The 288,358-nt window shown below is 40.6% G+C and overlaps 6 protein-coding genes and 1 long non-coding RNA gene across 27 annotated transcripts; 4 read left to right on the top strand and 3 right to left on the bottom strand.

The window, feature by feature from the left end:
* Positions 1-9,441: 9,441 nt before the first annotated feature.
* Positions 9,442-28,201, bottom strand: LOC309693045 (uncharacterized protein; the record flags this gene model as incomplete). The annotated part of the gene is made up of 7 exons (XM_082512025.1): positions 9,442-10,347; positions 10,483-10,568; positions 14,438-16,648; positions 17,314-17,344; positions 19,209-20,410; positions 26,568-26,662; positions 28,094-28,201. 6 exons carry the CDS (start codon positions 28,199-28,201, stop codon positions 10,496-10,498), a joined length of 3,720 nt encoding a protein of 1,239 aa, XP_082368151.1. The 3' UTR covers positions 9,442-10,347; positions 10,483-10,495.
* A 996-nt stretch (positions 28,202-29,197) lies between these two features.
* ttc14 (tetratricopeptide repeat domain 14) lies at positions 29,198-42,263 on the top strand. Of its 2 annotated transcripts, none has more exons than XM_082511247.1 (12): positions 29,198-29,416; positions 31,416-31,543; positions 31,672-31,871; positions 32,415-32,499; positions 32,868-32,997; positions 33,369-33,524; positions 33,665-33,736; positions 33,876-33,995; positions 34,400-34,522; positions 36,376-36,493; positions 40,361-40,467; positions 40,594-42,263. In XM_082511247.1, the coding sequence occupies exons 3-12, from the start codon at positions 31,686-31,688 to the stop codon at positions 41,564-41,566; spliced, it is 2,070 nt and encodes a 689-aa protein (XP_082367373.1). In that variant the 5' UTR covers positions 29,198-29,416; positions 31,416-31,543; positions 31,672-31,685; the 3' UTR covers positions 41,567-42,263. The 2 variants fall into 2 exon arrangements, with proteins under 2 accessions (XP_082367373.1, XP_082367372.1); XM_082511246.1 differs by having other exon boundaries at positions 29,198-29,798.
* A 22,872-nt stretch (positions 42,264-65,135) lies between these two features.
* Positions 65,136-81,272, top strand: fxr1 (FMR1 autosomal homolog 1). 6 transcript variants are annotated; one of them, XM_082510976.1, is made up of 19 exons: positions 65,136-65,242; positions 68,968-69,020; positions 69,145-69,238; positions 69,343-69,414; positions 69,508-69,656; positions 69,868-69,961; positions 70,168-70,284; positions 71,732-71,902; positions 73,784-73,862; positions 75,658-75,767; positions 75,931-76,017; positions 76,634-76,765; positions 76,900-77,125; positions 77,335-77,428; positions 77,534-77,643; positions 77,967-78,176; positions 78,409-78,486; positions 79,138-79,220; positions 79,356-81,272. In XM_082510976.1, the coding sequence occupies exons 1-19, from the start codon at positions 65,192-65,194 to the stop codon at positions 79,542-79,544; spliced, it is 2,199 nt and encodes a 732-aa protein (XP_082367102.1). In that variant the 5' UTR covers positions 65,136-65,191; the 3' UTR covers positions 79,545-81,272. The 6 variants fall into 6 exon arrangements, with proteins under 6 accessions (XP_082367102.1, XP_082367101.1, XP_082367105.1 ...); XM_082510975.1 differs by having other exon boundaries at positions 75,922-76,017; positions 77,970-78,176; XM_082510979.1 differs by lacking the exon at positions 76,634-76,765 and having other exon boundaries at positions 77,970-78,176.
* Positions 81,273-83,959: 2,687 nt separating this feature from the next.
* On the bottom strand, positions 83,960-89,091 carry dnajc19 (DnaJ (Hsp40) homolog, subfamily C, member 19). The gene is made up of 6 exons (XM_082510994.1): positions 88,959-89,091; positions 88,552-88,603; positions 85,636-85,709; positions 85,415-85,494; positions 85,125-85,195; positions 83,960-84,117 (listed from the first exon to the last, which is right to left on the bottom strand). The coding sequence occupies exons 1-6, from the start codon at positions 88,959-88,961 to the stop codon at positions 84,047-84,049; spliced, it is 351 nt and encodes a 116-aa protein (XP_082367120.1). The 5' UTR covers positions 88,962-89,091; the 3' UTR covers positions 83,960-84,046.
* Positions 89,092-89,270: 179 nt separating this feature from the next.
* On the bottom strand, positions 89,271-92,449 carry LOC309692459. The gene is made up of 4 exons (XR_014272316.1): positions 91,786-92,449; positions 89,786-89,911; positions 89,424-89,612; positions 89,271-89,306 (listed from the first exon to the last, which is right to left on the bottom strand). It is a non-coding gene; the product is annotated as an uncharacterized lncRNA (long non-coding RNA).
* Positions 89,813-275,324, top strand: LOC309692457 (uncharacterized protein). 15 transcript variants are annotated; one of them, XR_014272314.1, is made up of 8 exons: positions 89,813-89,949; positions 102,078-102,393; positions 102,661-102,724; positions 229,132-229,433; positions 256,336-256,408; positions 263,408-263,541; positions 269,861-269,948; positions 274,323-275,324. XR_014272314.1 is itself a non-coding variant. In XM_082510988.1 (8 exons), the coding sequence occupies exons 1-4, from the start codon at positions 181,239-181,241 to the stop codon at positions 256,352-256,354; spliced, it is 423 nt and encodes a 140-aa protein (XP_082367114.1). In that variant the 5' UTR covers positions 180,794-181,238; the 3' UTR covers positions 256,355-256,408; positions 263,408-263,541; positions 264,834-264,900; positions 269,861-269,948; positions 274,323-275,324. The 15 variants fall into 15 exon arrangements, 13 of the variants coding, with proteins under 13 accessions (XP_082367119.1, XP_082367109.1, XP_082367108.1 ...); XM_082510988.1 differs by lacking the exons at positions 89,813-89,949; positions 102,078-102,393; positions 102,661-102,724 and adding exons at positions 180,794-181,246; positions 235,683-235,776; positions 264,834-264,900; XM_082510986.1 differs by lacking the exons at positions 89,813-89,949; positions 102,078-102,393; positions 102,661-102,724 and adding exons at positions 180,794-181,246; positions 235,683-235,776; positions 264,816-264,900.
* On the top strand, positions 231,823-235,436 carry sox2 (SRY-box transcription factor 2). Its single transcript, XM_082509641.1, has one exon. The coding sequence runs from the start codon at positions 233,375-233,377 to the stop codon at positions 234,335-234,337; it is 963 nt and encodes a 320-aa protein (XP_082365767.1). The 5' UTR covers positions 231,823-233,374; the 3' UTR covers positions 234,338-235,436.
* Positions 275,325-288,358: the final 13,034 nt, after the last annotated feature.

Genomic DNA, 288,358 nt, shown 5'->3' with positions numbered 1-288,358 from the left:
CTGAATTTTTTATATTACATAACATACTTGTATAACAGTGACTACACAGCTTCCATTGCTCCTTAAGTATCCTCTCAGTTGTAATAACATTTTTACATAGTTCCTTGAGACTGTTGAAAGATGAAACGCATGAGTTACTAAAGTGAAAGGAAGAAGCAATTGTGTTGACGGGTATCTTTTGTAACTGGGAGGTTGAGGATCAGACGTCTTGGAGTTGCCTGCTACCACTAACGTTCTGAAGTTTCAATTGTCTTTATTTGCAAATCATTCACTATAAATAAACACAATGAACTTAGACATCGTGTCTGCATTTTGTGTCCATTCAGGAAAACAACTCAGACATGACACATTGGCAATTTATTTAGGCCAAGTGAGATAATATAAAGATACCTTAAAGCATATTGTTTTCATTTTCTGTTTTGCAGAATAAGAAGGACTTTCCAGATTACGGAAGATATTGGCCTTTGCAACAAGAGCAACTATGGTGCCACCTACTGACTTTTTCCCAGCACGCTCCATTGAGTTATTCATAGAGGAGATGACTGCTTTTCTACAGTAGTTTCCCTCTTGGCGACACGTTTGTTAACTGCATTAGGTTGCCAGTGACCTTTCATTATTGCATTACGTAACACTTCCAGGTCTGACAGAGTATGAACACATTATGCTGTATGAGTTTTTCGTGTTTCTCTTTTGTCTTAGTCTCGCTTGGAAAAATAAAAATGCATGACCATACTTTTCCTTACTGTGTATTGCTGCCTGAAATTGCGCATTAACTTGTCAAGGTTTTAATATTTCCAAATTCGCCTGCCTCAGTCAAGTTCCTTGTCAAATAAACATAATGTATAATCTATAATGTAGCTCATTCAGTGAATCCAAAAAGTTAAAAATATTTATGTGTCTTCATACAACTCTGAGTTTAGTCTTTTAAGTAAGTATATAATAGTTTGGCTGAAGCCATCAACACAGCAATGCAGGTCCAAGCGCCACCTAATCAACTTGCAGTTGCCATCAAAATGAATCTTAAGAGATCAGAAAGCGTTACAGTCCAGCATGTTTATTCACATTATTTAGTAGCAAATTATAGTGACCTCTATTTAAACACAAATTTGATTGATGAAAATTATGTGCATGTACTTCAACAACACCACACCTCAGTGGCATAAATGATATTTTTCCACACTACATTTACCATGCACAATTGATGTTATAGATTACAATTACGATGCAAAATAATAGATTAAACAACTCAGCAGTATATACATTAGAAGACATGTAAATTAATGTACTATGAATCAGAAATATACTTAAACAAGGCAATTTCTGTTTTTTGTTGTTCATTTACCTTATGTTAATCATACATATTACCTTCAGTAATGCTTTGAATGAAGGGCCTTTAATTATACTCGAGTCTTTTTATATGTTATGTTATTACCTTTAATCGCAAGGTGACCATTTCCTTCAAACCAGTTTGTCATGTAGCGCGGTATGGCAGGAGGGATTGGACCCAAACAAAGGAATGAACCAAGGGAGACATCCTTACTGCAGTATCAAAATATCTAAACATAAAACTAAAAAAAATAGAAACACATAACTCAAACTAGGAAACTATGCCAGGAACAGAGAACTAGAAATTACCAGAAGCACGGAGGAAAAACAAGCAATGTGGGGTAACGACGCAACAGCAGACGGAGAAAAACAAAGGCCCTAAATACAGAGGAGGAACGAGGGAATGAGACAAGAGGAGAGCACAGCTGGGAGTAATCACACATAACAAGACAGGGAAGAAGGAAAACTGAAAACACTGAACATGGGACAAGGAACTATCAAAATAAAACAGGAAACACACAGACCGAAACACGCAATGGATGATTTAGGAAGAAACACAGGGAGATTTTGAAATAAATATAACCACTTAGGCAAAATTATCATCTTTATAGCATAAACTCTACCAATGTGCATCAGGCACGTGCAGAGGTGGGGCTTGAGCACCCGCCCCTTCCCTGATGGGTGCCCAAAGTGCCCTTTTGATAAGGCAACTTTTAAAAAAAAATTATTATTATTTTTTATGTGTGTGTGCGTGTGGAGTCTTGTCTGTGCCCCTCAACAATAATATTTAACTATTAATCACAGTTTTGCTAAATAAAAGGATCTGGCTTGCATCAGTCACATGATCACATTTAACCAATGATCGCCCTTGACGGCAGAACGCGCTGGTTACGAGACGAGAACGAGCTCACAAAGAGCACGCGCATTTTTAGCGGTCCGGAGCTGTAGGAGAAACACAAGTTAACTCAGAGACACAGACTGATGCGACAAAACCAGTAAGTAGGTGTACAGCGTACACTGTAGTGTGTAGCACACAGGAGTATCAGCTTATTACGTACACGTTGGTAAGTTGTCTTGTTGCAACTGACGAACTGAAACAAACGAGCGTGCTGTGTGTGCAACAGCGTGACAAACATTACCTGTCCTTTTATTAACTGCACAAGTAGTGCTGGTCATAGCTGCTGGCTACCTGTGTAAGGCTGTCATGGGTCTGTAGCTCTGTCACCGTTTTAGGGAACATATTTAGTTTTAAAGCAAGTTACAGGGCTTTTCCTGCCTTTCTGGAGGGATTATATTTCACTAAAAAACGATCTAATATGCATGTCCACATAATTATGCATTATTGTAATTATAATATATTAAAAAACACACACTGTATTTTAAAGAACATACATTAAGAAGCAGATTATATTAGATTTATATTTTAAATAAGCCAAAATTTGGATTTTACAGCAGTAAAATGATTGTATCTCTACAGTTTAAAAATGTAATAAGCTTTGCCCTGCACAGAGTGGATAGTGAAACAAATGGAATCATCATAAATACATTATTTCATATTTATTACTCCCCCCTCCCCATTGCTTTATTATTGTAGCTCTAGTAATAAATAATAATGTAAGGATTCTGGATCAGCACCATGATGCCCATAGTATATACAGTATTCTGAAGAAGGTCTAAAATGTCACTGTGTGCGCGTGCATGTGTGTGTTTTATGTATATAGATTTTTTAAAAATTATTACTCATGATATAACATTGTCCAGACATGCCTGGTAAGGACATGAGGAGGAAACAGCAGGAGCTGTGTGAGGCTACTAAAGGCAGTGCTATAACATTTTTCTGTCATCATTTTATTTTAGATTAAGTGCAAGAGTTGTTAGGTGTGGATAATTAGATTATAGTTTATTGCAATAACAAGTTGTGCCTTGTTCTCAGATAGACAGCAAGTGGAGAGTGATATATGAAATGATGGGATGGAAGGAAGAAGAGAAGCAAAGAGTGATTCACAGGCAGAGCCTAAATTATTTCTCACAGTTTTTTGTTGCCTTATGGTTCCAAGCGCTGTCACCAATCTTTGCATTTTGTTATTATCTCATGACACTTGTTTAATCAGCTACCATCTCTCCTATGGACTTTTTAATGTCTACAGTCTCAGATCAACACAGCCCTGCCCTTCCCATATTAGATTCTTGATGAATGTGTGTTGTTGTTATTCAACCTGGTTCAATGTGCCCCTTTTTAACTTTGAGCACCCGCCCCTTTAAACCTCTCTGCACGGCCCTGATGTGCATGTTCCAAAACTGTATACTTGACTGAAGCTCAGATATTAAGGGAGAGAAGTTAGAATTTAATAATAGAGAGGAATAGCACTTTGTAACCTGAATACCTCTTTATACTAAACGGGAGGTTTTTTAGCCATGAGGAGTTACTCACACGTATAGGCATTAGTTCATTTTTATTCAAATTTATCCTATATCAAAAGAAGGATGGATTTTTCTTGACCATTCTCTCCAGACTGCAATGATCCCTGATGCTTGTGTACTTTTTCCCACCATATTTTTCCATTTCAGTTTATTTGGTATGCTTTGATACAGCACTATGTAAACAGGCAGCTTTTCTGCAATGACCTTCTGCGGCTTACACTCTCTGAGGGGATTGTCAATGGTTGTCATCTCAATAACTATCAACCACCTCTTTTCTTTTGTTAAGTTTGACTATCAAGGCAAGCAACCAATAAATCCTGCCTGATTCTTAACTGTTCTGTTGTCTTCCTCCTTCATTGATTGTGGTTGTCCAGTGTTGCTGTCTCCTTCCTACCTTTGCCTCCACCATGGTGGGGGGGACGTAACACAAGTGGGGGCTCGTCCGGTATCTTAATTAGCCCTGCTACAACTGAGGTACCTTCTCAGGACCCCTTAGCTTCCCCTGGAGCCTCTGCTAATCCAGCTTCTCCAGAGAGAACTGAAGAGCAAGCTCTACTTGCTACACCTCCGGCTGCCCAAGTTAAATCAGATGTGGCTCCCCAAACTCTGCCTCGCTTTAAGCCTTTCACTCCAGAATCCCAAACATCTAGCAGGGATGCAAAGCTTAAGGTTCGCTTATTATGTTTACAGTTGGAGGCACAGGAGAAGTAGAAGGTGCGTAAAGCAGATTATGATCTCCGGCTGGTGATCCGTAGGCTTGAGATAGAAGCTGAAAAAGAAATCAGGTTAAAGCAGCTTGAAGTAGAAGCACTGAAGGTGTCATCAGGGCAGAAAACACATGCCACTAAAGAAATCCCAAAAGTGTCCCCAGAAAGTTTTGATATGAGCAAAAATATTGCTCTGGTACCTACCTTTCGTGAGACTGAGGTAGATTCATATTTCAATGCTTTTGAAAAGGTAGCTACTGCTCTGAACTGGCCAAGAGACATGGCCTATTTTACTTCAGTGTAAATTAGTGGGCAAAGCTCAGGAGGTAGTAGCTTCACTTTCGCTAGAGCAGAGCATGAAATATGAAGTGTTGAAGGAAACAATTGTACGTGCCTATGAACTGGTACCTGAGGCCTACAGGCAGAAATTTAGGAACCACAAGAAGACCAGCAGTCAAACATATGTGGAGTTTGCACATGAAAAAGGGGCTCTTTTTGATAAATGATGTGCTGCTAACGGAGTTGGGGATGATTATGAGTCTCTGCGCGAGTTAATGCTACTGGAGGATTTTAAAAATTCATTACCTGAGAGACTCATAATGTTCTTAAATGAACAGAAGGTGACGTCAATGTCAAAAGCAGCCGTGTTGGCCGATGAGTTTGTGTTAACACATAAGAATGTTTTTACCCCTATTTCCCATCCAGATAGGCCCACAGCCTTGCGCTCAGCCAGTCCACTGTCATTGTCCAGGGAGTAGAACTTGGATTTGTATCTGCCCCTTTGCACACTATTCACATTCAGTCTTCCTTAGTCAGTGGGATTGTTAAAGTGGCTATTCGTTCTGCATTACCTATCCCAGGTATTGACTTCATCCTAGGTAATGACCTTGCTGGAGGCAAGGTCATTACCTAGGATGCTTGTCTAACACTTCCGTTCCTGAAGTGTTAGACAGACCCGAGCTGAGTCTGGACTCTGACTCAGCCAAAGACCAGCCTGCCATTTTTCCAGCTTGTATAGTTACGAGGGCCCAGACAAAAAAGTATGGCCCTGACTTGGCCGATTCCTTTATGACGTCAGATCCCTTTGGTGACGTGATCTCATTTACCTCTGGATCTAAGGTTCAGGCCAAAGTTCCACCTGCTGACAAAACACAACCAATCCTGAATTTGCCAATCTCCTGAGAGGAGTTCATTACTGCACAGAAAAATGATGTAACCCTGTCCAAGTGTCATTCTTCTATCCTCAGTCAACAGGATGCCAAGAAGAAAAAGCTTGCTTACTTTTCAGATGAAGGTCTACTGATGCGCAGATTTACGAGTGAGGTCGCAGAAGACGCAGACTGGTCTGCAGTTTATCAGGTGGTTGTACCTATTGCCTATCGTACCCAGGTATTGTCCTTAGCACATGGCCATTCATGGTCAGGACATTTGGGGGTTAACAAGACATACAGCAGAATTCTGAAACATTTCTTCTGGCCAGGACTGAAATCTGATGTTGTTCAATACTGCCATACTTGCCATGTATGCCAAATGACTGGCAAGCCAAACCAAATAATCCCACCAGCTCCTCTCTGTCCTATCCCAGTAGTAGAGAAGCCATTTCAAAAAGTGATTGTTGACTGTGTGGGGCCTCTACCTAAATCTAAAATTGGAAACCAGTTTCTGTTGACGGTCATGTGCGTTTCAACTAGGTTTCCTGAGGCAATCCCACTACGGAGGATTACAGCTCAGATTGTTGTCAAAGCGCTGTTGAGATTCTTTTCAACCTTTGGTCTGCCTAAGGTTGTGCAAACAGACCAAGGCACTAACTTTAAGTCTAGAGTATTTGCCCAAGCCCGGAAAACATTAGGCATTGAACACATAACCTCGAGTTCTTACCATCCTGAAAGTCAGGGGGCGCTAGAGAGGTTTCATCAGACTTTGAAGTCCATGTTAAGGAAACACTGTTATAGTTCTCAACGAGACTGGGATGAAAGTGTTCCTCTTGTTTTATTTGCCTGTCGTGAAGCAACCCAAGAATCTCTGGGATTTAGTCCCAGTGAACTTGTGTTTAGGCGTGAGATGAGGGGTCCTTTAAAGGTTTTTAAAGAGGCTGGCTAATCTGGTGGATAACACCAAAAGCCTTCCAGAGTATGTCAAAACACTAAATGACAGGTTAAAGAGGGCTTATTCCTTAACAAGGAATGTACTAGCCACTTCACAAGCGAAAATGAAGAGACACTTTGATCAGCGGGCTGTTGACCGTTCATCCCAGCCAGGTGACAGAGTGCTCCTTCTCCTTCCGGTGCCCGGCTCCTCTCTTTCCGTTAAATTCTCTGGTCCTTATGTTGTAGAGAGAAAATTCAGCAAGACCAACTACATTATTCATAACCCGGATCGCAGACGTCCTACTCGGGTGTGTCATGTCAACATGATGAAGCTGTACAACTCTCGTGAACCTTCCACAGATGGCACTGTGGTCCAAGAGCAAGTGGTTACATCCCCGATGGTTTCTGTGTCCAAGGTGGAGATTACTTCAGATGAAGATGGGTTGGTGTTACGGGGTGCTGAGCCTCAAAGTGCTCGATTAGGTAATTCTGTGATATTGTCAACACTATCACAATACCTGTCCCACCTTCCTGCTGAACAGAGCAATGATATCATAACACTCATATTGGGATTCCCATCTCTGTTCGATGACATCCCGTCCCAAACCACTGTCATAAATGGTAAATAGTAAATGGCCTGTATTTATATAGCGCTTTACTAGTCCCTAAGGACCCCAAAGCGCTTTACATATCCAGTCATCCACCCATTCACACACACATTCACACACTGGTGATGGCAAGCTACATTGTAGCCACAGCCACCTTGGGGCGCATTGACAGAGGCGAGGCTGCCGGACACTGGCGCCACCGGGCCCTCTGACCATAAAACATGATGTGGTGCTAACTAACCCTACACCAATCAAACATTGTGCTTATCGGGTTAGTCCAGCAAAGAGGGAAATCATAAAACAGGAAGTTGAGTATCTCTCTTCAGAATGGATTCGCAGTTCCAAGCTCCAGCTCTTGGAGTTCACCATGTCTCCTAGACACGAAGTCAGATGGAAACCCAAGATTCTGTACTGACTTCTGAAAGGTGAACTCTGTCACTGTCCCAGATGCACATCACTTACCTCAATCGATGACTGCATTGATGAAATTGGGCCTGCAAAATACATCACTAAACTTGATATGTTAAAAGGGTATTGGCAAGTGCCTTTGACACAGCAAGCATCTGACATTTCAGCTTTTGTCACTCCTGACCACTTCCTGCAGTACACAGTTATGTCTTTTGGTATGTGCAATGCCCCTGCAACATTTCACAGAGTGGTCAATAAAGTGTTGGGAAGCATCCCCAACTGCAGAGCATACTTGGATACATCGTTGTGTATAGCAGTGACTGGTCAACCCACATGGCTACATTGAAAGAAGTCTTTATTAGCCTGGAAAATGCATCTCTCACTTTGAACCTTGCCAAATGTGATTTTGCTAGAGGCAGTGTCCTCTACCTTGGCCAGCAAGTTGGTCTAGGAAAAGTGTGCCTTGCAGATGCCAAAGTCACTGCGATTAGGGAGTTCCCCCAACCAACCACCAGGAGAGAACTGTGGCGTTTCCTTGGGATGACAGGATATTACCGACGATTTTGTAAGAATTTCTCTTCTGTTTCTGCCCCTCTCACTGACTTAACCAGTCCCTCAAAGCCGTTTATTTGGCCTGAGAGTTGCCAGCAGGCTTTCGAAAGCCTTAAGGGCTTACTTTGTTGCACCCCCGTTTTGTCTGCTCCTAACTTCTCTTTACCATTCAAACTGGAAATAGATGCCAGCACAGTTAGTGCATGAGCGGTGCTTCTCCAGGAGGATACCCAGGGCATTGACCATCCTGTGAGTTACTTCTCTCGGAAGTTTGATAAACATCAGCTCAGGTATTCTACCATTGAAAAGGAGACACTTGCTTTGTTGTGGGCCTTGCAACATTTTGAAGTTTATATAGAGTCATGTCAGAGTTCAGTTCAAGTATTCACAGATCAAAACCCTTTAGTTTTCCTCTCTAGAATGTATAATCGCAACCAGCGGCTTATGCATTGGTCACTGATTATTCAGAATTATCCCCTCAATATCCATCACAATAAAGGGTCAGAAAACATTGTAGCAGACGCTGTCTCCCGTGCCGTTTAGAGATGTCACCAAACCCTGAGTTTAGTTCTTAAAGGGTGGGGGTGTTACGTGCCAAGAGATGTGGCTTTACTTTTGGTGTTCTTTTTATCTTTAAGGTGTCAAGTCTCCACCTATTGGCCAGTTCAAAGTTGATTGGCATGTTTCTATTGGCTGGTCTGGGCACAGTTGGCCAATCACTCTCTGAGGATCACTACAAATGAGCAGCTCCCTGGCCAGCTGCTGGCTGCTGCTTTATGACAAACATTTGCGAACAGGCTTCTTTGTATTGTGTGTGGTGGGAGGCTGGACAGGTAAGCTGGGGTACCCTATACACTGGTTGCAGGTTTTAAACTGTTAGTCACACTAGGTTATGATTGATTGTGGTTGTCCAGTGTTGCTGTCTCCTTCCTACCTTTGCCTCCACCATGGTGGGGGGGACGTAACACATTTGTTATTGCACATTATACTTCTCAGCTGGAGCATTTAACGCCAAACATTAACTGACATCAGCTGATGGTAGTGCCAGTGCACCGGAAGAAAAATACATATTTGATGCTTTCTATCTATCTGTCCCTGCAAACGACCAAAAACCCTTTGCAAAGTAAGTAATAACCCAAAATTAGCTGTAATGTGATTATTTAATTTAGCACAGTAACACATTGTATTGCCATGTGACTAAAAAGTGCAATATGATTAGAGTAACACATTACTCAGGAATGCATTACAGCTAATTTTGGGTTACTTATAAAGACAAGTTTACATTACACTACAGAATTTTAGTGCAAAAATAATAGTATAATATAACATGCATATGTTGCATAGATTTATTGCTATAAAACAAAAACAAAACAAAACATTTTCTCCCAACATTAAAATGCACCTGACATTTGAATGGCAAGAGAGGGAGTTTGCCAAATAAGACATTTAAACAATCACTCAACAATGTTGGCTTGCATGACAGAAACTTTCTCAGAGTTTCTCTGCACACACAGTGTGTTGTACATCCTCCAAATTTTAGTTATTCTTTAAAGTAAAATACAAAGGAATGCTTTCAAATTCTGTCTTGCCAATGAACTGGAAAGGTGACCTTGAGTACAACAGAATCACTCATAATAACAAGTTCTGCCAGTAATATCTGACAGACAATTGATTTTCCCGATTTGAGGGACAGTATTCATGCACTTGGTATGCTTCACTCACTTTTCTTTGTCTATATAAGCAAGAAGCCAGCTTTACAGTTTTTGGTTACCAGGCTTGTCAGAGTGACCTCTGCTTCTCGAGCTGAAGAACTGATAACGCCTCTTACAAATCTGTGACAGATCAAATTTCCTGGTTTGAGATTTCTATTATACTTTTCAAGTTGACACTCACACCAAGAGCACATTTCCAATTCTCATATTTATGTAAAATACAGGCAAAGGTGTGGAATTACAAAGCTGGTTGTAATTTAATCTTATTTTTTACTCAGAAATTCTTTTCTTGAATTGTAAATTGATGGCTTGCTTTATTTCAAGACATGTGAAGAGGCAGTATGACAGTTCAGTCATACTGCTGCTTCACATTATGTTAAACCAAGTACATCCTTGAATTGTTGTCTTTATTCAGTCACTTTTGACTTCTGTCCATGCAAAGCTTTTATGGGCCAACTCTCACTTGTTGAATATTTGTCACAGAGAGACTGTGGGCTGTTCCATTCAGGATCTGGTTGCTAAAAAACTAAAAAGAGAGAAAACACAAAGACTAAACATCTAAATATTTACTTCAGTTTCAAAAGCAAGTTTAAATAATCCACAAAGAAAACAAATTTTAAATATATTATATGAATATAATAATATAATTTTATAGGCATACCTCTTCAATAAGTTTAATGATGGTTGCATTGCTGACCTCTCCGTAGGTAGTTATCCTCATCTTCATATGTGCCAGTGCTTGCAGGGCTTTAGAGTTTGAAAACATTGCATTTAGAAGTCAATAATAAAATAATATAAAGAATATACATTTTTTTAAATGCAATTCAGTCTCACTTTGTGACACACTTCTGGTTCTTTTAGGACAATATGATTAATTAATAACCTGAAAGTACTGATTTAATTTACAGCTGAAACCCATATATATTTTTGTATTTTAAGAAACAAATGTGTTGCCATTGGCAAAAGGACAATGTAAAGATAAAGTATTTTTTTGTAACAATTTCATTTTAAAAATATCATTCAATCTGTTGCTGAAACCGGTAAAAACTTTATGTTACTTGCATAACCTCAGTTGTCAGAGTAGCATAAGTGAGACGTCTCACTATGGGATGCACCTCCCTGTGTTTTCCTCACAAACATTTGTCTCATTCCACCAATTCTAACTAGCTGGTGAGTGGAACGACCTTAGCAGAACAACACACCTTAAGTAGCTTGTGTACTGTAAGCCTGGTTACCAATATAACAGTAATACAACAGAAGAATAGACCTTGCAGAAAAAGAAGGTTGCCATCTCCAGTTCATGCAAATGCATATGTGCACTGGTGTTAATATCATCTTCACATAACAATGCAAATTATGGTGATTAAAAATATTTTAAGTAAAGTTAAAATAGAAAAACAGCCCTCTGGCTGAACTATTTTCCGTGTTTCTCTGTGACGTAATTCTAGCTAATATTCTCTTTCTAACACCACTGAGCAGCTCAATGGCAACTGGAGTTTAACTTTATCTGCATACAGGCACTTTTTAACACCTGCTGCTGATTTTTAAAAACACACCCATGTTACCTGGTGATATTCACAGTTTAATTGCCTGCTCAGTTATATGTATGATTTCCTCAGACAGCTGACCTGCTTCTGTTTACCATAGAGCACTTGGAGATGATCAGTGACTTTAAATGGAGCTCCAGGTTGGGGAGGAGGGGAGGAGGGGGGGGCAGCGGCTGCATTATAGTCACCAGTTTATTTCTTCAAAAGAAGAAAAAGGGGGCAGGGAGAATGCTTTTAAGGTAATAGATCAGATGATGCAAACACCTTGGGCACATAGGGTTTTAGCAAAGTGAGTGCACAAGGGCATGAATGTCAATTGATGGCTATCAAGTTAATGATTTGTTTTTCACAGAAACCATCATTTGTAATTATTAGCAGGCAGCTACCTAAACTAAACTGTGACTATCCTCCTGAGAGGATCTTTTTATGTATGTCCTCTGTGGTTGACACACAAATCACAAAAAATACCCCCAAAAAGATACTTTTTCCCCCTCCATTCTCAGAAGTGTATCACCGGTTAATATAGGTGTGCTTTCTAAATCAGCAGCAGGTGTTAAACAGAAAAAGTGACCAAGATGTATGCGGGAAAACCTTTACAGCTTTACCTGCTCGGTGTTGTTAGAAGAAAAAAAAGCCCACTTGTTATTTATGTCACACAAATACGGGTATGAATCCAGCCAGAGGGCTGTTTTACTATTTTAACTTTATTAAAAATATGTCTAATCAATATAATTTGCAATGTTTTCTGAATATAATACCAATACCTATGCAAGAATGAATATGCATGAACTGGAGATGGTGACGTCTTTCTTCTGGTCAAATCATGTGATATGCACACAGAAATTGATACATTTGGAAAATGAAGACTGGAATATATGAGCAAAGCCAGTTAATGAATTAACCAGTTCAACTAGAACATCGTTTTCCTTTCTTTGAAGAGGCAGGAACTGTTTATTATTTTTCTTTGTCATAATTCTTTTGCTGTAAATGATTTGTTTTCTTCATGCTCTGTTGTGCAGCCCATGTTTTTTCATCAAAAGAGCTATCTGCATGTCGGACAAGGCCTGGGTTAACCCCAGTCCTTTCTCTTTTTGAATGTGTGATGGCTGCAGATAACATTCACACACACAATATCGGATGGCAAGCCTGGCCCATCAGACTCAAACTGGAAGACTCTACAGCAACTGGATCAGGATCAGCAAACTGATATTGCTCATAAAAAGACACATAATCTATCTCTGATGGGTTTAATAGCAACACCATCATCCCCATAGATTTACCTATGGTTTGGACAGCACAGTGCTACGCATGGAGGCAAATATCAGTAAACTCAGTGATTTCTTCCTACAGATTCCAGTCAGGTTTGGATGCCATGTCCTTGGATAGCTCTGCTAGGTAAGCAGCGAACATGAAGTAAACACATTAATGCCCTTACCACTTCAGCTGCCACTTCATAGTGACTTTCAGTTACGGCAGTCTGAAAGTGGTCTGCCTCTGACACGAGTGTGGTAGCTATAGATTGAGGTAGGCTGCAACTAACAGCTTTCTTTGGACATGTGAAGTAAGCAGTGCTTCTCCATGTTTCTCAGTCCCCCTCAAAATCCAGGGAAAAAGCTTCTTGTATTTGGCTACTGCCATAAGACTGTCCTTCCATGAGAAACTGGGATTAGCTGTTTTGCTGCCCTGGTGGCTTGGGGCATTTTTTCCCCTCATAACATGATGTAGTGGATATGATGGCCCACAAAATATCAGTCTGGTTATTCTGAATATCCATTCTGTGAGTAGGGGAGGCTACTTGACATGTCATCTCCACAAACGCACAGTCGAGAATCTCCATTTGCTATGTTGTGAGATAAGGTTGAATTTATATTCACTGACTGAAATTCTCACAGTGAGAATAGTGTATGTTAATTTCATTGCTAACTATACCCGAAAAGGACAACGTTGTTGGCTGGCCAGGGAGGCGCATCCCATTGTCATGTACTGTGTGACGCAGGCAAAGTAAGGGCACAAAATGCAGACACACAGGCAAAAGTAAACTTAAATGCAGCTTTATTGCTGAATTACCAAACATGTTAACCAAGGAATTCCCAAGGTAACTAAAGTTAGTGTTGAGATTTGAAATATATATTTTGAAGCTTATCTGCTGATTATATTGTTTTATATATAAGAGAGCTTTGAGTTTGAGTTAAAAGTACTGACAGGAAACGACATGCTTTTGCAAAACTAGGACCTGCAGCCAGAAAGTGAAACTAAGCAGAGTCTTTGTGTAACAGAGTTAGAAAATAGCTTAATGAATTTCCTCAAAATTGATGTGCTTTGTGAATAGTTGGAGCCACCTGGTGGACAAACACAGCAACTGCAACTGTTAAGGTTCCAAATTGCTGCACAGCGCATGCCTCAGCAAAGGAAAAAGAAACTCCAAGTTATACTAAGTAGATGGCAGATGTGCACACAGAACCGACAGATGAGCTTACAGTAATTGTTTTACTTAGTGCACATCCTGTGATATTCACAGTTTATATTAAATAAAAGACTGTTTTCAAAACAGTTGGCTGTGAATAATAGCTCATAATAGATAATAGCGAAAATCAAGGTTTCTCATGCAAGAGACTGTTATTTAAAGTCCTTAGCATTTCAAATCATTGGGGAGAGTCTGCCTTCAAGTTATAAAACTGGTCTGCTTCAGACAGATGCCTTTTTTCTATAATGCGGAAGTCTTAAAAAATACCCTAATCAAAAAGAAATGCTACTGTTACTAAAAAAAGAAATATCTGTGATGATGCTCCCCTTGTCACACCAACTCTGTAAAATGTATTAAAAATTTGACCAAAATTTGACCAAAAAATTATGGATTGAAATTCTAATAATTATAATAATGTATACTTTATTGATCCCCGTGGGGAAATTCCTCTCTGCATTTAACCCATTCACTCTGTGTGGTATGTTAGACAGTTATTTAACAAGCATGGTGTTAACACACTATAGGATCTATTCAACCATATGGTATCTGTTTAAGTCTCGGTGTATTATCATATGCTATATAATTTTCCAGGGAATTAGACTCACCTTTCGCTGTTGTAATGGTTGATGGTGCTGTTGTAGGGCTTGGTGGTGGTGTTGTAGTGGTGGTTGGAGGTGCTGTTGTAGTGGTTAATGTTGTTGTAGTGGTGTTCAGACGTGCTGTTGTAGTGGTTGGTGGTGTTGTTGTAGTGGTAGTTGGTGTTGCTGTAGTGGTGGTTGGAGGTGCTGTTGTAGTGGTTGGTGGTGGTGTTGTAGTGGTTGGTGGTGATGTAGTGGTGGTTGGAGGTGATGTTGTAGTGGTTGGTGGTGGTGTTGTAGTGGTTGGTGGTGGTGTTGTAGTGGTGGTTGGAGTTGCTGTTGTAGTGGTTGGTGATGTTGTTGTAGTGGTTGGTGGTGGTGTTGTAGTGGTGGTTGGAGGTGCTGTTGTAGTGGTTGTTGTTGTCATTGTCATGGTCGTAGGTGCTGTTGTAGTGGTTAGTGTTGTTGTTGTTGTGGTCAAAGGAGCTGTTGTAGTGGTTGGTGGTGGCGTTGTAGTGGTGGTTGGTGGTGGCGTTGTAGTGGTGGTTGGTGGTGGCGTTGTAGTGGTGGTTGGAGGTGCTGTTGTAGTGGTTGGTGGTGGTGTTGTAGTGGTGGTTGTAGTTGCTGTTGTAGTGGTTGGTGATGTTGTTGTAGTGGTTGGTGGTGTTGTTGTAGTGGTGGTTGGAGTTGCTGTTGTAGTGGTTGGTGGTGGTGTTGTAGTGGTTGGTTGTGTTGTTGTAGTGGTGGTTGGAGGTGCCGTTGTAGTGGTTGGAGGTGCTGTTGTAGTGGTTGTTGTTGTCATTGTCATGGTCGTAGGTGCTGTTGTAGTTGTTAGTGTTTTTGTTGTTGTGGTCAAAGGAGCTGTTGTAGTGGTTGGTGGTGCTGTTGTAGTGGTTGGAGGTGCTGTTGTAGTGGTTGGTGGTGGTGTTGTAGTGGTGGTTGTAGTTGCTGTTGTAGTGGTTGGTGATGTTGTTGTAGTGGTTGGTGGTGTTGTTGTAGTGGTGGTTGGAGTTGCTGTTGTAGTGGTTGGTGGTGGTGTTGTAGTGGTTGGTTGTGTTGTTGTAGTGGTGGTTGGAGGTGCCGTTGTAGTGGTTGGAGGTGCTGTTGTAGTGGTTGTTGTTGTCATTGTCATGGTCGTAGGTGCTGTTGTAGTTGTTAGTGTTTTTGTTGTTGTGGTCAAAGGAGCTGTTGTAGTGGTTGGTGGTGGCGTTGTAGTGGTGGTTGGAGGTGCTGTTGTAGTGGTTGGTGGTGGTGTTGTAGTGGTTGGTGGTGTTGTAGTGGTGGTTGGAGGTGCTGTTGTAGTGGTTGGTGGTGGTGTTGTGGTGGTTGGTGGTGGTGTTGTAGTGGTGGTTGTAGTTGCTGTTGTAGTGGTTGTTGATGTTGTTGTAGTGGTTGGTGGTGTTGTTGTAGTGGTGGTTGGAGGTGCTGTTGTAGTGGTTGGTGGTGGTGTTGTAGTGGTTGGTGGTGTTGTAGTGGTGGTTGGAGGTGCTGTTGTAGTGGTTGGTGGTGGTGTTGTAGTGGTGGTTGGAGTTGCTGTTGTAGTGGTTGGTGATGTTGTTGTAGTGCTTGGTGGTGTTGTATTGGTGGTTGGAGGTTCTGTTGTAGTGGTTGGTGGTGTTGTTGTAGTGGTGGTTGGAGGTTCTGTTGTAGTGGTTGTTGTTGTCATTGTCATGGTCGTAGGTGCTGTTGTAGTGGTTGGTGTTGTCGATGTCGTGGTCGAACGTGCTGTTGTAGTGATTGGTAATGTTGTTGTAGTGGTGGTTGGAGGTGCTGTTGTCGTGGTTGGTGGTGGTGTTGTACTGGTTGGTGGTGGTGTTGTAGTGGTTGGTGATGTTGTTGTGGTGGTGGTTGGAGGTGCTGTTGTAGTGGTTGGTGATGGTGTTGTAGTGGTTGGTGGTGTTGTTGTAGTGGTGGTTGGAGGTGTTGTTGTAGTGGTTGGTTGTGTTGTTGTAGTGGTGGTTGGAGGTGCTGTTGTAGTGGTTGTTGATGGTGTTGTAGTGGTGGTCGGAGGTACTGTTGTAGTGGCTAGTGTTGTCGTCGAAGGAGCTGTTGTAGTGGTTGGTGGTGGTGTTGTAGTGCTTGCTGGTGTTGTAGTAGTGGTTGGTGGTGTTGTAGTAGTGGTTGGAGGTGCTGTTGTAGTGGTTGGTGGTGTTGTTGTAGTGGTGGTTGGAGTTGTTGTAGTGGTTGGTGTTGTTGTAGTGGTGGTTGGAGGTGCTGTTGTAGTGGTGGTTGGAGTTTCTGTTGTAGTGGTTGGTGGTGTTGTTGTAGTGGTGGATGGTGTTGTTGTTGTTGTTGGTGGTGTTATTGTAGTGGTGGTTGGAGGTGCTGTTGTAGTGGTTGGTGGTGTTGTTGTAGTGGTGGTTGGAGTTTCTGTTGTAGTAGTTGGTGATGGTGTTGTAGTGGTTGGTGGTGTTGTTGTAGTTGTGGTTGGAGGTGCTGTTGTAGTGGTTGGTGGTGGTGTTGTGGTTGGAGGTACTGTTGTAGTGGTTAGTGTTGTCGTTGTTGTGGTCGAAGGAGCTGTTGTAGTGGTTGGTGTTGTAGTGGTTGCTGGTGTTGTTGTAGTGGTGGTTGGAGGTGCTGTTGTAGTGGTTGGTGGTGGTGTTGTAGTGGTTGGTGGTGGTGTTGTAGTGGTTGGTGGTGGTGTTGTAGTGGTATGTGCTGTTGTTGTAGAGGTGGTTGGAGGTGCTGTTGTAGTAGTTGGTGGTGTTGTTGTAGTGGTGGTTAGAGTTTCTGTTGTAGTAATTGGTGGTGGTGTTGTAGTGGTATGTGCTGTTGTTGTAGTGGTGGTTGGAGGTGCTGTTGTAGTGGTTGGTGGTGGTGTTGTAGTGGTATGTGCTGTTGTTGTAGAGGTGGTTGGAGGTGCTGTTGTAGTAGTTGATGGTGTTGTAGTGGTGGTTGGACACATACATGTTGTCGTTGTTGTGGTCGAAGGAGCTGTTGTAGTGGTTGGTGTTGGTGTTGTAGTGGTTGCTGGTGTTGTTGTAGTGGTGGTTGGAGGTGCTGTTGTAGTAATTGGTGGTGGTGTTGTAGTGGTATGTGCTGTTGTTGTTGTAGTGGTGGTTGGAGGTGCTGTTGTAGCGGAGGTTGCTGTTGTTGTAATGGTGGTTGTCGTTGTTGTGGTTGGTGGTGTTGTTGTTGTGGTCGGAGGTGCTGTTGTAGCGGTTGTTGGTGTAATGGTGGTTTGTGTTGTTGTAGTGGTTGGTGGTGTTGTTGTAGTGGTGGTTGGAGGTGCTGTTGTAGTGGTTGATGGTGTTGTAGTGGTGGTTGGAGTTGCTGTTGTAGTGGTTGGTGGTGTTGTAGTGGTGGTTGGAGGTGCTGTTGTAGTGGTGGTTGGAGTTTCTGTTGTAGTGGTTGGTGGTGTTGTTGTTGGTGGTGTTGTTGTAGTGGTGGTTGGAGGTGCTGTTGTAGTGGTTGGTGGTGTTGTTGTAGTGGTGGTTGGAGTTTCTGTTGTAGTGGTTGATGGTGTTGTAGTGGTGGTTGGAGTTGCTGTTGTAGTGGTTGGTGGTGTTGTAGTGGTGGTTGGAGTTTCTGTTGTAGTGGTGGTTGGAGTTTCTGTTGTAGTGGTTGGTGGTGTTGTTGTTGGTGGTGTTGTTGTAGTGGTGGTTGGAGGTGCTGTTGTAGTGGTTGGTGGTGTTGTTGTAGTGGTGGTTGGAGTTTCTGTTGTAGTAATTGGTGGTGGTGTTGTAGTGGTATGTGCTGTTGTTGTAGTGGTGGTTGGAGGTGCTGTTGTAGTGGTTGGTGGTGGTGTTGTAGTGGTATGTGCTGTTGTTGTAGAGGTGGTTGGAGGTGCTGTTGTAGTAGTTGGTGGTGTTGTTGTAGTGGTGGTTGGAGGTGCTGTTGTAGCGGAGGTTGCTGTTGTTGTAATGGTGGTTGTCGTTGTTGTGGTTGGTGGTGTTGTTGTTGTGGTCGGAGGTGCTGTTGTAGCGGTTGTTGGTGTAATGGTGGTTTGTGTTGTTGTAGTGGTTGGTGGTGTTGTTGTAGTGGTGGTTGGTGGTGTTGTTGTAGTGGTGGTTGGAGGTGTTGTTGTAGTGGTGGTTGGAGGTGCTGTTGTAGTGGTTGGTGGTGTTGTTGTAGTGGTGGTTGGAGTTTCTGTTGTAGTGGTTGATGGTGTTGTAGTGGTGGTTGGAGTTGCTGTTGTAGTGGTTGGTGTTGTTGTAGTGGTGGTTGGAGGTGCTGTTGTAGTGGTGGTTGGAGTTTCTGTTGTAGTGGTTGGTGGTGTTGTTGTTGGTGGTGTTGTTGTAGTGGTGGTTGGAGGTGCTGTTGTAGTGGTTGGTGGTGTTGTTGTAGTGGTGGTTGGAGGTGCTGTTGTAGTGGTTGGTGGTGTTGTTGTAGTGGTGGTTGGAGTTTCTGTTGTAGTGGTTGATGGTGTTGTAGTGGTGGTTGGAGCTGCTGTTGTAGTGGTTGGTGTTGTTGTAGTGGTGGTTGGAGGTGCTGTTGTAGTGGTGGTTGGAGTTTCTGTTGTAGTGGTTGGTGGTGTTGTTGTTGGTGGTGTTGTTGTAGTGGTGGTTGGAGGTGCTGTTGTAGTGGTTGGTGGTGTTGTTGTAGTGGTGGATGGAGTTTCTGTTGTAGTAGTTGGTGATGGTGTTGTAGTGGTTGGTGGTGTTGTTGTAGTGGTGGTTGGAGGTGCTGTTGTAGTGGTTGGTGGTGTTGTAGTAGTGGTGGTTGGAGTTGCTGTTGTAGTGGTTGGTGTTGTTGTAGTGGTGGTTGGAGGTGCTGTTGTAGTGGTGGTTGGAGTTTCTGTTGTAGTGGTTGGTGGTGTTGTTGTTGGTGGTGTTGTTGTAGTGGTGGTTGGAGGTGCTGTTGTAGTGGTTGGAGTTTCTGTTGTAGTAATTGGTGGTGGTGTTGTAGTGGTATGTGCTGTTGTTGTAGTGGTGGTTGGAGGTGCTGTTGTAGTGGTTGGTGGTGGTGTTGTAGTGGTATGTGCTGTTGTTGTAGAGGTGGTTGGAGGTGCTGTTGTAGTAGTTGGTGGTGTTGTTGTAGTGGTGGTTGGAGGTGCTGTTGTAGCGGAGGTTGCTGTTGTTGTAATGGTGGTTGTCGTTGTTGTGGTTGGTGGTGTTGTTGTTGTGGTCGGAGGTGCTGTTGTAGCGGTTGTTGGTGTAATGGTGGTTTGTGTTGTTGTAGTGGTTGGTGGTGTTGTTGTAGTGGTGGTTGGAGGTGCTGTTGTAGTGGTTGGTGGTGTTGTTGTAGTGGTGGTTGGAGTTTCTGTTGTAGTGGTTGATGGTGTTGTAGTGGTGGTTGGAGTTGCTGTTGTAGTGGTTGGTGTTGTTGTAGTGGTGGTTGGAGGTGCTGTTGTAGTGGTGGTTGGAGTTTCTGTTGTAGTGGTTGGTGGTGTTGTTGTTGGTGGTGTTGTTGTAGTGGTGGTTGGAGGTGCTGTTGTAGTGGTTGGTGGTGTTGTTGTAGTGGTGGTTGGAGTTTCTGTTGTAGTAGTTGGTGATGGTGTTGTAGTGGTTGGTGGTGTTGTTGTAGTGGTGGTTGGAGGTGCTGTTGTAGTGGTTGGTGGTGTTGTTGTAGTGGTGGTTGGAGTTTCTGTTGTAGTGGTTGATGGTGTTGTAGTGGTGGTTGGACACATACATGTTGTCGTTGTTGTGGTCGAAGGAGCTGTTGTAGTGGTTGGTGTGGGTGTTGTAGTGGTTGCTGGTGTTGTTGTAGTGGTGGTTGGAGGTGCTGTTGTAGTAATTGGTGGTGGTGTTGTAGTGGTATGTGCTGTTGTTGTAGTGGTGGTTGGAGGTGCTGTTGTAGCGGAGGTTGCTGTTGTTGTAATGGTGGTTGTCGTTGTTGTGGTTGGTGGTGTTGTTGTTGTGGTCGGAGGTGCTGTTGTAGCGGTTGTTGGTGTAATGGTGGTTTGTGTTGTTGTAGTGGTTTGTGGTGTGGTTGTGGTGGTCGGAGGTGCTGTTGTAGTGGTTGGTAGTTCTGTTGTCGTAGTTGGAGGTGTTGTTGTGGATGTTGGATGTCCATCTGCAGTTGTTGTTGGTGTCATTACGGTGGTTGCTGTCATCATGACTGTTGATGCAAAAGTTCATTCTTATGTTTTAAATAGTTTTGAAGAGCGCCATAAATTGGTTTGACTTCCCAGCCCTACCATAAACCTTTACTTCATCACTCTCATTTTTCCTACAGTTTTCATGTTGCGCTGTGCGTATTATAGTAGATTAAAGCAGTGGAACATATATACACATATGTATATACACACACATATGTATATACACACACACACACACACACACACACACACACACACACACACACACACATACATATATATATATATATATATATATATATGTGTGTATGTATATACTCTCTTTCTTCTCTAAATGAAGAAAGAGAGAGAGAGTATGCATAGTATGCAAATGGCTAACAAACAGCCATCATAATTCATTATACAATGAGAATAGGACAAATCAACAACTGACGATGACTAATTAATATTGTGCCGTACACAGTCCAAAAGATTTAGTAAGTGATAGGTTTTTAGCTTGAACCCATCCGCTGGAACGTTGAAGGCAATATAATTACACTGCAAAGCAAGACACAAGTAGGCAAAGTTCTTCATGTTTCTCTTGCACGGGAGAGAACCGGACGTTCCCTCGCCTGACCCCAGTTGCTCTCGTCCGTTCTCCCGTACCACTGTTCTTTTATTGAGGTTACATGAATATGCATAAGTTCATTAACATATGACGTCTACATACACACAAAGAGTACCTTGCCTGTGTGTGTGTGTGTGTGTGTGTGTGTGTGTGTGTGTGTGTGTGTGTGTGTGTGTGTGTATGTGTGTGTGTGTGTGGACTGCTGATCAAAGGGTCAAACATCCTTGGTCAGGAAGAGGGTAGCCTCCCCCTCACCCTAGATGGTTCACCCTAGATAACACGGTGAGGAAGTCCTGCAGTTCATCTAAACAAAGAGCACTTAGACTAGAACAGACGCAACTACGTTAATCCTACCATAAAACAATAAGACACGGTACGACCTCTTCCCATGCTCCCAGGATGTAGGTGTGCATTCTAGTGTGGAATACACACCAAGCCTTTGCAGCCTGTTAAAGATCACACAACCTATCACTACACAATTGATTATACACCTCTAAGAATATATGGTTAAATATTTCTAAGCATAAATGACAATCAACAATACAAAACCTAACAGTAAGCTACATCAGTGTCTGTTTCCTATCATAGCCAAGTAGTTAACAAACGTAAATGGACATTTTATATATTCCTACTAATGTTAACTTGTTGTATCTCTGTTGTGGCCAGTGCTATCCTCCATGCTCTTACATGTTGGGGCAGCACGTTGAGGGTCACAGATGCCAACAGACTAAATAAACTGATCCACAAGGCCAGTAATGTTGTGGGGATGGAGCTGGCCTCTTTTAGGGTGGTGTCTGAGAGGCAGATGTTCTCCAAGATAAGGACAATCATGGATAATACCTCCCACCCACTCCTTGACATGCTGGTCAGTCACAGGAGTACGTTCAGTAAGAGACTGAGATTACCAAAAAGCACCACGGAACGACACAGGAGGAAATCATTCCTGCCCGTGGCCCTCTCCTTGTACAATTCCTCCATCTAATACACTGTAATTGGAAGGTTGCCGGTTCGAGCCCCGGCTCGGACAGTCCCGGTCGTTGTGTCCTTGGGCAAGACACTTCACCCGTTGCCTACTGGTGGTGGTCAGAGGGCACGGTGGCGCCAGTGTCTGGCAGCCTCGCCTCTGTCAGTGCGCCCCAGGGTGGCTGTGGCTACACTGTAGCTTGCCATCACCAGTGTGTGAATGTGTATGTGAATGGGTGGATGACTGAATGTGTAAAGCGCTTTGGGGTCCTTAGGGACTAATAAAGTGCTATACAAATACAGGCCATTTACTGTAAACACTGCAATACTTACACCCTTTTTACACACGCTCTTCTCTACTTTGTAATATTCTTGTCAATTTTCTTTATATTTATTTCACCTCTGTTAATTCTTGATATTTATAATTGAGTGATCTGTATATATTAATGCTATTTCTTAAATGTGTAAAATCTGTAACAATGTATTGTTTGGAGTTTAGTCTGTTACTACTTTTAAATTTTTTTCTTGGACCAACTGTAACCCACATAATTTCCTTGGGGATTAATAAAGTGTTCTAAATATGATTCTGATTGTTTCAGGATACATGACCGGCCATTATCCAATGACACATCTGCTTTCCGGTATCTTATGCTCGTTTGTCCTCCTCTTTTCTCTTTTTTCTAAACTGAGCACCTGATGGCTTTGAACGATTCTTGTTCATCTTCCATTGTTTTTAATTTTGCACTCCTGAACACCCATCCCCTAACATGGGTTCACCACAACATTACCTAATAGACCTACACTTAGCTTACAGATTCGCTTTGTTTATTTCTGGGACTTCGCACAACCTAGGAACAAATCATGAATACATAATGGGCTTGGATTTACAACATTATGAATGAAATGTGCTCTATTTGGAAGCAGCCTGCCCCCCTCCTCTGTCGACAGGTTGTGTGTGAGACTTTAAATCAACAAACTGTAAATTATACATTTTAAATTTTTATTGATCCCCTTACCCCTAATCCTAAAGTGTATATTTATTTTCTTACTTTTTTTTTTTTTTTTTGCCTGTCCCGTTTGGCTCTTTTGCCATCAGAATTGTTGTCTAAAGGCAAAGAAAGATTCCCAACGGATTTACTTTACCAAATTGACCATCCCAGCCTTGCCGCAATGGTCCATTTGATTCACCTTTTATTGTTTATTTTATTTTCACTTACTGAATACGGGACAGACTGGACTGGGGAAAAGAAGGGGAGAAAGAAAGAGGGAAAGAGAAACAGCTGAGAAGAGGGACGGGGGAGAAGGGCAAAAAACAAAAACCAACAGAACGGGCAGAGAAAAAAAAATGCATATATCAATCACCTGGATCACCTGCTGAGAAAAATAAAATAAAACAAGCAGAAGAGAACAAGAGTAATAGAATAAACAACATCACAATGATATATGGGAATATGACAGTAAATACTAAATATTAAACATTATTGTGCAGCACATAAGATCAACAGAACACAGTGTGCTTTGAGGTAGGAGCCAAAAAGGGTGTAGTTTGTGGGTGTGATCACCCATGTGTACACCTGTGAGCATGGACGCGCTTGTTTTTTGTTTTTTTAAAAGGTTCCTTCATGTAATAATCTGCTAGAGGGTGTGGGGGGGCCACAGCCCCGTCCTCCAGGGCATGAAGCAGGTATGGAGGTGATTAAAACTCCAGACATCCAGAGGCCCCCAGAACACAAGAGACCAAGGAAGACCAACAGAGGGGCAGCCGTGCCACTGTCCCAGAAAGAGCTGAGGAGAGTCCCAGATGAGGGCTCACTCAGCAGCCGCGGAGCAGAAGCCAGGGGGAGTTGAGTGACCGAGCCCCAGGCCGAGAGGCCGGGGGCACCCCACCTCCGAAGTGGCCCGAGCGAGCCCCAGGCTCCAGGCCCCGATAAGCGGCCGCCAAGGAGTGAGCCGGTGTGTACCTGGACGCCCATCCCCGGACACAAAGAACCACCAACGCACCGATGTCTGAGGGAGTCCGCCACTGGCAGGGGGAGTGGTGGTAGGGGGAGATAGGCCTCCAAACCTTGGAGGGCCTGAGATGTCCCCAGAGAGGTGGCGCCTGACACCCAACCTGACATATAGACACAGACATACAGGCACACACAGACACAAACATCCATTCCCACCCTCATGCTCTCATATGCACTTACTCCACACTCAACCAACGTGGAGACAGACATAAAGAGACACTGTACACACGATCACACTCCCCAAGTGTACTCTACAAACCGGGTCTAGGTACCCTTGCCCCTGGAGGGGGGAACTGCACCCAGACCCAGGTGGTATTACCCTTTTCCCTGCGGTGGGGGGAGGCAGACCGCCCCGACTCCGCAGCAGCAGGGAGGCCCCACACTCCAGACCACAGTCGGACGGCCAACTCCTCCTCCTAGCCCCCCCCGCTCCAGCAGGTCGCAGAGAACGGGGGTGAGAGAAGACTCCAAACCTCCCTCCACCCGCTCATTGTAGTGTTGATGCATGTGTGTTCTAATTTTCTTACTCTTCTTATATTTATTGTTTATGTAGCCGCTAAGACTGGTGGACCTAAATCTTCACCTCCAAGTCCGTTCACATACAGAAGGAAGGGGAGTGAGTGGGTCAGCGCTCAGGGCAAAGAAACTAAGCTGGCTTTGAACACACACCATTTATTTCCATAAAAAACAACCACAGCCAGAATCACAAATACAAGTTAAAATCCCCCGTATATACAATAAAAAGAGTGTTCTCAATACGCTAAAAACCCTGCCGGCAGAAATGGCTATACACTATTAAAACAAAGCTAAACAAATGTCTCCCATATGCTAAAATCCCCCCCACAGTCCCATAGTCCCACAGTCCAGCCACACGTGGGCAAATTTTCCTTATCTGAAACAGGAGAGGAATTTCTCTTCCGGGATGGAAACCACACCGGCCAGAAGACCAAGGAGGGGGCTCCTGTCGCAGACCTGTCTCGTCCTGACAGCGCGTCACCGCATAGTCCCGCCTCACTCCACACCTGAACACGGCCTCCCTCGTAGCACCGCCAGATGCAGGCAGAGGGGCACCCCTGCCCTGCTGTGAATTGCGGCCATCGCCACCCACTGTTGCTGTTCCTGCCGTTAGGACTGGATCACCGAACGGCTTGTGGCACCCCACAGTCAGGCAGCAGTTCCTCTAACACATGTGCGGGCTTGCACGCCTTTCTTTTTCTCCTGCTCGCCTTTCGTGCGTCGCTCCTTTGTCTCTTCTTCTTCTTCTTCTTCTTTGTGTTTAACGGCGGTTGGCAACCAACGTAAAGGAGCATTACCGCCTCCTACCGTTCCGGAGTATGTGTCATGAAACGCTGTGTGGCAGGCAGGGATTGGACCCAAACGCAAACTCACGGGGACAGAACTTGAACTCAAAAGCACAGCTTTATTGCTGGAAAATAGAACACAAGCAATACAAAACTACACTGGGAAACGCTAATTATAACACATACCAGAAGACACGGGGAGAATCACACACAGCATGAGGGACGACGCGACACTGACTCAGAGAAACACAGGGTTTAAATACAATGGGAAGTAACGAGGGGAATGAGACACAGAAGGAGAGCACAGCTGGGAGAAATCAGGACTGACGAGACAAGGGAGCAAAGTAGGATACACTCACATGAGACACAGAAATTCAAAGTAAAACAGGAATTAGCAAAGATGCAAACTAGACTAGGGGAGACAGCAACTAAGAAACACAGAGGGCAGCTACCAAATACTCAGAGAACTAAACAGAATACAAGAACACCAAACTAAGACACTACACTAAAGAACAAGCTAGGACAACAACGAGAACTAAGAACATAATACAGAAAACTCAGAGGCACAAGAAACTCAAAACACTGGGTCACTGACCCAGGACCGTGACAGTATGGGTCAGACAGTGAGTTTACAAGCTGTATCAAAAACAAAACAAAACAACAACAAAAAATAAATAAAAAATAAAAAAAACCCTACACTCTTTCATAAACACCTATAGCCTTCAGAAACCCCACCAGTTCCCTCACCTGTGCCCTACTACCCTCCAACACACTCTTCAGATTAAAGACCCCAACACCCCGCTCCTTCAATCTATTCTGCAGAACTGACCTCTCCACATCATAACCCTTGCACCGCAGTATTACATGCTCTACTGTCTCCTCCTCCTCCTCCTGGCACACTCCACAAAGCCCCGTCTCATGTTCTCCTATCATCTGTAGTGTTTTATTTAATGCACAATGTCCCAGTCTAAGCCTGGTAATGACCACCTCATCTCTCCTACTACCCCTATACAACCTACTCTCTGCCACCTCCTTCTTAAGATGATACAATTGCCTGCCCTTACTCCCTGAATCCCACCGCTTCTGCCACTCCTGAACAACCAGCCTCCAAACAATACCTTTTGCTTCAGATCCACTGCTTGTAATCGCCATCTCAGTCCTATTAATTATTTTTTGAGGATGCACTGAAAGCATGCAGTTATCCTGGAACATTTATTTACTTTAAAATAAATATAATTTAGTTCTTACTATCCCACAAACAATGATACAGATATGACTTGTAATAACTACTTACTCTGTGCTGCATGAAAATGTCCAAGCAGTATTATCCAGCAAATAATTTTTCTTTCCATGATGGTTGTAGTTACTTCTCACTGCTCTCAGCACAGACTGTTTTTATGTCTGATTGTGCATTGTACTTAGATCATGAAATGCTCCTCCCTCCACTATTCAAAGGAATGTTTAAGGATTTGTGACAGAGACAACGTTCATAGAAACTGAAAAAAATAGGTATGTGCACGGGAAAATACATATCTGTGTAATGTAGGACAAATTCATTTTTACTTTTTAATTATTTATTAATATTATCACACACTTACACTATAGGCCTTGCAGCATCACAGGGTGACAGTCCAGTTTCAACAGTTAATGTCATTACAATCTCTACAAGTTTAACTTAGTTTGTCGTATCTGGTAGTGTCTGATTTGTAGTGTCTTCGTGATCTTATTAAGTAAAATTCTCATTCTCATTGTAGGCTATGAATGGAAGCACTCTGTAGGAGTACATCACTTAGTGTTTATGAGTCATAAGCAAAGTATTTCATTTGATTTTAATAAAGAGACAATTAATAACACAAAACAACAAATATAAATTGTTAACTGTAGATTAGAATTGTTCTTGTTGTCCACTGCACATTTTTTAATACACTTAGCTGACGTTTTTTTTTCCTTTTAAGAAATATAAATAGCTCGTGTACATAAAGTGACTTACATTGCATGTAGTAACTAAAACTTCATGAGGTAGGCAAACAGGTTTTTCATTATGTGTTGGACTTCCTCCTCAGAATAATTTTTACTGTGTGTGTGTGTGTGTGTGTGTGTGTGTGTGTGTGTGTGTGTGGCTGTTTTAGGGTTACAAGGTTATATAGGTTTAAGGTAAGTATGAAGGTTAGGCAATAATTTCTGATGGTTAATGTTATTGTAAGGGGCTAGGGAAAGCATTATGCCCATTCAATGTCCTGACTAAGGTGTGAAAATGAGAGCTGGTATGCTTTTCCAATGTGGAGGCACGTAAAGACGACAGGAGAGGTCTCAGTGTCTCACTCCAACTTTATTACTGGATTCACCAGAACTCCACATCCAAAAAGCGCCCAAATCTGTGAGTGGAGTCACCTGGTGGTCCGCCACAATATATACTGGTCAAAAGTTTTAGAACACCCTAATCTTTCCAGTTATTTATTGCAATTTAAGTAATCCAAGTCCAATGAATAGCTTGAAATGGTACAAGGTTAAGTAGTTAACTGCCAGAGATTAAAAAAATGTTAGGTTACCCAAAACTGAAAAATAATGTACATTTTAAAATTATACAAAAAGACCTTTTACAGGTAAAACAAAATGGGCTAACAATTTCAAGGTTTTATGCAGCAATGAAGGTTGAATAGTACTGTACTGCACAAAGTAGTGTGTCGCTACAAAAATGGTGGGAAAAGGGCAGTTAATAATGGAAGAGAGACAGACTATCATGACACTTAAAAATGTAGGTCTTTCCTACAGAGAAATTTCAAAGAAACTCAGGGTGTCAGTGACTACAGTTTCCTTCACCATCAAAAGGCACTCCGAAACTGGGGAAAACTCTGACAGGAAGAGGTCTGGAAGACCCAAAGCCGCAACTGATTCGAGGACAATTTTCTGAGAGGTAACAGCTTGCATGATAGGCTGCTCACAGGACAACAGCTTCAGGCACAGCTTAATAGTGGTTGTAGTAAGCAAGTCTCAGTTTCAACTGTGAAGAGAGTGAAGACTTTGAGCTGCAGGTTTGATAGGGCGAGTTGCAGCAAAAAAGCCATTGCTAAGATGTCACAATAAGACAATGGCCATGAAACACCGCCACTGGACTACTGAAGGCTGGAAAAAGGTATTATTATTGATGAATCAAAATTTGAAATTTTTGGTTCATCGCGCTGGATCTCTGTACTCCGCCAAGCAGGCGAAAGGATGATTCTACAATGTGTGGCATCAACTGTCAAACATAGAGGAGAGAGTGTGATGGTCTGTGGCTGTTTTACTGGATCCAGGATCAGTTTACCAGTCACTGAGTACAGGTCAGTTTTCAATTTTACATTAGTCCATTTTAAATGACCTTTGAATGCAACAGAGAATGCATAGAATGCAACAGCATTTCTGGATAATGTTAACCTGTTCTATTGTTTTGCACATGGTAGACATTTAACATACATTCACAGACATGGGGAACTGTGCTCACAGACAGGGATTTCTGAAAGTCTTTCATTCCTCAAGGGTCCTCTTATTCTCCAACATTCTGTTCAGCAATTCACAGCTAAGACACCTCTGTTCCTATATATGTCATTGGGGAACACAGAAATTTTTCCATGCTGGGTATAGTTACTTTATTTATTTTGAAAACCCTGTATACACCAAACTCTTTAGAAGTTAGTGAAATTAAAAAAAAATGGATTGGGCAATAAAATCAACCTTTTCTTGCTTGAAGTACACAAGGCTCACATTAAATCAGGGGTCAAATGAATTATTCTGCATAAGAAATCAAAATATCCATAAAAAAGAAAGCTGAATGTTCAAAGACTATTACAAATAGGGGCAAAATAAAATTTGCGTTAAGCGGTAAATATAAACACGAACTAAATAGCAGTTATCGCCATCGTTCCCATGTGGTTCTTGTTTCTCCCGACTGTTTCAGTGTGACACACACGGCGCATGCTCATTTGTCCATGACTCCTGGCTTACTAGTGAATTTTTTTCAGCATTAGCTAAACTTTGAATAGCTAAAACAACAATTTTCCTTGTGTTGCATGAACACCTAGTCCGTGTATGTGCAGTGCCGCAATATTGGGGCTTTTTATGAAGACAAACAAACTGCGGAAACAGTGTTAGTGCGGCTTTTTGCTGGTGGGTTTGCTAGCTAGCTAAACAACAGAGATTGGTTGTTATCTAACTTACATACATTAAAGTGGACTTCTCAGTCTTTTTTGCAAATAATTAAGCGTTTTTTAATCTTGGAAAAAATTGCAGTACTGTCTCAACCTCAAGGTAAGCTCTAAATTGTGCTGACATGGGCATCGCTAAAAGAGTGCTCGGCCGCTTCGGTATTTTTTGACTCGTACAATAATGTGAGTTCAGTCCCGTAAAAGCAGAGAATGGACAGAGACTTGTTGAGGCAATGTCTGACGTATCATGGACAATCCCTGTTCAATACGCTGAAATGTGAACAAACGGAAAATCCAGACTTCCAAGCGGTGGTGTCTGACCTCTGCAAAGCCACGTATGAGAGGTATGTCTGAGTTTATGAGTACCACGGCAGGCAGCTGCAGAATGCCAAAAGTCATAAGTACAGACAAAATGCTAGCGCATCATTATTTTCTCTTAAAGTGTTAGACAAAGATGATATTGCATATAGGTTGTGAATTAAACGCTCTGAAAACAAAGATGAGTGAATATCACAGTCTTATCGCCAGTATAATTTTACTGTTTAAATCTCCTATTGCTCGTCCAGCAGATTTTCAGTTCATAAGCTGACATCTGCCTAGAAATGGTGACGCTAATGAGGAATTTGCAACTTTTGCTCGAAAATTCTCTGGATTTAAAATGACTTATAATTAAATTGCACAAGAAATATGCAGAAAAGGACTTCACCACACCTAACAGCTTTTGAATTTAGGTATTTTCAGTTCCATTGCCAGAGATGTCTAAAATCAAGCACCTAGACATGCAGTCTGACTTTACAGACATTTGTGAAAGAATGAGTCATTATAGGGAGCTCACTGAACACATGTGGGGTACTGCAAGACCATGCCACTCCTGCAGCAAATCAGTTTATAAAATGTCTTCACTCCCAGGTTAGGTAGGAAGCAGACCATATGAACTAGACAGGTAACAAACTTTGACAGGCAGCCATCGAGTCAAGTCACTTTGCAATTGCAATAAAAAACACACTATCAATATTTAGAACTATACATGCAATGTACACTAATAAAGAAATGCAGCCACAGATATAAAATTGCAAAAATACGTGCTATAAATGTAGCTGCACAAAGTGATGAATGACCTCTTTTACATTTCAAATCAAGAAAGTCTGACCTGCAGCAGCCCCTCCACTCTGTTTGCAGTTGTGCTGGGTGCAGTGATTGATGCAGAAGAACTAAATTCATGTGAAACCATTAATTAAACTGGGCATGCAGTGCAGTAACACTTACCAGCGATGTGGAACTTTGTGGAAGTTTGTTAATAACAAATTGTATGACTTACTAAAACTTATAGTTGAAGTATATCAGTATAATTCAGCTTAGGGGGCACAGGGACTTTACTGGATGAGCTGTGAGCCCCACACTGCTCCTGAGTATTCTGTGATCAGCTGCTCATCAATTGCTGAGGCACACTGTGTCAAAAAAAAAAAAAATCCCCAACACTCTGCTGACCTGATTACTGCAGGGTTCCAAGTCTCTGACATTAACATCAGTACATGAAAGGCACACCATGAGCTTCATGGCATGGGTTTCCATGGCCGAGCAACACCTGTAGGTGTAATGTGTCAGTGGCGCACTACTTTTGTCCATGTAAGCATATGTTGTTTCCACGCATGTTTTTCCCCCCAATCATTTGTGAATGGTGTAGTTAAACTAAAATACCATTGTATGAAAAGAGGTGCAAAAAGTACGCATCGGTTTTTGACTAGCTACTGCAGCTGTCATTGTAGAATAAAAATCAGTAGTGTAATACAATAACTCTCAATGAAGGTCTGTGAACAAAGAGCAGGAGTGTGTATTAATTCAACCTTTTTCTGTTGCATTACTTCATTTTCCTTTGCACCATTATACAAGAATTAGTTTGTCATAGGTGAATTCAGTCCAGCTGATCTTACTGATCTTTCTTTTGTTGTTGTTCTGTGCAGTAGGTGTGAAGAGCAGAGCAACCCACTTGTGGAGCAGTTCATTGCCAGGAAGGCTGACATCCTGTTCAGTCCAGTATGGAGAACCGCTGGTCTTCGAGGAGAGGAGCACGAGGAGGAGGAGGCTGTAGGTGTGTGTTGTTCATTCTTGTGCGTGTAAATGAAGATGAGTATGACTTGCACATAGGCCCTATCTGATGTTGAGAAAAGTGTCTGTATTTTGTGACACACTGCATCAGATCTGTCTTCACTCTTTCAGAGCCCTATGCAGTCATGCCACCGATGGAGGTATTCATGGAGGTGTCGTATGAGGAGAGGCGATCCATGATTTACCGGGATTTGGAAAGAGGAGACATTGTGGTGGGGAGGATCAACAACATTAGAGAATACGGCTTCTTTCTCACTCTGTTTTGCACAGCAGGAGGTCTGAAAAGAGACATTGAGGACTTAGAGTTGTCGGTAGGTCAACAAGTTCAGTTCAGTTCCTTTTGAATGTCATTGAGTTATGTCATAAATCATCACTGTAGAAGCTGAAAATTTGGGACTGTTGGCTAGTTGTTGATGAAAAACCGGCTGTGTAGCTCTGGGAATACCCGAGTGACTGCCAGTTCTTTCTTTGCGTGGAGTTTACATAAGAATGCAGTCATGCTTAAAATTCATGTTATGAGTCCATGTGATGATATCTGTGCTGTAATCGTTATTTAGTCTTGTGCTTTACGGGACGTACAGGAGTGGCAGTTCCAAAAGAGTTCTGCTTTTCATCTTCATGTCTGTTGTAAAAAAAAACCACCTGCATATTTGTCATCAAGCCACCTCAACTGAGGTATTACAAGTGAAAAAATTCCTCAACAGAAAGCTGCTTGGAGAGTTTCTGTTGTCAGACTGTAAATGGTGCAAATGTTGTGTAATTAAATTTGCTGTTCTGTCCACCTGAACTAAATCGGCCATCCACCTTGCATTTTACTATTGTTTCATAAAGGCACATCTTTCTTCACCCTTCAGGCTCTGTGTCATGTCAGAGAAATTCCCTCCACTGGCAGCCATGATGATCCCCTGGCGTACTACCAGATTGGGGACTTCATCAGAGGTTTGTGTCTAACACAACCAGAACACTGAGGTCCAGAATCATATACTGCAGTTCTTTTCAGGAGCCTTTAAAACATTTTATAACAATAGATTTATCAGACAGACAAAACCTGCATAAAGTATATTAATCTAGCTAATACCTTCATTCCACGGAAAATTGGCCTATGATAGTATCTTTTTCCATTTGAGGCTTTTTTGTGTCTCAACACAACCTATATCTTAAAGTTTTAGTCTTTTATCCTATTTTAATTTTCAGGTTTGCAGTGCAGTTATAATCATAGAAATGCTTTTTGAACTCCATAGTGCTGCTTCGCAGTACTGTAATGGGATATGTAAAGAATGATGGTCTGATCTTTTCTTATTCTGTAGCTGGAGTGAAAGATATTGATCGCTACCAGGAGAAAATCACAGTGTCGCTCCATCAGGCCTGTCTTTCTCCGAGCTTGGAGCACATCAAACTTGGTGTCATTACCAAGGAGGAGCTGCCTGTTCATTACAGGTAAAGAAACACAACACAGATTGCTGAAAGAAGAAAAACAAACCTGCTTAGCTAGTTCGAGTGAATACTGTTGCATAGCATTGCATTAAGAAATGTCACACAAGCATTTGAACTAGTGTTTCATATCAAGCTTCAGTTGATTGTAGCTGCAGCAGACCGTCTGTATTCGCAGTCACTGCTCATGTAAAATGTAAAGTTTGGGGATTAAATTTTTCTTTTTTATATTCATGCTTTTTTTCAAGAATATGATGTATTTTTTTACACAAATGAGCGGGCTGATATGTAGCCTGAGTTTTTATATAAAAGCTTAATCTGATATAAATATGTATTAATGCATTAACGTGTGGTTGCAGTGACTGCTCTCTCCTTAGTCGTAGTGTTCAGGCAGCCACTGACTCCAGTGAGACATATGAGCGTATACTGACAGGTTGCCATGGATACCACAACCCCTCTGTAGTGGACTACTTGCTGGAAAAGGTGGGAATTAGTGATACCCACCCACCGTCAATGATGCGAGGACTGCAGAGGTAAACATTTAGTTGGTGCGATTACACAGTAATTCCCCTAATTTCATACAAATTTGCAAGAAGATTCATGCAATAATGGAAGTTTGGACATCTAGCAAGGCTGTTAAATAGTGTGGTGTCTGTGGTTCTTTTCTCCACAGTAAACTTTTCCAAGCAGAGGATTTTGCTTCTGCAATCAGGAAGAAACAGTCTGCATCCTGGGCCTTAAAGTGGTAATGTATTAGCTATCAACTTTGACCACAGAAAATGGATGGGATGTTGCATCATTTTGTTTTTGGACCACTTATTCCCCCTGGCTTAGACTTCACAATAATACAAACCTGACTTGTATTTGCTTGTGTGTTTTTCAAGTGTCCGTGCAGGGGTGGACCACTTCAAACATGGTCGCCATGTGGAAGCCATGAATGAATACAACAAAGCCTTGGAAATAGACATTAGTAATGTAGAAGCACTGGTGGCACGTGGAGCTCTGTGAGTCTGCTTTCAGTTCAAATGATGAGAACTGTTGTTTGTATAATTCTGTCCTTGTTTGAGATATTCCCTCGTCTTTCATGACCCTGTAAACACCTAACTGGTTTAAATTACAAGAAATATATACAGTGTTTACAATAGTTTATTTATTGGATGCATCAAGACATTTTAAACGACTTTGGTAAGTTTCCTCATACCATTTCCCATACCAGAATGGAATGAGGAACAGTAATTAAGACACCACACATGGTCCTGTACTATTGTCGTAGCTCTTTGGAATGAAAAGTTGCTTTTGGCTTAGTACCTGGTAAACACACATGACACTTGTTACCGAAACCTGGCATAGTCCTGAAAATGAGATCAATCTTATCGTCTTTTTTGTGCTTCTTTCACTTTGTACACAGGTATGCTAACAAAGGCAGCATCATGAAGGCAATAACAGATTTTGAACGAGCTCTGGAGAACTGTCCTGATCACCGCAACGCCAAGAAGTATCTGTGTCAGACACTAGTGGAGAGAGGAAAACAGTAAGTACTGCTTCACTTAGTAGGCAGATGTGAAATGAGAGCTTACAGTTCAGTCGTGATCTACTAGTTGAAAGACTCAGATCAGAGAGAAGTTTAAGAATGTTAATGAGAAGCTGCCAGCTCCACCACCTTTTTCTTGTTACAGTGCACAATGGGCCTGATATGTCAGTATGCAAATACTATTGATTTTAAATCCAGGTATGAAGAGCAATGTGCAAGGTAACTACAGACAGAACAACTTTGATTTTTCCCAAGGAGGAAACGAAGCTTTCTCTGGCCTGCTCCTTTTTCCCTGTTTAACCATTTCACAGCCTGATTATGGTGCACTGCTAGTGTTTATGAATAGAAGCTGCATAGAAGGACGAAGTTAGAAAAAGGTTCACAGGCTATTCTGAAACAGGTGAGCGAGCATCAGCTCAGCTGCTTTGTTCCCGTGAAAAAGGGAGAAACATGTAAATAACATGTATTATTTTTCTTTGGCTCTCGGAGGAGGCGGACGCACTTTTTCTCCTCTCCCTTATCTTCCCTGCTAGTTCTTATGTCCTTGTCTAGTCTCGTGTCTTTTTTGTATTACTTTCCCTGGAACACTCTCTCACAGTCTGTGTCTAAAACCTAAAAGAGAATTATGGATTTGATCAACTGGTCTCTGAATGCTATTGACACCCTTTAACGAGAGGCTCAGGAGAACCCGAGTGCCCTGGAGGGACTTTCCCTGCCGGATACACGATGGACGGGTGGCAGAGGATCGTGTGCCTGGCGGGACTGTCGATCGAGGACGCTGAAGATATCTACCTATTCAGAACCATGATAACAGGGTTCTTGCTGATCGGAGCTGGCTTGGCCCGGGCTTATCGGAGAATTAAGAGAGCGGAACCGGCTGTTCAAACCTCCACAAGGCTGCCCGCTGGGATTGGAACGACAGGTGCGACTTCTCAGAAAGGGCTCACTGAAGGCAGCATGGTTAAGAGCTTGGAGGCGCTTACGACTGCAGTGAATGCTCAGAATAACACCTTTGAGCGTATGTATGTTGGATTACATCAGGAAAGAATCAACTCAGAACAACATCTCTGGGTGGAGCTGGATTACACCTCGGATCAGTTGGCTGCGCTCGTGAGGTCTCAGAATCTGCTATGTGAGCAAAAAGAGTGACAAGACCACAGAATCGACGGCTAATAACATCACGGAGAAGCTCGCAGCTATTAACGGGAGATTGAGAGACCAGTGTCGGAGTGTTAAAAAACAGCTTGAAATTCTCAATTACCATCATAACCCGGCTACCCCACAACTCCCTGATAACGACTGTGTTGAGTCTGTTCCTTCCCATTCCCTACAAGGCCACCTGGGTTGACTGGAAGACTGTTTACTTAGCCTGGCAGGGCGAAGGACACTGTCTCAGCTGAACTATTGACATGCACACATACATATACTGATACTGATAAGCACTCACTGACGCATCACCCTCCCTACCCCGGATCCAACGCCACCTCCAACGCTTACCTCCCCCATGATGTGGACATCGGGTCAGCTGGAGGCGCAGTCGAAAGATTGTAGCGGTCCCAGATCAGATGTACACACTGGAACTCTTTCCCATGTTGCTTGTCTGTGTTTATTGTGTTATGGTGTGTTGATATCTGTGCATTCCTGTATTATCCTTTTGTGTTGCACATTTCAATGTTTTTTTTCCTCGCTACCTGGCCTGACCTGTCTCCCCAATGTGATGTTTGTATTGTATGTATGGTCGGCAAGGTCTGTCATCTTGGTTGTGGGCAAAAGACCATCTCAAGGCTATCTCATCTCATCTCATCTCATCTCTCATTATCATTTACTCAAAGGATGTTTGTTTGTGCTTGCAGGCTTGAGGAACAGGAAAAGCTAGTAACAGCTGAGGGATTGTACAGAAGAGCTCTAGCTTTAGATGGCTCAAACCCTGAGGCACAGGAAGCCCTGCACAAGATCACAGACACTATACAGGTGAGCGGACACAACATACACACACACACATGCATACACACACACACATGCACGCGTGCCTGAGGGGTTCAAAAAAGTTGTCAGGTATGCAGTGTGTGTATTTTAGGCTTAACTATTAAAGCAGATACAGAAATAATGGTCCCATCAAAGTTTAATTTTAAAATGGTGTTATTTCTGTGTGACTTCAGAAAAATTAATAAAAAAGGTGGAAAAAATGAGCAGCTGCTTGTTGCTCTGACAACACAGAGAAAGGGATGGTATGAGGACAGATTAGTTTCTTGTAAAATTAGTTGACAAGTTCCCAGAACTGTATTTATGTGTGCTCTGCTTACATATGTTTAACATGTTTTTTTTAACAAATATGTGTGGCTCTGTGTACTGACCACGAGAAAACAGGCACACTAAAGTTAGCAGCTAACCGGTGACCACTGGGGACTAAGCAGCTACAGATCCAGATATTTCTGATAGCAGTAAGAATTTTTCCTTGCTCAAAAGAGGCCTTTTGGAGTGTTTACGCACATGATCACAGTAGAATTCAGTTAAAAAAAGAGTCAGTTTTAAGCCCTCGGTATACCTGCTGCATTGGTTGCTTTGTCCTACGCTGGGAATGCCACTGACAGCCACATCCCTTTCTGTTTGCTGTGGCAGTGCACGTAGCTGCTAGTATTAAATGATATCCTGAACAATAGGTGAAAAAACCTCTATATCCGCACTGACAAGGGAAGAGAAGAAGTGAAAACTGGAAGCAAAAGAATTGCTGAGGTTGTTTTTACACAAATAACTTTACATAGAAAAATGTGAGGGAAATCTGTTTGTTTTATGTAACTGAAAAAACAAAAAAACTGTCCAATATATTAGATTTTTAAATCCCCAAATATTAGTCTGGAAAATCCTCTATTGGTTGGGCTGTGCTTTTCACTCCCATCAACTTTATGAAAATGTATTACATTCAAAGACTGAAGAAAGAACTGTGAATATTACAGCATTAGTGGAAACTTGACAGGTCAATTTGAAGTAGTTGGTAAAAACGGGTGTTTGTAGTAATATTAATGAAGGCTGTGTTATATGCAGGTATTTCCCCTAATCATTGTTACTCCCCCTGTGTCCTTGTGTTAGAATGGCTGCTGTGAAAAGACTGTTGTTGACAGATTATCATAAGATTGTCTTACATGAAGCAGTGGATTAATCTGAGGCTTGTTAATTAAACACTAAACATTTGCACAACTTTAGCAGCTCAATAAATAAGGAACACCTCCTGTACCACGACAGTGTTAATTTTATACATGCAGGCCTTTGACACTCGTTCAGTGTTGACCTCTGTAACTTTTAATATAGGACATGAATTTAAAAAGGTTTACTAGTTATTAACTTGATTATCAGCAGTTTTAACTTAAGCCTTTTGTATGTAAGGTGTAGTATGCCACAACACTGAAAGGGCTAAGGTAAGTCTTTGGTAAGAAATGCATTAATAAAGGTGATTTATAATAGATTGCCTTATAAAATGTTTAATAGTGAAATGGCTCATTATAAAAGACTAACTTGTCAGGTTGTTGACAATCATAGCAAGTCATTTAATTTGCATAGCAAGACAATGAACTTTGATGGTAAAGGTAAAAATAACCTTAAATTTAGGGATAAAAATGAGGGTGAGGCATGTTGTGTGACTTTTGTTTTTTTTTTTGTTTGGGTGGGGGGGGGACTAAAGAATGGTAAATGGCCTGTATTTGTATAGCGCTTTACTTGGTCCTAAGGATCCCAAAGCGCTTTACACTAGGGGTGGGCGATATAAACGATATATACGATAGAAAATACGATATAAATTTGACCAACGATAGAGATTTTGACTGTACCGCTCTATCGCGATAGCGCATGTTGATGACGTCATCAAGCTGCGCCTGTTTTGGTCGAAAGCATTGCAGCCATTACAACCATTATCATCTGCAAATTACACCCGGCGACAGTCATAGCAAAGAGATGAAGCACTTTTGAAATATGGGGAAAGCCAAAAACTGCGCTTCCTCCACTTCCGTAACATTGATCCATTAATGTTGAATTCTCTCGCAGCTGTTCTATTCCCATGTTGTTGCAGTATATTAATAACTAACCTCGTATTGTGGATGAATAATCTCAGTTGTTCTGACTGAAGTTTGGCCCGTGTATAGCATCCTGCTATGCGATTGCATTCGTCCCTGACCACCAGAATCCCTCACGTTAACTTTTATCGAGCGGAAAAAAAAGTTGGCGTTCATCCTCCAGCTTCACTGTGCTAATGTTATGCTAACATAGCTGTGTCGCTAGCAATCAGGTAGCACAACATTATATACCAGGTAGTCCAACTTCAGTAACCCTGCAAACACCACTGCTGTTTAGTTTTCTTTCTTCATTTATGTTGGAAGTGGTAGCAGAGCTGTACGTTTGAATTAGTTTCAGAACATGGTATGTCATGTTTAGGTGGAAACTAGCGAGCTAACTTCCTGTTAACTTCTAACTCCGTTGAATTTAATAACTTCTGTTTTCATGGATGCCTGGATGTTAAACTTAATTGTTACACCTGGTAAAGCAGCAACGCTGATGATTTTATTAAAGATGAAAGAGTTTAGACTGTTTTTAACTCTGTGTTCGTTTGACTTTGGGACCTGAAGCGGACGGAGTTTTGGACCCAGATTACTCCGCAAAGCTCCTCACTACGGTAGCCGTAATGCTCTTGACAATCCATCAAGCAGTGCGGCTTACCAAAGTTGTACTAAAACATTTTTTAACAGATTTCTGCAGCCAAAATCGGTTCGAGGTCAGTAGGTCATACATAAGGCACACTCTCGATTTTTGAGAAAATTAAAGGATTTTATGTGTGCCTTATAGTGTGGAAAATACGGTATACAGAAGAAAAGAATATATCGCGATATATATCGTTATCGCACGTGCTTCAAATTATACCGCGATATGGATTTTAGGCCATATCGCCCAGCCCTACTTTACACTATACAAAGTCATCCACCCATTCACACACACATTCGCACACAGAAGGAGAGAGTGAGACAGCAAAGAGTATAACAATAAACAGTAAATGTGTGTGGGTACGCCTGGGTGCTGAAGAAAGACATGAGCTGCTGTCCATGGCGTTGAAACCAGTTTGAGCACATTTCTAAAGTGCATATTATTCATGTAGGAATGTTTTCTTTAAAAAAAAACAAAAAAATGCTATATTTAAAAAAGAAAAAATGCTTTTCTACTTTGCTCCGAGCACTGTGGTTTGTAATACTGATGAACTGTTTTGGTGTGTATGTGTGTGTTCGCAACCCTTGGACTCTGACCCTCTGCCCTCTGACCTTCTGACTGCTGCGGTCTTGTCACCTGCCTCGTGGGGGGGGGGAATAATCTGCACAATGGCAACAATGACTCCTCTTCTCCTGGATACTTGTGTTCCGTGTCCCGGGTTCAAATACGGTAATGTTGAAACCTTCTCCACATAATTCTGGGACTAATACCGTTTCTTTGCACATCTCTGCTTGCACCTCTGTCCTTCCATCAATCTAAAAAAAAATTTAAATCTACCCCCACTCTGGGATCATACCACATCATTCTCTATGGTAAATCTGTAACTCATCACACATTTCTCTTCCTGCGATCTGTTTGGTTTGTGACGGTTATGTATGCTCTACAAACCTCTTGATTTTTTTTCTTTCCCTCTCCATACATACTTGCTCTGATGCAAATGGCTGAATAAATGAATGAATGAATGATTGTTGTTTCGGGATTTTTGTGTGGTTTTGGGTCATGGCGTGTATGTCTTTGAATATGTTTCTGTGGACTTTTGGCTGCCTGCCATTGTCATGTCTCGTCTTGCCTCGCCTCACCCGGCGACTAAAGAAATCGATTCGCCTGCGAGAGGAAGCACTGGCTAAGGAACAGGTCAAAACTAAGAGTGGCCAGAGCAGTGCTGAAAAATTACGTAAGATCTTAAAAGAGGAGAAGAGGTAAGCTGACCGATTGATTTATTTACTTAAAGCTAAAAGAAAAGCCACTTCTGTTAAGGACAGCCTCATAATACCCTGTCTGTTTTAGCAGAAAAATATTATCAGTACATGTCTTCTATTTTTCAGGATGAAGAAAAAACGGAAGAGATCATCCTCCTCCTCATCCTCCACTTCTTCAAGGACATCCTCCTCCTCCACATCATCATCGTCCTCTCGCAGGCAGTCTAAAAAGAAGAAAAAGAAAAGGAGGAAATCAGAGCGTGGAAGCAAGCGCCATCGCAGGATCTCCTCAAAGGAGAGCAGGAGAAGCAACGAGGGTAAGAAAGATAGGAATGAGAAAGAGGAGGATGACGAGGTGGAGTGGTATCCCGCACCTTCCAATACCTCAGCTACTTTTCTCAACCAGGTGGGAGGCCTGGGGTTTGGATTGAGGGACGAGGAGCAGGTAGAAGGGAAGGATGCAGATGATAGAAAGAGTTTCAAGCTGTACTTGCTGTCAGCAGCTTCAGAAGAGGAAGAGTCTGACTCCTCACAGAGAGAAAGAAAGGGAAGGGACAGGGAGGAGAGCAGGACGAAGAAAACAAAGAGCAGCCTGAGCAGAAGCCCAGATAGAGAGAAGATTAGGAGCAGGAGTAGAGAAAGGAGGAATAGAAGTAGGGATGGTGACAGGAAGAAAGACAGAAGAAGCAGTGACTCCAAAAGGAGAAGTAGTTTAGATGAAAATTCCAAGCGGAAATTATCCTGCTCGTCAGGAGAGTTGGAGTATTCGGGTCGTAAATCTAGTTACCGACCTGAGCATTCTGGAAATTCCACTTCCAAACACCCAGAGAACAGGAATGACTCATCATCCAGGAACCTCTTTGAAGAGAATAGAGGCAGGCTGGAAGTTCACGGAGCAGATCAGGTGAAAAGAGAGAAGGAAAGTCGAATGGAAGAAGGTACCATTCCAGATCAAGGACACAGTAAAAAAGGAAGTGCTGGAAATCAAAATGAGCAGTGCAGCATGGGGGCCAAAAAGGACCTCCCTGCAAACCTGTTGGATATTTTTAACCAGATTGCTCAGTTTGAGAAGGAAAAAGGAGTGAAACCAAAAAAATAACAAGAGGGTATGATATCCATACAGGTGTTCGGAAAAAAGGTGAAAGTAATATTAGTACCATGAAACTACTCTCTGGACTGCATCAATACTCCTGATCTATGGCCAAATCTGTTGCTCATTGAATGTCACCAGCTATTTTTTTTTTTTTTTTTTAAGTTTGTCTTTTTGCAGAAAATGAGCCGTTTTACTTTGAAAGGTTGTTATTCCCTATGTCAGACTGGAGTCCTATAATAATTTCCTAGTAACTGTTTGTCAAAATGTCCTGAAATGTTCACCTTGATGGGTTCAAACAGGTTTAACACTTTAAAATAATGCTACAGTAAATTCATATTTTTAAACTGGCAAACAGTACATGTCATATCTAAGCATGAGAATATCAGATTCAGTCCATATTATTACATTATCTTCAGAAGCATCGCCTTTAGAGAATAGTGAACATTTTGACAAGCTGTTGCATAACTTTGCTCTGTAAGCTTGATGATCTGTTCTGTGACGTTCTTTTTGCTGTCAAAGAAGTTGACTGCCTTATATTTACTGCTGTGTGCCATGTTGTACATTCTTTCTGTGGCTTGTTAAACCTCTGTCCAAACAATCCTTAAGACTATACTTAGTGCAGAACTTCCAGCTGTATTCTGACTAATTGTCTCCTGTAATAAAACAAAGTCAGTTGAGTCAGTAAAGCATTTCAAATATCAAACCTGCAAGTCGTTGAAGTCCTTTTCTTCTTCTTCTTCTTCTTTTTTTTTATAGTTGTAATCCAATACATGTCTGCATGTTATCTACAGTGATGAGCACTGTGTTACAGAAATTAGATCAGGTGCAGATATAATCAATTAGATGCAGTGTTGTGGAAAAGTATTTGCCCCCTTCATGGTTTTTTTTCCTTCTACATTTATTGCACTGTAATGTTTCAGATCACCAAACAAATTTTAATATTGGACAAAGATGACCCAGGCCCATTGAATTAAGAAATCACTCAAATAGAACCTCTGACATATGCTTAAAAAATCTCAGAAAATGCAACACATCACACCACTATCTAAAGTCATTCAAGAGCATTTAAGAATCAAAGTCACTGACATTTAAAGGATTACAGACCATTGCTAAGACTTTGTTACTCAAGTGGTGAACAGTAGTGAATCTTTCCAGGAGTGGCCAGCTTACCAAAATTACAACATCAACAGCATACCCAGAACAACATCTAAAGAGATGCAGTTGTCACTTGCCTCAATTAAGGTCAGAGTTCATGATTAAACTATAAAAAAAAGGCTGGACAAAAGCCGAAGACTAAAATCACTGCTGAACAAACAGAACACAAAGGTTGATCTCACATTTGCCAGAAGACATCAAGACCTATAGGAAAACATTCTGTGGACTGATGAGACAAAAGCTGAACCTTTTAGAAGGTCTGAGTCCCGTTACAGCTGGCTCGAAAAATACGTTGGTGGTAGTGTGATGGTCTGGGGTTGCTTTGCTTCTTCAGGGTCTGGATGACTTGCTGCAATTCTGCTCTCTACCAGAAAATCTTGAAGGAGAATCTCCTACCATGAGTATGTGCCCTGGGCCTCAGGCTCACTTGGGTTAAGCAGCTGGATAATGATCTGAAACACAACAGCAAGTCCAGCAATTTAAAAAAAATAAGAATGTTTTGGCTTAGTCCAAGTTTAGTATGATTGATATGCTTTGTGACATTAAACAGCCCATTCATGCTGGAAAACCCTCCAGTGTCGCTGAATTAATTTCAATTTCAATTTTATTTCTATAGCACATTTAAAAGTCACAAGTACAACAAAGTGCTTCACAAACGAACCATACTTGCAATTTACAACAGGAGAAAACAGTTAACAAAGAATAAAATTATAAAATAATAATATAAGAACAGGCATGAATCAGGGAAAATTAAGCTAAGTAGTTTGAAAAGCGAGCTTAAATAGATGGGTTTTTAACCGAGATTTAAAAGATTGGATAGTTTCCGACACACGGACATCAACCGGTAGGCTGTTCCAGAGTTTTGGTGCAGCGAAAGCAAAGGCCCGATCCCCCTTCGTCTTTAATCGAGACATTGGTTGCATTAGAAGCCCCTGATTAGAGGATCTGAGTGCCCTTGTAGGGATATATAGATTAAGAAGGTCAATCAAATAACTGGGTGCCAAGTTATTTAAGATTTTAAAAGTATATAAAAGAATTTTAAAAACAATACGGTATTTGACAGGAAGCCAGTGGAGGTCAGCTAGAATGGGAGTAATATGATCCTGTCTTCTAGCGCCGCTTAAAAGGCGTGCTGCGGCATTCTGGACTAATTGTAGGCGTTGAATAAGAGAGAGTTGGAGGCCTAAGTAAAGAGAATTACAGTAGTCCAGTCTAGAGGTTATAAAAGCATGAATGAGCCTTTCAAGGTCTTTATGTCGTAGGTAAGGCATTGCCTTCGAAATTTGGCGTAGTTGGTAGAAGCTGGTTTTTACCACTGCAGCCACTTGCTTATCTAATTTGAGGGAGCTGTCCAGCATTACTCCGAGATTTCTGACAGTGGGCGATAAGTGGCTGGCATAGGAACCTAAAGTCTCCGAAAGCTGTTTCAACGGCATGTGGCTACCAAAGACGATAATTTCTGTTTTGTTTTCATTGAGGGTGAGCGAATTATGCAGTAGCCAGTCTCTGACGTCACACAGACAATTAAGCAACGGCAATAGCGGGGATTGAAGATCCAAATCCAAAGGGAAATAGATTTGGATATCATCCGCATAGCAGTGAAAAGAGATATTGTGATTTCTAAAGATTTTTCCCAGGGGTAACAGATAGAGAGAGAACAACGTGGGACTTAACACAGACCCCTGGGGAACACCGCAACGAAGGGGTGCAGGGGAAGAGGAGTGATTTCCCATAGAGACAGAGAAAAACCGCTCGGATAGGTATGATTTAAACCATGAGAGTACTTTGCCTTTAAGGCCAACTACATGTTCAAGTCTTGAAAGGAGAATATCATGGTCGACCGTATCAAAAGCAGAGGACAAGTCTAAAAGAACTAAAACCACAGGGCGCCCTGTATCAACAGTTACGAGGAGATCGTTAAAAACTCTCAGTAAAGCTGTCTCGGTACTGTGGTGAGGTTTAAAACCAGATTGGAATTTTTCATTGATTCCATTTGCCTCTAAGAAAGATTGCAATTGCTTGAGAACAATTTTCTCTAAGACTTTAGCCATAAAAGGGAGTTTCGATACCGGCCTATAGTTTGAGAGGACATTAGGATCAAGATTACTTTTCTTGATTACAGGTTGGATAACTGCATGTTTGAACACAGCAGGGACACAGCCTGATAGTAGTGATGAATTCATTATAAGTAAAATCCAGGGTCCTACAATATTCAGGGCGTTTTTGATAATGCGAGAAGGGAGCACATCATGACGGGAATTGGAATTTTTCGTTTGAGCTATTATTTCCTTAAGGGTCGGAAAGGAAACAAATTCAAACTGTTCTAGTACCGACGAGGGTTCGGATGTTAAAGATGTGTCCTCAATGGGTAGATATGTGGATCTTAGTGCTATAGTTTTATCTGAAAAATAGTTTAGGAATTTTTCACATAAAGCTTGGGAGGTCTCGGTCTGAGTGGAGAGTGGATTTATTAACGAATTAAAAATGCCAAAAAGGACCTGCGGCTTATGGCTATTAGTCGCAATGATCTCCGAAAGGAAGGAGGCTTTTGCAGTTTTAACAGCCTTCTGATATTTCTTCAGACAATTGTGGAGAATGTCAAAGGAGATCTGGAGTTTGTCTTTCTTCCATCTCCTCTCCGCTTGGCGGCATTCACGTCGGAGGGTACGAGTATAGTCATTCATCCACGGTTGACGGAATGGTTTAAGGCGTTTGGTCTTTAAGGGAGCTACAGTGTCTAAAATAGAAGTACAGGTGGCGATGAAGGAGTTAGCGAGATCATTAACCGGTGTAGCTGTATCCCAGTTAATTTCGCAGAAGGCAGTGTTGGTCAGAGCCATAGAAAACTGAGCAATAGTCTCTGAGTTAATCATGCGTATATTTTGCACAGGTCCCTCACGTTTCAGCTCCATATTGCACACATTGACATTAAACAAAACCGGGAAATGGTCCGATATCCCAGGATTATAAAGGTCCGTAATGAAAATGTCCAAACCGTAGGATAGTACCAAATCAAGCGTGTGGCCTTTAATATGGGTTGGTTTACTGACCCACTGAGTAAGGTTAAAAGAGTCTATAAGAGCAAGAAAGTCCTTGACCAGTGGGTCCAACTCACAACAGACATGAATATTGAAATCACCAGTAATGAGAGTACAGTCATAATTAACCAAAAGGTTTCCTAAAAAGTCAGCAAACTCATGAATAAAATCCTTATTGACTTTTGGTGGGCGATATACCACCGCACAGAGGATCGGGGAGGAGCAGTTCAACTCAAGTAACTGCACCTCAAAGCTAGAAAATATGGCTGGGGGAAGCTGTCGCACACGGAATTTGTTTTTAAAAGCCGTGACTAGCCCTCCCCCTCTGCCCGAAGTCCTAGGAGTACTGACAAAAGTACATTCTGGTGGAAGAAATTCCGATAGGGAGACAGACTCACCAGGTCGGATCCAGGTTTCTGTCAGGAATAGAAAGTCTCGCTCGGAGGAGAGAAAAAAATCATTCAGAACGAAAGACTTGTTCGCCAGCGATCTAATGTTCAGCACAGCCATCTTGATCGTAGTCATCTCATCGCTATTTGGAGCACGCCTCAGCGGACGTAGGTTGCTGTGGTTCACGCCACCACCACGCGCCCGTATCCAGCTTCTAGTGGGTTGGTGGACGATTGGTAGTTCCGAATTAGCGAGTTGTCGGATCCATCGATGACGGAGTAATCTGATGGTGTGCTGGTCATGGAGAGAGGATAGGGGTTGGAGGATATCCGAAATGGCGTAGTAGTTGGTTACACCATGTAGTTTCAAATAAGTTTTGATGCGAATCCGGATGCCGCTCCGTTTTCCCCGTCGTCTGGGCCGTTTCTTGGCAGGGGGGAAAAAAGGCAGGCAATAAATGCCAGTAGTCGTGTCTATGGGAGACGGAATGTCGCTTCCCAATTTCAAAAGTGGATATGCTGGTTGATGTTTCAAAGGTCGGAAATGTTTCAGAGGTCGGAGATCCAGCAGCGTTTGACGGTCATAAACAATTAATGTGGTTCCATCCAGAAAACATAAGGAAAATAAAACAGCTAACAACAAAAGGAACTCGGAGGAGCGGAGACGGCTTGCCGTACACACTGGCGCCATCTTGCATGCTTAAAACAATTTCCAATTATCACAAACATTTGATTGCATTTCTTCCTGCCAGTGGTAGCACAACCAGTTTATTAGGTCTTGGAGGAATTAATTTTTTGCATAAGGTCAAATAGATTTGGAAAGAAAAATTTTGCATTTGCTCAGGATATCTTTGTCTTATATTTTACGTTCATGATCTGAAACATCAGATCAACAAATAAGTGTGAAAAACAAAGGAAAAAAGTAAGAAATTCTGTAGGGGGAAATACTTTTTCAGAGCACTGTAAATGTATAAGCATCACCTGATCTCACTGTTAGATGAAACCTTGAAAGGTCTCATCCTCACAAAAAAAAAAAGTCAATGACTTTCAAAATGTTCCACTGGGCTTTGTCTTCCACAGGACTCCCAAAACATTGAGAACTCATCAATTCAATACAACGATTTTAAATCGAGGTCAAATCAGACTTGGGGAGGCTGTGTTTGGGGATAAATTTAAAAAGCCACTTTATAATCACACAGTCAAGGGTATCCATATCACTGTAATGTTAGAACTGTTGATATATTGAGAGTATCAAAGAGCTTATTAAAATCTGAATCAGCTTTATTGACCAGGTATGTATATACATACATTACTATTGCTTTGCTTTTTCTGCCTATTTTCATGATGTAAATGCAGCGGTGCAGAAAACCTTTAAACTTGGTGAAAATATTCAGCTGTGGGGTTCTTTCAAGTGAGTTGCACTTCTCTCTTCCACAGAGAGAAATACCACTGTATTTGCAGACACATTGCTAACCTCTCCTGGCTCCATAATATGTGTGGAAGAGGATTCATTTTCCACCAACGTATTGATCCTCTACATGCATGGAGGCTACTGTATGGGCCTGTTTGAAGTTCTGGGAAAGTGTCAGTACTGCAGGCCTGTGTAGCTTTCCATCGACATTCGTGAAACCTCAACTTCATTCAAAAGAATCAGGATAAATCCAAAGGTTGGGAACACATGGCAACATCACAAGAAGCTGATTTAGGATAGAGTCAGAGGGTTTGTTCACCCAAAATCAAAGAGTACAAACTGTGACTCTATTCTTACAATCTTAGTAATATCAAAGACCTTCCTCATGGTCATAAAACATTGTATTCATCGGCATTTAAAGTTTGTGCGTTAAACCAAAGTGATCAAAGTCATGGAAAGCTTCCTAATAAGTAATTAAGTGGGCCTTGAGTGGAGATTTATGTGGAATCACATTTTTAATGATTTGGGCAAAGTTCATACTAAGCTAGAATACCATTGAAAGCATGATAAAGACATGCAAGATCTCAAATATTAAAACACTTTAACTTGTAGGTTTTAAAACAGTAAGATGTTCCATGTAATATTTTACAGTTTTCATCAAGCATTAACAGTAAAGCAACAAATTTTTTGGCTGGTTTTGGCTCCATAATTTTCCTCTGGTCATCGAGTGGATCAATAGCCCACACCTTGAGAACGACTAACATGTACTAAAACATCTGATGTGTTCTAGTTATTGAGGTTTGGTTTGGGGTTTTTTTTTTTTTTACTTAACACATTATTACTTCTGTGGTTTTGTCATACAATCTTTAAATTGAGGCAACACTTCCCTAAAAGTCATGCCATGTAACTCACATGAGATTTCATCCTTGAACAAATTAAAGCCAAAGTGGCCTTGTGGCTTATTGGTGCTTTAAGCTACTTGGTGTCACATATTTGATTTAATAACTGGACACACACGCACACTCTTTGGTGGCTGTGGGACCAGCCGTGCTTCACCCCGTGCCAAAGTAGCTTACTTCGGGCTTAGCTGCCAGCCTCCTGCTTCCCTCCTCCATCATTACTGGTCCCATCATCAGTGATGCAGTGGAGAATGCTGTACACCCCAGTCTATCTTGTTAGGGCAGATTAGCCACTAATATACAGGCAGAAAAGAAGCCTCTTCATTTAATGCTGTTCACCACACACTCCTGATCCTGTCCTTCCTCCCCTCAGATGCCTGACATCTTAATATTATAAATACTGAATACAGGAGATCTCGCTAAGTGCTCACTCGGTGGGTCATTAGACCCGTAAAGAGCCACTGGAGAGGAGTTTTTGGTCTCCGCCAAGACGCCTCACTGAACACATGGATTATTCCATCCTAAAAAATTGTGATAAATGGATTCTCTGGCAGATTATGCTCTTCACTTTCAAATATAACACTGAATGAGGGAGAGCAGATGTCTTTTCAGAACAGCAAAAACATTTAGATTATTTATTTATTTGTTGTTTGGCCAATGAATCCCCGCAATCGTTTCCTTCATCTTGCACACCTTCACTTAATAACATGAATATTTAACACGAGCAAATGGGAAGAGAAAACCTTGTTTATCTTTAGTGAAGACACACTATGTACATGTCTTTCCTCTGCTTTTTACAGCATCATGGAAAAAGAGTAAAACAGATGGTAAAATATTATTAAAATGTCTTTACTACCAGATAGAATGTGACCCTACTTTTCTCATTTTTTTTATTTATTTATTCTATTTATTTCAAGATTTAAGGAGCTTTATTGTCATTCGCATCACATGTTAACATGAGGTGGAACATAATTATGTACACACGGTCCCGGAGTGAAAAGAAACTAAATAATGAAGAAACAGAATTTTTTTTTAAGTAATAAAGAAATGGTTGTTTTTGTTTGTTTGTTTGTTTGTTTTTTAACAAACAGGAATGACAAGTAATAAAACAATACAATAAATAATACTATAAGTAGAGTGAAACAACCTGAGTACCAGTATGGAGTATGGGTTTAGAGTGTAGGTATAAATATAGGTGTAAATACTTTAGCAGCAAAGGGCATGATGACCAGCACTGATAAAGTGACAGTGTCATTAAGTGTCAGCAGTTAAGGGGCTACGATAGCAGTTCTTGTCCATTTATGTATTGCGAAAGTCTCACAGCTTCTGGAATGAAGCTGTTTCTCAGTCTGGTGGTTTTGCATTTGATGTTCCCCAACCTCTTGCCTGAGGGGAGCGGGACAAAGAGTGGGTGTGCTGGGTGAGTGGGGCCCTTCATGATACAGGTGGCCCTCTTCCTGCATCTGGAGGTGTATATGTCTGTGACGGTTGGGAGGCTGCCTCCGACAACTCTCTGTGCAGCCTTCACCACCCTCTGTAGAGCTTTCTCTCTGCACAGTTATTTATTTTCAACATAAGTAAACAACATATTGCATGTCTTTAAATAATATTTCAACAATTCCCGGCTGGTTAATGCATCCTAAGATGGCAAATTATCCACCAGTCAAAATGCACATGAGATTACTTTCAATTATAATCTCAGTTCTTAATAAAAATACTTAAAGAAGGCATCGACCTACTGATTCCTCCTGGAATGTCTCTCTTTTAAAAGGGGACTTGTTTTTTTTTACTCTTTAACTCTTAAAGCCTACTTTGAGTAAAGACTGTGTGTGCATCAGAAGTTAGTGAGGGTGGTCTCTGCCTACGCAGCTACCCTCAGATAAGCCCAGAAACTATTTTAATGGTCTGCCTATGTTGTTAATGGTATATACTAAGGTGTCTTTATGGTTAGTCATTAGATTTACATTTTGAATAGAAAAAAAAAGTTCTTTATTCATACTTTAAACATTAAACAGTTTAACTGCAGTTCTGCATGTTTCCACTGGAGGGCAGTGGAACACCGCGTTTGTCCACACCAGAGGTTGAATATTTGGAAAGTGCAGGCCGCTGAGCTCTCCATCCATACCGCTGGAAATGCCTGACTTTGTTTGAGTCAAGAATGGCATTTCAAGTAGGACGAATGTGATTTTTGTCTATTGATGTGAGCAAACCTGAAACAAACATTTGCACTTTATAAACAATGTTTCACTTGTTTTTAAAAAACAAACAAACATGTTTTGATTGACATTCATGAAAACCACAAAATATCTAGGTCTTTAAGACATATTTCAGTTGAAGTTTTCTATTTATTTAAATTGTTCCTCTCTGCTTAATTTGATTTTTATGAATTGTAATCCATTTTTAAGAAGACTCGCATTAAATAGATAAATACATAGATTTCTGTTTAAAAGAAAATTTATTTTATTGTTATCTAAGGCTAAAAAATAGTGAAAATTTGGTGTTTGTGAAGCCACAGAATGGCTCAGTTCAGGTATTTAGCAATAAAATGTCTCAATAATGTATCATCTGGTGCTCTGTTTAGGAAATGTGCTTTCCATCCATCCGACTCCATCATCTGTCAGCCATCAGTAAAGGGAACAGATTCACAGCTGATTCTGTGAGACAAACACATGGAGGTCTGCTGTGTTTCAGGCCCAGAGACACCACATCACTGTACTTTTTTCCCCCCCTTTGCAGACCTGAAGGACTTTGTTTCTCCAGGTCATGTCCTGATCCTGCAGTGTTGCAATAAGAGAAAAAGTGTGAAAGAAAAAGAATAGCAGTGGGAGGGGGAGAGGGAGGAAGGCTGCTAGAGGGAAAAGAAAAAGAAGACCTTTAGTCCTTGAAGGTGCGGGTCTCTCACTAGTTCGTGAGGTCAACGGCAGCAGCTGTCCTGCTTGACCGACTCTGATGAAGCTGCAGATTTCTCGCCTTCATGAATCATCCCACTCCCCATTCTCCTCCTCCTCCTCTTCCTCCTGCTCTGCTTTCACCTGGACTTCTTTTCACAAAGAGGGGATTCCTCCTCTTAGGCCTCTTTCTTCAGCACTGAGGCAATCAGACTGTTGAACACGCGGAGGGAGATGAGACATTTTAAATTAGTGTTAGGAGAGGGGGAGACAGAGAGAGGGAGAAGAGGAAAATGACATTTTTCATTTTCTACAATAAAAGGTACTACATTGAATTCTTGGAGCATGACAATACAGAGGAGTAAGTAATGGAATAGGAGCAGACGTGGTGCCTGTGTGTTAGTGGATAATGAGGAATTTAAAGATGTATAGTCCTCTGCTGCCATTCAATCACACTCTCACCCGCTGCTGTCACTGGCCCTCGTCTCAGTGCTGTCACAATACTCCACAGGGACTCAAACTTCTTCTGCTGGAAGACACATTTGTAAAATAATTTCTGGGGCCATTCAACACTGGTCTTTAGGGGGTTTGGGTTATCAGCTAATCAAGAAAATTGGACCCTTGTACTACACTTCTAATGTCCTCCAAGCACTGTATTTATCTGCAGTTTTGACTTTTACAGGAACCGCAGTGGCAGAGTAGACCAGTGCCCTGCAGCCTCCTAACGGGGAGGGTCCTTAAAGAAACTACAAATAAGGGTCATTAAAGGACTGCATGGAAATCAAAAACCACCACTGAAAATCTTTCTCACGGCTCCCCCGTGATGGAAGAGTGTTTGAATGTGACTGATGATGAGGACTTGGTTCTCCTGTTAGTGATAATATCTTGTGGAATCTTGGAGAAAAGATACAGAAGTATTTTACCATCAAAGAAGTACTGAAAGAGGGCGGTCCTTTGCTTGGGATTCTCCAAAAACATTATGCAAAATATATCAAGTTGGGACTGTCTATCTCTTGAGTTATTGCTACCTAAGACAAAATAGCCAGCTGACATGATAAATATAATCCCCTTTTAAGTAATCAGTGATCTAAAATCAAACAAAATGTCTTTCAGAGGCACGTAATATATGACTTTATGATTCAAAGTGCTTCACAGATATGCATGAAAATAGAAAGTAAGCAAACCAACCATATTTTCTTTCATTTACATATGGAAATATATGCAATTTAAATGGAAACTCTTTTAGGGAAGAGGTTTAAGAGTATTTCATCAAGTCCAGGTCTGTTAAAGTGTAACCAAGGTATTAAAAAAATAAATATTAAGATACAAAACTCTCAAGTTATCCTTAAAAAATATGAAGAAAAAGCATAAACCTCTTTATTTTTGATTGGATTGGTGCAAAAACAGACGTATGTTCTGCTTGGCTAAATTGTTAGTATATTATTTTAAGTGTACAACAGTTTAAAGTTCACTTCTCAAATCATGTGCCAATCCAATGAATTTCCCCATATGACTTTTCATATAGAATATATTACATTATTTCTATACCATACACATCATAACCAGGCGATAAGGCAAATAGTGGCCACACATTGGCCCATTACAGACTATAATATACATATGTTTGATTGTTTGTTGGTTTGTTTTTGTGCCCTTTTTTGTCCACTTGAATCCAGCTTCTTTGCTATTTATCATTCTTATTGTTTTTCATTTGTAGTGTACGTAACACATTCAGTTAATATAAATTTCAAATCAGCTTTCTTTCCCACACAGAGCTACACATCTCAAGGAACTAAAACATGATTAAGAAAAGAATGTGCCGTACAGTATTGTCATACTAAGTGAACACTTGGTTATATTTTGCCAACTTGCAAGAAATTTTTGCACAGTTTGTACCATTTTTGCATTAATGCACTTGAACACTTTATATTAACAAGAAGACACTTGTGTTTTTATGGTATTTTACCGTGATTTTTGTGACTGCAAAGTTGTTTTCATATTTCCAGCGGTTGTGTAATCCAGAACTGTGTTAGGGTTTTGGCTAGCAAAGGGCTTCCATTGTGATCCATGTATTTAAGAGGCACAAAGCCACTGTTCATCTGTAGGGGAATTTATAAAAAACTGTGAATTTGTTTTAAAAGTTGTCATTCAAAGAATAGAGGAAATGCAAGAAAGCGAGCAGGAGCAAGGACATGCAGTTATATTTTGGAGTAATAAACTCTTCTTGGAGATAACAGTATAACCAAGAGCTAAGAATAGTATTGTGTAGTGTATTCTTTACAGCACTGCAACACTTTGTTTTTTTTTACAGTAGATTACAGCTGTAAAAAAAAAGCAGCTTAATCTAGCTGTCATTACTTTAGTGTGATGCAAGAGGGGAAAAATCTTGGTGTACACCCCAAATTTGAATTTTTTAACCCCTTAATATTATTTCCAAGAGCTGGTGTGACCCTTCACCTTCCCCCACCCTACTACTCTCTCCACCCTCGCCCTCCTTAAAAACATATATTTAGTGTTTGCGGTCAAAAGAAAGACTTTCCACAAATTTGATCCAGCTGTGATGCTTTTGCTTGCTGTAGAGCAAAATACAGCCCTTAGCACAACACTGCGCACGATAATTACATTAAAAGAACATTATTTATATTCTTAAATAACGTGTTGCAGACATCACATGCTCAAGTGTGTCAACACAATCACGTGCATTCAGGCTTTTACTTTCTGTGCTCACACTGACAATAATAACCATAGCATTTGCAAACTATAGGTTAGCGCATTATAAAGTGACATAACCACACAGTAATTTCAACTTCAGAAATCCTGTCAAGAACCAAAGGGCCCGTCTACAGAGGGCAGAAAAATTCTTTACTGTTACCACCATAAACACTGTTTTGACATAATTGCTGCCCTGAGAGTGCATGAAGTGGAGAGTGAACCTCATTTATTAGATTCTTAACGTCCCCAAGGGGCTGTTTTCCCTCACAGCGAGCAGTCATTAGAAAGCCCATACACACAGCAGGAAGCCTCAAGACAAAATGCAAACATCTTAGCGCATCATTATTCTGTGTATGTTTCAAGTTGGCCCTAATGGCACATTGTTTCTTTTATTTCCTCCTTTGCATTTTGGCAGAGATATTAATGTTCAACTATTTTTTGCTCTGTAGATACAGTACAAACTTTTTTTTTTTTTAAATATAAAATGCACAAAGCTTATTACATTCTTCTTGTTATCCAGTTTTAGCAGCTCTGTTGTCAAACAATGTTAGGATGTAACCTTCAAATGTTCAGTTCACTTCCAATTTGGATTTTTTTCACCTAATGAGTTTGTGTGTTGTTTTTCTTTTCTTTTTTCATCCTCTAGCTGATTATTGAATCACAGCCACAAAGAAGGCAAAGGGTTCAGAGTAGAGAGAGGCTGTGCAGCCAGTCATCAGAACATCCTTCAACTCATGTGGATGAAAAGAATGAATGTTCTGCAAGTGTTCAAGGCCAAAGTGAGAGATGAGAGGAATGTGTTGATTTGCTAATGGAGCAGAGGTGACAGAGAGCATACAGCAACCTTTGAACAAAAACACTTCCGTCATGACCTCTTTTTTCCTTTTTTTTAATAGAAGATTTTTCTTACACTTTGCTTCTGTTCCCTCTTGCCTTTCCCAATTGTCATCTTTCCATCTGCATTCCTCCATGCATACATAAATATTTGAGTCACCACTTATGGCTGATATTTTCTAAGTCTTCAGCATTCTATTGTTATAGCCTCAGTTACTCTGAAGATGCAGGGACGAGCACATTGTGCACCCAAAGGAAATTTCCTTCCAACAACAAAATTACATTCGGATACAAAAACAGGCGTGCAAGCCCAAGAGTACAAATGTACGCTCTAACACACACACACACACATCTCCCATCGGTATATAAGTGCATATTAGCATGCACGCAGACAGACACTTGTGAAAATAGATGTTCTCACAAAGCTTGCAAAATTCCATTACACTGAAAAACTCCCGACTCAAAAAAATAAAAAAGGGATTTGAGTTAATTTAGTAAATACAGGGTCAGAGCTTGCCACAAGAGCTGAGAGGAGGTGAGGTGCATCTGCTCGGGCTCCTGTGTTTGCACATGTGTGTGCGTGTGGAAGAATCGCTGACTGTGTGAAGCAGGGAGTCCTGGCGGCAGCAGCTACCAGCAGCGGCAGTCTAAAACCCAGCCACGCTCTCCAGAGATAGCGCTTCTTTCTCATTTGCTCTGGCCCTATTTTAATAATAGCTGTGCATAAGTAATTTCTATGAGGCCAGGCAGGCACATGGGCACGCGTGGAGGGGAGGAGGGGGGGAAATTAAACTCATTTTATCTGTGAGCAGGTGGATTCCTATTTATCATTAACATGCATAGAATTTGCACAATGTTATTTCTTGCTGCTTCCACTGATGGCACGTCATCCAAATAATGTCAGAGGAGGGTCTGCCCCCCCCCCCTTTTTTTTTTTTGCTTTTTTTTTTTTTTTTGCTTGTGCTGGAGTGAAATTCATAGATAAAGGTACTAGGGAGCTTTTTTTTTTCTTGCAATTTTCTGCAAACGGAAACTAATTCTGGGAAGCTTCTTATTACAGTGCAGGCTCATTTGGTTTGCATTAAAAGAGGGACAGGAGTGACATTAGGATTTCTGCCAGATTTCCAGGAGATGCTCCAACATTCACTCTTATATCATTAGTAACGCTCCTCCCCCCTGCCTTCTTTTTTTTTTTTAAACAGAAGCCCCCTTTTCCACTTTTAACTGGCATTAAACAATCTCAAGTCATTATTGAGCCAATAATAAAACTGGAATATATTTGACTTCCTGATTTAGATCCTATCAAAATATTGGAATGTAAATGTGTAATTCTGAACGCATGATATGAAGGTTAATAATTGCTGTATATTCTCAGGGTGCTTTAAGCATAATTTAGCAGCAGGATTATTTGTCATTTATTTAAAATTAGCATTGGTTTTTCTTCATCTGTTTGCATTATTGATCTTCTTTTTCTTTGTTTTTGTTTTTTTTTGCACCACATCCAGAGCTATTTCTAGTTTATCTAAATTTAACGTGCTACCCTTCAGATGCAATGAGGGCTTTGTCAATGAGTCAACATGTTCAGATTGACAGATTCTGCCCAATCGTTAAGCTTACCAAACATTTATGATGCAGGAAACAGACGATTGATGATCAAAACAACTTAAACGGTCAATTGATTATTATTATTTTCTATGCTTTAATTTTGTAATTTTAAGCATCAAACTTCATGTTTCAGTTTCATGTTCCATCAAAGACTTTGTAAATCAATCAAATCAATATCTAAAAAATAAAAAAACAAACATGAAACTTCAGATCAAAGCGCATTTATAACTGAGCCCTCTTCAATCACCCTTCCTGTTACCTCAGCATCCCATGCTGTTGTCATGTAGAGGAACAACATCACGCGCCCACTTTGCCGAGGGGGATCATGGGAGACGCGTCTGCAGGCGGGATTATACTCTCTGTGACCAGTCATTCACACCAGTGTTTACGGCGATGAGTAGCGAGATGATGATGTGTGTCTCTGTCTCCTTTTCTCTTTCCCCCCCTGACAAATAACAGCATGGCAGCTCATGGCAGCTTCCAGGGCTCCTCCTGACAGCCAGCCAAGCAGCCAAGCAGGCAGGCAGTCAGCCATTGTTTTGTAATGTGTTTCACTCTGCCAGCGCTGATCCTTGCTAAGGTACTTACCACGCCATTGTTGTCTAAGTATGCTATTTTCTGGCTGGGCACCTCCACTATAGAATAGGGCGCTTTCTCCCCCTTTTTTCTTTCTTTCTTTCTTTTTTTTTTTTTCAAAAGAGAGGTTTGTTACAGTCACCGTCATACTAATCCCGGTGTGTGATATGTATATGTGTCAACACAGAGAAAGGGAGCGAGAGGGAGAGAGGGGAGTCTTAACCCATGAGAGAAGTGGTGTGAATGGCAGAGAGGCAAATAGACAGACAAGTCCCATTCAATCCTTACTGTCCTCCATGACATCAAATTACTGTTTATCAAAATAAGACGAGCAGTATAATAAGGATACTTTAGGAGTGTATCGACTAATGCGTCTCAAACGTGTACGGGCCTTATGGTATTTTCTGCAGAAACATTCACCAGCAGATTAAAGGAGCAGGGTCAGGGAGGGCTATGAGCTGCCGCAGGGATTGATTATTAATTTGTGAGGTAAAGAGTCTTGTTAAAGCAGCTACGGCTACATCGTCTAATCCTAGAACTTTTAATTAGACATTATGCTAAGTGTTTATTTGCTTTCTTACTGGGAACTGGATGAGAAAGTTGATGCCAACCTTCCAGTGAAATGTGAACTTAGCTTAGCGTAGCTAACCCAAAAAAGTAGAAATGAAAGGGAAGAAGCTGGCATGGCCCAAGCTGGACGTCGCTTCTAAATCAATTCTAAACAAGAGTCACTAACCATGAACTATTTCCTGATTCGCCATAGCTTTCTATTTTAGATTACATAGGACATCTGAGAACAGGAAATCATCTGACCACATAGGTTCAAAGCTGAGTAGGAACCATTAGGTATAACCTTCCTAGCAAATATACATCAACTTTTTAGCAATTTTTCATTTCTCCAAATAACATCCAAAACAATTGAGAATATTAGCTCCCACAAGGCCCTAAATTCTCAGAGACAACCCTTAAGATACACCTAATGTTTGCGAATGTAGCACCATAAGCTACATTTTAAGAATGGCATTTCTCTCGGCCGTGTGACAAATTAATGCACAACCTCCACTTTGATTAATCACCACTCAGGGGGACCTTTTATTTTCCCATTTCTGGTTAACTGTGCATATTTCACTCTGCCATTCTGATAGTGGAACAGGAAATCTGTGAGGAGCATTAATAAGCTTAATATAGAAACATATTTGAACCCTGGTCTTCCACTAAGTAGATTATAAACATTTATTATTGCATGTTATCATAATATCCTGCACAGCATATTGCAAAACTTCTGTAGGCCAGTTTTCCTCCCGGTGCAGTGGAAGATCATAGTTAATTCAGCAGCGTTATGGTAATGTAGAGGTCCCTATCGGTCCCGGCATCGCACATACTAACAAGCTTAGGATAAGCCCAGCCTGGAATGGTATGAGGTTTGAATTTCTGGAACCAACGCGGTCTCTGCAGCCAAATCTCGCTTCAGCAGAAACCAGTGGGGTGATTCCTCTGCTTAAAAAAATTAGTGCTAGTGCATATATTTTTTTTTGCAAGGAAAGGAGGTTTGATACCTCGCGAGGGGTGAAAAATGCACTGTATGTAAAAAAAAAAAAAAAATTTAAGGATGGCAAAAATCGTCTTGAGAGGGCTAATCAGCTGGCAACTCTGAAAAGCCTGTAAGGTGCATTAAGAGATTTATACACAGCGCAGGGGTAAAGCCTCACAACATTGTTGACTCATTTAAAGATGCCAACATCTCAACTTTGTGCACCGCTAACAAATGCACACATGTTAAGTTGGTGTACTCTGCACTTCTCCTGTCTCTGTAAATCGCAGTGTATCTGCCATAAGCATGTTATGCCCCGGGGCTCATCAGAACCATGTGATCCAGTGGCAGAGCTGCCACTATGAGACAACATGCTAAATCCTGTTTGTGAGACTTGACTGCTCTCAGCTCTTAGACTAATCTAACCACCCTCAACCTCCAACACCGGAGAGGAGCGTCTGTCGATCTGAGCGGAGGTGGGGGGAAGCCGGAGTGGAAAAAAGGTGCTGAGGAGTTGGGAAAAGGATACATTTGGGGGGGGTTCCTTCCATCAGTTAAGATGTGCAGAAATGAAGAGTGCAGAGGAAGTTCCTATGAACTTCCTGTTCATAAAAGACTATTAATGAAACTGATTATGCCTAGCACAAAACTACAAGGGACTTCAATTCATAGCAATTCATATTATTTAAGTAGCAAAACCCTGCAGCCAGTTTTACAATGTCAGAATCGTAAATTTGTCAAACTGGACGCGATGTATGCCCATCACTGAAGCTACGATGCATTTCTATTCATACAATGCTATCAAACTATAACAAATTACCAGTGAAAAAGTGCAATCTTACAACAAGGCACAGGAAGAATTCCTGTGGCTGCAGTTTGACTTTACAGTGAATCATCAAAACCATAAGGTAGCTGTAATTTTGCTCCTCGCTCTATAGGTTCCCTGTCCTCCACAAAGTGTGCATTTTAAAACAAAACCATACATCAGCTGTCTGATCAAGCCTGACATGTCGTCAATGGCAGATGAATAAAGTTAGTATTTGTCTCGCTTTGATTCTTCCTCGCTGTTTTCAGTTAACTGTCTTCTTCTGTGCCCGTCTCTCCGTCCGCATCTGTCTGTCTTCCATTTCTCTCTAAATGATAATTCAGAGCATCACAGATTTGGCACTTGTAGCAGGTCTCGCAGAAAAATTAATTAATGCAAACTCCAAGTGCTATCAAAATTATACATTTGGAGCGAGCGCAGATACAGAGAAAGAGAGCGAGGGGGAGAGAGAGAGAGATGTGAGGACGTTCTGGTCTCATTAAGAGAGCAGGCAGAGTGGAATTAGTCTGAATATAATGACAGGCCACACTATCTCATGTAAAAACAGCCCTGTTTTCCTCTCTCATTCATTGGCACTAGTAATTAGTTTTGGCCCTAAAACTGTCACCCTTTACTCTAGAAAAGGCAGATGTGATTTGAGGTGCAATTTAATCTTGCTTTAATGAAGAACTAATGGACGCATTGCAAATTACTTTTTCTCCCCCCTTCTCTTCCAACCCTCTGTGTGATTGAACGGGGGGGGGAGTGAAAAAAATCTATTTCCTGCTTTTGAAAAGATCAAGAGTATCTTTGATAATGGTGAGAGCATCACCGGCAGCTTCATTGCATCGAGCCAACAAGCTCTTTTAGCCGAATCACAATTCAGTGGAGAGGAGGCCACAATTAGTGACAAAGCACAGAGAGCGCTGTGGGGCCCGGGCAAGCAGAAAGCCTCCCGGTGCTCCAGGCTCCTTGTTAGAAACAGGCCCTGGAGGTGTCACACAGGAACAATGAGGCCTGATAAATTACCCCTCAAAAAAAGAAGAAAAAAAAAGATGTACTGCTAATTTTCAATTACACCTATAATGCATTCCCAATTGGAAAGCAAAATTGGACATGTGTGGAGGAGAACAAACAGCCATAGGCTCAACACTCGTCCCTCTGTTTATGACACTGTCGCTCACTGAGGGCTTATGATATCCAGAGTCTATTAGCAATAAATGACACGGTGTTTAATGTGGCAGCTCATTGGTGATTTGGCTCCACAGATACAGAAAGAGAAACATAGACAGAAGGGAGCAAATATTGGTCCCCAATAATATCTTGTCAATACATTAGATTTTTGTCAAAGGATAATCATTGGCAAAAGAGACAAAATTGCATTCTTATCTAATTTAGCCCAATTTCTAAAATGATGATGTTGTTTGGAAAATGAACATTTGTACATGCCTCTTTCAGAAGAGAGAAAAGAGAGGAGGAGATGTGTGTGTGTGTGCGTGCATGTGTGTGTGTGTGTGAGAGAACTGCCTGTCTGCAGCTCTCTAAACCACTTAAGGGCCACTGTGTTTCAAACTGGCATCGCTAACGGATGATGTTGTAGAGAATATATCAAGGCCAAATAATAGTCCTTGAAATGGGTGAAAAGGGGATGTGAGAACTGAGGAGGGTCAGACATGTGGAACATGTGTATCTGTCTTTTTGTATGTGTGTGTGTGTGTGTCTGTGTGTTCGTGTATTTGACTACAGCCAGAGCTAGAAGGCAGAAAGCCTAATGGGAGTGGGCTTAACTCCTGCACACAGCCTCACTACATATCTGATTACTGGGACCAGTAATTTTCTTTCCTTAAATAAGGAAGAAATTGGATAGGATGAATGAAATTTGGCTGTCATATTGCAATGATGGTGCAGCAGGGAGATTATGTGTTTCACATAATCGTTCATCATTTCCCAACCAGTGTTCGGGCTTAGCATAATGGAATTGGTAAACTGGTTTAAATCAGAACGTGAGGACAGACTATCAGGCAGACTGTGAGGGTCTGTGGTAATGTCTTCAGACCAAACAGAATATTTTCACCACAGAGCTGCGCGCGAGCTGAATTACACACAGTGCGAATACTACAGGAACACGGCGTTTTCATCTCCGCCTCATCACAGCGACAGAACACGTCGAAAGATACCTCAGCACATCCTGAAAGATGTACCTTTTTTTTTGCTATGTAAGAAAAAGAAATAAATATATAATTTGTATTTAGATTCATGCACCTGGTTTAAAAAAAATTTTATACATGCATTTAAAGCTAAACAGTGTACATCATTAGTCATTTCACCTAATAGCAAAGTGTACTGTCTTATTCTGAAAGAATTTATCCTTGGATCAAAGCTCACTAGAACAAAACATAAAACTGCAATTAAGAAAAAAACAGATTATTATAAATCCTTATGGGGTATATTGATTTAAATTCAGCCTGTGATTATTATGTTCCACATAACACATTATACGTAAAACCACTGGGTAAATCCATATACTGTATATTTATTTTTTTACGACTTCACATTATTCTTTATTGAAATGTATTTGGACACGGTGGACGTTTTGAAGAAATAAATGTCATAATTAATTCAATTATATTATTTTTGTTTTGTTTTTGTTTTTCAGGCATGTGTTGACATAGCCCTTTGAAAGGTCATTTTGGAAAAAAGACCATTTCAAATAAATCTTTGGTATTTAATTATATGATGAAATAATTGCTATCTGATAAATAAATACTGTGATTTTAATATTGAACTTAACCTTAAGATTTAAAAAATATACATTGTCAGCACCTGTTGAAGTGTTAAGCAACACTTACATGGTTCCGAGTACATTTCTGTGTCTACAGTCAGTATATCTTTACATAATTCACACACAGTTACACACAATGATATAAGAAGACAAATGTTCACTTTCTATGTGTTTCAGTTCGTTCTTCTTAAAAAATAAAGATCATTGTCATATGTGTCATTCTGTGAATTGTTACTGAAATTCTGTTCATCTGGGAGTAAAAAAATCTTTCCAGGTATTTTAGTTGAATTTTGATGTTGGGGCTTTCCTCTTTATTTGCAACCGTGCAAACAGATATGACCACCAATTTGTTGCAAGTGATCCTTTTGGGGTTTTTTAATAACTAAACAAATGTCCAAGTGACATTTCCAAACTGACACAAAATGAATCTGTTCTCCATCCAACTTGACGTGTATCGATGAACAAAAATACTAGCTTGCAAATATCAGTGCACACTGTGTACACACTGATGTTATATTGCTGAGGATGATTTATAGTTTATCTCTGGTGCAGTCTGATGGTCTGATCAGAAATAATACAGCATCTGCTGCACAGTGATAGCAGACCTCAAGAGAATAACTAATCGCCACTAGGTGTCACAGTGGCTGTTTGTAAAAGATGAGCCAGCACCTGCTCTCTGTTTGTCTGTCTGCCACATTCAGTGTAGAGTCTTATGTGCTACATGTTCCTCTACCAAATCTACAGAGTAACCCTGCCAGGAAGCTTTTAGAAAACTATACCTAGATAAATAAATGATCAAAAGATACACTCAAATTAGGCGTATTTTTCCTGTGAAAACGGGGATAAAATAATATTGGATTCAAGCACCATTAGCTGGAAGCAAATGTCACCTGCACTGGATGTGAAGGTATTCTCAGTACTTGAGATATTTTGACAATTTTGAACATTTTTTGGTCAGCTGTTTTGTATTACACGGTTTTTATACACTTTTCTCTGTGCAGGAGAAATGAAGATCTCTTAAAAGGTAATGTGAACTTGGCTACCTGTGATAAATCATTATACAAATGAGCCAAACTTACTAATGTGAACACAAGGAAATAGGCCATTGCATCGAAAAAAGAATAATGAATACTGCATTACTCCTCAGAATGCACACTAGGGGAGAGATGTGCTAGTTCTCTTCTTCCCATATCTTTTTAGCACAACAAAATGATAAAAATACAGAAACTCTGAATTTTAGAGAACTGTAGCTTTTGCTGTTAATACAGCAGTTTGCTGATTACTCATTATGTTGTACTACACACCAATGTATGTCAGTTGGCTGATAACAGAAACACTGAAAATAAGTTTGTCAGTAAGGCATTGAACCACAGATTTCTGGAACACTATGCAAAATAAACTCCATCTGTTGTGTTTTCCAAAATATTTTGGTAATATTATAATTAACATTACCAACCTGTGCATGTGCCCGGTGGCTAGAATATCTATTTGGGGTCTTTTTTTTTTTTTTTTTTGGAAGCGCACCAATTATTTTAGCAACTACTGTCATCATTCTGGAAGAATGAACTTTCATCAGGACCATAAATGCTTCACTGTAGGACAAATGTCATCACTCTGTATGACTTTGAAGTGACTTGTGCGTACAATGGCAATGCAGGGATTGAAAAGGGAATCACTGGAACAAATCCCCACCTGTAAAAAAAGAGGCGAACAGTCAGAACTCTTTGCAAAAATGAGGTGAGGTCCCTGTATTCTTCTTTTTTTCCCTTCTTCCAAGGCACCACAAGTTTGCCTTTTCAGAGCTATTCATCATACTGTTTAATTTTTCCCTGCTGCTCAGTACACTGCTACATTTTCTTATACCTGAGAAGATGTAGTTTCATAGGCAGGTAAAGCTGGATTTTTAAAATGGGTTTAAACACTGGAAATTAAAAAACTGGAGCATGTATCTCTTAAGTTTGAATCTCGCACCACAGAGATATGCACAGCAAATGTCTTTTTTTTTTTTTTATCATAGTCTAACTACAGGTGAACAAAGCATTTGACCCTTTTTCTACAACTCTCATTACTGATGACGTTTACTATTAGAGCAGCGTTTCCAGCTGTATCCCAATAAAAGAGACCTACATTTATATTCTGATAGTGCACTTTTTTTTCTTTTTTTTTTTTTTTTTTTACAATTTCATACAAATTTAGAACTGTTGACAGTAGAGTCCAGGAAAGTAATTCTGAAGTAGCAGCAGATAGTTGCCCCTCCTTAAGGTGGGTACTTCCTGTTAAAATGGTGTTTTTCTGTTCCACCCTCACCTAGTGCCTGCTCATAGGGGTACGTTTGATTGTTGGGCTTTTCATTCTAATGCTTTAAGCTCTTTACCTTGCAGGATGAAGTGCCGTGAGGTAACATTTGCTATGATTTGGCAGTATGTAAATAAAATGAACCTTAATTGAATTTCATCAGAAATTGACTGTCTTTAAGTTTGTGGTTTTTTGGGGGGGTTTCGGTCCTTCACTACATTTGCAGAGTAAATATTGCTCCTAAATATCACATAATCAGACCAAACTTTTTGTGTTACAATCCTTCCACCGTAGTTCTGCTAGGAAACACTGCTCCGGAAACTGAAATGGGGATTTACTTTTTACTACAAGTATTGCATCTGAATCAGCTATCTTGACTAGGTCAGTTTGGTTGTCTGTGTTATTGCAAAGAATGGAATAACATGTACTGAAAGTGATTTAGTAGGTGTCTTCTAATGGTCATTACAACAGCACAATAAAACGGGACTAAAACTACAAAACATAAATAAAAGGGCATTCATCTTTTGTAGTTTCACTTTTGGTTTGTCAGGTAAGCTACATTAGAATAACAAGTTATATTTTCATTTTAATTCAGTTTTAAATGTGCAAATTTTACATGTACTTGTTGTTATACATTTTACTGGTGCTAAGATGTCAAGTCCTGACGCTTGAAGGAGCACCTGTCGTCCCAACATCCTTTGCGTTTCCAATATGGAAGAACTGGCGGTGGAGGTCCGTGGCTCCAACGGGGCTTATTACAAGGTAAATACCGGCTTATCAATGCAGTTTCAAACATAAAAGTTGTTCATACGGTACAGTATTCTAGTTTAAGTCTCGTGGATTGTGGCAACATGATCCGACTTCCTCTGTACGTACCCGAGAGTTCGATATTAGCTTGTACTAGCAATGCTAGCCATAATTAGCAAGCTAAGCTAGCGTCACTCCCATGTCCTCGCCAGCTGACACTTTTGAGGACCTTTCTTCAAAGCCAGTTTGGAAGAACCGCAGTCTTGCATGCGATAACTTGAATACGTAACACAGAGCAGGTGTTATTAATTTTATTTGACTTCTTGTGCCGCTTTCTCGAGCTGAAAGTTAGCTAACTTGTTAGTTGCCTAGCTGTTGACGTCGAAAGATGTTGCTGAAGTAAATAGTATCTGCATGTGTCATCATTGGCTATTGAGCTGATATCAGAAACACGGAGGACCAGCCCATTATACCTTGACGCAGTTTACTAAAGTGTGTCGTGTTGTGAAGGCACCATGGTTGGTGGTGTGAGAGATTTTGAAGTCTCTCTGCACAGACTTCACGACTGACTGTCGCTGTCTATTATTTGATACTCCATCATTCCGAAGCTATTTTTTCGGTATGTGTGAGCCAGCTGTTCCTTGTCAATCCCGACCAGCTGGCATGTCGAGTGGGTCACTGATACCATCGACTTTAAAGCTATTTCTAGACGTGCTGCCCACAGCAACACCCTCGCCTCTTCTCCCCGTGTCTCCTCTCTCTTCTCATTTTTCTCCAGACTTTCAAGTTTTTCTTTCTTGTCTCACCTTCACATCCCATGACTTCTTTTGTACTACTGCATTTTCACACTGTTCTCATTGCTTTTCCTTATTTAACACACCCCTTTTTTTCCCTGGGCGATTCTGTCCACTCTGCCACCCCTGTGTCTTAAACTCTTTAGACATACGTGTGTGTGCTTTCTTTGAATGTAATCAACACCGTCCTTCACGCAAGCGAGACACATGGCTTAAATAAGTGTCTGAACGCATTGAACCTGGGGTTCAGTACTTCCAAGTCTGGTGTGTAGTGTTGGGTACCTCACGTTTGACTCTAGCACAGGCGTTGTGCCAAAAAATGATCCACTGCCAAAACTGATTTCTGATGTTTCTGTGTGTGCGTGTGTGTTTTCTTTTTGTTGGGGCTTTTTTTAATGATATCTTTACTTATGTTGTTAAATAGACTGTAGTCATTAGGATTTATGTAGGAGTTATACGTTAAGTAAGGAAATGACTAGTTTTACAGTGTTTTTATGTCTCTCTGTTATTGTGCCTGTGTATGAAAGAACTGTGATGATATATTTGTTGCGTTTTCCACTGCCCTCTTGGCCAGATCTGTCTTGAAAAAGGCTTTTGTAATGTCAATATCACTTTCTGGATAAATAAAGGATATATAAAAGTAATTTTGCAGCTTCCACCCTGTGATAGGAATGTTGTCAAATGCTGGAAAGCAGTTCAAACTTAAACTTGCAAAATCAGAATCAGAATCAGAATCAGAATACTTTATTGATCCCTGGGGGAAATTATTTTTTGTTACAGTGCTCCATTTTAAACCAACATTAAGACAAGACAGACAATACGCTAACTAAGAATAGTACAATATATACATATATATACATACATACATACATAAGTCACTCATAAATAAATAGTTGGAAAAGAAACATGTGTAGTTGTAGCAGCAAACAGTGTGTTAAGTGGATGCGTTGTACAGGGAGATGGCCACAGGCAGGAATGATTTCCTGTGTCGTTCAGTGGTGCTTTTCGGTAATCTCAGTCTCTCACTGAACGAGCTCCTGTGACTGACCAACATGTCATGGAGTGGGTGGGAGGTGTTATCCAACATTGTCTTTATCTTGGACAGCATCCGCCTCTCCGACACCACCTTGAGGGAGTCCAGCTCCATCCCCACAACATTGCTGGCCTTACGGATCAGTTTATTAAGTCTGTTGGCATCTGCGACCCTCAGCCTGCTCCCCCAGCATGCAACAGCATAGAGGATCGCACTGGCCACCACAGACTCATAGAAAATCCTCAGCATTTTCTGGCAGATGTTGAAGGACCTCAGTCGCCTCAAAAAATAGAGACGACTCTGGCCCTTCAAACAAACAAGCAAACAAACAAGTCCATACTTATCAAATATATCATTTTGTTTTTTATTTATTTAGATATTTTACACACTAAACTATCTTGTGTTGGTCACTATCTGTTACCATCAGTGGTGCTGATGTCACTGTCACAGTATTAGCATACCACAGTATTAAATAGTAGTGCTAGACTATTATCGGTTTTGGTTACGTACTAAGGTTTCAAACATGCTATCTCACATAGTGTAAGAAAGTATGATTGTTTACTGCAGATAATATTCTAATATGCTAATAAATGCAGTGTTAAACATGTTAAAACATAAACTAAGACAGTGACAACAAAGCTCTCTTTCTCTGATAGTAATTGATCTAACTGCCGAATTACCTGAAGAAGCTCATGAAGCTGTCAGTGTCTCACTAAAATACTTTTCTTCAGTTCACTGCCACTGCCATTGTCCTTTGTTTTTGTTGTTCTTTTGTTTGTTTTCTGGTACGTTTTCTGGAAAGTTGCTGGTTTCACTGCCTGCAAGTTTGGCTTTGATTCAAAGACAGGAGGCCGAGCTGGAGGTGGCAGAAGTGAAGATGTTTAGATTAAGTTAGAAAATGTAATGTAAGAACAAGATTAGAAATGAGTACATCAGAGCAACAGCTCAGGTTGAGCATATTGGAGACAAAGTTAGAGATGCAAGGCTGAGATGGATGAAAAGGATGTTGAAGATGGAGCTGCCAGGCAGGAAGAAATGAGGAGGACATCACAGATGGTTTATGGATGTAATGATGGAGGACATGCAGACTGTTGGTGTGACAAAGAAGAATGCTAGGGATAGGGTGACATGGAAGCAGATGGTCTGCTGTGGCAACCCCTGAAGGGACCAGCTGAAAGAAGTCTTTGTTTATGGCTTTCAGATTTTACTAGTCCAGTTTTAAGACCTCTGCTGCTGAGTGTTGTGGCAGTCATCAGTATCAGTCAGCTGCTAATTGACATCCAACATCCTGAAAGTTGGAGTGAAGCTGTGGGAGGCTATGCTACTTGGTTATTAAATTATTTGCAGGGGAGAAAAGTATTTAAAAATCAGATAATATAAACACATTATGTAATAGTTCTTTTAAGAAAGCCAGTGTGTGCCTTCTATACACAAAAGCTCAAGATCACTTATCTGCGTGCACATGCCCACCTCCTGCAACAAATTGAATCTAAATCTGTGGGAAACGTAGTTATGTTCACATTCAGTTTTACACTTTGTGCTGTCACACTGTATCCTAGTGTTTTAACAAACATGTTCAATTTGCTTCTTTTCATGCAGGGTTTTTAAGTATTTTAAATTCATTATTGTGCACATCCTTGTATACATCCTAGCACTTTTCTTCAGAATTGTTTGCTAGTGCTTTGCATATCTTAGCATGTTACTGTGAGTTGTATACAGATGAGATAGTGGCAAACAATCAGCAGGAGTGTGCATCTTGTCAACAATGCGTATATACTTTGTGTGCATGCACAAAATAAAAAAAATGGGTTCCCATACCCAAAATGTCACTTTTTCTGCTAGACATAAAAAACTCTTCTTTTAAAGCAGGAACTATATTTAACCGCTGATCTGTGTTTCTGTCCCTCCTGCAGGGCTTTGTCAAAGATATCCACGATGACTCTCTCACTATTGCCTTTGAGAACAAGTGAGTCTTTACTTCTTCTGCATTTGACCAGTTTTCATAAAACATGTAAATTTAATATTTTATCATAGATCCAGAACCACCATGTTTTAGGTAAAAGAAAAAAATGGGGTCTTTTTTTTCTCAGTTGGCAGCCAGAACGCCAAGTGCCCTTCAGTGATGTCAGGATGCCCCCACCTGCTGATGTCAAGAAGGAGATTGGAGAGGGTGACGAGGTGGAGGTAAGGACACAGATATAAGTTCTCTCCTTTTTTCTTTTCCTCTTGTCCTCACCTGCTTGTTTCTATATGTGCCTTATCCTGCTTATGTTTTCGTCTCCTGGCAGATCTTTTCTAGAGCCACTGAACTTGAGCCGTGTGGTTGGTGGTTGGCTAAAGTCCGCATGATGAAGGGAGATGTGAGTAAAACCTTTTTTGTACATGTGACTATAGGCACTATGAAGAGTATTCTACTTATTCATTTTTTTTGTTGAACCTTTCCATATTTCCAGTTCTATGTGATTGAGTATGCAGCCTGTGACGCGACTTACAACGAAATAGTGACCTTTGAACGTCTGCGTCCGGTCAACACCAACAAGGCCATCACCAAGAACTCCTTTCACAAGTGCTTTGTCCCGGTTCCTCAGGATCTACAAGAAGCGTATGTACAGCACCTTTACAGCAACAAAATTAGAGACAGACAGATTTTAACTAAATTCACAGGCTTGTTTAGTTCATTAGCAGTGAGAGTGTGTATATGCAGTAGAGCCTTTATTGTACCTGTTATATATGGTCTGTCTCGTTTTTTCAGTAGATGTGAACTGTTTGTTTAAGGATTGGAAGGTAATATGTTTTTTGTTTTTTGTGGACAGGTGCCAGAATGAAAATGCTCATAAAGACTTCAAGAAAGCCGTGGGAGCCTCTCACATCTCATACTGCCCTGAGACCAGCCAACTAGTGATTGTGGTAACTGGCTTTCTGTGATTCTGTGGTGACATGTGGAAATGTACAGTAGCACCAAGGCTAATGCACGATGTGCTACACCTTTATCCTGCCCTGCATGTTTGTCTAATACATGACTCAGCTGTTCATTTCTTTTAGTGATTATGAGCAGAGGAGTATCCCCACATATTTGCATAAGTCTTTTTATTTCCTGTGTGTGTGTGTTTTAGTCCACCAACGAGACGACAGTGAAGCGTGTGTCTTTGCTGAGTGACATGCACCTGCGCAGCCTCAGGACCAAGCTACTTCTAATGTCACGCAACCAGGAAGCCACAAAACACCTTGAGGTAGGGTGATGGCAAGAAAAAGACCTGTTACTGAGATGTTCTGGGGTTACTGTATGCACTGTAGTTGCCTTGGAACAATCTCAGTTGGTAGTTCAGGCCATTTATTATGGTAAATGGTAAAATACAATCCTACTGCTTAAAGTAAGCTAAAACAATAGCCAAATTATACTTTTTAGTTGAGCAATTGTCGTTTTGCTTATAGCTTTTTATTGTGCCATTTAGTATTGGGCAGTGATCTCCAGACTGATTGTTGTATAATACCATAATATAATACAATAATTGAGGTGGGAGAGTGGGGTTAACATAGTGCGGTGCACTTAATGCAAGCTGTGTGGCTGAAACTTAAAAATAAGAGAAAAAAAGAAAGAAAGAAGTAGGTAAGTAACTGGCAAGTTTATTTTCTACTTCCAGTTCAAAAAGAACTAATGTGTGCTGTTCCAGCAGGGTGGCCTTCATATACAGCAGGGATGGGGGAACTCCAGACCTCAAGGGCTGGTGTCCTGCGGGTCCTTGATCCAACACAGCTGATTTAAATGGCTAAATTACCCTCTCAACATGCCGTGAAGTTCTCCAGAGGCTGGTAATTAAGTAATCATCTGATTCAATGTGTGCTGACCCAGGGTGATATCTAACATCTGCAAGACACCGACATTTCAGGCCTGGAGTTCCCCACCCCTGATATACAGTGATGGATGGTTTAGCCTATCATTGGGTGACTGTAAGTAGGCGGATGATAGCTGAACAGCAAAAACTGTATAAAGTTATAACATTTGACAGACTTTTTTCTTTAACTAAACTTTTTTTCCAACAAACTTGTTCAGTCTGTTTTGATTGTTGTTTTTTTAATTTCATTTTCTTTTTGAAGTAGCTCACCTGTCTCTGCTCAGCCCTGCATCATGTGCTCCTCATACATATTAATCTTTTAATCTAAAGAAGTTAAGGAAAGAAGACAAAGTAGCATCTTTCCAAATACTTTAAAGTTACATCTACAGACAGGAATCCTCTTCTTCTTTGACCTCTAGTTTTGTGATGGTGGATCAGTGTAGCCGTTCCTTACAGAGTTTGAAGTTGCATCTGTGTCACAAGTGTCAGTAATATGTAGAAATACTGAAATGAAGATATAGTGAAGCTGATAAAGTTAATGACTCATGAATCTGATAAGTGTAATGTAATGCATGGAAAAACAAGACAAAAAAATGCCTTGATTGGCAAGCCACTAGCAGTTCCTCTGATCATTGTCAGTCCATGAGCTCAGCATCCTTGGACACAACCATATTACCAAAGATATTTCAATAATCTTAACCTCTGTAAGGTCGAGCATTTAGTTTTTGAGTTTAAATTAACAGTACACTTAAATTTGTTATTGTTCAGTTTTTGTACAGGATGAAAGCTTCAGACAGAGCTGACTGAGTTCATTGGTTTTGACTATGTCTTGTGTTTTTCGTAGAACTCCAGGCACTTGGTGTCTTCCTTCCAGGAAGAGTTTACAGTGAGACTGGATCTAATGGGCCTGGCCATTGGCAGCCATGGTAGCAACATCCAGCAAGCCCGGAAGGTTCCAGGTGTAACTGCCATTGAGCTGGATGAGGAGTCAGGCAATTTCAGGATTTATGGGGAGGTAGGTTGGTAATACAGGAGGTAGTAGGGTTACTGGATTGTACACCGGGTAAAATAACTATTTAACATGTCAAAAATGATCTAAGTCACTTTTTAAAGATGCTATTGACATAAATTCTCACCAGATGTCGGCCAATCCATACATGCAAAGAAATCAAACCAAAGATGTCCATAAATTATGTGTAATAATGAGAAATGTCTCAGTTGTTGAAGTTCATTCAGTACTTTGTACAAAAGCCTTTGTTGGTGACAAGAGCTTCAAGGCGCCTCCTGTATGGAAAAGTAGTTGTAATGTGGGATTTATGTGATTCTTCCACATAAATAGTCTTTAAATCCTAAAGGGTTCTTCTATGAAGAGTTTTAGTTCTTTCTCTGAAAATTTTATAAAGGAGACAGGTCAGGTGATTGGCTGGGCCATTCTAGCAGCTTTTTCTTCCTCTGAAACCAGTTGAGAGTTCACTTGGCTGTATGTTTTTGATCACTGTCTTGCTGAAACATTCATCCTCATTTTATCTTCATCATCCTGGTGAACGGCAGCCGATTTTTATCAAGAATGTCATGGCACATTTTCCACGTTCATCCTTACTTTAATAATATGAAGCGTGCCAGTGCTGTATGCTGAAAAACAGCCCCACACCATGATGTTCCCAGCTACAAACATCACCGTTGGTATGGTGTTTGTGGGGTGATGCAGTGCAGTGCCTTATGGCATCCAAAGGGTTCATTTTGGTTTCTGACCAGACTGTTTCCTCTGGGTATTTCACAGGCTTGTCTAAATGTTGTTGTTAAACATGCTTCAACATGCTTTTTCTTCAGCAATGGAGTCGTGCGTGGTGAGTACAATTGTACTAAAACAATTGTACCTGCTGATTCCAGGTCTTTCTGTTGCTGGGCTCTTGAACAACTCTTCTAATAATTCTTTTCACTCTGCTGTCTGAAATCTTATAGGGAGGTCGTTTTATGTTGAAAAATTTGCAGCAATAAGGTTGTGAAGGTCTTGCGAGAGCTCATTGGTTTTACCCGTCTTGTGTGTTTCTTGTGAGACATCTTAGTAATGGGACAGCTTTTTATAGGCCATCATTTGGGACTGAATCAGCTGATAATGAATTTGCACTAAGTGGGAGGATTGCTTTCTAGTTACTGATAGTTACCATGCCCTTTTTCACATTTTTCATGGGTTGTTACCAATGTCTGGTGACAATTTCATGTCAAAAGCACCTTTAGAAACATACTTACTTAAAGAATTGGGTAACTGTTCAATAGATACTTTACCCTCTGTATATAAAAGCAAAGTAAAAGTAATTTCCACAACAAAATCAGTAAATATTTAGTATTTTATCGAGCTTAAATTGGCTAAATTGTCTTTCAGTATATATTGAATTATCAGCAGGGCTTTATTATTCTATACAACAACATGGTTGTCACTCACGTCTTAGCTCCTGCCAGTGAGGATGTGAGAAAGAGAAGTGATGACGAGGGTGACATGGTGTTTAACATGTGCACTTAAACTGGTAAACAGTATAGATGCTTTCTCTAATGGTGAACAAGAAAGAAGTAATAACATATCTTTCTTATGAAATTGTTGCTTTTAGTTGACGAGATTCCTACAAAGAAATGAACACCATTTAAAGAATCCATAATTATTCCTGTATGGCAGGTTATGTGTGAAGTAATATGAAAATGCTGACATGAAATTGGATTTGCTAAGTCTCTTTTTTTAATGGTCTCACATGGAGAATGTTATTTATAAGAGAAATAGCGTGGGACTCTTTAGACGTGCTCTTTGTGTATATACTGTACATGTTGTACAGTGGTAACTGGGTTGTGTATATGTTTTAGCTGAGTGTGTAATATATGTAAGCGACCCTGTGTCTTCCTTTAGACAGCAGAGGCAGTAAAGAAAGCCAGAAGCTTCTTGGAATTTGTAGAGGATTCGGTCCAGGTGCCAAGAAACCTTGTTGGTAAGTAGATTCAACTATTTTAAGAAGGGGATAAAGAAGTTGGTATTTAGTAACAGCAATGAGTAATTAGTAACAAGTCATTCATTCATTCAGTACATTATTTGCTCAACTTCTCAGCAACATTTAAACAAAAACTTTCATCTACAGGGAGTGCAGAATTATTAGGCAAATGAGTATTTTGTCCACATCATCCTCTTCATGCATGTTGTCTTACTCCAAGCTGTATAGGCTCGAAAGCCTACTGCCAATTAAGCATATTAGGTGATGTGCATCTCTGTAATGAGAAGGGGTGTGGTCTAATGACATCAACACCCTATATCAGGTGTGCATAATTATTAGGCAATGTCCTTTCCTTTGGCAAAATGGGTCAAAAGAAGGACTTGACAGGCACAGAAAAGTCAAAAATAGTGAGATATCTTGCAGAGGGATGCAGCAGTCTCAAAATTGCAAAGCTTCTGAAGCGTGATCATCGAACAATCAAGCGTTTCATTCAAAATAGTCAACAGGGTCGCAAGAAGTGTGTGGAAAAACCAAGGCGCAAAATAACTGCCCATGAACTGAGAAAAGTCAAGCGTGCAGCTGCCAAGATGCCACTTGCCACCAGTTTGGCCATATTTCAGAGCTGCAACATCACTGGAGTGGCCAAAAGCACAAGGTGTGCAATACTCAGAGACATGGCCAAGGTAAGAAAGGCTGAAAGACGACCACCACTGAACAAGACACACAAGCTGAAACGTCAAGACTGGGCCAAGAAATATCTCAAGACTGGTTTTTCTAAGGTTTTATGGACTGATGAAATGAGAGTGAGTCTTGATGGGCCAGATGGATGGGCCCGTGGCTGGATTGGTAAAGGGCAGAGAGCTCCAGTCCGACTCAGACGCCAGCAAGGTGGAGGTGGAGTACTGGTTTGGGCTGGTATCATCAAAGATGAGCTTGTGGGGCCTTTTCGGGTTGAGGATGGAGTCAAGTTCAACTCCCAGTCCTACTGCCAGTTTCTGGAAGACACCTTCTTCAAGCAGTGGTACAGGAAGAAGTCTGCATCCTTCAAGAAAAACATGATTTTCATGCAGGACAATGCTCCATCGCACGCGTCCAAGTACTCCACAGCGTGGCTGGCAAGAAAGGGTATAAAAGAAGAAAAACTAATGACATGGCCTCCTTGTTCACCTGATCTGAACCCCATTGAGAACCTGTGGTCCATCATCAAATGTGAGATTTACAAGGAGGGAAAACAGTACACCTCTCTGAACAGTGTCTGGGAGGCTGTGGTTGCTGCTGCACGCAATGTTGATGGTGAACAGATCAAAACACTGACAGAATCCATGGATGGCAGGCTTTTGAGTGTCCTTGCAAAGAAAGGTGGCTATATTGGTCGCTGATTTGTTTTTGAATGTCAGAAATGTATATTTGTGAATGTGGAGATGTTATATTGGTTTCACTGGTAAAAATAAATAATTGAAATGGGTATATATTTGTTTTTTGTTAAGTTGCCTAATAATTATGCACAGTAATAGTCACCTGCACACACAGATATCCCCCTAAAATAGCTAAAACTAAAAACAAACTAAAAACTACTTCCAAAAACATTCAGCTTTGATATTAATGAGTTTTTTGGGTTCATTGAGAACATGGTTGTTGTTCAATAATAACATTATTCCTCAAAAATACAACTTGCCTAATAATTCTGCACTCCCTGTACTGTGCTTATATATCCTCAGTTTACTAGTGTCTCATCTTTTTGACCTAAGCTGCGACATCCTACCTTTTGATCCTTTTCTCTTTTCTTTGTCTTTAGGCAAAGTGATTGGTAAAAATGGTAAGGTCATCCAGGAGATAGTGGACAAGTCCGGTGTGGTGCGTGTCAGGATAGAAGGAGACAACGATACCAAGCAGCCCAGACAAGAAGTAAGCCTGCTACTGCGATGTGTTTACCCCCAACTGCTAAAGCACTGATCCCTATGACAGATGTTTAAAAGTCTATAGGAGTACAGAGCGTACAAACAGTGTCATTTAGTTGGACAGTCCCATATTAACATCTGTGTTGTGTTTTTTTGTTTTGTTGACACAGGGAATGGTCCCATTCACATTTGTCGGCACTAAGGAGAGCATTGGCAACGTTCAGGTCTTGTTGGAGTACCACATCTCTTACCTAAATGTACGAGCACCTTTGTGCGTGTGTCTGCGTGTTGCGTTTGCTAACCTTTTTCAAATGCTGCAATGTGAATTCCCAGCTATGTCAAGCTGCTTTTAATGTCCACTCTGGCACAAGACTAATGACACTGCCCGGCTTTTAGCATGGAAACAGCACACAATAAACATTGCTCAAGCAGGATTGCTTTTTGTATGTGCTTTGCAGATAGTGTTCTCAGATGTGTTATTATAATTTCTTATATTTAATTTGATTTGAATATTAAGTGCAGAAGGATGGAAAATATGTTTGTATGCAGTAAATAGAAATAATATTGAAATGATTATATTACAATATTGTCAAAATATTTCATATTGGAGGCCGTTACTTTAGTTACAATGAAGCCTTCGTTTCCGTATTGTTGAGCTGGATTTTAATTTACCACCAATTCAGTCTTTAGCAAGTAATCTTATATAAAAACGTAGTGCAGGATTCATAGATATGTGAAATTTGCTCTTCTGCAGTCTGTATTTTGCTGTGTATCCATTTTACACCATGTGTATGTGTGGGTCCTGTGCTGTTTGCATGTTTTGTGCTGCGTTGGTGCTTCGTGTGTGCTTTGTTTTGCACCGTTTGTGTGTAGGACATGGTGGAGCTACTTGCAGAGGGCGCACAGCTAGCGGAAGAGCTGAGGCAGATTGTGGATTATACACAGGGAGGCAGCCTAGCAAGATTAAGAATAAACAACACAAGGCGAATTGGATGTGATGTAGATGTGTGTATGGTCATTATGCATGTGTGTGCCGTGATGACTATTTTAAAACAAAGCTCTCAGATTTGCATTTTTTATTTATTTAGTTTAGAACATACTGCTTTTTTTGTATTATTTATCGTCTTCCTTTGCTCTAGGAGGTGGAGCAGCTTCGTCTGGAACGGATGCAGATTGACGAACAGTTGCGTCAGGTTACCCAGGGCCACCGACCAGTTGACAGGGACAGGGGAGAGAGGGGGGAGAGAGGAGGCGGGTATAATACAGAAAACAATGCCAATGCCTCCTCTACGTCCGTGCATGGCAGTCGCTCTTACAACAGCCGAGGGCGTGGACGCAGGGGCCACAACTACAGCACTGGATATGGTAGGCATCTCTAAAAATCAAACGCTATATGTGCAAAAAAATCACATATACAGTAAAATCATGCAGGAGGTCAAATGTTTGGATTGTTCGCACCTGTAACAAGGTGTATAACTATCTCCTTCTTTCTCCCTCTTTGTTCTATCCTTTTTATGTGGGTTATTCTTTCTTTCTTTTTTTTTGTCTTCTCACACGTGTTTGGTTACACTCAGGCAACACCTCAGAGCAGTCCAACGCCTCTGAGACAGATTCTGAGCGCAAAGATGAGCTGAGTGACTGGTCTCTGGCTGGAGAAGATCATGAAAGGTGAGGTTACTGTGATCCATATATTGCATTATCTCACCAGTTTTTGACTAAACTGCTGGTTGCTGTTCTGTGTAATCAATTTCATTTGGTTTGGTGGACTTGCAGGGAGCGGGAGAGAGGCCCACGGCCACAGAGAGATGGCCGCAGAAGGCCAGGACCCGGCCGAGGAAGGGGAAGGGGACGTGGAGGAAGAGGAAGTTACAGCAACAGCTCTGGTAAAATTGATAATTCAAGGAAAGTAGGGACACTCTAATTTGTCTAGGGAGCTTGGAAAGAAAAGCGTCTGGACTTGTTTAAGTTTCCTTGAAGACGTTTCATCCAAGAAGCTTCTTCAGTTCTGGACTGAAGCTTTAAGTTTCCTTGAAACGTCTTTCAGGAAACTTAAAGAAGGCCAGAAGCTTTTCTTTCCAAGTTCCTTAGACTACGACCTGGATGATTGGGAACCTTCACAGATATATTGACACTCTAAGTTATCATTTTCTTCTGTTAAAGTTCTGTTTGAAAGTTTTTGCCTATTAATCTGATCCTGTATGTGCAGCAGGGCCTCGAGACCATGAGGATAACCATCACTATGGAGCCTTGGAGGTAAACACAGAGACCGATCAGACAGCTGATACAGATGCTAGCGACTCCAACTTGCCTGCTAACCGCCGCAGAAGATCTCGGCGACGCAGAACAGACGAGGATACCACTCTGATTGATGGCATGAGCGAGTCAGACAACGCCTCTATGAGTGAAAATGGAACAGGTATGAACGTTACTAGATGTTTGTTGTTGTTGTTGTTGTTGTTGTCGTCTCACACAGTGTATTCAGGTTATACCGACTGCTGTTCTGAGCTGTCAGGACTGTGCAGCAGTGCATCATTTCTATTTTGAAACATAAAGGGCGTCAGTGCAGCTCAAAGTAGATGACAATTGTAGATCGCGATGTAAGTCCCTCCACCCCAATCCCTCTGTTTGTGATGACCTGACACCTTTAGATGACCAGGAAGCTAAACCTCAACGTCGTAATCGTAGCCGACGTCGCAGAAACCGTCTGCCTGAAGAGAGGCAGCCAGGTAACCAGGCAACTGGATCACCTAGTGTGCCCTCCTCCAGTGAGCACTCTGAATGACTTGACTAAAAAAACCTTGTGTTTGTTTGTGTTCCACCAACACCATGCTAAACACAAACTATGGAAAACTGAGCAGTCGTGTTCTTGGCTTTTGCTATTTGATTCAATATGGCTGATCAATACTGTAATATAGCATTTTCTAACAAGGTTTGGTACGTAGAAATATAAGTATGCATCTCTTTTTAGCAGAAAACCTTTTTTTTACCAATAACTTTGTCACAACTTGCTTTTGCTTTGTCATGCTGACATTAACAGCAATTAATAGTCTTGTTTGTGTGGTGTGTCATTGTAAATTGTTCTAACATATTTTGGTGTAATCTTGAATCTAAAATGCATAATTAGTAAAAAGGTTATTCTCAGACTGTGAGAAAGGGCACTTTTTCTTTAACTGTGTACACAGGTTTAATAGTAATTCACTTCACACTGCAAATGCTGCTGTTGTGTGTGTTTCACTAATCTACAAGAACTGTGAAGACGATACAATCCTGATGAAGTTTGGAATATCTGAAACAGATTTGTGCCTCTGCTCTGGTATGAAGGAGTCAGTCTTCATGTGCTTTCATAGTTTATTTTCTCTGTTGTTGTATTTGTTTAGTTACTGTGGCTGACTACATATCCAGGGCTGAGTCTCAGAGCAGACAGATGATCGAGAAGGACTCCCAGAAAAACAAGGATGTGGTCAGTACCTAGTTTACAATATCCTCACTTCTCGCTGCTTTAAAAGCCTGGCAGTCACTGGTGATTTAGTGTTCGTCATTCATTCGTCATTCTCTCTCACCCATCACACACTGTTTGTCCCACCTTTCTGTTTAGGGTCAGGTGGATGTCATCGCCGAACACAGCCCAAACTCTGCCGTGGCAACCACTAATGGTTCTAACGGTGCAGCCGATGGCGACGGCAACAATGGCACAAGAGCTCCCAGGTCTTCCACTGAGAAGTCCACTAAAGTCTCCTACAAGGAGGAATCTAACCCACAAGCTGTTGTTAATGGACTCTCCTAGTCAGGGCAAGGAAAATGGTTTCAAATATTTGAACTTCTAGAGCTGCACTTGATTGAATCTCCATGACTGGAGCAGCTTCAGAAGTGAACCATAACATTTAAAGCACTGTTTTCTCTCTCTCTTTTTTATTTTAGATTTTCCAAATATTTGTGACCTGTTCCGCTGTGCAAGTTTCAGAGGTCAGAACCTGAACCTCCCTTTTTACACCTGTTTTATCCAACTATTCATTTTCCTTTTTTTTCTTTTTTTTTTTACAATAGTTCTTCCTGTATGAGCTTGCCAAAGATAGTCAAACACATAAACTTACAGATGTGTACATGAACTGCTTTTCAGTCCTGTCTTCACTGAGAGCTCTGGGAGAGGCTGCACTGAGTACAGCGTTTATTAAATCAGACAGGGATTCCAGTCAAACCCATACTGTGGTATGAATGCAGCAGTCCTTTTTCTATTCGTAGAAACATCACAGCAGGGTTTTAAAAAGCCTTTTCCTAGTTGGATCCAGAAAAATGCTTCCATAAACTTATTTCAGGATGTAAATTAACTGATCTGCATGGGCAGTAGCACAGTGCAGATTGGCTTGTTGGAAACCCCAAGTATGTTTGACATAAACGTGATTAGCTGTCGTGCCTTGAGAGTAGATTCAACATGTCGTTGCCTGGCTCTGCATGCCATCTGAAATCCTTTCACCTGTTTCTGTGTTAGCCTTCATCTGCCACAGCGGAACCAGACACGGCGTCTCCATGTGCTAAATGTTCTCTTATGGTACTGCGGGAGGTGAAGGCAACCACTGAAACACCCCAAAAAGATTTTAGGGGCATCTTTTTAAAGTCAGGAGTGTCTGTTCTCGTTGTGGGGAGGGTGGGGATGAATCCAGTTATCCTTTATATATATATATAAATATATATATATAAATAAATATATCTGTTGAAGAATTTCACATTAGCTGCTTCCTGTTTTTCCAATATGCAACCACTTGGGTCACAGAAGAAATGCTTTTACATCGTGTCTGGAAAAGAAACTGTAGAAGAGTCGTTTTCTTTGCACTGAAACATAACCTTTCTTCTGTTTAAAACGTGATTGTAGTTGAGTCTGAAAACTGGCTTGTTACCGTTTAGTGCTGGACAGATATGTACCATCAGTGCTCGGCCACCTGGAAACATCTCATTCCTAAACATTGTTTCATTACGTACATCCCGAGTAATGCTTGATGCTGATTAATTTTTTTCCCTCACTAGGAATTCAATAAAGTCACTTGAGTTTCTTTTAGGGTATTGTCCACTTTTATCTGCCCACTGTTGGGGAAAACAGAGCCCTGTAAAAACCGACCACTGCGGTGTTGAGATGTTTCCAGAAAACCTTGCCCAGGTGACGATGTCATTTTCATGGTTCTTCCACACTGGCTGGCTGGAAACTGGTCATGACTGTTCCACTAAGGAAGGAGATATATTTGGTTTATTTATTTTTAAGAAAATGTACAGTATTTAAAAAAACAAACAAAAACAATCTCTTCTGTTTTCTTGACACTAACATGCGATGCTTAGAGGTTTTCTTTTGGGACAAATTTGGACTACTGAGAGTTGTGACATCCCAAGTGTTTTTGTTGGGTCAACTACAGTAAAGTTTTTTTTGTTGTTTTTTTAAGGATCGTCTGGTTGGTTGATGTGCAATATGTTTTGTATGCAGGTGGTTCTTAAATAAACTTGATCTTTCGTGTAGATCTAAAACCCATCTCTGTGTCTTGCTTGTGACTGTTAGCTGTACACATACTTTTCAGGAATGCTGCGTCGCTGCATTGTGTGGAGATTCTGATTTGGATAGTGAATGTGACAATAACCTGTTTACTGATGTGTAAAGTATACTGGTGCAGTTCGAGTTTATTAAACAAGGTTTGTCTTTTTCAAAAACTGAGACATGACCCACATCATCTAACTCTTGACCAAGTTTATTGAAAAGTGTCTTGTTAGTTTTTGTATTATCCTGCAGCCAGAAAGATTATTAAATGTATGAATACAATGTAGGCATCCTTTACTAGCCATGATTTGTATATGATAGCTGTGGTGTCTCTTTTACAAGTTAAAAACTTATGAAATGAGAAATAGGAAAAGTTGTGTCTTTGGCTGAATGTAATGAAGTGTTTTCACCACAGATGGGATCCTGCCAACACACCCTCTTGGCTTCTGTGGAGTCACAGACAGTTTCATGTTGCTAGGTTCACAGACTTAGAAGCTGTTGATTTGGTCACCACTCATGTTTCAGTATCCATCAGACAGAATTTCTTTTTCAGCATACAACCGGCTTCTTTTCACTGGCTAAGCTTCAAAACATTTCCATATGCAAATGCAAAATGTTTCACCTGCTTAAGTTGATTTAAACCACAAATCTGCTTTTGAGTGAATTAACCTGTTACATTGGAACATCACATACAGTGGGGCAAAAAAGTATTTAGTCAGCCACCGATTGTGCAAGTTCCCCCACTTAAAATGATGACAGAGGTCAGTAATTTGCACCAGAGGTACACTTCAACTGTGAGAGACAGAATGTGAAAAAAAATCCATGAATTCACATGGTAGGATTTGTAAAGAATTTATTCGTAAATCAGGGTGGAAAATAAGTATTTGGTCAATAACAAAAATACAACTCAATACTTTGTAACATAACCTTTGTTGGCAATAACAGAGGTCAAACGTTTACTATAGGTCTTTACCAGGTTTGCACACACAGTAGCTGGTATTTTGGCCCATTCCTCCATGCAGATCTTCTCGAGAGCAGTGATGTTTTGGGGCTGTCGCCGAGCAACACGGACTTTCAACTCCCGCCACAGATTTTCTATGGGGTTGAGGTCTGGAGACTGGCTAGGCCACTCCAGGACTTTCAAATGCTTCTTACGGAGCCACTCCTTTGTTGCCCGGGCGGTGTGTTTTGGATCATTGTCATGTTGGAAGACCCAGCCTCGTCTCATCTTCAAAGTTCTCACTGATGGAAGGAGGTTTTGGCTCAAAATCTCACGATACATGGCCCCATTCATTCTGTCCTTAACACGGATCAGTCGTCCTGTCCCCTTGGCAGAAAAACAGCCCCATAGCATGATGTTTCCACCCCCATGCTTCACAGTAGGTATGGTGTTCTTGGGATGCAACTCAGTATTCTTCTTCCTCCAAACACGACGAGTTGAGTTTATACCAAAAAGTTCTACTTTGGTTTCATCTGACCACATGACATTCTCCCAATCCTCTGCTGTATCATCCATGTGCTCTCTGGCAAACTTCAGACGGGCCTGGACATGCACTGGCTTCAGCAGCGGAACACGTCTGGCACTGCGGGATTTGATTCCCTGCCGTTGTAGTGTGTTACTGATGGTGACCTTTGTTACTTTGGTCCCAGCTCTCTGCAGGTCATTCACCAGGTCCCCCCGTGTGGTTCTGGGATCTTTGCTCACCGTTCTCATGATCATTTTGACCCCACGGGATGAGATCTTGCGTGGAGCCCCAGATCGAGGGAGATTATCAGTGGTCTTGTATGTCTTCCATTTTCTGATGATTGCTCCCACAGTTGATTTTTTCACACCAAGCTGCTTGCCTATTGTAGATTCACTCTTCCCAGTCTGGTGCAGGTCTACAATACTTTTCCTGGTGTCCTTCGAAAGCTCTTTGGTCTTGGCCATGGCGGAGTTTGGAGTCTGACTGTTTGAGGCTGTGGACAGGTGTCTTTTATACAGATGATGAGTTCAAACAGGTGCCATTCATACAGGTAACGAGTGGGGGACAGAAAAGCTTCTTACAGAAGACGTTACAGGTCTGTGAGAGCCAGAGATTTTCCTTGTTTGAGGTGACCAAATACTTATTTTCCACCCGGATTTACGAATAAATTCTTTACAAATCCTACCATGTGGATTCATGGATTTTTTTTTCACATTCTGTCTCTCACAGTTGAAGTGTACCTCTGGTGCAAATTACTGACCTCTGTCATCATTTTAAGTGGGGGAACTTGCACAATCGGTGGCTGACTAAATACTTTTTTGCCCCACTGTAAGTGTAATTTCAGTAAGCACAGGAACATTTTTTAAGTTTCTGCTAATGCTAAAGTGTTCAAACCAACTAACATTTTACCACATTAACAACAGCGTGCTGTCGCTAAAAAAAGACATGCAACATAATATTCACATGTCCAAATGTATCTAGTAAAATCACAAGTAGAAAAACTGTTTTTGTTCTCTCACAAAATGCATAATACTCAATGACTCCATTAAGTTTAGCAACTGCTTATGAGACATCTGTAGGTTGGACTAAGAAACACACTTCATGTGTGATCTTAAAAAACGCAAAACAACAATTTGAAGTTCTGTCAAATGGAAACCTCTTTATAGAATTTCACAAAGTCAATATAAACTGAGCAGTAATAATGGCAGGATTCTGGTCTGCACTTGTACAGCGTGATTTTATTTTTAGAACAATCAGTTAGAAAAACTTTCAAGTCAGTCAGTGCATGAATAAGCATCTCCACTTTTATTTCTTGGCCTGCCCGTCCATCAGATCCTTTGCTTCGTTTATCTTTGCTGCTAAGTAGGGAGATCCACCTGCAACACACACACACACACACACACACATAATCACACTTCACGTTGAACAACAAAACAGTTCCTTTTACTATGCAGGATGTTGACAATACACCTAAGACCTGTTAACAGACTTGCCACTCATGCGTAACAGCTCAGGACTACATTCTGAAGTTAAATGTTATGTAAACTTTATTTATACAGCACCTTTCACAGGTCAAAACCCACAAAGTGGGTAAATAAAAACAGGCATATAAAAACACAGAAGACAAAACGATAAAACAGCATACATATGACATCATACAGCCTAAAACTAGTTAAAAGCCAGTCTGAATAAGCGAGTCTCCAGCTGCTTGATTTTTTTTTGCATGATCAGCTTTTCATTGTAAATAAAGTGCAATTGTGAAACGTGGTCACCGATTTTTATGAAGGTTCTCGAGCCAGTGCAGTGTTTTCCAGAACAGAGCTGTGTCGGTTCTTCTGCAGTGATGCCTCAGACTTGTGTGCACAAATACCAGGAGGGTTGAAAGCTTTTAAAGTCTGAGAAGAACTTTATTCCTTGATTTTATTTTTTTGTTGACTGCAAACAAGTTTGAAACTATTTTATTGTTTTATACACCTTGATATATAATCCTAAAGCTGAACACCTCTCTGGACTTTGTGGACCTTGTATCATATTTGTACATTTGGCAGGACTATGTCTGAATGAACTTTTTATGCTTATTCTTTTGTAAAAATTCTGTTGCTCTGCTTTCAGTATACATGTCTCTGATTGTTCTGGTGCTTCAACGCAGCCATTTTTATCCAAATTTGCTGACAGCTACACTGGGAAGTCCCTGCTTGACTTATAAAGTTGACCACCGTTATAGGCAAAGGCAAGTGAAGCCAGATAATGGAAAGATACTCTGATTATACTGAACTTTGTTCATAGTATTTTAGTGGTATTTTGTTTATTTTTTATTTTCACTAGATAACAGACTCATCAGAAAAATAGTCGGTATTTGAGTAAGCACTAAGCTTTCTCTTACCTCTATCTGGATGGTTCAGGATCATCAGTTTTCTATGAGCTTCTCTGATCTTATTCTTGTTGGCTGTGGGACTGAAGACAGAATAGTGGTGCAACAGTAAATGTATGTAACAGTGAGTTATTATGAGTGATTAGTGGTGGTTGTTAAATGTGCTGCTGTAGTGGAGAGACTACAAACAACACAACAAGGTAGCCGTGCAGCACAAGACCAAACCTCTCTGAACCTGGAAGTATTGTAACATCACAGATAGACTAAGAATCAGTGCTGAGTGCTGATCAGCATCCACATACCTGACACCTAAAACCAGAGCAGCTTCTCTCTTTGTCATCTTTGGTTCAAATCCACCTCTATAGTAGCCTCCTCCAAATGCCTGAAACAATGTGTGCAGTCGAGGTTACGAGTTAGGAAAGAGAAAACGAAATGCAGACTGAATGCAAAGACCAACATGTGTCTGTGTTTTCTGCACATCGAACTGGCAGAGTTATCACAGCAAACACGGGTTCCTTCTTACAGTTTTAGGGAAGCTCTGAAGGGCCTGTTTCATCTGGGGTTCCATCTGCTTCATGGCCTGCATGGCATAGCGACCTGGTACATGAAAAAGATGAGACATTTACAGTGATGGGCAAATCCACTTTATCTCAGATGACAAATCAATCTGTGGATTTGTCCCTTAAATGTTTTACTGTTAACACTGATGCGGTTTAGGGTTGGGCGCTGGTGCAACTAACAATACTTTTCCCACGATAATGCTACTATCACAGTACAACAATACAGATACAGTACTGACACTACAAGACAACCTGTAATATATGAAAATCTGAGAATATATTAACTAACAAAAAATCACCTAGACTCACCTAGCTTAACCGAACTACCAAAAAACATTTGTCTTACATCTTCAGTTTCTGCTTAATAATTTATTTGTTGAAAATCAATAAAAAGCCACATAACTTAGAAACTATGATTCTTACAAGTGTGTTGTGTACTGTAAACATATAGAGAGCGTTGTGTAAAGATTTAAAATATCATCACATTTGACCTCTGACCTCTTCTTTAAAGTCAAAGAATGTGAAACTTTCATCTTTTATCTGTAAAACTACTTCAAGTTCTACTACCTTTGTTTAGGACATGATACTGGTATATGGGGATTCTAAAAGTCACATCATAGTTTGCCTCCAAATATCATGTCACCTCTCCCCTCACTTTTACATTTCACGCCTGCCTTTCTTTCAAGTTTATTAATATTATACAATAAACTCCAGTTATTCATGTCCACCTATTTACAAATTAATACCTATAATCTATAGAGGTGGGAATCACCATACATCTCACGATACGATATTATCACAATACTTAACGCACGATACGATATTATTGCAATTTTTTAAAAATATTTTGCGATATTCAGATTCTGTACATAAAGGTAAACTTTATCAATATTCTTATCTAATATCAAAGTCTCGCACTCAGTCTTTCTCTCATTTCAGTCAGTTTTATTGTTGACAAACTGAACGGTTTGTATTACAGTCTAGTCCAACTTAACTGATTGCAACCATCTGGTACAATTATAGCTATTATGAACTATGCAATTTATGAAAACTATGCAGCCCATTCAGCAACTGAAGAATTTGAAAGTAAATTAAAACAAAATATAATTTTACATTAAATAAAAAAGTTTTAAACTTAATTAAAATAAAACATGTCTTAAATTAAAATAAGTAAACTGTCATGTTTATTGCTGCCAAAAAAAAAGTGAAACACATTTGGACATTGAAGGAATGTCAGGATTCTTGCTCAGAAAAAGGATCAACATGCTCTGAAGTCATATCACGATACTACACAGTATCGATTATTCCCCCCACCCCTAATAATCCATGACCTACTCCAAAATAATGTTTGTGGAATCAAAGTAAGCATGTCATGCCACCCTTATCTGATTTTTTCCTGCACTTCAAACTTCCTAAACTTTATATAATACTACTCCCTTAAAAGTAAATACTGCCCAGAGATTAAACGACATTGGCAGAGGTTTGCACTCTCAGGTTTCTGTAATGTAAATGTTCTTCATAATTTAATATCTGCTTTGGAGGCGAGGAGCATTCGCATACTGTTAAATTAAACCTTAAACACAAGGTCAAATTCAAATTTTTATTTGTCACGTACACAGTCATACACAGTACGATATGTAGTGAAATGCTTGGACAACTGCTCGTGACCTAAAGAAAACAAAAAAAGGAAAGGCTATGAATAAGATAGGAAATAAATATGCAAAATTAAAAAGGGTAAATTTAACTAGGAAGGAATAAAATATAAATTAAGGTTAAAAATGAAATAACTGTACAACACAAATTAGAATGAAGGGTAAATTTAACTGGGAAGAATAAGATAAAATATATAAATTAAAGTTGAAAATAAAATAACTGTACAACAAAATACACAATACACAATATAGAATATTTCATGTAGTTTCATGTAGTTTCTGTCAACACACACAGAACTCGCCCTTGACCTACTGATAGATGACAAACGGAAAACCAACATAAACATGAAAGTTAAATCATTCAGTGGTTTTGGTTTTGAGTCAAAAAGAATCTGTTATGATATGGGACGGATAGAACAACAGTCTTCCAAAATATAATATTTATCATTTGTGATGATGGTGCTGCAAAACACCAACTATTATAACTGCAAGTTTATTAGTCAGACTGTAAATCTGTGTTTCACACCATCCTTCCTTCCCTTTAGATTAAATGCATTTACAAAGTGCTTCGCAGTCTACAAACATTTCTAACAATGCTTTTTACTATACATACTATGTGTGGAAAGCTCTGTCACACTGCTGCTGCGCTGCCTGCAACATGTGTTACATTTAGTCTGCATTGTGTGTTTAACCTTTTTCTATGTTAAACATTAAAATTTGCTTTACTTTTGTTAAATATGCAGCTCTACTCTATATGTTTGTGATCAGTCACTCGCTGCCAAAACCGCCTCTTTTATGCGAGTGCTGTCATTGCTAGACCAGGAAATCCAGGGTCGAGTTACTGAGTTGATATCTAGCTTAACCTGACCACTTAGCTAGATTGCCGATGTTGAGAGGTCTAACCACACAGTTATATTTTCTTCATTACATTATTTGTAAGACAGTTCAAGCCTCTTATTCCTGCTCGGGATAGTATATTAAGCAAAATGACACTATAAATGTGCAAAGTGCAAATAACACTATTAAAAAGTTGTCAAAAACATATGTAAATTTACAAAAATAGAACTACGTAGAGCTATTTTTATGTCATCCATATATGTGTATGCATTTTGTTTAATAGTTTCCTTGCAATTCAAGTGCTTTGTACTGAAGTTCAATGTCCATGGTGCTGTACACTAGTGAAACCCTGTCTGACAAAGTTAACAACAAAATTTTCCATTCACGGACCTGCAAATCCAGCTGCTGCCAGAGCCAGTCCCACTGCCACCATGGAGCTGGCCTGCGGAGGCAGAAAGGTGGAAATCAGAAAGCTTCATGACATTAGGGGATACAAAGCAAATCAGCAGACCAGTGACCGCGTTGGAGCTCGCTGCGAAACCCAAGCGGCGTGTTTACATTTGATTTAAACCTATCAATGGTCCAATTATCAGGCTAATAGTGACGTGCTGGTTAAAATAAGAAGAACACCAAACTTTAGCTTAGCTTGGTCCAGTCGTGTTGGGTCATATGCACGTTTAAGTAAAGCTAACACTAGCTTAGCTATTAAAAATAACGCCTCCAAACGCTATTTCCGTAGTCTCTCGAGCATGCAACCATTTTCACATTTCATGTGGTAAATCACGATTTCAACTTACCATGTTTCTGTGTTATGTTCCGTTTATGCTGAAGATTACGACCATAACTTTTGACCTCTCATGTTTTCGTGGCTCAGGCGTCCATGTGTTTATGCCGGAAATGAAAGAGAACTGTCGTAAACGCCGGGTAAACGCAACTCGCAGCTGTTTCCTTGGTTTCTAACGTTTGTGTTTATTCCTGGATAAATAAAAATTTGCGGGAAGGTTATTTGACTTTATAAAACCATACAGTTAAAAGAAAAAAAACACAGGTTAAACATTTTAAGGGAAACATTTTTTTAAAAGGGAAAAAAAATTGAAAATAATACTTTACCCAGTTTATGTCAATGAAAATATTCTGTTGTGATTCTAGGATGAGACAAGTACAAGTAGTGAATGTGCAAACTCGTGTTAATGCTTATGCAAGGTAGTTTATTAGTGTGACAGATACTTCTAATAATACTGTAAGAAATAGTGCAATTATACTTAATAGCTGTGATGAGGTGGTAGAAGAGCAGTGTTGATTATTTTATTCAGGTGTCTAATGGTCTTTGGGTAGGTGTTTGAGAGTCGTTTAGTCCTCAATTTCAGACTCCTGTAGTGTGAATAGATGACGCTGTAGGTGATGTTAATTATGTTTTGGGCCCTCCCGATGATGCTGGTGCTATGAATCCCCTGTAGTAAAGGAAAGGTTACTCCTGAGATATACATTAAAAATTTTATCCCGCTGTAATGAACAGTGTAAATAAATAACCACTGTAATTCTGGTAGTAATCACACTTTCAGCTACACATGCATAAGAAAACAACAACAACAACAACAAAACCTTAAAGATCACAGATGCATACCTTTGTAATTTCTTTAATCTCTTCAGTCTGATGATTTCATTTTCCCCTTTGAATATTGCCTCTAATGTTGGTCTTAGCTGTGTGTCCTTTCCCCTCCCATGCTACTCTTGGTCCTTTTCATGAATGCTGTTGGAAGTTGGAACCTGACATGAACCTTTTTGGCAGTGAGTTCAATTTTATTAGTTTCAAAAGCACATTTTAATTTTTAAATTGTGGGTCTCTGTGTGGTCAAACTAGATGCTATTGTTAGCAACCCGTTAAATACTAGCTTAAACTGAATGCTTTTTGAATGCTTTTCTTGTCACACGTGTTTCTGGTATGTATACTCATATTATAGGTAGCTGGTGAGTGTGATACACCGCAGCTCAGGCGTGACTAGAACACTTGAAGTGTGATACACAGCTAATGTTAGCATTTAAAGTGCACTGGGAGGCCAGGGCTAAAAAAATAATTAAACTAAATAGTAGTTTAGCTAATTAGCAATTTAACCCTTTGTTAAAGAGCTACATGCACTGGAACAGCTAGACTGTTTTCCAGCAAGTAAAACTTCTTGCCAAAAAAGTGCGCGTGGGTTCAGCCGCTAAGCGTGCTGGTTGATCAGAGGATGGCCACCTACATCTACGTCGTGTTCCAGAACAGTAGCGCGAGACGGAGTGTTGGCAAACAGGGAAAGGTGATTTTCAATCAGACAGCACACATTCTTCTTGGCAGAGTCATCCAAGTGTTTTGGGTGGGATTTTAAATTGTCTAATATTTCTGAGTTGAGAGCAACCCTCGGCACAAACAAAAAGTAAACCATCACTTTCTGGATTGTACTGAGACGCTGATGCTGGCACAACTACGGGCATTAGTGATGGGATTTCCGGCTGTTTTTAGAGAACCGGCTCTTTCGGCTCGACTCACTAAAAAGAGCCGGGTCTTTCGGCTGTTTTTAGAGAACCGGGTCTTCAGGTTGTTTTGTTGCTTTAATTAATTTATTATTAACAATAATATAAAATTATGTACAAAAGGAATTACTAATGTAAAAAAAAAAGTGGTTTTATTTATATATGTTTATATATAAATATATACAGTGGCCCCTAGAGACAAAACACGTACAAACTCCAAAACACATTTCTAGCATTAACTGAACTTCAAAACAGAGCTACCTAGATCACTTAAATTACACAATTGAATGTGTATTGTTTGTGTATTTATACACAAGCACTCATATATATTCAAATAATTAAAAAAAAAAAGTTCATTTACCTGTTACTATCACACACCAAATCCGGTCGTTTGAAGTTTGTACGTGCTTTGTCTGTAGGGGCCACCTTAAATATACTTTTATTTATTCACTCCACATAAAATGTAATAAATAAATCATATAATACAAAAACCAACTAGTCACATTTCAACTTTTAACTATTTAAATTTTCAGCTTTTTCCTTTTAAACAAATTTAAAATGAAACAACACAAAACACTGCAAATCACAACACAATTAAATCTAAATTAAAATATGAAAACAAAAAGAACATGCATATTCTCTGTCACATAGGCCTGCATGAATAAACTTTCTGAATCCTTTATCATCCGCAACTGAAAATAGTTGTGGGTGATTACTATACTTTTCTAATGTGACGTTGTTGTCCCTGGCTCTCTTTCTCTGTCTCTCCCTCCCGCTCTGTTTCTGTGCTACTGCGAGCGTAACTACCGCCCCTCCCCCCTCTGCCCAGTGCAAAGCACAAGCTCGCATGCGGAGTGAAGTGGAAAAAAAGTGCGAGAGAGAGGGTGATAGAAAGAAAAAAAAACACGGCTCTCGATAAGGAGCCGGCTCGCATCGTTCACGTCAAAGATCCGGCTCTAAGAGCCATTTCGTTCGCAACTGCCACATCACTAACGGGCATAGCTGATGGCACAGCCAGGGATGAAGAGGAGTTTACACTTGTATGGCAAACGAAATAAGGCTTCATCAGGTTAACGTGACACACACAACGTTTTTTCCTATGGTCTGGGGTACCTGCAAACATTATCAGCATCACTCAATTTCTCTTGGACAGAGTAGGGCCCACCGAACTTTGCCTGGAGATAGGGTTTTCAAAACAGCCACTTGATGATGGGAACCAATCAGCGGCTGCCAGCTCTCCAATTAGAAAGAGAACCTGCAGAGACACTCAACGGCACAGAACACACACATGGAAGAAAATCCAGACACTGATTCAAAATATGACCAGAGCCCTAACCCACACTGGTGATTAAGAAGTCTGAAAAACTCACTAAAACAAATTTATCAAATGTTAAACACTAGGCTTTAAAGGGTTAAAAAGAAGGAAAGCAATGGCTGGCTCTGCAACAGCAGACATCCTGAAAGATCCCAGAAGACAATTAAAGTGTGTGATGGCTGAATTATTTTTATGGTTAAGAAAAATAACTTCAGAGCATCTAACCAAGTCAAGAACAATCTTGAGCTGTATCACTGTCAAAGTCAAGAGATGTCCTCATGAATGGAAAGTTTGCAACAAGGCTTTGAACAACTAGAGGGTTCTGGAAAAAAAGTATTTTTGGACAGATGAAACCAAGATGAGCTTGTACCAGAATGATGGAAAGAGAAGCACACGGTGAAGAAGAGAAACAGCTCATGATCTGAAGTGTACAATATCATCTGTCAAACATGGTGGAGGCAATCTTATGATTTAACAATGTATGGCTGCCAGTGGTACCAGACCATTGGTGTTTATTGATGATGTGACTGCTGATAGAAGTATCAGGATGAACTGTGAAGTGTACAGGGCTATACTTTCTGCTCAGATTCAGCCAAATGCTGCAAAACCCATCAAACAGCAGTTGGTAGCACAAATGGATCATGACCCAAAGCATACTGCAAAAGCAGCCCAAAAGTTTCTCAAGGTAAAGAAATGGAATATTCTTTGATGGCCCTAATCAGTCACTTGATCTCATCCAAACAAAGCGTGCGTTTTAGTTACAAGCCCGAATACAATACTGGATACAAGACAATCACAGAGAGACCCACAAACAAGCAGCAGCATTTTTTTTCAAGCCTCTTAAAATGGAAGCCATATATAGAAGTGGCTGTCATTTACTAAACAGCTGGTCCAATACTTTTGTTAAACCCTTTAAATGAAAGCTGAAATCTGAGTTTTTATCATACCTTAAAGACTATTTAAAACTGACAGTGGTGGTGTACAGAGGATAAATTACAAAAATGATGCCATTGCTCAGATAAAACTTATTATGACAGTTACAATACAGCTAGACTAACAGCATGAGCAGACATAACACAAAACTAATAGTCTCATTTTGTGTAGACTACAGTGGAGGATAAAGGCTACAGCTGTATGCTATGCTGTGGTATATAGAGGCACCCTGGCTTTGGGTGACGGCTAGTTGTAGCACAGAAGATACTGTGAACATCTGCAGAGAGTCTGCAAGGAGCAATTTTAAACCGAACATGCCCTGCTGCGTTTCTCCCACCATTGGGCTGAAACATGACGGCAGGCAACACAATGGGACAGTGAAGGGCCTAATTATTGCCCCTATCATTTGCATAATTACAATGTTTTTTCTAAAGCAGGGGCAGTATAGAAATTGTAAATTGTAGTGGACTAGCTGTCTTTCCTTAGTGGAAGTCATATTTAAATGGAGAGAGCCTTTTCTGCTAGCCAGGCAGCCAGGCAGCCAGGCTCAGGCAAGAGGTCCCAATCAGCCAGCCTCACAGACTGCTCATTCAATAGGATTTAAAAAGCCAACTGTGTGGAGAAATGAGAGTTTTGCCCCCCAAATCATATGGAATTACAGTGCTGGTTGCATATGGGGGGAGCCAGTGGAAGGCACAAAAGCCCACAGGAAGCAGCTATTTCTGTGTGTTTTATTAACCCAACCAAGCAATTTAATTCTTTTGTTCGGGGGAGTTCTACTTCATTGATTAACAAAAGCGGGGATATAATTTTTTCAGCCCCTTTTGAAAAGCCTGAAATGTCAAGCCTTTTAAAGGAGATTATTCTGCCTGTGTGCGATGAATAGAGCCCAGAGTAACCTTTTGTCTACAATTAAATATTCCAGCATAAATATAAAAGAAAATCAGAGATGGGGAAGATTGAGTCAGGAGAGATTGGAGAGGTAGATCCTCTGCCCGATAGTGGCAACAGCCTGGCTCTAATTAGATATGCCAGGCGGGCTGTGAGCAGTCACTCTCCACAGCACGCCGAGAGAAGAGGCAGCCTGAGAGAAGAGGACAGAGGAAACCTATCTGCTCATCTGTCTGTCCAGCGCCTTCCTCTGGGCATCCACAAGGTATTTCAGGAGACTTTGTTTTGTTTTGTTTTCCGCTGTTATTTGTTTTCCCGACATCTTAGCTGCCAGAGAGGAAGGGTCTAAAAGGCAATGCCTTCTGGGAACTGCATAAGTAGATAGGGCTGAATGGGGGGAAAAAAGTTGTGAGATTGTTTGTGATTGTGAGGAATGATTAGGATGACAATAAGATACTTTAGGGACAAAGAGTGGGTTTTTTGGCACTCTGGAGGTAGACAGTGAGGCTGTCTGAAGGAGATGAAGAGGGATGATATTAAGTTTTGTATCCCTGCAGTGCTGCATTTGATTGTGTTTTGTGAGTTGCAGTTGGACTTGGCATTTGCATTGTGCACTTAGTAGGCTGCAGTGTACAAGGTGACCTGCATGCTTTGATAGGAAAGCCGTGTGTTTATTCCTTACGGAAACATACAGCCGGTGATAAAGTTCTGTCATTAGCTGATTAGAAGTTTGTGCAAATGATCAGATGCTTTCCTCTAAATCGCACAGTTGCATGTAGTTCTGCTGGTTCAATTTGTGCTGAGCCGGTGCTAGTTAAAGTCAGGTTATGACCTCCTGTCAGCAGATTATTTTCCTGTCCAATCATTTTCTGGAGTGACTTCATTAGAACGACACCATTTCAGTAAGTAGGCGTGGTGCTTCTTCTTTTGGCTTTTTGACATCATGTGGTCATACATGGGACACTTTTTGACACAATTTTGATTTCTTTTTTAAAAAAGCCACGTGTTTCCTCGATTTAACCTGATGCTTGATGTGTAAAGTTCTGCAGTTTGTCTTCATACAAGCAAATTACTTTGAAATGAAGTGCTGCTGTGATCTTTGAACCACTAAAAATAGATTCTATCGTCACTATAGAAAGGGGCTCAGAGGAATGTATTAGAGGAATTTGTTTAAAAAACAAACAAACAAAAAGAATATGACTAGTGGATTGTCTTTCATGTGAAAACATTGCCACATAATTCTGAGATATGAAAAGCAGTATTTTTGAAGGTTTGTTGCTGGAGATAAAAAAAAAGCTGAAATATATCTGAGTGCAAGGAGGAACACCTTAGAGAGCCTTTCAGCTACAAAAATCATGCAACATTTTACACAGTGAAAAAGAAAGAAGGCAGTTGCTTTAATGGCCTACGCACAGTTGAGCAATTCAGTAATAATTACAACTGTGAGTTAAGTTTGTGGTGGTGAGCGTGGCGTTGACTCTGCCTGGAAAATAGATGCAACAGGCTCTCTAGGCCAGTCAAATGACTTGATGATGTCATCGTTCTGTGTTGCTGCTCCTTCCTCACTGTTTTAAATTCTCTCATCTTTAAGTTCTCTATGAAGGTGAAATGGGTCTTTTTGCATCAAGCAAGTTGAGAATGTTCATCTTTTGTGTAAAAAGCTGCTTTTCTTCCTTTGTTTTTCCAGTCAGGATGCCCCAGAAAGACATTGTGACTTTTTGCTTTTGTGCCAAGCTTAATTCAGAAGTAGTCACTCCATGGAAGTACCCATCGCATATACTTTTTTTGTACGAGGAGTTTAGAATGAAATCAAACTAGATGAGCTTTCAGGGGAAAGACATTTTTTATGTACTAGATTAAACACAGTGTGAGTCACCAACACGTTCACAAATGTTTATTCAGCTACTGTGTTGATGATAAATGAAGCCCTCCCTCGTTCAAACAGTGTCTCACAGATTGTATACTGACAGAACGCCAGCCTGGAGTTAACTGGTGACATGTTGGTCCCAGCTGATGAACTCACGGTGTGCCTCCTGAGATGAATTACCTTGTGTTTGAATGTGAGTCTGATAGATTTCTAAGAAAATCCTGTTTCTGTACTGAACAAAAGCTTCGCCTCACCTGACGCGATGTTACATCTTTTATTTCCGACACAACAGCAGTGCTTGAAAGGGTTTTTTCTTAGAATAGCATCAAATCAAACCTGAGAAACACTGTCCCACTTTAGTTTCACTCCTTTAAATAGACATGCAAAGGTCCATGTGGGCTTGCTGTCTCAGAATATTAACTATTATTAATATTCATTGATGCAGACATTTGGTTAGATAGTAAATACTGTATTCTGATGAATATAACAGTCTCCTATATTTCATACAGTTTGAGGTATGCATATCAGACAGTTAGCAAGACATAGTCATTTTTATGGTAACATGAAAAGTCAACCTTTTTTAACAGAAAGTTTTTGGATCCAGGCTGTTTGTAAAGCAGTCAGTTGTATCTACCAAATTCATCGAGGTTAACATAATTCATCTATGTGTGTGTCTTGTTTCAGGTTATTTGTTTGATGTGTGGCCCATCAATAACAATCAGCATGTTCTTCTGGAAAAACAAAACAAAACATACTGTCCACCCCTGTTGTACCTTGTGCTGTATTCAGGATATTTTCTGAATATTTGTTTTTTCCGATCTGTCCTGTTCACTCCATTGATCATCAACTCAGTGCAATGAACATGTTTCTTAAAAGAAACACAGGAAGCACAGTAAAATATATTTGATTCCCTCGAATTATAGTTTACGGTACTGTGCAACTTGAGCCATCCCTCTTTGAACAGTGGCTGCTTTTTCACTCGTTTTCAGTGCAGTCCTTGGATCTTAGCCCACAACTTGCTATATCTCAGCATGGTGTGCAGTGTGTTCCTGAAACTTCTGAGCAAACTGGACAAGTGAAAGACAAATACAAATGTGTCAGGCAAACAGTATGTGAAGGTCATGTTCTTAAGAATTAGGAAAAAATCCTGTAGAGACCCGACAAAGGGCCTGAGCAGTGTAGCTGGCCCTTCAGTTGATCCAGCTTCTGTTTGCTGATGATTCATCAGAAATTATCTCAGCGGAAGGGTGGAAGAAGGGAAACATGACCGGGGTATACTAAATTACACAAAAACTGGACTGAAAATCATTGGCAATAGTTCTTATGTAGCAGTGAAATCCAATTTTGAAATTCTGAGTTCTAATTGTTAATATTATCTACCATGCTATACATACCAGGAAGGAGGTACAGCTGTGAGTGTCTACAGCCATCTATAAAACACGGTGGAGGCTCTGTCGTGGTTTTGGGCTAATTTCTGCTAGTGGTCTTGAAGATGCTGTCATAACTGATGGAACTATGAATGCACAAACGTACCGTCAGGTTTTGATCAACCCTGCACTGCCATCTGCGGAGCATCTGATTGACAATAACTTTATTTTTAAGCATGAAAGTATCAGTACATATCGGTAAGCATCAAATACAGTGCTAATACATACTGTGCTTTCATTTATCTTTGTAGATTTGAGTAAAGTGTTGCAACTATTTTCTGTTTTCCTGACATATAAAGAAATGAGGGGTATCTCAAAACCTTTGCACAGTACTCTTCTAAACTTTTCTAAACCCTCTTGCATTTACCTAACATCAAGCAAGCCTTTACCAGGAACTGCCCCACATTCAAATCTGTTACCAACCCTGTTTTAATCTTAATCTTAACAGTCAACAGAAATACTAAACTAAGCTCTGCAAGAAGTGTACAACATGAAAAAACCCATCTTTGGGTGTTTTTTAATCATTTTTTTCTATGATTGTGAGAACACCCTGGTCCTTATAAGTAATGAAGCACACAACACACACACACTTACAGCAGTGTGCCTGTGCTCAAGCAGTACTAACACACATGCATAAATCTAATGTCACCTCTATTCCAGCAGCCTGTTTGTTCCCAGAGGGCATCTTCAGAGCTTTGGAGGGCTGATTGGAGGAGACAGCAGTAATGACTGCAGGTCAGGAGGTCACAGCCCTGTTATGATAACGAAATTCTGGGGTCAAACGCCTTAACGGCAGCCCGTTGTGACTGCTGATGATGCCCCGATAACAGCAGATGAATAATACACTGTTATTTGAACAGTTTAAATCAGAATTAAATCAAGATTCATTCATAAATTGAATTTTCTTCTTGCTCAGTTGTCATGCCTCAAGTACGCCAACTCGGTAACCCTGACTGACCCAAATATAAGCTTTTTTTTGGAAAGTTATTTTATTTTATCATGCATTTAATTTGAAAATATTACAGTGGAAGAATTTTGAATGCTCACAGAAAATACGTTTGTGTATGGTTATAGACAGCAAATCAAGCAGAATATTTCAAAAACATACAATTTTGTTCTAATAGTTGCCAGTTACTCTGCAGACAGAAAACAAAACTTTTTTTAACAGGAAATTCTTTCTTTCTTTCTTTCTTTCTTTCTTTCTTTCTTTCTTTTACACCAGAGTAGTTATTTGAATCAAGGCTGGTTGTAAAGTGGTCACTTTTATCTACCAAATTCATCAAGTTTACACATTTTCTGTACAAGGCCAAATAGTCTTTAAACATTGTGTAAAATCCTATAATTAGATTAAATATCAGAGACATAGTAAAAATAATGTTAGTGAGATTTATTACATAATCTGAATTTTATACCAGTGCCAGTGCAGGTTCTTAGTAAGGAGTTACTTTAGTGCAGTTCTTTTCTCATATGCACAACACATGGCTATTGTTCTACAGAATAATCAAACTGGGACTTAGACAGTACCAGTGACTGTAGAAAACTGTTTTCTAAAGTCATTGAATGGTACTAAATGAAATAGATATACTTTTTTTTTAAAGTGTCTTTTATTTCCACATTTTTGACCATTAATGCTAGAAATTGTGCTTGAAATGTTGTCGACCACACAGTCATCATCTCTCTACATCCCCGAGCACACATGGAAACATTCAAACACATACAGTAGGCAGGTAGTCAGACATACAATATTGGCACACTTACTTCTACAGAGAGTCAGAGCACATGTATAAATCTGGCATAATGCTGATTTTTACTTTCCCCAAAGAGGACTGCTAGCTTGGCAGAAAGGAAACAAGAATTATTCAATCAAAAAGCTCTCCTTCCATATCCAGATTTGACTCCAGCCACATAAAGCTGGCCACATAATCCTTTTATCAAACCTTCCGATGCAATATTTTTATTGGAAATGCCCAGAGAGAGAAATAATATTAAGGTCATTTCTATATCTAGTTTATTTTTTTCCTTAGAAAAAAAAAAAAATCAGCGCTGCCTTCCATTTTTATCTTGAGACAATAATTACTTCAGGTTTGTGGATGGAGACCTAACTGCTGATTATGAAGGTTCTCTGCCCACTAAGGGAATCTCTGTCTTCATCAGTAATAACAAAATCAAATTGCCCTCATTAAAAAAAAAGTGTGTGCATGTGTGTGTGTGTGTGTAGAGTTGGGGAGGGGGTCCACTGCGGTGATCAGGCAGGTTGAGGGGAAAATGTAGTCGGTCAGCTGGTGATGTTGGCTGCTACTACTAATATCTCTAAAGTGGTAGATATGGAAGCTGTGAGAGCTGCTATTCTGTCCTGTCAGCGTTTCACAGCTTTATATCTCTGCTCGCCAAAGCTCAGTGGGCTGAGCTTGGTGTGTGCAGCCAGTGGGGTTTTTACTGGACTGAAACCATTTTCTCTACTGGAAGAAAATTATCTCCTTTTCTACTACCTCCTTTGCTTCTAAGGGGTGTTTTGATTGTTTTCTGTTTCCTTCCTGGTGTGAATATAGCTGATAACTTACAGCTATACGTGTAGCTGTTAGATGTAGGTGAGCATCTATTTGTATGTACACCTGGCTGGAAAAAAAATTGGATAACTATCCGTACATATAGGCTCAAAACACGTGAACCATCTGAGAAGTTGTATTCAGTAATAATTTGTAAAACTTGGTCTGATCCAAGTCTCTCTTGCACAGTCTATCCTTTCTCCATGCTCTTGCCTCCAACCCATCAAGGCAGACGGCTGCCCCTCCCTGACCCTGGTTCTGCTGGAAGTTTCTTCCTGTTAAAAGGGAGTTTTTTCTTCCCACTGTCGCCAAGTACTTGTTCATAGAGGGTTGTCTGATTATTGGGGGTTTCTCTCTATTACTGTAGGATCTTTAACCTATAGCATAAAGCATCTTGTATAACGTTTTGTGTGTGACACGTGGCAGGTGAAGTGAACAAAATGTCTGGCAGCCTCTTTTATATGATTTATTTAGCTAGATTTGGATTCAAAAAATGTTTTATATAGCATGGAGACATTAACTCCGTGGGGTTTGGCTACAGTTACTTTCATATTGGTCTTGAATTACTGTTAATAAGCTGTACGACTGTAGCAAATCATAACGTCACACTGCTTAAGTGCTAACATGAGAAAAAAAGCACATCAAGCACAGATTTGTTGAGTTTTTAGCATAGTTAGAGACTTTTTTGTAAAAGATGGTTGATTCCTGATGCTAGTCAGCTGTAGCCATGATAAGAACAGTTCATTCACCTGTTGGCTTATTCCAGTCGTATGTTCCTGAGAGATGGAGTGGTTCAGTAGCTGTGGAGTAGCTCAGTGTGAAGCCGGTCTTTTGTATCAGACACAAGGAAAAACAAAAGGTTCTGCTGTACAACACAACAACGGACAAAGACTAAAATAATGCCCATAAAAGATGCCACTTTTGGCTTTCTGACCTCAGTAATGGCTGCTACTTTATCACACTGATGGAATGATGCAGCCTGCGACCTGGAAATTGATGTCTGGTCAGTGGATCTGAGAATTAAGTGGCTTCTCTCCATTAGACTTTCTGACCGGAGTGGCCATGTAAGGTCCCAGACTGTGTCTTCATCTGGGTGGACTGGTAATGGGAAAACAAGTCATAGTTCACTCTGCTGCATAGGTGTATGTTTGTGTTAGGGAAAAAAATCCAACAGCTACAGAGCTGTGTGTGTGTCTGTGTGTTTGTGTGTTTGTGTGTCTAGAGAGCTATGATTATCCGCTGGAGGAAAACAAGTGCAGAGTGAGGGGTCCATTGTGGAAACAGGATTATAGCCTGTGAGGGAGAACAGAACAGTCTCTGCTTTGTGTTAATGTGCAGTGTTTTCAAGTATAATGTTAAATAACAGCAGATGAATAATTTGAGTTCTGTGCGAGAGTGTGTGTGTGTGTTAGTTGATGATTTAAATAGTGAGTGTGTCTCATTAGTTTTTTTCTGCTGAATATGCAAACCTTGTTGTCTTGGAATGCAGGCCCAGGGCATGTGGTTATTAATATGACAGCATGCACACACACACACACATATGCGCGTGTGTGTGTCTGTATAAGTAAACACTTCCACAATCAGACATCATTTAGTTTGTTTTGATCAAGGTGTACAACCCAGAGAGCGCACAGAGACAAGAAGAGCGAAAGAAAGGAAGAGAAAGAGAAGGCAGACTCTTCTTTCTAAGAGTTCCCCCATGTCAGTCGTGTAAGAAAGCCACCAAACCAATAATTTTGTCAAGTTCTTTTTTTAGCGGAGCGGCTGAAGCGTCTTTGGATTGCCACATGTATAAAGGCAGCCCATATAAAGCCATTCACAGCACTGAATGAACACGCCATCTGTGGGGCTTTCTTATTTCCTCTTCTCTTTTCTTCGTCTCCTTTTTCAAGCCTTGTAATCAAATTTGAGCAAAATCAAATGGCGGGAGGATAGAGGGAGAGCAGTGGGGGGGAGGAGGGGGGAGGAGGGTTCAATGAAAGTACCTTTTGTTGGTCTGAAACGAGCAAGTAATTTACAAAATGCCCTCCCTTTGTGCAGGGGGCTAAGGGAAGAAAGAAATCAGTAGCTTTTAGAAGCTAGGCCTTGCGCTGCGACGGGCAAGATAATGAAAGCCGTCTTGTGTTTGTGGGCTAGAGAGCATCTCAAAGGCAGACCAGGCCCCGGCTCAGGGTTAGCTCGGCTGCTGGAAAAAAAAAAGGAAGAAAAAAAAAGAAACCCTACAACACTCTCCTCTGTGCATGCGTGTGTGTTTGTGTGTTTGGCAAAGAGCGGCAAAACAGGACTGCTGTGCCCGACTACTCTTGGCAGAGACACTCTGAGGAACAGGCAGAGTTGTCGATGCTGAGGAGAGAAGAGGAATGAAAGAATGACTTCAGTGGCTACGGGTGGTGCTTCATCTCCTCTTACCTGGTGTCCTGTCGCAGGTGCATCTGGCCGGCCCTACATACAGAGGTGGCAACACCTCCGCAGAGGAGTCTGGAGCTGGAGAAGAAGAAGAGGAAGAGGAGGAGGAGGAGAAGAGAAAACATCCTGCAGGGATCATTGTGCTGAAGGATTACGAGGGGCAGGCAGAGGATTTGAGCTCGCTGGTATCATGTTGCATCCTTCTGTTCCTCTGCTTCCACATCACGGGAGCTCAGCACCTGACTGGTGAAGGGACAGTCAGCCTTTACCTGCGTGGACCTGCTACGTTATTACCTAAGTGACACCTGGTTAGATCGCTCCCAGGGATTATTACAGGTCAGATCATTTGCAACATTTAACTTCTGTTTGTGCAAAAACTAAATTAGTCAAACTTGTTATGAGAGTAAACGGAAACTAACTATATTAAACATATCTAGAAGCCATTCATCTGCATAGATACGACAGATGTCTACAGAGGAATAATAAGTTGTTACACGTTATATACTTAACAGCGTTACTAAAAGTTGTAATGACCACATTTGTCCTAAGAAGTTGTTGTAAGGTTATGTTTAAATGTGTGATGGGTGTTTGTGTGGCCTACAGACTCCATCCTGGTTGACAGTGAGTGGACTGATACCTGAAGACACCACCTGAAGTGCAACTCATGGTGAGTCAGGACAAAATATGTAACGGGTTTCTCCTGCTTCCTACACACACACACACACACACACACTATTCTCACCTTTTAATCAGCTGTTTGTCTGCGTGTGCTTAAAGCAGCCATTGCCTCTTTGCTCCATGTTTGTCTTCATCTTACAAATCTTACATTTGAAGTGCCTGAATTATAGTGAAGATAATTAATGAATTTCATATGAACTATATTAGATTCTTCTCTTTGTGTGTGTGTGTGTGTGTGTGTGTATTAGCTTAAAAAGCCTTTAAAGTTTTCAGATAGAAGAGGTGTTACATTAAAGTAACCGTCAAAGTGTTATTCTGATATGGCTTTGAACATCTTGGACCTTCGTACTCCTCATTTTGTTCTCTGCATTGAAGTCTAGAATTCTCACACTGTCAGTGAAGCCAGAGAAGATCGGCACAAGTGAAGGAAAACTAATCTGAGCCACCTGTCTAAGTTAGAAATCACATGACATAATTTTTAATTGCAAAAATTGTGTTTGATTACAGACTCACTCCTTGTGTCAAGAAAGTAGTGCATGTTTATACTGCTGAAAACACAAGCGGATTTTTGTTGTCAGTGAAACTACCTCAGAACCTTTCTCTGCCCCTGCTTCCTCTTGTATAGAAGAAAAACGAACAGTACAGTGAAAATAAATGAATACAATTATTAGCAAAACAATCACAAAGTCGGACATTAGAAGATTAAGACTAGAATGAATGATGTCATCAGGTGCTGACCTTCTGACCATAAAATGTGACACACCCAAATAAAACATGAGTGAGAATTATACATTTTTGCACCTCCTAATTTACAGTGTTTGCTGTCTTACTCTTAGGTACACTGACCTTATTTAAAAGTCGAATGCTATTTTTTCACATTATTTCATACTTGTACTCCACTGTAGTTCAGAGACATTTTTTTATATACCTTTTACTTGAAAGCCATTGGTTGGTTATTTCGTAGAAGCTGACCAGCAGTTTGAACACACATGTGAGTCCAGTGTGTGTGTATTTACGTGTTAGATAAAGAAACGTTTAGGATCTGCAAACTTCTCCCAACATCTCTTATTTTGTAGAAGATTTTGCAATATTATTTAGTTGTTTTTATATGTATCGGCACCAGGATTTGTCTTTAGTTGGTGTCATGAGTACAAAGTGTTTGTGTGTTACTCATCTAAGTGTAGGTTCAGATTTATAAATGAAAGCTAAGCCGTGCAATGCAGAATGACCATATATACGAAGCAGCAGTGGTGGAATGTGCAAGTGGGAGGCTGGAGGTTAGTTGTCATGTTTATCAAATATGTGAACCAACTTCATTTGTTATTGTCTATCGATACATTAAGCAGTTAAGCAGTTTATTAATATATTAAGCAGTTTCCTGCCACATCTGTATTAAAGCACAGAATGATATTCCATTAAACTGTTATTCGCAGGTGCTCCTGTTGTTTTAGAAGAAATGGATTGAAATGTATCTATGCCATTTAACAGTGTTACTGATCATGCAAAGTGGTTTACATTTAAATAGTGCTTTATTAAATGCACTTGAAGCACTTTACCTGTGTCAAATCCACACCACCACCCTTAGCATCTGCAGTTAAGATAAAACACGCATGTCCTTGGATGGTTGATAGGCACAGAGAAAACATTAAACTTAAACTTAAAGACTCAACAAGGTTCAGACACAGACTCCACTTACTGTGAGACCGACTGATATTGGGTATCTGAGGCCATTATAGACTGATCAGCCAATAGTATCATTATGTATACACCTATGTGCATACACCCATACATACGTAACCTTACAGGACTGATTGATACTGTAAGTATTGATGCACAGAGAGCAGAGGGTATTTTTAAGAATGATGTTAGAGCTGCTTTGCTAGACAATCTATGTGTTGACACCTTTTTAAAATATCCCAAGCATTTGTTTGTACACTCCTGTATCAGCTGAACAATACATTGACCTGTCTAGAGAGCACAGTAGTGTAAAGAAACACCTGAGTGTCTTAAAAGCAAGGGCATTTTAGATGTGTTGTGTTGCCAGTTGAAATTCAATCAACTGCAAGGTAAAACTGAGTGAAACATCAAATCTTTGCTTGCAAGACTGCAAAGAGAAGTTTTGTTTTGTGCTTTCGCCTAAAAAAAGGATCCAAATTGTCAAAACTACTGTTGCTTTATAAAGCTTGTAAGTGCAGACAAAATGTAAAATCATTTATAATTAAGTGTGTGGCTTATTGTCCTAAGGAGTTTTGCCATTCTGAATGTTAAATTAGAATATGTGCGATAGTTAAAATTTAATTTGGTTAATGCTGATTTACCTGAGTCAGTCACCCTGTTACAGAAGTTTCATGCTGTTATTTCTCCTCCTCCTCGTTTTTTTTATTCAGGAAACAATAAACAAGCGAGCCACATTCAAATGAGCTGATTTCTCTGTTGGCATATTGAAATGTCAGAATTTGCACTGGAACAAATACGCTGGTTAAAATTCAATTGGAACAGAATGGGTAATGACCTATCTTGGTGTTGCCACACGCTAACAGGCAGAGTCCCAGACTGCCTGGAGGGTTACAGTCACTTAGTCACATGGCATGCATCAGCGCTTTGATTGTTACCGACACATCTCTGAGCCCCTGGCTCCCCAGCACAGGTGCGAGGATGCGGGGGCGAGGGGTTGGTGGGGTGGGTGAGTGCAGAGGAAGATAAGCATACCTTTTCGCCATGCAGTCAAACTGTTTTTTTTAGATTTCATACAAATAAACAAAACATTTGACTTTACAAAAACAGTAGAGAAAAACAATAAAAAAGGTTCAAAAGATAATTTTTCTTTTTCATTTTGTATGATTTTTTATTTTTATCCATCTTGCAACTGATATGAGCACCTTATGTAAAACAGCAATTTCCTCTACACTGCTTGTGATGCACAGCTCTGGATTAAGTTGTTTAAAAGAGACATTAGTTTGCTGGATGGATTTAGTGTTGAGATGCAAGAGGGTTTTGGGTATTGTGTGCATTAGTCTCCTCTCTGAAGCTTGTGCATAAGAGGTAATGAATATATATGTGTATGTATATATGCATGTGCATGTGTGTGTGTGTGTGTGTGTGTGTGTAATTCCTATATCAAAAGGAATACAGAGAAACTCAGTAGAAATGGTAATTATAGGGAGGAAAATCTAACTTGATCAGAACTTCGCATCCATCTGTTAGCAGCACAACAGTAGTAGCATTTGGACTAATCATGACAGGCAAAACAGCTGAAACACAATCTGTAAACAGTAGCTGAGTTCCTTAAAAGTCATAGTAAATGATGAGAGCCGGTGTGCTCCCCAAGTGGATTGCAGCCATCAATAAAATGCTGTTATGAAGATGCTTGACGTTGACAGCATGTTGCTGGACTACGTTACCAGCTGACTTCTTCCTATAACTCTAAGAGGTCCACTGGGTTTACAGGTCTTTGAGCCCAAGCATCATTTTTATAACCTTTTATGAATCTTTATAACTCCATAAATGTTTTATGGTGCCTGTAAACATGAATCGTATGAAATAATTGTTTCATCTGTGATTCCAGTTGCTCCTTGTTATCTTTTCACCTCTTCCATCTGTTATTTTCAATTTGACCGCAGAAGCATCGCCTCTATTAAATCTCATGGGTTATTAATCTCCTTTAGGTTGGCAGTGTGTTGTGACCCGTACAGCTCCCTGAGGACCCTCTAATAACTGCTAATGGGCTGTTAAAGTAGTGGGCGGGGCCTGCGCCGCTCACGACTGGATGGCGAGGTCTCACTGCCAATTACAGCTGATCGAGCGGGAGAGGTTGAGGGTGTGAGTGAGACTGCACCTGCATGCATGTGTGTCTATGCGTGTCTGTCAGTCACACTCTTTTTCCACCCAGCTAGCTGTGAGTCATTAGCAGCAGCAGCTAGTCATTAAGCCCGTCATTTCCTCTGTCTGTCAGCTGACCTGCTGATTTGGACAGCTTCTATACTTAACCTATGAACTCGGATTCCCTTTCTTGTGAGGAGTGTGTGTGTGTGTGTGTGTGTGTGTGTGTGTGTGTGTGTGTGTGTGGGTTGCAGTGGAGGGCTGTGTGCAGAGCATGTTGTATAATCAATCAAAGGAGCCATATTTAATGTTGGGTACATGTGTTTGGCTGTGTGCCAGTCATTGCCATGTGTTTGGTTGAACAAAATTCTGTGAACATTAGTGGTTTCAGCGTGTTTTTTAAAAGTGTGTTACCAAACCTGAATACACGCAAGATCAAAGGCAAGACAATGAACTGATTCCTTTAGATTTTTAATGATTTTAATGATGGAGTTGGCGTGATGTTTTAAATCCTCTCTTATAAACTGTTACGTTTTGCAGTTATTGCCATTATGTAAAGTGCTTCTATGAAAGGGGTAGAAGTAAAAAGATTACCTGAGACTCGGACTCTATAGCTTGTATTTTGAGTCACTCTACTTGTTCCCTAATGTGAGAAACTTTTGGCTTGCTTTTTAAAATCAAACAACTAGTGTGAGTAGATGTATAGAGTCTAATCTGTGTAAAACTGTGTAAATGTCGCTGTGTGGACTATGTGGTGTCTCTGTTGGGTTAAAATCTGAACCAAAGTACGCTAGAGAAGACAGCCATCATCGAAATGTGATTTTCTTGTAACTTTTGCTAGCCTTGTTTCTCTTTACTGTCTTTATACAAAGCATCATATCTCCACTGCCACATTCCTGTAAATACAGTCTAATTACTTTCAAGAATATGCTGCACTTTTACCAAATTTTATGTCTTTGCATAATAGTACTTTGAAAACCTGCTGCAGGGAAAAAAAATCATATCCTCCCTCACTAAAGTTTTGTACAGGTGTGTACTGTTCCCTTCATTTAAATATCTTCTAATACCTTCTGACTTCTCCACCGCTGGGATTAACCTTGTGCTACTTTGTCTTAACTGCTGCTTCGTGTGGCTCTCGGGGAGCTTTCTGGAGCCCTGCTAGTGGTGATAGAAGCAGAAATTAGGCAGCTTTCTGCCCCAAAGCTGCTGCATTAAGACAGCCCTCACCTTGGCCTGCGGGAGTCGCGTTAGTCGCATAGCTAATCCAAAAGCTAGCAAAGTCAGGCAGTCAGACCTTGAGCTAACTAAAGCTACCTCTTTGTCTTCCCAAGATAAGGTAATAGGGATACTGAGGGGTTAAGGTGAAGTTTTGTGGTTGTATTTCAGTTTCAGGTGCCACTTGTAATGGATGACCAGTGAATATCTCAGTAAATACAGGCTGTCAGGTAGAAGAGAAGGAATCATGGGGGTATTGTCTTAAGAGGATAAGGCAATGAGAGGCTTAGAGAGTTGTATCAGTGGACCAGGATGGGGCGACTTGCATAGTAATACCTGCTATCTAGATGTGACACCTGAGCTTGGCCCTTGAGTACAGTAGGCAGTGTTAATATTCCCTTTTGTCTTGTCCTGATAAGCTAATGAGGTTTATAGCGAAGGGTGATGGGAGTGTTAAGAGCTGCATTAGTGGGCGGAGAGGAACAAACGAGAGCCAAGCTGTTAAAGCTCCTTGTTAGAGTCCGTAGGGCAGGTTTCAGCCCCATGTGTTGTCTTGTGCTGATAAGGAGCAGAGGACAGAAGAGGAACAGGTTAAAATTAGAGCTCAGAAGCGGGAATATTATGATCGACATTTCTTCTTTTCACATATGTAATTTCTGTTTTCTGTCTCTACACGTGTGTTATGGATAGGCGTAGCTTTGGGTCACGTGGTGTCTGTAATAGTGATTGCTATATCACCTGTTCACGGCCCGAGGGAAATTTTGTGAATGAGTGGGTGATGGGGGAAGTCGACTTTTGCTGACCGCTCAAGCTTGGAATGTTTTTGATCACTGTTTTTCTACGGATTTTAAGGATTTGATAACAAATAAAAGAGTTTTAACTTGGAACTTTGACTAACGTTTTAAACAGCGGGCGCGTCAACATTATTCCCCTATTCAGCTGCTCGGCGACTCAAAGGCTTGAAAGTCGCCAATAACGTGCTTGTATGGATTGTTTTAAAAATATTTTTCAAACAACTTAACATACTTTCACATATAGTTTGCTGTTAATCACATTTTACAAAATGTATCTATTTTGATTCATTTTGTTCATTGATTTATTTTGATTATTTTACAAAAACATACATTTTCATAAAACCAAATTACATCATAAATACAACTGCAATTAATAGACAATAAAATAAAATTAAAAATCATTAGTTAAAATGACTACATTTCTGATTTCCCTTCCCAAACTTTAACCTACAGGATCTGATGTCTGTAATCAATTTGATTTCGGTTGGAAGTGTGTTCCACAGATGGCCTTTATGGAAAAAGCTGACTGACCAAATTTAGATCTGCGATATAATATCTTGCAGTTGCCGTTCACCATGCTCCTAGTAATACGAATACTATCTTGTCTCTGGATGTATCTATTGAGACACTCTGGGGCCATCCTATTTATACATTTAAAGACTAATTTAAGAAAACACAAATGATTAAAACTCTTAAAACTAAGTAGATTATATTTCTTCAAAATGTGACAGTGGTGCCACCGAACAGATTTTTTATCCATTATTTTTAAAGATTGGTTATATAAGGACCACAGGCTGAATTGTTGATGGTGCTGCTCGGGTCCAAACTGTCATACAATATGAAAAATGAGAGAATATCATAGAATGCATAAATATCTGAGCTGCTGAAGTAGGTATATAGTGCCGAATTAACTTAAAACAATTCAGATTAGCCTTGACCGTCTTAGAAATCTTCTTTACATGCTTGTCAAATTTAAGATGTGAATCTAAAATTATTCCAAAAAACTCAAAATCTTTGACCTCCTTTATTTCTTTGTTCCTTAACTTGATTTTAAAACCATCAGATAAACTTCGTTTCCTAATAGAAAAACACATAGAAACTGTTTTTTTTAATTCAATACAAGATGATTATGTTTCAGCCATTGTTGGACATCATTTAGATGTACCGTTAAGGTGTCTGCTGCTTCGCCAGGTGACTTAGTTGGTATGTGTATAACTGCATCATCTGCATAAAGCTGGCAGCTAGCTTTTGGACAACTGGCAGGCAAATCATCTATAAACAAACTAAACAGCAATGGGCCAAGAACAGATCCTTGGGGAATACCGATTCTGTTTTCCAACATGGATCACTTTTCTTTATCAACCCTCACACACTGCTCTCTTTTGTGAAGACAGGACTCAAACCAATCAACTGCTTGCTTTGAAAAGTCAAATTTTATCAACTTGGAAAGAAGTATGTCATGGCTGACTGTGTCAAAAGCCTTTTTTAGGTCAAGGAACACTGCACCCACAACATTACCATTATCCAAATTACACTTAATATTTTCAACAAAATAGCAATTTGCCACTTCTGTGGAAAATTTTGGTCTAAAACCAAACTGCATTGGATGAAGCAGTTGGTTAGTCTCTAAGTAATCAATTAACTGTGCTGCCACAACCTTCTCAAGCACATTCGAAAGAACAGGGAGTATGGAAAACACAAAGGGTAATCAGGGAAGTCGAGTTTTGGAAACAAGATACAGGTGAAGACCATAAAGATGATGAAGGGAGTTTTTCAAATTAAAAAAGGCTAAAATAATAGAGAAATAATCAATAATAAAGAAAATGTTAACTGGAATAACATTATGAGCAGAGATGCTTGGTAGCTGTTACTGACTTTACACCAACACTTTCTACAAGTAATTCTTATATAATGAAGCTGGTAAGTTTACATAGAAATATTACGTTAAACTGTTCATCTTATGCATTTCATAAGATTTTACAAAAACAAAAATGGGCTAATTCTTTAAGTAATTTTGTTGCTTGTATGTGACACAATTGAATTGAGGCTAAAACCTCAACAAATACACAATAATAAACATAAATAATAAATAAACAAATATTTCACTATGCTCAATTTTTGCATTTTAATATTGCAAAAATGGATTAACTAATGCTACACAATGGATACTTTGGTTAATATGTTTAGCTGTGAAGCATCATATCTTACTATTGCACAAAGTTACATCACAAAAACTCAAACAGAAATCAAGAGTAAGAAAGAATGAATATTCCTTCTTTTTACCAAATGTGTGGACACTGTGAAAAATATATGTTTTTGTAAAAAATAATGTATACATATCCTTGGCTAGTTTTTTAATTAAAATTTTGTGACTGTTTTCTTAATTATTATTTTTAGCAGGAAATTGTAAAACAGGATGTAATGTTCTGAGAAATTGCCGTGAGTGGACTCTCCAATGTTCACATCCCTGTGTTTGAATAAATTCAGATTATATGAGCTTGCTGATGCTGGTGTTTTGTCTCCCTTGTATTAAACAACTGTTAGTGATTCTTTTTTCATATCATAATCTTGTTTCCTGTATCATCTTAGAGGGATGTTATCAGAAATACAAAATTCAGTTTTTATGGACATACACGTACATATCTAATTTTTTACACAGCTCAGAGGAGGCAAAGACTTTATTCGATATTATTAAAAGTAGCGCAAAGAGCAAAAGTAGATCTTTATATATGTAATTTTCTTTTTTCTTTTTAACTATTTTTTCTCTGTGTGGCTACTTTAAGTAATGCACCAAATATTTGATGGACACCAGCTATAGAAACAGAAAAATTTGTACTTAATACTTTTCTCATCTTGGAGGGAAAGTGGTGTCACCAAACTAAATCATGCACAGAGTGAGAATGAATGCTGAAAATAGAAGGTGTCAACAAAGACATGGCTCTGTGTGTGTGCTGCCTTTAAAGATGCCCGGTGGATAAGCAGCAGCGTGCGCTGGTGTTTGTGTCTGAGTGTGGATCTATAACTAATGGTGCCGATTATGAGCCAGAAGATGTGGCCTTGTGTAATTGCCTGCCATTCATCAAACAGCAAGCTGACAGCATCACAATAAAAAACCCAGGGGGAGGGGGGAAACCCAGGAGGACAAATGACTGGAGGTTAGCATACATGCACACGCTCACACGCTCGCAAAACATGTTGATGGTGCAGTTTTGTCTACTTTTGATATTAGATTATATACTTCATCATTTCAGGTATGAACTAGTACTTGGAATGTCAGCCCTGAGGTTTAATAGACCTCTACACCTATTATTGATTGGAACCTGTATTTGTGAGCATACAGGCTTCTGGATGTGCGTATATGCCAATCGCTGCTGTTGATGGCAGTGTGCGCAAGCCTCTTGAGGCCTCAAGGCCTCTCAGATATGTCATGCACACACACAAAGGCAGACCAAGCCGTGCACACATCGACTGGCACCCTGCTCTGCTTTTAGAGCCATTACTGTCAAACAGCTGTTAGCATGTCAAGAGAAGTGCTGTTGATGGGATAGAGCAAAGGAGGGAGAGAAGCTGAAGGATAAATGGTCAGGGCCAATAGATAGATGGATAGATGGATAGATAATTGGGTGTAGAGGGAAGGAGGAGGGGTGCAGGGGATGAAGTGGTGAATGGGGTAGTTTGAAGGGAGCGCAGATGGGGGGTGAAGGGCTGGGCTAGGCCTTCTCTAAGTGAAGACAGATTGATGTGGGTGTCAGAGAGGACTCCAGAGAGGAACAGCCCTTTATTTGACAGTCAATTATCAGATAGACCCAGTGGCCTTGCAGTCCAACAGCCGTCACCTTCATACAGTACACAAGTGCGTTTCAAACACTGGCTTGGGATCTAGAGTTAGACAACTGGAAACGAAAATGAGGTCTTAAAAATATCAGTTCCAGCTGTGATCTGTATCATACTATACTTTGTGGTGTTTCTTACACTTTTATGATACTGACATACTAAGTAAACCCAAGTGAGCAATAAAACAACATACGTAACTCGAATGGTAGAGGCCAAACCAATGAGTGAGTTCAACAGTTTTTCAGTTTTAAACACATTTTTGAGAGATTATTTAAAATATTTGTTCGTTAAAAAAAACAAAAAAAACAACAAGATTAAGCACAGTATAAAACTGATAACCTAAACATATTCAAATAAACAAGAGAAAACATCTAAAAGTTGAAACAGAGATAGCTGGTAATTCTAGAAGCAGTCCAGTTTAAGTGATGCTATTGCATAATCTTTTAGTGTCACTCACATAAAAACCTGAAAAGTGTGGCGATGTAAGCGATTAACCAAAAATAAAGAAATGTATTTAAAAAAACAAACTTTTGGTAGGTTAAATGTGACATACTCAGCTGTTTCCAGAGCTTTCTACAATCAGAAATTGGCTTATAAACAGTGTTGGTCAAGTTACTTTAAAAAAAGTAATTAGTTACAGATTATTCATTATGTCTCCAAAAAGTAATCCCATTACTTTACTGATTACTTATTTTCAAAAGTAATTAGTTACTTAGTTACCAAGGTTTTCTCTGTGAATTTGTGGCGGCTTGCTAGTTGCTCGGATTTGAAGTTTAATTTTTAGCTGTAAAAAGAAGTGTTCTTCCCACGCAGAGTGTACAGCATGTTTTAGTCACTTTTTACAGAATAAAACTTGAAAGGACTTTCACCCTTTAAATGCTGCATGTTAGTACTTTCTCCCAGACTCCATATTATCCATTGGTGATCTACACAAAATCACAACGGTTTAGTAACACAGTAACGCAACATGCTTACAGGAAAGTAACAGTTATCTAATTACTTTTTTTGCAATAGTAATCCCATACATTACTCGTTACTTACAAAAGGCAATCAGATCACAGTAATGCGTTACGTGTAACGCTTTACTGCGCATCTCTGCTTATAAATATCAGTATGTTCACCGGGAACACACAAGCATAAAGTTCGCAATTTGTCTGTTTTTCAGTAATGATGCTGTAGTCAGTCTTTCTCTTATACTCCCTGAAGCTTGAATATTGAATTCCACTGGACAATGAGCAGCACTGCATCACTTTAAAATTTCACACTGTAATATCATCAGTACTGTATATCAGCATCTAGCATCACAAGAGGAAAATATTCAAATTAACTACAATATATATATATATATGAGGTGTAAACCATTTTCTATGCCTTGTTAGAGACAATTAGTCTGATAAATAGAATCAATTTTGTAACTTCTGATTATTCTTCCTTAGAAATGTGCTGTAGCTCAGTGATGACATATTAGTTTAAAACAGTGAGTATGTGAGTTTTGGATCTTCTCATAAAATGCAACTTTTGAGGTAAACCACATTTTAGTTGTGGATTTGTAGAAATTACCACCTTTTATTCTCAACCTGTCACTGATCGTGTAAAAAATGAATTGAATCATTTGGAACATTCTCTGTGGCATCTATTAGCAGTATGTTTTAAAATAATTTCAGTTTGATATCTCTGCAGAAACATGATGTATTTTTTTTTCACCACTGTGAGACTCATTTGCTAAATCCACCACAAAATAGAAAGCAATATTTCTCTTTTTATGAGCTTTGAAAATGATGTTGCCCATGTAGCAGGTTCTTTCAGTGAAGCACACTCACCAGGAATGGGGAAGTTTTTGAAGGGGCCTCACAGAGCGCCGCAGCCTTGCAGACAAGGTCGGCAGAGTTGCGTTTCTATTGGCTAGCTGTGGGGTTTGGCGACGAAGCCTCATGTGTGCTATTCAGTACTTAGCCTTGAGCTGGATGCCACAGGCAAGTGTTGCAAAAAATCCCCAAACCAAAACAACAAAAAACCTCCAAAATAAAACAAAAGCATGTACACACACACAGATTGACATGATTACTTCCCACTGGAGCAGATACATAAATAGATGTACTGTAGAGGCCTTTAATTTCGCAACTAGAGATCATGGTAGTTGTGTTCAATTTAAACCAAGCAGGACAGGTGGAATACTGAATCACTTAGTCTTAGTTTGAAACCACTGGATGCACACATAGATAAAAAGAAAAATCTTCAAAGGTAAAAACAACATACAGAATACAATTGAAGAGTCCTGTGTGACCCAAAATATTACGCATGATCTTTGCAACACATGATCTTTGTTTGTTTATTTGTCACCTCCTCAGGCACAATATGATTTTTATTCTATGATGATAGCATCTCCTTTATATGCACAAAACCTTGAATCCTATATTATGACGTCATCACATTTCCTAGCAAATGTCTAGCAACTAACTAAAACCACAGACCATAGCCATGTACTTGTATCTGAAATGACTGCTGACTTGGTGGTTTATCTGCTGACTGCTGAGGCGTACATTTCAAGAAACAGTTAAAGTTCATAAGTTTCGGTGTATATTTCTTTGTGTAGTATATCATATATGTATGCATATACGGGTGTCTACCTGTCTGATTGAAACTTTGCATGAACATCGTCGTACATACAGCGATTACTAACATCTAAATGTTTATTTAAAAAAAGATACATATTCATGTCACGTTCAACACACATCGCTGCTACGTAACTCACCCAAATTTATGTCTGCAGCTGAATTTTGTTCGAGTCAACAGCAGATGTGGGATGAATGATTTGGAGGCTGCTCAGTAAAACAGAAATTAGTAGCATTTCAAAAGCTCGTGTATAATGGAAATCAGTGCAGTGGTTTGCAGTCACCTAACAGTCATTTGGTGTACGATCTCCGGTTAAGTCCCGCGAGTCGTGTTGGGAAGAGCAAATGTGGCAAGCTATCTGCTGTTGGTCATCCCTTGTGAATAAGGGAGCAGCTGAAAGTTGCTATACATGAGTGGATCCAGAACATCACTGATTTCTAGATTGGTTTACAAAAGTTTGCATCCCAGTCATTAATGGGTTACTCATCCAAAGATACTGCAGGTGATATGAAAACATTGGCAGTCTCTGTCCTGTTAAACAGACAGACAGACAGACACACACACACACACACACACACACACACACACACACACTTTTTTTTTACTGAGTGCGGATGCTAGCACTGTGCACTTCATATTGGCATACTTTCATAGAGACACACAGTCTGAAAAGGCAATATCATATGAGCGGCTTACTTTGAAATGCAGGTCAAGTTAACACCATTTAAAATAAAGCCTAATGAGATCAGGAAGACAGTGGCACAGCTTTGTTTCTCGCATTTTCATGGCGTCAGTGCTCTTTTTATGCAAAGTCAACATCAAACCTTCTACGTGTCTTTCACCTTCACTGATCTTCTTTCATGTTGTGCTTTTTAATCACAAGAAGCAGATTCAAAGAACAGTTTTCTATTTCTCAATGTTAACTGCACATTCTTTTCAGGATTCATGAATTAAGACAAAGTTATTAAGAGACCAGTTGTCTTTCTGTGAGGTGTTTGCATTAGGAGGTGCTGGAGCAGCTGCTGTGTAGATAGAGAGATGATGGAGACAGGTGGAGCTTTCACGGCCACATCTGCGAGACGCTTCTTTGTATTCCTGTGCTTACTCCTGTGATACATCTAGCATCTATAGCTTGGTTCTTTGGGGCTGATTTAATGTAAGCAGATTTAGTTTGTTTGTGTGTCTGTCAGCAGTGTGCTATCAGTGCCCCCTGCAGTAAAACCAAAGGGAATAAAGAGACGAGGGAACAAGAGGGACACAGCGGAGGAAAGATATGGAGAGAGGGAGAACAAGAGGATCGTTTTCATTATCTCCAGCCCACAGAGGAACTTAATCACACTCATACGACCGAGAGGTCTTATAGCCAAAAATGGGATCCTGTGAGCAGAGGTATCTGGCAATTTGCAGCAGTCACACAAAAATGCCCAAATCAAATGCCCGAGATTTCATTTGAACAGGTAATGTAAATAAAATGGCAGGAATTGTACACAGTGCCTAAAATCTGCCACCCTATTTTTTAAAAGATGAGCTTCCATGAGTGTACTGGGCAATGATGTCCTTTTTAATTTCAGGGCTCCACAAGGAATGGAGCTACAGAGGGAACAGTATGTGAAAATACATTTACTTTCATCCTTTGTTTTTGTAGGAGTGTTTAGTGTTGAAGGCCTCGTGTCGTTCAATTGTTCCTCCATCAATTCAGCTGCTTTTTTTAAAAGCTGCTTTGAATCTCACTCTTACCGTTATATGCAGGCAGTTACTGGATCTCATGAAGGTCTGAAGGTTGTCAGTGGCACCAAATTATCAGATTTCAAGGCGGCGAGTGTCCGCAAAATTGAAAGTTAAGATCTTTTTATTTTTCTTTCTTTCCCTTTTATTGTTTAATTTCTCATATTTTGCCACAGATTAAGACCATGAGCAGAATCTACTTTCAATTTGAAACATTTTGGCACAAAAAATTTTCAACACCTTCAACCGTGGGTAAATCCTAACCTCTCGTGATGTTGTTTAATCAGTACCGGGTATTCGCGGGTATGCGCAGCTGCTTTCTTTCTTGGTGTTGTAGCCATTTGTAATCCAGAATCTAGCTGTGCATTTCTTTTGATTCCTATGTGAACAATATGCTAAAAATTATGTGCAAATTTCTGCTATTTGTCTCTAAGTTTTAGCTAAAGCCTCCCACCACTGTCATCATTTTTAGATATTTATTCAACAAATGCACCGGTATGTTTTTTTTCTAACGGTACGCAGAATAATAGTAAAAATACTGTCAGCCACAGATTTTTACATACTCAGCCCCGATCACCTAAAATATCCATCAAAAGATGCCATCAGTTATATTTACTTACCTAAATTTACAGATTAAAAGTCCATAACTCCTTTTTCTTCCCAGCAGCTTTATTCTTTGGAGCTTTTTCCCCCCTGTGTGTCTCTAGCAGTGTGGTTTTAGCTTTAAAGTGTCTCTCCTCTCTGCCTAATCCTGTTAAAGAGGCAGCTGGGGCTCCAATAGATGGCATCACAGCACTAGGCTTGAGCCATCTCTCTGCTCTGCTCTGCTCTGCTGTGCAGTGCAGTGCTGTGGTGGGATGCTTGTGAGCCGCGAGCCCTGCTGGGATGTGGACCACATTAACAAAACATAAAATAAAATCAGACAAAAAAAGTAAAAATTAAGAGTATAAGCCAAAATTGAGACAAAGCTCAATATATTATTTTATTCATTTTTTAAAATTTTTATTTCTCTGCTTTCTTTGCTAAATATATCTGAGTAGTTTTCCCACTCGGATTAGTATTAGATTTTTATTTATAGCATGGAAAAACAAAGAAAATAGTGCTGTGCTTTTAGGCATCCTATTACGTGGTAATCTCAGAACATAAATATTTAATATAAACATGTATTTATACCAAATGTGTGATGGCTAAATCCATTTTTATTTCACCTCAGCTAAAAAAAATGGATACATTTAAGAGTATATATAATATGGATAATTGATGTATTTCATGGGGCTTTAATAAATAAAACTGGTGAAGCGATATGTCAGAAAACAGAACCCCTGCCACGTTTCATTTCCTCACTTATTCAGGTTTTATTTCATTACAGTTTGGCCTTTTGAAGCCAGTCAGTCCTGTAACTCAGTGTGAATCACTTTGCTGTTGACAGTTATGACTCCGGATTATAACCTGTGTGTGTGTGTGTGTGTGTGTGTGTGTGTGTGTGTGTGTGTGAGGCCATGTCTCTGTAATGTGATTAATCGCACTCTATTATCCCGCCCTCATTTGTCCTCACAATGCACTGTTTTATAAGGAATTAACACAGGTATTCATGGCCTCGCACAATAAATCAACATCAGCACCTCGCTGCTCAAGCGAAATCATATTTTCTGAAGAAGCGTCAGTTTGGCGCCGGTGTGTGCAGCCCTCCACCGATCTGCCGTTGTGGCTTTCAGCTGTAGATATGTGTGTGTTTCGGCTTGGCTTTAATGTGTTTTTGTGTGTGTGTGGGAATCCCCTGCTGGTCTGTTTGGTGCAGACACTTAAGAAAGGAGAAAAGATAGACAGCTTGGATAATAGTGCATTTTTCTACAGCAAAATGTATAAAAAAAAAAAAAAAAGGGAGGAGGGCGCCTGAAATGACAAATGATTGTGGCCTAAAACAGGCAGCGACAGAAAAAGAGAGAAAGAAAGAGGTAGATGGGGAGAGGGAAAAAAATGTATTCATTAGAAATTGCACGTGGATAGTAAGGAGCGCCGTGTTGGCTTTCAGTGCTGGCTCGATGTCTCGATTTGAATTTGTGTTTTGGTGCACGACGTACAGAAGCACTGAGTTTGAGTTATCTTCTGAGGTCGGTTGCTTTGTGAGAGACTAAAACGTATAAAAAATATATTGTGTTTGATAAAATAATTTCTTTTGTCTTCTTTTTTGAGATAAAATAAATGTGGAATTTATAGATACAGATGTGACTCTGCTATATTTATTATTTGGCTGATTAATACTGCAGCAGTTAACAAAAAAAGACTCTTATTTTATATTTTCCTTTAAATACTGATGGCAGCTGCTTCTTCTGTGGTGTTGGTCTTACATTACAGCACTGTAATATTTAAAAGGTCAAAGCTCCTCAGCTGGATTTTGTCATTTTCCTCAGATAGAGGTATCATTTCAAAATGACAGCCGCTCCCGTTTAATGTCCTTTAATGTCATTTAAATCTCTAACTGTTGTGTGCAGGCTGATAATCTTCCTCTTTGTGATCTGCGGACTAATGAGACCTCTCTTTCTGCCTCCCTGGGCTGAAGTCTCCATCCTAATTTCTTAATGCTGGAACACAAAGAATTGGCTGCAGTGTGGCCTCAGAGGAGATCCACACTGACCATGATTTGATTGAATAAAGGGGAGGGAAAAGAAGAAGAAGAAGAAGGAGACAGGGTGAAAAGGAGGGAGGCGAAAGAAAAATACAGGCAGTGTAAGAAACAGCGGCAGTGCCGAGCGTTTTTAAGGTGGTGTTGATGAAAGGCTGTCATTTTAGCCAATTAAAGGGATGTGAGGGAGGGAGAGAGGCTTAATTTTACGCTAAAAGGTCCCACCTTTGCATACAGGGGAATGAAGGAAAAAAATCGACCAATCTTCTTCTTCCATAGCAATGTCACATCTGTGATTAGCATGCAGGAAAATCCGACATGATATTTAATAGCAGATGAGAGGAAGGACACCGTTTAGAGGGAAGTGTGGACACCTGGGCCGTGTGCTGTCCTGCTAACATCACGCCTAACGCTCAAGGGTAACGCGCGGCCTCGGCTATGAGGCATGAATGCAGATATTTTCATCTGATAACACATTTGCTCCGTGTTTTCTTCACATTTATGTCAGACTAAAAGCTAAATGTCAGCATTACGTGTCTTTGTCACAATCTTTTTGGTCGAAGCGGAGTGAAAAATACAAACACTGTAACCGGTTGTATTTTAGGAAGATTCATTAACATCATTTCAACAAGAAAAGAAAAACTAAAAGTGCTTTAGTTGGGCTACTGCTAACTGATGCAGTCCTTTCCTGTCAAACAGTTTACAGTAAAACAACTCTAAATGCTGAAAAGCTTTACTTAGGATTGCTTGCAGTTTCCTGCTGTAATATGCTAATAAGCTCTGTGAGCCAATGTATACATATAGCTTCCATTTATACTCAAACTAAACGATGTATTTTTAGATGTATATTAATAATACTTAATTGCATGTTAGAAAGCCATCAACACCAAGACACTGTTCTGGTAGACAATGGCTTAAATGCATCCGCATCAACCATACCATGACAGATATGATCCTATACGAAATGCTTAAAGCCTTTCTTTATTTGTGAGTCTTCACTCTGATGGAGTTCGATAGCTTTCAGTCTGGCTCTTATTGTGAAATATTTCGCAGGATTTCAATCAATCTCCATTCCCGCACTTTCTCCATCTCTCATTCTCTTTGTCTTCATCATCAGACCTCGGATAATAAGCTCCCTCGCTTGTCTGCCTTGTCTCATTCAGCTCGTCTTGTCTCCATCTCGGCGTTTCTTTGCTTATTTTTTTCCCCTTCATCCGTCAGTCGCTCCCTCCATCTCGAGAGGTCTGAGATTTGTTGTTGCTGAGGCACACGAGCACCGTCTCAAGGTTGGCTTTTACATCACAATTTATGTTAAAAAAAAGTGTGAACGTCACTTGTTTTAACTCTCAAGTAGTCTGCACTTTTTGTTTCATGACGGAATGCAAAATTTGAAGCGTTTTCAGTGGTTTATATGACGAGACCGAGGATATCCCACATTTCTCTCATTGTCTGCCTTTGAAAAGCCCAAAACCCACAAGTAACTAATCCTATATTGAATATTGTCTTTGGCTCACAAGTAGTTTAATCCACTGTGCCAAGGAGCTCCACATCAGTGCAGCACCCAGTGACACGATGCTTCGCTAAGATGAACGTAAAAATATGGTCCTGTGCTGTAAACATTTTAAAATGTGTCTCAGTCCTCAGGAAGTAAGTAGTCCCCCCAGAAATTCATTGTTTACTCTGTTGTGACCCAACTTTGTTATAGTACCAGCTGTTTGAGGAAATCAGTTGGCCTTCTCTGAACACCTTAAAAGGAGCTGAAAACACTTTTAGTTTTGGTCTTTTTATAGGATTTCTCAGCAATAATATTAATAATGATAATAAATAAGTGGAGTAGTGCCGCCCTCATCTTTTACAAGTAGCAAAAGTGGGTTATTATTGTGGTGGACACAGGAGAGTAATTAAATAATGATGTTATGTCAGGGTTAGGTAATTGGATTAGCCTCAACAATATTTAGGTGAAGTGCATTAAATGATTTCTGATTTCCACCTGCTTGGTGATTTACTTACGTAAGAAAACATCTTGCTCAGCCTCGATACACGTCTGCAAACACACACACATGCTCTTCACACACACTCGCAGACAACATGAGTGTGTGCTCATACATTTAATGTATTACTCACAGATCAAATACAGGCTACCCACCTCCTTCTCTCCCCAGAGAGAGTGAGTGTGTGTGTGTGTTATTAACCCCAGCACCGCCGCTGCTTGTCTGCCGGCATTAACCCCATTATCTTCTCCTCTGTCCCCCCCGCTCTCTTTCTCTCTCCTCCCTCTTTCCAGCAGCAGTAATGAAGTGCAATAGGTGCACTTTTCCTCCCTTTCATGCGCTTATTCTTTCCTCTTTTACTCTCTCCCTCCATCTCTCCACAGTTGGCAGTGGCAGAGGTTAGACAAGCACACTCTCTCTCTGTCTCTCTTTCTCTCGCTCTCCCTGCATCCACCCCATCTCCCTTCCTTCCTCTCTCTCTCTCTCCCTCCTATCCTCACTAGGTCCCTGAGGTGCTTTCTGCTTAACAAGGCTGGATATCTGTTTCCTGAAATCAATCGTCTGTCTTAAACGAACATCCCTGACCATCTGCTTCAGGGGCTTACACACAGAGACGCACGCACACACACAGCAAACACACAAGCATTTCGGTTTGTTAGAGTTCCAATCCCAATATTTGTTGAGCGTATGATCCAGCGGGCTCTTCAAGGGCCCCTGAGAGCCGATGTCGGTGTTCTCCCGAGGCCCCTCGGGCTGCCTGGCTGAAGGGCCTCGCACTTGGCCCTGGCTCCCTTCCTCCTTTCCTCTCCCTCCCTCCCACTGTCGCTTTTCTGTTTGATTAATCTCTAAATCTGTGTGACATGTGGACGAGGCTTGGAGACTCAGCCAGGAAACTGTGTGTGTCTGCGTGTGTGTGTGCACAAGTATGTGCTGTCTGAATTTTTTTTAAATGCACAGCTAATCCCTTTAGCAAGCTGTTAGCGGTTGCACTGTGTTTGCGTGGTAACAGTGGCACTAGAGGACTTGACAGTGATAATCTCACATCTTGGTGAAACACTCTCACCCATGTTCACCTCGTGACCTTCCGGTTCAGTGATGCTCAAACTTCAAAGGAATGTTTCTAAAGCCCCGTCCACATATAAAGCGATTCCCTCGCTGCCCTTCACTCTGTAGCTGACACTTGGTCGCTAGGCTTTGGTTGAGTAGGTACATTTCCCACCCGTTCGTATAGCAGTCGTATCCGTTGCTCCCAGCGGTTGTCGCTTTAACAGCTTGCATTAAGTTTATTGCCACGTCGTTGCTGGTTACTTCTTGTGTGTTGAGCCCGTAATAATGCATCTCTTGACTGGGCCTGTGTTCTGTAAGGATTTCAGTTTCACAACAGATTTTATTTGACCTTGTATAGGACATATTTGAATAGTTTCCATGAGTGAAAATAGATTTTTTAGATCAGCACTGGAAACTCTGTGTGGAGAGAACTTCTCATTTTGACCTGTAAACTTGGACTGATGGTAAAATCCATTTAGCAGCAAGATGCTCCATAGTTTCACCTGCTAACAAAACAAAGGAAACATTTTCTCTTTCTTTTGGGTTTTTTTGTTGTTGTTTTTTTAATTAGACATTTGAGATTTTCCATATAATAATGATCTCCAAAATGGTCTAATTCAAAGAGAGTAAATACTGAGACTGGAGTCTTTCCAGCTTTAACTCAATGCAGTCGGAATCACCGTTTAGAATCCGGCATCTTTTCAACCCCAGATTCCTCCCCCTCCTCCCCGAGAGCTCTATTGTATTCCTGTATTCCCTCACCCCCAAGTCCCCCTTCAGTAATTACAACCAAAGTCAAAAGACGTTCCTGTCAGTCAAACACTCAGCTGTCACTTTCTGTGCTTTGTCTCTCACATCTCTGCCTGTCTGTTTGTCTGTCTGTGTCTTTGTCTCTGCTGAGCTCATGCTGGTCTATCAGAACAGCACAGTGTCGTTCTGTATGTACTCGGCTATGTTTTGTCTTTGAGCACATATGTGCATTTGCATCGTCTTCATAGTTTATGGGCTGTGAGAAGCAATTAATACCTGCCACTGTCGTTGGATGGTGGAGTGTGCAAAAGTTGATGTCATCGCTGCCAGCACGCAGCGTGCATTGGTGTGGCCTCAGCTGGTTGCACATCTCTTTTTTTGTGACTTTTCCTTAGCGATGTGGTCAGTGATGGTGATGAATGATCTAAAAGTTCCAGGAATGGGCGTTTAAAAATCAAAAACCTGATCTGCTGTAAATATAGCTGATGTCACTTTCAAGAGTTGTCATGTGACTCGGGACTGTATTATGCATGATGCTCTAGTCCCCTGAGCCACTTTGGACATGCACCACACTGCCATTGGGCTTCAAGAGTGGGGTCCTCTTTGACTGAAAACTGTTATAGGTCATAGTTAGAGACAAGGTTCTCAAGTGAACATGAAATTCTGATCAGTTTGCAGGCAGAAGTTGGTGCTTCTTGTGCAAGCTTGAAGAACATGGTGTAAGTATGGACACCACCTAACTGGACTTTCAAGGAACAGTCAAAAACTAGCAGCTGGTTTGGAATCTGTCAGATCCAAGAGAACCTGCCTAATTTAAATTAGGCAGGGACATGAGGGTTTCCAAATAGAGTGGACAAGGCGATCCATTGTGCAGAAAACCATGTATCTGTTTTCTGCAGAACTATTTTGTCTCCTGTTCTGACTTGTTCTATTCCTGGACAGCTACTGAGTTGGTGCAAACTTTAACACTAACAAAAGCTCCCCAAAACTTCACTCATTGTGGTTTGGCACTGTCATGTATAAATTAACTCAGAAAGACATCATTTGAAGCAGGCTGTGCAATGAAAAACTCTTTTATTCATTCTGACATCAACATGTGCCCCCCGTACCACAACTAGACCCAAACACACTGTCCCTTCACCTGTCATTACTCTCTTAAAATCTTTTCAGTCACATACCCTGTGCACATGTAGTGTTGAATGGTGAACGTTTTCCTGTCGGTTGCTGGTGCATTCACCTTGGATCACGGCAGTTTCCATGGATTCAGAGTAAAATAATAAAAACATTGAGTTTGCATGAATAAATCCTTTCTGTTAATTCATATATCCTCATTATTTTCAAGCAATTTTTATTATTGGTATACCTGATAGCTCCAAGACGTCTCAGGTGTCTGTTGAGGGATTTACTTGGAAAGAGATAATTGCTTTGTTTATAAAGTTTCTATGCAGGTTTTTGTTCATTTCGACCTGTTTTACCTCAAATCCATGATAGAACTTTTAATCCAAACTATCTTCACCAAAAAGAAGAAACTCACAGCTATATACTGGTTTCTCCCCTCTTTTACTCTCCACTGTTGAACAAATGCAAAAGAATCCCAAAAATAAATCTTAAAACAATATCCAGCTGTTTACTAGAAAATAGTAACGACTATCATATAGACGTCTGACATCTTTAGCGGTCATTTCAAGACCGATATCTTAAACATGGAAATGTCTGGCTGTGTGAGGATACTAATACTAAAGAGCGTATTTGTGAGTTTCACATGGTTCCTGGTGTAACAGCATAGCCACGGCATTGGCTGCAGGGACTCCAAACATCCTTGCAAAGTATGGGGTGATTGTGCATTCTGTGCATCCAGTGGGGGAAATATTGAGCACTTGGGAACATTTTTTGTATTTAACCCTTTTTTATTCAGCCATTTATTTTATGTACCACAAGTAAAACAAACAAACAAACAAACAAACAGCCTTTTAAAATCAAATGATTCTTTTTGATACACCCTGTATATGGTAACTGAAAGTCAACACACACATACACTGAGCAAGTGAACACAAGGCTAATAGGGTTAATTGTCATGTAAAACCATCACTGCAGTCAACTTCACGGCCAATCACTCAAAATCTCTCTCTTTACACAGACATATTTACACATACTCCCGTGGGATCTGGCCTTGCCCAGATGGCTTTTTTCCCGGTGGCTGTGTGCTCTAGCATTTGTCTGTGTGTGTGTGTTTGTGTGTATGTTAGCATGTCAGCGAGAAGTGAGTGTGTGAGACCCTGGCAGGCCACAAGGGGCTTTGCGGTGAACACAGCGCATCTTCTCCGTCTAATTAATTTACTATTATATAGCACCTGTTTCAGGCTAGATAGAGCTGGGAGCAGACACACACACACACACACACACACACACACACACACACACACACACACACACACACACACACACACACACACACAGGCTTATGAAATGGAGAGGCAGTGGGGGAGGTAAGGATGGACAGAGCAGAGAGAATAAAAGCTGCAGAAATAGGGAGGGCACGAAGGAAGGGAAAGAAAGGGGTGAGGAAAGGGTGGAAGGAGAATGAAAAGGCAGGCTGGGGAAGTAAGCAGTGGAGGGAGGGAGGAAGGGGGAGGAAGGGAGGGAGACAGTAATAAATGGGTTTGGAACTGATTATATTAAGCCGATTCTTTGATCATATTTAAGGCCTTAAAATGGAAATATGTTTTCTCTGATTGGGGGAGGAATGAAACTGGCAGTAGAGGAGGGGGTAGCTCATTACATTTCAGCAGCATAAAAAAAATAACGCAGCATACACAAATAAGAGTCATTTTCTCTTCTGTCATTTGAATGCAGCTATCACTCCCTCCAACCTTTTATCTTTAACATATTACTCTGTGTTTTGTGATTTATTCCTGTCATTTGTCAGTTTCTCCCTTTTTTTAACTTGTGCTCCTATAAAGCTGCTCTGTAAGTACCAACTCATTACTTATGACTTCCCACTGACGACGTTAACACCTTGAAGTCTGTTTTTAATTCAGTTTCTTAGCAGTCAACTGGATAAATCATTCAAACTTGAAACTTAGAAAAGCCTCGGCAGTCCATTAGAATGATGGAATTTCTTCTTTAAAAGTCAGCTGTCTTACGAAACACTTGCTTCTTTGATAAACAGTTGAAGGTACAGTTGTACTTTAAGTTTCCATGGAAGCCTCTCAAGGTATGTTTCATTATGAAACGTCAACCTGAGCTGCTAATTGTTAAAATGTGTTCTGCTGAGAAATCTGAAGTTTGCTGTGGTATCGCATTGAACTCATTTATTTCCCCACTGTTTCCTTTGTTTCACCTCTTATCAGCCACTGTGTCAATATATTTTTCTATAGTGCATTGCTAAACTAAATCCCTGATGTTCAACAGGTCACAGAAATGGTGCACATTCATACTTGTAGCAATAATTTCTACCTTATACCTGTTTCACTCTGAATCACTCTGGCAGTTTCTGTGATGTTTTCCTTGAGTTTTCAGCTTTGTCAAATAAAAGTCCTCAATAGGATAAAGGTTTCTGTCAGTGTTTGAACTTTAGCTTAGCCCTACAGTCTCAGTAGGGAAAAGAGTGGTTTCAGATAGTGACAGAACAAACATATTGTGTACCTGTGCATTAAAATTGTAATCTTGTTTTGAAATTGTTGCTTCAGTGATGGGGATCAGGTTTTTGACCACTCGCATTCAGTTGCCATCCAAAGGCAACTTTGGTTTGTCACGACAGCAAATAAGACGGAGTCAGTTTGTGTTTGAATGAGGTTAAGCTCTAATTAAATATGGTGAAGTTGGACATTACTTGCATTGTCTTCGTGATACTATGCCAATTAATTGTGATAAAGCAGGACAATGATTTAACTGCAGAATGGCACTGATGAGATGCTCAACTATTTGGCAGCGAGCTGAGTCAAGTCCTCTATTGTAAAGAGATGTTTTGCCTATGAGTTGCTCTCATCGGTACAGAGAGACTCAGATTAATTGCAACATGTTCGGCACTCTGCCTGAGTTTATAAATTAAACTTCAGTTATTTGCAAACCTTTGTCAATCTGTCTGAGAGTTTACAGACAGGTTGCCGTTCATCAGGCGATCAGTGCAATTGGTTTGCAACTGAAAATGCAACTGAAAATGAAAATGGGTTGCCCAGAGGATGAGGGTGTTGCACAATCAACCCCTGATCATGGGAACTAAAGAGCAAAAAGTATGTGTGACACTTTACTTTTTACAACTACACAACCGGCTACAGCACAAACCTATCAGGCTGTTACAACATTTAAAGAAAACACTGAAAAAGAAGTAAAGATTAGTGAAATACATTTTCAGATTCAGACAACGTAATTTCCCCCCAAAAAAGGGCGGTTTGTTTGTTGCTTTTTCCACACAGCCTACCCACACATCATACTCACAAGACCTACACGACCTTCTAAGCATGCAATGAGCACTCCACTTTGCAACTACACCTGGGAATATTGTTACGTCCAACCAATCAAATCTGTTTTAAAATAGTTTAATTAAATTTTAGTGTTATTTTTTTCTGTTGATATATTTACACCTTAGTGCATTGTGGCATCGCTTCGACATGCTGTCCGTTTAAAAGTAATAGAAGCTGTGAACAGCTGCAGCGAGATATCATCACCTAGCTAATAGTTAATTGTACATCTAACAAAAATGGTTCATTTGGATTCATGTTTCTGGGGTGTGGTGAGTATAAGTGCAATAGTCTGTCAGACTAACTCACTTTTATGTGTTACACGCACAATGTATACAGGCCATACTTTAAAAAATAAAATAAAAAATTGTATGTATAAGAGATATCAACATTTTAGGGTTAGGGTTAGCATTTTAAGGAAATACATAAAATGAAGTACAAAAAAAATATTTTATTGAGTTGATTGATTATCTTGTCCTCAGATCTGAGTATTTGACTTGGTGTAAATAGAATCAGGCAAAGTGGAAAAGATGCTTCGTTTAAATTTGATGCTCCTGGTATGGAAATATGTGAGTAGAATATGTGGCTAAAATGGTTTTCTGCCTGTACTTGTTTCTGAACAGCCTTTCTTCCCATTGTTTTTTTTTTTTCACATCAAGCCCCCATGATCTGTCAGTCAGCCAAGCGATCACTGAGTAACACATCATCCCTGAGATGAATGCACTTTAATTAAGCACAACGCGACTTCTTTCCATGTGTGGGAACGAGTAAAATAAAGCATCAATGATACAAGAACAACTCCGCTCCCAATACTGTGATACACTGCCACCTCATCTTTCTGAGTTCATTAGTTTCCAGACCGGTGCTTCTCCTGGATTACCATAACCTGTCAGCCGTGAAACACCACAAAACAATTTTCTGCTTGTATAAAAAAAAGAGAGAGGAGAAGAAGAAGAAGGAAAAGCAGCCTACCTCGCTCTGTTGCCTTCCACAGCCACAGAGAGAGGGCGGGGAGGTTATGCTACCTGTATGTTGTTCTAATGAACACCAGGCTGAACTAATAAAAACATGTGAGGCGGAGAGAAGAGCTTGGAGTAAAGGGTGGATGGAAATATCTGAAAGTGGAATTAATGCAGACAAGTGGCTGTGTTTCAAACAGGTGATAGCTGTTTGGTTAAATATGACTCATTGATACATGAGGAACTGAGCATGGGCAACTGTGATCAAAACGTAGCAGGATTAAATACATTAGACACCAAATGTTAAAATTGAAAGGGCTAATATTTTAATTTTAATATTTCTTAACATCATTATTAATTTACTACCTTTGCAAATTTCCCTATGCTGTCCTGCTTATTTAATTTAAAGTACCTTGCAGACCAGCACATTAAATGTTTTATTTTAATTATTATTTCTTTTCTTTCTCTTTCTCTCTCTTTTATATGTAATCATTTATGTTTTAAACAGATTATGAGGTCATGGCTGAGGCAGTTAAATTGTAGTTGAGGTATTTTCACATTTTCAAGGTTGTGATCATGGATCAAAACAATGTAAAAAACCAATAGAGCCATATTGATTACAGAACAAATTTTGTTCTCCTGCATGAATTTGCTGTAAATTGGAAACATTACATGCTTGCTGTTTGGTATTGGTATTTGGTGTAAATTGTACTGTAGGTCATCGTCCAATCAACCATCTGGAGTCAGGACACAGTGGCAGCAGGCTACACATGGTAGTCAACACTTGGCGTAGCAACATTTCTCCATTGAGCCTGAAGCATGGACCCAGCATTCCCCAGATCCTAAACTGATCAGACATCCATGGAATGCACTGGAACAAGCCAAATCTACCAAGACATCACACTATAACCCAGATCACCCAAAGAACCAGCTATCAAAATGCTGGAGCCAGCCAATAACAAAAGACACTGCCAAAGATGCCTATACTCCTCAAGGGTCAGACAGGCCTTGGCAGCTTGAAAAAAACATAAAACTTTAGGTCAGTGGTTTTAACGTTGTGGCTGTTCAGTATTTTTTCCCTTAGATTAGGGTATCTGCCCAATTATAACTTGCCCGGGTAACTTAGGACTTAAAATGTCCTGCGAAATATATACATAAAATTCATTGATTGGATGACACTAGAGTTCAATATTGGCTATTTGAAGATGCATCCGAATTGGCATCTATAATGGCTGAAAAATGAAAATAAAAAAAGTAAAGAAGACACAGGAGAAACACCCTTCAGCCACATAGTTTGTCCACCAGACGGCACTCTGCAACTTCCCTGATGCCAACACAACCACAACAACCAGTTGATCTGAGCAGAGTCAGGCGGTCCATAAAAGAGTAATCTAACAACTTTTTGTGTCAGTAAAACAATAATATTTTTAAGCAGCATTGTCATTTTATCTTCATAGGAACTCCTACACACAGTGTCTATTTATGGTTTGTGTGTCCATCCATCCATTCGCTTCCGCTTATCCTTTTCAGGGTCGCGGGGGGCGCTGGAGCCTATCCCAGCTGTCATAGGGCGAGAGGTGGGGTACACCCTGGACAGGTCGCCAGTCTGTCGCAGGGCCAACACACAGGGACAGACAACCATTCACACTCACATCCACTCGCACATTCACACCTAGTGGCAATTTGGATTATCCGATTAACCTATCCCCACAAGCTGCATGTCTTTGGACGGTGGGAGGAAGCCGGAGTACCCGGAGAGAACCCACGCAAACACGAGGAGAACATGCAAACTCCACACAGAAAGACCCCGGCCTGATGGTGGAATTGAACTCAGGACCTTCTTGCTGTGCGGCAACAATGCTAACCACCGTGCCACCGTGCTGCCCTGTCTGAAAGAAAAATATATTGGCCAATATATCAGATTTTTATATCAACAAATCAATATTGTTATTGGCATCAGTCTTTAAAAGTTATATATTCGTTAGGCTCCGGTTGAAACCAAACCCATTTTCATTTGAACCAATAAAAATTCTCTAGGGACTATTTAATTCCTTTTTTTTTTTTTACCTAGATCTGTAAAAATAAAATAAATTCACATTAGAAACTGAAAGAATCTGTACAGGTAGTACATTTGCTTCACATTATCAAGCATCTTCACAGGCTTTTATGTCAACTCGAGAGTGAAAGCACAATTATGTTTGTCATATTTCACAAAAAAAACAAAGAAAAGTCTGTTAACAAATCTTTATATTTCACTCTCTTCCAAAACCACCAAAGGCTTCTGTGTCTCTCAACTACATCTTGTTCCTCCCATCACATGATGCTTTGCAGTGTTGATGTTTGATTTCCTGACAACAGCCTGGCGCAGATAAAGAGACTTGCTTCGTGGAAAGCAGACTCTCGTCTCACTCTTCCAACACTGTGAGTTTACCCTGCCCGCTGCTCTCTGTATTTGTTCTGATAAAACTGCTCTCTCCACAAATGAAAAATCGGACTTCTCTGTGTTGACAGTTGAGATGGCTCAGGGCCCTGTGAATATTGACCCATTAGTTTTGGTTGGGTGATTCTTCTGAATGCAAGATACTTTCATAACCAGCTTTGTTTATGCTCATATAGAGTCAAGCAGCATCCACAGATTACATGTACTGTTCAGATACTTTAAACCTCTGGAGAAAAATAACCAAACCTTGTTAATACATGTCCTTGAAAGAAAATCTGCCATCTATGTTTCTAACCATTAAAAATTATTAGCTTTGTGCAGACCGATTATAGGTGTTTCATGTCACATCAGTTTCAGGTAGCATTGAAAGGTCATTTGCGGAAGTCAACATGTGTGGTGTGCACTGACACACAAGTGAACTACCTGCATTTCTTATACTTATTTGCTTAGTATTTGTTGTAAACGATTACATTAAACTGCTAATTTGTTGACAGAAGTTAATGTTTTGATAAAGATGAACAAATTCAGTAGGGATCCCTTTAATTTGGTGATTAAAGAATTGACAGGATGTAAAGAACAAATATTCCACCTTCTAATGATTTTCACTGTGGAAACTGCCTGGGAGGCAGAAATCCTCATTAAAACACTAATAAAGATGATTAAAGAATTATTAAAGGAACATGAGTTGATACTGATATTTCTGTTTTACTATTCGTGTAGCTATAAGGTAACAGTGACTAAAAATATTTAACCTCTACCAAATACGGTACCAAAGAGATTTATTGAGCTAAACAGAAACACTTTTATTAATAACCTTATACACAAGGTCACCTTAATCCATTATATAAAGAGGCAAAACAGAAGCAGCTATTGAAAATATTCATACCCTCTCAACCTGTGTATTACCAGCCATAAATATATGCTTACATCAGTCTCTGCCCTTATCCATGTAACCTAATTTTCTCAATAAGCCGCATAATTAAACAATAATAGATATCACATTTATAAAGGACATGTAAGGATATAAGCCTCACTCACGCTTATGCACATGCATCATTTCAGAGGCTGGGGCTGTAATTTCAACCATTTGTGGATCACAGTGGTAAACGAGTTAGACTTCATGTTTTTTGGTGGCACGTCTAATTCTTACAGAAATGCACGAGCACTCACGCACGTGTGGAGAGAACTCCAACGAGGAGCTGTTTTTTATTCTAATATTTATTTTCTCACTTTCTCCTTCCTCTCATTTCCACATCAATGTGTGTGTTTTTGTGTGTGTTTCTGTGTACGTGTGTGCAGGTGATTACAGTCTGAAGGCTCCCCTACTTACCTTGGCGTGAACAATAGAGAGCTGTGAATAGGAGCTGCTCACGTGGTTTACTCTAATGGCCTTGCAGGGGCAGTTGCTTGCTGTGTGTGTGTGTGTGTGTGTGTGTGTGTGTGTGTGTGTGTGTGTGTGTGTGTAAGACATATAGAGACAATGCATGTGCTTGTTGGCTCTATAATTACAGGTGTAATCTTACTATGCAGATGGTTTCATTCACTGCAGTGGGGGAGAAATGGACTGACTTAAAGAGTATAGGTTGCAATATATTTGAATGCAAGCTTAGTCTACATTGTGCTCTTGTAACAGCACCCCATGGCGTGTTCTGAAAAAGGGGAAATAACAATGTATCGTGAAAAATTGGAAAATAAAAATAATAACAGAGTAGTTCAGCAGTGAAATGCGAGACGGTGTAAGAGGAACATTCTGCTGAATATCTGGCATTCAGTGCCTGTTTTCCCCTAATACCATTATATTGTCAATGAAATGAAGCAGGCTGCAGCTTCTGCATCACGTATTTTACTGCGGTTATACTGTTACACACTTTTTTTTAAAATCGAAACTAGAAAAATCAGCCCTATGTCCAGGTTTTTCCAGACATGCAGCTCTTTTTTCTTTTTGCTTTACCCGTATATGGCACAATATAATTAATTTATCGTGTTATTCTTAATATTTTCAATATACCACCACTATAGTATATTGCGAGATGACAAAAAACGGGCTCGTTTATAAATACTTGACCAAATAATGTATACATGTAACAAAGCTATACAAAGAGCCAAAGCCTTCAGTCTCCACTCTAATTCATCCCAAAAGTGTTCTGTTGTGTTGAGTACAGGACTGTGCAGGCCAGTCAAACTCTTCCACACCAAACTCGCTCATCCATGTCTTTATGCCCTAGTGCGTCATGCTGGAAGGAAGGAAAAACATGTGAATTGCTGTATGTGTGATGACGCTACACACATTCAGTTTCAGCATACGATGTTACGTTCTCCATTTGTGTTTGTCTTCTTTGTGTTTCTGTTGACTGTAGGTAACTTAATGGTCACCAAAATGTTTGATTGGCTATGGAGGTAGCAAGCAAAGCGGCGTACTGGCCGACAAACTACTCCAGTGATAGTCTATATACAGAAAACTGTCTTTATGGGTTTTTCTTGTTGAAGCTATATTTGCTTTCCAATAATAAACTCTTTTCTTTTGTGGGTTAAGATCAGTCTCCAGCAAACAGTGTTAGATAGAGATAAACCCAATACTCCTAATGGACTTGCTACTGTAGATCTCTGTAGCTCCGTCTCTTGCTTGCTGTATATCTCTTCTCTCTCTCGTTCATTGTCTACAAAAGATTACAGAGGGGGAGACACTTTCAGAGAGAGAGAGATGAAGAAAGGGGGAGAGTTGGAATCCTCAAGCCAAGTATTTAGCAGCCAGTTAATGTACTGAGGGATAATACGACGTGTCCACAGGCAGCGTCTTTATGTCCAATGTGTTTTTACCAGCTTCTCAGCAGCTTGGCAGTGTTTACACACTCTAATAACAAGTGGCGTCTTTCAGGGACCCTTTCGGTTCATTCACCATTCAACCGCCAGTCCAGCTTTAGCCTAATCCCCTCCCCCTTCCCAGCACACCACTCCAGTACAAACAGAAGATTTCAATTTTTTCACTGTAATTGCCTGGTTTTTAATTCCACGCACCCCATCAAGCCAAGATTGGAGCTCTAGCCAGATTTCAGGGAGGGGAGGTCATTCTGGGACTGGTGGGCAGTAAAGATTTTTGGGCGGGTGAGGCGCAGATTTGGGCGGCTTGGAAGTGGAACTGGGCGAAGGGGAAGTAGTTTGAAAGTGGTCTGCGTGGCTACGATAAAAAGTAAGAAATTAAAACGTCTTAGTTTTTGAACAGCTGTGGCTGAAGCCTGCGCGTTGTCCGCTGTGGCAGCTCAGACTCGCACAAATAATCTGCTCTGTGCTGGGAGGGAGGCCTGCTGGGCGTGGATGGCGGCATGGATGCAGAGGAAGAAGATGGGGGAAAACAAGGAGTTTGTGGGTGATATTAAACTTTCATCTCTGGTTTAAGGCTGCTGTGTGGTCACTGAGCACTGACACACACATACATACGGTTTTCAGTAGGATGGGCAGTCAGCATGTTTAAAAGTGTCATTTCTATACATTTGAATAGATGTGGGGTGCAGCGATATTTCAAGGTAACTGGATCTTCAACTTTTGTACCTTATTGTGAGATTATCATGTTCTCTGTTCACTGTATTGGTCATTTTGGTACAGACTTATGCAAAGTATGATTTCTGTTTACTTTGTATCACTGGTGTTACTGGTTGCTTTGTCCATCTTATCTAGCATAATGCATATGCAGTATATTTATTATATCAAAATACTTTAACTTTTTAAATGTCATGCTTTTCTTATAAATTGCCAATAAAAAATGATTGGATTATAAATGAGAAAACTGTGATAGATGTTTCTTATGGTCTGACATTGAGTTTTGAAGGCATTTTCACCTCTGGTAAACAAGCATTAGACAGTTCAGTAATGTTAGAGCCCAGTAATTTTCCAGCGCTAAAAGCCACTCTTGTCCTACAAAAGTGGCTTGGTGTGATGGTTGCAACCATGGCAAGCTATGCTTCCTTAGAAGAACTTGGGTTGATTTGAAAGATTAGTGATAGACGGTTGTATTCAAACTAGAGAAGCAATCAGAAAACAGCCCTTGAAATATGAATTTGTACTGCCCAGTGAATCCCGAGCCTCTTTAACCAGAGAGATTGCTCTCTGTAAGCATTCCTAACTTTGATTACACCGAGCTTTCCCCAAGCCAACAGCTTTGCTGATTGGTTTGGAATTAGCCAAAACATAACACTGTAAAAGCAACGCAACAGATTCAATGTTATAACACACAGAGAAGGTCAGTTTATAACTATATTGAGACATAACATATTTGTTTTTCATCCATTTATTTACTTGTCTGTTTGTTGTTAGCAGTCTAGCATCCACACTTTTTAAGATATTTTCAAATTTTGTGTGATTGCAATTAACAATAATGCATCGAGCTGATTTCATTTTGGTGAAAAATTTCACACCAAATATATAAATCAGTAAAAAGTTTATATTACCCACAATTTTTTATGGATCGTCTTCAGACTTCACAACAATATATTAGGTCCTGGGGGACATGAGTATCTAGGTTGGCTAAGGAGTTAACATTGACCTTCATTGTTAGCACCAAAGGTCAAAGTTGACCCTGGAAAAAAATTCAAGACCACACTGAGTATATAATATATCATGTGAAAGGGCGTGGAAACAGCTGTGCAGCACACGTTTTATTTTTTTCAGTATTCAGTACGATTTAGCTGTACAAAGTTTCCATATAGTTTCTAAAGTATGTTTGGAAAAGTATAACTGGCCTACAGAAGCAACGACATCCATCACCTTCCAAATAAACTGGAATAACAACTGTACATCCGTCCTCTTTGCCTCATAAGTGTTTGCCTAATGAACTGGCGATCGAATGAAAGCAAATTCCTGCAGCCAGGTTACAACATCTGCCGGCAGGACAGCGGTTGTTATAGCACCATATTACTACCTGTGGACCTGGCATAAGACTTTCGACAAAGACAGGGGCTTAATGTTAGGCTGTTCATGTGCATTTGTTCATGTGTGGCTTACCTTCGTCAACAGCAAAATTCAACCATCTGCTCTTACTCCTGTGATTATCATATTGTCGCTTATCTAAACTAAAGCTGCCCATATTTAGCTGATTTAAACCCAGCTGATATAATGCAGAGTCACAGTACGCCTCGCTCTCTCGTATACTGTACAAACAGTGCTATTATCTTCAAGTGGACAGGAAAAAGGCTTTGATTTTCTCTTTAATTTGGCTTCTACTTGATGCTGGGATGTTTTCCAAAATGCACTTTCTCTCTCGCTCTCTCACACTAGCTCTCCTCTTGTCTCCTGCACACCTGTTAGCGCCCCACAGATGTGCACTTGCTGCGCTGTACGTTTGTTCGAACAACAACACCGTCTCCATCATCAAACCCAGGATGAGCTAAAACAATCAGGCACCATTTAAACTGAGCGCCGGCCAGCTGCACTGCCCATTACCTCCATTCACACTCAAACGCACTCACACACACTCGCACACTCTTTTGTGCCCCACAACAGCGCCGAGTATGAATATACCGAATATATCCACAAGAGAGTAGTTATTCTCCATTTCCCATCACTCATTAAGGTTTGTGCCGTTCCTCATTTATCTTTCTCCGCTCATCATTAAGCTGCTTTGATCGCACCTTAACGAACGACGCAGTGCTTCAAACAAAAGGTGGATATTGTGACAGTCATAGTTTTTGTCTTTTGTCTCTTCGGAGTCTTTGATTTATTGCAAATGAGGATGAGGGAAGCATTGATTGTGCAGCAGGATGATGGCCTTACCTGCCACACACTATCATGTCTGCTTTTTTTTCTTTTTAACATTAGCATGTTGTAAAAAAAAATGCTGCAGCACTACCACCTCTGTTACACAGAATATTCTCATAAGGACGGAAATGAATTCGGCTCCAAATTGAGGGCTATGTGTGAGAAACTGGTGGCTGCTGACTATGACATCATTTTCAGACAACTTATATCTCTCCAGGAAGTTAGCCCATTGGTCAAAGTGCTTCTAATCAAAATGCTCCCACGCTGATTTTAAAACCGCAGAAAGATGATGATTACAGATCAAAAAAACAATAAATGAACATACCTGTAAGTTGCTCTGACCTCTTTCTTTGCCATGGTAAATCGATTGGTTCTTACATAGCACTTAAACAACATGTGTCATTCACACAAGCACTTTTTTCACACACCAATAAGAACATCAGGAGCACCTCAGGGTTCAGTATTTTGCCCAAGGATATTCTGGCATGCACACTGGAGTAGCCAGAGATCTAACCACTAACCTTTTGATTAGTAGATTACCTGCTCTGCTTCCTGGGCCATGATCCACATTCCATGTGTAGATGGTATAAAACATGGATGTAGCGTCCTGGTTTGTAAAATTAATCCAGTGCAGAAGCACCTTAAACTGAAGAGTGTACACTGTGTTTACTCTAGTGATTACACTAAAGCGTACATTGACTTTGAATTGAAAGTGTTTGCAAAAAGACTTCTGATGCTAAAACAGTCAAGTGAACCTCTGTGAACACGCTCCCAATGAGTTTGTGGGCTCATTTGCTGAAATTAGAGTTTAAAGTTATTACCTCTATTTATTACCATATTATAAACAATGATTTCACGGAAAGTCCATGTATCAAAGTAGCCTGTCAGTGATCTACCTGAAATCCACACAATGCAGGTAAATATTTCACCAGTTTCCTGAAAATATAATTTTGTGTAATGCTGCTGAAGAACAGGCCCAATTTTCTGAGCTGAAGTTGGTTTGATGTTGCTAACCTGTAGGTCCTTGCAGGCAGCTGCAAGGCTTCTAAATCGACAACTGGTACAGTTTAAAGAAAGGAGAAAAAAAAGTGGTGTGGAGATGTGGTCTGTGTGACCCAGTGTACTTCATCAATTACCTGCAAGTCCTAACCTGTAGTACTGAGCTGACCTCGGGGCCCGAGAGGTTAATAAACTATCTCAGTACTGTGTAATTGACAAGCACAGACGCCCAGGTACACACACAGAGTCGCAGGAACAGACAGGCTCTGATGGTTTTTTCTCTTTCTCCTTCTCTTCTTTCCCTCTTTTTTCTTTTTGTCCTCGGTTTCCCGCATTTCCCTCTCTCTCCGTCTCCTCTCCTACCCCACCCCACTCAAGGAGGTGGAATATCTGTGTGTGTGTGTGTTAGCGTGCATCTGTGTCTGTTGTGTATCATTCCTCATGCGCAGCCTTAGCGAAACTATCAGTGTTATCTGCTAACTTTACCACCTGTGTTAAATTGAAGGCAGTGATGTGGAATAGGCGTCTACCCTGCTTTTCTCTCTCCTACTATCGCTCCCTTTCAATTCATTCTTTTTTAAACCCTCCCTATTCCCCCCTTTTTTGTCTAGTTCTCTTATTCCATTTACCTTGCCCGTTGCCCCTCTCTTTCCCCCCACCCACCCACACATCATATCATCTTCCCATTAAAGAGGATATATATGTGTGTAAAGCGGTTCAGCGGTTGTTGACGCCCATAAATGTGCAGATATACTGTGAGGTTTTTAACCGGGTGGTCGCCTTAAACACACAGCCCAGAAGCTGTTTTTCTGCAGGCTTCCCATTCATCGTCAGCACTTTGCAGCCTGGACGCTACACCCTAACAAACTGTTTTGTCATGTCATGTCGTATTGCAGGTGTCACTAACTTTAGCAAAATTTGACCATGTTTCATTATATGTCAGGACATTTCACGATGGAAGCAAACTGAGTTTTGTTTTCTTTTAGGTTTAAGGACATTCTTTTTCAGACACTTGCAATAAGAGATATAATAATTTTGTCTCCAACTATACACTATGAGGTTAAAATAGAGCTGTTCACACACATCCATAAACACTTTGATCAACATAGTGGTGCGTGCAGCATACAGAATCCCAGTATAGTGTTCTTCCCATGCAAACAGTGCAGAGCGGATCAGTAGCAGAGCAGAAAGATTTGATTTGGTTCTGTGAGTGTGTGTGGGTGTGTGCACGTATGTGCGCATCGTGCTGTGATAGTGCATGTACCATGACTCCAAAGAAATCTATCTCCCTCAGTAGATTTCACCCCTCGCTTCATTTCGTTAATGACTAAAACAGCGCCACTCCTCTTTCCCTCTCTTTGTGTGAAAGCCAGAGCTGTGACATGCACGCCGGGCGCGTATATGCTTCCATGTCTGAGAGGGCTGGAAATGGAAGTGCGCTGCCATTCATTTGTTTTTACGCATGTTTCAAATTTGCATAACCACCTGAATGAAAATTCCAGCTGTTTTTAAAGCAGATGCCCTAAAATCACAAAATATATGTATATAAATTATATTTGGGTGTGAAAGAAAATGTAATATGTTAAATAGGAAAATGCTATGAATCCTGATAGTAGCAGCGTTTTCCAATAAATCTTCTAGCCTCTTCTAGTTTTAATATCGGTAGTTCATCCAGGCTTTGGTGCGTTGCTGCCACCCACAGCTACATCTTCTTTCTCATCACATTTTGCACTTTCTTCTTCCATTAGAGAGTTCAGTCTTATTCTTTGACTGCCTTAATCTGTCCTAAGATAGACTCTACAAATGCTTTTTCTTCATCTTGAGGACCTTGATTAAGCTTTATTCCATTACAACTGTCTGCACATGTGTTTCCTGGTGCCTGCGCATATATGTCCTATGTCCTATGCATTGTGTGTATGTGTGTGTATGTTCTTTGGATGGGGGTAGGTGGTATTTAAAGTGGTCCTATAGCTCATAAATACCCCCACTTACCCCAGAAAGAGAAAGAGAAGGAGAGAGGGAGAGATGGGGGTGAAATCTATTGAAGTGGTTCTGTAAAATGGACTTTGTTCAGGTAGTCACTTTGTTTTCATGCTGATAATATTCATTTAGTGAGGGAGATCTTCCTTCCTTTTCTTCTCTGTTCCTCTTCCTCGTCTTGCTCTCCTTGGTTTAGCTCCTGGCCGCGGGATTAGCCGCCAGAGAAAATGCAGGGTAAAATTAGCCTTCGGCTGTCCTCGCAGGCCGCGACCATTGATTTTCTGCCACAGATGGGGAGAAAACGCTGCTGCTTAATGTTCTTAATGCCGACAGAGAGAAAGTTTTTTTTATTGCCTTGGTTTTTGTTTAGCTTCTCTTCTTTTGACTTTTATGGCCTTGAATGGAACTGCACCTAAATTATTCCTCTCATTTCGCATGTATAAAAAAGAAGGTGGAAATGCACAGTTGGTTGGTGTCATTAATTCTTTTTACGATGAAGTCTGATGTCTTTTTTTAAAGGGGTGCTTTGCTTAGACGTTATATGATGATTGCAATAAACCTTTCCCCAATTTTTTTCTACTTTAACTGGTTTTGGTCAACTTTGGCTCTCCAACTGTAAAGTTATCCCACTGAATTATTTTATTATTGTATGCTGAACTGAAAGGAAATAAAAAAAGGAGCTCAGCAAGCAAAGTTGTGATGAACTTGACTTTATTTCTGATCTGTAAGTCTGACTTTACAAATTAGTTTTGATTACCAGTATTGGACCTGTTATTTCAGTGTGTTGGAGGTTGTTACTATTGTTCTTGTCCTCATTATCTTTGATTTTAAATGAACTTTTGTGCTCTTTTTCCGGTGCTATCACAGTACTACAACTTCTAATTACAGTAGCACTTGGATTCAATACCAATTTTGATACAATTTTGGAATAAATGTACACAATATTGACAGCTTACATTTTTAAACTGACAAAAAGTACTTGAAAAATGCTCTTGTTTAATAGACTTCATGCATTCAAGTGCAAGCAAAACAGCAAATGTTTCCAACATATCTATTCCTAAGTAAAGCATTATAAGCCTCTTAACATCTATAATATAAAAGTCAAGTGCAATTAAAAAAAATAAAAAGCTGTGCAATCTTAATCATTTTCAAGCAATAAATGAGTGGAAAGAAATTAAATTGGGGTAATTACTGTTCTTATAGGATATATACCGACATGCTTCACAGAAACTCATTATTGTAGCCTTAAGTAAAAGACCGCACTGTGACTGGATGGGGGCGGGGCCATCTTGCTAGTGTGGTATGGAGCCAGCTTTCATAGAGAAGAGATAGCAAGCTGACATTGGTATATTCATACCAAGGAAAAGGAGTACTGTAACCATTTCAAATATTCTATATCACTAAGGATTGAAAAGCAGATGCTACTGAAAGCTTCTGACTGGTTTGGTTGGCTTTAAAAATGTTTCCATCATCACTGTAAGAAAAGTGGGGAAAAAGTGGATTTGATATTGATACAAAGACATCATATCACCACATTTGAAAAACATTTTAGATAGTAACATTCCAATAAACAAGATTGGGACACTGTCCAAAAAGTCTGTTGAGACACATTACAAGTAAATAATAATAATTTTAATAAAGTTTTATTAATTATCGATGACCTAGAACTTCTCTCTGTGCTTGTTGTTCCTAGGTTACAAATCGGTATTCTTGTTTATTAAATGAGTGGCTTATTTCTGAGAGTAAGAATAGTTTGTTCCTTCACTACAGTTGAAATACTCTCACTTTGCTAGGTACATCTGTTTAACTGCATTAAAGTAGAAATCCAACCAGCCAATCACATGGCAGCGACTCAATGCATTTAGACATGTAGACATGACCAAAACAACCCGCTGAAGTTCAACCTGAGCATCAAAATGGGGAAGAAAGGCGATCCATATTGGACAGACTGTTTTGAAATGATAGGAAAACAACAGCAATTCAAGTAACCACTCATTAAACCGAGATATGAAGAGCATCAACACATTAAACCTTGAAGTGGATGGGCTTGAAGAAGACCACCCTGGGTGCTGCTCCTGTCCGCTACAGGACAACACAACACAACAACAGGAAACTGAGACTACAGTTTACACAGCCTCACCAATACTGGGCAAACATTTCCTGGTGTGATACTACACCATTCAGATGGTAGGGTGGGATTTGGTATAAACAACACGAATGCATAAATCCATCCTGCCTTGTATCAGCAGTTCAGGCTGTTGGTGGTGGTGTAACGGTTTGAAGGATATTTTCTTGGCAAACTTTGGGCCCTTTAATGCCAACTGAACATTGTTTAAATACCACAGCTATGAATTTATTTATGAATAAGTTCACTGTACTCACATGGCCTCCACAGCCACCAGGTCTCAATCCAAGAGAGCACATTTTACAGGTAAATGAGCGAGAGGTTTGCATCATGGATGTGCAGCTGACGAATGTGCAGCTAGTGTGTGATGCCATCATGCCAATATGGATGTGCACAAAGTACTCTGAAGGAAAGCGGGTCAAACCGGACAATATTGAGGTGTACCAGAGAGTGTCCAGCAAGTGTATATGATTTTGATTGGTTGATGAAATGTGCCATTGATGAGTGCAGCTGTGTTGAATAATTACACAGTGAGAATGAAGGAAGCTTAGAAAATGCAGCTTTCTGTGGATAAAGACTCTAAAAAATGTACATTTTATAATCCCTAGGTACGATTCCTTGCCATAGACAGACACACACACACACACACACACACACACACACACACACACACACACACACACACACACACACACACACACACACACAGATATACTCTACCACATCTAGTTTAAATATTGAGGTTATCTCCATACTCCATATGATTGACCCAGAGGAGTTAGGTGATGTGGATAATTGCTTTGAGACAAACCAGCTGATTGTCTCCTGCCTAGTCTTGAGGCTTCAGTGTAAACCCATGCAGCGGCAGCAGATGTCTGCTGTTTGTATTCACTTTCGTGCCAGAAGCTTAATTATTCTATTGTCACGATAGTGAAGGCATATCTGGTATATTACTACAACAAGAGGCTCGTGCGGCACACATAGGGATGCTTAAGTTGAAAGTGTTGATGGATGATTACTGTGTGTCTTTATTGGTTGAGGAAGTAACTAATGGGGGGTGTTTAGCGGACTCTGTGATATCCTGGAACTTCGGTCTTGAGTGAGGATCTCAGTGGACTGGGTGGACCTACTTCTCATGTCTGCGAGAAAAAGCAAGCAGGAAGGTCAAGTTTCAGTCACGGTTCCACTTAAATTTTCAAAATGAAGAAATTCTGCACAGAAACTCCGGTGAATTTCTGTCCTATGAGTCTTGAGCAAAACAGCTGGTGGTGGAGTTTCTCCTTGCAGAGGCCATTAAAAGGATCACTGGAGAAAAGGCTGCAGTGAGATGTAATTAAGAGTGCCAGTCAAACATAAGGTGGTAGAAAACCACATAGAAAACCTGGTTTTGTGCCTTGACTGAAGAAGTTAATGTTTTTATCAGTCCACACACATCACATGTATTTGTTTGTCACTATTTTTTTTAATCCCTCCATTCGAGCAGGAAGTCGTGCATGTATTCTGCAAACACTGGTTTCCAGGTTGACCCATGACTCATTAGTGGAACATCAAGAAAGTATGTCCTTGTCGACTGTGTTACTTTCTGAGAAAGGCGTCACTCCAATGTCAAATTATATATATATAAAAAAAAAAATCACTGATTATTTTATTTAATATTTGTTAATAAAATAAAAACAAACAAACAAAGCATTTTGTCAAAGAAACGTGATCTGGCATGAGTAGTTTTCTAGATACTTTGCACATTAGTTTATTCTCTCTGTTTGCATGCACAGGGGGTTTCTTAATAGTACAAACTGGATTTTTTTCTTCTTCTTCTTTTGTTATCTGGGTGGAAGAACCATTTTTGTTTAAAGGTCACCGGTTTTCTCAAATGTAGTAAGCAATTATCTGTGTCACAATGGGTTTATAACTAGGTGGGTGAGAGAGGTGTAGCCTCTTCAGTCCTGCTGTTAATTCGAAACCTTACACACCGCATGGATAAAGAAGGTAAAAGAGAAGAAAAGTACGGAGAGGGTTTTTTTTCTGTTCACAGACAAAGCAATTTTTGTCAAATTATGTATTTTGTCATTAAGTTCAGTCTCATGTGGATTTTTATGTACTATGAGTAAACAAGAGCATTGTTGGAGAGAAGCAGTGAAATTATGCTCATTGATCTGAGGCATGAGCACAGATTAAACTAATTAAACTCGTTCTTGTGAATTCTCAGTACAAAACCCTTGTTTTGGGGTTGTATTTATGAAGCCGAGGAGATATTCAAAACCAGCTTATGTATTCTTTGATTTTTTTTCTTTGACAACATTAAATTAGTTATTTTTTACGTCTTCCTGTGTTTTGTGTGTTTGTGTTTTTGAAATGTGTGATATTAAAGTAAACTATGGTGGTTAAATGATGTCAGGTCCTTGGTTGGCATGATAAATTGTGATTTTTTTGTAGTGTGCTTGTTTGTTTTCTGTGATCCAACATTAATTGGACTTCACAGGAGAGTAAAGGTACGAGCTGTTAATGTTAACGAACCAAGTGGAACAGCTATTGATGAGCTTTTTTCCCCCATGTTTGTCCAGCCTTGGTCTAATTTTGATCTTTAGGTAATTATTTAGTTCAGCAAAGTACAAAAGATCATCTGTTTCTTTGGACTCTGATCCACTTTCTTTAGTTTCTTGAGCACATGCGCACACTGTGTGTAAAGCTTGGAATTTCCTTCCCTCTCTCCCTCAGTCTTTCCGTTTTCCACACTGGCTAATCTCTGCTCTTTCTCTCATTGCAGCCCTTACCATTACCCTCCCCTCGCCTCCCTCCAGTCGTGTCATCTTGTCCATACCCCACCTATCTGTTCGGCTACATCTCCAAGATGCTGTAATTTCCTTGGCCCGGCTTGATGTTTATTGTGAGGCTGAAATTGAAAATGGCCTGTAATGGAGCGAGCCTCGCAGCCCCGGGACCAATTCACAATCTAAATGACTTGCTTCTTTTCAATGGCATCGACTGGAGGGCTCTTTGTGCAGCCTCGTACCTAATCAACCTCCGGTGTGACCCCCAGCTCTCGGGGGCCGCTGTTGGATTAATGATAAAATCATTGGTTCAAACAATTATTCGACCTGAAATGGCTGGCCATTTTATTCTGAAAATTAAAGAATGTGAAATTAATTTTTTTTCCCTCTGCGCCGCGTTATAGCCGCGCCACTTATGGCTGAACTCTGCCCTCTAAACTCTTGATTTCAAATGAAAGAGTGCTGTTACTTTATCTAGTTTCTCTCTTTTAGCTTTTTTTTTTTCAAATCGCCTCTCTGCGTATGTTGTTGCAAATAGCTTCCCGGGTGTCAGAGTAGCAAGGCTTCAGCTATGTGTTTGTCTTTCCGTCCTTCTGTCTCCCTGTCTAACTTTCTTTTCTATCTGTGCTAACCAACCTGTCTGCCTGAGTGTCTTTCCGCCTGGGTGTGTGCTTAATAGCTATTCTCAATAAATGACTGTATTAGTTGTTTAATCAGGAAAAATAGCAGATAGCATTGAATAATACCATGAATCAGAATCAAGTCTTCAAATGGAGGGTGAAATATGTTATTTTACTGACTGCGACTAACAGTCAGTAAAGTGAGATATATGAAACTATTTAATCTCGAGAGAGACCACTTCTTGGTCCCAAAATACATCAGAGATAATCTGTGAAGAGAAATGCAAAAACTATGGGGAAGGATGCAGTTCTTTGGTAACTCTTGCCTCTTGGGGGCACTCTGTCTGAGTACAGGCTCTTTGGAGCATCCAATGCAGGGGTGTTGCATTGACAAATAGAATTGCCTTTTGAGGAACTGAGACAATTCATCCATCCATCCATGCTCTGCTGTAGATTTTTTTGAACTTCGATTTAATTCTTTGCTTTAAAAAACTGTCTGAAATGAAACGACACAACAGAAAAAGAGATATTACATCTTAAGTTTGACATGAATAGCTGGATCTTTTTCTCATTTTCAGTTCTTTGCCTCAAAATACCTCCAGTGTGTCACTGAAACGTAACATTTTGGACTGCGGAAGTGTGACTTTTTGGAAGTGGTTGATAATGTGCGTTTCATCTCTGTTTTCCTGCTGGTCTGTCGAGTGTGTGCTGGGATAGCGAGTCCAACTGGATGGAAGCTGGATGGATTATAGATCGCCTGCCCGCGTGCAACTAAACTCTGATGAGCCCTGCTGTGCACTTGTGTCCGTCAAACACCACTTGATTACTGGCTGTGTATTTATCATCATCATCGTCGTCGTCATCATTATCATTATCAGTCTGCTCCCCTCTCTTAAGTCTGAGACAATGGCTTCTCCTTAAAGGCTCTTATTGAACTGGAGCTCGCTAGCCTTCACAGCCCCATCCCAGTCCTGCTCCTCCTCAGCAGTCTGCAGTGTGGCTAGGTAATTACCCGAGGATTGATTCCCCTTACAGAGACCATTTCTTCACCTCCTGCAGAATCACTAAGAGGCTTATAATAAGCCCTGCTCACCTCCATAGCTTCCTAGCTAATGTCTCGGTGAGCCAGAGGCTCTATTGACTTGTTGATGGAGATGCTGAAGCTGTGCTAAATGCAGCTGAGAGAGGGGAGGAGACTGTTCGCTGTAGAGACTTGATTATTAAAAAGCCACCAAGTTCTGTTTTCATCACACCTAAGACGATACGTGTGTGTGTGTGTGTGTGTGTGTGTGTGTGTGTGTGTGTGTGTGTGTTTGTGTGTGTGTGTGTGGAGATGGGAAATTCACTAAAATACATCAATGGAAGGTTTTAGGGGACTTAAAACAATCCTACACCTTTTTGGCCCGTGGTTCACAGTAGATGTTGGTGATTTACTGAAGGGCAGCATGAGAGATAACTGACAGATCTGTATGCATTTTATACTTGACAACAAAAGCCAAAGTTTCAGTCCGAAGTGAAGTTTTATTTGTGAAGTTTAAGGGTATCAGAAGTCAGTCAGGTGACTAGAAAGTTTGGCTTCATTACGTCCCTTTAAACAAAACCGCCTTCATGGCTTTGCTAATTATCATTCTGGGAACGCAGCAATTTGTTACTTCCAATCTGCCAGTCAGCAGCGGGGCATGAAGAGGGCTGTGAGCCAGCGAGAACAAAGACTTTCATTCATTCAGTGGAAACAGGAACCTCTGGCACAGAAGTTTCTTTTTTCTTCAGTGTGTCCGTGTGTGTATATGTCCACTAGAGATAAAGCTATCTTCTTGTACATCTTCATCACTCATATCAGTCAGTTGTTAGCCACTGAATCCTTGTAGCACCTGTAGTAAAATGCTGCAACTAATTATTATTTCCTTATTGATCAAGTTCTTAGTAGACTAATTGTTCACTAATTCTTCATCTGTCATGTTGCTTACTGAGCTGAACAATGATCCACAACCCAAATATTTTTATTCTATCTTAAAAGTCTATGAAAACTAGCAGATATTCACATTTGCAACCATAGTCCAAGTTTGAGCTGGTTGATTGCAGGTCAGTCGATGTCATCTGTGGTTACTATGCCTTCAGACCGTAGACTGTTTATAAATGATGACACTTGTCACTGTGACATCACCTACCTTTGAATCCTCAATTATAACATATTAGATGCCACCATGGTGTTTATTTGGAGTCAGAAGGAAAATGAGAATTAGATGAGAGGTTGGTGTTATCTACTAATTGCATTAAAAACCTGAGTTGCTTTAATCTTGTTTAGTGAGTCAACTGACTCCTGACCGGTCATGGCAAATGGCAGCCCCACACTGAGCCTGGTTCTGTTGGAGGTTTCTTCCTGTTAAAAGGAGAAAGGTGAGGCCATCTGATTTTGGGGGTTTTCTTTGTATTATTGTAGGGTCTTTACCTTACAGTATAAAGCTATACAGTATAATGCTCCCACAAAGAACCCAGAGTGATGTTAAAGTTGAGTGAATGCCCAGCAGCCAGACCCTGAACTTAAAGAGGTGACAAAGTGATGAGAAGTCAGGCAGTAGCCTTCGTTTCTATCTGTGTTTAGTAGCATGACTGTGGCAACTGCTTTGAAGTCTCTTTGTGCTGGTTTTCAACTTTGCTTTGTGCTGTTAGCCTTGTGCTCTACTCAGAGTTACTTTGTGTAATACTGACAGCATGATCATATGTGTGTCCTCATTAGGTTAGGTGTCCTCAAGTAACAGCAATGTTAAAGCAAGGTAATGAGTAGTATATTTTCCTGGGAGTAATTAAGTAACAACTTTTACTTACTTGTAAGAAAGGTGTTCTGTGTAATATGTGTAACAATAACAATTTTTTTTTAGAGGAACGAGCCCAACACTGTTCACAGCGAAGAGGGCAAATACTTCCAACGTGCACAAACTTTGGACCACAGAGCATGCAGTCAATTTGCACTAATATAATACTTTGATATGCTGCTTAGTGGTGGTGGTGACTCTGAAAGCGGAGCCAGTGAGAATCGATAAGGCATTGAATTGATAAGTGACATCAATAATGGAATCGGTATCACTCAATTCTTGTTAATTCCCATCCCTGACTGAGCACATGAACTCAGCAGGACAATCAAGACAGAGCGGCATTTTCCCATAGACTGCTGTACAGATATAACGCCCTTTTGCACTGGCTTTATTTTACTGACCCAGAAGAGCCCCCCCACCCCCCAATAAAGTCATCTAAATAGCTAAGTATTCACAAGAATGGGTGGACAAAATCCTTCCTTTGTTTGTTCCCTTCTCTGAGGACAGCAGACCAGCATTTCTGTACGACTTTTACAACTCACGAACTGCTCCCATCCACCTAAAGATGAAGACTCATGAATAACACTTTCATTAAATCGTTTACTTTGAAATTGCGAAAATGCAAATGATGCGTGCATCCATACAAGCTTTTAAAGTGTTTTCATTCCTGCATTTGGCTCTGCTGTATTCTGAAAGGTAAACACTTTTTTGCCAAGCTCACCCCAATTTTGCGAGCACACTGCAAACTGCTGACTGTCAGTTTGTTTGTGTGTGTGGCTGCGTGGTTGTGATGAATATGACTGAGCACAAACATGGTGCGCCTTAGAAATAAGACTTGTTAACCACAGTTGTAGTCTTTGTGTGGGAGAGAACTTGAATTTTCATGAGATTTCTTTCTCACTGCTTAAAAGTCTATAACCTCTTGTGGAAGCTTGAAGTGACAAAATTTGGCAAGAAAGTAGGCAGCTGCAATTACTCATTGAAGTCTCTAACTCTTCAGTGCCCTCCCTGTCTTTTTTCATTTGCTGTTTCTCACCCTTCCCACCTTCCCAACTGGGACAAACATTTCCCTAATGAGGAGATTGATTGGGAAAGCTGTGGGGAGTGGAGCGTGGATGTGACCTCTGGCATAGTTGGACACTTATTATTCATGGGACCGTGTGCTGTAGAAATGTGTCAGCGAGTGTTGGAACATGGTGTTACAATCTGTGTGTGAGGCTGCATTTATTATATAACTAACTGGAATCATATATTCATATTTAGCTTTTTTGTGTTTGAATGGAAGAGTGGTAGTGGGTTAGGAGTGGGTTGAAACTGGCTGGGAAGTGTGTGTGTGCGCTGTGTGTCTGTGTGTGCGTTCAGGGCACCCAGTTTCTAAGGCGGCTCTGTCTCTCTCTCTCTCTCTGACTGAAGCACATTGTTCCAGATCAAGGGATGGGAATGGGGCCTTTGGCATCAGGCGAAAGATGAACACACATGCACTAAAGACACACATACAGTGTGAACAAGAGGAGCAACTCTTTGTGACACTGCCCAGAGTCTATTAATAGTGTGTGATAGTTCAGTCAGACCCAGTGTTTGTAGAAAACACTGATTTTCTGACTGACTCTCCCAGCTCCACAGACTGCTCTCAAACTGTAAGCTCAAGAGCACAAAATCCAAAGCCTCACTTCTTTCCTCACAGCTCCTTACTTTAACTCCCAAAGCTTATTCATAATAAAATAAGGTTCAAAAAGGATAGCTTTTGCCGTTGTAATTCACAGATACACCTGCTCAAATGGTTGTTAATGCGGTTGCCTAATGAGTCAGTCATTTGCCAGCAAATCTGGACATGGACATGGTCAGGACAACCTGCTATTATTCAAACTGAGCATCACAATGGGAAAGAAAGGTGATTTTAGCACTGTTGTTCAAGTAATCCAGTAACTCCTCCAGCCAACCTTACAAGCAAGGTATGCAGAAGAGCATCTCTGAATGCACAGCAGAAGACAACAGTTGGTACCACTTATGTCATCTCCAGGAAGGAACAGGATACTGAGGCTCTGCCCCCTCCACCTTTATGAAAGCACTTTACCAAGTGTTGTTAAGTGTTAAGTGTTGCGTTGTTTTCTTTCATTGTGGTCTTTAGATTGTTTTTCTTTGTCTTTTTATTTTAAACTTAAAAAATAGAAAGATGGGGCTAAATAACCGCTCTAGTTTTGGAGACAACCATAATTTTTTTTGCATGTTTTAGCACTACAACAAAATCCTGCCAAACTTTGAAAAACGTTTAACAACCTATGATGAGCTATAAAGTTTACACTTTATTATGTCACAGACTACCAGGTAATACTTGCTCAAATTTAGCATAAATTATTCGTTATGGTTACAAACCTGTAACATGTAGCTACCATACCATGTCAAAAGCAAGAGTTTAATAACATCATTGTATGTAATCACTGGCTCTCTGCTCTGGTCTGCTCTATTGAAGTCAATGTGGAATAAAACCGTATCCTCCCAATGTGAAAAGTAAAGCCATGTCCAGCATGTCCAGCAGAGGGACAACTGCCCAGGGTGCGATAAGAATTATTTGTATAAAAGGCTAGGGAAAAATTATCCCACTGCTCACGTAATTTATTACTTCAATAAGCACTCTAATGATGAATTTGTGATCTTAAATGCTAGACTCAAATCTGCTTCGATAAAGCATGGGTTTCATTTAGTGAATTATGGTTCCATGTAAAGTAAAATAGATGATAAAGCAAGATATGATGCTTCAAACAACACTTCAATTTGGGACTTCACATACTGAGCGTCTGGGTGAAGTCACGGCGGCTACGTCCATCTTTTAAATAATAGTTCCAAATCATTTTCTAAGTGCACTACAGAGTTTTTAAAAAAGCTCACAAGATCCTGAGATATGTTTGCCATCTAAAATAGCTTTGATATGATTATGTGTGAGCTCAGGGGTTGTGTATGTGTCTAGTAGATTTGGCCACCTACTGCATCACATGGTGGTGGACTGGTCATCTGTGGGCGGCCTGTGTAAAGGTCAGCTGGCTTAGCAAGTAACCAGGATGCGTGTGTGTGTGTGTCAGAGCTTGGAACACAGTGCTTCCTTTCTCCTCCTGGAGCTGCAGGGGTTTCTGGGTAAAGCCTGACTCAACACACACACACACACACACACACACACACACACACACACACACACACACACACACTCACTTCCTTTCCAGTAAACCATCTCTCACAGCTACCACGACTACCACCATGGCAGCGAATTCAGTGTTGCCATGGGAATGCCAGTGTTTTAATGGCACCCCCTCTGACCTGTGACATCACCAGAGGAACCGTTATTTCATTGACGCGCCAGTGACCATGACGCATGATGAACAAGGTTGACTTTAACTAGTTTGGGTAGGACTGGATCATTAACTGTGGGAATGACACATCGAAGTGGAATTACAGGACATTAAAGCAGATAAAAACACAAAGAATACACACAGTTCACTGCTTGTTACAAGAAAAATTTTAAATGTTAATTCTTAAAATATTAGAACTGACTTTACTGTCTATTACTTTAGAAATCTAGTCAAGGATCATTGCAACTGGTACCTGATTGTTTTTTGATCCAGACAAGCTAATATCACTTTGTATCTTAGTAATACGATTTCCTACAACCATAAACATCACATTTATTTCTGTGGCAGCCAGTAAGATTAACTAAACTAAATAAGATTAACAAAAATTTGTCTTGTGTTTAAAACCAGACACATCAAGAAGTGTTAGATTTGAAGATTAATAATAAAATTAGTAATAAAATGATCAAAGTAGTAGTTGTTATGGAGGACAAGCGAGCATCAGTGACATTTTTAAAGAGCCTACAAGTTTCTGGAACTTTACCAGAGGGATGGAGGGAGCATCGTTCTTCTAAAAGGTTTTCCTTTCGTTTGTCGACCATCTGTAGGCAGCATGCAGCGCAGAGACACGCTGTCATTTTCAAGCCCTCAGTTTTCATCCCTCTCACCATCTTTTCCCAAACCCGATCAACATGGCTGTGCCTTCCCTCTCCCTGAATCTGTTTGTCTGACTCTGCCTGTCTCCTTGGCTGTGTTGATGGCGACAGGAGACAGTGGCGTGCTGGCAGGTGCATGCCACTAAATTACCATCCGCACACGTACACACAAACACGCACACATACACACACGCACACACAAAGCAGGCCTCTCCTGTGCTGAGAAGGCTGCCATTATCATATCAAAGCGTCTCTCAGAGAGACGTGGCAGCGCTTCAATTTAAGCAATTAATGCAGAGAGAGACTCTGTCACACAGCCCAGCATCCCCCCACTCCCCACGTACTCTCCCCCCAACCACACACACACACGCATACACATGTACACATGCAGGGCTCTCTTGTGGCACTCTGAGACAAACAAAGGTGTTGGGAAGCGAGGATCCATTTTCTCAAGGCCATCGTGCTGCTGTTCTCCTCTAGATGCCCCCCACCCCTCAGTCTGCCTTAAAATGAAAGAGTGTTTTTCATACTTTGTTCTGGGTTTCTCCACCTGTAATCGTAAAACATGTTTGCTAAGGTGTGCTTGATTTTAGTATGTGCTTTGTGTAGAGATTCTTTCAGGAATGGACACATATAACATGCATGCTTTGACCGGGAGTTGAACAGCAAGCAAGTAATCGTCCAGTTTGTTTTAAAGTTGTTGTTGTTGTGTTTTTTTGGGGGGGGGGGGGGTTTGATAAATTTGGGCAAAGTCTGATTTGTGGGGAAATATATAAAGGTATGGTAGCCTTTCAGGAGGGCTGTTAAAAGCCTAAATGATTTCAGAATGGGATGTTATGACAAGGCCAGCAGTGCACAGGGTCTTAAAGGAAAAAAAATACTAGCAATGGTGTGTCCTTGTGTCAAGAATAATAAAATAACGAGTCTTTAATTGAAATATATAACTCAGCCCATTTATTTCTATTGATGAATAGAAATAATCTAGATTCAGTGTTCTTGACTTGTGCATTGGGGCAGAAGGCATTAATTGTACTGGCTGTTTGAAATAGAAATAAAAAGAGTAGAAAAGAATCAAGTGCGCCTTTTTACAAGATATTTACAATGTTGCACAAGAGGGACAGACCCATCCATCTATGTAAACTCACCCTGCAACATCCTGAACGGAAAACAAACCCATAAAAATCACATGACCCATGATTAAAGAATTGTAAATCTAATGACTATAAGAAGGTATTGATTTGTAAATAACTCGACATGAATATCCTGATCATATTATTTAATATTATAGCCCAGTATATTTGTAACTTATTAGGCAGCTTATTGTAACAATATAATGCATTTTGGGGTCAACGTAAAAGAAAGGCAGATGCGAAATGTAAAAGTGAGGTCAGAGGTCATATGTGACATAGATGCAAACTACAATGTGATATTTAGGATCCCCGAACACCAGCATCATGTCCTACATGTGGCCAATACAAACAAAGGCAAAGGCAGCAGTTTAAAGCAGTTTTAAAGATAAGAGACATTTCACGAAAGTTTGACCTTTGACCTTGAAGAAGAGGTCGAACATCCAAAGTAAGGTGATATTTAGAATCCCTATATAACATTCGCTATATGCCAATATGTTACAATACAAGCTATGGCCGTAAGAAACATTTTAAATAGCTCGCGATATAACCTTATTATACCTTCAGATCAATCTATTGAATGAGAGGTCAGAGGTCAAATGTAACATATTTTATGTCTTTATACAGTACTTCCTATAGGCTGATGATACAAACCACATTTGTAAGAATCATAGTTTCTAACTATAAGGCTTTTTGTCCATACTTTCATTAATTACAGAAATTCTATCATACATAAAAAAGATATGCTTGTTCTGAAAGGGTCAGGTGGGGACTTTTTTTGTATATAGAACGAAGTAACATACAAACCATTAATAATTACCTTGAATTTATTTAGCAGGTTCCAGTTTCCAAGGAGAGCAGGTTGATTTTGCAGCTATTCCACACAGAAAGATTTGTATGTTTAAATGCCTCTTTTCCCAGTCCAGCACTGGCTTTAGGCAATATATAGGTTACTTTTTTTATATTGAGATGATTTTTATGTTTAATGTTATTAATATGTTCATTATAACAATTTTCCGTCTGGCATCCTTTGTTGTCTTCATCCATGTCAGTATGACCTTCTGAGATACAGGGCCCACCACCAGCATACTTCTGCATTAAAAGTCGAATACAGAATACAAACGCACATGTTTGTATGGATCTGCATTTTACACACAGCAGATTAAAAACCTTTTTTTACAGCATGTAGAGCTCTTCATTGCGGTGATCTGTGGCTTAAAAGGATCCACCTTCAGCAGCACACTGCTTTCTGCGACAAATGCTACAGTCTCGGTACACGACGCATGAGGGACAGATGCAGTTTGGAAGGACTTTCAATGTGCTATCGATCTAAACAGGCACAGGCGGATCCTCTTCAAATCAAACAGTCTGCTCTTAAACCTGAGTATCCACCAATCAGTGGACTCATTGTACCTTATCCCCCTGTCATTTAAGCTTTTATCAAAATCTCTTCATCATCCATCCCCCTCTTCCTCCTCTGCTGCCTTTCTCTTAGTGTTGGATTGTTGTGAAGTACTCCGTTTCCCCCCCCCCGTTTTTCTTTGAGGCGAGACACTTTATTAGACACAGCTGTTCAACCGAACCCAGCAAGGCCTGGATTCACTGCCAAGTGCCTCTCTGTGCCTCTGTGCCTGGTCTGTGCTTCTCTCTCTCTCTCACTCTCTCTGTCAGGTGGGATGCAGAGGGATGAATAGGCAGTGATGGGGAGCAGCTATATGAGGCTGTTTGCTCTGGAAACCTTGGCTCTGGGCCCTGATTCTCTCCACAGCAACCCTACTGATGAGCCATGGTTTTGCCGTGAATGAAGAGACTTACAGAGTCTTTGCTGATCATGGTCAGTACTCTAGTATTTTTTTTATGTGACAAATCATCGATAGACAAAACCAATAGTTACTTCAGCTTTAAAGTAGAAGATGTCCAGCTACCAGTTGCTACCCTTGACTTTGTCTCAGCTGCCAATTTCTCAGTGCCGTAATGTTTCAACCAAACGCTTGTCAGTGAAAACAGAATATCCTGTTCATATCTGGTCATATCCACCAATGATTCATAGATACTGAAGATCCCATTCTTATAGCTTTTGTGGCATCTTGTCATTTTACATCATCAGACATGACTTGTTCACAACAAACATACAGAAAACCTGTTTTTGCAAAATACTGAGCAAGCTCTCCTGCAGCTTAACTGAGCCACATGTGGGTACTGTGTGACTCTGGGCTGTTCATTATGATAGATGACCTGTGTGAATGTGTCAACAACTATACACACTCAAAGAGGTTCAAAGTTGGCTGTAATGGTCTTGTGATCAATGTTTGTTAATGCTAATTGCACACTAAGGAAAACAGTGACCAGAGAACATGGTACAACCAAAAAAAAACCCCAAAAAATGTGACCATGCACACTGAACTTGCACTCTTGTTGCCTTTGAACTGGTTGCTTCACAGACAGGGACCCTGTGACCACTTGCAGCTCTTGCTATCTTGAGAGGAACTTTGGTGTGTCAAGACGGCCATAAAACAGATTCAGCCTGCTCTCAGTTTGTGAATAAACGGGGTCAAGCCTGCATTTACAGGCAGTCTACTTATATACTATAATCTACAGATAATATGTCCCTTAACTGAGATAAATTGATGAAAATTGCAAACTTTGCCAAATTCAATTTAGCAAGTTCAGCCAGAAGCTCACAGATTTTGTGTCTTGTGTCATTTTGCACAAACATTAGCAAAATATCACAAGCAGTCTGCAATTCTTCTTTTATGCAGCAATAAAAACAGAATACTACAACTTGGCAACCACTTAATCTCATCAGCACAAACTAACTCAGACTGACTGCAACATGCTACCATTTAGATTTGAGAGGGCAGTTATTTACAAGCTTTCTTCAATCTGTCTGCAAGTGATTGCAGCCAGTCTGAGTTAAACCGTGATAGCTTGGAGACAGTTTGCCTTCTGAGAAATGATCTGTTCAGTTGCCAGGTGATTGAAAAAGGTCGCCCAGGGTTTGAGCTTGCATCACCCTCAACCCCTGGGCGACCTTTTGGTCAACACAACTGTTTGGAAAAAACAAACAAACAAAGCCTTACAAACTCATTAATACATACACAACACAATATTTAATCTACATACATGAAAGTTGACAACAGAGGTTCTGCTCAGTTTGGCAGCTCGAATGTTCACTTGTTACCATTCAAGATTATTGAAAGTGAAGACCACTGTGAGCAATTTAAAGACTAATAAGTAGTGATTTTCTCCTTTTTATTAAGGCTGATTGATACTGTGATCTAACAAAGGCTACAAAATGAAATATTTAAAAACACAACTTGAAGGTCAGTGTGACAAGAGTCATCTTTCAATGAAATGAAATTCAGTAAAAACATTCAGTTCAATTCAATTTTATTCATATTGTACCTAATCACAACAACCATGCGTCAAGGTACTTGATATTGTAAGAAAAATATTCTACAATAACACAGAGATAAAGCCCCAAATAAGACAACCCCCTCTAAGAAAGCACTTGGCAACAGTGGGAAGGAAAACTCCCTTTTAACAGGAAGACGCCTCCAGCAGAACCAGGCTCAGGGAGGGGCGGGGCCATCTGCCGCGACCGGTTGGTGATGAGAAAGAAAAAAACTCCAAAAGCTGCTCAGACGTGTGTCATCAACACTCCTCTGCCTCAGTCGAACATGTTTTATACGTATCATTGTGATGACTTTCTCCCTGCTGTCTTTAAGAGGTTACACTTGTAACTGACTTTCACCCCATAGTGCTTCATTGGTGCTGGAGCGCCAAATCCAACAAACCATGAGGTCTGAACCTTCACTTGACCCTTGTGACCCTTGTGGCTCTTTGCCAATCATGAAAGTCTGACTCTGCAGTCATTCGCCGAAAATCAACGATGTGAAACAATAAATGTGAAAAATCGTTTTTAAACTGATGCTGCTTAAATAAGGGTAAGTAGGGCTGGTGAGTGCTTGACAGCTGCAGATCAGGTGGTGAAACAGACTTCATGTTTCTCATTCCTTGACCTTTTCCACGCCTGCCACTCTCTCTCTCTCTCTTTTATATTACTACTTAATGGTAATCCATTTGTTGTTTTTCTTCCTTTATTTGGGATTAGCTGTATCTGTCTCCTCACCACTTGTCTGTCCTTTGGCCTGTCTCCCTTTCTCTATCTCCATCTCTGTCTAAGTCGCTCTCTGGTCGCTACAGCTGCTTGATGTTTGTGACAGGCAGTGCGATAGCGCTGACAGGCTGGAGACGGTTATCAGGGGGGCGAGAGGCTCCGTCTGGATAAATTGAAAATTGCAAATGAAAATCCTGCTCAGCACGTTTTTTCTTTTTTTTTTTTAATTCATCAGCCATTATGTCAGATGACCTTTTGGGCATCAGGCTCTGCAGATAAAACTCCAAATGACAACACTCGGCTCTGATCCAATTTCCGACACTGTCCCCTTCCTCCCGTCCTTCATCCCTCCTCCTCCTCCCTCGCTCCGTCACCGTTCGACCCAGTGCCAGTGAAAATGATAGGCTTTCGGGAGAGCCTCCTTTGTGCTATAGATGAAGAGGTTTTGTTTGGAGGAGATGGCTTTGCAGTCTTTGTGTGTGTGTGTGTGTGTGTGTGTGTGTGCGCGCGCTGAAGGGAGTGTGAGAGTATGGGGGCACTGAGCATGACCTGGCCTGGCCTTGTTTTGGTCTCACTGTTGTTGTCCAATCACAGTGGAGATCACAGGCCAGGAACCTGCAAGCATTTAGAAACACATCCGGGCTATGAGGACAGAGAGAAAGGTGTAAGGGTATAATAGACACTGAGAGTAGATGTCACTCTAAATGGCTTTTCCTGGGTGGGTCAATGTGTGCCAATATTGACTGACACATGTGTGTGTGTGTGTGTGTGTGTGTGTGTGTGTGTGTGTGTGTGTGTGTGTGTGTGTGTGTGTGTGTGTGATCTCAGGAAAAGGAAGGAATAGAGCTGATCCTTTATCTGTCTGTAATTGAATTCTCTCTCTTCCATTGTTGTTGTCTTTGTCTCTGGGGAGTGGCTGGTCAGATTTTTCTTATTCTTGCTCAGGTGGTGCTATATTACATCGTCTATGCCTTCCCTTACAGACACATCATTTAAAATGATCTGTGGCCTTTTCTTTTTAACATTAGTGCAAAGGTCAAGTGACCCTAAAATTTCAGCTCCATGCAGACACTTTAACGATACACATAGATGTTTTCAGGTTTGCTAACACCACTACATTTTTCCATCTAAGCTGTGGATGTTAATTTGCTTTATTCCTGCTACATAACAATTTTGGCATTGTGTGATTCTGTAGCGTGTCTTATCCAGTAGTAGAAGAAGAAGTGCAAAGAGGATAGTCCACATTAAGATGAGGTTGTAGTGGATGAAATCTGAATCAGGAAGACTTTATTGATCCCAAAGGAAAAACTTTCACCCACAAAACTGGAGTTAGTGTCCTGACACCACCATTAGAGTCACCGATAATTCTACCAAATTTGATGCAGGTGTGAATGTGACTGTGTTTTTGTTATACTAGTTGGCTTTCTGTGCTAGCCCCATGAGAGTCTGGCAACCTACCCAGTGGGTACCCCACTTCTCACCCTGTGACAGCTGGGATAGGCTCCAGCAACCCTGTCAGTGAAACTTTCTTTAAAGCGAATCTCAGTTTGCTGAATTGGGACACTTGGCAAATAAACTTGCCCATAGTATTTGAGAACGTTATCAAAGTTTATTGGAGCATTTTCAGGACACACGGGCCTAATATTACCTGTTATAACGTTAGCTTATAACCAGCTATTGTTGGTATTAACTGGCTTGTTGTCCAAACAGCTGACATCTAATCTGCTGACAGTAAGTAAGTGCATTTGGGAATAAATAACCATGTTTGTGAGCATTTAGTTGTTCATAAACATGGTTTAGTTCAGGAGAGGTTTGAGGTGAAGAGGAAGACGATAATGTGGAAATGTGATGAATATACTGAAAGAACTATTTGTATCCATTAAATTAAAAGTACTGCATATGTGTCTGTCTGCCACTGTATTCAAAATGGCGCGGCAACATGGTGGTTTCCACAAACTAGCACCTGCTTCCCTGCATTTTCGATAAGTAAGCATAGGTTTGGACGACAGTTACACATGAGTCAATATATATTAATGAGCAAAATGTTCTCTATTTCTGTTAAATGAACTCAAAAACAACTGGCTGCACCTTTAAAGTATCATGTATGACATAACATTATAACATGAAATTCATAATAGTACAGTTTAACTAATGAACCAGGGTGTGTACCTGTGCTGTTCACATAATGGGTAAACATTTTTTAAAAAGGCATAAAAATGTTTCTCTTGTTCTGATTGATGAAACTTAAAATTCTTTTCTAACATGGAAGTTGCTTTTCTGAAATTTGTGGGATTCTTTTTGGAGTTTGGCTCCAAATTCACAATCTGAATGCATATAATTGTGTGTGTGTGCATGCAGAGGGTAAGTGCAATCATCAGCATGTGCGAGTACTTGCATATGCATTGATGATGTGTTGGCTCTTTCTCTGTTTACAAGTGTGTCTCAGCATGTGCCTACATCTGCGTGTGAGAGTGTGTGTATGCCTGTGTGTGTGTGTGTGTGCAGCTGTCCCAGGTGTGCGTTATTAATCAGTTATCAGGGCAGTTTATTTGCTGGGTGACAAGTTGCAATTTCCCCCCTGATTCAAGGCCTTTTTGTCAGGTGGGAATTATGCTGAGAGCACATGACAAAACACTTCACCTCTCTGCTCCATTCTCTCGCTTCTTCTCTCTCCCTCTGGATTTTGCTAACTGTCTTTTCCTCTCTTTCTCTCCACTCTTCCCTCCCCTCATATTAGCATCCCTTCCTCTGCTCACCACCTCTCACTTCTTCATCTCCATCTGTTTTTCCCTCTCTTTTCCTCGTCTGATCTCCCTCCATCTTTGTCCCCCCCTTTTTCATCTTCTATATTTATTTCTCCTCCCATCAACAACACCATCCTCAGGCCTTGGAGTAAAAAAGGCGGACTGTATAATTAATCACACAGCTTGGTCTAATTAGAGATGAATACACGCTGTCCCTCTAGTGACACACACACACACACACACTCACCTCTCAGTTTCCCGGACCTAATAGCAGCTGATGCTGTATTAACGGCAAATGGTGCAATCCCCATGAGAGCCCCTGTTGCCTTGATGAATCTGATGAATGTGACAATAATTAGTGAAGACAGATGAGAGTTAAATTACCACTGACAATGTAATGCTATCCTGTCTGCAACTAGAGAGAGAGAGAGCACGAGAGAGGGGGACAGATTGCCAGGACATGACACAGACGTGAGAGGGAGTAACAGACAGTGAGAGATGCAGATCATAGTTTAGTTTCATGCAAATTTAGCTTAATGGACAGCCTAATAGAAAAATGTGTAAATGCCTTCAACATGCAAAAAGTTTTTTTTTAAAATATGGATCCTAAATAGGTGCTAAAAGATTACAAAGATTACATTAAATAGGTGTTAAAAGATGTAGTAGAAATGACATCCAGGCCTTTTTGAGACCTGTTAACAGTTTGTGTCTGTATGTCTTAGATAACAGCACCATAATGTAAGACATGAACCATTCAGACTGTGGTTTGAATTGTGACAAGGTCACAGCCAGGTGTAAATGGAAGCTGTAAAACTTGGCCTTATCCTTAAGAAACTAACCTTAATTTCAGTATTGTTGAAAGGCTGGTTTCTGTTATGTCTCCCAAAACGGTGCGCACAGTCCTTTTTGACATATATTGAAATAATGCCATCACCCACCTTTATGACTGGAGTAGACAAAAGAAAAAAAAGGGCTCAGGAATAGTTGCAATGCAGGAAGCCTTTGTTTTCGTTGCCTTGTGACATGTGCAATAACAATAAAGTCGAATTCTGTTCTATTCTATTCGAATTCTAATGTTCTTTTATGTATGTATATATATAAAAATGCATTAAATCCAGAGGAAAATGTATTAGAACGGAGATATATTACTAAAACGTGTTTGTTTTAATCCCACAAACTGTCTTTGTTCTTGACTTTTTCTCACCTCAGAAGATCTTACAGAGTCTTGATAGTTAGATAGTAATGTTGAAAGCCTCTAAGAGAGGCAGAACGACACATAGGAAGTGTAGCAGCAGCAAAGCCTCAGGACTAATTAGTGCTCTCTGCCAAAAGAGAAAGAGCAAGGATGATGAGGGAGAGGAGAGAAAGAGGTGGAGGGGGAAGAGATGGTAATTGTTTTTGTCAGAGGCAGTGGGGAGCTATCAGGGTAATAAAGTTAATTAGCAGAACAAACAAGGAGAGAGAGAGAGAGAGAGGGTTGGAGCGAAGGAGAAGGACAGAGAGATAGATTTGATGATGATAAACGGAGCAGATCTGACACCAGAAGAAAACAGTGAAATCAATTATTCTTATTTTCTCCCTGCGGTGGGGAAGAACACACAAGAGCCACTGTAGAGCTCAACTGAATGGAACCAAAACTCCTCCTCCTCACTTATCTGAAGCTCATTTACCCTTCATACTCTGCAGCTCTGTGTGATCAGTTCCCTTTGTTGTGTCTGTATTTACTACACATTTCCTATCAGAGCAGCATAAATATTAACATATATACACGTGCGTATGTCTTTTTTTCTTTCAGAGACTACACGTTTCATCTTGTGACCTTTAGCCAAGTGAAATCGGAAATTCATTTTCTGTAAATTATTTTTGCATTACACCTCTGAGAAACAAATAATTTTACTGTTACCACAATTTTACTCACTTATCACAATAATCTCATAAGGACAGAGCACACCCGTGGAGCACATCAGATTAGCCATTCTCAAAAAACCCCACTTTCCATTAAATAACAGTAAAGTTCTGCCAGCTAGATTTGCTAGCATACTCAACAGTGTACCTACTCTGATCTTAATTGTTTTTCTTACTGTAAAAGTATTGTAAGCTGTGCTTTACAGAACAATACTGGCAGCTGTGTTGTTGCAGTTATACTGGGAAATAAATGTTCTACTGTAATATCCTCAATCTGTTTTAAACTGTAGTTTTATCTGAAAACAACATTTCTCATGCTCTTGTCCTTGCACGCTGGATTAATTTCCTTTTTTTTCCTTCAGCTATAAAAATATATCAGGTTTGTTATTATTCCTTTAACCCTTGCGCTTTATGGTTATGGAAATGTGCTTGATCAGCCATCATGAAGATGAAAGCCAAGCCTCAATCATGGTTCTCCATTGCTAGCTTTTTGGATGTTACATTTATCATTGAAAGTGAATCATAAACGCACAACAACAAATTGTAAGTGCAAAAGAATTTAAATAACATCAAAGAATCATACTGAATTGAATTTTTTTAATTCGTGCATATACTTGCACAGTGCTATTATAACTTTGTACTGACAATATTGTGAACACATTATTATGATTATATATTTTTTTAGTATTATAATTGTAGTAATATTGCTGTAGTTGTAATGCATACTTCTTACGTCCTGCATGAGGTAGTGAGACCTGCGCCAATATAATTCTGCTCAGCAGTCTTACTTGATGGAAAAAAACTGTCTAAAAAACATAAAATTGTGCAGTGTCTTTCTGTGAGCAGAGGCATTTATCTCCTTTATCTCCTTACAGTATTCAGCCATAATGGTACTGATACAGCAAGTACACTATACTTATAAACGCAAGGAATAGTAGTTGTTAGTTTTTCAGTAGCTTTTAAGGTCCAAAAAACATTAAACTACTGTATAAAATACTCTGTGCTTTTGAAGTTAGTTTATAATAAAAAACTCAAATTCAGCTCTCATAGCCTGAAATATGAGAAGAATAAAAGTTCAAATACTGCCGTGCTCAGGAATAGGCATCATTTCCCAAAAGCTAAACCAATCAGTGTTGTATTATTGAATCATGTGGATTCCTGTGCCTCTCCTCATAGCAACCAAACAGTATCTGACAGGCTGTCACCACGGCAATGTGGTGACAGGTCAGGTAATGGAACCTGTGTCACTGACATCACACGCACGGGAGACACTTCATTATGGGATGGCACTGTACGTGTGTGCGTGTGAGTGTCAGAGAGAGAGAGAGCTGAGTGAAAGAAAACAGCTCTCTACATTACTAGCATCCTTACTCTGTCATGTCTCATTTCCAAGATGCTGTAATTCTGTAATTGTACATGGTGCGCTTTCTCTCTCTCTCTCTCCCTCTCTCTCTCTGTGTGTGTGTGTGTGTGTGTGTGTGTGTGTGTGTGTGTGTGTGTGTGTGTGTGTATGAGAGAGACAGAGAGACCCTGAACTACACTGAATGTTCATTTGATTTCCTGTTTGTGTGGATGCCAGCTACATTGGGAGGCAATTACAAAACTTGTGAAAATCAATTTAATTCTTTAATTTTCATTTCAGCTCTACTTTAAGAGCTTAACTGCCAATCTAAATCCCTTCATTACTGTGTATTTTACTATGTAATGCTATGTTGTTATGACAAGTGTAGATTCAGGTTGTAAAATATAACACAACTTTCAGTTGAGTTTCAACAGCCAACCAACTTTGCACAATGTCAGTCTTAGTTTGTACTCTTATTTAACTAACTTCATTTTTATTTTGTATTTTCTTTGTTATTTTTTCATCACTGCTGTAAATGTAAAACTTTTCTCTCGTTATACGTCTGTGGCACTTTAACTATGTTGTTTATTTATTGTGGACTGTACTATTGTTAATCTTTATCCTGATGCTGTAACCCAATAATTTCCCTTGTGGAGGCTATCTATTATCTGTATTATAATACATAATACATTATGTATTATGTATTATTGCTTAGGCAATGATCGGGATGTTTTTTATTTCATCAGATACCGGATCAGCAAATAAAAGCTATTAGTTCCTGTAACTACAGGACATGTTTTCTTTATCAATACAATGCAGATCTGCACATTTGCTCCCTTAGAAACCTTTCACAGGTGGAAGCTTGACAATCACTTCCATTATTTTTGCTGGGAGTTTCCACAAAAACAAACTCAAGCCTCCCAATATCTAGATCTATGGTACTATAACCATACACAGCCCAACTATTTTTATACCCCCTTTGACAACAGTTATGCATTTACCTCCATATTTATGGAGACCGAAGGAGCAGCCTCAACAAAATGAACAGAAATCACTGCCAGCACAAACACATCCACAGCACAGTTTTTAATAACAAACTGCTAGCCTTGGCTTTGTCTGCTTTCTTCTTCTACAGTAGCCTTCATGTGAGCTTGCTCTAGAGTAATCTACAGTGCCCACTATAGTGTCAGAGTAAAATGGCAACAAGCACATTAAGTAGCCTACATTTGCTGCACTGAAAGTACACATGCACATACAAATGCAGATTAGTTGGGTTGCTGCAGTGACAGATTTTTTTGGATTTTTAAGGATATGTATAAAATGCTAAATTGTTTTAGAGGTTTGTTTATTTATCCGTCCACTGTTGCGCCCTCTGTCTGGCAAGACTGATTCGAAATGTTCTTTAGAAACTGCACTGTAGTAACACCGCAGAGCTGAAAGCGTGGTCTCAAAGTGGCGTACTGTGCTTTAAGGCCCTCCAGTGGCTCTCTGGGCCAACATGGTGAACCACCTGTGGGTTCCTAAAATATACTTTCTTATCAGGGATCCTGTTTCCCTTTTTGAGAAACTAGTCGCAAATAAAAGCCTCTCCTTTTTGTTAGTGTGTTTCAAGGAAACGTATGTATGATGTATATTGTCGGGTTTGGTTTGTTTGATTTGGGTTGCTAGGATGTCTGGTCTGGGTGCAGTTGATTTGGTTGTCAGGCAGTGCCTTTGGACTGATGTGCTGTTAGAGACCATCACCTGGGACATGTGATAGCTTATCAAAGTCTGAGCAGCCCTTCGGCTACACACACACACACACACACGCGCGCACACCTTTCACCTACCACTAGAAAAGGGTGTATTTAGTGTGTGTTCACTATGTGTCTTTGTGTGATAGTGTGTGTGTGTGTGTGTGTGTGTGTGTGTGTGTGTGTGTGTGTGTGTGTGTGTGTGTGTGTGTGTGTGTTTTTCTAGTCATCAAGGGAACCCTGGTTGGAAAGACAGTTTGACGTCTCGCTTGGCATCATGGGATACGACTGTCACCTGACGATGCTGCCACCACGGAGATAACCTTCAGGGTGACAGTCGAGACAAAGACACACACACACACACACACACACACACACAACACACACAACACACACACACACACACACACACAAGAATGTATATGGACAAACACACACACAAACGGAGGCACATACATGCATGACTGCACAAATGCGTATAGCAGACTCCACCTGCTGAGCTAACCACAGTGGGACTGTTCCTAATTAGTGCTAATCAATATGTTGATTGATACTTTCTCTTGAAAGAAATTGTTCAACCTCCAACAAAGAGAGGGCGGGGCAGCATCTTTTAATTCATTTTTAATCTGAATCAGGGGCACGATAAAAAAGGTTTCTATCATCCTGCAGCATCTCTTTGAATGAAGTCAGGACAGGATGATTTTAATGTGGAAACCCTGGAAAAATGATTTGTTTTGACATGGGAACATGTGACATTTTCATAGCTTTTGTAGTTTTGCAGGGACTGTGTAAAACCACATATATAAGGTACCAGTGATTTTAAAAGCAATTTTTAAATAAAGGAGCTTTTATAGGATAAATGTTTGTTTTGGCATCAACTAGAGTATCAAGTATTTCAACTAGTATTGATACCAACCACTAAATTTCTAGTATTATGATGTTCCTACTGCGAAATACTGAGTATGAGTGTCTGGCACTGGAACATTGGCAGCATATTCTTTGGGTTCTGTGTGTTATTAAGTGGGGTTGTCATTTATCAGATTTGCTCCATCACATCCTGCAAATTCTCCACTGGATTGGGAGCTGTTGGGTTTGGAGGTCAGGCTGGTTGTTGTGTCCTTCTGACTGCCCCTGAATAGTTTTTGTGGTGTGTCCCAGAGATGAAAAAAATGAAGGTGATGCGTCAAAACCACTGTTGCTCTAATGGCCACAAGGGATTTAATCCCTTTATAATGCCCATGTTAAAATGTTACTGTATTAAAAAGCATGCTAATAGCCTAGTACATTGGACATTTTTGGGCAGTAAAGATAGCTTTCTCTTTTTTAACTCTGAGTGGGGTAATTTAAAATATCTCTTTTTAATTTAGATACTGGCTGACTGGTTTCCTGTCTGGTGGGCCTCTGCTTCATTAATTTGGGTCATTAAATTCAATTGTTGTGTTTGTGTTGTTTGTGTTTTGGGGATACTTAAATTTAGTGCATTTTCTGCCGAATATTATGGCTTGCTGTTTGGTACAGAGGTACGGAGCCCCGCAGGGGACATGGGAGAAAAAAATAATTAAGACGGACAAAAGTTTTGCGAGATCTCGCAAAACAAACTCGGGATCTCGCAAAAGTTTTGGTCGCATTCTTCAGAGGCCGCCGGCTTGAAGCTGACCGGGAGGTCGAGGCACGATGTGCCGGGAAAGCGGTGTTCCTCCCGGCTATAGTAGGTCTCGACCTCCCGTTAGCGTCAAGATAGTGGGTGTAGATCTCCGAAAAATGTCGGAGCACTTTTGCAAATATGTGATGTCTTGTTAACCGAGCAGGTATCTGACGTTTACACAACTACATTCACGCCTCAAACTATCTTAAAAGTGTATTTTGTGACCCAGAAAGAGTAATATTACAACTAAGTAGCTGCCGCCATTGTTGGAATTCAACTTTTGCGAGATCTCGCAAAAGTTTTGCGAGATCCCGAGTTTGTTTTGCGAGATCCCGAGTTTGTTTTGCGAGATCCCGAGTTTGTTTTGTGAGATCTCGCAAAAGTTTTGCGAGATCCCGAGTTTGTTTTGCGAGATCCCGAGTTTGTTTTGCGAGATCTCGCAAAACTTTTGCAAGATCTCTCAAAAGTCCGTCTTAATTTTTTTTTCTCCCATGTCCCCTGCGGGGCTCCGTACAGAGGATCCAAGAAGTCTGTGCTTTAGTGAGTAAAATTCAGTTTTTTTAGTCCATTACTAGTTCAAATAGATATGTGCATGTGTATTTGTGAGTGTGTGTTTGTGTCACACACTTTATATTTGCATCTTGCTAACCAACTTAGCTAGCATTAGCTAACAACTTAGAGTGTCACCATTTCACCAAAATAAAAAATGGCCTAATAACCAGTGGGTTATATGACAGTAGCCAAGTTCTGTCTGTGGTTTCAGCCCATTGTCCTATTGGTAAGACAACTGTTGCCATGGATGAGGGGTATGCTTTGTCTGCTGTAATGTTTACGTGGGTGGTACGACTCAAAATAACAACAACAAAATGAAGAAGATGCGGGAAGTTTCCTAGCAATCTTATTAATGTTAGCCTGGTTTTAATCTTGTAGTTCAATACTGAATTAAAGTATTAGTGCAGATAGAGACCAGAAAGATACTTTAAGATACTTCCTTGTTTCCCAAAGGGTCGCCACAGCGTGTGACCAGCATATTCACACACTATGAATATGTGGGTATTTTATATTATTGTCATTGTCATGTGTTCAGACTCCTGCTGAGCTTTCTTGTTACTTTAGAAAATCAGCAATGAAACAACTTAAATATGGAAAGCGTTTGCATTACCCACTAAAGGTGCTTACAAAGTTAAATGGTAATAATGATCGTTCCCTCGCACAAATCCCTCGCACAGGCGACTGTCCCACTCTGCCTGAAGTCCTCCACCATAGTCCCCTTGCCTAAGAAGCCCCACATCACCGGCCTGAATGACTACAGACCGGTGGCACTCACCCCAGTGGTAATGAAATGCTTTGAGAAGCTGGTCCGCAGACACATCACAGCAGCCCTGCCCCGCAGCCTGGATCCACACCAGTTTGCCTACAGAGCAAACCGATCCACGGAAGACGCTGTAGCCACAGCACTCCATGCTGCATTAACTCACCTGGAAGAGCATGGTAGCTATGTGCGGATGCTCTTCGTGGATTACTGCTCAGCTTTTAACACCATCCTTCCACACAAACTGGTGGCCAAGCTACAAGACCTGGGGCTTCCATACAGCACCTGCATGTGGATCAATAGCTTCCTCTCGGGCCGTAGACAGAGAGTCAGAGTTGGCCATCACACATCCTCAGCCCTGAGTCTCAGCACTGGCTCACCCCAGGGCTGTGTACTCAGTCCACTGCTCTACTCTCTCTACACACACGACTGCACTCCTCGCCACCACAGCAACATCTTTGTGAAATTTGCAGATGACACCACAGTGGTGGGGCTCATTTCCAAGGGAGACGAGTCTACGTACAGAGACGAGGTGGAGCAGCTGACGTCATGGTGTAAGGCCAATAACCTCCTCCTCAACACTTCAAAAACCAAAGAACTCATAATAGACTTCAGAAGGAAAAAGGCAGAGATCCAACCACTATTCATAAATGGGGACTGTGTAGAAAGGGTGGCAAGCTTCCGCTTCCTGGGAGTCAATATAGAGGAGAACCTTTCCTGGAGTGTGAACACCTCCGAGCAGCTGAAAAAGGCCCAACAGAGACTGTACTTCCTGAGAATTCTCAGGAGGAATAACATCACACAGAGACTGCTGGTGTCCTTCTATAGAGCCACCATTGAGAGTGTTCTAACTTACTGCATATGCATCTGGTACACTAGCTGCACAGGGGCTCAGAGGAAAGCACTCCAAGGGATCATTAACACCGCCCAAAAGATCACTGGCTGCCCTCTCCCCACACTGGAAGTTCTACACAACGCCCACTGTTTTAAAAAGGCCCAAAACATCATAAAAGACACCTCACATCCTGGCCACTCCCTGTTCGAACTGTTGCCCTCAGGCAGACGGTACAGGGCAATCAGAGCAAGGACTAATAGACTCAAACACAGCTGTTATCCAACTGCAATAACACATCTGAATACTACAAAAAAATGTCCATCACGCCACTCTTGTGTTAATCTATGCACGGTCTGAAGCATGTGTGTGGGAATGTATGTGAATGTTTTACTGTTATATCTTATTAGTATTTTAAGTATTCTATCTATTTTATTTATTGAATTTTATTGTTTTATTTATATTTTGATATTGCTAGGGATGATGCAATGATCGGGGACCATTCTTAATTTCGTTGTTCTCATGACAATGACAATAAAGTTTCTGATTCTGATTCTGATATGATGAGCTGACTTGTCTTAAAATTCTTAAGCACGGGTCTGTGGTTTCCTGTATCCACTTTTTACACTGGTGTCAGCTCTTGGTTCTCCAATAATGGCTATGTTTTTGCTAACCTGTCTGTGTGGCTGAAGCCACTAGCAGCTGCCTGGGAAGAAGCAGGTTAACCACATCTGCGTGAGTGTATATGTGGATGCATGTGAACGTAGACGTTGCTACTGAGAACAGTTAGTTGTTTCTTAGGCAATCCAACTGTTCATACTCTTTGTCCAATTGCAGTCTTTATAAAAAGGAGTTTGATCCTGAAAATGCAGATGCACGTCCCCTCAGATGGTGAGGGGCAGACTGATTCAGAGGCAAAAAAAAGTTGTTGTAAGAGTTTCAATTCGATTACACATGATCTTTGACTACCCTCTTGTTTTCTTATCACATCATATTAGACTTTAAGTTTCCTCTTTCGTTTTTTTGTTCTGTCAAGCTGTGATGAATTTTCTTCTTGTCTCGTGTGTTTAGTTCCATCTGTCTGCGTATATTTCTGTCATGTGGATTTTCCCGTCACGCTGACAGGTTATCATCTGACCTTTTGTCCCAAACTCTGATAATTTCCCCTTTTCGCACCATTTGTGACAGAACAATCAGTACAGTAGGAGTTCTTTAATTGGCACAACTGGGTTTTTGAACAAGCAGCTTTTATTTCAGTATTACTGTGCCTGTGAGGAGCTGACTGACTTTTTCAACCAGCATTGTTTAATTGATGCTAAAAATTGACATTCTCACCCTTGAATTTGCATGAACTCTGTTTCACCGAATGATTTAGCAGATAATAAACATTATTAGTTATATTTCTCACTACATTCATGTCAGATAACCGCAGAATCCTAAACAAAGCATCAATGCATTTGTTTGAATCTCTTACAGCTGCAGTCAATTCATTTTAAACAGTTAAAGTTTCATCAGGTGTTAATGTAACTGATTTATGCGCTGTTAATTTTAGCAGCTAGGATAATTAGAATTGTAAATGTGTTATTCTTTAGCTAACACACACGCACACACACACACACTCTCACACATGGGTTATTGTCCCGAGGGGCGAACAGAAGTCCTTAAACAGAAGGTTTAGGAAGCCCCGTCGTTTTCCTGCAGAGCTGCACTGTCATGTAGATGCACCCCAATGATCATCTCTCCCATTCAGCACGCTGTCTTTGTTTTAAGTCCCCGGCCTTTGTGTTCACATGTGCATATGTGTGTGTGCGTGTGTGTGAGAGAGAGAGAGTGAGTCAGTGTGGGTGAGTAAGTAGGTAAGTATCCCTCCCAGCATTTCCTGTCTTAGAAGCTCAGGCAGCGTTAACCAGGGTTAGCTGCAGCTTTAGCACCTGCTGTCACTGCTGCAGTCCCACTCACTTGTCCAGACACAATGCGTTTAGCTTGGAGATTTGTGCTAGTAATCTGTGTTAAGAGCATTAGCTTGGCCCTGGGTGGGGTAATAGATTGCTAGAAAGTAGCAGACAATAACCAGGAACTGCCATTAATTGAGTTGGTAAGACCAAGTAAAGCAAAGCCTGAGGTTTTCTGGATAAAACTCACGTAGGACAAGGAATGTTTGTCTAGGTGAAAAATTCATGAAACTTGGAGCTTGCGTTGTAAGTGAATGTCACGGTCTTAATCAGTGAAACAACGGAAGAAAGTGGACTTCATCAGCTTATCCAAAACCCCGGAAACAGAGGTCATTAACAGAGATTTTGATGACTGTGGTTTTTCTTTAATAATGTGGACATGTGTTACTCAAATGTGCGTTTCATCAGTTTTGACAATGATGTTTTTAGCTTGTTTGCATGCACTGCAAAAGCTGTACAGTTAAATAATCCCGTAATTATTCAGAGTGAATAACATCATCTACTCATCATAATATCATAACACTGTAATCATGATATATCTTCCTCTTCAGTTGACCACATATAGTGTGAAAAAGTATTTGCTCACTTTCTAATTCAAATTTTTTTGTGGCATATTTGGCATGCTTAAATGTTTCTGATTATCAAACAATTTTCAATATTAGAGAAAGACAACCTGAGTAAACAGTAAATGCAGTTTTAAATGGTGATTTTACTTTAGGGAAAAGCTATCCAAACCTACCCGACCCTATATTAAAAAGTAATACCTCCCTTGTTAAATCATAAATGAACTGAGGCTAACCACAGTTTTTGGAGAGCCGAGTTCATTTCCAGTAGCCAAACGCAGGTCTGATTATTGCCAGACCGGTTGAATCAAGAAATTACTTCAATAGAACCTGTCTGACAAAATAGGCTGAAAGATCTCAAAATGCAGCACATCCTGCCACGATCTAAATAAAGTCAAGAACAGATGAGAAACAAAGTCACTGGCATCTATCAGTCTGGAAAGCGTTACAAAGCCATTTCTAAGGCTTTGGGCCTCCAGTGAACCAAGATGAGAACCATTACCCACAAAATGAGAAAACTTGAAACAGTGGTGAACCCTCCCAGGAGTGGACAGACTACCAAAATTACTCTAAGACTGCATCAATGAGGCCACAAAAGAACCTAGAACAAAACCTACAGAACTGCAGACCTCACTTGCCTGCAGTTGGTCAGAGTTCATGACACAACAATAAGAAAGAGACTGGGCACAAATAGCTTCCATTGAAGAATTCCAAGTGTTATTATTATTATTATTAGTGGCACAGTGGCAAACATTATAATTGGGTGGTGGTCTCATAAACATTAAGGATTGTATTAAAATATTATCAGGGCTCGCAAAATTTCAAAATCCCTGGTAGCCCTTTGGGCAGGGACTCTTCAGTTTTTGGTAGCCCAAAATAAATTTAAGTAGCCCAAATAAAAAAGAGAGTGATTTGATTGATGTTTTGTTTCCTGTTTTGTTTCCGTTACAATATTATACATTAAAGTATAATATTGTAACGGAAACAAAACACTAATCAAAAAATTGTTGAAAAACAAATTACAACATTGTATAAAAATTACAATCATCAACTCAAATACTTGGTTCTAATTGAACAGAAATTTCTATGAACTTGTAAGAACTGTGTAGGACATGAATCAGTCTGTGTCAGATCCTGAATTTGAAATTTCCACTGAAGTCATGAGTAAGAGGCAAGTGGAACCAAGATCTAGGCCATTTGCTTTTTGAAGCTTGCAAAGACTGCTAAATTTTACCAGTGGTAGTTCACTCTTTGCAACATAGTACGCTGTTCTAAACAGATTTTTCAGGTTTATTTTTAGTATGTTATTTGCAATTGGTGTTTGTTCTGGGAAAGATATTGCAGACTGAGCAATAATGCATTTCTAATGGGGGCCTTTCTTAAAATTACTGGTCCCAGTAACAAAGGCGCTTGTTGACTCAGAAATCGAGGGAAAACCAACAACACACCTGGCAGAACATTATGTTATTTACACGGGTGCACATAAGTGGTCCGCATGCGCGCATTCACTGTCAAAATAAAAGACGCGCACCAGATAAGAAGTTGCAACGCACGTTTGCGTCCATATAAAAAGCACTGTTTTTGTCCGCTAGAGTGGGATTTTCACGGCACATTCTGCACCACATCTCTGTGCGTTCATCATTTGTTTGAAGCCAGCTCACTTCTTGCAACCACTTTTCTGAGAATACATGCTTCTTTTGTGGTTCGGACTCCTTCTGATATTTCTTTGGAGGTGGAGGAACACCAAAGTAATTGGTTAAAGGAGCTTGCTTCTTCGACATCTTTAAGAGTTCTAAACAAATGTCTGTCCTCCTCCAGAAAATCTTATGTACGCAAACACGTGTTGCAACTTCTTATCTTGCGCGCTCTTTTTATTTTGACAGCGACTGCGCACCTGCGGACCACTTATGTGCAGCCCTGGTTATATAGCTCGTCATATTGCAGCCACAGAAATTCTTTTGTCCATGAAACCATAAAGCTGCACTTTCTTTTTGCCGTATAGTCTGATTTGTCATAACTTTTCTGTTTTGTGGTCACTTCTTCACCCTGACCTGTCTTATTTGGCTCAGCAGAACTAAAATATATATCCTGCTGCTTTTACACACGCACTCACATAAGCTCAGCGATTCTCTGCGCGATCAACCTCTCACATGTTTAAGTTTGCTGCGGTAGATTTCACTTGTCATGTTTGCATAGTAAGCTAACGATTGATAAGACGATGTCAGAGGAATTGGTGCGCAAATTATCGTCACTCACCAGTCAGTGCTGTCGCTCTCTATACACAGTTCGCGCGATTGCAAAGTGAAAGCAAAAAACAAGCGCAAATTCAAACGCGATTTCAATATGTCACATATTGACAGTGGCTCACAGATGCCAATGACATAATTACCCAGCTACATTTCCGAAAGAATGCAAAAGCATTGACATATATTTTCCCTTCCTATAACAGCCCGACGGGCAGGGCAGAGATAGATTTTGGTAGCCCGACTGGGGCTAAGGAGTATGCTAAGAGGCATCGCACATACACCACTCTGGCTGGTGAGCACTGGTCTTCAAACCTTCTGTTTGTTTGGGGCAGCCAATCTGAAGAAAGTAAGGGGTGGAAAGAGCTTAAATCGTAACTTCAGCCAGTGCAGGAACTGGGTGCCAAGCTGAGACCCAGTATAAGGTAAAGAAGGATCATTCCAAACTGTGAGTCATGGAGAGCTACTCTAATAGTCCAAGAATAAAAACATGTAGTTGGAAATGAGGATAATTGGTCCCCTTTAATCCAAGTGCTTTTGTTGCCTAAATCAAGCTAAAAGGTAGAATAAAGGATCCAATGCTCTCAGTGTACCACAGCTATCTTCCTTTAAAATTTTCACAGTAACTATATAGTCTTTGATCAAACAAAAACTGGCACATTGAAGTAGACAATTTTCCCATCAAAGGTGAGCATTTGTTTGGCCTTGACTGTGGCCTTTCAGTAAATGGTATGTTAATTTCATCGGGAAAATGAAACTCTGTACACTCAGTGCAGTAGTGCAACCTTGAGTTGTTTTTATACATTTTTAAAAACACTTTATAACATACAGTGAAAGCTGTATGTGTTTGTAGGATGAATCATATTGTTCTTCCACTGATTAGCATCCGTCCTGCTCTAGTAAGAAATATTATGATCACTGGTCTTCTGCGGTCCACTGATTTGACTGACATGCACACATACACAGACCTCTCAGCGGGTGCCAACAGCGGGACCAGGTAATGATGGCTATTTCAGTTTCTCTACTCCTGATGTTCACTGGCAGCGTCACACTGAGACAGATTATCTCCTCTCCTCTCCTTGGTTTGGTATCAGTTGTATGCCACTCAGCTCTATAGGATCCTCACATATACACAGATATACACACATGCAGCAGCATAGACGAGTAGAGGAGGCAGTGCAGGAAAAGAACAAACACAATTTTGGGGAAACTGGGCAGTGAACTTAAAAAAGCAGAAAAAAGGGATAACGTAAAGAAAGTAAACACAACAAAAAAGATACAAAGATACAAAGCCAAATAAGCAAATAAAAAAGAAAAAAAGAGAGAGATATAAACTAACTGGCATCAGCTTGCAGCAAATCTCCACAAAGACAAATGAACTCTTTGGCTCAGTGAAGGAAAGAAGAAGCATCAGCAAAAGATGCCTTGGTGACTGAAAAGGTTGTCATAGAAACTTGTGGTGAGAGAGAAGCATCTGAGAGCATCTGTTGGTGTAGCAAACAAAAGTAAACTAAAGATGAAACTGATATCTTTTCTGACAGCTATAAATATCTCCTTATCGGGCTTGTACCTGAAAGGGTTCACTGCCCATTCAGATAAGAAAAAGAGTAACGAAAAAACAGCCTTGATACATAATCACTGTTAATTATACCCGAGGATGCTCTTTGTACTGTTACTCCTACTGTAATAAAATACTATTTGACGTGAGGCTGACGGAGAAAGAGGGAACGAAAGAGGCTTTCCATGTTTCCCGCTGAACTGGAGGAACTGCACCGTGTCTCGGTGTGTAAAAGACACAAGACTAATCACTCTCATTGTGGCCTATTTCCATGGTAACTCTGCACCCAGTGGTAATTTAGCCTCACTAGCTAAAGACACAGAGCGAGTCATTATCTTAGCGCCAGGCTAGGGCCCCCCATTTAAAGATTCACACCATGAATGAACAATTAGAGACCAGATTGCTGGCCCAAGTGGCGGCGAAAGGAGACCAGGCCAGTATGTGGTCACCCCTTTGGTTGTCTGTTCATCCATCCTTCCTGCTATCCAGCAAAGGTCTTGTTACTTCAACAGTATATGACGCAAGCATTCATTTTCTCATCCTCCGAACGTCTGAGCTCAAGGACAAACAATCATCCTTGCTCAGAGTAGATAAACGGTGCAGACAATAATATATATAATACGTAGCGCAGAAGAAGAAGTAGAAAATGTGGCACTCATGGCCTGAGTGATAGAATAACTATGCATTCCTCTCTGGCCAATGCGTTATGACATTCACCTTTTTACGTGGATTTAATTATTGAAGCGCTCCGTGCTGTAGGCTCTCTGCCTGAGAACACTGCTTTCATTAAAATGAATAAGACGGTAGCATTTACTTATTCATTGGTAAAGTGGTGTTCTCGTGAAAAATGTGTACGTGTGTACGTGGTTGTTGAATCAAAAAAGGGTGGATGCTGAAAAGGAAGACTGCTGTTTGTATCTCGTGTTGACTGTGATCTTCTCCTAACCTCAGCCGAGCGCTTAAAAGCCCGAGTTTGCTTGAAGCTTGTTTGTGTAAAGTGTTGAGCAAACGCGTCTGAGGGGTCACGGTGGCAGGACAACATGAATCATAGTAATGTGAATATCGCTGCAGAGGTTTCAAACTTACTCACATTTTCGAGCATCTTTATCTCCTCTCATCTACATATTTTTATGTGAAACAGAATATGTGAGGCTTGTTCGGCTGCCTGGGATTTAAATCAAGCCTTTCAGGTATGATTGAATTGCTGACAAGCAGATGTGGCTTAGCAGACCTTCCTCACCTGTGTGGTTAGAGCAGCAGGAGGATAATGCTTAAATTAAAAAGTTTTAGCTTTTGAAATCCAAGAACATTCTCCTAAATTGCTGTCAATTTGCTAGCAACCCATGTGTAAAGCTTGTTTTTAATACCTAGTTAGCAATTTTTATTTTATTGTTTTTAATTCTTCAACCATCTTGGAAACACCTCTGAGCAGTTTTGGACATCCATCCATCTGCTTCATCTTATCCTTTTCTTGGGGGTGGTGGAGACTACCCTAGCTGAGAGGCGGGGTACACCCTGGACAAGTCGCCAGTAAGTCGCTAACACACAGGGACAGACAACCATTCGCACTCACAGCAATTTAGATTCAAATAACATATTCAATTAACAAAGTGCATGTCTTTGGACTGTGGGAGGAAGCCGGAGTACCCAGGGAGAACACAGCACAGGGGAGAACACAGAAAGACTCTGCCCTGATGGTGGAATTGAACTCAGGACCTTCTTGCTGTGAGGCAACAGTGCTAACCACCGTTCCACCGTGCCGCCCCAGTTCTGGATAGGTCTGACCAAATTCTGAGTGAATGCAATGACAATCCAAACAGATCTAAAAATACATTAGACATCGTCGACATTACAGAACTATCCAATAAACTCAGTATCACTGAATATTATTCTAATATTATTCTAACACTGTGGGGTCAAATGTATAAGGCCCCAGTCACAAAGACTTAGAGACCAGTTGGAGACCAACTAGAAACCACAAGTCAGGAGGGAAAAAATATATATTCCCCAACTAGTTGGTGAGAGGTTGCTGGCAGTCGTTGGGAAACTGATTGCTAAAGACCGAGTCATACTCACTGACTGGCAACCACCAGTCACCAGTGTTTATTCCCTGACCAGTTGGTGAGTGGTTGCAGGAAGTTGTTTACTGTCACTGAGAGAAATTGGCTGGTCGTTTTTGTTCTTCTTCTTCTTTTTCTGCTCTGACCTTTAGCACAGCAGATTACCTGCCTCCATCTCACCCTATCCTTATCCTCTTTTGTCACACCAACCCTCATCTTTAACCATGAACCTTCCCCTTTTCTTCCTCCATCTTCAACATCCTGAATACTAAATACGAGAAACCTGAATAGTGTCTGTGGCTGAGATGGAGATCAGTTCAGAAAAAACTAACATGGAAGGAAAGTGCAAAGTTTTGGGCACCGGTAGCTTGAATTAGATTTCAGATGAAGAATATATTAAACACTTAGAACAAGGCTGTGGTCTGAATGCTGGCAATCAATTTACAGTTCACACTCCTCAACTAGACATACATTGTGAGAGCCATCCCAAACAACAGCACACACAAACCCTCACCAAGGTCAATGTCTTATTCACATTGTACTGTGCTGTTTCTCTTTCAGCCTCTCTCTCTCTCTCACTGTCAGGCCTTTTGTGTGCCTCCTTCTAAAGAAGCTGTCAAGCTGCACTGTTTAAGGGCTCACACGAGGGACAAAAAGCATACTTTGTTTTGTTTTGTTTGCCTGCCGTAGTGTTGGGCTGAATGAGTGAGTGGAGTGGGAGAGGGAGAGAGTGAGAGTGAGGGAGAGGTACAGAGAAGGGAGTGAGAGCTGAGTGGGGGGTAACATGTAATTTACTGTTTGCCCCACTCTACTGTACATTGCTTTAGTTATGCTAATGCTACTCATTGTCAGGCTGAAGAGATAGCCATCAATCACCTGTCAATTGGTCAATTGGAAGAAAAGAGAGAGAAAGAAAGCGAGAGTGAGAGAGAGAGAGAGGGCCCCTGTCCCCTCCCTCCTCGTCCTCCTCTTCTTCTCCTTCTTCTCCTCTGCTACCTAGCGGACTTGGGGGTCCAGGGAAAGCCCGGCAGCTGGATCTGGATCTGGATTTGGAGTCCAGGTGGAAAGCAGAAGGAAGACCTGTGACAGCGCCATGAGAAAAATAAACATTTAAAAAATACATTTGAGAATCTGTTTTCAGGTCTTTGCATTTAGTCGTCTGCGTGACAAAAAGTCCTCCGAGTCTTTGTTTTCCTGTTGTTGTTGACATCTGAAGGCTTTTTCTAAAAAGCGTCTAATTCTAATGTGACACCTCCAGAAACTTGCAGTGCCACTCACAGTCGTCAGCCGCTGTCAGCAGAAGACAAACCCTTTATTATGCTAGCTGATGTTAGCGCTAAGATAAGCTAACGGGCCCATTAGTGCCAGTTCATTTAGCTCGTTAGCCGGAGCCTCGGGGCTGATGACATTCATTACATATCATTAGTGCACAATTAACATGTCTCACTCTGACACCGTTGCTCCCAGTGTTACATGACACTTTTAATCATGTTTTATGAAATGTTTCCGCCGGCGTGACTTGATTTATGAGTTTTACATGACATGGCATTCATTACATTAACCAGCTGTAATCATAAATGCTTGTTCAGACTGATTCCATGCTCAGAGTTGGAATCCAGCAGCTGTCCTTGTGGCTGAAAATTGGGCAGTGCTTTATTTTTAAAAAAATGTCCTCTTTCATTCTCACACTTCAGTACCTCCTTGCTGTTCATCTTTAAGGAATGCAGTTAAAATTCTCTGCAGCGTTCCACTGTGTCAAGGTAAAAAAATTTAAAGCTGGCCCGGCTCTCACCGTTGGAAGATATTCATAACCCAGTTATGTTGTGATTAGTTGGACTGAAGACCCAGAGATTCTAGCTCAAGTGTGTCTCCCACATGTGGATTTTTAAAAGGGTGTTATGTCTATTAAAGGGCTGCTCTCTCATCAGATTCAGGTCACTTGTTGCTGGGAGCACCACCTGGTTTCTTTAAAACTAGTGATTATTTGGGATGGTAAGTTGCACTAGAATAAAAGTCTGGGTTCTTTGATGTTTACAGGTTTAAACCACTGAAATAGCCTTTTATTCATCAACTGTGAGGCCATAGACTGTATGTAAAAAATGGACATGTACTTAAAGCAAATTTTATGCCCAGAGTCATTGCTGTCATTTCATTACAGGCAAATTTTTCCATGTAATCTTATTACGTAAGTACATGCGAAATGTTAAATTCAAAGGATTCTACTTAAATGACATTTACCTGATTTTTTAATGAGGAATTATTATCATTTTATATACTTCATTTGCATTTTTCTCCAAATTATCGCTTCATTTTTATTGAGGATTAAAAGTAATTTATTTGAGTGCAGTGATCATGACCCATTAGTAAGCGAAGTCCAAAGTCCAGTGGCCAGTCATACAGCATATCCTGCTTTATCCTACTTTTCATTTTCATGTGAACCATAAATCATGATATCAATACAATTTTGTGTTAAATAAGATATAAAAGTAGCAAATGATAGAGAGATGTAAAAAAACATAGTGGCCTTGTTTTTAAGTCAGAAGTGATTTCTTGAATAAAGCCATATCTACATTAAAGTTAGATTTCACTTTAATTCATATGAAAATGGTGTTTGTTACTATAATGCTTAAAGTTCGGCCAAGTTTGCAGAATTTGCAGAGTGGATAGATACTGTTTTTTAACATGAGGTGTGCTGTATTGTTTTATTTTATTGATGAAATTAACCCATTTTGGTCCTTTGTGAGGCACTTAAACAGCAGGATTGTGTTGTGACCATACAATTCCACTGAGAGTTGACTGTATTGACTGTATTTTAGGTAGAAATCTTTCTCGGGTTTAAATTAGGTGGCTGCTTAACAGATCTCTAAATGTTTTGTGTCAGTTTCATTAAAAAACAACAATCTTTACTGTTTTAAATTAGTTTGTAGTACAGTTGTCATCACATTGCTTCAGTTAGTTCCTGTGCAAGAAAACCTTGAGAAATCTTATATCTTATACAAAGATCTAAGAATGCTCAAGACAGTCCGACACCACCCACACACACAGACACACACACGCTCACACAAACAGTATACTCTTTTTTCTTCCTATCACACTCATCCACCCACTGATCCACACTCAGACAGAGACAGAGCGAGCAGTATTGATTTTGCTGTCTCCAGTCTGTTGAGAGTGTGTACACTTGCGTGAGTGTGTGTGTGTGTATAAAAGGGATTAAGGCCTCGCTCAGCTGAGATACCATCAGCCATCAGCCCTGCTAGTCCGCTTCGGGCTTTCCCGGCTGCCGCATTGTCTATTCTGCTCCGCTATGTGAAAAATGTTGAATATCAACAATGGCTTTCAGTGGTGTATTGTTGAGTTTTTGTATGAACTAATCTTGCCTCAGTGAAAGAGACCTAGGGCTTGGACAAAACGTCTAGAGCCACAGCATTCCTAGCTGGCTCTCCCCTTGAACACTGAGCAGAAGGCTGGGGCTCAGGGAGGCAGAGTGGAGGGGAAGGCAGGCTGGAGGCGAGGCAGGGAGAGGGAGAGCTGAGGCCGGGCTACGAGCTCCAAGGCTGGGGGGGATAAGGGGACGGCAAGCCAGGGGATGCTGGGTGGAGGGAGGCGGGGGAGAAAGTGAGAAGGTGGGAGGGCAGGGGATGCAGCCCAGCCCCAGCTAAGGTGAGAAAAGGTAAGGCAGTGGTGACTGATAACAGGCCGCACTGAATGCTAGTAGAATTAGGTGACCAGGTAGGGAAGATGGAGTGTTAGTGAAGAAATAAATGACTTGTCACAGAAATAGTGCAGGTCATAGTGTAGGAGGACATTTAATCTGCAGAAGTGTGAAGCCTGTTAGGAGGCTAGGCTGGAGGATGGAGCGAAAAAAGAGAAACAAGACGCTTGCAACAAGACCAAAAGAAAAAAAAAGGAGAGCCAGAAAATCAGTATTAGAGTTTTGTGAGTGTGGAGTCTCCTTTCCTTTCCCTGCCATGGATGTAATGCTGGTTTGGATTACATCCAATCAGATGAGAGGACTGTGGCCCTTGTCATAATGACAAGCATGACATCATGGCAAGGTAAGCTGACTGAAAAGATCGGGCTGGATGATTTACTGACTCCCTGATTCCCTGTTACCGGCTGGCTGAGCGATGCGGAGTTGTACGATTGGCTGTGCGAATATCTTCATATCCTTTCTCCTTCGTTTTTTTGTCTTCTTCCTCTTTCTCTCTCACTCTTATTAAAAGCTGGCTATGCCATGAGAGAGCCCAGGTGCGGGTGCAGATGTAGAGGGAGTGAGGAATAAGTGTCTCTAAAGCAGGCCTTCCTGGCTGTGCTAGTGTTTTCATGCAGGTTTATCTGGTAGCAAAACGCTGGCGCTGCTGTGTGTGTCTCTGTGTGTGTTGCCATCTCTCTCGGCATGCATCCTTCCTGTCCTGCTGTGTCTGAGGGTCCCCCTGCGGGGAGAGGAAGACAGCTAGACGTGGGTTGCAGGAAATGGTTATTTTTTTCTGTTTTTTGGCTCTGTTTGGAGCTGTGTGTGTTCATTTCAGAGTTGTGGTAGAGTAACATTATAGTGAATTATCAGCTGAACACAGCAGCTGTACAGAAGTCCTGCAGGCATTCTCTCAAGCAGCTGACCAGGACTTCCATACATGTCTCAAGAGCAGATACCTTGCTAAAGGCCACTGCAGAAGATTGTGTCCCAGTTCTTTTCTGCTCTGTTAGTGTTTTTGCAGTTAGTTTAAGATTATGAGTATTCTTGTATGCTAACATTTGTTATGCTGTTACCATAAAGCTGTAATTTTTACGGTAACTCACCGCAATCTCAAAACCTACTTAAATTGTGGATTTTAGGCTGCAGCGACCATATGCACTTTTCCTGCTCACATTTGACAAAAGGTCAAAGCTCAAAGGTGAAAAGTCTCTCTTGCTCTTGTCTTTATCCTCTAACTTGAAGCCTGCATTTCTGTGCACGTTAAGATGTATTACACAATGCACACAAGCATGAAGAAGATATGAGAAGTTGTAAAAAAAGTTCAATTTTTCTCATTTTTCTGTCATTTCCTTTCAGAGAGATAAATGCATCCAGCAGAGCTGTAGTTTTCTCTTTTGTAGTAAATCGCAAGTAGGCTCTCAAATTATTCTCAACAGCCTGGTGTGCAGCACTGTGGAGTCTGCAGGGGTCAACTTGGTGTGCCTGTGTGTCTGTGTGTGTGCACGTGTGCCTCTTTGGGGTCACTGCCACAGAAACTTGGAAGTGAGAGATGGTTGGCTTAACCCCTCACCCCCAATACATACATAGTCTCTCTCTCTCTCTCTCTCTCTCTCTCTCTCTCTCTCTCTCTCTCTCTCTCTCTCTCTCTCTCTCTCTCTCTCACACACACACACACACACACACACACACACACACACACACACACACACACACACACACACACACACACACACACACACAGATATGTGAACATTGGTGCAGTCTAATCGCTGGCCTCTGGTGATTTGTCCTCTCAGCTTGAAGCCATGTCATTCCTCCCAGCTCTCCTCACAATTACAGCCCTGAACTGAACTAGAAAATCTGCTCCAATCTAGCAATTAGTCCTGAGGCCACTGACTGTGTGTGTGTCTGTCTGTGTGTGTGTGTGTGTGTGTCCTGAAGACCGAGCAGGATCACTGAAGTTGACGACAGGCCAAATAGCGATTCTTTTCATTTGAGTCGGAGACATGTGTGGGCAAGTTAATATTCCTACCTTTTCTTGTAATTGTTGTAAACAAATCGGTGCAAGATGATTGTTGGGCTCACACCAATGACAGTATTCCTCAAAATTAAGACCGCTTTCATTCCCGAGACCCTTTTAAAAGATGCTGCTGCAAGTTATTAGTCACCTTCTTTGTGTCTCTGCCTGCTGCGAAATTAAGCAACTTTTAATTTGAGCTCCATTTGTACTCAATGAACTGATCCACCTTCACAATGTGTGCCTCTAAAGCGCCACAGAGTGTTTTGTCACAGGACGTTAAAAGATACATTAGCATGACCCATTGGGTTGTGAAAGAAGGTGTTGCGACTTGACTCGGTGTACTTTTCGGGAAGATTTTGAAACTTTTCCATCTTTGAAAATCTCTTTTCCACCTTTTAGATTGCCTTTAATACCCTCTTCAGATTTTCTTCATACAAAGAAATTGCTCCAAAGAAATGTGCAGTGCAGAGACTGCTGCTCTTTTTATGAGTTTATCTTCATTGATAATTGTTTTAATTTTTCAACTGCATTATGGTGGAGTTCAAATGGGGCCTTTTAAACCGTCTGCCCTCTGGGTGCACACTACAGAAAAACACAATCTTCTACAGTTCTTCACATGCTATTTTGGATATGAAAAGTATTTTTATTTTCACATACTTTGTCATTAAAATAGCCTAGAGCTTGTACGGTACTCTGACCTCACAGAGACATGTAGTGACCATGTTGTAAGTGTCTGAACCGAATGATTCTTTGGGTTCATAGGGGTAAAGCATGGAGCTGGAAAGTCCTTATAAGAGTAGCAAATCTGAATGAAAGTGGGAGTGTGTGAGGTGGAATGAGAAGAGGAAGTGGGCAAAGGAGGAGAGGAGGAGGCTGCGGTCAGAGAGGGATGTGGTGCGGGGGAAGGAGGTGGGGATGGAAAGGTTTTCATTGCCAGGGGGGCAGGCAGGCCTGACTGCTCAGCAACAGAGATGCTTAGTGCCGCCTGGCTTCCTCCTAAAGACTCGGCCTCCTTTCCCCCCAACCCACCACCCCCTTCTGTCCATCTCGCTCCTGTGTCCCCTCTTTCTGCTCTGCCACCACTTTTCCCATCACTTCCCTCTCTCCTCCTTTTGTACCTTCTCTCCTTCACCCTCCAGTTGCTCCTGCTCGGTCTCTTTTTCTTCCTCCATTTCGCTCACTTCCTTAGTTTCTCTCCCGCCCCCCCACCTACCCCACTCCACGTCTGGGCCATTACAGACACTCAGCAATGGGCTGAGGAGGGGTGGGGGTGGTTGTGGCGGTTGGATGGAGAGATTGAGGGGGGCACAAAAGGCCTGAGATGCAGCGGCCCGACGAGAGTGGCTGGCTTTGAAAAGAAGCCGGGCAGCTTCTTAATGCAGCGAGTGGATGGACAGACTCGGGCAGACAGACAGAGCGGACTCAGCCCTTTATTCCCGTCCTTTAGTTGATGCCTGTTTTCGGCCAAAAAAGCACATCATCTGCTGTGTGCCCTTCCCTCTGCGCCTGATGTTTTATCAAACACATTAAGATGAGATGGAGGGATAGGAGGGAGGGAGGAGGAAACGAGGGTAATATAGCTGAAGGCCAGCCACTTAAGAGGCTGACAGAGAAAAACTTTTTTTCCGCTCCCTGAAGCAGAGGAGAGGCGCACGCACGTGTATGGGATAGAAGTGCGTGCGTTCGCTTCTTTTAGAGGTCGCTCCTCTTTTATTGTACATTAAGACATTACGCATTAGTGTCTGTGTGTTTTTAGGGTTAATGCTGAGGAGGAAAATATTGACAGTGCAGCACAGTAAGAGAGCTGAAAGCGCTGCTCGATGTTTTTCTTTTTTTAATTTGTTCCAAAAACAGCTTTTGAAGATGGAGCTTAACTGACAGACCAACTGCAGTAAAATGCTAACATAATCAAACATATCTTGGTATGACGTTGGTGATGGGGTTTTTTCAGTCAGAAACCTAAAGCTTTTCACTTTTTTTTTCTTTTTTTTCTTGCTGTTAAGAGATCAATGAACAATAAATACAAAATAAATACAAACGCACAACTCTTTGAGACACTTATCTTTGTGACACACTATCAAACCAGAACAACAGTTTTGTTTAAAAGGCTTCGGCAGTAAACAGATGAGCTGAATGGATTTAGTGTCCAGGTTCCATCTTTTATCAACCCAATTCTTCAACCAATTATGGAGGTTTGTATTCGGCAGTATTATTTCACTGAGATGGGAGGGGTCCTCAAATGATATTTTCTGCCTGCATTTATTTACTTGCGTTGGCTGTCTCTTTGTTGTGGGTGGTGTAGGAGTGTTATTATGGATTTGGCTCTAAGAGCTTAGCTGCTCCGTGATTCTGATATCAGCTGGACTTTGATCAAATGCAACGAGCTTGAAATCCACTTTAATCGGCAATGCTGTGTTGGTTTAGCAACAAGGAGACTTCACAGCAACATTTCTGAGGAGCTGAGGAATAAATGCACGCTTGTTGACACTTGTTTGTGCTCAAAACTTTAAGCTAAGTCGCACTAAAGACACATTTTGATGATCAAGGTTGTAATCTGGATGCAAGGGCTAGGATGACAAGCAGTAAGTAAGTGAATCATATATTTTTCCTTGCAGTTTGGCTTTCATGATGAAGTTAGGGTTTCGTTTGGGTTCTATCAGTCAAAGTGACTGCCTATTAATTAAGTCAGAGTTGGGCTGCTGCAGTTTTTCTGGTATTTAACTTATATGAAACTCCATCAACATTTTGGTATGGTCAGGTTTTTTTAAAACGTTTATTTAATAGAAAGAAAGAATGTTGTACTCATAACCATACATTGTGTGTAATTGTGTGTGTCATTCAACAACTGATGCAGTCACATGTAATTGTAATTAATCTGTTAGAAATGCATAAGAATAAGCACGGGTCTGTGGAAGCTGCTTTATTGCTCCGCCATATTTGAATACCGTTACTGGAAAGGACATCTCCCTTTTTACTAGTTTTAGATATGTAGCAAGACACCGGCTACATAGGTGGAGGAGAAGAGAATTCATAGGCATTAATGTGCCGTGGAGGGACATTTTAATCTGCGTCTGCACCTTCAGACTCGAAATATGAAGAATAATATCTAAGTTTTGTCATCTAATAAGAGGTGTCCTTCAACAAAGAAGTGACAACACGAAGGAAAGACGCAACGCCACCGACATCTTAATAAAATGTCGCCCTTCTTTCATGCTCATTTATTCCTGATATTGCGACAGTTATTCTCTGTCAGCAGATGACGTGTGACCTTCCTGTCTCCGGACAATGAACTGGGTAAGCAGCTAAGTTAGCTTTTTGAAAGCTATCATTAGGCTTCAGTGTCTGACAAATCACATTTTCCCTATGATAAACAATTTGAATAGATGAGTTTATTCACTAAGTGTCACTTCAAAGAAGGTTTCACTACATTAGCTAACAGCAGCTAACAGAGTCTAACAGCGACCTTTATCAAAGGAAAAGTTTATCCTAACAGTTCACTTCAGCATCACTGTCGTCAGAAAAAAGTGAACTTCAGTGACTCACTGACTTGTATTGGATTCCTTTTGCAACGTTTTTTCCTCCAGAGTAAATAGACACGCATGCTCCTCAGCATTCACCATGTCGACAGCAGAGGTAAACAGTGAACTGACAGTCTACCCAGACAGAAAAAGACCCGAGGGTGGGTCCAGTCCAGAGTCAATTTGCAATCTGAGTAGACTCACCACAGATGGAGCAGTGGCCAGATATTTTGATGTGATTTGGGGGTAAAAACATAAAATGCCACAGAGTATTCTGTTGACACGTTTTTTTATTCCACATTTATTTATAGTTTATTATTGTTAAGTGTTGATGTGATTCAAATATGTTCAAATGTATTTCAATTCAATACAATTCAGTTTTATTTATACAGCACCAAATCACAACAACAGCTGCCCCAAGGCACTTTATATTGTAAGATAGACCCTACAATAATACATAATAATACATTGGGAAAACCCAACAATCATATGACCACCTATGAGCAAGCACTTTGGCGACAGTGGGAAGGAAAAACTTCCTTTTAACAGGAAGAAACCTCCGTCAGAACCATGCTCAGGGAGGGGCGGCCATCTGCTGGGTGAGAGAAGGAAGACAGGATATATAGTGCATTTCTTACACAATCAGTAGTAGAAACATGCTGGCTGGCAGTCTAAATCTAATGTTTTCTCTCTCTTGGCTGACTAAAAATGTTTGGCCCACGGCAGCCACAGTAGCTAGGGTTATGCACATAAATTGGGAGGATAGGAAAAGAGAACTCATTTGACTGAAGTCTACAATCTACGGACTTCTTCTGAAAATATCACACACTATAACTTTAAAATTTCCCATTTGTTTTTGTTTTCACTACAAGACACCCAAAGAATGAGTCGTGAATTACTATACAAAATTAATATGTATACTTAATCATGGGAGCCATTCCTGAATTAAAGAAACGGGTTGATTTCTTTGACCTTTGGACCCTGAATTCATTGTCTACCCACTCACATTTGTGGCACTTGAACTGACACTGACCTTCAATTTAACTGACGTCAGTGGGATGTCAGTGGGATCTGTGACCTGTATTGACAAGTGTGTTGTATTCACTTCTTGAAGCTCCCTGTTGGAAGAATAGCTACGCAAGTCAAACATCATAATTGATCTTTGGAACAACATGCTGTAAAACCGTATTCCAACCTGAAGTGTCCTAGAAATTGCTGAAAAATAAATCTGTTCATACTTGATTTGATACTTTTTGGTATGAAATTACTATCTTATGCACCTTATGAACATGCACATTAGTTTGGTCAGTGTTGGGTTAAAAAAAGCACATCGTGATATCATAACAAAGAAAGAAAAAAAAGGCTTTGGGGAACACCCATAATCCATTTTTAAAAAGTCATACCTTTTGAGTGGGCTCTCCTACACTCTAAAAATATTCGTGGTGTTTGTCGGTAGAACTTAACAAAAAAGCAATTTTCTGCTTAAAAAAAAGTAAGTTGTCTACATGTACATGTTTCAGTGAGTTGACTAATCAATGTTAAAGTCAGTGCAACACAAAAATTAAAAAACAGCTCCTTAAATGTTTGAGTATATTGAACAAAATACTTTTGTAATCAATCAACAAAATATTAAGTTTGTGTAACATGTAAAAATGAGTTTCAACATCCTTCCTGTTTGAATTTCCCGTACACTGGACCATAACGAAAAAACAATTATAACTGCCATAAATAACAGAAGAAGAAACAGAAAAAAAAAACAGAGTTTGGCAACACCACCTGGTAAGTTCCTTATTTTATTGTCTTTTATTAATATATACTGGCTATATAAGTTTACTATGCAAAATATATTCGTCACGCTACAAAGAATTTGTATTAATGCAATTCAGCATTATAAAATTAATTTTAAAAATGAGATATCTGGTCATTTTAGCCAGCTAATACAGTGCTTAATATTGTTTTTCTCTATATCTGTGTAGATTTTTATTTTTTATTTTTTTTAGTCTGAAAATGGCAGCTACATGCTGTGAATTGGCTGTGTCTCTCCGTGTGTTATGCTAGTTGTTATGCTACAAAAGAAAAAGGGATGTATTTTTTTCTGCTGTTATTTAAATATGTCACTCTGGTCGTTACTTTGGTTAGACATAGGTGTGTGTGAGACCATGCAGAAATCAGAGGGCAACCCCGTAGCATATGTTCGTATCGTACGCAACAGTTTCTGGATTCTTGTGGCCTCGTGGGAGAAGAGGTGTGTTTGCCCTGGTCAGTAGCTGCCTGCATTTTTATCATGGTGTCAGAGTAAATTCGTGTTTCCACAAGATGGTCTCGGGTGAGGTAACTAATTACTGACAAAGTAAAATGTGTTGAATTTATCCCTGACTAAAAGTATTTTTATCAATCGTGTTGATGTTCTAAGCTTGACTGCGAACTCTGCCTGAGGTTAAAGTTGGTTGACCTAGACTAGCAACAAAAAAACAATATTGTGTGTGCATACGTCTTCCATTTGCTTTCTGTAAATGTAAGCATAATGTAAAGTGTGGGATTGTGGCATAACCACAGTTGTATTTAAACAGTTAAAAAGAAATTTCTCTTACAGATTTGGATTTGACACCTTATTGCAAGTTTAAACTGCAGTCTGTAGATGTACATTTTAAATTTCAATTTTGTTCAGTCTTTATGATTCATCTTTTAAGTGTTGCATTGTAGTGTTTTAGAGAAGGTTTTATACTTAAAATAGCTTGTTAACTCAAAAGCTTCAATAATTCTTTGCAAATATGAAAAGGTGGACAGTAAAAATTTGCTAAAATGCACATCACTCAAAACATGTTTTTTTGTTGTTGTTGTTGTTGTTGTTGTTGTTGTTTTTTGGGTTGTCCAAGTCAAAATTACAGTGATATACTTGTAACTTAATGGGTAACTGAGCTTCGAGAGAAAAAATAAAACTTCAGAAATCAGAAAGGGTTTTATTGCCAAATGTTGAGCAGGTTTACAACATTAGGAAATTGCTGCGGTACTTAGTGCAAAACATACTGTCAGATAACGCTGACCTCCTCATAAGTGTGTTAAAAGGCCAGTAATATAACTTTTGGTCACATTGTTGCAAACTGAGGTTGGTAAATTTAAATAGGTACTTTTCATGTAAGGTAACTTGAGAATACATTAATGTAAGTATTGGTCATGTTGCAGATAACCTGAGGAGACTAACCTGAGTTGTCTGTGAAGGTTCTCAGTCATCCAGGTCATCGTAGTCAAAGGAGCTTGCAAAGAAAAGCGTCTGGACTTCTTTAAGTTGCTTGAAGACGTTTCACCTCTCATCCGAGAAGCTTCTTCAGTTCTAAGGTCAAATGGTGGAGAGTCCCAGATATAACCTAGTGGGTTACTCCCACTAGGTTATATCTGGGACTCTAAAATGAATGTGAATGAATGTGAATTGGAATTGGAGTGTAGCATTCTGATATGCCTCTTGTGTATGCAGTCCACTCATGTAGGACTGTATGCAGTCCTACATGAGTGTAGTTTTGAGAGAAGTTCGTATTACATATAACCTTTGCTTTGGATTGTTCCGTTGTTGAACATTAAAATCTTTTGTCATTTCCTTGATTCTGTGACAAGTTGACTAAGTTAATACCAATTTAAGTTAATGTTAATGTACATGAAGTACTTTTTTTTGCTTAGTCATTTGGTGGTCCCCTGCAGTTTACTTTGGTTAAAGTTTTGTTCACTTCGTGAATATAGCTATGAGTATGTGTGTGACTATTTGCCTGCTCCGGTGTGGGTGTGTTGTACATGCATGAAACGGACGGGCTCATAACTGGACATATGGGGGGCTGACAAGCCTGACTCCAGTAAGGACCAAGAACACTGGAATGATTCCTGGGCAGTCAGCTGGTGAATGTCTTTTTAATTTAATTTAATTTTGTCATTTAAGATATTTAGATTGTGTTTTTGATATTTGTGATCAGTTCAATGAAAAGAAATTCTGTTTAATCCCCTTCAAACTAACTCTGTTTTCATCATTCTCCCATTTTCTCATTTCTGTCCTGCATAGTGGATCCATGTTTCATGACAAAATGTCATTGCTTGGTCCCGACTGATATATTATATACTATTAGTCCAAAGTGTGTTTGCATATTAACAGGAACATGGATAGAATATCAAACAAAGGGGTTATGACAAATCAAAAAGGATGGTTTTATTTCACAACAATGGGTTTATAAGGCTTAAACTGATCTGCTGCATACCTATGCCAACTGCCAAGCATACACACACACACACACACACACACACACACACACACACACACACACACACACACAGATGCAGCCATGCACATGTATGCATACTGCAGCCCAATTCAATATAAGTGCCAACAAGTTACACAGACAATGTGAATGACAAAATCCGGCTAGACCTCTCCCAAGTCTGGCCAAGTTCATCATCTGTAGCCATAAACACACACACACACACACACACACACACACACACACACACACACACACACACGGCCAAAACCCAGTGACACCCAGGCCAACTCACAATTTAACACACACACATGTAAAATGTGACCACACAGCTAAGCCCCCCACTAAGACCCACAGAGCCGACCATAGCTCTGTGTGTTTGTGTATGTGTTTATGTGGCGGTCAGTACTGAGGCCTTTTCTGTGTGGTTGGGGAGAGCGTATGGAGGGATGGAGAGGCAGAAAAAGAGAAAGAGGATTAGAGCGATATGGAGACAAAGAACAACAATAGTTTGTCACATTTTGTCAGAGAGGATTTTATGGAAAAGCTGATTTAGAGTCTGCCACCAACAAACAATGATCGGAAATATGGGATTTATTACTAAATCAGTTTTGAGAATTTGCATGAAGTTTAACAGTGCTTAGGCGATAATTTCCAAACATAACTGTGCACGCAAACTCGATCAAAATCTTATCCAAATTCAATTTTAGCTGTAAAACGTGACATAAGAGTTATTTTAGTTTTCATTTGTTGGTATTTAGTAGATACTGTGGATACTGTGCTAATGTGATCTTTGTTCATTAATATTTTCTGCTGTGTGAAGATAATTTTCAATTAACAAGTCTTCAGTTAGTGTTAGAAGTACATGAAATGCTTTCTCAGACTGAAAGCGCCAACAAAAACAAGCTGCTGAGCTGGATACTTCCCACCCAAGCAAAACATGTGATTTAATATGGCTGTTTCATTTTAAATCAAGCAAAGTCAACTCAGTATTTCACTTATATTGTTAAGATTATGTCCTTATTGTTAGAAAGAAGCAAATTAAAACAAGTTTGAACAGTAGAAAGCATGATCTCCAGCCCATACAGTCTCTATAAATTAAAGTCTGCTTCAGAGTGGAGATGTTGAATTCAGTTTAGGAATGTCCTGTAAGTACTTGTGTTTAAATCAAGAATAAGGTCCACATACAAAAATAGTTACTCACACTTTGAACTGTGACCTAACCATCCATTTCAGTGGCATTAAAAGCTGTTAACTGTATTTAACAGTCACATATATTATAGTTTTTAAAAAAAACAAAAAAAAACCAAAACCTTGTCAGGACACCAACAGTGAGACACCTGGTGCGCTGAACATTTTACAATATGCTAAATAAAACTGAACGAAGAGGTTCCAGCTGTGAGGTTATATATATTCTTCTGAATGTAACTAAAGCACTAGCAGAGTCATCCATAGTGATGATGAGGTTGACTATATGAAACTTTATGGGAGTTGAAGACTTCAGTATTGGATTACCATGCCTGCTGTAACGTGTGTTCACTTTGTCCTGCTGATATCAAGTGATGTTCCATAAGAAATATTAAATGCTAAAGTATATGCTATTCTGCACCACCTGGACAATTATTTCTCCATATGGTAAAACCTGATCTTAATCATCATAACTTCCATTTCCACTTGAGACAAAGCAAAAGTCTCCATGATTAGGATCCTAAGAGGTCATTTATACCACCATCATACCTTTGCAGTGTAAATTTCGGCTCAAAAATATATGTAAAAGAAACTTGTGGTTTAAAATGTATTGCATTCCTGCTGTTCCTTGAATTAAGCAAACAAGAAGGTTCACCCAATATCTGATAACTAAAACAGCCTTTCTTTTGGTCTTTTACCTCGTTGCCTTCTAAATGAGGCACCACTGCAGTATCACAGCCTCCGAGATCCAAGCTGCTTTCATCCAATCCACAGTTTAGTGAAAATGTCGCCAAAGCAGCAGGCAGTGGGAGATTTCGGGCACACAGGCAATGCTTGGGGGGGTGGGGGCAGCAGGATCGGTTTGAAGTGAATGAAATGATTTAATGTTTCAGAGTCGGCCTCGCCCCCAGGGAATGGAACGATATGGGCTCCTAATTGACACCAGGTCAACTGCCTCCCTCTCTCGCACTCTCACACTGCTTTCTGTTTCACACTGTTTCTGTTTCAGCTGTCTTTCTCTCAGACTCTCTCATACACACACATTACAGTCTCTCTGTTAGCCAGGCCAGTCCAGCGCTGGCCGGTGCTGGACAAACAAAGGCCTGTGCTGTCTGACTATAATGATGGATGACCACCAGTCTCGCATTTTATAGGGATTTCACAGGAGTCACTACATTCCCAGGCTAAGCTACAAGTCAATAGTCTTCTATCATGCTTCCCCAAATCTCTAAAACCATGTTTCTGAGTTCTTTGGCAAAAAAAAAAGATGAAGAAGAAGAAATATTTCATGATTTTATTAGGCCTGAATTAGTCTTTGACAGAGCAGTGGTTAATGATGGCTGAATGTGATTAGCAGAGAGTGGAATGTTTTATAAGTGTCACTGTCAGCTGATTGACAGAGCCCTGGTGGTCATTATTGTTCGCTTTTGGAGTGTGTGGACATATTGTGCACAGTAGTTGTCATGTGAGAGCGTGTTTTTTGTGCTTTTAGTGGGACTGAATTGCCACGATACCTTTTATGAAGTAAATCTCTGTCTTAACAAGTCATTTAATCTTTTATTGAGTCCTGAGATCTTGTTTTCCTAAACAGGCTACTAATGGATTGGCATTATTGCACTTTTGATTTGAACAATCTCATTTGAATCATTTTCACAAATGAAATGGAATTAGTCTTGATGCTAATGGACCGACCTCATTGCCTTCTCGATGTGTATTCTGATGAATACATATCGAGTCTTTTGGAACTAAAAACTTTCAAGATGGACCTTTTAAAGTGTACCGCACCAAAGAAACAGTTGATAACCATTATAAAATGCATCACAGAACACCAGTAAAAAGCAGTGATTGGCTTGTTTTTTTTCTTATCTGCTGCAGGTTTTAAAAACTATTCAAAATAGTATTTATATTGAATGAACTGAGTTCAGTAGATGACATTCAGGGACACTTAATTACACTATTAATTGATTGTGGCTCCACTCTATAGCTATTGCAGAAGCAGTTATTTGCAAAAAATGGTTCATGTTGAACTAAAGAGCAATGCAAAGACATATTCAGCCTGTCATGAGCAGTGGTGTCTTACCAAACCTACTGAAAAAGAAAGAAAGTGAAGTAGACAATGGTGTAAAACCTTATTACACTGAAGGATGTCAACAATATTTTGGAATAGCAGCTGCAAAAGGTTTTGGAACGAATGTGGTTGTGCCAGATATGCTATGAATGTGGTCTGATTAGGGTTAAACCACTTGATTACGGTCAGAGAAAATTGTGGATTGTTGTTAATAAAAACAGAATTAATTGCATGCCGGTTAATTACATGTCTGTAGTAAGACGGAAACTCTGTTCTACTGAATGAAAGTCACACGCACTTCATGCTCATCCACCCTGACCTATACGTCCCACATAGTATTCTACACTGGTAGTGCTGGAGGCACTTAAAAATTGGAGGTAGCCTCTGGGTCTGAATCAGGGGTATCATTATTAAAAAAGAACTCTCTCCCTAATGACCAGCAGGGGGAAGTCTTTCTTTTTTCTTTCTTTCTTTAAAAAAGTTACATTTGTATAAAAATCTATGGGGAAACAATCCTTCTGCTCCCTTGAATTATGACCTCATGAAAAAAAATGCTGATAAGTTTATGAGGACAAAAATAATTATTCCCTGACTAGTTGGTGAGTGGTTGTGAAAGGTTACTTGTTGTCACTAAGTGAAAGTGGTCACAGTGAGGTATACTGTGTCTATAGCAGATTGCCAGAGTGGCTTGCAGGTTGCATGGAGGATGCTGATTTGTCTGCAAACACCCTCAGAGTAAAGGTTGTGCCTTAGAGCTGCATTCAACACATTTCAGCAAGTGCAACTCTCAGTTTTTGGACCAAAACGCTCTCTGTTACTGACTTTGTGTTGGCGGTGAAACTGGAATCTCCCATGCAAACTGCATTGCATGGCAATCCTCTGATAACCACAGCAATCCCAAGGAGTTTTCTTGGTACGGCACCCTTTTTGTGACTGATTTCACCTGGCAAAAACCACCAACCCCCAACGACCAATCACCAACCAATCAGGGAATACAAATCAGCGACTGGTCTCTAGGCCTGTGTGCCTAAAGCCTGACTTGCACTGAGATTTGACTTAAAACACAAATATAGGTTATACAAAGGTTATACAAGTATAATCTGTGTGGCGACTTTACTTTAAATCAAGGTTGAATAGGTTCAGTTCAGTTCAGTTTTATTTATATGGCGGCAAATAACAATAACAGTCGCCTCAAGGCGCTTGACCCCTTGGCGACAGTTGGAAGGAAAAACTTCCCTTTTAACAGGAAGAAACCTCCAGCAGAACTAGGCTCAAAGCAGTGCCTGTGCTGTGTTTGATGAAGCCATTGTAACAGTGGCTGGATGTTCAGTTGTTTTCTATAATGGCCTTTGAATGCAATGTTTAGAACTCTGAATGAAACGTTAAATTTGGAGCTCTTCTTGGATTCACTCAGTTGTTAGATTTGACCTGACCTTGGTAAAGTTATACATAGCTCAGTCTGGGTGCTGCAAGCGTCTATATGTTTAATACCTGATTTATCTTTTAGCAGATGATAGTCATTATGGAAAAATGTGCTTTTTGACATGACAAAAAGAGTGCAAACAGGTAAAACAACAAATATTATTACTTTTTTTCTCTTCACTGGTAGCCAGCGCTCTTTCTATTGAGATCAGTTTGATCTGATACAGTCTGACTGGCTCTAATTATCCTTGGCTCTAATAGTATTTTAAGTCTTATGTAAACTGGGAGCTGACCGATACAGCCGGCAGCTCCACCTGCAGTTTGCTTATTTTATTATTATTATTATTTTTGTCAGTGGAAGATGACTTTGAAAGACTGCGGCGATTCACTGTTATATTACAACATTTTTTTAATTACCCTATGAATTCTGAAGCCAGCTCATAGGTGACCTTATAAACGTTTGTAGAGGTAGAAAGAGAAAACATGGTGCAAAAAAAAAAAAATCTGCTCAAGTTAACAGACCCGCAGATGGAAGCAGAGAGAAAGGAGTGCAGGTGTCAGAGGCGACGCCAGCAGATGATCAGCTCCCTCCATGACATTTTCAACCCCTCTGATTTTGTAGCGTGCGAGCAAGAAAACACGTCTCGCGCATCTGAACAGCTCCGCAATGACATCTAATCAGATGCCAGAGGAGACGATTGGTGTCAGAGCTTAGAGAAAACACGCTGATTCCCCACCGGCTGTATTGTCACTAAACGCCGCTTCTCTCTATGGACTGTAAATGATTTAATTTGAGCGCCAGATGTGGTGTTTAGATGCTTCTAGCGCTCGTTGAGAGAGAGACAGAGGGAGGAAGAGAGCGTGAGAGAGGGAGGGAAAGAGAATGAGGAAATGACAGGAAGGAGAGAAACAGCTTGGCAGACCGACAGCCAACAGCAGCCCAGGCACTTGACAGAGCTCTCAAACACCATGATTGTGTGTGTGTGCTCGCCAGCGTGTGTATTTTCTTCCTCCACTTGTGTATCATGACAGCTGAATGAAAATCAATCTGCTTCTACATCTGCCATCTTGAGTGTCGGAGAGTGCAGATGGGCCTTCCCTGTTACACTGAGCTTGCTGGCAGCCGACCAACTCAGGTTTTCCACCTCTTCTTTGCTCTCTTTTCTAATCTCAATCTCTTCTTCTCTTGCTCCCTTCTACCCTCTCCTCTCCTCTCCTCTCCTCTCCTCTCCTCTCTAATCAGATGCCAGCCTCTGAAGTGGAGTTTTTTCCTGCGTTGACATCTCCAAGTCACTCTGACAGCAGCTGTTTGGGACCTTTTCGAAGCTGCAATCGGGGGCTCTAATCACCCTCATTGACGGCTCCGAGGGCCCCTGTTGCAGCTCTGAATGGCAAATTAAAGCGTTTTTAGATAACGTTGGTAATTGGCTAAATCGTTTATAAGCCCGGAGATCACACTTTTAATCTTCAGCCTAACATGACGGATCATGAAACCGCGGGACAGATCTGGTCCGGGTGTCCTTGGCCCTGCATCCCCGTTTCGGTTTCTTTCCTCACGACGTGCTGCGGTAATGTTTGATGCTTAATGATTTGCCCATCAGATTAACAAACACTAATCGTTCTCTCTGCTGCGGCTTGTCTCACTGTCAGGATCCCCCCCCCTCCACCACCACCACCACGCTATCCTTTCTCTCCTCTCATCTCCCAAGCTCATCTCATCTCTGGCATTAACTCCATTAGCCTGGTAATTGGCTCTCTTAAAGCAGCGGCCACAGACTCCGAAGGCCACTTAATGTCCATCTCCTTCCCTCCCTTCTCCTCTCTGCTCCGCAGTCGATCATCTACCTTCCTCAGTAAATAGCATTAACTAGTCCTGCATAGAAATCTGAGGCCACATTAGTGTTATCCTCCCCTCTCAGCCTATTGCCAGGCTTATGAGTCCCGATCGCTGGAGGTGATATGGCTAAGTGGATATTTTCTTTCTCACATCACTCCCAAATGGGACCCAAAATAACCCCCAACTGTCAAAGATGAATATGTAAATTCTGCATATGGAGATCTCCTTCCATTTTCTAACAGAGCCTAAGAAACTAAATCTGTATTTAAAAGATGTGGATGTGGAAACTCAGCTCATCATCACAGTCTGGGCCCCTCTGCGACGTGTAGGCCCCGCTTTCATTTCCACTTAGAAGATAAAATGTGTGGACTTTTCGAGCCAACGGTAAATAGTTTTCATTTGCATTTTTTTTTCTTTGTTGATTTTGTGTTCTCAAAATCAGGTTAAAGTCATCTGCACTTGCTTGATTTTACTTATTTAATACAAAGCACAGAAGTCAATCATTTCTTGGTTATTGTATGGTTTTTGTTGAATTTAATAGAGCCCTTACTTTACTTTTTATGTCTATGCATGGATAAAATAAATAGACACTAATCTTCTAACGTCCAGCTGGGTTCTTGATTGATTTTGAAACTTTCTGAGCCATTCTCAGGTCTTGATAGAGGCATTTACAGTAAGTGATGGATTTTGAGAAGTTTAGTAAAGTTTGGTGTAGAAACACAACCCATCATAAGTCTAACACCTCTAATAGTTGTTTACAGTCAGATCAACTGAAGCGGGTCATTGCAGAAGAGTGTTTGGTACTTTTGAATGTGACACGATTGTCTGTGTCAGATGGGCTGGACTGAGCATTTGAGAGAAACTAGGATTTTCCAACACAAGCACCTCTATACTTTACAGAGAATGATCAGAAAAAGGGAAAATAACCAGTGAGTGGCAGTTCTCTGCAGAGAAAATACCTTGTTGTTGGCAGAGGTGAGAAGAGAATGGCGAGACTGCTTCAAGCTGTTCCAAGGATGGGAACAATAACTTAAATTAATCATCATGTATTAAAACCAAGATATGCAGAAGAGCATCTTTGATCACACAACACGTTGAACCTTGAAGCAATTAGGCTACAGTAGCAAAATATCATACTGGGTTGCGCTTCTGTTAGGTAAGAAGAATAGGAAACTGAGGCTACAGTTTGCACAGGATCATTAAAGATGGACAACAGATTAGAGCAGGGCGATATGACCAAAAATATTTATCACGATATACATTTGAAAATACAAATCATTTAGCTTTTGTTTGAAAAAAAACCCTGTGTAATTGTTTTAGGTCAATAAAAGTTTTAGCGCAGAAAACTACAATGTCATAAATAAAGGTAAGAATTCTGTTTCTGAGATCATAAAGAGAAACCTCGAGGTGGTAAAAGGTTATCGTACGTTTTGCAGCTGAGCACAAAATTAGTCAGCCAATATAAACACCAGACCACACCAGAAAAATGTGTCACATAAAAAGTTTCATTTATTATAGCGTGACTATTGAGAGCATGGTGTTTAATGTTGGTAACTGTCTTTCTCACGCTGGTTTATAGCCCTTTTTTTTAAGCTTTGGTGAGGAAGCTGTTCTAATTTTTTAAGTTAAGTTTAGAAGGTTTATAGTGTAATGATGTATGAAACAGATGGGTTGAAATTACAGAGAAATTCCTGATTAGGCTCATTACGAATTGGTGGATCACGGATGAACGTATAGTAGTGCTTTCTTTACTTGTAAAAGCAACAGACACACAAATGCTTAATTTTGACCTTGAATAAAAAAACTTTGGTAATTTTAGACCTGCTGATGGAAGTGTGGACCGCGTTTTTCAGTTTTTACGTGGTATTACATTACATTATAATATTATGCTGTGATGCTTTTTCTCTTCTCTTTTTTCTTTGCCACTGAGTGGCAGTTTCTGTTTTTTGTGTTCAAGTATTTTTGTATTGCATGTTTTCTTTTTCTTTTTCTAGGAGTTTTCCTGAGAACAGCCAAACAAATGGAAGTAAGGTGAAATCAGTAAATTTGTACCACTGGTGCTCTGATCATGAAAGATCCTTATCATACAAGCATCCAGATTTCTCCTTGTGCTTACTTTGTGTCAGCTACGTTGTTTATATCTGCACATGCTCATTAACTGTGTGGCTTTGCTAGTCATTCATTCCTGTTGTATTTATAGACCTATTGCCCTGCAGCTTCTCTGGGCTGCTATGTGAGTATTGCTCAGATCAGTGGCTTTAAGACATTCTAAGAATTTCCACACCAACATGCATGAAAGCAACATCAGGCCCAACACCATAAAATCCTGTCGCTTGTTGCATGTGAAACGCTGAAGCTAACCAGCTTCTCTTGTTCTTTACACTCTCTGATGATTCCCTTCAGCCTTCAGATCTGTCCTTGTCCCTTTGCTTTTTCAAAGCTCTCCTGTTTGTTGTACGAAACCTCGGTGGCTCATCTGAGGGATTTAAAAACTAGAGTAATTAGCGACAGAGAAGCCATTGGCGTGGAATGATAGCTGCCGTCGCCCTCCAATGTTCCCCACAACAAGAGGGAAGCAAATCAATCAATAAACTATTTCACGTCCTTATCATCTAATTTAAGTGCTTGGTCTTTTTGTATCTGTGGAGTCTGGAGAGGATGTTGATGGAGGGAAAGATGGAAGTGGTGAGCGTTTTTTTTTTTTTTTGTTTGCTTATTTTGTTTTTTCGGGAGGGGGGGGGGGGGGGGGTTATTTCATGTTCTTGTGTTTTTCGCCCATGCATGGCAGCAATTCGTGTTTTTCTGAAGCCACACCGTTCAGCAGCCTCTGCAGTCTATTCACTGCTGCAACACTGCCTCCGTTGGTTCACAACTCGCGAAGAAGCAAACACACGTGGGAGGGGAGGAAGGAGAGAGAAAAGCAATCCTTCCAATACAAATTATCAGAAAGAAAAAATTTAATTAGCAATATAAATGCCGGGCGGGCTACATTATGTGCAATTGTCTTGCTATCTTTCCAGAAATTAGTCTTTTAAAATGAATTTGCTGTATTAATCATCTCCTGAAATATTTTTGATCACTGAATTAATAGTTTTGCGTTGGGGGGCTGTGTTTTTTTTTTTAGGTATTCATTGACATAGGTGATTGCCTCTTAATTATGACAGCGTCCTCCTCCTATCCGCGCCTATTAATTCCTGTGTTGTGGCGTCGCCGCAGCCCGCTGCCTGGCCCTGTATCTACTAATTACTTCTCTAATTGAATTTGCTCTCTGTTGCCAGGCTGTTTTTTAAGTGGCTGTTTGTTGCTGGGCCTCATTGTGTCTTTGTGTGACAGCTAGCTGCTCGCTGCCATGCTGATGGGAGCGGGATGCACTCCCTCTCTCTCCCTCTCGTCTTTCTCCGTGTCTCTTCCCGCTCTCAGTATTCATGTCGCTCCTTCTGTATCATTGCCTATACCTCCCAGACCTATGTAGCATTTTCAGTTTAAATGAAGGAGGGAAATTAATTAATGAGAGCCGCCTGAAACAATTACACGCCCCTCCCAACCCGCTACTGTCTGCCCCTGCTGTCGTTGGTTCAAACCTCTGTAGGATTGTTGTGACTAAGAGCAACCGGCGTTTTAGCCCCCAGTTCAGGCTGGCATGTGTTTGGCAAGATGATAAGTTGCATAGAGGCTAGTTGTGTACTTTTCCATCAAAAGCACAGCTCATCAGGCATCAGGTGTGTATCCACTAGTAGTGTGCCATACTGCAGGTTTTGGTATCAATACCAAATAAATACCGATACCATTACTTTCAACCTATAAAGGCAGCATATGTAGGGTAGAGCAGTGTGTCATGACTCATGAGTTGAACTATCTTAAATTTGCTCTAAGTCACTGTGATTATTAGTGTCCACAATAATTAGTTAACGCAACAAAACACACCTTTCAGTTTTCTGTGAAACTGGGTTGTTTTTTGGAGACCTGAAATGAAAATGCGCCGGTTTCTAAAGCACTTTGGATCAACTTCTGTTGTTTACATGCCCTATTGGCTATACATACATAAAATAGATGTGACAACACAAAAATATATTTATTTAAACACAATTCAATGGGTTACATACTAAAGTTAGACGATAGAAACAAAGTACCAAAAGAAAAATTCAAATCCTGTCTATGACAGTAATGTTTTGGAGTATTTTAGGTAAACTACGTAGTGTCAGTTTATGTCTTCAAATTCTTTAAAAGGTCACCAAGAGATCAGAGTCCTTAACCAGTCCCAATGTCATATTATGCAGTTTTGAATTAAGCCATCTGGATCCACCACATACATGCTCAAGCTTCATCAGGTTTTAATGAAGCTTGACCTGATCCTCAAAACAATCTTGCCTTAGTGCCATTTACAGTTTCATTACTTCCTTTATGATGAGCCATATTTGTAATATGAACGTCAACAACACGAAAAATACACTAACCTTTTTTTTTTTAACCACTTTAGCAATCATCGCGCTTTTGGCGAGGGGGGGGGGGTAATCCATGTTCCACGTTGCTTGGTGGTGTGCTGTTATGAAGTGGGGTACATCCTGGCTAGATCAAGGCTAACTCATAGAGACAGACAAGCATTCACACCTAACTTTGAATCACCAATTAAGCTGGCATGTCGTTGGACTGTGGGAGTGTGCAGAGAACCCACAAAGGCACAGGAAAACATGCAGACTCCACACAGAAAGACTCCAGCCCTGCAGTGCAGTCAAACACAGGACCTTCTTACTCCTTCTTTGCTAGTGTGCCAACCTGTTCAGAAACTACTTGTGATAAAATAATTCCTTTGCGTTGCATTGCCCGAGCAAAACTTGGCTGCAAAACTTAAGTGATTTTTACAGCACAGAAAGACAAACAGAGCTAAAAGTAAACACAGTAAAAGTAACACACATAGATATTTTGGTCATTAATGTTGAATGTTGGTGCTTTTGTCAGCTTTCTTAGCAAAAAAACCAAATACAAATATTCTTCTTTTTTTTTGTTTTTACACCATTTTTCCTGTTAAACCTTGCTGTTAAATCTGTTGTGACATTGACAAAGTCTGTAAATTCACCAATTTCAAATTTCACATTTTAGAATGACCAAAATGTGACTGACTGACAAAACAGACCTTAATTCAAACACTGACTTCTTTTGGTGTTGGAGGAATATTTAAAGAGTTTTGTTGAGTTCTCAAAAAAACATGAATAATTTTTAGTAAAATACGACTGTAATATGTAAAATCAAGTTGATTTATTCAAATATTAAATCATTAAGGAAAATATGGTGGTATAAATTGAATGTATCAATAATTGGATGAGGTTTCATAAAATGCAACAATTTACATTATGTAACAAAATAAGAAAAAATTCACATGTATTCAAACTACGTAATGTCAGCGTACTGGGCATAAATAGTTTTTGGAGAGTTGATTGAAAGTTTTTCAGGAGCGTTGAAATCTGCTAGATATTCTGCTCATTTTATTGTACCTTTCAGTGGGTGTTTGGGATAATTAGGAAATATATCAGGCATGCAGACCTGCATGGAATACATAGAGAAATCTAAAAATCTGAAAACTGTACTTGTTTGAGTTCCACGTAATGTTGCTGATACCACCACTGCTTGGTCTTAGTGGAACAAACTGGTGATGGACTAAATTAGGACCCTGGATCGTCTGCTGGGTTGCACACACTATAGATTGGGCCAAATTTTGTTCCTTTTCCTTTTATTTAGGCACCAGTTCCCAGTGTTCTGGAAAGGTTCTTCTTGTTAAAGGATTAGGGTTACAGGATTCTTTCAAAACCTGACAGACACGAATAGAAGGACACAATTTCACAAGGAAGTGAAAACATCTTTGGGTTATTTCTTAGTTTTATCAGTGGAATTGAAGTGACAGTAGAAATACAGATTCTTAGGCAGCCAAGCTCATAAAGACTAATCAACAACCTCACATCGAGCATTGACAGCCTCTCGTCAGTAAAAATGCTCAAAATAGCCTCAGATGTTTAGCTGCAGCAGGATGTAATACAACATTGCTGCTATCTTTATCGACCCGTCTGTCAATCTCTGCTTCCTACCTACATTCCACCTCTCAGCATCCTCTCCTGCATCCTCTCTCTCTGTCCTCACCCAACTCCACCCCTCCCTCGGTCTTTGTGCAAACTTTCTCCTCCTGCCTCTCTTGATATTGATCCTCTCTCTCTTTTCCTCTTAATCCATCCTTCTCTTTCTCATCCTCTTCTCTCTCTTCCTCTATCGATCCCTCCTTTACTCCATCTCTCTCTCTCTCACTCTCTGCTTGCTGCTATCTGGCTCGGCCTTTGTCTTCTTATCGAGGTTTTGGGGTTTATTCTGACTGCTGTTATTGACAGGCCTCTCGCTCCACGGCCAACTAATGCATCCCTAATCCCACCTTTGTTACTCTGGAATGTTCTCTCTCACACATACACATCCATACGTAGCACTATAAACCACACAAGCATGTGTAAGGTGAAAAAAAAACAAAAATGGGGGGGGGGGGGCATTGATGTTGATCCCAGCCTTCTATTTGTTGGGGAAAGCCATCTATCAATCAAACAAGGCCCAGCTGTCTGTGTGCACTTTTGTGTTTGTGCGTGCGCACATGCGTGTGTGTGAGCGTGCACGCGGGTCTTGAGTGACAAGCCGAATCGTGGCTGAGGACGTTTGATAAGCTTGTATTGTCGGTCGTCTCTCTCCCCCCGCACACACCCCTCCGTTCCACCTCCCTCCACACCTCCACCTCGATAAGAAATACATTCGACTAGAGCTGATAACGGTGTCAGGAGCAGCAAAGCCCCACTCTGAAGAGACACACACACACACTGTGCCATGGGAGAGGTGTCTTTCTTCAAACACCTTGGCTGTAAATGATACTCTCAACAAACAGCAATGACAACACCACTCAGGAAAAAAAAAAGATTCAGATATCGTTTGTGTCTGTGTGCGTGTTTGTGTGTGTTTGCAGTTTGATGTGTGGTACGGCTGGAGGATATCCAAGACTTATTGAATAAAGTCTTAGTGATAGCACTGGCATATGTGTGTGTATGTTGTGAACAGCGCAGAAAGAATATAGTAATAGGCTTAAAGCGGCTAAGGCAGAGTGTCAGACTTAACAAACAACACACTGATCTCAAAGACTGACTGACAGCTGTCTCTGTGTGTTTGATACGTGCGTGTCTCCCCGTAAACAGTTCACGTGATTCAGTGTGCAACAAGCTGTTTTTAACACGAGCGTGTCTTGTTGTACATTTGTCCCAGTCCACAGCAGGTTTTAAAATGAGATCAAGACCTTTGTGAACATCAGCTCTTCTGTTCAAAACGGCCCTCAATGAGTTTAAAAATGCCATCACCTGACCTAAAAAGGCCATCACCGGGCAACAAATGCTGGCACAAGTAACAGATGATTACATTAGAACAGGGGTCAGCAACCTTTAACACCCAAAGAGCTATTTGAACAAAAAAACGAAAACACTGGGAGCCGCAAATACTTTTTGACATCTAAAATGAAGATAACACTGTATATATTGTTTTTTTTTACCTTTTTGCTTTGTGTGAACAACTAAGGTGTGTTGCTTATGAAATCCTTGAAGTGCTAATGAGAAAATTACATTTTATTTATGTAATTAACACATTTTGAACTCTTAAAGAAATATAACAAAAGGAAAGACACCAACCTGAACTAAAATGATCCAGCAAACAAAAACTGTTGTGAGCCGCCATCTTTATATCGCCTTTGAGCTTTTGGAGCCTTGACCTGACTTTTAAAAAATAATTGGGAAAAAAAGCACTATGCTGCTGAAAAATGAAAAATTGATATTTGCAAAATTCTGCCTACATATGTATTTTACCTGGTTAATGTGTGTGGCGGGGCGTGGTCTGCAGCGCCGCTGCAGGGGAGGCGGACGCACCTGAGCGGCACCCGCAATCACGCCTCACCGCCTTAATGTCTGTGCTATCTATGCTCTTGTGTTGGCATGTGTCGGGCTGTGAGCTGAAAAGCTACAGCGGCTGTATGCGTACAGCAACCGTGTGTGAAAAGTGGTCAATAAAGAGATGCTGAAAAGCATGTTCATGCAAACAGCGTCGGGTCTGCTGTGGTATGTTTACAATGGGACTTCTGGTCCTGAACCTCTGCGCACAGCGTCTGCAAACAGCTGCTGACATAATGTGGATCCGAAGGTCCATAATTGGCCTACCTGGTGTCTCGATAAATGCACGGCGTTTCGGCGGGTACACCGGCTTCCGCGAGTGTGACGCTTATTTTGAGCGATGAAAAAATAATAGAATATAATTGTATTTTTATATTTCAATATCACAATAATCTTCCAATTTAGAACTACAAGTTAAAAAAGAACTAACATAAATAAAATACACTTCAGCTAAATACTTCTAATTTATTTTCCCAAACCACGCGGAGCCGCACTATAAGGACTAAAGAGCCCCAGGTTGCCGACCCCTGCATTAGAAACATCACCAAGTGATGGAATGTCATCGATGTGGCCAGACACGTCATTGCTGGGTTTTGAAAGGTCATCGCTCTAAGCAGAAGCATCATCACAGAGATGTCACTGCCATGAGTGGAAACATCATCAGCTATGACAAAAATCTAAATGCAAAGAAATAATCAAAACAGACAGGTGTCACTCCCAACTTGTCACATAATGATGAGAACTATTCACAGATTCTTGAATATTCAAATAGTCACTAAGAGTGACTTTGTTTATGACACACTTCTTTTTCTTTTTGACCTAAAATATATATATATCTCACTTAGGAGGAGATATATATACTTAGAGGATTAAGGCCACTGGAAAAAAAAGGGGGGCACTTTTTTTTCCTTCTTTTCCTGAATTCTGAGAAAAAAGTCAGACTTCTAACTTTAATCTCAGACTTCTGAATTTTTTCTCAGAATTCTGAGAAAAAAGTCAGAATTCTAACTTTAATCTCAGAATTCTGACTTTTTTCTCAGATTTTTTTTTCCAATGGCCCTAATCCTCTTCCGTACACTTGAGTACGGTCAAATAATCTAAAATATTACCCCCTTGTTGTCCTAATCACTTTTCTTTGTTCTTAGTGGAAAACTCAAAGCAATGTGTGAAGTACATTTTTTCAACAGCTTAAAAAAGGAAAGCTTGGTGCAGAGTGTTTGACTGCATCAACTGAACAGAAAGGGCCAAAAAAATATAATTTAATTATAGAGGTTTAATTTTAAAGGAAAAGGTATGTGGAGGGTTATGGAAAAGGAAAATACACTTATATTTCCACATTGTCTTGTCAAAAGTTGCTGTTTTGTAGTGGTCCAACATAAACAGATGCATGTGGCCACCATGATGTTACCCAATGGCTTTTGAACCCTGGTAGTGTGAAGTCTCAATGTTAGCATTTTTGATGTGCTGTCTTTTTTGGAGCTGAAGTGGCTGTGTTTTCATAGGAAGATGAAGTATTTTCAGCTAATGCTAGCAAGCCTGGCTAACAAGTTTGGCTGGCAAGCTGGATCTATAAACTGTTTGGGCAAAACATTTGGGCACATGTACCTGCTAGTTAGGGGGAAGTAACAGTCCACGTAAATGCTAAAAATTTCACTGACAAGCCTGGTTCCACTTTTCTGCTCAGAAAGACATCAACATCACAAACATGACAGAGAGGTGGAGATTAGCGCATTGAATTAGCCCAGGTGAGGACTAGCAGACAGTTACCGCCTAACCGCTATCTTTATGCCCTGTTATGCAGAGGAGGTTAGCTATAGACAGTGTTGGGCAAGTTACTCTGAAGAAGTAATTAATTATAGTTACTAGTTACTTCTTCAAAAAAGTAACTGCGTTAGTAACTGAGTTAGAAGAGTCTAAAAGTAATTAATTACTTGAAAAGTAACTATTGCGTTACTTAAAAAAAATGTTTAACCCTCTGTGGTCCAGGGTATAATTGGTATAATTGGCCATTTTTAACTACTTTTGATTTTACCTCTACATTTCACCTTTAAAAACTATTTACTTTGCCTTGTTTGGTATCATCCTTTTCAGCACAACCTCACATGTCTGAATTTACAGTTATGTTTTCAGTTTGACATATTGTATTAACACAATTGATCTAAAATCAGACATTTTTCTGACACAAAACACAAAACTATCCACAACACTACACACTAACTACACAAGACAACACATTAACTACATACTCCAAACATGCTAAATGTCACAAATCTCTCACATCTCAAAACTCACTCTCTATCTTTTTCTGCTGTCTCTCTCTTTCTCTCTCCCTCTCTCTCTCTCTCTTTCTCGCCGTCACTCCTAAAACTTCCCCCTCTTCCTAAACAGCCAAATGTCATGTCACCTTATTATTTTTTGATTGGTCGACATGGTGCATTTTTCCACCAAAACGAACGGGCTGTTTTGTTTTTTTTTTTTGCTCATAAGCAGAGAGTGCTTGGTAGCACTGTCCTTAGACAGTAAACATGACAAAACTATTGAGGAAAAAACACTGCGTATATATTGTTTATCATGACTCTGGTTTTACGTGGCCTATCAACACAATTTAAAAACTGGTATCACCTTGTTGCTTTGTCATCTTGAAGTGGTCGTGTGATTGACTTACCACGACTACTTCTACTACTTCACGACTACTACTTCCTCAGTCAAACAGCAGCACTCCTGCGATTGTTTTGCCCCCTTAGCTCCAGGTGTTGTGCCAAAAAGCGATCCCTGCCAGAAAGCGATTGCCGTCCGCGAGAGCGTGCGCAGCTGCTTAAAGCTGTAGCGCCCAGATTACTTACAGCTACTTCCGTGCAACTGATATAAGATGCAGTGAGCTGAAGACAGCTTCCACCATCTGTTTGTTGAAAAATAGTAACGCGACCGCACCGCATTTTCTTGTAGAAGTAGTAATTAGTTAAATCACTCGTTACTGAAAAATGTAATGCCGTTAGTAACGCCGTTACTTGTAACACCGTTATTCCCATGACTGGCTATAGACACCCAAAATGTTTTTATGCTAAGTTGTAAACATTTTTATTACATAGCTAAATACCTGGAGTTGAGTTTTTTAATAAGGGAGTCCATGAAGCTGAAACTGTGCTTGGAGCTAATCTGAAGGGCTCAGATTAAATTTTGTGTTGGCCTAATTTTTATCCCTGGACATTGCGCTTGGTTTTATTACATTACAAACTTATAGACAGTCATAAATTACTACCTTAAAATGTTGCAGTGACATAAAGGATGGAAATGAAAGCTCAGACTTTAAACAGATGTGAAAAATGATATATTTTGAAGCTTAGTAAAAGGTTGTGGGCTGCATATTGCTTACAAGATATAGACGTGCTTAGAAGTGGTTGACAACATGTGGGACATTCACTTCAACAAAAGAAGAGAAGTAAAGAAATGAAAATAAAATTAATAAAAAAATCAGATTGAAAACACACAGACACACACATACACAAACACACACATTTGTACAAGTCCATTATGGCAAAGAACAGTGACCTGTGAAGAGAGTTCAGCAGTAGGGCCGGAGCACAGAGTGCTGTGGACGAAGGAGATAAAGGAGGAAGGAGAGAGAAAGTGAAAAAGATAATGAAAGAGTGAAATTACCAGAGGGCAGGAGAAAAGAGGGTTATTGTGCATGTGCATTAACGGGGTGTATGATGAAGTTAGTTTTTTTGTGTTGTGTGCAGTGACTAGGGGCTAAGGAGTCGGTAAGGGAGTGAGAGGAGGGGGGAAATCAATGGCAAATTACATGCGCTCGGCTGGCCCATTGTACAGTATGGCTGCTATATTCTAAAGAAGGCACTTCCAAGATGATGCAGCCAAATGGTGGATGGACTCCAAGATCATTTTTATTGATTTTGAAGAGCCGTCAATAGAGGAGAATGAGGGGAGGGAAGGAGGAAGGAGTGTGTGTGTGTGTTTCGAGGTTCGGATGTGTGTCACATGGCCAATACAATACCCCGGCTTTTTGTCCCTGTCCAGACATTAGCAGCACACCCACTCCCACTGCTTTTCATTTACATTAGTGCCTGGATGGGCGAGCGAAGGACACTGACAGAGAGTGAGAGAGAGGGTTTTCCATAAAAGAATTGGTGTGGTAGCAGATGCCGGCATTGTTTGGGTTCGGGAACCAAGAAATATTTGGTATTGGGACTCCATCAGTGTGGTCATCCAGTTTTCCACATCAGAGCTAATAGGTGTGTAGCTGGTTGTCTGTCAGGGAAAGAAGAGGAGAGGGGTTTTGGGTAAGTGATAAAGTAAGGATTGTAGTCTAAAGCCCTTTAAATGGGCAAAAAGAGAAGTATTTCAGAATGACTCCTGACTGAGAGAATCTGTATGAAAAGGTTTGTTACATACGTGAACCTCCTGGAAAAACTCCAGCATCATAACAAATTTGAACTGAAAGAAAAAGAACGAAAAGCAATATCTAATGACATCAATATTCACGCTTGCTGTTATTGAAATATTTAAGTATTGAAGAGTTAAAAATCCTTCGCTGCTATGCAACAGGTTTCAGTGTTTAAAAGGACAAGCAGCATGTGTGCGATACACTGGCGGACAGAATAATGAGGCTGTGTGTTGGTGTTACATGATAAACCTTGGCAGTGTGTGATCATTTGATTCTATCAGAGAGTGTGTGTGTCACAGAGCAGCATGGCAGCACTAAATGCAGCAGATGTTAGCTGCAGGAGGCCAAAGCATGACAGCTTGGAACTCTTTGGTGGATGGTGAACACACACACACACACACACACACACACACACACACACACACACTCACACACACACACACACAGGCATACACTTGACTTACATGTACAATGATAATTAGCGGCAAAAAGCAAGTCGTGATGAGAAATATTAATATGTTCTACCCTAATAATGTGTCTGCTGGTGAACTCACACACAGACAGAAATGCATGCAGGACAGATTTCAACATCACAGGTGTTTCCAGCAACAGAGACTTGAATTACCTGAATGAAAATGGCTGTGAAATGAAAAATACAATTTTAAAAGTGATAGCACTGCAATTTCCCAAGAACAAAACTACTGATATATTTGTTGAAGTAGGCACACAATTACAAAGTAGAAATATAAAGTATAATGTTGCCCAACTAAATGTATTTTTGCCAAAAACTGAGAGGATCAGAATGAAGAAAATACAATCACGTGGCCAGGTTTGTGCCAGCTGCAGGCCATCTGTAGGTCAGAATTTATGATGGTTTAGGTCGTGTGCAAGGACAGTTTACCTAGACCACACATGCAAATGAACACATGCTGCATCTCTGTGGAGAACCTAATGCACTCTGTCTCTGCTTTCACTTCAGATTATATATTGCTCTTGAATCAACTTGTACCAAGGCTTTTACAGTTTTTTACAGACGCTAGGACACATTTCTCAATACTTAGGTCACGTTTGCAAAACTCCTCACACAGTGAGCACAACAGAAGTCTATGTGGGCTAAACTGAGGACCAGTTATCATTGTTTTGGCACAAAATGCATTCAATGACTACATCTCTCAAATTTCATGAATTATCTTCTCACTCAGACACAACAACTGCCAAAAATCTTTGTACGGACAGGACATTTTGCATGTGCTTACATACTGTTTTCAAAACTGTTAAACTTATGGCCAAAACAATAACACAATGCAAAACTTGAAAAGACAGCAAAATCCAACAGCAATATTTTATTGAAACATATTTTACAGTTTTTTCCGAATGCTTAAACCCTAACTGTGATTCCTGTAGCACAATTTCTAAAACTATTCAGACTTATAGCAAAACCACTCACTGAGTTTGCAAAACTAAAAGCACAAAAACTGCTTTGCACTCAGTTTGCAATTTTGTAACACACACTTTGCAAAACTGTAGGCACAATTCACTGCACAACACTCAATTACCAAATTTCCAACACACTCCTAGCAAAAGTATACACATGTATGGCTATCATTAACACTAATTTGCCAACTGTCTGGCACACTTTCACATGTGAAAACTTTTTTAGATAATTAGTTCACTTTGCAATCAGCCCAAGCACTATAATATAGGTAAGCTGTGTGTGCGGAGTACAATGGAGGGAGCAGGAAGAGTGAGAAGTAGAGGAGGCCGAGGAAGAGGACGTGGAGGTGAAGAAGTAGGATGAAGAGGACGACAAGGATAAGGAGGAGCAACAGGAGGACGAGGAGGGGGGAGAGGAGGACGAGGAGGGGGGAGAGGAGGATGAGGAGGGGGGATAGGAAGGGTAAGAAGAGTAAGAAATAGAATTACTGATGACATCAGAGCTACAATAGTGGACCATGTAATCAACCGTGGAGTGACCCTGAGGGTAGCTGGCCAATGGGTCCAGCCTAACTCGAGCCGCTACACTGTAGCAAGCATCATAAGGACATTTTGAAATGAGAGTCGGTTAGCACAGTCACTTTGCACTAAGATTTGTAGCACTGCCATATGCCAATGAGAAGCACAACAATGCCATTGATGTAAAAATACTGAAATTGTTACTTTACAGAATTGCTAGATGACCAGATGCTGGGGCAGAGGAAGCATGTTCACTGCAGACCAAGTAACCCATATAGTCATTATGGCGATTGCAAATAATCCTATACTTGGAAATAAACACTTGTGTTTGTTTTGATGTGTTTGAATAAACACCAGTACTTGAAGTTTGGATCCCTCTATGCTTATGGATCTATGACAGAAGTATGAGCTCAAACTGACATAGCCTACCTTGTGCACAGAGAAAGCAAAAGCCAGATGTGTTTTGTATTCATACCATCAGTGTGCAGTTGGCGCATTGTGTGCTTAGTAGATGATGGCTTGTGTGTACTGTTTGATACGGAAACACCATTTTTACGAAGGTGTGAAGAGTTAATCTAGCTGTGTTTGCTTTTGCAAGAGAATTAAAATGTTTTGATAATTGGGTGACAGGTTTTTTTATTTGTGTGTAGAGTTTTGCAAAATTAGCCAATAGTTACAAAAAATGTGCTTACAGTTTTTTACAGTCGCTAACAAGCGTTTGTCCAAACAGTTGTCACATTTGCAAAACTCTAAACACAATTAGCACAGCATCGGTCTGTTGTGGCCATACCATTCACACATTTCATGTCGTGTTCACCCAATATGCAGTCAGTGAACACATTTCCACAATGCTTACATTTTCTTAACAGACAAGTTATACCTCCCAACAAAACTATGGACTGTTCTTGTAGTATCTACGAATGTTAACACACAACATCCCACAATAGCAAAAACAATATTCCAAACCTTAGATACAGTATAAAAACCTCTGCTTCTGCAATGATATGTCGGTGGATCCGACATACCAGGCGGTTTTATCCCAGGTGCATCGACTTGGATAACATCAGATGTGATGTTGATGAAAACATGTGGCCTAACCCTGAAGATCGCAGAGATTAGATGCAAATCTTTTGCCTTTTTTTAGCTCCCCTCCCCCTCCCCCCCTTTTTATCTTGGCTTTTTGCTGTTGTTTTTTTGTTCAGAATGCTCTTGTGTGTTTCATGGATATTTTGTTCACTGTAAGCAATACTGTAAAACTTTCTCTGTCCTATCATACCGTGTTTCTACTGTACCTCCTGTGGTAAACAGTAAAGAAACAAAAACTTGTTTGCTTTTTACTGGAATGCTTTTGAATGTGAACATTACTGTACATGTGGACATACAGTTACCAACCAAGACATTTCTGGTGTCAATATGGTGGATTGCATGTTTCGCATGCAAATACCTGTGAAACTGAAACATAAAAGTCTATGCAGTTTTTGTAATGTCAATAATAGCCAGTATTTTGAAACCTGGTGTACTTTGATTGACTGCATGTACCTTGTGAAGTGGAAACAAGTGTTATTCTTTGACAGACTAATTTCATTTTGAGTCAGATTTATAGTGTTTTTGTACAGTTAGTGTGTGCAGAGAACGATGTGTTCTAATTTTGAAATGAGGAGTTAGTATATATTTAACAAAGTGTATTTTTGGGAAGGATATTATCCATTTGGCCAATTGTGTTTTGTAGGTGTGGGTCTGTGTTAAGAGTTTAGAAAAAGTATCTGAAGTATGGGTAGGCGCTTGTTAGCGACTGTAAAAAACTGTAAGCAATCAGAAAAAACTGTAAATCTAAAAATGCAGTTTAACCAGCCACAGCTGATTCTCATTGTAGATGAACATCTGCACAGGTGTTACTCCTTCAATTGTTCAACTCCTTCAATTCTGGCAGCCAGAAGATTCTTTCCTAGGTGTGTTGCCCTAGATGACATGAGATGTGATGTGGATGAGAACCTGTGGCCAAATGGAGAAGACCGAGTAGATTAGCATTACTATTGTATGTGTATCAGTGGATGGTGTGTATACAAATTCTTGTATTTTGGGATTACTTAGTGCAAAAAACTAAAAATACATAAACAAATATTAACGAATTCTGCATGTCTGATCCATTCCAGTAACATATATTGAAATTATAAACAGAGATGTGTCCTTGTTTTACACAAGAAAACACTGTGTAATGCTACATGTTGTTAGTGTTTTTTAGGTCATTGTTTTGTGGGTGACAAAGTGTGTTTGTCGGCTGTCAACCTTTGCTAGTGTTCTGGAAGAATGAGTTTATTTGAGACCTGAATAAAGTGTTTTGGTAGTTGTAGTGCATTTTGAATGTGAAATGAACTGCTTTGCCAAGCTGACGGTCAGTTAGGAGGATTGTGTGAAGAGTTTTGCAAAAGTGACCTAAGTATTGTGAAATGTGTCCTAGCGTCTGTAAAAAACTGTAAATAAAACTTAAGATGAAACTAAACAACATTTTTATATTAAAAGGTAACTGAAAAGTAACTCAAGGGAACACTCACAAATTGCAATACTATTGCAGTACTTTACCTGTCTAGCGGAAAATGTCGAATCTTTTAAATTTTTGGTTGATATTCTGTCTCTCTCCATCAAAGTAAAACTACCATAAAAATTAAAGACTGTTCAGTTCTTTGTAAGTGAGCAACCACACAAAGCAGCAGGGGATGAAATAATTATTTCCACCTGACTGTAGATATATACATTTATAGGGTAGATTAGAAAGAATTATCATTTCAAAAGGCTTTACTTTTTAAAGTGATTGTAAACTTTAAGTGTTCAACATCATTGGTCCATACTCATCCCATGCTTTTGTGATCATGTCTGAAGTTACTGCAGCCACTGCTGTTGCTATGCAACCTACCATCAACCACATGGAACTTACCAATACGCGCTTTCTAACAGTATGTGTTCCGTTAGTTATTAGTGAACAGCTGCAGAATTAAAGAACTTTGAAATCTGATGATTCTTTTTTACACCTTGTATATTGCATGAGCAAAAAGCCTATCTTGGAAGTGACACAAAGCAAAAGCCATACCGACTCAGACGTCACCCAGCTTAATAAGGTCCAGGTCAGGTCCTGGAGAACTAGGACATACTGATGAGATGTGGGCTACTGGAACCAGGCATACATGGAGAAGGACTGAGAACATGGAGTTGATGGAATGCTACGATGCACACTGACCAGGAAGCACCGTGTAGCTCAGTGCTATAATATCAAAAGAGCCAGAGGCTACAGCAAAATAAAAACACCAGTGAGCATTAGGGCCATATGCCAACCCTGGTTGAAGAGTGTAGTGGAACTGAAGCAGACACCTGCATTACTGACAGATGCATTACTGAGCTGAGGAGGAACATCATGGGTGAACACCTAAGGTAGCCACCCAGCCCAGAGCATGACTCTCCAAGCTTGCTGACAAGGTCCTGTCAGAGGAGATACTTCCAGACATGAACACAGCGCTGTTCATCATATCGCTGAAACCAATGAGTTCATGGACGCCACAGTAATCCTAGAAGCACTTGGATATGAGATCAAGAGAAAATCCCCCACGGAGACAAAGACCAGGAAGCAAAATCAAGGAAAGCCAGAAGAATGTTAGTGAGAGACAGGTCCAAACCCCGTCCACTAACCTGTCATTGAAATTGAAGGCAGAACGTGAATATTTATACGTAGTTATAATCTAGTTAGTCTATTTAGTTACTGATATAAAAATGTTGATTTCTAAAATATACCAATACTGCATAAGAAGTATGTCAATATACTCATAGACGCTAAGACATAATAGGCCTTATTTAGGCGGAAACAATAGTTCATACCCTAACGGGGTCTTAGGCCAATCAGAGATCTTTACCTTTCACACACTCTTTCATATATGTACACACGCATGTACACAAGAAGTGAGGCAAACAGTCCGGATTTATTTTCCCGCGGATCTTAACACATTTTTGCGTCCTTTATGAGCTGGTTGTGAAATTCAACAGATCCTGTTTAAACAGGACGGAGACAAACCAAGTGTACGCGTGTGAGCTCAGGGCACGTTAAGTCACGACTCGCTAAGACCGCAGTGTTTGAGTCTTTCCCGAAACGCACACATTATCAGTGAGGTGTGAGGTTTCTCAGCCTGAAGTTAAACACTGAGCGTTTATGGCTTTTACACTTTACAGCTTGTTGACTCTGTGATTCAAACTTAGACTGTCTGTAGGCCTGTCGTAGACACTGTAGGATGAAATGCCTGCGTCTGTGGACAGGCGTTACACAAGGAGCAAATACGCCTGTTCAATCAGTAACTTTGTGTGCTGTTCTTTTTTTATGCACTATATTTATGCCCAAAATGCTAACTTTAAGTATTTGGATTATATATAAATTTTCCATCTAATTTTGTTACAAAAGTACAACGTAAACTGTAAATTTAAAACTGTAAACTGTAATTAAATGGTTAAAAAAACCTTTTATTTGACATGTTTAAGTTGCATTTTTTTTTCAAATTGATTGCTTTATATTTCTTATGTCATTGGTGTTTGTTACTTTACGTCTTCATGAGGACAAAGAATCACTTTTTTGAGTGTCAGTAAATGGTTCCTCGACTGTTGTTTCCAGCCTTGGTTAGTGTCATGGTCTTTACATCATTTCTTTAATAAAAACCAGGCTAATTTAGGAGGGGGGGGAATCAATGGCACGTTAATTTTATTTCGTAGACTCGGTTTTAAAATGGTGTGCAGGTGGAGACAGGAAGTCTGAACCTGTCTGTGGTGGACTCAGGACTCAGTGGTGAGTCCTTATTCATTTTATAAGTAGCTGCTAAGCAGACAGGAAAAGATCTAGAAGAGATCAAACTTTCAACATTGGTGTGTGTGTGTGTGTGTGTGTGTGTGTGTGTGTGTGTGTGTAGGGACTATTAGTTTGTCAAGCTGCGTTGTGCTGAAAAGAAGACCCCTCCCTGTGAGCACTGACTGCCGTGTCCCACACCTGATAGGTGGCGAAGAAGGACCACATTGTATTTTTGTTTCTTTTGTGTTTCTATATTTAATACCAGATTATTCCGTGTTTTCCCTTTTTGTCATTTGCAAATTAGAGCCGCAGTGATAAGCTGATTAACTGATTGGTAGATGAACAGAAATTATTTTGTGCAAAAATACAGAACGAGAGTGAGAGAGAGAATTAGATGTCTTTTCATGTCCTTTCAACACGGGTGGATTTAGGACTTCTTATTGTCATCTGTTGATGTTTCTTTTTGTTTGAGTAAGTAAGTAAAGTTTATTTATTAAGCGCTTTTCATAGACAGGTAGTCACAAAGCGCTGCACACAGAGATTAAAATAAACAGTACGATAAATAGCAAAATGCACAGTATACACAATATAGAGTTTAAATGTAAATTAAAAATATAAAAATGTAAAAAGCATTAGTCAATAGAAAACTTGTTTAAGCCGGAGACGGCGAGCAGTAGTGTATTTTGTGAGAAGCTTGGATAAATAATCTGGGGCTTGGCCATTTAGTGCTCTGTACGTTAAAACAATAATTTTAAAACAAATTCTAAAATCTATTGGGAGCCAATGTAAAGAACATAAAATAGGAGTGATGTGAGCTCGCTTGCTAGAGCGAGTTAGTAGTCTGGCTGCTGCTTTTTGTATAGGACAATTGAGGACAATCTGCTTCTTCCCCTTCACACACATACACACACAAACACACACACATTTTAAACTTTTTATTCGCCAAATCCATCAATGAATAAATCAAGAAAATAAACCCAAGAGCAAACACTTTTGAACAAGATAGCTTCAAGTGTGCACTATGTAGACGACAACAGAGTGATTATTGTGATCAAGAGTGCTAAATGTCATCAGAAGAGAGCAAATTAAATAAACATTACCACGCATGTTCTTCCTCTTCCCTTCATTAACCTTTGTTTAACCTTGCATGTGTTTGTGTGTGCGTGTGTTTGAGTGTGTACCCATACGTGTCACATATACCAGTGTGTAAGTAAAGGCCAGGGGAATGTCCTGGTATGTGACCAACATCTGGCCATTCCCTCGCTCACCATCCAAGTCAATCACAGAGCTCTGATCCTGCCATGCTCATCCACAAACCTGGATAAACATCAAAACTCTCCTCTCCACTCGGTCTCTGTCTCTCTCCTCACCTCTCTCTCTCTGCTAATCAGATGCCAGGCTCAGTCACTTTGTCAGAAGACACGCCAACATGCTCTCAGTGTGGACCGCTGCTATCTCTGTGTGTTTGTGCCAGGCTTAAATCTTCCTGATTCTCCTGTTGCCTTGACGCCTCTCTACCCTGGTGACCATGGCTTACCCCTCACCACACACACAAATACCAGTCAGTAAGCGTGAGCATAAATGTGTGTGTTTTGCATGTTTTACAGCAGTTACTGTGTGTTTGTTTGTTTTTTAAGGGAATGCTTCAGTTAGATTTCCAAATGTGTCAATGTACAGTCAGACTGAAAACAAGGTATAAGATAAGTTGAAGATAGCAAGTTATAGCATGTAATATGTACATGAATTAGAAAGCTTATCAGACAACAGCGAGAGACAGCATTAGTTAAAAAGGAATATAAGGCATGAAAGTATTCAGTTGTCTTAAATTCAATGTCTTTAGTTCATTTCCACCATAAATTTAAACCATCCCCTAAAATCTTTCATCACCCTGAAGATGAGAATGACGAAGAACATGTTGCTAGCTGGCCTGCTCATTAAGCTTCATCTGTAGAGCTGCAGTAAATATTAAATAATAATTACTTTGAATGAAACATAGGATAGAAAGAAGACTTCAGAGTGGCTGTACATGTATTGTCAGAGCTGTGAAAATATGAAATATCGTGCAGTTGTGCAGTCAGCAGGTTCCTAATCATTCTTTTACAAATGCTTGTAACGGTGAACTGCATGGCTAGGTGCTTATTGTTACACACCAATGATGATGAGAATAAAAACACTTGAACTCAAAGATTAGAAGTGTGGCCCACGTTTGTGCACGATCTGCACTGTCAAAATGCTATCCACTATATTAGCATAATGAGCATGCCAAGTGCAATTAAAGCCTAAAACATTCAGTTTTTACAGAGTGCTAACCAATATACTGAGTTTACGCTGCATATTAAAATCAAGCCATTAGTGGCAGTTGTTGAGGTCTGTGTTGCTGTGACATGCAGTTTGCAGTTATTGTCTGGGGGATATTGGAGAGATTTAATGCGTAACTATACAGCAAGTATTATGGGTGTCTGTGCCTTGTTGCATCCTTCCAAGGCACACTGGGAGAGTTTCTAAATTAAAGTGTGGATTAGAGTCTCTTATTTTGAAAATTGGTATGCCATTCTTGCATCTGATTTTCTGCCATGCAGCCATGCCCAGTATATTTCAGGAGGTTAGTCTATGGAAAGGGGAAGATGCAGGGCCTTGAAAATAATAATTATGCCTGGAATTGAAAGCCGTGTGGCCACAAACTTGAAGTGATGCCATATTGTTTAAATCAGCACATTTGGACTGTGTTTGAACAACGTTCACTGTTCATTTTGAGCTGACATAAAGCACATTTCTTTGCTGTTAAATTTTATTTAATATGGTTTGAAAATTCTCAAACTTATCTTGCAAATATATTGTGAAAGCATGAAACAAAGGTAGAACCCATAAATAGAAATAGAATTTTAGGTTCATATTGCAAACATAGAATAGGGTACAAAACAGGCCCAAAATCTTTAAAGAGATTCAGCATATTTTACTGAACTAATATTAAAATTGGCAAACCGCAAACAATTGTTGTCGCAACAGTGCAAAAACAGACATCTTAGGTTAGAACAATGAAAGCTTCATATAGCCTTGAACATATACATATGATCGAGGCTATGCATGGAAATTGTCAGAGAAGTTGTAGTCATGTCCTTTGTCGCACTTTCTAAATACTTCACAGTATTTAAGGTCAACACTTGAGATCGAGAGGCTCAGCGTGTGACCGAGGAACAAAAGCAAAGTGTCAACAGTTAGTGTCCTCACATGTGTAGAAATACAAATGCGTATATGTATCTGCGTGAGTGTGTGTGCGTGCAGGCACGTGTGAAGGTATCATCCTGGCTCGGTAGCAGCTAGCTACCGGCTAAATGACTCTCCACACTTCATTAGCAGAGATGAGGTGAGCTGCTCATCTCCTCATTGTTAGCTAGCGCTAAGCTGCAGTAATCCCAAACAAAGGGCCAGGGCCTCGCAGCAGCCGGCGTGGATTAGAGAGATTCATTCTCATTCAAATTGGCCTGTAAACAAAACCAGCGGTGGCTGGGAGTGAGATGAGAGTGGAGAGAGGAGAGAGATGAGTGTATGATGGAGTGAGCGTGAAGCATCTTATATGTATACATCTGTAATATAGCTGCAGTTTGTGTGTGTGTGTGTGTGTGTGTGTGTATGTGTGCGATATTACAGACAAATCTGTATTTTGCGTCTGTGAATATTTCAGTGTACAAAAGAGGCCAAGAAATTGTTGGAGTTTGAACTGGAGCCCATTGTGCATGCAAAGTGTGGAGAGCTTATTTTCTTAGTTCCCTTGACTGGTGTTCTTGCCATGCACTCATGTTGATTTGTACAGGTGAGGGAATGTCAATATGAGACGTTTGAAGTTAAGCCAATACACGGGAAGTCAGGTGTATTTCCGGTCTGTTCCCAAAAGCAATCATAAATCAGATTTAAACCAAGAGCACAGGTAAATTTCAATAATGGTGAGTGGTCTTATAGCACCTTTTACACTTCCCAGTATAAGAGAGTGCTTAACTGTATTTGTCACACACTCACCATGTGAGGTCCCTGCTGTTATCGGCCTTACTTCCCTCCTTTGCCTGAGCCTAATAACACACAGTGTGTATTTTTTGCCTACTTTTAATGAAGCTTTAATAAACTTCAGATTGCAATAGTCATTTGAGATGTGGCTCCACTTTTGGTTGGCTGGTGCAACCTACACCTTTAGCATTTTAGCATGAAGATGTCATGGACATTTTGACACATGGAGACAGACCAGGATTCATCTCTTTCCCCTTGTTGGGTTTTGTAATGCACAAGACATAATCTCAGTGTTTGTTTAAGAGTGGTGTCGTTGACATATATGCACTGAATTTACATTGACTGATATTAGAGCTTATATCAGTATGTATTGTACCTGCTTTAGTGTGACTGGATTTTCTGTTAACTTCAATCCTCTGGCTCTCCATGAGGCAGATGGCCCTAAAGCAGATTCCTATGATTTTATTTTCAGCTCCTTTCAGCATGCTGAAGTACATTTTTAACTGCAACTCAAACCATGGGAGTTGTCCTTTCACTCTGCCTGCTAATCTGACTTGATCACTAATAATCGTCAATCAGCTCAAGTTATTTCAAAGTAAAGTGTCCTTCCTCTGGCTTGATCCGTGACTGATGTTTGGGTTAGATTATCTTTTAGCTTAATGGTGAACTGCAGTCCCACCAGACGCCCTGACATATCAGATCAGCTGCATTTCCTGACACGCATCAATTTTTGCAAACGCCAATTTTGGCTGGGTGTGATCATTATTAGCTGTCAATCAAGCAAACTAGTTGGTTATTATAAAATCATAATTTTAATATGATGCCAGTAACTGAATATCTTACTTCACTTTTCCTCAGGCATTTGAATTTGATGCTTCTAATTTATGATATCGGTCATGTAGTCCTGTAATTCAAATGACGTTTGAGCATTTGTAACCAGCTGTTGTGGTTTGTTTAACATGATGAAGCCTTTAAGTTGTGCAAGTTAGCAATAAAAACATTATGAAAACTATCCATAAACACTAAATGAGCTAAAATGCCATTTTAATCATCATCCAGATAATTTGTAGTGGTGACAGCATTCACTTGTGCAGCCAGGCAAATGTCATGTTTAATCTGAAATCTAACCCTGTTTGGGTTTGTCATTCCTACACAGTGACATTTAACTGCTCGTTTAATTGGAGTTTTTATGTCATGCTGATCTCGGTATGTAGAGATGTAATCCACAGATAGCTTGTTCTAAATTCAGAGCGGTGTTGGTTTTTGTCAGGTCAGGCCATCCCCTGCACACAGATGCTTCTTTAATTCAGGAAAAGACGAACCACAGCAATTAAAAAGAACACAAAGAAATCTTAGATTATCTTTATCTCATTTTGCTGTTTGACATACTTGATCAACTTGACTTTGATCACTGTTATAAATAAATGTTATAAATATCTCTATCTATCTATCTATCTATCTATCTATCTATCTATCTATCTATCTATCTATCTATCTATATATATATATATATATATATATATATATATATAGATGAATATATATATAGAGATGAATCCTATTCGGAGCACTAGGTGCGGTGACTCCCAAGATAGGCGAGTGGCTCCAGCAGATCCCGGGAACAACATCGGAGATCTCTGTCCAGAAGAGCGCAGTCCTGGGAACAGCTAAGATACTGCGCAGGACCCTCAAGCTCCCAGGCCTCTGGTAGAGGACCCGAGCTTGAAGGATAAACCGCCCGCAGGGGCGTGCTGGGTGTTGTTTATATATATATATATATATATATATATATATATATATATATATGCATTATATATCGTGCTCCTTGGTGCAGACGGATTGCAACATGATGAAAATCTGTCTGCTTTTAGACAGCAAATATTTGCAAAGCTTTGTCATTCTGTCTGAGAGTGATTGCCATCACTCCAAGTGTAACCACGATTGTTTGGAGACAGGTTCCCTCACTACATGGCGACCTGTACAATCTCCTTGCAAACAAAAGTGGTCACCCAGAGGTTGAGCATGCAACACCCTCAACCCCTGGGAGACATGTTGGCCACTGTTTCAGTCGGTGTCAGGGAACAACAAAATTAAATGCAGCCAACTTTTTTTTTTTTACAAGAATGTGGTAGTCTTATTTTTGCATTGGTGTGATTGAGCCTTAACTTGTGTTGAAGAACAGGAAAGAAACTTATAAAGGGGAAATGGTGGACAGTGGGAAGAAAGCTAAAAAAACTGGACTGGCACATTATTAAAATGGATAGTAATGATAGCTCACACCAAAGTCCTTTTAGAGGCAAAACTCACAACTTAGTCACCAGCTTGGGTAATCCTAGGCTCATTTGAGCAGTTATCCACTTGTTAAGTGATGATGTAAGAACCCTGGGTCCAAATTACACTGTTTTTATTAAGGTTCTGTTTTTAACATGTTTTAATGCTTTTGTATCTTGTTCTATTTAATCTGCACAAAAAGTCAGTGATCACTGTCGGTCTCTATCGGTTTTTATTACACTATTCATCGACAGCATGTTTTAAAGCTCAGTTTTTAAAACTTTACGGTGTAACTACAGCCCAGCCCATGCAGCAGTATATTAATGACTAACCTTGCATTGTAAATAGATTATCTCAGTTGTTCTCCCGATTGAAGTTCAGTCCGTTTACAGCATCCTACCATGCAATTGCATTTGTCCCTAACCATCGGAAACCCTCATGTGGGTGGAAAAAACATTAGTGTTCATCCTCCAGCTTCACTGTGCTAATGTGTTTACATTATGCTAACCCTAGCTGTGGCGCTAGCAATGACGTAGCACATCATTATATACCAGCTAGTCCAACTTCAGTAACCCCACAAACGTCACTGCTGTTTAGTTTTCTGTCTGCATTTATGTCGAAAGTGATATCAGAGGTGTACATTTTAATTTTTCAGAAATCCTTCAGTCAGAACATGGAATATCATCTTTAGATGGAAAGTAGCGAGCTAACTCCCTGCTAACGTCAAACTAAAACATATCATTTTATTAAAGATTTCATTTTAGACAGTTTATAACTCACCGTGATGCCGCAGTGTTTGTTTGACTTTGGGACCAGAAGCGGAGTTTGGATGTTGACTTAATGATGTCAGACTTAAAGAGTGGATTGGGTAGTTAAGCGTCATCTAAATGAACTCTAATAATGCCAGTAACTAGGGCATGGAAACTATATAGACTCACCCATCTGTACAGTTTAGAATTTGTGACTTAAAATACAAAACAAGGTTTAAGAAACTTTTTTAACTGAAAGTTGACTTTTGAATATCGTCTTTGCTATGTAAGAATTCTCCAACGGGTATTATAATTCAGGTTTTTGTGAGTGTTTCCCTCGTATAATGAAACCATTTCTATGTTTTGCCTTCTTAGGGGTGTTTGTAATTTCTTCAGTGAAGTATTGTAATATAGCATAGACGATTGTTTTTCAGTGCATAGTTATTGCAGAATCATTGTCATGTCATGTCATGCACTCTGTCATTATCACCTCCATTTTCTGGATTAGCTTCTTGGCCATAGTTGGAACAACATTTCCAGCGTTTTCTACATCAGTGAAAGAGCCAGTGGGAGGCGAAAAATGAGCTTGGTGGTTTTGTTCAGAACAGTGATAATCATATAGGATAGTCTGTGACTGTAGAGAAACAAAACATGATCAGAATGAATAAACAGCAACGTTTCGGAAGTGAGTTTACAGCTGTACAAACTTGAGGCTAAGCTCAGCCTGCACAGCAGTGATTAGTGTTAATGCTAACACTGGTATGGTAATATGTTAGAGTGCGTAACTTATTCTAATAGTTTTGTTGCATTTTTAATTAGCTCCAAACAACCAGAGATTTAACATAAAGTCATTGGTTTGCACTGCTAGATCATGACTTTAAGAATCTAACTAGTGTTTTGGTTATCTTGTTTGACATCTGTTGCAATGCTTTTATTTATGTTAGAATGTTTACCTGTATGCACCCTGTTAAAGAAAAAATCTCAAATGAAGGTATTTGTTAATTAGCAGAGAATTATAGATTTTTAAAAAGTCTGTGACTCTCCAAAGTTATTATTATTCTTAGAATAGATATAATTGTGTTACATTTATTAAAATTGGCTGAAAGATATTTCATTCAAAACTGTGAGTGCAAACTGTCTTTCATGGTGGTTTAAGAGGAAGAGTCAGTTAATTACTAAATATCTAGAATACATCGTCTTAGAAACGACGATTTAGTGTTAAGAAGTCATTTCCTTGCTACCTCGAAGATATTAGCTGTCCAGTACTTTGACATGAACTCACTGACTCTAAACCTTTTATGCAGCTACAGAAGGCATTTTAACACCATCGCCATCCAGGTAACAAGGAAATGATGTCCTTCACAGACCTTCCTGATTGGCTGCTAGCTAGCTCAAAATTTCAACCCACTACCTGAAAAGCTGTTTTTTTCAAATTTTTGACTTATTAACTCAAAATTTTTGTTATGGAAGCCTTTTTTTCCTTTCAGTGGGGGAAACGAGCTTCCACTGAGACTGCATTAATGCTGACACAGTCCTGTAACATGAACTATAGCTAAAGAGCGTGGTGGCCTACAAAAGGACACTCTTTGTGCTTCTGTGTTTAAACAGTTTGTGTTGCATTCTTCATTAATGAGATGCCACTATATTGTGTTGCTCAGCAAATATCTGACAGCTGTGTCCGTATGTGTTCCTGCCTGCCTCCTGAACAAACAGCTGCAGGACTGACCAGCCACCTCCCTTCTTCTGGCGGTCAGCATTTTAGTATCTTCAAAGCTTTAATCCTCAAACTCCACAGCTTCGTGCCCTGCGCTTCTCAAAGTCCGACCATGTCCACATTGTGGCAGATAACTTTTAAAATGCTGTCCGCATATGGAAATTTATGTCCACTCTAGCATTTTCAGACCTCTTCTTCTTATTCTTCTTTTTTTTTTTTATTTCTTTTTTGAAAAGTTGTCTGTCCACTCTCAAACTTGAAAGCAACATCAAAGCTGGGCATTACATCATGCGGAGGAGCGGGACAGCCACAGGCCGGTTACTCTGCAGAGTCTGCTGCAGAAACCTTCAATCACCTTCTGTTCTCTGGCACCACAGAGGTGGATTTGTCACTCAAAATGCTGTGCAATAGATGAGTGTGGTTCTTTTAAGAGACCCAACTGTAACGTGAGGCTTTGTGACATCGTTAATAAACAAGTGTGGGAGCGCCTTTTTTAGTAACGAGAGAGATGTTGTTTCTAACTCGTCTCTTTTTACGTGCCTTGCTGATTTCACAAAATGTAACAATTTCAATGTTTTTAACTGTTTGTTTAGTAAAATTGAGGATTTTGCTATTTTTGGCATGCTTCTTCGTGTCTGGTGATGTCGCCACAGCCGACAGCTCTTTTGCTGAAGTTGGTTCAATCTGTCGAGCCCCGTCAAATTCTACTTTCAACTTCTTGTGCTTTCTTTCGGTCAATTTCAGGTAAACATGAAAGTGTTAAAATGGCATCATCATATAAAGAGATTTATAGCAAAGGAGGCTTAGATTTGCCTTTGAATGTGGCGTAAATTGCCTTGCTGATACCTTTTGAGGTTATAAGTATCATGGCATGATACTCGATGATGAGAGGCAGGAAGGAGAATGGCTTAAACTGAGAAAAAAAAAGACTTGAACTCGTAATACTGAACGTAGTTTAGGTAGTCCTGAAAACATTGCGCAGTGACCCATGATCCTCAAAAAAAAAAGGAGAAAAAAAAAGCCTTCCAGCGATGTTACTATTTCTTCTCAAGGACGAGTTTATTGGTGCTAATGAATGGGTATTTGTGCTGTAATGTTTGTGTTTGTAGCGTGATTGACAGCTGGTTGGCCACGTCTCCTTCATCCAGGGCCTTCCCTTTTCACTGATTACTGTGTCAGTGTGTCTGCATCACACAGACACAAACACACACATGTTATGCAGACACATGAGGGGCTGGGGGTTGGGGGCAGCACCGTGGTTCTCCCATTAGGCCGAGCTGGAAAAAAACCCAACAAAACACACACAAACAAAACAGCACCACATACGCGCTCATGCATATTGAAATGCAGGCATGTATGTGTAATATGCATCTGATTGAATGTCTTTGAGAGCATAAATATGTGTCTGTGTGTGGCCGTTTGCTTTGTGTATGTTAATGGTCAGCCTCAAGGTAAAATGCATTAGTATTCAGTGATGATGCTGGTCGTTCTAAAAAGCTCTCATGGTGCCAGTGAACTCTCCCGCTCTCTCTGTCTCTCGCTCTCTCTGGTTCCAGTTTTTCAAACATGCTATCATATTCTCCGGCCCCTGTGGATGGGTTTATAATTAAAAGTGCTCCGGCTCTTCTAATATGAGTGGTATGGCTGTGATTTAGACTACATGGCACAGACTGATCAGATAAAGCCAGAGAGTTGTGCTTCGTTGCAGCTAAGCTTATTCACACTGAGAGCGCTGATCCCCTCTCGCTTTCTCTCCGCCATGTTTTCCTCTTTAAATCTTGCTCTTGTGCTTTTCTCTTCTTTTTTCCTCTCTCTCTCTGGATGCCTTTTAGGCCTTTGCTCCTATTGGTCATCACTTTGTGTTTGGTTTTTCTTTTACACCTTTTGAGTAAAACTCCACCTCTTTTTATACCTAAATGCAGATGTAATTGTGTTACGAGCTCAGTGACGCGCAGACAGTGTTTGCGGTGCATGCACACTAGGTGCATTTCAGATTTTCTGATGCTTGAGTTTCTGTCTTTTCAAGCAAAGTTCTAGAGAATCGCTTAGCCTGTGTGCAAGTGATTTTACGAGGGCATAAAAATGCTACTGGGTTATTGTTTTCAAATAAAAGACACACAAAATGAAAGTAACTAGGTATTTATTTCTTTAAAATAAGAATACAAATGAGTTCATGCAGAACCTGTTGTTAAACAAACCCCCACCCCCACCCACTTCCTGTCACAGCTGATCGTAGATTCAACAAGCACACTAACTGTGTGCACACATTGCGTTTCTACTTTGGAGAGAAACTCATTTAGTTCATACAAATGTAAAAAAAGGAAAAAAGTTTGAGCTCTTGCTTTTGAAATTAAGGCATTTGAAGAAGATGGTGCTTGTAGCAAAACAGTCCTGCTTCACAGTGAAAGAATACCAGCAGACTGAGAAAAGCTTGTGCTGATGACACCAAACTTTCCAAATGCTCTCATCTTGTTTGTTATTATCAGCCTTAATAGCATTTTTCTCATCTTATGAACTGATGAATGAATGAACTTTGTCAGGAGGCATGAGTGAAGCCTTCTTCTTAATCCATTATTCACTGATGTCATTGATAAGTACATATCATATATGTATGTGTGTGTGTGTGTGTGTGTGTGTGTGTGTGTGTGTGTGTGTGTGTGTGTGTGTGTGTTGGGGGGCTGATTCGGTGAGTTTGAAATGTGATTCTCTCCTTGCATCTCCTTCTCACCTTTTCATCCCTCTATACCCCTCATCCCCTCTCTGCCCTTCTCTCCATCCTGCCATTCATGCCCCCTCTCCTCTCCTTTGCAATCTTCTCCAGCTGCCCCCACCCTCACCCTCCAACCCTGTGTGACAGACAGGGTGTCCTCACCTTGTAACGATCAGTGACATCCAATATGTTTGGCTTGGGGATCATCCCCTGTGTGTCCATTGTGCGTTGTGTTAAACGCTTTATTGATTAGCCATGAGTTAATTACGAATTACATCAAGACTGTGTGTGTGTGTGTGTGTGTGTGTGTGTGTGTGTGTGTGTGTGTGTGTGTGTGTGTGTGTGCAGGGGGTCTTGCACACTTCTGCAAGAACCATCCTATAGGCCTATAGGCAAGCATCTCAACATTACCATGTTACATGAGTCACCCCCGCCCCTTTTCCCATTAACACCCATGCATTTATGACATTTCCCAGTTATAGTTATAAGCACTTTAAGGTCATGCAATATTATTATTATTTATTTATCTTTGCTCTGTGATTGTGTAGTGAGAAGTGAGAAGGGTTTGCTGCTATTTTGCACCCTGGACACTTAATTGTGTGGAGTCCAGAAGTTGACACACCCTGTGCAAAATCCACAGCAGACCTCTGGAAGCTAATGTATTCTGGATTTAAGCTCCATTGTAAAAAAAAAAAAAGAAAAAAGAAAAAAAAAAGGAACATGCACCTGACCTGCTCTGCTGCAGCTCTGCAACACAGCCCCTCACATCTGACTTCTGCCAGTTATAATCCAGTTATCATAATAATAATAATAATAATAATAATAATAATAATAATAATAATAATATCTTTGCAATCTGCAACTGCAAGCACTTTTTCCAGCCTTTCCCCCCCTCCTTTTTATCCCGTGTCAGTTTCTCTTTGACATTGCCGTGTACTTTGCAAAAAGAAAAAAAAAGAAGAAGAAGAAGGAAAAAAGGAGCGAAAAAAAATCTTTATCAAATCCCCATTCTGAGGCTTTCAATAAGGCAGGCCATTACCTCACTGGCGCTTTTGTTCGGCCTATACAAGAGAGAACAAAATGGTTATTCAGGAGGACGCTTTAGATTTTTATTGTGGGCTCGCTATTCACAAAGAGCACCGTTATTGTATTAAAAAGAACCATCTGTGGCAGAAACAATGGCTTCAAATTATCTGTGAATACCCAGTGAACAAAATATAAAGCTTTTTCCTGCTCATTATGTGGGCTAAGCTAGGGGGTGGAAGATAGGAGAGGAGAGGCACAGACTTTGCTATAACTGACTTTTGTTGTTCTTGCTTGCATTCTTCTCCTTTTTAAATCGGCCCCCTTTTCACATTGTGTGTCGCCATAAACGGCTTTTTCTTGTTGCAGGGCTAGCGGAGAGGAGACAGCGGAGAGCTCCAGACAGACGACGGGGCTGCACGCCGGGATCTGCACGCCGACAATCGCGCACCGAAAGCGCACGGACTACCAGTTGTTGGTGGTTGGTGGCTCGGGTCGGGGGGGATACGAACGGAAAGTGCGGGCTGGGTGCCGGCGACTGGAGCTCTGCCCCGGACAGGCTGAGGCTCCATCAGCGGTGGGAGAGATAGACACGAAGGAGGCTGAGCGACATGGCAACTTGTTTAATTTCTGCCAATCAAGACGAGAGGAAGACAACTCCCAAACTGGCAGTAAGTTGGAGTGCGGCGGAGTGGAGAAGCCCTGTGCGTGTTGGTGTGTGCGTGTGCGTGTGTGTGTCAGTGTGTGTGTGTATAAAACAGTGTTGTGGAATGACACTGCCTGGAATCATGAGCTTGACTGACTGTCTGTGTTGTTGTCGGCCGGTTTGGTTTTCGTGTAGCTCAAAAATCATTTACATTTAAAAATTATTTAAATTGATTTAGCTTGATAAAAATATAAAAACACATTCTAATTTTTTATTTTAAAAACTCACGAGTATCATAGTATTTGCTCTGAGCTGTGTTCCAAACCAACCCCGGCTTATTGTTGTTACTTACAGGCTTAATTTACGCGCCTCTGTGCTTACTGTATTCGGACCGCCATAAATTTACAGTAAATCCACGTTTACATTTTACTTACATTTCACATTTTCTTACATTGTATCTTCTTTTTTTCATAATTCCTCGATGTCTTTTATGTTTAATGACATCAGTTCAGTTTTGCAATGTCTTTAAACTTTAGAAGCTTGACCATATAATCGAATTTATTTAATTCACTTTGACATTTTTAGTTCTGTCATTTAAAAAATCAACAGCAAATCGTGTTTAAATATTTAACCTGCTTGATCTTATATATATATATATATATATATATATATATATATATATATATATATATATATATATATGTGTGTGTGTGTGTGTGTGTGTGTGTGTGTGTGTGTGTGTGTGTGTGTGTGTGTGTAAAACAATCTCTTCATGTATTTTGTATTATTCGCGTTATTAATTATGGTGAAGATTCTGCTTAGATTATTTCTTGTTTGCTTCTTTAGCCCTTGTGGCAAAAAACAAAAAACAAAAACAAAAAAAAGAAGTTTATTTCACCTGAAACAACAAATGTGGTTTTTATTTTGTTTCACTGTAACGGGAGTAAATCCCTTCATAGATTTTGCCATGTGTTGCATTTGAAAATTGTCACCGGTAAACTCTGATCATTGAGATCCTCTGTAGAAGGATTCTGACAGGAGATACTTGAATCATTTTCCACCCATACTTGTTTTTAAAAAATACTCTTGCAGAGATTACGTCACCTAAATTGGTGCAACCACATAAACAGCATTTTTAGCTTCACAGCCCGCTGCGTGTTTGCAGTTTTTCACCCCAAACCTGGTGAATATACCATGGGGGCTTACAAGTGGTCCGAGGGGGCCGCCCCACTGGTTTCTCCCTTTTTTTCCTTCTTCTTCTTCTTCTTCTTTTTTTTTTTTTTTTTTTTTGTTAAACAAATTCAGGATGATTGCGGATGCATGGGGCCATTCCCGACTGGCTGGGGCCTGCTTTCAGAGAACCGCAGAGCCCCGCTGTTCCTTTATTATCATAAGCAGATTAGAGGTAGGGGGAACACACTCAGATGCAGATAGCAGCCGAGCGGCCCATTTCAACCTTGCATTAGAATGGACCGAGCTGCATGTGTCGCCTCTCGCAGCCTTTTAAGCACAAGATGAATCTTATGTAAGGTTGCCGGGGGCCGGCATAATGAGTGCACGAGGGAAGGGGTGGGTGCGTGGGGGATCCGCTCCTCTATTTATTATCAAATGATTAAAAACAAAAACAACAGAAAATCGTCATAATAAGGCCCGATATGTTGACTTTCAGTTGGGATTTCATCTGGTTGAAACGGAATTTTTTCAGGTGTGTGGACTTCATCTCTCTTTAATTATCGTGACTCTCTGGCTTAGCGATCCAGGCCAGGAGATGTGTGACAGGTGACTCGGGTTTTTCGGAGCTTTTTTATTACAATATATTCAGTATATATTTTTTTGTCTAAGGGCGGTTTTTGTGATAAAAAAAAATACTGAGGTTTTTAGACTCTTCTTTTTTAAGCATTTCCTTGGCGTTGAACTGAACTTCTAACTCATCCTCTACTCCCCTCAAGTTTTGCAGTCGCGTGTAGGTCCCGTGTTCTCCACTAGGCGGCACTGGTGTCACGCAGCACAGAGGCTCTGGGCACCTCAAATGCAGTTTGAGCGCGGGGGGGGGGGGAGAGAAAGAACTAAAACAAGTGAAACTAACACTTCCAGCACAGACCCCTCCCCACAACAAAAACTTTTTTTTTCCTCCCAGAGACTCTAAAGCCTGATAGTTTCGCACTCTGCGGCATGTGTTTCCCTACACGGTAATCTCGGCCTGCTTCGGCCTGAGGTGAAGCAGGTGGAGGCCGCTCTTTCCTCTCTCTCTCTCTCTCTCTCTCTCTCTCTCTCTCTCTCTACCCCCCCCCCCCGCCCCCCCCTCTGTCTCTCACACACTCACACACACTTTATTTGGCTGACACGCTCGTTCGGGCTCACTGAATGAGCTGCGCCTTTTGTGCAAACACACTTTATCTTAAAATATTCCTCACCTTTATTTCTCCCCCTCCTCGCGTCCCCCGGTAAGGCCTTACTTCGCCCTCTCTCTCTCTCGCTCTCTCTTACACACACTACAAAGCCCTAACAACAACAGCAGCACTCGCAGTGGAAGTGACGTGGAGTAGGGTCTTTGTCCGGACAGATGTAGCGACAACATCCCAAACAAAAAAGCGCTTATTTGTGCTGAGATGAGCCCGTCTGCCTTCTGTGTGTTGGCATTCAACTTCACTAAAAGGGACAAAAAGGGGGGGAAACATCTTGGATTACCTTTCCTCTTTTCAACGCTAAAAACCAGCTCATAACCCCCCGGCCCTCCCTCCTTCATACGCACACACACTCACAAACGCACACACACACTCAGACACACAGTCATTCGATGCTTTGAGTTAACTAACAAAGTTTATTTAAGTGTTGTTGTGCTTTTGTTCTGATGGATGTGGGTGGTGGTGTTGGTGAGCGATTGTTGTAAGCGGAGGGGAATGAGTGACTTTTCGATTTTGGGGACGAGGGTTAGCTCCCGCAGGCTGTGGCTTGTGTCGGACGCTGTCTCCACCTTTAGGGTCGAATGATGCTGAACATGTTTGATAGTTGCGCATGTGCGTTTGACTCCCAGCTGTGGATTTGTTGTTAGAAGTAAAGTCTAAAGGCTCTAAAAATCATTTCCTGAACGTTTATACTGTCATTTATTCTGTTTAGTTTTTTATCCAACTTTAACTTTCTGTGTGGGGCTAAAAGTTTGCAAGCAGCCACTTTCTCGCTTCTGCATCACGCGCTCTCTCAGTATGAAGTGTGGAAATAATCATCAAGTGCTCCCATTAACATGTTCCCACAGAAAAATCCCCATCAGCCTGGAAATAGTAAATATGTACTTGGTATTGGCCATATGGGCACCCTGTGTATGTGTGTGTGGCTCTCTCTGTGTGTGTCTGGGGCAGGCAGACTCCGCCCCTTTATGCTAATTAAGGTCTCCCATTGGCGTGTCGCTGGGAAAAAGGCCGGCTCTGATTGGCCGAGTCGAACCCATTTATACGCTGACAGCCCCCGGTCGCATGAATGGTTGTCTATTAACTTGTTTCACAAACTATCCGGAGTTGTCACGGCTCGGCTCGGGCGGACAGAGGCGAAAAAGTGCGGGTTTGTTGACGCTCGTTTTCGGAGAAGCGACGGGAGAAGTTTTGTGGACACAACATTAGCGGGGAGCTGTTTTGGAAGAAGGCTCTCTCTCTGCGCGCTGAGAGGGAGAGAGAGAGGAAAACAGAGCGAGTGTCTGTGTGTGTGCGTGAGCCTGTGTGTGCGTGTCTCTGTGTGTGTGTGCGTGTGTGTGTATATGCGTGTGTGTGTGTGGAGAGAAGCGGCTTGATGCTTGTTGTTTTTGTCCAGAGAAAAGTTGCATAGAGAAATCCCGGCAGGTAACTTTTCGCTGCAGCCCTGCTCGCTCCTCACTGTCCGCTCCTTTGGCTGCTGGAGTTTTTCTCTTGGCTTCTTTGTTTTTTAACATTTTTTTTTCTGGGATTCAACTTTTTTGAAATTAAAAATCTGTTCCCGATGTATAACATGATGGAGACTGAACTGAAGCCCCCAGCTCCCCAGACCAACACGGGGGGCACGGGCAACACCAACACGTCCGGCACCGGCAACAACCAGAAAAACAGCCCCGAGCGGGTCAAGAGACCCATGAACGCCTTCATGGTGTGGTCCCGGGGACAGAGGAGGAAGATGGCGCAAGAAAACCCCAAAATGCACAACTCGGAGATAAGTAAGAGGCTGGGCGCAGAGTGGAAACTCCTGTCGGAGAGCGAGAAAAGACCTTTCATCGACGAAGCCAAGAGACTGCGGGCCCTGCACATGAAGGAGCACCCGGATTACAAATACCGGCCCCGGCGGAAAACCAAGACCCTCATGAAGAAGGACAAGTACACCTTGCCCGGTGGGCTGCTGGCTCCGGGAGGCAACGGGATGGGGACCGGGGTCGGGGTCGGGGCCGGGCTGGGCGGCGGAGTGAACCAGCGCATGGACAGCTACGCCGCGCACATGAACGGCTGGACCAACGGGGGCTACGGCATGATGCAGGACCAGCTGGGTTACCAGCACCCGGGGCTGAACGCGCACAACCCGAGCCAGATGCAGTCCATGCACCGCTACGATATGAGCGCCCTGCAGTACAACTCCATGACCAGCTCCCAGAGCTATATGAACGGCTCCCCGACATACTCCATGTCCTATTCCCAGCAAACCACGCCAGGGATGACCGCCCTGGGCTCCATGGGGCCATCCTCGGTGGTGAAGTCCGAGTCCAGCAGCTCCAGCCCGCCCGTTGTCACCTCGTCATCCCACAGGGCCGCCCCGGGCTGCCAAAGCGGGGATCTGAGAGACATGATCAGCATGTACCTGCCCGGGGCGGAGGTCAGCGAACCGACCGCCCAGACCAGGCTACACATGTCCGGGCACTACCAGAGCGCCGTGCCCGGGACGACGATCAACGGCACGCTGCCGTTAACACACATGTAAGAGACATGAAAGCAAGAAAGAAAAGGAGAGAGAAAGAGAAAGAACTTTTATAAGAGAAACTGTGGACTACTTAACGTTGGACTATTTTTGTACAGAAAAATTTCGGGGTGGGAAAAGTTGTATAGAAGTCTCCAAGAAAAAGAAAAAAGGGACACACGACTCTTTTTTATTTTGTCTTTTTTTTTGTCTCACATTTTATTCTAAGGAAGCTCTAGAGGAACGGTAGGAGATCCCCCACCACCGCCACAGCCACCATCCCCACCCCCTTTCACTGACGGATGAAGTTTGGAAGACTTTAGAAAGTGGGAGTCGCAATCAAAAAATGTTTTATTATTGCAATCACCCTTTTGTACAGTATTTATCAAAGAAACATTACAATCAGACGAAATTTGTTTGTTAAACTGCAAAAGGTTGCATATTTCTTTTTCTATTTCTCTTTTTTTTCTTCGATTTGTTTCATTTTTCCTGTTTTATATAAAGCAACGCCAGTTCTGCAGGTAAAAATATAAAAAAAACAAAAAAAGTGAAAGATAGCAGAGCTGAAATTCTTATGGGAGCTCATTTAACACTTCACAACACTGGAAAGAAAAAGGGGACATGAAACGAAGCAGGTAAAACTGCTCTTTTTGTTGTTGTTGTTGTTTTCATTTTTAAAGGCAGCATTACTAAACATTTTATTTCTTGGAAAAAATATATATATATTAAAAAAACGACGCCTTTTTTGTTTTTCCTCTCAATGCAGCTTAAAATATAGGTTCTTAATTTATATTTCCGTCTCCCACTTTTCATCTGTTAGAGGTATATGACGCTTGTACTTTTTATTTTTTATTTTCTAATTGATTTGTACAATTTCTGTATATTTCCTGTGATATTTTAAGTTTTTATTTCAAAAAGAAGAAAAATTGTTTTGGGTTTTTTTTTTCATTCCCGTAGTTGTATTTTAAGAATTGTGGCCTGTACGCAGAACAGCCAACCACTCCATGTATATATACTGGAACTAATACCATCCTTATAACAGTTACAATTTCAGCTGAGTATATATTTTTTTTTCAATATGCAGTTTGAAATGAATAAATTTTGGAAATTTGGATACTTGAAATTGTTTGAGTTTTGATTTGATTCATCACTGGGTTTTCTTTATCTTGTTGTAGTTGTTGTGTGCCAGGCAGTCATCACATGTTAAGTTGTCATCTGTCTTCTTCGTCTTCTTTTAAATGTGTACTGTAAATTCTAGTATTCTTAGTATTCTACTAAGTGCTTACAGAGTACAGCTTTGGGGCGACATGCCTCCTTTAAAGTCCACAAATAACTGTGCGTCGTGGTTAACCACGTTTCTATTTTCTAGTTCCTGCGGATGGCCACATCAAGCCCAAAGTTTGTTGCCTGTTTCCTAAAAAGTGGGGGGAAGATTTTTCCACCAAAATACCCATCATCCCCAGGTATAGACTGTCATTTCTCCTCTTTTATAATTATTACTATTAAGAGCCGGTTTACGGTTTGATGTTTTTTCTTTCTCTTTTTAAAAATGTAATATACAAACTACATTTTTTCCCTTTCTTTCTTTTGTTCTTCTTGGATTACTGGGCCTTCTTTTGTAAGGCTGATAGATGACTGATCATGCAGGAGCGCTAATGCCAGGCGCAGATCTGATTCCAGGTTATTTTAGATTAGAGAAGAGAATGTGTGTCATCCGTGGGTTTTTATTGTCTGCTGACACCGTGTTGCAGTGTTTTTTGTGTTTGTTAAGGAGTATTTTCAGCAGCTTAAACCTTTGAGTTCAGGCTTTATTTCCTCTCGTTCATTGAGTTTATCCAATAATAATGATAATACTAATGATAATAATAATAACAGCAACAATAATATCAGTTTTGGAAGCTTTCTCTGTGTTTCTCTCACTCCTTTCAAAACACGGAGCTGGCTTATCAGGCTGAAATAGACCAATTAGGTGGAAATTGAAGGTGGAGCCCTCTTGAAGGGAGCCTGGCCGGGATGCTTTTTCCTCGGCCGTGTAATAGCTCCACGCCGATACTCGAGTGTGGTCATTTTAATTTTAATGTTTAATCAAACGGGCCCTGCTGTTTCCCGTTAACCCCGCTTCTCATGGTTCAAGCTCTCCGGTGACTTGCTGCACACCACCACCACCACCACCATCCACCCTTATCCACCCTCATCCACCCTCTGCCTTAATAAACAAAAAACAAAAAAACAAACGCATACAGAACAGACTCCAAAATAATCCACCCATGCACCTTTCTGCCAACCAGGCGGATTCCTCCCAATCATAATCATAATAATAATAATAATAATGATCCTTATGATGAGCTAACAGCTCGCCCTGAATTTAACAAACGGTTTTAAATCTGTGGGGGGAGAGTGTGTGTGTGCGCGCGCGCGCATTGGGCCGTTGTGTCTTGCAGGCTGTGTCCCGGGGGAGCGGCAGATGAAGAGGCCCCTCGGTATTCATCCGTCCAGTTCTCCATCTCCCTCCCTCTCTCGCTTCCTCCTAATCGGACCTTTCGCAGGTCAGGGGATCGTTGGGAGTCCCATTAATTATTGATGTAAACAGTTGAATCGGTTGTAATAGCCGAGAGCGCTGGTGATAAACAATTTGTTTTATTAATTAATTTATTCCTGCTTAAAAAAAGAAAGAAAAAAAAGCAGACGCGTAAAGATCTCCTGTTATGTTTCCAGGAGCGCCGTGGGCCCCTGCAGGCCCACGGGGCCCCGCAAAATGATCATTTTTTTTCCCGGCTGAGCGTGGCACCTTTGATGTGATGGAGGGGAAAAACCTTTAAAAGGCAAAGAACACCAAACATGCTCGATGGGCAACTTATATTTTCCGTGGCGTGTCATAAGACCTGTGGCTGACTGGTAAAGACTTCCATGTGGACACAGGATGCTTGACTTGAGGCCGTGGGCAGCTTTTATTATATTATTATATTAATGCTCCTATTTTCTATTACTGCCCCATACCCAGCCACTTTTTTTTGTTTGTAACCCTTCTGTAAATGGTTTGCTCGCTGTGTGAGCGAGGCAGTCACAAACTAGGACACTGTGAATGTTCACTCGGAAAACACTGATATCGCGCTATCTCGGTAGAAAAATATTAGCCCCGCATTTAACCCCGCGTGCTTTCCAAAATCTGAGCTGGTCTGAGAGGCTCTGAGCTCCGAGCCCGGCGTTCCTGTTCAAACAGCACAGCTGATAGCGGGAATTAAGTGGCCTGCCTAAAACGTTACACCCCACATGTGGTGTTATTAGTCCACGGGGACGCTTTGAACGCGTCTCAGTGTTCAGATGTATGTTTGCTGCACTTTACGCAGTCAGGTGTGTTTTGTTTGGCCCGTGTAGGTTGAAGCTGGGAGGCCCGGTTGAGGTGTTCCCCTTCATCCTTTCGTTCACCCATTACTCCCCCATCCGACCGTTCATCCATCCATCCATCCATCCATCCATCCATCCATCCATCCACCCACCCATCCTTCTGTTCCTCGCGTGCAGAGTCTGGCTGCCCCAGCTCGAGGATATTTGGCCTGCAACAGGTGGTAAGCGCGCGCCTCCTGTTTTTTTTACGCCTCGGGTTAAAAAAAAAAAGAAAGAAAAGAAAAGCAATAAGCTCTCAGATGTTATCTGTGATAACCTGGTGTGCGTCTGTGCCCATATTGACGTGCGTGTTCCGTTACAAAGGTGTTTCTATTAAATGCAATTAAAAATATATAAATTAATGACTGTAAAAAATAAAAAGCAGCGCAGCTTCTAACAGGACATCAAAGTGGAGCCGAGCATTTTGTGTAAACGCTGTGAAGTGAGCTCAGATTAAACTGGCTCAGCGAGGCCTGCTGGAATTTCAATGTAAATAAATGAAGAAACGGTGGATCGAGTCAGACCTGTCATTTATCCTGGACAAAATCCAAATCCCGTGTTTGTTGTTCAGATTATATTATTATTTATTATTTAATTAGGTCAAATGACCCACCTACCAAACGCGCGTGCACACACACGCAAACACAACGAGCTTAGTGGCCTGTAATCCCACGAGAGCCACTTTCCCTTTTCACCCACCACGCAAATAATAAGGGGGGGGGGGGGGGGGGCGCTGACGTCACCCGCACATGAAGCGTCTATCTCCGTTTTCATAAAATCGCTGTATGATTTTTTTTTTCTTGCAGGTTTTTTACAACATAAAAACTCTACCAAGTGTACACGCGCTGGCTTTGAAACCAAGCCGTTATTATTATTATATAGCTAATAACAATTATTATTATTTTTATTGTTATTTTTATTATTTTAACAAAAGGCAGACACAAGACTAAATGGGAAACATGTTTAGTAATAAACGAGCCGTGATGAGACAAAACAAACAGCCATGGATCTGTGTGTGTTTTTATCATTCTGTCTGTGTAACTGACGCCATGTTTAAATGTCGGTCAGAGCACGATCACGGTTCCCTAAATAAGGGGGAACCCAGCCATCCCCTTGTTCTCGGGCCGGGTGCGGGGTACGTGAAAAAAATTGGACCGCTTCTATAAATAATCCCAAACGCCCTGTTTAGATCCGTCCTCTCGTGTCGCGTCGTTATTCTGCATCCCTCAAGTCTTTTTGTTTTTTAAGGCTGCCTGACATCTCTGCCTGCATCACAGCGCAGAGAAGAGTTGAATAGCAAAACTGTCAGAGCAGAGAGCTGTCGTGTGTTTCAGCTGCCCGTGTGTGTGTGTGTGTGTGTGGAGCGCAGAGGGACTGAATGGCAGCCAGTAGCCTGCTGATCTAGCGCAGGTGCAGGGGTTCTCTCTCTCTCTCTCTCTCCCTCTCTCTCCCGCTACTGCAGTGAATAGGACCACACACTGACACAGACCAGCATGCCATCAGCCTCGCGCTGCTCTCGGCCTGCATTCTCAGAGGCTCGAGGCCTCTGCGACAGCCCCCACCCACCACCCCTCACTCCCTCTCCCACCACTTCTCCCCCTCCTCCCCCACCCCGTCACTCGTAGCTCCAGCTCCCGTTTATCATCTCCGCTCATTGATGCTGACAGCTTTATAGAGCGCCATCATTAAGGACATGCACAGTTTGAAGGGGGATCACGACTCTTTAGTAAAAAGCAAAGAAAAAATCCCCACAACCAAAACACCAGTGTCTCTGTTTCACCGTGCGGTGCCTCAGGTGTCCGCGTTTTGTTCTTTTCGTGTCCTCCATCGGCCGTGAACGCGCACGTACAAAACTTTGGAATTCACTCCCGTTTGCAGTAACATTAAAGTTGCTTGATTGTTGTTGTTGTTTTGGGGGTTTTTTTTGCTTTACTTTCCATTGTGCCTAAACTCTTTTTTAAATATCCATCACTAACTGCATGTCATTACGAAATCTGCATTCCGTGTTCCCGAATGACACTTGTAAAACTCGTGTTTCACACCCACGCGGTTGCATAAACGTGATGTAGCCTACTCCTGCACTCTACTTACTTTGTTACTTTTTTAAGGCCTTTTAGAAATTAGCGCTGCAGGCCTCGCTTAAAGGCCTCCCGGGCTTCCTGAACCTCAGTGGAACATAATGTAAGGGCTGCAGATCGATTAAATTTTCTTGATTAAAGCTGATCATGGAACTGATCATATACGCCTCATTTTGCTTCTTGTATAAAAACTGAAGCCAGGATAAAGAAGGCTGGGAGAGGGATGGATACAGAGGGATGTGAATATTTTTTTCCCCTCTGGCTAAAACAACGTAAGGCCTGGCGCAGGTTGCTGTAGCCTGGTAGGAAACCTCTCTTGCCATGCGCTAAAACGGACCCGAGCTTTGCCACAAAAACGAGTAGAGTCGATAAATTAGAGGGCTCATTAGAGGAAAGAAATCTTTACTGTTCACGGGCCACTTACAATATATTTGGAATGAATTCTAAACTCCATATATTTATATATATATATCGAATCGAATTTAATAATTAAGGATAACTTTAATTATTTTAATCTTTGTTTCCTTGCATGCCGGTTTAATGTAGCTGTACTTTCAGTCTTCATTTCTGTCATACACTCATTAAAAAATCTAGAAATAAAAAAACACACACACACATACAAAATGCAAGTATCAAAAAGCACATTGTCTTATAACTAATTCGAGTTAATACAGCCATAATGACAGTATAACGGCATGCTAATTGGCCTTTTCCCTTCACAACAATGCTACCAGATCAGCATCTCTTTATTATTTAATAACGTCAAACGCTTGGCTGGCTGTGCTGGCTGCTGAGCCTGCTGGCTGCTGTTGGGGAGAGGACAATGCAGCTCCAATTCAGGAGTTTCACTCAAGAGCTATATGATCGCTAAAAAAAAAAAGAAAAGAAAGGAAAAAAAATCAAAGCGATTAGAGGAAAGCCAGAGATTACGCACTGCTAGTGACGCTGGCGGTGCGCAAAGGTGTCTTAATCAAACCAGTGTCGCGCATATTTATGCTTTTTCGTCTCTTTAGAGCAACAGGTGACCGGTGTGAGGTCCGTTCCTGCAGTTACAAGTGAAAATCGGTCCTTTCTTGTCCGGAAATTAGGAGACCGGTGAGGGCGGTGAGCGTGCACTAAAGCATCCTCTACATATACTAGTTTGTCGGGAAAGTCCACCCGATGTCCGATTATAAATAAAGAGTGGACATCGGAAGTGATTCAAAGGCAGAAAGGTATAAACTCAGTCAATAATCTCAATTAAAAAAATAAAATAAAATAAATAAATAAATAATAATAATAATAATAATAATAATAATAATAATAATAATAATAATAATAATAATAATATGCATTTTTCTTCTGTAGACTTTATAAAACAGAGCGACAATTTCCCGACTCCCACAGCATGTCGTTTGTCTGGAACAACATGAGCGGGTTTCTAGGCTGACTGCCACCCCAAGGCCGGCTCAGGCAACTCAAGGAGACCCGGGGGGGGGGGGGGGGGGGGGAGGGGGAGGGGAAAAGGAGAGGGAAAGTGGACGGGTGGGGTGTTCTGCTGAGACACAGAAAGGGCCGATCTGTGCTGCAGTGACTGGCTTTTTCTTTCATTATAACCCACCACACCCACCCATCGACCGCCACCACCCCCCACCGGTGAAAGTTTCGATCCACTTGGCTGAGGTGTCGTACTTTTGATTTTCGACAGCGTCACTTTTCGAATTAGGGCGAATTTGAAACCGAGGTCTCGATTTCTTTGCTCCCAGAGTCAGTCTTTGGATACATTTAGTGTTCGTTAGTCTACACAGCCGAGAGCATCACCGAAGCTCTCAAGCCCTTTATTCATGTTCCACATGGAGAAAACCGATGTTTTTTAAGCATTTATTTCTTTTTTCTTTTTTTCCCGGCACTCTTTATTTTCCAAACTGTTAAAAGTCAAACAATAAAATACCGATTGCACAGGAAACACGTGGCAGACAAATTTTGATTGATTTGAATTTTTGCACCAGATTTCCGCGCATGAAGCCAAAGATGAGTGTGACAGCGACATATTGTTTCATGTTAGAATGAGTGTAGCTGACAGGTTTACTGTCAGGAGCCTGTTTCTGTCGGGGCACCATAGCTGGAGGTGGTTTGCAGGCATTCGGAGACTCTTTGATAGAGAAGGCTGTTGAGCTGATGGGACTGAATCATCATTAACAAGCCAACAGACACAGGAACCCCCACCACCACCACCCTCCCTCCTCTGGTCTCATTTCCCAGCATAGACACTAACCTCTTTCACTCTGTCATCAGCCCGACTCTCTCCCTCTCTCTCCACCGAGTCCAGCACAACAGCACAGTCCATTGTTCCCGGGCCCCCCTCCCTCTGCCTGGCCCCCCGACCCAACTGTTGACCAACAACTACACTCGCACATTAAATCGGGAGGGGGCGGCGGGTGCTGTCCTATTTTAGAATATGACACATCTAGAAATGCATGCTGAGAAAAAAAGTGGGGCTAAATGGGTGAAAAGGTGTGGTTTTAGTGTTTTAGTACAGCAGAAAGTCCGGCCAAATGATACTAAAGAGCATACACCCATTATGAAGACCGTTCTAGAACAGATAAAATATATTTAAAACAGTCTGATATTTTGCAGACTGGTCCAACGCAGTTAGCTCATCTGATTGCTTTTCAAAATAAAAGCAAAGACGCACACTCTTAAAAAAAGAAAAAACTCTAGCCTTTTTGTTTTTCTCAAACTGAGATTTTTACCTATTTCTTTTTTGCTTATTTATGGATTATACAAAGTTCGTAAATGATAAATGTTAAAGCAGGCTTCAGTCTTTTCAAACCCAAGAACAATCATACATCAAACCTGGACAATATCCAAACAGTACAGACAGAAAAACCACGATAACTCTGATCACTTTTTCCAAACCCAAACAAGTGAAACAGGCTTGATCATGTCTGTTTATAGTGTTTGAATGGATGTTTCTAAACTGGGCCACCTTTTAGTAGTGTATCTACAGTTTTAACAACATTGTTATACACTTTAAACAAAGTATACAACTTTTACCACCCAGTGCTACTAATATTTAATTAAACCAGTGTAATTTCAGAGGGATTCTGCTGTCATTGTTGTGGAGATTGTGGCACATGTCATCAGTCAACACTGGGTTTCGTTTTTAAGGAACACTTGGAAGAAAATGTGTTCATGTGGGGTTTATAAGGTTAGACTTGTATTACAACATGTCACAGAGATGGTGCAGTTCCTGAAAGCCTGCTGAGATATCAGCACGACACTTTCCTCTGCTACAAGCGCAGTGTATACATACACATAGGGCCCGCTTCTGTCTTCCCTCACTTTCCCCTTATTTTCTCTGGTCTCTAACTATCAGATAAAGGCTGAAAACATCCTCCATGTGTCATTTGCCAAATGGTTTTATGGTTTGGGCCTCAGCAGCAGCAGGCACATTTTGATTTGCGGCGATACTGTTTTGATAACTCGTGTCGACACGCAGATCACTTTCTGTCACGTAGAAATGCCATAACTCTTCCAGTATTGAATTATTTATCTGACCTTCTCTTTGTTTACTTACATTGTATTCTGCATCCTTAGCGAGTTTAAACATTTTGCATTGAAGCAAGGAACTAGAGAAGCTACAAATGTGCTGGTTTAAACTGACTGAAATTTGTCAGACAGTTCAGAGTTCAGGGAATTTATGACTCTTTATTTGGCCCAAAACAAAATCCTACTAGTGTTTTCTCCCCCTTTTTTTCAAGAATTGAAAACATAGAGTCTTAAAGGAAGGCGAACACGGCGTGGCATGGAGCCTTCCCTCTTTAAAATTTCTGCATTTACTCAGCTCCGAGCGAGAGCAATTTCCTTTTATTATGCGTAAAATCTGGCTCGCTGGACGATGGTGCGGACTGTAGTGTAGATTTCGATTGATTGCATCAGTCACTATCAGGCTATTCTGGAGCTGGTGACTCTGAGGTCTCCCTCTCTTCGTGTCTCTGACAGAAGCTGTTGTTGAATGGAAGAGTGGCCTCTTTCAGTGTGGGTGTCCCCTCGGGGCCAACTGGGAGAGATAATCAGACAGGACAGTTACAGACAGACGGACGGATGGACGGATGGGCAAGCAGATGCAGTAGACTGAAGTTGTTTCTCCCAGACTCACAAGAATTTGAGACTGGGGGTTGTAATGGTGGGCAGGGTTATTATTTTCTACACGTTAAATGTTTCAGATGGTGTTTTAATTCGCTGTTTTCATTCTTCTACCTTTAAAAGTCACTCAGCGAGGTCTGAAATCCCGTCTGCAGATCTGTAGTGGATATGCAGCAAAATCTTCTGTTTTATCTCACAAGTGGGTGCAGATTAGCTCAGATTGGACTGGATTAGATTAGAGTCTTGCTGCTTCTTGTAGCACAGCACACACACGAAACAGGAAGAAACTAAGATTACTGTAATGATTATAAAAATATAGAAATCAGCTCTACTCATAAATGATGATATGAAAACGTTAATTATTTCTGAAAATCTGTTGTTAAGAAAAAAGATGTCACCTTGTCTTTGATTATATTTACCTCAATTCATCCTAGTTTCTCATTTCATCCATAAAGATACAGACTTAGAAACCAGGCTTTAGTGTAACATACTATATGCTCTTCATCTTCTTTTTATCCAATCGGGAAAAGCATTTCTCTCTAGGGAACCATAGTTCTGTAGCTGAAGAAAGTGTGTCCCTTAATGTAACTCTGCACCCAGATATATTTGAGCTTTAAAGTGTTCATTGTGCGCTGTTAGGCTACAATACTGACATTTTTTTTACTACAGTTGTTCATTTATTATGATTTGCTTCACTGATAGTGCCGGCGTATATTTTCCAGAAAAAAAATACATCAAAACAAAAAATCTTCTTGTACACTGAAGCATTAACTATTTGATTGAGTGGCTTAATCACTAATATGTGATCTTACAAATGTGATAAATGTATTAATATGAAAAAATAATTGCAACCCACCCCCTTTACTCGAGCTCATATTTCAAAAGATTGCATGATCATTACAGTGCAGCTCATTGCTGGAAGTTTCCATCACAGGTTTATGAGTACACCTGTATGTGTGTGGGTGGGTGTGCGTGCGTGCGTGAGGGAGGGAGGGAGAGGGACATGGCAAATATAGGGCAGAAAGTGAGAGAGAGAAAGAGAGAGAGAGAGAGAGGGAGAGAGAGATGTCTGCAATAGGTTGGGTTGGGCAGGTCAGTGCTGCAGCATTTGATTGTAAATAAGCGAGGAGTCAGTTCACACGCCGATCAAGTGACTGCCGGGAACAAGCGAGCCATTTGAATCAGGTGGCTATCTCCCTATCTGAGAGATCAGAGCCCTGTCACCCCCCCCCCCCCCCAACACACACACACACACACACACACAACCTGCCTCCTCCCTGTGCTCTCGTCATTGTGTGTTGCACAGTAAAGGGACACACACGCACACACACATGCACACAAATGAAATGACATGTCCCTCCCTGCTGGCTGTAAGGGCAGGCAGAGTGGCTGGATGAGATTTCACTGTCTCACGTTAGAAGAGGAGAGGAGGCAAGAGGAGAGAAAAGGAAAGGAGGAAAAAGAAAAGGAGAGGCGGCGAAAGGAAAGGAGAGAGAAAGAGGGGGACCCCCCCCCACCAAAAAATAAATAAATAAATCATCCAGAAATCTTTCCTGTTACCGGCTTTGTCGTCTCTCAGAGTCCCTGCAAGGAGAAAGTGGTTGAAATCATGTTTCTGTTAAACTCGTGGCACAAAAAAATCACTACAAGTCAAAGAGACCTCATGGTTACACTGTAAACTTGTTCAGTCTTTAAAATGTGAAGTAAAAAAACAGATTAAAAAAATGAACGGCAACACTGAAACCACAAGACAGTTACAATATTTTGAATCCAGTAATGACTCCAGATATTGTCTTTATAGGGAAATAAAATAAAACATGAGAAGATGAACTAACAATTAATTTTCAAAAGGGCTGGCAGTCGATTTCCATCAACAAATCACTAAATTTGTTCCTTCAGGGCAAAATTCATCAACAGCCAGTACCCTCTTTGCACTGACCATACAACCCTGAGAAGCCAGAGGATGCTCTGCAGCTACACTGCTTGTCACAATAAATACCTGTGAAAAATGGATCCGACACACACACACACACTGCATTCACACGCGTTCTCTTTTAGTGCTGCGTCTCAACAACGGCCCCCAGGGGAGTCGATGATGTGCGACAGCTGCTCCCTGTTCATATTGATTAAATGACAGCCGGGATCATTTACCGATTTACAGACTGACGGAGCTCAAACGTACAGCGCCGCCCCGAGGGAGCGTTTCGGACTGTTAGTCCAGACAGCCTGCGGTTTATGTTCACAGCCGCCGCTTTAATGCGAACATCATCCTCTACCCCACTGTGTCCCTCAGGACACACTTAAAAGATTATGCTGTTCATTTTCGATGTTGAGATCATCACTACAGTGACTTCTAAACAAGCGCAGATTAAGTCATGATGACACGGTGGCATTGCAATGTAGTGATAAAAAGGTGATTTAAAGGAGGTTTAGTAACTGTTTGTGTTTGTTTCACAGTCAAAATTTCAGTTTCCTACCAAAAGGACTTTTAGGATTCCACAATCACTGTATGCATGAGAGGCATGACAGGAAGGGAGGAGGATAGCTGGAATTTAAGACAGCAAAAGAAAGGATGGGACAAGACTGGGATGGACTTGGCAGGACAAGGAAGGACAAGACAGGTCAGCCTGGGCAATATGTAGCAGCTATATTTAATGTGATAGGATAAAAAGATGCAAAATAAATCAGGGGAATACAAGAAGAGACATGAATGGCTATAAAAAGTGAGGACAGGACAAGAGAGAAGAAACCAGACAGCGGGATGGAGAAGCAGGGCCGGCTGTCCCATTACTGGGAGTTTTGAGTCTCTTTGTAGACTGTGTCGCCCTGGGAATGAGCCAGGTGAAGCTGTTGAGCACAGATTAAGGCAAAGATGGATCAATCGCCTTAATATTAGGGTGCGTGAGTGACAGCAAGCCCGGGGACACAAACACCCAGACTATTGATTTTGATCTCTCTTGAATTGCTTTTCTCAAGGCATACGCATGCCGTCAAACATTTACAGTTGCACACACATAAAATCATGACAGGCCTCATTGCTTTACTTCCGTCTGTCATTCTTTCACTATTACTGTCTAAATCAGACACAGTCCAGTTGACTTTTGTTTGAGACTCGATGGGCAGGAACCCTCTGGCTGTGCTTCTTAATGAGCTTATAAGATATTTAAACAGTAGGAGGGAGGTGACTTTAAGGAAGCCATTAGCAATAAATTGTTGCCTACTAAGATGGTTACAGCGTGTGAAGAAGCGTAGCCTGAAAAAGTTCAAACGTGCCGATCAATGCGCGTATTAGAAATTGCAAAGTAACGGCAAATTATCCAATAACAGTAAAAAAGCAGAAGGAGGTGCGAATCCATACATCGTTTTCACCAGTCCAGTCTTCAGTGCTCTCAAACAAAGAAGCGTGGAAAACTCTCGAATAGTTAAAAGTATTATGGATTCATATAAAGGCTACTATTACAACTTTCTTCCATTTACTTTGGTATGCCTGATTGCTTGAAATACTACAATATCTATTAGCCTTGGATGTGGTTGCTATGGAGAAGAAGCCATTCAGGGGCACAAATTAGAGCTGTGGCAAATTTAACATACTGCATTATTATTATCATTATTATTTTTAATTAACTTGCTTATTTCTAACTTTTGGATCATCAACAAAAACTGGCATAGATGCTTTCCTTTAAAAAAACAAACAGTGTGGCTCAGGTGGGAGAGCAGGTTGTCTACGAATGGCAAGGTCGGTGGATCGATGCCTGACTCCTCATAATCTCCTTCAGCCCGTGTGCCAAAGTGTCTTCGGGAAAGCTGAGTTGTTCCTGATGCAACTGTGTGAATGTGTGCGCGATTGGGTGATTGCACGAGTGACTGAGACCTGCAGAAGAAAGCGCCTTGAGCACTCAACTGAGTAGAAAGGCAGCATGTAAGTGCCAGTCCATTTACAGTCACAGTCCTCAGATGAAGGAGGTCATGGTTGTTGCGTGGATGGGTAGTAAATTAAAAGAAATGTTGATTACACGATGTAGTGGCTATAAATTAAGTGCATTATCTGCACTGAAATTAGTCACAAGCCTTGCTTTACATGGGGTCAGAGAAGAGTAAGAAAGAGCTTTTGTTTTTTCCCCGGTAGTTATTGGTCGCTTTCCCCCGTTAGCTGGGATAGATGCTCGAACAACTCTGTAACTGTGGACTGGACTAGGAAAGTGTCAAAGTGTCGACCGGTAGAGAGAAACCTGCCCACTTATTGTCATGATACATTTTTTTAAACCAAAACCTCTCCCCAACTGTATTAAGTGTTTAAACCTTGATTACAAAGGTTACTGCCTCTAATTAAGCAATCATTTAACAACCGTGATCCAAAATCTGCAGCTGGACTGATTTCAACCTTTTGCTGTAGGCTCTGTGATTGGATTTATCTCAGCACAATGCTTCCTGAAAGTTACTCTTCCAGGTTTTGTTTACACAAATGTGTGCCTTTGACAAACCTGCTCATCTTTTGTTCTGACAATTCAATCAGTCGCTTTTTTTTCTCCCCAAGCTCTGGGAGTGCTCCAACTGCCTAACGCTATCCAATGAAAACCAACAGGACTTTTCCTTCCAGATCCCCGCACAACCCACCCTGAATTATTTCTTCCGTTTAAAGAGGGGAAAAAAGTGCAAACTGTGCATTTACTAAAAGTTGAATGTACACAAAGGTGAAGGAAATGTGAAACAAGCAAATAAATATATAAAAAAATCTCCAATGTGGCAGTGGATGATGGGAGGGAAGTCTGCATTGGGAGCAGTGGCCTAATAAGGCTAAATACCAGACTGTGAATAATCTCCCAGTAAACTGTCTACTCATGAAAAACACAGAGATGCAACAGCAGCAACTCTCGCTTTCTGCCTGGCTGTCCTCCCTGCCTCCCTCTTTGCCCCCCCACCCCCCCACCAGTATCTTTCTCTCTGTCCACACCGCTCTCTCTCTCTCTTTCTCTGTCGCTCTTCTCCTTCTTTACCTCCCTCGCTCCTGCTCTCCTTCCTCCCACCTCTTCCTCGCTCCTCGTCTCGTCTCGGTAAGTAGGATAAGGCTTGGAGAGCTCTGTCGTCGTGGTAACTGCCAGAAGTATTCAGTTTGAAGTTTGAGGAGGTCAGTTTGCGGGTCAGACTAACCCCCCTCCCCAACCACACACACACCGACACACACAGAGCCAAAGACAGAGTAGGGGTGTTGAGGGGACCCCCGTATGGGCCTGGGCCCTTATACATGAGGGGATCCGGAGGGGGAATTGATGTATTTGGAGGGGCAAGGGCCACTGCAAAGCTCTGCTACTAAAACAGTTGTGGTGTCAGAACTTTTAGAGATTTCTCGGATCAAAATTAAGCTGATTATGAGTGATATCGGACATTGTTGTGCTGGGATTTTCTGCAGCTCACTGACTTCAATCACTTTCAGTCCTTTAGTATGATGATCAGCAAACCCACACCTCAATGCTGATTTATGCTAATGGATGTTTCAAAGCTTTTACGTCTGAAAAGTGGAAGAAATCGAGGGGAGTAAACATAAAGAAAGTGTCTGCTTTCATCTCTTATCCTTCTCTTTTTTCTGAAGGAAATTTTACCTGACAGCGGATTTTGATGTCCTAACTTGTTGAAAAGTACCACCATTGTACTGACAGGAAAAATAAAAGTGCATCTAAAGCTGTTAAAGCTCAAGTCTTCCCCGTCCACGTATCAGAGGAGCTGGTACAGTACTAGCAGCATACAGACACCACCCCCAAAAAACAAAACCATTAATTCTGGCCCAGCGAGGCTCAACGGTCACCAAAGCCTTGTCAATGAAACTTTGTTGTCCCGTTGACTGTAAGCCAAAGTCTCCCCGTGCACACTAACAGCTCTGGCAGTGTGTCCACTCACACCTTAAACAATCTGGCTATTGGGCAAGAGTTTCAGCCCATCAGTCTCCGACAAATGCTTGCACTCCGAGCAGGCGCAGAAGCCCTCGACTGCTTCCACACTGCCGCTGCAGGTTTGGACTCCTCATCATAAACTATTGTAAAACAAAAGTGAGTGAACAGGTTGTAAAGCTGAATCGGTATTAGTTAAACAACCGCTACTGGAACCTGCGCTGTACGCGATAAACTGATTTATTCTCTTGTGGCACAACAGTCATCTGTAAAAACAAGAGATGAGTCAGGTTAACTGAGCAGATGACGAGTAAAGTTTCCATGAATAGTGCTTCTTGTCTCAACTTCCTCCGTCTCTTAGTTTTACTTTCTTTTTTTTTCTTTCCCCTCTCTTTCTCTTTCCCTATCCTGGGTGGTTTCTGATGTAAATGTTTTTAGTCAGTTGGCGGCTGAGGCTCAGCAGGTGGTCCACCAAATCCACCGTAACCCCCGGTAACCCCTGTCCAGCCAATCCAAATGCTGCCCTGCCCGCCACTGCGCTTAGTTAGCCCTGACAGGACCTTCTGTGTGTGTGCGTGGGTGAGAGAAAGAGAAGCAGCACTCAAAGGACGGGCTGTGTGCGCGGAGTGGTCATTAAAAGTTTATTAGAAGGTTTTCACATGTTGCGAAATTTGGTTTAAGGCAGATGAAGGCAGATGTGCGCACTGCGTGAGTGTCTGCTGTTTGTTAGATTATCTGTGTCTCACATCCATCCATCCTTTTTTGACTGAAACAAAAAAGTTACCCTTTAATCGTTCTGATGTGATTAATACAGCATTTCTGAAATATTTTGAAGAAAAACAGGTTAACCTGGAAGTGAATTCTCTATATCTGTATTTTCTTTTGTAAAAGAAAACAGATAGAAAAATTACTAACCAATATCTATGAAGGAAAAGTGTGCCTTGAGCAAATTTTTCCCAACTATTATTTGATCGTATTCAAATTTGGGACATTTTAAACTCCTAAACCTGTAAAGTCTTCAAAAACTGTCAGCTTTAAAATTATGACATGTTTTTTTTGGTGTAAAGTAGATTCTTTTTTTCCCCAAAATCATAAAAAAATATGATTTTGTTTATCAGAATTTACAAAATAAAAAAAAATGAAGTAGACTTTTTTAACCCTCGTGTAGAAAACCTTGAATCATGAGACTAAACAATTTTTGGAAAGGGACAACTAAAAATTAAACTTTTTGAATGAAATAAAACAGCCCATTCATCATTCAAGGTTCTTTGAAATGAGTGCAATTAATAAGATTTAGCTCATTAATAAGACTGTTTTTCCACCAGGGTAAATAAACCCAGAGTAAACTGCTTCTTTGTGAGTGAGAAATCTAAAGTGCAGGATTAAATGAGTCCAATAAAGTGAGTCTGTTGAAATGGACAGCTAGAAAGATAGATATAGATAGAGAAGTTGATTTAAAACTTTTAAAGGAATAAAGTAAACATATATGGACATTCAACAAAACAACCTTGCCAGTATATTAATCATCTGCATGTAAGTTTTATCCTCATAAAGAACAAAGAAAAAGACAGCTATCATTTGATTATCTTTAAAGATTAAAGATGTGACAGCAGCAACAAAAAATCTTGTGAGCTTACGTCAAAGGCTAGTCGTTTTCAGAAATGCAGTGATTTTTAATTTTATTGGAAAATATTTCATAAAGCTAAGATCTGAACTACAATCTGTAGACTGCATCTATATCGTATAACACACATAAGTTACTGTAATCAACACCAGGCAGGAAGACGTTTATCTGTTCAGAACCATGTATTGTTTCGCAGATTAAAAAATGCTGCTGTGTGCTATTCAATTTTTTATTCAGTATTCCTTACATATGTTTATGGGGACATAATAACATTTATTTATAAAAGAAGAGTGTCTTGTAGCAGTGTGTCGGTGTAGTGCTTATCACATTTACCCAGCAAATTAAAGATCACCAGTTTTCCTGAAGGAAACACAAACCCAGGCTCAGGGAACATGCCGCTGAGCAAGAATTTTATTATTAACCTCAAGAGAGTAATTAGGTGAGCGAGGACATTCAGGTTCCCAGAAGTGTTGTCTAAAATCAAAGTAAAGTCAACAACACTAAAAGGAACTGAATCGTGTTGCCTTGATAGTTTGAGTCCTCTTCACTTTTTCTTTTCCACAGTGCCGTATGAACAGCAGCACAGTAAAACTCAGTAAAACTATGACTTCAGTGCTAATCAGATTCCCCGTGCGTCACATGTAGAGAATGGCAACCCAGGCTTCAACCCATCTACTCACTTTGAGTTCCTTTTACAAATACATTTCACCCACTGTTCATCAGAGGACAGAGCGCAGAGCCTTCCTCTGATATATTCAGAATTCACCTAAACACTTCAGGACATTGTGTTTCACCTGTAAGCCAGCATCTCCGCAGAAAGCTCACCCTGCCAAATGAATGTTTGATCAATCTTTTATGAGTTAGTCTTTCACTTCTCCGGTAGTACAAATGCACCATTGGCATCATTGTGCTCACATTTTCTCCGTTACCATGATAACCCTTTACCTCCTCAGTGATATGTGGATGGAGATCACTTGAAGAAGGCAGTTTTCAAAAATGCTTTTGTGTGTGTGTGTGTGTGTGTGTGTGTGTGTGTGTGTGAGAGAGAGAGAGAGAGAGAGAGAGAGAGAGAGAGAGAGAGGCAGTGGATTGATGGATAGTATAAACGTCTGTGCTATCATCAGCTTTGATTGGCTTTGAGTGGCTCTGAGTGCTGGGTCCATCCCAATCGCTTTCTGGGGTTCTTAGGAGCAGTGTGTGCGTGTGTGTGTGTGCTTGATGTTCATGCTTTTTTTCTCGTGGTATTTCTGTGTGTAGATATTAAGCCCTTGTATGACCTGCAAAGTACAAAACCACACGAGGGCATCAAGCAGGATGAGTGGTTTTTAGAGACTGCTATTCAAACAGAGGATGTAGGGTGAATCTGCGTCAGCAGGCAGCTGCTACCCTGAAGTGTCCCTTGAGCAAGACACTGTATCCCTATCCAAGAATGAAATGGAAAACAAATTCACAATGGGATCTTTAGGAAACATAGCTCCGGTTCTCTTTTTTTTTTCTTAAATATGTTCATATCAACACTTTGAATGCATTAAAATGTAACATTTCTTCCCATTTGAGAAGAACTCATCCTGCTGCAGCTTCAGACTCTCAGTTGAAATCTCAAGGCAACCTGTTTGGTATCATCATTTATCACCTTGAAACTTTTTTCCCCTGGTAAACACTTTTTTCTGGCACGTTGACGCTGGCCTCGTTTCTCTCTATCGAACAAATTAAAGCAACCAATAAACAATTTAGCGATGTACTTTTTACAAAACCAATTACCAATTTCCTCTAGGCTGAGGGGGAAGTGTTGTCACCGTCATTACCCGACGCCTCCCGCCCTCCTGCTAGCTGCATACATACCAAAGACAGCACTAGAGGGAAGAGAAAGGCTCTCAGTTAATATTTAACCAGGCTATGTAAAGACGCAGTCAGATAGTTGAGCTTAGAAGCAAATAGACTCGTGTGTGGCACAAGCTGCTGAGAGGAAACAGTGAAATACTCAGTATGTAGGAAAACATGTAAATACCATGAATATCATAATATCCTTGTGCGTGCATGTTTTAATGTTGTCTTGGATGAATCTGAAAAAGTCAGTGTGGAAAACTTTAAGGAATTATTGAAATTTATCTTTAACTGGTGACTGAATGTCAGTTTGGTGATCATTAGTTTGAAAACAAGCTGTCATTGCTTTATAAAAATCTACAGGTCGACGACAGCGTCAAATATCTGCTAAAAAGCTCACGGTATGATGGCATAGCCGCATCATGGATGTCTGGATGTGTGTCAAAAAGAGAAAGCGCATTTTTTTCTTTTTTTTTTGGCTAAGTTGGCATTACTTGTACCATGTGTCCGCATGTGTGAGAATGTGTGTTTGTATTTGTGTTTTGTATAGAAAGTGCTGCGTGCAGTAGAACAGGGATTTGGTGCCATCAGCACAGTGATGTCAGCACACAGAGACAGACAAAGCCAGAATCCAAACCCTCTCCCAGCTACCCACAATCCTGCTGGAAACTGTGGGGGGCCCAGCCCTGGGGGCCCACTGCCATTACACACACACACACACACACACACACACACACACTTACACGGACGTGCATTAATGTGCGCATCCACACACAGATACCCAGAAATGAACACGTATGCATTTGTGCTCACAGGTCAATAGATGCATACATACCTGCATACGTGACAAACTTACATGTCCACTCAGTGTATATTAGTAGAAGTAATCTCACAGGGACGGGGCCCATGACTGTAGAACTACACTGCAAAAACTGGTGGTCGTGATTTTTTAAGCTAATTTTTACCAATTCAAACGTGATTAAACTAAAACCAACTGCACACCTTCTTTTATAGCATGCTCCTGTAACTCCCTTTTAAGGAAGTTACCCTATGACTTTTTAGGAAATGACAGCTTACACCAGCTTTGTGATAAAATTCAATTCAGTTATATCTATATAGCAAACCCCAACAATCAAACGACCCGCTACGAGCAAGCACTTGGCGACAGTGGGAAGGAATATCGAGGGGTGCAAGATTTCTTTACTTCACTTTCCAAAAATACCACCGCTGATTGGTGGTAGCCACACTGCATTATGTGAGCGTCTGTATTAACTCTGTAACGGCACTGAGCGAGCAGTCAAATCAGAAACACACCTCTGTTTGCTTTGGCCTGGTCCTGTGCCACGCTGTACCAGCCTCAGTCATATGCCTTGCAAATGGGGAATGACATTACTGTTTTTGTGGTGTAATTTACATTAATGTTCTGTCACTGTGCTGATGCAGGTGTTAATAATGATGCAATAACAAGTTTAGATAGCAAAATGTGAGACTGATGAAAGACTAAGAGATGCTGCAAACAGCTATAAATTATTGACAGCTTAAATTCAAGCTAAAGCTATCTTGTTTAGCTAGCAGCAAAGTAAATCTTACAGTTTTCCAGCCTGTCCTCTTTCATTTTCCATTGCTCTACCTGTCCAGTCATACGAGCGCATGAGAGCACTTAGTGAGAGCACTTAAAGAGGGGATTACACACAGATTACCATTTATCCACAGCACATTTTTATGCAGTTGGAAAAATATTTAATTAGTTTTTTGTCTGTGCATCACATATCCTGCCTTGTATAGTTTTGATTTATTATTATTATTGTTATTTTAAATGTTCAATGATATCTTTCTGCCTGTTTAGGTGGTGGCTCAATATGGTTGTAAAACTAAACATCTCAATCCCATTTTAATTCCATATGATCGATGTCTGGATAAAAAGGATTCTGTCTTCTTCATGAGAAAAAAAAAGCAGAAAATCGCCATGTATATTCGCAAATGTATCGCCTTAAAAACGTGGTCAAACCCAGTGTCAAGAGACAGCCTTGAATCCCAAATCAAAATGAAACTGTAAGACTTTCTGTTTTAGCGCTGCTCTGTCCTTGTCGAGTTGTTACGCAACAATTAGCAACTGTTGCTGTTTATCTCGCCTCTTTAAATGCCCCTCTGTCCCAAACAGTAAGAGCCAGACTGGGCCTGGTAGTATGTGTGTGTGTGTTCGTGTTTGCGCATGTTTGAGGCTTATTTTGGGCAGTGAAATCGGCGTAACTCGGCGTACTGGACCCAAACAGTTCTTCATTATGCTGCGAGGAAGAGTCCGCTCGTACTGCCCCCTATTCAGCCAAGACAGGGTCTGAAAGGGGAGCACTATGTACGTGTTTATGTACGTGCTTTTTGTTTGCACGGGTGTGCTTGTGTGTGCGTGTGTACAGTTGTATAGAGCGACTGCAGGGAGCCATATAAAGATATGTGTTGAGCGATTTCTGTCTGAGTTGTGCCCTCATCCCGCCTCCTCCTCACGCTGTCTGTCTGTGAGTGTGTGTTGTAGTGGAGTGATAACAATAGTTTCCTCTGACCCGCATAATGAGGGAGTTCCTCATATTCAGACAGCTGGGAGTGGATCTGCTGTGACGTTAGTTTTAGGCAAAGTTTGCAGTCGTTTTAACCAAAGTCACCTTTAACTTTCTGAATCTAAACTTTATTGAAGTGCACAGGGGGGGAGTCAGCAAGTTACTAGCCCCCGAACACTACTCGTTGCCTGGTAACACAGCCTTGCATCAGGAAACACTGGGAACTATTGTGGGTATACATGGATTCACTGTGAACTCTGACCTTATAGTCTCAGCAGCTTTTCACCAAGCCAGAGTGTTTTCATAAATCTGCCTTCTATGAATTCACCCACATCTGCTCTGCTAAACACACAGAATGAATGATTTTATCGTGTTTCTGTACTCTGCTGATCATCCATTAAATATATCTGAGCATCTGTATGTGGCAATCTTCCTTCTGGGTCTGCTCCTAAACAGATCTCCAAGTGAATACTGAAACAAGGCAGAATACATGCTGATTTCCCTTAAAAACAACACTCCATTTTTTCACCCCTTCTTCTTCTTCTTCTAGTGATGTAACGAGAGAGTGAAGACGCGAGTGAGAGAGCGGGACAATGGGAAAAGGGATGGGAAAATGACAAATGGTAAGTTTAGGGAACACACCCAAATACACACTCTCAAACACGTACACGCACTCATGCACACAAACACACACAGAGTCCCATAGAAAAAGACAGCAATGCCTTGGAGGGTGCCAGTCATGCCCAGCTTCCGCTGCGCTCCAAATTGAGCGTGGCACAGAGTGTATGAAGTCAGCCGTCTGGAAGAGAGCCAAGCATTGTTCCTGCAAGCAGCTGGATGGTAATTACTAGAGAAGGAGAGAGTGAGTGTGAGAGAGAGAGAAGCTTTGCATCCTCACTGCTGTTGACAGATTTATATAGTAAAAGTTGCACACAAACACACTTGAGAGTACATTGCCGGGCATTGATTTTTATTTATTAACAACCTAAAATCAGTCACATAAAAATTGTATTCAATATAGTGGGCAGAAAGCCCCCCCAACCCCCGAACCCAACTGCTCATTTGAAGTGAAAAGAAAATGAACCAACATCCCTCAAATAGCTTTTACTTGTTTCAGGCAGCACATAATTTTAGTAGCAAACGTTATGATGTGGTACGCCGATATCTCTATAAAAAGTGAGCAACTCCATCTGCACGAGGAGTGGCTAAAAGCTACTGAAAATAATTTGAGGATATACACTAGTATTGGTACCAGAGCAACAGCACATTCTTGTTTTGTTTATTAAATGATTTATTAAATGGCATTAAAATAGTGTCCCAAATAGCACTTACGGGAGTGGTTAGTTTTACGAGTGATTTTACTCGGTTTTACTGTTTTCTAAACACAGGCGCAGTTTGTTCTTTTTCATATCAAGCGTAAAAAATAAGACATGCTGTTTTCCTAGCATTAAATATTGGTGTGGTCAGCAGTAAACTGCATGTCAGTGTTAGTAAATTACTTCCAGAAATACTTCCAGGAACTTCCAGAAATATATATGCAACATGGTCAGTCGCAAACATCTCTGAGTTCCTCTTACACACAGTCTTGTCACTGCAGTTTCTTTGTCAGTACCAACGGTACTTTGTCTTTAACACTAAAACCTGGCCCTTAATGATTTGTGGAGTACCTTTCAAAGGCTGCCAGTTTGGGGGGCGGGTAGATCTAGGGAAAGGCTAGCTAATGGTAGCACTAGCTTCGTTAGCTTGCTAATTTTGACTAGCCTTAAAGAAATATGCTTAAGCAGAGAAACTGACCAGCTCTACTAGTGAAAAAACACATGCCTGTTACTCAAAGCTGCCAGACCTCTACTATTGCCTTCATCCAAATTAAACAGCAGCGGTATAAAGAATCAACATGTCACAAAGTGAGAAATTAGCTTTGTGAGAGCGAAACCCATCTTGGAGCCAAGCTGTATAAAAGACAACAAATGTCTTTTGTTTTTAAAAGAAGCTTTAAAATGCCCTGTCCTCAACTACTATAAATTTCCTGTATGGGCTTACCTAACACCAACTATACTACTAGCAGTTTTAATCTTCCACTGCATCGCTGCATACATACCATTGTGTGTTTATCAGTTCCAAGCATGTGTGTTGTGCACATTTATCTGATATATTTTTTTAAAGCTTCAGATATAACCTACATACAGTGAAGCATCTCATGCTGTAAGAAGATTAGAAGAGTAGTAGGGCAGTTAGTCAGAGAGGAGGCCGGGCTGGAGGAATGTGTCAACTTACTGTCAACTATGTGCTGCTTTGTCATGAGACCGCAGAGCACTGAAAACACGTAAAGTTGCCTTTTTCACACCTTCGACTTCTCCCGCCCTCTTCCTCCTCCTGCACCATCACCCCCCCCCCCCCCCCTCTTCCCTCCCCACGCACACAGTGGCAGCAGTAGCCAGGCCAGTGCTAGTGCAGCTGTGACCAGAACAATAGCATTCCTCAGGTTTTAAACGCCTGGCACTTAGATTCCTAACAGTCAAATTCCTAGCAGGGAGAAGCTGGGGGTTGCTATAGGACGCCGAGAGCTGTAAGAAGCCTTGCAAGGAGATGTACAGCTGTAAAGCACTGTGTGATTTGGGGGTTTTATGAGAGGGATGGGTTTGGGGTGGGGGGACATCTCTGTCGTCTCACCTCGTGTTCTCTCCCCCCCCCAGATGTGGCACTTTCAACACTCTAGTTTTAGCAGTTTAGGTTGAGAGGCGTCCCGCTGCTTTGCCAGGGCGTCATGTGTTGATAGAGGCACCTGTTAAGTCAACACGTTCACCGGCTTGTTTTTGGCACATGCGGCGCTGAAAACCACACAGATGCGTTGAGAGTGACACATTAGTTTTAAGAGTGTTAAATTAGGTGTTAACAAAGGACACAAACACACGGCGGTTGTTTTTCCTCCCTAATTTTGTTCACATTTTCATACAGAAAACATTTTAGAAGCTTAGATCCAAGTGATGTTCTAAAGTTAAAGAATAAACGGTGATGCCAAGGTGCTTGTACATTCTACCGTTTTCATTAACAACGTGCCTCAAAATATATATCTAATTTAAACATGTTTAATTTTTTTTGTGTTAGAGAAAACGTTAAGCCCAACATCACGTGTGCCTCTACTCTGATGGTTTTAGTTCAGCACAGCACTGAGCTGCCCCGGCTATCGGCCCAATCTGAAATAACCCCCCAAAATAACGACTCTCTCATTAACCACGCCTGTTTCACAATTTAAATATAAATGAATCCAATTTACAAACCCTTGGCTGCGATGAAGGAGACTCATTTAGAGCCAATCTAAAATTAATGAGGGCATCTGGAGAGAGAGAGTGGAGAAGGGGCCCAGTGTGGCTTAACAGATACTGGAGTTAACAAGCTACTGTACTTTAAACACTGGAAAATCCCCATTAATTTTAAAGTTAACACAGCACTGTAGCGTGAATGGTGGAGAAGAGCTTTAATGTTACTTCAAGCACATTACGGTGACATTTTCAGACTGACTCTTGGCCTCTCGCTGTCTTAACCTCCTTTATGTTGTCATACATCAGCGTTTGTCGGTCTCTCCGTAGTCGTGCAGTGTTAAATTTTCTAGACGTTTTTTAATATAATGGTCGTGAAAGTGTTCCTGTGTGTACGTGCATTCAACTCTGACACCTCCATCCTGTCGGATTTACAATGAAAAATCAAAGCCCTGAATAGAATAACTCACAGGAATTGAAGGAGGTAGTTCTCCTCAAGATACGTTTAGTTTAGTAAAACTTTGAAACATTTGTATTATTATTGTTATTTGTTGTTGTTGTTTTTTTTGTTGTTGTTTTTTACTTGATGTCCTGGCTACTTAATGGCACAACAGGTTTGGCAATAAATCTACCCAGGTCGTGGATTTTAGTCCATTAAAACAGCACAGTTCTCGCGCCATTTGCAACGTTCCTTTCCCCTCAGCAGCCGATGGAGTGGCCCCAGCAGATGCCAGCCAGCTCCCAGCCAGCTCCCACAGTGACTGTTTGGTTTTGCAGGTTTAATTCCCGATGGGTTCGGGTCTAGAGTGATTAGGCTGAGCCCTAAAGGCCAGCAGGCTTGTCAGGTGTCTCCACACATTAACGTTGTTCTGCTCACACCCTGAGCTGACAGCACAGCGAGGCAGAGGAGGGGTGGAGAGAAACGCTGATCCGGTGCGGTGGATGGGACAGAAGGATGGAGAGAAAGGGACAGACTGTATTGTTTGGATTGGATTGTTAGAACTTTTTTTTTTTTTTTAATTTAAAAAGAAGTTTTATTTTCATAATTTCCATGATTGGGTGGAACTTTCCTGACATTTAGGAAGTGACTTTAGCAGATAATCAGTTATGTTAAAGGAGAAAATGACGATTGAAGGCTGGGAGCTCATTCATAGTAAGATAAACAATTTCTGGGTCACTTTAAAAGCATCAGTGCCTTGAATTGTTACTATTAAAACTACACCATCATTTATAAAGTGAATCTTTTAGTTTAAATTGACAAAGACTCAATTTAACCTGACTCCCCGAAGAGTTGTTCATACAGATATGAATATTTCTGTTGCTGCGTGTAAAGAAACACTTTTTTTCCCCTGACTTTTAGTTTCATTTTTCTTTTTGCCAGTGAAGGCAACACACTGGTGGGTGCTACCTCAACATTTTCTTTAACCTTTGACCTTAAAACCAGCTGAGTGACAACATTGCTCACTGTTCCCTGCTGGATTCAAATAAACTTGCATTGTGTCTGTGCACAAACAACTTCCTGCATGCACACGTGCAGCTTGTTAAAAAAAGAAAAAAACTCTTCCTGCTTCTGACCTCCAACCCCATCCTACTCCACCCACCTCCACCACTTATACAGCATGGGAGGGGGTGAAGGTGGCGGTGGATGGGGAGGTGGCATTAGACACAAGGTTTTGAAGTAGGGGGGAAACTTGTGTCCTCGTCTTAAGGAGTGGAGGAGGTGGACAGGGTGGCGGGAAGAGGTTGGATGAGGAGACCTGCTGAGAGGGCAGCTTGTATGCGCTCCACCTTCTTCCTGCCATAATGCTCCCTCCATTTTTTTTCACTGCCTCCTCTAACACCCCCCTGTACCTCCCCCCGCCTTTAGCTTCAGGGCAAAGTACATTACATGCTTGCTAATCAAACCTCCATTACAAGTTTGGAGGGAGTGGAGCAAGAATCTTCTTCTTCTTTCCCCTTTCTGCTCACTTCAGTAAACCACCTTCATCTTCACTCGCAAAGCTCTTCTTCACTTGTGTGTTATGTAAGTGTCCTTGAAGTATACCAGTGATGTGCTAGCATTTAAACAAGATACAGTTTATTTTCTGGATATTTATTTGAGAAAAAAAAATACAAGAAGCCAAAATCATCTTGTCTGACTACACGTTGATCACAAGTAGCATGACAAGCATTCCCTGTAGCGCTAGTTACAGGTGAGGGCGAAGAGCACAAACAAGCTCACTAGCATAGACAGGCAGTTGGTCACAACAATATTACAAAGCAGTAGAAAAGTAATTAAGATCAGAACTCCCAAGTTTTTATTTGAGTTTACGATTTCATTTGGGGATTTTCTCACATTCTGACAGTGCTGAAATAAAGATGCCAAAAATTGAATGGTACTTTAACAGGGTTAAAAGCCCACCAAGCAATGCCGTATACCTTATATTGCCAGTAAATAAATATATCAACAAACATATTTAGAATATTGGTAAAATAATGCAGGTAATTTATAAATCTGACATACAATGAATTCTGTTTTTATTTTCCTTTCCCATGATGCACTTTTTGTTTCTTCTTCACTCACCTCTATGCACTCTCTATATGTTCATACACCACTCTGCATTAAATCATTTATTATTATTACTCTTCACTGTCTTCACACACAGCAGTTTATTCATATAAAAAGGGAGCTTTTCCTTGCCACTGTCACCAAGTGCTTGCTCATAGACGGTCATTTTAAATATTGGGGTTTTCTCTCTATTAACGTGGCCTCTTCACCTTACATGCACTATGAGGTGTAATGATGTAATTTGGTTTAATATAAAGGAAATAAATTGAATTCATTTGCATTATTTACATTATTTTGGTGCATTTATTTGATGAACTTTTTTCCACACTGCACACCTCCATAGTTTAGGATGAGCATGTCAGGTATATGTTCATTATAATAGTTACTATTATTATTATTATGGGATGTTCAGTTGAAGAAGTTTAATACTTTGCATGTTTATTTAAAAAATAACTCTATTATTTTTTCAGTCAGGTCATGTCTTATTTTGGTTAGAATTTGATTGTACAAATCAGGTGAAAGCAATTTTCGACATAAAATCATTAACAGTTTTATGCTGACTACTTTGTGCTGTTTAGAAGAGTCTTGCCCATGCTTACTGTGTAACAGAATGACTGCCTTTGTTTCTAATCTCATCTCATTTCAGTTACAATTAAGCTAAACTAACAGAAGCTTTGATGGAGTAGTGCTCTGATTTGAATAAGCTGCAAAAGCCTGCTCAGAGCTCTGTGGTCTGCTTAACCATACAGGGGATCAGAGGATGAGGTCTGCACAATACCACAGTGACACATACTGGATCTACTGTACACAATATCTGGACTTACATATTAAAACCGATACACGGGAATACAAAAGAAATAGCAGAGACAGTCTTAAAGAGGTAATTATGCATGTGCTGTACCAAAGCTCAATTACCATTTTTAAGAGCATGAGCTCTCCTGACATAAATAGGCAGCTTTTGAAATATAATGCCTCGTCTTTGTTGCGCTCTGTAAACATAGGGGCAGTCATATGAGTCCACTATATTATCAGCTATTGTTATGTATAAGCTCCATGTTGGTAGTGCTATTGACCTTATTTAAAAGACAGAAATCTATAAACACAAAGTCATTTATGAAAAAGTAAACTACAAACTCAAAGTCTGACTGAAGTGTAGATGCTCTGCTAATATTTTCATTTGCATATCCGTCTCCCCGAGTGACTGGAAAATGCATTTTGAAGGTGCAACATACAACTTTATTATTTGGCAACCCCCCAAAAACGTTTCAGTATTATTTAATGCTAAAATAATTTAGCCTTCTCCTCTCCACTGCCTCTTCTGTTGGTAATTGGATTTAGTGAACACCTGTATGAGTGTAGATTGTTCAGAGGATTATGGTCAGGGAAACCTTGAGTCACAACTAATTACCATCTTTTTCTTGCTCTTACTCTTTACTCTCTCACCCCCCCCCCCCCCCTTCCCACACACACACACACACACATATTAATACACTCACTGATTTTTTTTCTGTAAACGAAACTCAGTTGATGTAATTGCTATTTTAAGGCTTTAGTTAAACCTTTATAGCGGTAGTTTATGAGGCGTGTTGTTATTTTATGATTCTGGTTTCCCTTTACTCTGTCCTGGGTTTACATGACAGATCGTCATGTTAAAGCAATCCACAAAAAAAAGATTGGCCTGAACTTGTTTTTTGTTTTGAGGAATGTAAATTATTGCTGCTCTGCAATTTTTGTTAATCTCAATGTTTTGGCTTCTGCGGTGTTTATGGAAGAGCACTTATTTTCCTGTACTAAACATTGCCCGTGTTTCTCTTTAGAGCTAAGTTGTTGGTCCGCTGTTCCTGCAGAGCCACCCGTGGTGTTGGGGGTCTCACAACATTTCCTCTGTGTGTCCTCTTGAGCTGAGATTGCTGCTTTGAACCAGCAAAGAAACAAATCGAAATTTTTCTAGGTGAGAACAAGACTTTCATGCTGTTGATTCTCTGTTGAAACATGTGCAATGTCAGTGAGGTAACAGTAAGCACCTTTAGCTCTGAGATTAGCTTTCTGAAAAAATTATGGCACAAGGTGAAAATGTCAGTTTTGTCCCCCGACTGAGGCACTTTTTTTTGGACTCTTGTGGGAAATGTTACTTTATTTATATATTAATCTGTGTTCACAAAATGTGGGTTGTGTCCGAACCTAGTAATATACTGCGGTTCAGCTCCAGGCGGTATGTCAAAGACGTGTATTTTTGTGTCTATACTCAAAAAATGTTTCATTTGCTTCACTTGAATTAGATGAGTATTCAGTGCTTCTCTCAAAAGGCTCTTCGGCTGCAAAGGAAGTCTACTGTGGTTTCAGAACCACTGCGGAGGAGGTTAAGGTGGATGGAGGGTTTCATCAGCCTCAAAGACATGAACCAATAGTTCTGAGTTAAATGCAACTGGAATATAGAAAATCAAATTTTTTTTTAAATTCCAATAATTAATCAACAATGAAAGTATGTTTGGTATAAACATACTTTCATATACATGTCAAGTACATTTTATTTGTCCAGATTCAATGATGTTGTGATGTACCAAAATTTCATGGAAAATTTACAGACTATATAATAATAGAGCGAAAACCTCAAAAATCAGACGGCCCCATACCCAGGAACTGGAATTTGTTCACTTGGCAACAGTGGGAAGGAAACACAGTAACACTCAAAATCTTGGACATCTAACGATGATTTAAACAAGGGTTTTTCCTCTAACCTAACAAAAATTCTAACAGTTTATTGTTGCCTGTTTCCTGTTGCCAGTATGCTCCTATGCTCCATTTAGTTGGAGAACTTGTTGAGTGCCATTGGACACAGGACAGAAGTCTCCCCTCTCAAGACGCTTCTCAAGCTCTTTAGACCTGTCTTTGAAAGTGGGAACGGAAACAAGCACACAGCCTAATTATGTGGCGTAACATGAATTTAGGTCAGTAAGTAGACGATGCTGATGACCTAGAGCTAAATTGTCGGACAGCAGAGGAGGACTGAGGACGGGCCAGGGGTGTGTGATAAGTCAGGTGAAGCAAGAAATGAGCTAAAGGAAGAGAGAGTGACATATATAGGGAGGATATTCTCTGTCCCACAATGAAATTTAAGACAGCCGTGTAGCTCTTGACTGAACAGAGACAGAGACTGTGTGTGTGTGTGTGTGTGTGTGTGTGTGTGTGTGTGTGTGTGTGTGTGTATACATGAGCAATGAGCAGGCTATGCTTGTCCTCAAGGCAAAGAGGTCCAGCGGCTTAAGCTTCATCGGGCATCAAGACAGAGAGACACACTCCATGTGAACAGGTGAGATTTCATGAACAGTGAAGACTTGAAGGAGGGAGAAAGTAGATGGGAAGGAGGTGAAGCGGTGGAGCAGTGGGGGGGGGGGGGGGGGGGAACATGAGGGTAGAGAGGCATCCAGCAGGTGACAGGGGAGGAGCACTAAAGGGCAGCGGACAGTTCACTCAGTCCAGCTTACTGATGTGTATAAGTAACACTGAAAGTGAAAGATAATCTAAAAAAATAACTCTTCAGTTTTTCTTTACTTTGCGTTACTGCACTGAACTTTCATTAATCTCTGTAAAGACAACCCGCCAAACAAACAGGGCTGTGTAAACTGAGATTGTTTTCTTGGACTTTGCACTGATACTGAACCCAGTAGGCTACTTGTCAGCGAGGGCAACATTTTCCTCTTAACTTAACTCAATGTCCAAAAGAGAAAATTTGTCTCGAGGCAAGTGATACACACAAAGACATAAATTATGAAAAGAAAGACAAAAAAAAAAAGACAAAAGAAAGTGTTGTTGTTGATGTTGTGAAGAAAAGCTCAATCTCTGAAGAGGACGCCTTAAATCATTCACAAATAAAATGACTAATTATTGGTCTGCACACTATTCCAACCCCCAGGTTTTTTTCTTTACTATTACAATACTTTAATTAATAAATCCCGCTGAAATCATACAGCCAGGAGTTTGACAGTATAGATGACTGTATCCCCAGATGACAGTGACATTACGGCAATATTTGTTCACAGAATGTTCACCAGCTATTAAACAAGTCATGATAGTTAAACTGTTAAAGCATAACAACTATAGCCTGGTTTAAAAAAAAAGATTCTCTTACAAGATCTGCGTTAGATATTTTTTAACTTCGTCAGCAGATAAAATAAGCATACAACATCCTGCCTACTGTATTGTAAGTGCTCGTGTTTGAAAAAAGAAGGAAAAAAAGACCTGAAAAGCAGTGGGAAGTTTCACTTTAAACTTTTACTTTTTCAGCCTTGTGTTAGGGTGGAGGAGTCCCGCTTTTGTTGTCGCTAAATTCAGTTGAAAAGACTTTGTGATTTGCACAGAGAATCCGTTCCTGTCGCAAAATCGCTTCATTCCAGCTCCGAAAATAATGACGCTAATCATCGCAGCAAATATCTGTGACTGTGAGGACTTTAGAACAAAGCGCTGTTGTTTTTCTGCTCCACTGCTGCATCGCTTTCTGATGTAGCCACTGAAGCAGGTGCAGTTTTATTTTAAAATTGTGGCCGGTCCAAGGGTTGGTGAGATGAGGATAGGGGGAGGAAGTGAGTGATGGACAGCTAGAGGGGGGGGTGAGGTGGTGGTGGTGGAGGGGGTGATGGAGGGCAGCAGAAACTTCCCATGCTGGCCTCCCAGTGTGGCTACGTAATGAGGGCAAGGGACACACACACACACACACACACACGCACACTCGCAGACACACACTCGAGGCTGAGCATGGCCCCACGGCTGATTAGCGGCACACAAAGGCCCCAAACAGAAGTAGCAGAGAAAACACAATGGGAGCAGGGCCTCAAGGCGTGGTCTACTTCTGCCCCGAGGGAGGGGGCGAGAGAGGTAGAGAGAGAGAGAGGGGAGAAGAGAGAGAGAGAGACATGGTCCCACTGTGCTGGATAGGCAACAAGAGGCAGGGAGGAGGGGGTTCAGTGGGGTTAGAAAAGTGACAGAAGCAGAGAGGAGTTTTGTTTTTGTCCTGATAAAGACATGACGAGTTTTTGCTGAGTTCTGTTCAGTGACTTCGGCATCAGGTGACTTAAAAAACATGAATCCTGCGATAGTGAGTTAGCAAATATTGACGCACGGGTGGGAAAGGCTGATCAGTGCAGTTCACAGGGAGAAAGAGTGCGCATGCCTCAATATTTTCCCCACTCCAATTAAATCATTTCTGGCCAGTACTTGTGCTTTTTTTCCAAGTTGTAATTTACCCAACTTACAAAAGTATGATTTACACTAGAAAATCAATTTTACTGCTTTAAATGCTGAGCAGGGGCCACAATTTGAGTTTTAAAGCTATCAGACAAAAAAACACCAAGACAAAAAAAGTTCAAAAGTTGTGTGTTATTAGATCCTAAATATAATTCCTTTAAGACTGCACGCTAACATATATTTGAGTAATTTTATTACTCACTGTGACTGTGAGGTGGGCCGTGCTAGTCTTTTAGTGCTTCTTTCTCGCCTTTTACTAACTTGCAACACATTCCTGCTTCTGTCGTTCCCAGAAGAAAGTTAGAAGAAAACTATAACGTTAGACCATCCAAACTTTCCTGCTTAACTCTAAAATCTTTTGTCTGCCTACTTTCACTCCCACCTCTGCAGGTCGTGCCCACTGCCTCCTGTTTCTCTCTGTCTGTCAATACACGCACGCAGAGGATGCACCGCACACACATGGACACACCTGCAGTCTGTATAACTCCATAAACTAGTTAAGATGAGTAATTGGTGTGTTTGTCATAAATTCACAGTAATGGCTGTGAGTATAATAAACTCTGCTCTCACTGGACGTTCTTGATTATTATTTTTTCATTCATTTATTCACAACTGTCTCCATTACTGATTCACAAACCCTTCAACGATATACTTCAGTTAACTTTATTTATTAAACAATCATCCATCCATTTTCTAAACTGTTACACCCACAGGACACCTGACATTAAACATCCCTAGTATGTTTTGAAGGTTATTTTATGCTTTTATGTAAAGTATTTTTTCTATTTAATGGTAGTGTGTTTTTAGTTGAGTAACATTTCAGTTATGTAACAGTAATTCTGCTTTAGTAGCAATTTTCATTACACTTTCCACCATTATTAATAGAGATTTCCCCTCAGAAAAAGGCTCATGCTGTCATTTATACTTGATGTTATTAAATCCTACACTGCAAAAAATATGCATAAAAACATGGAAAATGTCCTTGCAAATTTCTGATAGTACGTTAGCGGTTTTTTAAATGGAGGTTTCTGTAAATGGTAAATTTGTTGTGTTTATAAATTTATTTATGTATTTATTTTATTGTATGTTCACTTCAAACCAAAAGTCTTTTCCTTACATTAACCAAGAAGTGCTGCTAGCTAAACCTAACCAAATGGTGAATGACAATAGAAGTTACTGGGGAGTCAAAGTCCATTCATTTTCTTCTGTTTGCCCTCATCAGGGTGTTTTGGGGGTGCTGGAGTCTATCCCCACTGCCATAGGGTGATAGGCAGGGTACACCCTGGACAGATCACCAGTCTGTCATTAGGCTAATGTCTAGAGCCGGGAGCCCATTCACACTCATATTCACACCTATAGCCAGTTTAGAATCACCAGTTAACCTCACCCCATATATATCATTGGGAGGAAACCAGAGTTTTCAGAGAGAAACCATGCAGACATGGGGAGAACATGCGAGCTCCACACAGTAAGGCCCCAGCTGCTGGACCTACAGGACCTCCTTGCTTTTACCAAGGGAGTAAAAGTGAAACTCAAAAATGGTAGAAAGCCGCGAGACTGGAGCCGGGTGTGTTTGTGAAACCACAAGCCCACCTGCTTCCTGATGTGGACTCTCTGGGTCCTTTGGAGTGAAACAGCACTGTATGTCATTTTAGGAAGGCTTACTCACGTGGGCCTTTTCAGACAGTAGAAACAAATGACCGAGACGGTCGTTTTAGTCACACAACTCACTGTACATGTAAGAAAAGCTTATAGCATGTTGCTCGTTTATCACAGGACCGCACTACAAAATCAAAGCCTAACAACCTGTCACATGAGCGTGAAATTCGTGAACATAACACAACAAACCAGAGGCATTAATCAACCTCACGGTTACACGAGTGTCATTGCTGCAGCTTTTAATTATGTAACATTGCTTTGTACACACATTCCCTTAATCTTTGTACATGGGTACAAAGACATACCTTGTAATTAGCAGCATCAATTTTCTCATGCACAGAATAGGTTGGATGACAATGGCCGTAATTTCTATTCCAGAATGACTGAAAATAGAAGAATGCTGGTAATGACAAATAAACATTTTATTATTACAAATGTGGTGGAAAGGCTTTTGAAGAAGTGCATTAAAAAAAGGCCAAGATTATAATGTGAGACAAGTCCATTGACAACTGGTTTCAGGTTTTTGGTGACTAAAGACTGCCTGTTTTAAAATCGGGACAACTCTCTGATGGCCACAACTCCAGTTTATACACCATCAATTTGAATACAACAGGACGCCGCATAGTGCTACCTGTTATCTCAAACTCAGGGCTGCTCCTGAGTTTCTTGCTACCTTACCTGCCTGATTATTGGGGTCTTCTTTATTATTGTAGGCTTTTGACCCTACTATACAAAGCGCCTTGAGGTGACTGCTGCTGTGATTTGTCTCTATATAAATAAAGCTGAATTAAACTGAGCCTTTCATGACTAGCTTTGCCATCTTGTCTTGCTTTCTTGAGGATTTTAAATTGACACATATTCCAGCTAGGGGGTTCAATGACTCTCCGTCCATAGACTTTGTTTTACTTAGGGCAGCCTAGAGTTGCACTGACATGCCTCAGTGAAGTCTGTCACAGTGTTACCAAGACTATCAACTGTGCCCATTATTACTAGCTGCGCAGGAGTTATTGCTCTCTAAAGCCATTCAAATAATTCAAATAACACTCAGATACTGATATACTTTAGGTTTACTGTTTTTACTGGTTTGTTAAATGTCAAAATTAATACATTGCCCTACATAAATATTAATAGATTCTTCTGAGTATACGTCTAATTGATAAAGGCCCATAAATTCAGTGCGAAGCAATAAAGTTAAACATAGACACATGCAGTATTTTAAATCATGGTTGTTTGAGTTATTGCTACCAGAGAACGTGCTGAGAGCTTTATAATCATACCAGCAGCTCTTTGCATAGATTACTATCTACATATTTCTACAGAGAATGAATATTATATGGCAACGACTAATGAACACGGCCCTCTTTTCACAGAGGGGAGCGACGGCTGCTGTAATCTCCACTGTTCAATTAGCTGAAGTGACCGGGACGCCACCTACACTTCATTAGCTGGAAGGCGAAGGTATGGAATTAACCTCTTTCTCTCTGTGACTGTTTCTTTCCTTTCTCTGTTTCTCTATATCCCAATTTTCCTCATTCCTTGAGAAATATTGTGAAATATTGTCACAGCACAAGAATGAAACTATTTCAGATTAGCTTCTATCAGTTAAAACACAATTTTCTCTTATTTTACGTTTAAAATAGAAGCTTTTTGGGTATTTACTCAGAAGCAACAGAGAGAAAAGGAAAAGGAGAGTGTGTGTGTGTGTGTGTGTGTGTGTTTGTGTGTGTGTGTGTGTGTGTGTGTGTGTGTGTGTGTGTGTGTGTGTGTGTGTGTGTGTGTGTGTGTGTTTGAATGGGGGGTATAAATCCACAAAGACAATTTAGATTTTCCAGCTTCTCGACCTGTTTTTCCAATTACTTAATGCTATTTAAATACACCAGAGCTGACACACACACACACACACACACACACACACACACACACACACACGTGCACACATTAATGGTCCTAAAATAAGTCATGCAGTAATTGTATTTGATAAATCATAAAGGGAGCCCATCAGAGGAAAGCTAGCTGTAATAAAATGATAAACTAGACAATTATGAAAAAAATCCCCGGCCTTTAATTTCCTAAACACACTCTGGAGAGAGACCGTTTAAGCCGGAGCGATTCGACGAGATGCTCACCACATTATTTCCTCTTGTATCTGACACACTGAATTACGCCAAAGGGCTCTGAAATGTCTGTAGCATTGGCAGAGCACTGCAGATCCATACAGACAGACAGACACCCACACAAAGCTTGTTCACATCTTCTCAGTCGGGTGTTTTCCAGTTTCATATGACATTTGTCCAGCAAAGACCTCAATACAGTATGTAAGCAGCAGTAGTGCCCAGATACTTTATACAGTTTTTATGTTTCAAAAGCAGTCGTTTACAACAGACTACTTCATATTACAAACACAATTTTAGAGCAAGAACATTCAGACGGTCTTTTGTGAGCAAGCACTTGGCAACAGTGAGGAGGAAGAAGTTCCTTTGAACTGGAACTTCTTCCCTGAGCCAGGTTCAGAGAGGGGCAGCCATCTGGCATGAGGGGATTAAAAAAGAGCAAAAGGAAGAAACCATGAAAAACAACATAAACGATGGGAAAGAATAGATAAAAGTTAATTACATTCAAAAGTGCCATAATTCAGATTGTGTAACCTTACTTTAAACTTTAGTTCTAAAAGTGGATGTGTACTCTAAAACAAATATTTAACAAATATTTATTTATATTTTTATGTAAATTTCCCCAATATGACCAATATGGTGTTGTAACATATACAAAAACTTTATGCTGGGTTCAGGTTTCAGTATATTTTCAGCAAAGCAGGGAAAAAATAAAGCAAAAATGGCACTTTCCCCATTGTTTAAAAAGATCTTAAAATGTCTAATTGCTCTTATTGTAACAGTTAATACACTCAAATTCTTTATCTTGACAATAAGAAAAGCCTGAGCTGTTTGACAAAATAGAAAACTTTCTTTTAAGAAGTGTACAGATCACTTTTGTCCTTTGTTTTTTACATCTTGCTACAGACAATAGACTTCATTGTCCGCAGACTACTGTGAATTTATTTTGTCAGAAACGGTAAAATATTTAACAAGAGATTACAAGTACGACATTATGACAAGCATTTTGCAAGCTGACAAAACTTCTGGTGCAGATTAGCTCTGAAAGGTTTGCTGCTAATTTAGCATTAGCTTTTTTTTTTTTTTTTTTTTTAGCTACCTCTTCTTTTAAAAAGGTTTCTAGAAAAACTTGACAAACCCCAGTTTTGTTCGGCGCAGCCCTTCAGTTTCTAATGGCGATGGACTCTAAAATGACTTTATCGTTAACTTATTTAGCTTATGTGCTACATGAAAATGGGCAATTAGCTCTACAGAAAAAAAACTTAAGCTAACCTTACTAGCACACCATACCTGATGGACAGCTACTGGTGAACTGCCAAAATTTCAGGGTGGAGCATTTGGGGAGTGCGAGTATGTGACCATTAATAGATCCGTGGCAGTTTAGTTCCCAGGGCGTACTGCTCTGAGGACATTTCATACCAAACTTAACATTGTGTTCTTCATGCTTCAGGACAAATACGACTACTGATACACCCATAATTTCTGTTCCTCCTGGGAAGTGACCACAGAAAACAATATTTACTACTCTCAACAGTTGCTCTACTTTGTCTGTGGCACTTTAATTTTGTTATGAAATTTTGAGATCCGGTGATATTTGTTTAACCGTTAATGGACAATAATGGACCACTATGACATCTAAAAAAGCTATAGCTAACACGTAATGATTACTGGATTACACTGACACATGGGATTTGTTGAAAGCAACGGCAGAACAGAACATGACAGGACTTATCCTTTAAGTCAGAAGCAACTCTGTAGTAAAGTTCTTTCATGTAAGGTGTTATTATGTTTCTACTTCACATATAATATTCACCATCTGCTTGTAATGTGGTTGGTTGATGAGAGGGTTCCTTGTAGCACAAACTGTGTGTGTATGTGTGTGTCAATGGCTTATGAACAAATGTTGCTCAGGTGAAGTTTAATTATATATAAATACTGTATCTTAGACCCTCACATGATGCCATTTCATTGTCAGGCTATCCAACAGGAGCACAGGGATATTTCTTAGTGGCCCGAGGATATTTTGGACGCCATGAGCAATCAACATGACGAATTCTGACAGACCATCTAGAATCCATGCAACAAGCACCATGTTCTTGCTCTTGGCCCTCAGTTTGATCGCTCTCCCTGCGATATCCATAGCATGAGGGTGCACACAAATTGCTAGGAAGGGATCATGCCATTCAAAAATGTAAAAAGTTTAAAATTCCCTGTCAGAATGTTATAGAGAGAAAAATCAGTATAGGAAGTTACAAAGTATACAGGCATTCGCCAACTACTGTGTGACAAGTGTGCCACAAACTTGAAATGCAGAACATTTGCGTTCAAAGTAAAATCGTGCTGGTTACAGCAGTAAGGCACAACTTTTACTATGAAGGCTCTCCGTTTCCAAATTCTGTTGCATTTTTTAGTATCACTGCTGCTCAAAGAGTAGTTGGCAAGTGTTTGCAGACAAGCTAGCATCTTCCATGTAAACCATGGGCAACTGTGGCAATCTGCTAGCAACCAAATTGATCACAAGAAGGCTTTGTGGCCAGTTTCACCCAGAGGCAGCCAGCAACCTCTCGCCAGCTGGTCGGGAATTGCACATTTTTCCCATTGACAACTGGTTGTTGTCAGCGTGTCTCTGACTGGTCCCTACACCTGTGTAACTCAGGCCTTAGATGGAATTTTGGTTGCTGTACTGTTGTTCTTGTTCTACTCTCTGAGCTAAATAAGGTTCCCATGTCAGTGTCAACATCAGCACTACCAGCACTACTACTAACAATAAATATATATTTATATGTAAAATAAAAGTATTGATTGTTTGACCACAGTAATTAATAAAAGACAGATTTTTTGATATTGTGGATAGTCTACAAAATTAACTGCCCCCTGCTCTTTATTCCTCATTCATTGCCAAATAACTTTATAGAGAAAAGTGTCTGTATATAAGTATATTCAGGATTCCGCGATTCAACATGGCCACTCAAGATAAGGTCACGTATCAGGTTGATGCAACCTTAGCTAAGCACGCTTACAGCAACAAACCCTGTATTGTCACAGGATGACATTAACTCTCTGAGGCACGTTTTTTTTCTTCATGGCTGAATAAAAATCTCATTCCTCGCTGACTTCTGGCTGAGACAGGCATGACGGTGTGAGATCAGCACCACAAAGAGTTAAAAAAAAAATCAGATCTTTTGGGTTCCTCGTGTAAATGCAGACAGACTGTGTAGGTGTGTGTCTGCGAGTGTGTGGCGTAGGTGCTGCTGTGTAAAATAACATGGAAAAGGTGATTTTCCACTATAGTGAGGTTTCCACAGTGAGTTCCCCCAGGCAGCAGCAGAAACATGATTGAATTTTGTGTGTGTTTGTGTGTGTGTGTATGTGTGTGTCTGTGTGTGTGAGAGCGAGAACAGCGGCTTGACTCGACTAAGACGCCTCACCCCTCCGCTGCACCTCCACCACAGTCTAATAGTATTTGAATTCATTAAGTATGAGAAAAATGTTTTTATTATTTTTTACAAATACACGTCATCTTTATTGTTTAACAGTAAGAAACACAAGCTTATCTCCATAATTCCTCAAAAGCAGAATTTCCAGAGCTGTGATTTCTTCATATTACATCACACTGATGATGCTAGACGAGAGAGAGCGAGGAAGAACGAGGCATTATTTTTACACAGTCCGATTTGTTGCTGACAACACGCCACAATCCTGTTTCTCTGTCTCCTTGTAGGTGATGCTGACGGTGTAACATCAGGCGAGTACGAGAGATGGAGAAGATGCTGACGTTTCCCAAAAAACCCCACACAAACACACACGGACACACACATGCAGGCAGACAGTAAATGGGAGTCTTCTGTCAGGAGTGTGAGTCATTCCCCAGTGTAGAAAACTGAATTAAAGTGAATCAGGCTGAACTGAAATGACCTGAGCTGAAAAGAAGGCTTCAGCTGGACAGCTCTCTGAAGGTGCTGAGGGAAAAAAATTAGATGACAAATAATTTGGAAATAATGCAGATGGCACACTGTGGTTTCTCGAGGGGGCCTCGCTAGATTTCCTGTTCGGCATTCACTTATTTCCTTTTTTCATTTTCATGTTTACATTACGTTCTATAACACTTATTAAACTGTACGTCTCCGGACTCTCAGCATTTGTGTCCTATCTGTTTTTGTATTTGAGCTTGTGCCATAACCATCAAAAGTGTACATTAGTGTACTGTGACATTTCCTTTTTTGTCTGTGTGCCAACAGTCTGTTCATTATTGTGGAATTAAATATTAGACACAGAATTAGATTTTTAAAAATAAATCTAGAGGCTATTTTCAGCTAGCTGGTGCCGTTTCATTTCAAATCGTTTGTTTTTCTTTTTAACCACAACTGCACAAAATTAGTCTTGCTTAATATTTTGTAATGATGGCAAATTATTGTTTTCCATCTGAGCTTCACACTTGATTCGATTAAAGATAACCGGTACAGCAGATCTGGTCTCTAAGCAACTCCAGATTCAGTGACCTTTGCATTTTGAGTTTAACTGAGACATGACAAGAAAAAAAAACAAGTATGTGTTCAGTGTGATCGTGCCAGTCATAAGTTACTTCATCATAAGACCTGGGCAGCTGATTTTGATGTGGTTTAAATGTGGGTTTAATCACAAACTCTTCTTTTTTTATTGTACTTTCTTGTTCTTGAAGCTTGCGCTCCACTGTTTAAAAGATAAAACAAAAATAAAAACATTGTGAAAGACTCCTAATGTATTAGTGTTTCATTTATATGTATATGGCGTGTAAAAACATATACACTAATACATCCAAGCAAGTGTTGTGAATTCAGACACTAAATCACTGCACACTAGTACAGAGGGACAGTAGCTTCTGGCTATCTCCTGCACTGAGTGTAAATGATCGCATAGCTGTGGTTATAAGTCACAGTCATACATGCTGCTGATGGAAGCTGACACCCAGGGTGTGTGTGTATGTGTGTGTGTGTGTGTGTGTGTGTGTGTGTGTGTGTGTGTGTGTGTGTGTGTGTGTGTGTGTGTGTGTGTGAGAGAGAGACAGAGAGACAGTCATTTTAGACTCATCGTGTCACTTCCTTTCCCTTCTGTGCATTCTCTCTTTCCTGCTCATCCTCGATGCCTCGGGTGATGAAACTGACTCTGTTACATCAGAACAAATGACTCCTACCCCCACCTATCGTCCTGCCTGGTCCACACACACACACACACACACACACACACACATACACACGTATTTGTTCTCTCTTTAGACCCACATTAGTGTGTTTAACCTTATTGATAAGGTTTTGCCCATTGATACAAATCAGGATGATCCATCACTGATGCCTCTGTTTAAGGGGCGGAGAGGAGTTGATAGTGATGGATGGCAGACCAATCAGTAAACACAGTGATCTGAAGAGCACTGACACACACACACACACACACACACACACACACACACACACACACACACACACACACCACACACACACACACACACACACACACCACACACACACACACACACACACACAGTGCCACAAACATAGTGACAATGGCTTTAGTTTCACAAAACCCTTTGATTAACAATGTGTTTTCTTATATGACAAGGCAGTAATATTTATAGAGAATTACACTGGTGCACAAGAATCAAAAGGAAGTAGCAAAATGTCAGAAATATAAAATTCCCATTAAGGAAAACCAGCCAATAATCAAATAGGTCTCAGAGACTACTGTAAACTTCTGTTTTTAATGTTTATATAGTTGGAGGACATGGAAACCTGATGACCAGTGAAGTGAGAGCAAACCAGACTGATTGTATGAAAGTAGCTGTTTGATAAATAACAGCCGAAGTCGAGTCGATTTTGATCATAAATCCCCAATTTTAGCCTTACAGTGCACACGTGGACATGAACAACGTCAGTGTAACAACGTCAGTGTAACAACGTCAGTGTAACAACGTCAGTGTAACAATGACATTTCCACATTTTTGTGTGTGGAGTTATTATCAAAAGCATGCCATGATTTATACTTGCAGCCTTCTCGGAATAAAAGGAGCAAATTAAGACAAATAGAAACTCTTACTCCTGCTATCAATCAAAATTCTAATTTGAATTCAGTTTTGAATTTCTAATGCAAATTATTCATATTAAGCAAAATAAAAGTTCATTAAAAATATCTCTGTTAAACATTTTATGGGCAATACCTTCATTAGAGGACTAGAAACAATCATTTCTGATCAGTTTTTATTTTTATTGCACTGTTTTTGCTTTTAATTCAGTTTAGTTTCAATCTTGGTTTTAATTCAGTTCAATTTTATTTATATAGCTCCAAATCACAACAACAGTCACCTCAAGGCGGTTTCTCTTGTGAGGTACAAACTCTACAATAATAGGTCCTAATTAATTATTATTTTATGGAGAAGGGATTTAGGAAAATCAGTACAGGTGTTACAATAAAGACACAGAACGTTCTGAAAGCAGTTGACTCGCAGTCATCTAAAGTGTCGATAAACTTTTCTATGTATTTTAATTAAACTTTTATCAAATCAAAACACTGTATTTTTACTTTATTTGAATTAGTTTTGCAAGTTCACAAAATTGTTTCAATTAGTTTTCAAAAATCTAGCTTTTATTCTTATTTAAGTTGTAACTGAAATGTTTGGGTTTTTTTGTTTTTCACATCTAAATTTAGTTTCAGTTAACTATAATAACCTTGGTGTCTACTGTTATGCATTAACCCCCATAAATCTCATATTAATGCACTGATGGTTTTGCATAAAGTAAGCATCTAAGTGTTAACAATAGAAGAGCTAAAGGACCAAAAGTTGAACATTTGCTTTTGACCTTTGTAGCTGGCCTGATGGGATAATCTGGTGTGTGTGAGTGTTTGTTGGAGAGTGTGTTTGCTGGTTTCCAGAGCATCCTTTGTGATGCTGGAATTAACTCTGACTTGTCACGTGCATGCGGCTGCTGACCTCCGGCCCCATTCAGGAACCATCCCCTGTGTGTGTGTGTCTGTGTGTGCGCGCGTGTGTTTTGTCAGAGGTAAAGATCAAGCTCAAACACAAGCAAAAATCATTGTTCCTGATGGAAAAAAACTACAAATGCACTAGCAGAAACTAGCTTACTGTGGCTTTCACCTGCTTTGGGTGGATGACTTTGATAAAACCTCAAATAAAAAATATAAATGGTCTTTATTTATATCTAGATCTATGCAAAAAGCACATTTTCTTATTCAACTTTAGCCTGCATGAGGCTCTCCTATTGGACGAATACTGCCTAAATGGATGGGAAAAGGACTGGTTGTTACACAGTGTTTTTTTACTTGTGCAATCAATGTACTTTGCACCACACCTCATTCGCCCATTCATACAATAACTTATTTTCTACATCTAAGAGCTTTCTATCTGTCATTCACACTCCAATGAACACACCCAAGGATACTTTGGCATGCAGAAAGAAGCTGCCTGGGATTGAACCAAAAACTCTGTGATTATCTCTACCTCCTAAGCCACAGCCACTTTGTGATTTTGTGAGGTTGTAAGACAAGTTGCAGTGTAACGATGCTGAACAATGAATGAAGGGTGCGCTTTATCGTCCACATGCAGCATTGTTTGTTTTTAGTGTTGTTGTTTTTTTTCGATCTTCAGCCTTTAATGTCACTGTAGTTACATATTTAGAGCTTCCCCAAGAGTTCTCCAAGTTTGTCCCGTAAAACACTTTCTCACTTTTTCCATTTCAATGAGAATATATTTATGGTTTTTTTTTTTCATTTTCATTCGATAGAAGAAAAAAAAACGAGTCGATGAGCCTGTATTTGCTTTCATCCTTGATTTCAGCTCCTTGCAACTCCTCCGCTCTTCTCTCTTGTTACTGAAGAGTGACATGATTGCTGAAGCCTGATAATGTCATGAAAATACAGCGTTTACTGCAGTACATGACAGTGAAATTCAACATCTCTGACTTGCTCTGCAACAGTCAAGTGCAATTGCAGCAGTGACAGTAACTAACTTAGTAACTTCACATAACTTGTGAAGACTGTATCCATTTCTTAGTCACATATCTGTCCAAAAGGCTTGTTTTTCAAGAAATACATGGAAGGTTTGATTTCTTTGTGAGTGTAACCGCTCTCTCTTGTCTCTCCAATATCGTCATAGATCCAGAATGACACTTTAAAAGTATTTTACTTGAGACACAAACAAAAAAGTGGCAGTTTCAGCCATAATGGCCTTGCGTTATATTTAAACGTTCAAAAATCAAGTGTGAAATCCAGACAGAGAGGCCACATTCCAACGCTTGATCACTTCATTTTTGGTATATTCTGAAAAAAAAATCTTAACAAAGAATTTGAGGCTTCAGACCACAAATCCGTAAAGTCTCACAATATAAACGGCAATGCAGACATATCTGTTGAGTAAAACTTTATAGAGCAATTATTTCTACATCTTTTAAAAAAAATGTCTTGAAAGGTCTTAACAGCAGCATTGTATCAGGTCTGCAGATGACAAACATCTTATTGAGTACAGCTAGCTATTAATACAGAGGCCTGGAACTGCAAATTTACGTTCCCATTTAGCAGATTGAGGTGGGGATTGCATCAGGAGGACATTTGGCACAAAATTCTGCTGATTAAAACATGCAGAGCTGCATCACCTGCTGTGATGAAAAAGGCAGAACTCGAAAAGCAGTGTCTTCATTTAGCGGCCTTTAAGTTTTTCTACCTTTTCTTTGACCTTTCATTCGTTCCCTTGAGCCACTTGCTGTATGTGGAACAGATTAGATAACCTAACATAACATAGAAAACATTTCTCCTGTACAATCAAAACTTGAAGTGAAAATTTTTACCTGCATCCCACATACAATGCCACAACTTTGTTGCCCTTGTGTTTTTCTTTGATGCTGCACAAGGTGTCTGGTAAACTGTCAGGAACAGATGCCACAGCTGTGGAATGTGACTCTGTGAGTTTTTGGACTTGTGAACAAAGATACTGAAGGTTAGTGCTTCTGAAACAATTTCCCCAAGCTAAATTCTTCAGCAGCCATTTGTCCTGATGTGTGACCTTCGAATGAATTTGGTTCAGCACGACTACATGTGGCAGAACCGAGATAAAAAAAAAACAAAAAAAACAATGACTGGATGATTAAATCAATGAATCAACCAATCATATTACCACCGATTGAATCAAAACACAAAATGAGTGACTTAATTTCAACTGATATGTCACCTTTTGTCCTGTCTCCCCCCCCACCCCTGCATATATACAGTGGGGCAAAAAAGTATTTAGTCAGCCACCGATTGTGCAAGTTCCCCCACTTAAAATGATGACAGAGGTCAGTAATTTGCACCAGAGGTACACTTCAACTGTGAGAGACAGAATGTGAAAAAAAAATCCATGAATTCACATGGTAGGATTTGTAAAGAATTTATTCGTAAATCAGGGTGGAAAATAAGTATTTGGTCACCTCAAACAAGGAAAGTCTCTGGCTCTCACAGACCTGTAACGTCTTCTGTAAGAAGCTTTTCTGTCCCCCACTCGTTACCTGTATGAATGGCACCTGTTTGAACTCATCATCTGTATAAAAGACACCTGTCCACAGCCTCAAACAGTCAGACTCCAAACTCCGCCATGGCCAAGACCAAAGAGCTTTCGAAGGACACCAGGAAAAGTATTGTAGACCTGCACCAGACTGGGAAGAGTGAATCTACAATAGGCAAGCAGCTTGGTGTGAAAAAATCAACTGTGGGAGCAATCATCAGAAAATGGAAGACATACAAGACCACTGATAATCTCCCTCGATCTGGGGCTCCACGCAAGATCTCATCCCGTGGGGTCAAAATGATCATGAGAACGGTGAGCAAAGATCCCAGAACCACACGGGGGGACCCGGTGAATGACCTGCAGAGAGCTGGGACCAAAGTAACAAAGGTCACCATCAGTAACACACTACAACGGCAGGGAATCAAATCCCGCAGTGCCAGACGTGTTCCGCTGCTGAAGCCAGTGCATGTCCAGGCCCGTCTGAAGTTTGCCAGAGAGCACATGGATGATACAGCAGAGGATTGGGAGAATGTCATGTGGTCAGATGAAACCAAAGTAGAACTTTTTGGTATAAACTCCACTCGTCGTGTTTGGAGGAAGAAGAATACTGAGTTGCATCCCAAGAACACCATACTGTGAAGCATGGGGGTGGAAACATCATGCTATGGGGCTGTTTTTCTGCCAAGGGGACAGGACGACTGATCCATGTTAAGGACAGAATGAATGGGGCCATGTATCGTGAGATTTTGAGCCAAAACCTCCTTCCATCAGTGACAACTTTGAAGATGAAACGAGGCTGGGTCTTCCAACATGACAATGATCCAAAACACACCGCCCGGGCAACAAAGGAGTGGCTCCGTAAGAAGCATTTGAAAGTCCTGGAGTGGCCTAGCCAGTCTCCAGACCTCAACCCCATAGAAAATCTGTGGCGGGAGTTGAAAGTCCGTGTTGCTCGGCGACAGCCCCAAAACATCACTGCTCTCGAGAAGATCTGCATGGAGGAATGGGCCAAAATACCAGCTACTGTGTGTGCAAACCTGGTAAAGACCTATAGTAAACGTTTGACCTCTGTAACATAACCTTTGTTGGCAATAACAAAGTATTGAGTTGTATTTTTGTTATTGACCAAATACTTATTTTCCACCCTGATTTACGAATAAATTCTTTACAAATCCTACCATGTGGATTCATGGATTTTTTTTTCACATTCTGTCTCTCACAGTTGAAGTGTACCTCTGGTGCAAATTACTGACCTCTGTCATCATTTTAAGTGGGGGAACTTGCACAATCGGTGGCTGACTAAATACTTTTTTGCCCCACTGTATAAGTAAGCTCCTAGCTTTGAGTGACTTTCTGCAGTTTCAAGTGTAGTCCCTAAAGCTAATTTTCATCACCATACTTTGAATTTTTGACTCAACTAAAGTCAAGGTTTACACGATTTCTCGTCTGCTCCTTATAAACAGAAAGTTTGAACCACAGGTGGGTGAAGCTGCTGTGCCTGTGATGGTTATATTAAGGATACCGCAGTCGGGGATCGGGCTTTTCAAGCGGTGCCACCAAGATTGAGGATTTCTCTTTCGCTGTCTTTCCATGGTACAGACTCCACTGACTCATTCAAACAGCAAGTGAAGACATTTTTCATCCAAATTGTTGCTAAATAACTTAGTATTGTATGTTATAGCCTATTATGTTGTAGATATGATATACTTCTATTTCTTGTGTTTTATTGTGAAAGAACTCTTTTTGTTGCAAAAAGCTCACCTAATCAGAAGGGAAACCACACTGCTAAAAAAAATTAAATAAACATTTTTTAATCAAAGCAGAGCATCAAGTCAATTAAACTTCTGTGGTATTGATCTGATCAACTAAGTAGCAAAGGGGGTTGTTAGTCAGTTTCAGCTGCTTTGCTGTTGATGAACAGGTGCACAAGAGGGCCAACAACGAGACAACCCCCAAAACAGGAGTGTTTGTTTCCACTAGTTTTGCATTTGGCCCGGGTCGACTTCACTACCGGTAGCATAAGGCGATACTTGGATCATACAGAGGTTGCACAGGTAGCTCCTGTTCCAGGAAGACACATTAATACAGGCCATTGCCACAAGGTTTACTGTCTCAGTACAGTTTCAATAGCATGGAGGAGATTCCAGGACTCAAGTTACTCTGGGAGAGCTGGACAGGGCCGTAGAATGTCTTTTACTCAATAACGGTACACGTATGTACTCCTTAGTGCAAGGAGCAACAGGATGAGAACTGCCAGAGCTACAACATGACCTCCAGCAAGAGGCTGGTGTGAGAGAGCTATGACCAAACAAAGACTTCACGAGGGTGGTCTGAAGACCCACTGTCCTCCAAGGGGCCATAGAATACCAGACTGGGCAGGTCCACCTCTGGTGCCCTGTGCTTTTCACACATGAAAGCAGGTTCACCCTAATAACGTGACAGACATAAAAGTGTGTGTTGATGCCATGGAGAATGTTATGCTGCCTGTAAGGCATCTCCACAGAGGGACGCACAGTGCTCTACAGGCTACGCAATGGCACCCTGATTGCCATTAGGTATCAGGATGAACTCTTTGAACCCATTGCCAGATCCAAAGCTAATGCACTAGGTCCTGCTGGTGATACCACTGCCATAGCACTGAGAGTTACTGGTATGTGGGCACCGGTCGTCCCCACATACACCTCAGGAACATCGTGCACCTCAGACTGTCCAGGACTTCAGTGATATCCTGATTGAGATCTGGCAAGTGAGATCTCCTACGACACCCTCCTTTGTCTCATTAGGAGATGCGGGATGTTGTCAGGCATGAATACAAGCATGTGGGGGACAATCAAACTCCTGAGTACCATTTTGAGTTGCTGCAAGGATTTTTTTGTTAATGTGTTCCTACACATTACACAGTCCATGACAGTATGGATATCCAGCATTATTTTTTTCCTACTGAGATCTGACAAATTTTCAAAGTGTCACTTAAATTTTTTTTTGAGCAGTGTACATAGCTCTCTCATTTGAGGTGTAATTGCGTGATAATATGAAGATTGTGAAAGACTTTGATACAAGATTATTTCAAAAGTGATTCAACTGACAGTTAATTTGGGTTTGGTCTAAAAACACAGTCACGACTGTGTGTGTTTACAAAAGAAAACAAGTTATGTATGTTGCTAGGAAACAAGATGTGAACTGCAGCGTCCCATGTCAAACATTTTGTGTGCTTTAAGTGAAATACGTTTTTCAGCAAAGGTTTTGCACCATTATAAACTCTAGCCTTTGCATATCAGAGGAATAGCTAAAATATGATATGTTTTTAGAGACTTTCATAATGAAGTGCTGCCATTTTTTGTTTCAAGAAAATTGTCTGTGAATCATCAACGTCTCAATCTAGTGACAGAGAAACTATAATGCAGAGTAGTTGACATGCATTTACTCTAAGCACGCTAATGTCTCAGGCCTGCCAGATCACACTTATAAGAAAAACAAACAGAAGGTATATCCTGTCAATTATGGTGTCAAAGAGTTGTATTACAGTGGGTTGGCTCAGAGCTAGCTGGCTCAGAGATATGTCATGTGAACACACACACATACACACATATACTGTAATTGAAATCCTACCTCTTAACACTGTGAAATGCCCTTAAGCTCTCTGGAATATACTCTTCATCTCATCCCCCTCCACCTCTCTCACACACACACACACACACACACACACACACACACACACACACACACACACAGTAGAACGAAACAGAGCAAACTGGTTTAACACTATTGGAGTTCAGACATATTCAGTAAGAAGACATCCGTCTTACCAGTGCTTCACCTTTCTGTCTATCTGGCCCAAGATTATAAAATTGATTTCACCCTTTGAAGGAGACCTCAGGTAATTATCTGTTTGGAGGAAGAAGACAGGCAGGGACATAGACAGGTTACAATGATGTAAAAAAAAAAAAAAAAAAAAGGAAGAAAAACAAACACTAATGTATTATTATGGAAGCCCATTTCCGCCACTAAAAAAACAAACAAAACAAAAAAAACAGGTATCCATAACTCTCAAAATTTCGAGTTAATAACTCAAATTTTCGAGTTAGCTCTGCCAATCAGTAATCTATGTGAATGAGGTCACTTTCTTGTTACCCGGAAGCATATGGCGCAGAGTAACACGCACTCAAAACCATATCGCAACAAACTGGCGCTTTCGCGAGTACGTTTGCTGATAGTAACGCCATGTGATTCAGCTAATAACACAAGGATTTCATCATTTTTGAAGCCACGCTGAAAATACTCAGCAATCTGTGCATTCATGACTGTATGTAATACTGCTAGCTTAGCTGTAGCATTTGTACCTGAGGGCTTCAGCTTCCGGGTAATAAGGAAATTATGTCATTCACGTAGATTACTGATTGGCAGTGCTAACTCGAAATTTCTAGCTAATAAGTCAAAATTTCGAGAAAATAACTAAAATAATTTCGAGCTATGGATCCTTTTTTTTTCTAAGTGGCGGAAATGGGCTTCTATTTATTATAGGTAATATGTCTTTCATTTGAAATGATAGACAGATGACAAATTAACAGATACACCAGGGTATCACCAAAACAGCTTCAATCCATCTTCTCTTCACAGCTTCAGACCTCTACCTGAGTATGAAGCGTCATTCTTCTACAAGATATTTCCTCATTTGGGGCTTTGGTGGTGGTGAGACTTGTTTAACATGATGATTAATTTGGGATGAGATCTGGTAACTGTGATGGTCAGAGCAATATGAGTCACATAATGAGTGACATAACTTTCATCCTCTTCAAACCTTGAACCCCATGTATTGATGGGGGTACTGGTACTGGTTCAGTTCACTAGCTGGGCCCACGTCCTCATTTTATGTTTGACAGCGTTTTAGTAGGTAAAGGTGAATACTTGGACATGAATTGCGCTGCGGTTTGGGGAAGGCCTCGAAAGGGACTGGCGGCGGCTCCCAGGACTGGCAGATCCCGATGTACTAAATAGAAGTGAAGAAGTTAAGGAATTGAAAAGGGGAAGTAGGGAGGCTCACGTAAACGAGAGTGACAGCTTGCAGAACTGGGAGAACCTATGTAGATGATAGCTGGAAGGAAAGTGTTTGGAGGCGTGGTCCCGCTCCTGAAATTCTGATACATAATCTCCAATACAATTTAAGATTGACTTTATTACCTAAATGAGCTGAGCTGTGCAACATGCTTTGTAATGATCAATGCAGCGTTTAGGTTCTTGTGGATTGGTTCGTTATGCAAAGGTGCTGTATATTTATTGTTTGTTGATTTTCAGTGTTATGTCACACTTCTGGGTACAAATAAGCTAAATGAGAAACTAAAGAGTAGGATTACACGTGAGAAATAAATATTGAACTCATTAAAAAAAGAAATGACAAGAAATGAGCACAAAAAATATTGTGTACTTGAAATATCGCTCGTATATTTGGTGTCATGCTGTCCCCTCTCTCCTCACCTTATTTCACTCCTTTCTTCCACCTCACTCATTGCTTCATCTCTTAACCCCGTGAAGCTTCTTCTCTCATGTTCTCATAATAGGTGTAAACTAATGTGATTCCACATCGTGTCACGACATTTACACTGTGCGCCTCTTTACTTCTTGCTGAATGAACGACTGAACAGAGCTCTAATGAAGTGCAGGCAGTGACTGGAGTTGATGGCAATGACTGCCGCAAACACAAAACACAATACAGTCTCAGTGTGAGAGACACAACAGACAAGACTTTTTCTCCCCATCACACGTCTGTCTTTCTGTACTTCTCCTTCCATTGTCCCATCCAAATACCCCTCCCAATGTTTGGCCGATTCTGCCTTGTTGTCTTTTAAGAACCTGCCCAATTATAACATTTTTAAATGTAAATAAGTCCCTAAAAATAATAAGTGTTCCTTCTTTCTTTTTATTAGCACCCTTCATGTGCAGCAGATTTTTAAGCTCAGTTTTAGGATGTAACAACAGCCCATGGGCTCACAGTTTGACAGACATCAAGTATCTGAACACTTCAGAAAAGGATCACTGAGGATAAGGTTTCAGTGTGGACATGAAGCTTTTCATAGCAAGTCACCCAGAACACACAACAGCATATTAATGACTAACTTGTGCTGTGGATGGATCATCTCAGGCCTTCTCTTGACTGAAATTTGGTCCATTTTCAGCGTCTTTTCACTGCTGTGTGATTGATTTGTCTGGACCTGTACACTGACTTTCATTGAGGGGAATAAAGGTAACCCATATGGAAAAGATATATATAAATCTTATAAAGTTTGTATCTGTCTTGTGTGAAACTTGTATGAAAAGCATATAAGAGTGAAAACAGATATAAGATCCCTTGAAAAATTATATAATGAAACTTGTATGTTTTGGATACTTACTAAAAAAATATATGAAAGTAATGAGAAAGTGGCCACTTTCATGAGTAATCACATGTAAGTTTTTACTATTTCTTTTCCATATGGGAATGCTCATCATCCATCTTCACTGTGCTAATGTGTTTATTTTATCCTAGCCATAGCTCTGTAGCTAGGCACCTGGTAACAACCCCACTATATATCAGCTAGCCCAACTTCAATAACACAACAAAGATTGCTCCCGTTTAGCTTTCTGTCTTCATTTATATCTAAAATGATAACAAAACCAGTTTTCCAGACATCCTTCAATGAGAATATGATTTATTATCCTTCTATCGAAGCTAGCTTCCTGCTAATGCCATTAAACTTGATAAATCCTTTTTTTCATGGATGCCTGGATGTTAAACTTCTATGGCAGTGTTTGTTTGAGTTTGGGAATCTAGAAGACCCAGAAATGGCTAAAGACATCACACTTTAAAGGCGAATAGCGCTGAAAGCTGTAACAATCAGTAACACTTTGCAGCAAAAACCATGCAATACCTTTTGGGCAGCAGAGAACCACCTTGTCTAAAGAGCAGTATATCCTGCTTTTTTAGAAAATCTGTTCATTTTTCATTTAAATTTCTTTAAACAGAAAGCCGTGCATTGAATTTATCAAGAGGAAGGTGTGCGGTAAGTGTAATAAGCAGAATAGGTTAAAGATTTTGGATCAAACCACCAAATTCAAAACTGTTAGGCCAAGAAACGCAATCACTTTGGACGCCTCGCTTGTTAAAATCATAACAAAGCTGTAGAAATGAGGAAAAAAACGAGGGAAGGAAACAAAACGATTATATGGCAGAGTGCCACCTTTTGAGCATCCAACCCAGGACTGCCCACACTGGGAGCATAGCCAAATGCTTGAGAGGTTTTACATAAAAAAAGAGGTATTTTTACACATTTGTCTTGAATTAGTGCCAGATGAGAGAAATTTATTGTAATTTAAAAGCACATCTGTCCATTAGAAATATTAGCTGAAGTGTGAAAATTGTGTAATAGGCAACATACCTGAGATGAATGCTGCTATTTCATGGCTATCCGTAGCAGGAAGGCGTGTGTTGCAGTGTCATGTCTCACCTGGGGAAGTTCCTTGTGAAAAACTGCTTCACTGCAAATATTTGTGTGTGTGTTGTCGCTTTATTTTGTCAAAACAAATGATAGTTAATGCCAAAAGTTGAAAATATCATTTTGGTGGGTGCTGTGTTGCCTTGGCAACAGAAACTGCATCAATCACTTAGAAATGGCATTTCACAGGAGGATGCTGTGTACCTTGGCAGCACTCAGGGCTAAGTGTTGTTGCCCCTAACCACATCCTTCATATCACTACCAAGGAGAGATGGCACACATTTGAAAAATGAACCGGCACGGACCCATCAGGTGACAGTTATCTTTAAGAGCATGGGGATGCTGCCTAAAACTAAGCATGATTTTCTGTAGGTATATTGTTAGAGGACGACCTCTTCACTCACTGTTCTGGATTATATCCTTTGTTGCCTTGAAGAGAACACTTAATCACCTTGAACAAGATCTCCTCTGCCATTGACCACTGAGCAGCTCAGGACTGTGTATGAGGATATGTGTGTTGCCCAATCATTTGGAGCATGAAGAACAAAAAGAGTTCGCAGATTAAGGGAAGCTCAGGGGATTAAGATCATTTCCTGTGTGTAAGCTGTAAATTAGTCCTGCAGTACCACAGGGGAAAAACATATCAAGTACCATAGTCCTGCTGGACTCAACTTACAGAATTAGATGGTCACCTACCTTCAGACGTCAGATAGATCGCATGAGTTTAGCTCAAATGCGAGGCCTTATCTTGCAGCGTTAAAAGAAAGA

This window comes from Aulonocara stuartgranti (genome assembly GCF_965226115.1).
Source record: "Aulonocara stuartgranti genome assembly, chromosome: 17".
In the NCBI taxonomy this organism is placed as follows: Eukaryota; Metazoa; Chordata; class Actinopteri; order Cichliformes; family Cichlidae; genus Aulonocara; species Aulonocara stuartgranti.
This window is presented reverse-complemented; position numbering and strand designations above follow the sequence as displayed.

Bases quoted from the DNA above. Each gene is read 5' to 3' on its own strand.
- LOC309692457 (XM_082510990.1), top strand. The intron at 229,434-235,682 runs GTAAGTTGGAGT...TCTATTTTCTAG, and splicing joins AGACAACTCCCAAACTGGCA to TTCCTGCGGATGGCCACATC.
- fxr1 (XM_082510975.1), top strand. From the start codon at position 65,192: ATGGAAGAACTGGCGGTGGAGGTCCGTGGCTCCAACGGGGCTTATTAC. The intron at 69,239-69,342 runs GTAAGGACACAG...GTCTCCTGGCAG, and splicing joins GAGAGGGTGACGAGGTGGAG to ATCTTTTCTAGAGCCACTGA. The intron at 75,768-75,921 runs GTAAGCCTGCTA...TTTTTTGTTTTG, and splicing joins CCAAGCAGCCCAGACAAGAA to TTGACACAGGGAATGGTCCC.
- sox2 (XM_082509641.1), top strand. From the start codon at position 233,375: ATGTATAACATGATGGAGACTGAACTGAAGCCCCCAGCTCCCCAGACC.
- ttc14 (XM_082511246.1), top strand. From the start codon at position 29,665: ATGGACAGAGACTTGTTGAGGCAATGTCTGACGTATCATGGACAATCC. The intron at 29,799-31,415 runs GTATGTCTGAGT...TGTTCTGTGCAG, and splicing joins TGCAAAGCCACGTATGAGAG to TAGGTGTGAAGAGCAGAGCA. The intron at 36,494-40,360 runs GTGAGCGGACAC...CGGCGACTAAAG, and splicing joins AGATCACAGACACTATACAG to AAATCGATTCGCCTGCGAGA.
- dnajc19 (XM_082510994.1), bottom strand. The intron at 85,710-88,551 runs GTCCGTGAATGG...TTCATGTACCAG, and splicing joins GGCAGCAGCTGGATTTGCAG to GTCGCTATGCCATGCAGGCC. The intron at 84,118-85,124 runs GTAAGAGAAAGC...TGTGTGTTGCAG, and splicing joins CCTGAACCATCCAGATAGAG to GTGGATCTCCCTACTTAGCA.